The sequence below is a fragment of the Megalobrama amblycephala genome, linkage group LG1 (genome assembly GCF_018812025.1).
Source record: "Megalobrama amblycephala isolate DHTTF-2021 linkage group LG1, ASM1881202v1, whole genome shotgun sequence".
Lineage (NCBI taxonomy): Eukaryota > Metazoa > Chordata > Actinopteri > Cypriniformes > Xenocyprididae > Megalobrama > Megalobrama amblycephala.
In genome coordinates this window covers 4,637,958-4,885,520 of record NC_063044.1, presented here as the reverse complement: position 1 = coordinate 4,885,520, position 247,563 = coordinate 4,637,958, and the positions used below count along the sequence as shown (strand labels likewise).

Here is a 247,563-nt window from a genome sequence, read left to right as displayed (position 1 = left end):
TGAGAACTATCAGATTGGACTTCGTTCAGAGGGAGACTTCTTTTTTCAGAGTTCTTAAACCTGTTATAGTATGACAACACTTTTTTTGCAACTTATTTCAATATCGTGATAATACTGTATACCGTGATAAAAGCTTCAGCGAACACATAGCTAGACTAAACAAACACAAATATACAATTCACGCATACATAGGAAATGAGAGAGTGGAAATTAATTTGAACCTTATCATAACAGGGGAATGAAGCAATGGAAAAAGTAAATTAACAATTGCTGGACGAACCATCAGTTTCAATACTACAAAGCACCTTTGTTAACAAAGGGGTTCAAAATCGTAATACTAAATCGCCGTTTAGTGTTCAAACCATACTTGCAAATGCCTTAACTGCCCGGATCTGCAGGCTCAGGAGAAATCCTTGATGGTTCGGTCCGCTGGCGTGGAAGTTGTAATCAATATTTTCTGTGTTGAATTAAGAAAATAACGACAAACTTTGCGCTGTTAATTTGACTCTTTTGTGGTCGAGGAAGTTGTGCATGGCAGTGTGATCTGCATGTCTCGAAGTGAGTGAGGCCTGCCAGCCCGGCTCGGGGGCCAGGTGGGGTCTCACGTGACCAGTGACCAATCCGTAGTATCAACAGGAACAAAGGGAAGAACCAGAAGAACTCAAATGTGATCTGCGTGGGGCTTTTTTTTTTAACTCCCCAGACGATCAACACTTTCGAGTCATGGCTTGACCAATGAGAAAGGTGCAATTCTCTGGCAAGGGATTTCCTTTGTTTGAAAGTGAGTTAATTTGCATGAGTTAACTAGCAAGTTTGTGTCCATTTATACTCTGATAAATATAACAAACATACAATGCATTCTATGATATTGTGATGTCCACCAAAATGTAGGCATTAAACAAGGAGTAATTTGATATTAAACACCACCTAGATGGACTACAATATCAAGAAGTATCATCACATGCATTTATAACACTTTACAATATATGAAAGAACAATATACAAACAGATATAATGCACAAAATATACTGGGGAGATGCATGTTTATTAATTTAGACTAAGTTGTCAATGAATTAATGGGAAAAAAAATAAATTTTTATAGACAATGTATGATTCTAGTGGCCTGTCTCCTAAGTGTCTTTGAAATGTATGTGGAGAGCACATGGTGCAGTAGGGGTGATAGCGCTCAGTGGGGAAGCAGACATTACGGAGCCTGCATGGGTGAAGGGTTGGAAGAGTAACTGTTTTGTGGAGCAATTGTGTGTTTGATCTATTCAGATGCTATACGTGGCTCTTAGTCGGTGGTCCTATGTCGTACAGTGAGAGAGGTTCAAAGACAGCCGTTTTCCCAGTCTTGTGACCAAAGATAGCCTACAATAGTTTTCTGACAGTGTCAGAAATTCAGCATGATCAGTGCACAGTGTGTTTGCTGCTACGACCTACATCTACTGACCAGCCAATAAAAATGCGACATGAAATCAACGCAACATGCCGCTAAAACTTAAAACTGCTTACCTCAAGCTCTTTTCGCTTCTTCTTTCGCCGCTTCCTTTTTATTTTCAGCACACATAAAAACTTCAACTGCCAAAGTGTGATTCAAAATGGTGTTTTGTTTACCACTATAGCGCATGCTGATGATGTTTTATTCTTCTATAGAAACTTGCATCATAGCCTATGATTCAATAGGTGTCATCAGCTTACAGTCTACATGCATGTCGTACCCAAGTTTAGTAGATCCATGTCTCACAGTGTGATAAAGTAATGATCTTATAGGATTGCTAAAATCATGCAGTGTATCCCGGGCTTTAGATACAGAAGAAGAATGATATGTCATGTTTAACTAATACAGAGACATCTGAGCCAGCGGCAAATGTCAGAAGAACTAGCCGAGGTACAGCTGTTCTCGGCTTGGGTACATGAGCACTGAGCACCCGGTGATCACTTGGTTCTCACAACTCCAAAAACATCAGATCAAATTTTCAAATAGACGCTATCTTTATAAATAAACCAGAGATTTGAGCTTTAAACAACTACATTCTCGCCTGAAAAACTTTTAAATCTACATTTCATGACACAATAAAGTAGTTTTTAAATTACATAGGTTTTCTCCTCTGCTTCTTCTCTATTGACATTTGCTGGTTGGTGCGAACTACAAAGGACGCAAGTCCGAACTGTGCGTACTTGGTATTGAGAAACGCCTAATGTTGGCGCGCAGCAAGCAAAGCTTGTCTTCCTCTTGTGACAAACAGCCACATGCCCAGAAGCAAGAACAAGATCTGCTGTATCCATTGTTGTTTACTGTGTTGCTTTCTTCACCCGAGAATGACGTCAATCGCTACTTTCCGGCATACAACACCAGAAATTGTATTATTATAGGGAGATGAGAGGGTCTGTATCTCTTACGCTTTCTCCAATGGTAACGGCTAACTTAATCATGTGCAGCACCTTTTAGCCTATCGTGTAATGACCACTTGTCTCCTTCCCTGCATACTGCCACAGCCGGAGCGTTAGCATTAGCCGTTACGCTTTTTTGGCTAAAGGTTGCAGGCTTGCCTTCCAGTGGCTTTGACACCACGCCTATCAAGTAAGGGTTCTGTTGGCGGTGGAAACGCAGGCCGGATCAGGGTTTACCGTTCTGAATCATACCATAGTGTACTGCACTGAACCGTTACCGTGGAAATGAGCCAGTGGAAATGAGCCATGAAAGACACTGCTTAAAACCCTTTCTGTATAATGAATTTTAAAATCAGGACATTTGACTGTCATAAAAATGACATAAATAATACAAAACTAACAGTTAACACACTCAGACTTTAGAGTGAATCAGGCTAAATGATTGTATCACCATCATTAAAGCTGCATTCCATAACTTTTTTTTGGTTAAAAATGATCCAAAATCAATTTTTGAGCAAGTACATAACCAGCCAGTGTTCAAAACTATCTCCTTACCTTAGCTCGATTCACAACAGTAAGCTAATAATGTTTTATAATAAATCGATACTGGTGGATTTCCACTGGAAATTCGAGTATGCAGCAGTTCGTCTTTGCATCATTATGTCATGTCTGTAAACAGAAAGAAAGAAGTCCCTGCATATAGGATGATGCTGGTAGCGGATCGTTTATAGCCTTTTCTCACAGCAGCTGCAATAGTTAAACGTATCATTTTGATGGCGGATTGTAATCCAGAAAGGTCCAAATGACAATTATCAGTGACAACTGGAGATTCAGCTGTGGTCAGCCCGAGTGAAAAGAGCCAACGCATGTCTGTTCGGCCGCAAAGAAATAAATAAAGAAAGAAAGAAGGAATTTCTTGTATTTAGGGCTATAACAAACAATTGTTGTGATGGTTGATGGATCTGTCTATTCTTCTATCGCTTTAAGAGGCGCAACTTGCGAGCTCTGAATGGGTAACTTCGTATCAGGCGATCATCTAACCTGTTCAATAAACGGTGTAAAACATGCAATCACCTGAGCAATACTGATATTGTAGATGGCTTTTCACTCTATATTAACGTTTTCTCACAGAGGGTTTTTAGAAATCACTCCAAACAACGTGCCTCTTTAATGCACAAATCTTTGCACAGATGCCACACATCATTAACACAGTAACACAGTCATACAAATAAGCATTCAAATAAAGAAGCTCTTTGATGCACTGATAGAAGCGAGAATGGACATGCTTCGGAGTGCGAGCTTCATTAGAGATGCGAGCCGCCTCTGTGTCACTCAAAAGTGCATCCAAATATGTAACTGTTTAATGTGTTCTTGTGATCGAATCTTGTTTAAATCGCTTGAAAGTTTTATTTAGCAAGGTTAAAAAACACATGCAAATGATGAAAATAGTAAGGATGCGCTGCAGTGGGCACTCGCGTTGAGAGACGGGCACTCGCGGCTCTATCTGTCATCAAAACAACTTTTACTAAATGTAACCCTTTAATGTGTTCCTGTGCTTGTACATTGTACAGTCGCTAGAATGGTTCAAACTTGTAAGCCTTAAAACACATACAAATGACGAACTGACTAAACAAATGTAATCTGGTCTAATATAATGCGGGTCTTGTCTGCACAATGTATTATTGAATTAGTTTACAACAGTGATGAACTTACCCATAAACTGTGTAAGACATCATTCAATCTTTCCAGTTGACAAACAAAGAACTTGTGAAGCGCTCTCTTTGTAACATTATTTGTCATTTGATTGGGCAGAAAACAAGATGATTTCTCATCCGGCTTCATCCAGTGGATGGTACTGCTCCTCTAGAGGGCGCATTTTTGCTCTGTCAATGTAGGTCTATGGAAAAATGTTGAGCTTTAAAAAATTATTATTAAAAAAACTGTGTCTGATCTGTGTAAAAAGATATAGCAACTAATAGACATCAGGGCCAAGGTCTGTGGCGAGTTTGGTGCTTGTAGCATTAAAGCTCTAGGAGGAGTAACAGTCAGAAAATTTTGTCTCAGAAGAAAAATAACTAGAAGATAAAGTTCATAAAACAAACTTTGATGTTGGCTTGAGAAAGCCTTGATGGGCAGCCTGAGGTAAAAGAGGCAAAACACGTCTGTTCGGTGGTCTTGAGCTGGCCACGCCACAAAGAAAGAAAGAAAGAAAGAAAGAAAGAAAGAAAGAAAGAAAGAAAAATAATTTATTGTATTTCTATTTATTATTTTCTGAATAGTCAAATATAGTATAACCTTAATTAACCTACCAATAAATAAAAACTGTAATTTACATTGTTAATATTTCAAGGTTTATTTAAACATTTTGTCATAATAATAATAATAAAAAAAATTCCAACATGGAAAATAATGTGCAATAATTAAAACAGTAATATATCAGTAATACAAATATACAAGCATGCTGTTTTCACCATCACTGTTTGGGACAAAAGCACTCTTGCTTACACGTGAGTTTTGAATTGTTTTCTTCATTCAGAAGATTAAAGTAGGCTATCTGATTCAATATATATCTATGAAGGAACAGTTCAACTCACGGCCGCTTTAAGAGGTGCAGCTTGTGAACTCTGAATGAGTAGCAGATAGCAACTTCAATGAGGGGGGTAATAATTTGGCAGGTAGTCAAAATTCGGCACAACACTGGCTTCCTCCAGTGGACAGTACTGCTCCTTTAGAGGGTGCATTTTTGCTCTGTCAATGTAAGTCTATGGAAACATTTTGAATTTTAAAAAATTAATATTAAAAAAACTGTACGTCTGATCTGTCTAAAAAAGATATAGCAACTAACTAGACACCAGGGCCAAGGTCTGTGTCGAGTTTGGTGCTTGTAGCATTAAAGCTCTAGGAGTAGCAGTCAGAAAAAAGGGGTAAGAATAATAATAATAATAAGATGTTTAAGTAGAATATCAGTATGTTGGCTTTCCCAAGCCAACACAATAACCAAATTCTTCTGATCAGAATTTTTCTTCTAATTTTTGCTGTAACAAGCATGTTTTGGAAACACACAGTTACAGCAGCCAGAGAAAATCTAATGTTATAATTTCAAGAATCAAAATCCCAACTAAAGCAAATGCTCACCTCCATAATGGTGACTTCAAACTTTATTATTTTTATTATAACATCTAAACCTGTTAATTCTCATTAAGAAGTTTTGTATGTAAGAAAAAAAAATCAGACTGGTTTGTAATAAGTGAAGATGCTGAGATCTTGAGGAGAATATTCTGTGGGAATGTTCTGTTACCTTCCCAAATGTCCTAATGTTGTAACATAACATTCTTATGTGATGAGATAAACTGTAAATATGAAAAGCAATACGTAAACGATGTTTGTGTAGAACTTGCATTAGAATATTAATGGGCAAACGTGGTCATATAATTTTAAGATGGCGTGACGATAAACTGTAAAAACTGTATTATACGAATCAAAAACGATTAAAAACATTAAACACTCACAATTCATCACAAGATCCTACTGCAGTGCAGCTGCTTCTCCTATTAATGTTGATGAGAATGAGTGAAGGTGTGCCCACAGTATAGTCACGCAACTATTGTTTAAAAATTCAAGGCACTTTTAATAGATATATATGTATACACAAACCCGATTCCAAAAAAGTTGGGACACTGTACAAATTGTGAATAAAAACAGAATGCAATGATGTGGAAGTTTCAAATTTCAATATTTTATTCAGAATACAACATAGATGACATATCAAACGTTTAAACTGAGAAAATGTATCATTTTAAGGGGAAAATAAGTTGATTTTAAATTTCATGGCATCAACACATCTCAAAAAAGTTGGGACAAGGCCATGTTTACCACTGTGTGGCATCCCCTCTTCTTTTTATAACAGTCTGCAAACTTCTGGGGACTGAGGAGACAAGTTGCTCAAGTTTAGGAACAGGAATGTTGTGCCTAGTTGCTCAACTGTCTTAGGTCTTCTTTGTCACATCTTCCTCTTTATGATGTACCAAATGTTTTCTATGGGTGAAAGATCTGGACTGCAGGCTGGCCATTTCAGTACCCGGATCCTTCTTCTACGCAGCCATGATGTTGTAATTGATGCAGTATGTGGTCTGGCATTGTCATGTTGGAAAATGCAAGGTCTTCCCTGAAAGAGACGGCGTCTGGATGGGAGCATATGTTGTTCTAGAACTTGGATATACCTTTCAGCATTGATGGTGCCTTTCCAGATGTGTAAGCTGCTAGGGGTGTGACGAGACAGGTATCTCACGAGACGAGACGAGACTCGAGATTGAGTTCACGAGACGAGACAATTTTTACACACTATTTTTAAGAAATCCTCAATGGCGAAATACATGACTAGAAAAAATATTCTGCAGGTGTATTTGAAATGTTTTAACTAATCATCTTAATGAATGTCATTACAGTTCTTCTTTCTGAGTATGAATTATCATATGCAGTAAAAGACAACAATACTCAAGCACTGTAAAAGGTTTTGCTACTAACTCAACTGACTGTCTTCTCTCCTGTATGATTTCAGTCTCTTCAGACCTTACTGTACATGATTTATGAGCTTCTACAACTTTTCACCTCTTAACTGAACTCCTTTCCACAAACTGATCATAGAAATAAAAACAGTATAAATAAAAATGGTTACACTTTACAATAAGGTCTCATTTATTAACATTAATGTATTAACCAACATCAACTAACAATGAGCAATATCTTTGCTACAGTATTTATTAATCTTTGTTTATGTTAGTTAATAAAAATAGTCATTCATTGTTAGTTCATGATAGTTCACAGTGCATTAACTAATGTTAACAAATGAAATATTGTTTGTGCTTAATAAGATTAAGAGAAAACTCATTCATTTTTATGGTAACACTTTACAATAAGTGCAACCATAATCGCACTCTCTCAATATTCAGAATCAGAATCAGAAAGAGCTTTATTGCCAGGTATGTTGTTTACACATACTAGGAATTTGTTTTAGTGACAGAAGCTCCACAGTGCAACAGAGTAACAGCGACAAGACAAGACACATAATAAAAAGAATAAAATAATAATATACAAATTTACAAGATAGACAAAGTGCAAAAAAAGCAAAAGACAATATATATTATAGACAATTGTATGTACAATTATGTGTGCAAATTGAGATATAAATAAATAAGTGTTTTAAGTAAATAATGTGTAATAGTGTTATGTGTTCCATGTTTGTCAAGTGTTCATGAGATAGATTGCGTGAGGGAAGAAACTGTTCCTGTGTCTGGTCGTTCTGGTGCTCAGGGCTCTGTAGCGTCGACCGGATGGCAACAGTTCAAAGAGGGAGTGTGCTGGATGTGAGGGGTCCAGAGTGATCTTCTTTGCCCTTTTTCTCACTCTGGATAAGTACAGTTCTTGGAGAGTGGGGAGGGTCGTGCCAATGATTCGCTCAGCAGACCGGACTACCCTCTGTAGTCTTCTGAGGTCAGATTTGGTAGCTGAGCTGAACCAGACGGTAATTGAAGTGCAGAGGGTGGATTCGATGATGGCAGAGTAGAACTGTTTCAGCAGCTCCTGTGGTAGGTTGAACTTCCTCAGCTGGCGAAGGAAGTACAACCTCTGCTGGGCCTTTTTCACAATGGACTCGATGTGGTTGTCCCACTTCAGGTCCTGGGAGATGGTGGTGCCCAGGAACCTGAATGACTCCACTGCTGCCACAGTGCTGTTCATGATGGTGAGTGGGGGAAGAGCAGGGGGGTTTCTCCTGAAGTCCACGGTCATTTCCACTGTCTTGAGCGTGTTGAGCTCCAGGTTGTTAAGACTGCACCAGACAGCCAGCTGTTCAACTTCCAGTCTGTAAGCAGACTCGTCACCGTCCTGGATGAGGCCGATCAGTGTGGTGTCATCCGCAAACTTCAGGAGCTTGACAGAGGGGTCTTTAGAGGTGCAGTCGTTGGTGTAGAGGGAGAAGAGCAGTAGGGAGAGAACACAGCCCTGAGGGGCGCCGGTGCTGATGGTGAGGGTGCTGGATGAGAATTTTCCCAGCCTCACTAGCTGCTGCCTGTCTGTCAGGAAGCTGGTGATCCACTGACAGACAGAGGTAGGCACGGAGAGCTGAGTTAGTTTAGGCTGGAGGAGTGATGGGACGATGGTGTTAAAAGCAGAGCTGAAGTCCACAAACAGGATCCTCACATAAGTCCCTGGTCTGTCCAGATGCTGGAGAACATAATGCAGTCCCATATTGACTGCATCATCCACAGACCTGTTTGCTCGGTAAGCAAACTGCAGGGGATCCAGTAAGGGTCCAGTGATGTCCTTCAGAAAAGCCAGAACCAGTCTTTCAAATGACTTCATGGCCACAGACGTTAGAGCCACAGGTCTGTAGTCATTTAGTCCAGTAATTTTGGGTTTCTTTGGGACGGGGATGATGGTGGAGCGTTTGAAGCATGAGGGGACTTCGCACAGCTCCAGTGATCTGTTGAAGATCTGTGTGAAGATGGGGGCCAGCTGGTCAGCGCAGGTTTTCAGACAGGCTGGTGAAACGCTGTCTGGGCCTGGTGCCTTTCTTCTCTTGTTCTTTCTGAAGACCTGGCGCACATCATCTTCACTGAACTGAATTGCAGGTGTGGGGGAGAGGGGGGTTGATGGAGGTGTGAATGGTGATTTTTCAAACCTGCAATAAAACCCATTCAGATCGTCTGCCAGTTGTTGATTCTCCACAGAGCTGGGGGATGGTGTCTTGTAGTTGGTGATAACTTTCAGACCTTTCCACACTGAAGCTGTGTCATTAGAAGAGAACTGATTCCAAAGTTTATCAGAATAATTCCTCTTTGCCACTCTGATCTCCTTTTCCAGTGTGTATTTGGCCTGTTTGTACAAGACTCTGTCCCCTTTTCTGCGAGCATCTTCTTTAGCCTGACGGAGCTGGCTGAGTTTTGCAGTGAACCAGGGTTTGTCGTTGTTGTAAGATAAATGAGTCTTTGTAGGAATGCACAGATCCTCACAGAAACTGATATATGATGTAACAGTCTCTGTGAACTCGTCCAGATCGGTGGCAGCAGCTTCAAAAACACTCCAATCAGTCCATTCGAAACAGGCTTGTAAAGCCCGCTCTGTTTCGGTGGTCCATCTCTTTACAGTCTTTGCTACAGGTTTAGCTGATTTCAGTTTCTGCCTGTAGGTTGGTATGAGATGAACTAAACAGTGATCAGAGAGCCCCAAAGCTGCCCGTGTGACAGAGTGATATGCATCCTTTATTGCTGTGTAACAATAGTCGAGTATATTACTGTCTCTGGTGGGACAAGTAACATGCTGTCTGTATTTGGGCAGTTCACGTGAGAGAATCGCTTTATTAAAGTCCCCGAGAATGATAAGAACAGAGTCCGGGTGTTGTTGCTCGCTCTCTGTGATCATATCAGAGAGTATCTGTAAAGCCGAGCTCACATGCGCTTGCGGAGGAATGTAGACGCTCACCAGAATGAACGAGCAAAACTCCCGCGGCGAATAGAACGGTTTGCAGTTAATGAAGAGTGTTTCAAGATCTGGACAGCACATCTTCTTTAACACCGTTACATCTGAACACCACCTTTCGTTGATGTAAAAGCACGTCCCGCCGCCGCGCGATTTCCCCGTTGATTCTGCGTCGCGATCTGATCTAAAAAGCTGAAAGCCCGGCAGACTTAACACACTGTCCGGAATGGCGTCGTTCAGCCAGGTTTCCGTGAAGCACAGAGCAGCCGAGTTCGAGAAATCCTTATTTGTCCGGGAGAGCAGAAGGAGTTCGTCCTTTTTGTTGGGCAGAGAGCGGAGATTCGCCAGATGGATGCTAGGCAGCGGCGTTCTTAATCTGCGCTGTCTGAGCTTCAAGAGGGCGCCGGCGCGCTTTCCCCGTCTGCGCGTCCTGAAGCGACTAAACAGCGCTGCCGCTCCACCGACTACAACATTCAACAAAACATCTGAATAATCGAAATCCGGTAAAAGATTTTGTGGTGTGTACTGCCGAATGTTCAGCAGTTCATCCCTGGTAAAACTGATGGTGTTTGAAAAACAGAAAACAGGAAAAACTAACAAAAACAGAACAAACACTGAAGAGCTAAGCACTGTGGCTGCCATGCGCGGCGCCATCTTGATTTTAATATTCAAAGTGCAAATAAGACCAAATTTTTCTCTGATACAGAGCTAAGAGATGGTTACAGCTACACTGCCCAGCCTAAAATAGCTGTCATATTGAGAGATATCTGCATTCATCAGAGAGCCGCTTTCAAAATGCGGGGTATTGAAATCGCGTTTGAATGCGCGCTCGCGTTTACTTTCACTTTTACGATCACGCGTAACTCTGTAAATATGGAGCAGCGGCAACCATTATCCCACTGAATTAAATGATATTTAAATACAAAGCAAAACGACAGTGGAGGCGTAATGTAAACGAAGCGGTGGCATATTCTTTCCTAATCATCCTAACACTCTCATGGCAACATCACAAGACTACTTTTCGCCTCGACGAGAAATCTCGTCACATATTAGTATTAGTATCTCGTCACACCCCTATAAGCTGCCCATGCCACACGCACTCATGCAACCCCATACCATCAGAGATGCAGGCTTCTGAACTGAGCGCTGATAACAACTTGGGTTGTCCTTGTCCTCTTTAGTCCGGATGACATGGCGTCCCAGTTTTCCAAAAAGAACTTCAAATTTTGATTCGTCTGACCACAGTCCATTTTAAATGAGCCTTGGCCCAGAGAAAACGCCTGCGCTTCTGGATCATGTTTAGATATGGCTTCTTTTTTGACCTATAGAGTTTTAGCTGGCAATGGTGAATGGCACGGTGAATTGTATTCACCGACAATGTTTTCTGGAAGTATTCCTGAGCCCATGTTGTGATTTCCATTACAGTAGCATTCCTCTATGTGATGCAGTGCCATCTAAGGGCCCGAAGATCACGGGTATCCAGTATGGTTTTCCGGCCTTGACCCTTACGCACAGAGATTGTTCCAGATTCTCTGAATCTTTGGATGATATTATGCACTGTAGATGATGATAACTTCAAACTCTTTGCAAATTTTTCTCTGAGAAACTCCTTTCTGATATTGCTCCACTATTTTTCGCCGCAGCATTGGGGGAATTGGTGATCCTCTGCCCATCTTGACTTCTGAGAGACACTGCCACTCTGAGAGGCTCTTTTTATACCCAATCATGTTGCCAATTGACCTAATAAGTTGCAAATTGGTCCTCCAGCTGTTCCTTATATGTACATTTAACTTTTCCGGCCTCTTATTGCTACCTGTCCCAACTTTTTTGGAATGTGTAGCTCTCATGATATCCAAAATGAGCCAATATTTGGCATGACATTTCAAAATGTCTCACTTTCAACATTTGATATGTTATCTATATTCTATTGTGAATAAAATATAAGTTAGAGATTTGTAAATTATTGCATTCCTTTTTATTCACAATTTGTACAGTGTCCCAACTTTTTTGGAATCGGGTTTGTGTGTGTGTATATATATATATATATATATAATTTTTGTGTTTTTTTAACTTTAAAAAAAAAAAAAATTATATATATAATTTTTTTTTTTTTTAAGAAATATACATACATACATACATATATACAGTACAGTCCAAAAGTTTGGAATCACTAAGATTTTTAATGTTTTTAAAAGAAGTTTCGTCTGCTCACCAAGGCTACATTTATTTAATTAAAAATACGGTAAAAACAGTAATATTGTGAAATATTATTACAATTTAAAATAACTGTTTTCTATTTGAATATATTTCACAAAGTAATTTATTCCTGTGATGGCAAAGCTGAATTTTCAGCATCATTACTCCAGTCTTCAGTGTCACATGATCCTTCAGAAATCATTCTAATATGCTGATCTGCTGCTCAAGAAACATTTAATGTGTACAATTGTACAAAATATTTGTGTACAATATTTTTTTTCAGGATTATTTGATGAATAGAAAGTTCAAAAGAACAGTGTTTATCTGACATCTAATCTTTTGTAACATTATAAATGTCTTTACTGCCACTTTTGATTGATTTAATGCATCCTTGCTGAATAAAAGTATTAATTTCTTTAATTTCTTTTCAAAAAAATAAAAATAAAAATTCTTACTGACCCCAAACTTTTGAACGGTAGTGTATAATGCTACAGAAGCTTTGTATTTCAGATAAATGCTGTTCTTTTGAACTTTCTATTCATCAAGGAATCCTGAAAAAAAAGTACACAACTGTTTTCAACATTGAAAATAATCATAAATGTTTATTGAGCAGCAAATCAGCATATTAGAATGATTTCTGAAGGATCATGTGACACTGAAGACTGGAGTAATGATGCTGAAAATTCAGCTTTGCATCACAGGAATAAATTACTTTGTCAAATATATTTAAATAGTACACAGTTATTTTAAATTGTAATAATATTTCACAATATTACTGTTTTTTACTGTATTTTTAATTAAATAAATGTAGCCTTGGTGAGCAGACAAAACTTCTTTTAAAAACATTAAAAATCTTAGTGGTTCCAAACTTTTGGACTGTACTGTATATATATATATATATATATATATATATATATATCTATAATGCCAGAGTTTTTATATATATATATATATATATATATATATATATATATAAAAAAGGTAGCATAAATATCAGACATTTCATTTATGGCTCAGGGTAATATCAATCCTGTGTTCATGTTTCTAGAGGAACCTACACTGTTAAATAGTTTGGAATACAAAGCACAATGTCTTTTAATAAAACACAATTCCAATTAAGTATTGTTAAACTATTATTTTTTTTAATGTCTAATGGGATACTGGGGTGCTCTTATAAAGTAAAACACAATCCATACACAAATATGAGTGTTGTACTGTGTACATGTAGCCCCTCCAGTTCGAACCGTCTGCTCCAAGCGGGACGTGAACCCGGGCCCGTCCGCGTCATGGGAGGTGGGCGCGCTAATAAGGAGGCGGGCACTCTAACAAGGAGGCTAAAGACCGCAGTCTCTAGCGTCAGTCGCTAGAGCGCCTCTTGAGTTCAGGGGAGTGAGGTTTTACACACACAGCTCTTACTGGTCTACGTCCATTACATACTGTTACAACAATTTTTATACCAATGAGTGCATATGTATAGTTCAGGGGTGGCTAACGTCGGTCCTGGAGAGCCACAGTCCTGCAGAGTTCAGCTCCAACCTTAATCAAACACACCTGAACAAGCTAATCAAGGTCTGAAGGGTAGCTAGAAAGCTACAGGCAGGTGAGTTTTTATCAGGGTTGGAGCTAAACTCTGCAGGACTGAGGCTCTCCAGGACCAGAGTACACCAACCTTGGTATAGTTGCATGATATAATTAAATAAAATAAAAAAAAATAAAAAAGTATGATAAATAGCGTGGATAATGGGATGATGGCAAAGGGGCCCCCACACACCGTCTTTGCATAGGGCCCAAGATTCGGTGCTATGCCCTCGGTTCAGAGAGTCAGATTCTAGTGAGTTCAGTGATGGATTTAATTAAATCCTGAAACTCTTCAGTTTGTGAGTGTTTGAATAATCCATTAAAGAGTATGGTAAAGAATCACTTGTTTGTGAATCAGACTATTGATTGCACCATATGTTTGTTTTCGTGTTCAGCCCGAAACAACTCAATAAAACTGAGTTTTTATTTTAACACATTCAATTCGGACAACTTGGGTAAATAAGATTTATTTTGAGCGTTAAAAGAAACATCATTATCATTAGGGCTGGGAGAATGAATTGATTAATCTCAATTCATGGATCGATTCAGAGCGGTATTCGAGGCTAAGCATATCCCATCATGCATTATTTTCGAGAACTCACATGCCCCGAAATCGCGAAATGTCCAGGAAAACATACGACTGTAAGTTAAATTAATTATATATTACATATAATTTGGTAGTAAAATATAAAGTGTTGCGCATTTTATTGATACAAAGATGAGTAGGCTATGTGTATTTTGTACAACATTTGCAACTGCTGTTTATCACTTAAAGAAGCACAACAATTTTAAAATAGTCTCTTCTGTTAGTTAGCAACCACTGAACAGATATTTAGAACTGTATTTTAAAATGCAAAGTACTGAAAATAATAATTAAAAACAAAAGCTGTAAACGCTTGCATTTTTTGCCAGACTGTAAGTGTGTCCCATCGGGCAATCAAAAGTTCTACATATACTTGCAGTCTTCACGCCCTCTTGAACACTTGAGCCAAATACGGGAAATACGTAATGTAAGTAGACAAGTGGTCAAGTGCAAAGACCGCAAGTGTGGGTATTTGGACAAGGCTACTGTCCTGCAGAGTTTAGCTCCAACCCTAATCAAACACATGAATAAGCTAATTAAACTGTTCAGGATAACTAGAAAGCTACTGAACATAAGAAGAAATCCTGGAACAGAAGCATTCAAAGCTCATCCACAGCAACACAGAAACAGAGAACTGAACTAAATAACCAAACTAAATGTGTTATTTAATATTATGTTTAATTAGATGATAAAGTAACTCTGTTGTAAATTGAATCTTTAACGTTATTTAGGCTGTGTGTGTGTGTGTGTGTGTGTGTGTGTGTGTGATTATTTATATCTTATACTAGATTAAGTTTCATGACCCTCAAGTAGGCTACACCAAACTTGAATTCCAGTCTCCGATTCACAATGAGACTATTATTTTAAAATAAAACTCATAGCTCAGGAGTTACCGCATATGCACGTTGAACTAGCATGAATGAACTTTTAGAACGGATTAAATTAAATCCTAGCGCCATACGGTCCATTTAAAATATCAAACGAAGCTAACAAAATGTTAACAATTTGGAGTGGAAAGAAATTACTTGCCATTCACCTCGACAGCAACTTCCGAGTTCTGACTGTACAAGGGTTCCACCCACTGACTGCGGTCCATCCTCTCCAGGGGTGCGTTTCCCAAAGCGAACTATGGTCGTAAATTCCGTCGTTACCAATAGAGTTCAATTGGATTTACGACCATAGTTCACCAGCGATGCTTTCGGGAAACGCACCCCAGAACGGTAAACCTGCAGTCGTCATACTGTCCCCTCTACTGTTTATATGCACAAACAACATCATATGATCACACTTTTTAGGGAAAATAAATAAATAAATCAATCATACTTTCTCACTGAATTTCTCAATTAGTTTCTCACATGATACCTTAACTCTCATGAAACCAATACATTTCCCAGAATTATCAACATTCATTTTCTGTGGCAAATGCTGATAATAACTGGATATTTAATTATGAGCAGGCCCATTCATAATCTATGGTCATTTTCCTCATTTATTTTCAGACAATCTGAATGGTTTTAAATATAGTAATATGTGTTAAACTGAACTAAGAATACCTGAAGAGTACATAATGTTCAGCATAACGCATTATTGCTCAAACTGAATTTTTACATGCACACACACACACTTCATAGTTCAGTGCAGTGATGCTTGTCCATTTCTCACAGGTAACAGGTAAATCAATCTCTTCATTTATTTACTTATCGGTCACCTCTTTATCCTGAAATGAATATTCAGACAGAGTAGGAATGAATGTGTACATGTAAACTAGGATTAAGTTAATGATGAGGTGCTAGTGTTGTGAGACTTATAAACAAACCTTATACCTGGGACTTATACACATTATTAGGCTATGTGTATATTATTGTACGTGACTATAGACCTATAATAGAATATTTCTGTTACATATGTTTCTCTTTGTAATAGCATTACATTAAAAAGCAGTACTCTTTCATTTGTATCTTATTTAATGAATGTCAAAGAGCACTTGTTTGATTGTTAGTGCATCATGACATTGACGCAAGAATAGATATTATTAGATACAGCAGCATCATGTGAGTTAAACAATATGTTGTGCAGCTGAAATGTGAGGATGAGGATGATTTGATGGAATGAACAGGCCAGATGAAGGATAACTTAATCCATGGAGAGATCAGAATAATCTCATCTGGGAACTACAATGCAAAATCCAAAATATCATGTTCCAGAACCACTATCTCCTGATCTGAATCTTGAATTTCTGATGCATTTTAACTGCATAATAACAGATACAGTGAAAGCATGCACTCTCAAGGTGTGTTTTTGTTTGGGATTTGCAAAGCGAGAGACATCTATAATGCCAGTTTGCACATTGTTAAAACAACAATTATGATATTATCAGACAATAGCCTACATATTGCACACCCCTGCTCAACAAGCTCATATAATGTCAAATGCAACACGCAAAATGTAAACAAGTCTACATAACAAGCAACTTAGCCTTAAACTGCCATATTTTTCAATCAGATAAGACCGTATCTTGTAATGTAATGGCAAGAAAAAAAAATACACATATTTAAAAAAAATGTAATGGCCGTACAATCATGAGGTTCCAGTTTCAAACTCCAGTTCCAGTTTTGTGACCTGAATCCTGTCATAAAGCAAACACTGTGGGGGAGAATAATAAAAAGCAGTTTCTTGCTTCTGTAAAAGCAGCAACTTGTTCTCAGCACACATACATATTGAGAAATGAGGATGAAGTTTGAGTCTCTTTACAAAGCAGTAAAATAAATCAGCTGGGTTTACCACATCCTCAAAAAAGTGTGGTAATACAAGTCACGCTTTCTATTACGGTGCAGCAGAGAGAAGAACATCTACTGTACAAAGAGCTGAAGTCAGACGGAGACAAACAAAGAGTCAACACAAAGGGAGTGAACACTGAGAAACCACCAAAAAAGATAACTTTAAGAAAACCTGGAAACATACGAGGAGGTCTGGAGCTGTTTACAAAATACCAAATGAAAGACCTCAACTCAAAGCCACATAAGAATAGCAGATTTGACCTGAATGACATGGACATACAATTGATGAAGTAATGACATTTTAAGTCCTCAAATGTCCTGATTACATCTCAGCACAGGTTCACTGAACTCTATAGGGCTCATTTACACTCGGACACTTCATGCATTTATATTGATCAGATAGGCTTCCAGTTTGTTAAAACTGTTCCAATTACAGTTTGCCACATAAATTATATGAAATGAATATAACTTCGATCTTCAATTCCTGTGTAAACACTCAGTCCTACTGAGATTGTCTTGTCATACAGACACATTCAACATCCAACTGAAAAAGACTGAGATTGTTTCAGTGATTGGAGCTGTTGTTCCAGCATGTCTGTGGAAATGAAATCATCATGGCAACAGCTACGTTCCTAAACCCTGGAGAGGACAATCAAAAAGTGCCCTTATCATCCACCCTAATGTGCATCTCCATCAGATTGTCCTCTATTTCTCTATCTCAGAATATTCCTCAAAAGAGCTGCTAAATTCAGATAAAACACTTCTCAAAAACTAAGTTCAATAGCTTTGAATTCATAAAGACAAACTCTCCTTGTGAATGGAGACTAAATCTATCTCACCTAAAGAGAAAATAAAGCATGAAATAATCATGATTATTATCAAAATAATAATAATTGTAATAATAACTGAACTTTTAAAAAAGTCTAGCACAAATGAATGTAAGCTATGACAAGAATATAAAAAAGAGCATATTTTATTTCATTCAGTAACAGTTTATAACCATATCCACAGAAATAATAGAGGTAATAAAGATAACCCATGGCTACAACATTGTACAAAAAAGTTAAACAGACATCTGAAAACCGGTCAAGTAACAGTATGAGGAGGAGCAAACATCCTGTAAACATTTGTAATACATTATATCATAACTGTCTCAGTACCATAACATTCAGACAGAGCGAAAAGATATAAAAACAAAAGCAGGTTTGACCTTCTAACTAACCAATCATTTCAGTCAGAGGAATGAGGTAAGTGTGATTTCCTGAGTATAATGTCTCTCTTGTATTGTGTCTGCAGTAACACTGAGTTCAGGCAGAGAAACGGTTCAGGTGATCAATGGTGTGAATACATTACTGTATGTTCTTATTACTGTTCAAGAAAACTAAAAGAAAACATTATTTTTCTTTTAGTTAATGATAAAGATTAACAAAACTGAAACTAAAAAAAACATGTCTGCAAACATTAAGATGTAACAAATAAAAGAAAATAGCTAAAGGCTTCCATTAAGTCGTCAGACCAAAAAGACCAAAAAAAACAAAACAAAAAACACAGTAAATTAGAGTATAAATGTACTGAAAATACCAAAAAGAAGTAGCAATAAAGTAATGTAATATGTTAGAGACCCACGACCCAAACAAAAGAAAGTATCAATAAGTGGTATGATTCGTCTACTCTTACCAAAAACACAGAAGAGAGAAAAGAGTTTCAAACAAAAGAGCGGTTTCTCCTTCATTTCTGCTACAGTCTAAATGGATTGAATGACATCAGTAAATTGAAAGAAACACTTTGAAAGAAACATGTTGGTCTGGCGGCTGACAGGAAGTCTGGATCAGCTCGTCTCTGTTAAGAGGAAGAGGCGTTTAAAAGAACCAGCAGCTGAACACCCAGAAGACACCAAAAAACAACAACGAAAGAACACAAAAATCATCCAAACATAATGAAAAGACTCATAATCTAACATACATCTCCAAAACTGACTAAAATAAAATAAAAACTCATTAAAATGTCACTCTAAAAATAAATAAAATAAACTGAACTAAAACCAATAATTGTAGTGAATATTAATGGAATCTGAACTAACTAGAATAATGGAAAATAAAATAGAAATAAAAACTAAATTCAAAACGAATAACCTTGCATGACACGTATAATAATAAGGGATGGAGAAAAGGAAAGAGTTTACAAAGGAGATAGATTTTGTCATTTTACAAAACACAGTTAATGCAACAGAAACCCAGTCTTGATTATGACTGAAGGTGATGATAAAACATGAATGTGGTTCACAATCTGCTGGACAGATTCATCTCTGGGACTCTGATGGGCGGATTCTTCAAAAGTGTTCACACCTGTTACCTCAACATCTCTCTAGATCTGCACTGGTTGTTTCACCGTCTTGTTGATCCAGAGAGAGTTTATTGGCTTCACCAGATCTCAAATCGTGGGTCTGTGAGGAAGAGCTGTCTGAATTCAATTCTGTTGTTGAAGAGCCTGCAGAGATACAAACACACACTGATATTAGCAACAGACAACTGAAACAAACACCATCATGAACAGAAATCAGATTTGTAGACATGAACTGAAGTAGACAGTGAAGGAAAAGCAGTAATCAAAGAGAAAACACTTCAACTCAGAGCGCAGTTTTATTTTTGAGTCTCATGTTTGTTTCATATCATAAAAATACTTCAGATCAAATAACTTTAGAAGGGAATGTGATTCTGTGACGTTCAGACACACACCTTACTGTCTTTATGTTACTGTTGTCAGAGACGATACTGTAGATTCTCTGAGCCCCAATGTCAGTGATGCTATTGCCACTAAAACTGCAGATCAAACAAACAAATCAGAAAAAAATGCAACAAATATTACATTATACTACAGATTATACTTTATGCTTCTTTCTCTCTCAGTCACTCACTCAATGTTTTGTGCTTTGTGGAGGTTTGGGAGCAGCAGATCCAGGCTGTGATCAGTGAGACGACACTGACTCAGATCCAGTTCAGTCAGTCCTTCAGAATATTCCAGAATCAGCACCAGACCTCTACAGACCTGCGGCTCCAGATGAGTCTGACTGAGGTCGACCTCGTCACCCAGAGCTCGAGAAAGAGACGCAGCTTCCTCAGGCCTCACATGAGCCAGAAACTGAAGCAGCAGAGATTTATCACAGCTGAAACACACAGAGCAACAGATGATTATAGATCATTTAGTCTGTTTGTGTATGAATGTAATGTGTTCGTGTTTCTCACCAGAGTTTGACAGAATGTAACACTGGGAACAGCTGGTCCATTCCAGCTGTGTTGATCTCACAGTCCTGTAGAATCAGCTGTGTGTGTGTGTGAGCTCTCTGAATGACTGTGCTCATCACACGGCAGTCCTCAGTGGTCAGATGTAGAGTCTCAGAGTCTGTGTTTGTTGTCAGATCCAGAGCAGAATGGCAGCAGAAGTCCAGCTTGTGCTGCAGGACGGAGAGCAGAACTGCTGCTGCCTCCTGCTGGACATCAGAGACACTGCAGCAGTGAAGCATCTTCAGTAACAGCCGCCTGTCAACACTGAACACAGACAAACACCAAATCAACAGATTCTGGTAACATCAGTACCAGCTGAGAGTCACAGCATCTTAAAACATGAATGTATTTTTCCAGTACTTCTGTGGAAGAACTATTTGAAAAATAAAAAATTCCACTGCCAAATGATGATGATAATTTCAACAAATTCAAAAGTTGACTTTTTAGAGGCACAATAAATGCAAAACAATATTTATGATGTTGCCATGTACACATTTGTAGACCTCAATCTATTGTTCAATGTTGAGGAGGACTCTAGTCTAGACACCTCAGGTAAAGGAAGGATGTAATTGAGAAGCACTCATAGAGGAAAGCAGTGAGACCTGAGGCTGGAGACATGTCTGAAGAGAGGCACAATGCTCTCCAGCTCTTCCTCTGGTATGGAGGTCCACAGCAGGTTGAGTGAAACTGCAGTGCAGTGCTGCAGTGTGAAGCGCAGGGCAGCGCAGTGGACAGAGTCCAGCTCTCTGCTCTGCAGGTTGATGTATTTCTTCACTGAACTCAACAGACTGGACACAAATCCACCAGAGCCGCTCTCATAGATCTCTCTGATGACAGACAGCATGAAGCTGGAGCTCATCCTGTACAGACATCATACAAATCATTATTAATCACTGTAAATTATTTAATCATTGTTTCTTCATGATAATAATTTGGGTTTAAATGGGTAAGAAATAAAAAGCAATAAATCTTAATTCTTGAGTGGTTTACCGTTTAAACTGAATCCTGTTCAGAAAAGGCAGAATTTCTCTGATTTTGCATTGAATGTTGCTCTTTCTGAAGTCCACAGTGATTTGTTGAATTCTGTGCTGCAGGAAATAGTGAAGCTCTTCCCAGCTCAAGGAACAGGAAGTCAGATCTCCGCCCACTTTCTGCAGGAAGTACTGAGTCAGTTCCTCTTCCTGAGGTTCATAGACACATTCAACCAGCTTCTGGAGACTCTCTTTAGATGGTCTACACACACAGAGTTTATTTTATTTTTTTGTCATGATACAGTAAATATTAAGACAATTTGTCCTACAGTCAGACCTGAGTGTTTCTGGAGACACAGCAGGATGAACAGAGACACAAACTCTTGTTTTCAGTCATGTTCAAGTCGAGGTCAGATCTCAGAAATTTGTTCAGGATCCAAGAATTTTACAAAAGTACTTCAACATTTCTAGGGGGTCTGTGGCATGTTTGCTGTATATTCACCTTTAAGATTTTTATGACAAAGTCTTTTATACAGTCGTGTTATACGCATGTCTATTTACACTAAACGTAAATAGGCTCATATAACCCACTGTGTGTTGGACGAGGATTCATTTAGAACTACAAACATGAAAAAAGTGTTAAAAAACAACAAATATGGTGGATGTACGAGACCGATGGTAGAGAAGTTTAGATAAAGGGGTTTGAGTGATTAATAATCAGTATCAGTAACAGCATTGTAAACTTTATAAAGATACAGTTGGTCATTAACTTTTAAATGCAAACGTTATGCAAATACATGAGGAGAGTCTCCACATGAAAGACACACAACTAGAAGATCAACATGCGACAACATTTCTCTCATAACTAAGAGAGTCTGTTAAAGATGCAATAATGATGTAGTATGTCCCAATGCTTGCCTACTCTTCTTCTTCTTTAAAAAAAAATATATAAGGAATAGTACAAGTAGGTGAATCGGGAGTTCGGGATGCAGCATTAATCTGCTTAAACTCTGTCCCTTAAAGATCTCATGCATCTACCTTCATTTTTGAGTGCAACACCCACATCTCAAAATCAACAAAAGATGGACAGAAACAAACTCATTCAACATGAGATGGACATTTTCTCACCTCAGCTGTGAGATGTAGGGCAGACACTGAAGGAAACTCTTCATTTCACTCTCTTCCTCTGAACATCCTCTCAGATCTACTGGTTTCTTCTCTGTTTGGAGTTTCAGCACTTCCAGGAGGATGGAGGTCTTTCTCTGAGAGAGATCTATGATCCAATCATCAGGTGACTGGAAAACTGACTGTAATGCTGGAAGGAAACTCCAGCCTGTTTGAGTCTCATTGTTCTTCACATGTGAGTAAAGATCCAGCAGGAAATCACTCTGTTTAATTCTGTCAGTCTCTTCATAAGGAAAAGATCTGTAGGCACAGACTGATGTTAACAGTTTCAGCATCTGCTCTCCTGTCTGTGTCTCAGTCTCTGCTGCTTTAATGAAGAGTCTCAGAAGAAACTGCACTGCTTGACCTCTATTCCAATAGTCAATCCTGTTTCCCAAAGAAAAAAATAAGTATAAACAGACATATATTTTCCCAGAACACTGACAAAGACAAACACTCAGAAAGTTTATTTTTTTGTGCTTGAATACAAATTTCAGCTTTCTTTGTTATAAAAATTTTAATAAGTGCATCAAATGAAAGGATGAAGATAAATTTAAAACTGATCATTATAAAAAAGATTCTATATTAATATAATGCATATCTTTCCATAAACAGTTTAAGATACAGTGATGTGATACCAACTGAGAAGTAGGTAACTGAATATTCAAAAGTTCAGGTACCTCAGCTGTGAGATGTAGGGCAGACACTGAAGGAAACTCTTCATTTCACTCTCTTCCTCTGAACATCCTCTCAGCTCTACTTGTTTCTTCTCTGTTTGGAGTTTCAGCACTTCCAGGAGGACGGAGGTCTTTCTCTGTGAGAGATCTATGATCCAGACATCAGGTGACTGGAAAACTGACTGTAATGCTGGAAGGAAACTCCTGCCTGTTTGAGTCTCATAGTACTTCACATGTGAGTAAAGATCCAGCAGGAAATCACTCTGTTTAATTCTGTCAGTCTCTTCATAAGGAAAAGATCTGTAGGCACAGACTGATGTTAACAGTTTCAGCATCTGCTCTCCTGTCTGTGTCTCAGTCTCTGCTGCTTTAATGAAGAGTCTCAGAAAAAACTGCACTGCTTGACCTCTATTCCAATAGTCAATCCTGTTTCACAAAGAAGAAAAATAAGTGTAAACAGACATATATTTTCCCAGAACACTGACAAAGAGAAAAACTCAGAAACTTTTTTTTTGTGCTTGAATACAAATTTCAGCTTTCTTTGTTATAAAAATTTTAATAAGTGCATCAAATGAAAGGATGAAGATCCATTTAAAACTGATCATTATAAAAAAGATTCTATATTAATATAATGCATGTCTTTCCATAAACAGTTTAAGATACAGTGAAGTGATACCAACTGAGAAGTAGGTAACTGAATATTCAAAAGTTCAGGTACCTCAGCTGTGAGATGTAGGGCAGACACTGAAGGAAACTCTTCATTTCACTCTCTTCCTCTGAACATCCACTCAGCTCAACTGGTTTCTTCTCTGTTTGGAGTTTCAGCACTTCCAGGAGGATGGAGGTCTTTCTCTGAGAGAGATCTATGATCCAGACATCAGGTGACTGGAAAACTGACTGTAATGCTGGAAGGAAACTCCTGCCTGTTTGAGTCTCATAGTTCTTCACATGTGAGTAAAGATCCAGCAGGAAATCACTCTGATGATAATCATAATAATGCTCTTGATCAAAAGGGAAGGTTTTGTAACTGCACACAGATGACAGCAGAGTAGTGAATCTTGTTCCTGTAACTGTGTCATTTTCAACTGCAGCAACACTGAGATTCAGCAGGAGTTTTACTGAAATTCTCATTTCTTCATCATCACTGAACAGAAACCTGATAAAATACAGAGAACCAAACAATTAATTTGTGACAACACACAGCATTAATAAATCAACTATACAGCATACAGACACAATTGTTCTGAACATATTTTTAGGTTAGCATCTAATGACATATTTATATATCCACATATAATGTTAGTGTTTTTAAGATGTATTTACTTAATTTTCAACAAAACAGAGAGACAAACAATCAATAAAAACAAACATAAAACTCCACATCAACACAAAAACACCACACAGGTTTAGTATACAATATATTATAACAGAACCGTATGTAATAATACAGACACAGGCCGAAACAAAGAAAACCTTAATCAAGGTAAGAAGTAGTAAGCTAAGGGAGTAACACCAAAAAACAAAAAACAAACAAAAAACAAAAAAAAAAACTGCTAACACCACAAGACAAGCACTCAATCAGGAAAAATAAAAATGTCAGATACTTTGAAAGTGAACTAATCCTTTATATTTTCAATCCACCATTAGCAGCTGTCTGACCTAAACTGGGTTCTAGTTGGTTCATTGTATCTAAACTTAATTGGCAATCAATTGTTGAAGCTATGAAGGTGTGCTGACCCAAAAATCTTTTACAAACCTGGGCCAAGTTTAAACCAGTAACTAGGCATCACAGCTGGCAAAGGGGCATGTCTGACTTTGACATGTATTATGTATATAATGCCATTATTATGTAATCAAAATGAAAATTATTATTGCTGGTCTTCAATGATAACGTCAAGTTACTTTAATGTATTTGCACCAAAAAATGATTAGGATTTATGCTGATATTGTCCAAAACCACACTTTGCCAGGGGTGTTTCCAAACTTTTGGATGGCTTTGTATTTCTAGATGTTATTCATGTTTTATGTCTCTATGACATGCAAGCAAACAACCAAATAAAGGATTTCAAGAAAAAAAGTATTCACTTCCTTCCTGTCACATGAGGCTGTCAACTTCCCACCCCTACTTCCAGGAAGAATGGTGAAGGCAAACCCTCCCAAAGAAGGGTCCTTTTCATGTTACTAATAAGTATTTTTTTTTATATTTACATAATCATGAAAGTCTCTAGAATCATCCAAACTAAACAAATCTTACAAGAGATCTGTAGTTTTTTTGTACACTTAGTCAAAAGTCTAACCGGCAACTATAACCGGCAAATGACTTGTAAGTACATATATCATGGGGAAATGAGGTATACTGTGTTTATAGGTTAATAAATCAAGGTTATTGGTCTTGTTTAGTGCTTTTTGCTTTTTATAATATCCCACCTAATATAACTTAACCGTTTAACTGACATCTCTGCTGTACAGTAGATAATTCAATGTCGTCTCATTTTTTGAGAAAGTTTTTGGGAAAGATTGAGGTTTTTTATGATCCATTTAAATCACAGAGACACTCCAGCTTTTTAAACATGTTGAGCAAGAGGCTGTTCAATATCTTACCTCAGCTGTGAGATGTAGGGCAGACACTGAAGGAAACACTTAATTTCACTCTCTTCCTCTGAACATCCTCTCAGCTCTACTGGTTTCTTCTCTGTTTGGAGTTTCAGCACTTCCAGGAGGATGGAGGTCTTTCTCTGAGAGAGATCTATGATCCAGACATCAGGTGACTGGAAAACTGACTGTAATGCTGGAAGGAAACTCCTGCCTGTTTGAGTCTCATAGTACTTCACATGTGAGCAAAGATCCAGCAGGAAATCACTCTGATAAACATCATCATAATGCTCTTGATCTAAAGGGAAGGTTTTGTAACTGCACACAGATGACAGCAGAGTAGTGAATCTTGTTCCTGTAACTGTGTCATTTTCAACTGCAGCAACACTGAGATTCAGCAGGAATTTTACTGCAATCTTCATTTCTTCATCATCACTGTACCAAAACCTGAAAAATACAGAGAACCAAACAATTAATTTGTGACAACACACAGCATTAATAAATCAACTATACAGCATACAGACACAATTGTTCTGAACATATTTTTAGGTTAGCATCTAATGACATATTTATATATCCACATATAATGTTAGTGTTTTTAAGATGTATTTACTTAATTTTCATCAAAACAGAGAGACAAACAATCAATAAAAACAAACATAAAACTCCACATCAACACAAAAACACCACACAGGTTTAGTATACAATATATTATAACAGAACCGTATGTAATAATACAGACACAGGCCGAAACAAAGAAAACCTTAATCAAGCTAAGAAGTAGTAAGCTAAGGGTAACACCAAAAAAAAAAAAAAAAAAAAACTGCACTCAATCAGGAAAAATAAAAATGTCAGATACTTAGCCCCCCCCCCCATCTATATTTGTCCATATTTTTTTTTTTTTTTTTTTTTATTATTATTATTTTTTGCTTATGTCTTGTACTTGTTTGATTGCCTAAATAAAAAAAATAGTGCATCAGCAGACATCAGTCAGTGGAGATCCTGCATTCAGCCGCAAAGATTTAAAGATGCTAAAGAGGATGTTTTGTTTTATACATTTTTGCAATATTACGTGAAACTGTCTTTACTAACTGATAAAAGACTATTTATTAGGAGCACTGAAAGTAATAATATTAATATACATCATCTGTGCACGAGGTAGGGCCTTAAAAACATCAGCCAATCGCGTAAACGATTGGCCCTCTGGCTTGTCAATCACTGCCGCGACGTTCCTTGTGAGAGACGAGCGTGGCTGCGCGCTCCAGTAACTTTCCACACTCCACAGGCGCTGCATGCAATGTTTTTGTCAGGAGACAGGAGTAACAACTGCAGATTATGAGTTACCTGCGGTGAGTCCGACATAATGAATCCACTAACACGACACAGCGAATGCCGGTGGTAAACACTCGTGTTCCAATACGAGTGTTTACGAGTTTTGGGAGGTGTTCTTTTGAAATGAGCTGTGAAGGAGGGGGGCTGTTCTTACGCATGCGCTCATTTAAAAAACTCAGTAGCAGTCTTTGGATTCTCAGTCGACGAAAAAAATCCTCTCTATCACCTTTAACATGATCTAAAACAATAACCAAATTTTTGATAATGTAAGCACAAAGGCAGTGTTTAACTTCTTACAATTTAACAAAAATAAGTCTTCTTTGATCCACTGAGTTTGAGTTTGAGTGTGAGGACCCTTCCAGTGCATCAAAATACAACGTCTTATCAAGAGAAACCATCGCTCATTTTCTAAAAAAAGATTAAAATTTGATACATTTTAACCAGAAATGCTCATCTTGAACAAGCTCTCTTCTTCTTCTTCTTCTCTATTAGATTTCCAGCAGTGTAGACTGCTAAGTGTATTACTGCCCTCAGTGTTGCAAATGACTTGTAAGTACATATATGATGGGGAAATGAGGTATACTGTGTTTATAGGTTAATAAATCAAGGTTATTGGTCTTGTTTAGTGCTTTTTGCTTTCATATCCTACCTAACATAACTTAACCGTTTAACTGGAATCTCTGCTGTACAGCAGATAATTCATAGTTCACCCAAAAATTATCCCATAATTTGCTCACCCTCAAGTCATCCTAGGTCTATATGACTATCTTCTGTCAGACAAACACAATCAGAGATATATTTAAAAATATCTTTGCTCCTTCAAGGATTTTAATGGTTGGCCGTGTTTTGAAGCCAAAAATAATGCATTCATCCATAATCAAAATAATCCATACGACTCCAGGGGGTTAATAAATGTCTTCTGAAGTGAAGTGATGCGTTTTTGTGGGAAAAATATCCATATTTAAAACTTGGTAAATTCAAATAACTTGCTTCTGGTGGACGACTGTACGCAGAATGCGCAAGTCAACCTGCAAATGAGTAATCCTCTGACGCGATGTATGACGCTAAATGTACAGGTCCTTCTAAAAAAATTAGCATATTGTGATAAAGTTCATTATTTTCCATAATGTAATGATAAAAATTAAACTTTCATATATTTTAGATTCATTGCACACCAACTGAAATATTTCAGGTCTTTTATTGTTTTAATACTGATGATTTTGGCATACAGCTCATGAAAATCTCAAAAAATTAGCATATCATGAAAAGGTTCTCTAAACAAGCTATTAACCTAATCATCTGAATCAACTAATTAACTCTAAACACCTGCACCTATTAAAACAATAAAAGACCTGAAATATTTCAGTTGGTGTGCAATGAATCTAAAATATATGAAAGTTTAATTTTTATCATTACATTATGGAAAATAATGAACTTTATCACAATATGCTAATTTTTTGAGAAGGACCTGTAGGAGGATCGTAAGCTAAGACGTCTCATGTGGTTCAAACAAATAGAGCTGTGAAACAAACTCAAGCTCCTCTTCTCTAATACTGAAATCCTCCCAACATTTCTCTTTAAAGATTATTGTTTTAGATTTATAATCCATGACCGGTGATTTGTTTTGCTGTATCCTCTGCACCTCCGTGTTCGTCATTGCGTTGTGCGTCAGGTCAAAGGATGCTCTTCCACCGCGAATCGACTTGCACATTCTGCGTACGGTCATCCGCCGTTGAATTTATAAAGTTTTAAATATGGATATTTTTCTCACCAAAACACATCACATCACATCACTTCACTTCACTTCACTTCACTTCACTTCACTTCAGAAGACCTTTATTAACCCCCTGGAGTCGTATGGATTACTTTGACTGTATGCACATTACTTTGTTTGGACTGTATGCACATACACCATATCTTACACACACATACATTGTTGCAGCATTAAAACGGTCTGTTTACACTGCGTTCCAAATTATTATGCAAGTGACATATCAGTAAGATTTCAGTAGAATAAACATTCAAATTTTAGTTTTTCTAAGAAAATTTGTGTTTGTTTATTTATCCATGTCTTTTTAGATAACTGGTATCAATCTCAGACAAAATAATTTGCCAGGTCTATAGAAACCCTACTCAGAGGTTGTTCCACATTATTAAGCAAGTCACAGTTCTCATGCAATATGGGGAGGAAGAAAGATCTTTCTGAAGATGAAAAGCATGAAATGGTGCAATGATGTGCAAAAGGCATGAAAACAACTAATATTGTGTGAAAACTGAATGGAGATTTATCAAAAATCAAATTATCATGAGATTTGTGAGTGATCCAGAGCACAGGAGAACTCGGTCAGATAAAGGCATATTAATGAAAGTTCCTGTCAAAAAAAATAATTGTATTAAAAGGGCAGCTATAAAAAAGCCAGTGTTGAGCAGCAAACAGGTATTTGAAGCTGCTGGTGTCTCTGGAGTCTCAAGATGCTCTCCATGCAGGCTGGCAGTTGTGCGTAAAGATGCATTTCAGCCACTCCAAACCAAACCTCACAAAGAGAAACATTAACAGTGGGTGTAGAAATACATTTTCAAACAGTTTTATTGCTGTGGTGTTTTTTGCAGCATGGGATAGTGCATAGGGCATTGTATTTCAGAAGGCACTATCCTCCTTTTTATACCATAACAGAAAATGGCCAATTATGAACTCCACATATCTTGCAAAAGTCATTTTAATACCCTCAGAGACCCTAAAGGGACCTCTTATCTCACTTCCCAGTATTCCAGCCCAAATCATCACCCGCCAGCTCCCTGCTGATGTCTTGTTGGAACGTGGTGGCCATTCACCAATACAGAAATCCATCCATTTAGACCATCCATTGTAGTACGGCATTCGTCAGTGAATAAAACTATTTAAAAATGAGTCTTCAAGTATTTCTACACCCACTGTAAATGTTTCTCTTTGTGAGGTTTGGTTTGGAGTGGCTGAAATGCATCTTTACGCACAACTGCCAGCCTGCATGGAGAGCATCTTGAGACTCCAGAGACACCAGCAGCTTCAAATACCTGTTTGCTGCTCAACACTGGCTTTTTTATAGCTGCCCTTTTAATACAATTAATTTTTTTATCTGACCGAGTTCTGCTGTGCTCTAAATCACTCACAAATCTCATGATAATTCGATAATCTCCATTCAGTTTTCACACAATATTAGTTGTTTTCATGCCTTTTGCACAACATTGGACCATTTCATGCTTTTCACCTTCAAAAAGATCTTTCTTCCTCCCCATATTGCATGAGAACTGTGACTTGCTTAATAATGTGGAACAACCTCTTTAAGTAGGGTTTCCATTTACCTAAGTAGTCCTGGCAAATTATTTTGTCTGAGATTGATACCAGTTATCTAAAAAGACATGGATAAATAAACAAACAAACATTTTCTGAGAAAAACTAAAATCTGAATGTTTATTCTACTGAAATCTTACTGATATGTCACTTGCATAAAAATTTGGAACGCAGTGTATTGACACTGATATCATGCATATGCAGACTTGTGCAATGTTTGTGAATGTTTGCATGTATTGTGTTTTATGTGTTTAAGATATGAGGGGATACAATGTGCATTTGTTTGTTAGGTGTAGTGGATATGTACAATGTGTTAGTATTAGCATTGCTCATTCATTGTTAGCATGAATATCTAGTGATGGCTGATTTCAAAACACTGCTTCATGAAGCTCCGAAGCGTCATGAATCTTTCGTTTCGAATCAGTGATTTTTGTATCAAACTGCCAAAGTCACGTGATTTCAGTAAACGAGTCTTCGTTACGTCATCACTGTTTTGAAACGTTATCAATGTTTCACCGGTAGAGGGCGATGATAAAGTGAACCCATGAATCATGCAGATTCTCTGAGAACTGTTGAAAAAGTGTCTATGGGTTTTACCTGATCTCTGATCAGTTTTATACATTTGTAGATGTTTTAATTAGACATTAGAACAAATAAAATGAATAATGGTAGTTATTAATCTCTAATTTGCCTGTTTAGCTTGAGCCATTGAACAGAGAAACAAATTGATAAATGAACACATATTATACAGACACTCTATATTTAATCTTATTAGATGATTAGTTAATTGTATTTGATTGATTTTACTTTCAATAAAACTTTTGCAATACATTTGTAAAAGGTGTTTTAGGGATTTTTCACACCTATGGATTGCTTGTTTTGTTCCGAAACAAGGACTAAATTTGTTACAATGTTGCATTTTCTTCTTGGTTCGGTTCGCTTTCACATGGCAACATCTCAAAGCGTACCAAAATGCGTTCAGGCAAGTCACATGCGAGTACAACTGTCCTCTCATTGGTCAGAGTTTTCGCTGCATCATCCATCAAAATAATGATTGACAAGCTAGCTCCATGAGCTTATTGTGGCTTTATTTGTAACTGTCGAGACACACACAAATACTTTATAAATGTAGCCATCTCTCCCGCTGTTAAATTATATACTCCATTCATATTAATGCTGTGGCAAATTCAAACACGTGCTCTTTCTCTCTCTCTCTCCGTCTCTGGATTTCCCAGCACTGTCTAGTAGGTGACCTGTTGTCCGTGTGTCTGTCGAGAGAGACCATTTGTTGGTTTTCAGATATGGTAAATAATGTTCTCACTCACAGAATCAGACATTACTGCTTTTTATATCACATTTTCCGTTATGAAAATGATATCATTTGGTTCGTTGGTCCGTTAACTGGGTCGGATTGCTTTCACGTCTCAAGCGAACCGCTGCAGAGTTCGTTTGAAAGCGTACCGAGACCACCTCTTCAAGCTGGTCTCGGTACGCTTGTTTGGTGCGCACTTTTGGTGCGCACCCGAGTGCGATTGCTGCTTTCACACCTGCCCAAATGAACCGCACCAAAGGGGGAAACGAACTCTGGTACGATTCAACCGAACTAAATGAGGCAGGTGTGAAAGCACCCTTAATGCATGTTTGCCTAAGTTTTGTTGCATTTACACTGTTCTGACCACTAGGGGTCACTGTGGAGACAGGTGTCAGATTGTTTCGAAGCCTCGACACATTACGACACATTTGCTTCAACTAGTGATGGGCAGATCAAGGCTTCATGAAACACTGAAGCAGTTGAAGCAAATGTGCCGTAATGTGTCGAGGCTTCGAAACAATCTGACAATCTCCACGGTGACCCCTAGTGGTCAGAACAGTGTAAATGCAACAAAACTCAGGCCAAACATGCATTAAAAATACCCTTTAACAAATGTATTGCAAAAGTTTTAATCAAGTAAAATCAATTAAATGCAATTAACTAATCATCTAATAAGATTAAATATAGAGTGTCTGTATAATATGTGTTCATTTATCAATTTTGAAGGCTTGTTTTCTCTGTTCAATGGCTCAAGCTAAACAGGCAAATTAAAGATTAATAACTACCATTAATTATTTTAATTATTCTAATGTCTAATTAAAATGATCTACAAAGTTATACAACTGATCAGAGATCAGGTAAAGCCCTATAGACACTTTTTCAACAGTTCTCAGAGAATCTGCATGATTCATGGGTTCACTTTATCTTCGCCCTCTACCAGTGAACCATATTTCAAACTGTTTTGAAACGTTTCGAAACAGTGATGACGTAACGAAGACTCGTTTACTGAAATCATGTGACTTTGGCAGTTTCATACACGCTCTGAATCACTGATTCGAAACAAAAGATTCATGACGCTTCAGAGCTTCATGAAGCAGTGTTTTCACTTTGCACTGTTGGCACAATAAATACACCTCAACTGGGATTTCCTGTCGCCGTGGTCTTATTATGCCTCTGATCGCGAGTGCATTTGCTAACAACAACCATTATAAAGCTTTTGGGGGACTAATGATATTTTCAGGTATCTCTTTGATTGTGTTCATCTTAAAGAAGATAGTCATATACACCTAGGATGGCTGGAGGGTGAGGAAATCATTTTTTTTATATACATGTAATTTTTTCTTCATTCTATTTATTTTTATTTATTTATTTTCATTTCACTTTTTGATACACACTGCCCTGTTGGGGCACTTAATGGCTGCACTTTGTTCTGCACTTTGTTCCACCAGTTTAAGACAAATTGATTTGATGGTTGTTGTTGTTGTTTTCATATTCAAGAGATTATAAGGTAGATGCAGCTTTTTTAGGTTTACATCGACTGTTCTTTGACTTTTATACATAATAAATTTGTTTATGAATAAAGATTGCTCTGTTGAAAGCAGTTATTTTGACTTAGATGTCAAATGTTCTCCTCCTATTCAAATTTTACATTGAAGGGATGCATTCAACATATTTGCCAACCAGCAACTATAGTTGGCACACATTCAAATATGATTTTCATGATTTTGGACAGTAATTCCTTCTTTAAAATTAATTATACATCATGCATTATTCACTTTAATTATGAACATGTATTTAGTAGTTCTCAGTAGTCTTCTGGGAGGAATGAAAAAAACAGTAGTTACTGATTAACTAATAGTGAACCTCATTCAACTGTTATTACTTACTAATTCATTATTCAGAGTTTCTTGTTAGATAATAATATTTACTAGAATGTTAATACTGTTACTCATTTGATCCTGTGCAGTTATTCATTAATGACGGTATTATAAAGTTTTACCTGCACACCATATAAGCAGAAGTCACATATAATGTTAGTTGACGTTTCTTGAAACATAAAAGTCAGTCTAATTTTATCAATTTTTCATGACTATTTTCCATCTTCTTTATGACCCTTAGAATTACAGGTTTTCTCAACTAATTTTACAAATTTTTCATCCAAAGGTCAAATAAATAAATTAAATAAATAAAAAAACAATTAAATTAGCTGAATAGTTTGATTTCACATTCATTAAGAGCAAATTCTGACCTCAAAAGTATTGAAATGTCCTCTAGTAATATTTAATAACAATCAGATGTACAGTAGATGGTACAGCACAGATGATGATGTTGGTCAGAGACACTGACTGTGACACGCTGATCAATGACAATAATCCTGCTTTTTGATGAATTACACTGTATATATCAAACTCCTCTGATATATTGAACACAGAGACACTCCAGCTTTTAAACATGTTGAGCAAGAGGCTGTTCAATATCTTACCTCAGCTGTGAGATGTAGGGCAGACACTGAAGGAAACACTTCATTTCACTCTCTTCCTCTGAACATCCTCTCAGCTCTACTGGTTTCTTCTCTGTTTGGAGTTTCAGCACTTCCAGGAGGACGGAGGTCTTTCTCTGTGAGAGATCTATGATCCAGACATCAGGTGACTGGAAAACTGACTGTAATGCTGGAAGGAAACTCCTGCCTGTTTGAGTCTCATAGTTCTTCATCTGTGAGTAAAGATCCAGCAGGAAATCCCTGTGAGCATCTTTGTCACTCCATTCATAAGGAAAAGATCTGTAGGCACAGACTGATGTTAACAGTTTCATCATCTGCTCTCCTGTCTGTGTCTCAGTCTCTGCTGCTTTAATGAAGAGTCTCAGAAGAAATCTGTATTTAACACTTTCACTCAGATAAGAGAATCTGTAACAAAATGAAAATGGGAAATGTGAATAAATAGAGATATCACAGAACTTATTATAGCTATGATGTGACAAATTATACAAATTAATAATAAACAGTGTGTTGTTTCTTGTATTAAGTGCACATTGCTGTAGACACTTGAGAGCATCAAATCAGACATGAAATGACAATAATGAATTTACAACTCTGATAACTGTACAAACATTCAATATTAGATTCAGACACAACAGAATAACACTGAACTCAAGTCTTGTTCTTAAAGGTTCAGTAAAAGTTGAAGCTTCAGAGTCCCAGCATTGCAGAAGAACAACAGTTGAATAAGGAAATTAAATTATACTTAATCAAAATGGGTAAACTGATTCAAAATCAGTATATATGACACTGAAATTGATCACAACAGTTTTGATGGGGAAAAATATTAACTGCCACAGCTTACTAAAGTCACATAAATAGGTGCTAACTGACAAAATAAGTAATATATATTATTATTTTATTATATAATATTATATTATTTTCCCCAAATGTATTTTATGAGTATTTCACATTTTTATTTATTTTTATCTTAATTCCAAAACATGTTTAGTTATTGACTTTTTAGTTATTGACTAGATTATTAACATTTTATAAATTTACACATACTGGCTGTAATATAGTATTTTCTCTACTGTACATGTGTGCATTGAATTGTGTTTTGAATCATTTATTTTCATTTGCTCTATTAAAAAACAGCATTGCAATTTAGCAAAATTACACCCAATCAAAGATCTTACACCCAATCAAAAATCTTTTTTATCATCAATGCCTTCATAGAGAAATGTTTAATGGTGAAGAAAATAAAACATCATGAATATCACCTCAGCTTTTAAACATGTTGAGCAAGAGGCTGTACAATATCTTACCTCAGCTCTGAGATGTAGGGCAGACACTGAAGGAAACTCTTCATTTCACTCTCTTCCTCTGAACATCCTCTCAGATATACTGGTTTCTTCTCTGTTTGGAGTTTCAGCACTTCCAGGAGGATGGAGGTCTTTCTCTGTGAGAGATCTATGATCCAGACATCAGGTGACTGGAAAACTGACTGTAATGATGGAAGGAAACTCCTGCCTGTTTGAGTCTCATTGTTCTTCACATGTGAGTAAAGATCCAGCAGGAAATCACACATTTCTGAGTTGTTTCTGGCTCTCAGATCAAAAAAGGAGCAACTGCACTGAGACGCTTTATGGAAGAAATCTAGAAAGAATTTGATTTGCTTCAGTGGTTCTTCCCAAATCTTTAATCTGCAACAGAAATCAAACACAATATTAAAATCACAGACTTTTACAGGTTTAGAATTAAAGTCTAACAGTAAAAAAAGTATCTTAAAAGGGCTGGAGATTGACAGCTGTAGCAGCAAAGATTCAAAAAAATGAATTTAGAGCACATGAATTTGAATTTAGACACCAATTTTTCTGTGGTGTCTGACAAGCTTTTGACTAGTTTAGGTCTGATGATGTCTAGTTCTGGGGAGACAGGGGCTAGTTGCCACAATATCTGAGGCAGTTAAAAGGTTTTCAGTCAACTGTCAAATTACAAAAATCATTAATCTGTTTTTAAAGGGTCATGAAACCCCAGAACACATTTTTTGAGCTGTGAACAGATATGTATAGGCTGCACATCATTGAAAACACTAAAGGTACTCATTAATTTTATTTATAATTTGAAATTAGTTATTTTTGCATTTTTCAGAGCGATTTCTGTCTTCCGGTTTGAAAAGCAAAGTCGGAGCAACGTCACAAAATCTGACGTCATTGTGTATCACCGGAAAGATTCGGATTGCTGGTTGGCTCCAAGTAAGGGCTGGTCGAACATGCTGACGTCAAAAATTTCTGCATTTATTCATGACTTAAAGCTCGTTCAATCCAATCACTGCGCTGCAGTATGCATAAGAGTATAATTGCGGTATTATGCATGAGGAAGTATCACTTTTCTCGCCTCGGTCTGTTGTCATTCAGAGACATATTATTGGTGTTCGTTTCCTCAGTGCTACAACACAATGTGTTTTCATGCGACGCGACCAGAGCAGAAGTTTGGGTGCATGTGGATTGTTTTGCTGTAATCTACCAGCACAAATGGAAAATATGTTCACATGAGATCGCATTACAGCGGAGAATTCAAATGTCACAAAAGTGCGGCTCATTCTCCTCTGCGTTCAGACCATAGACATGCAAAGCCATGTGTACGTTTCCCCCAGCAGCACATGAGTGTTGTTTGTATTTTGCCCATGATGCGGTCAGAACTGGATTTTGAATACGAACACATCAAAAATACAATTGTTATTATGATATACGCGGAGCGCGCATATGATCGGTTTCAGTGCGGAGCTCCGCTTTGTGTTTAACAACACTAGCCACGTGGCTCATAGCTCATACAGAATAAAGTATCCGTGTTTAAAGGTCCCATGACATGCTGCTTTTTGGATGCTTTTATATAGACCTAAGTGGTCCCTATACTGTATCTGAAGTCTCTTTCCCGAAATTCAGCCTTGGTGCAGATTTCGGCCACTACGAGCCAGTCCCACAATGAGTTTTACTTTTTTTTATTTTTATTGAAACAACAGTAGGGGAATACAAAGACATTTGAATATATAAAACAAATCAAAATTCTGTATCTTATATAAAAAATCAATCATGTTTCTATTACATTAATTATCCTTTTCAACAGCTTAGATGTTTTAACAGCTTTTCGATTGTTCTGTATTGATGTTAGAGAGTCATAAAAAATCTTCAAATCAGTGGAAAATAGTCTACCATTTGGTACAGTCGATATACATTTTGCTTTATGTATATGATATTTCCCTAATAGAATAAGAAGTTTAATTATATTATCCATTTCCAATAAACCAGTATCACAATCCATAAACAAAACCACATCAGTTATAGTGACAAACTTGTAAAACAAGTCAAAAAGAAAAAAGAAACTTGGGACCAAAATAATTTGGTATAATTATAATAATAATTAAAGTGTACAATTGTGACCTGATCCAGCAAAATGAGTCACAGTGACCCAAATTTCAAAATTGAGATTTTGGTATCAATGGAAAGATGAGACAATAAGCTTTAAAATGATATCCTAGTCAAAGTCATACCTTGAATGGTTTTAAAGATATATCCATTTTAATTATGGTTGTCTGCCCTCTTTTTCAAATTGAAAACCTGAGAAAATCGCTTTTAAAGTTTTTTGCCCGTTTTTTTATTGATATCTTTCAAAATCCATTGCATTTAAAGGGATAAACTATTTATTTTACAGCTTAATTTGACCAAAGACATTTATATATATATATATATAAATGCTATTAAACCAGGCTGAAGCTCAAATTATTTGAAAAGTATTTATTTGAATTAACCCTTTAAGACCTGAAGGCTTTTTTAGAGTTCTTTTTTTTTTTTTTTTTCTGAGCGACACACACAAAAGTAAAGACTCATAACTCCAAAAGTCTAGTAAGGAGAGTCAAAAGGTAGGTATCATTTGATACAAAACATTTTAAATTTTAGGAAAATATAAATTACATTACATTTGGACATTTTCTTGCCGAGAAACAGCTGATAAAAGACAAAAAATATATATAATTTTTTAAAAATAATTTTTCTTTTTTTATTTGACATGGAATAACTCAGGAACACAATAAGATCGCTAAAAAAACTTTTTTGTTGATGCTCTCCTATATGTGAGCTGCATCTGGTTCAAATTTCGTGGTGATATTATAAAGAATAGTTTGAAAAATTGTTGTTCATTTTTTTCCGCCGCCAGGTGGCGCCAACGGGCGGTAAACTCCGGTTTAGAGGTGCTTCTCAGCACTCGTTAGGAGTTTTTCAAAATGGTTAGATGCATTAAAAAGATGAGATTCTAAGCTTTAAAATGATATCTATTTTGTGTTATTCCACGTTGGAAAACAAACATGGATGGGTCCGGGATCATTGGATACACACTGCATCCCGGAGAGATGAGAGACATGTTTTTAGCCAAGTATGTTAAATCATTCCGTGAGTAATATCTTGTGACCAACGCAATATATTATATTGATTTTGGATTCATTTGAATCTTGAGAATCTGCTTTAAATATTGATGTGCGATTTTTATGATCTGTGCATTTTTCATGAAGTTATGAGCACGTGAAATACATACTTGTATTCAGTTAGCTGCTGTGCTATTTTTGTTGTAAACGCATATTACTCAGACTCATTAGAGGGTGAAAATAACGCAACAGAAGCATGTTGGAGGCTTGATATGAAAGTTTAAAGTCTTTGGTTTTGTATGCAAAAAGAATTTTTGTGCTACCTATATGGATTCAATTTTTATTGGCTTTTAAAGAGAGACACGCAAATGGGAGTTTTATTTTATAAGGCGCGCTAGTCTGACAGGAGGATGGCTGGACCGATCGCGTGCCTGTCAGTCGAAACGGGGCTTCCCATTGTTAAAAATCAGCGCTTAGGTCAGCTTTTTGATTGGTTCTATACAACGTGTAACACCATATTTGTAGAGCAGAGATAATGACGTTTCAGGGGATACTGGGAAATGCTCATAAGTGACGAGAGGAGTTGAGAAGTTCATTTCCAGCTAATTTAGTGAAACCATGTCAAATTTAATAGCCATTTAAATACCTTTACTCGATTATCTGGACTCGATTTTTTCATTGTTTTTCCACATTATCGGCCCATATCTTAAAATAGAACGTTGCGACTTCCGACTCATTTCGCCAGATCGGGTCACAATTGTTTCTGTTTCTTCTTTACAACAACTACATAATGGCGAAAACCCTTCTTTAAATTTACTAATAAAGTTGTTACTTGGATAATATCTACATGTATTTATTATTTGTTTCTTTGACTTTATTAGGAATTACAAATTTATCTGACCACAAATTCTGAAAAACAAGGGAGTGATAATCCTGTTTCCACCTCACCATTGCCTTAGGTAAAACACTTTTTTCTTTAATATTTTTCTGATATACATATTATTATTATTTTTTTTATACCTATTGGAAAGGCCCTCAACAGTCAGAGCAGGAAGAGAACCAATTACAGGATTATACATTTTTTTTAATTTTTTTTTATAAGATAGAGTAGTTTTGGTGAGATACAGTGAAGGGGTTTTAAATATTCTTTAAAAGATATATTTGTCCCAAGATAATTAACTAAGTCATTATAATTATATAAGTCACCTGACTGATTTATTAAATCTGTAACAAAAATTAAGCCTTTGTTAAACCAATCATTCCAAAAAATTGTTTTGTTTTTGAATAATATATATTGGTCATTCCAAATTACACAGGAATGGGGAGTGAAATTATGTTTGTAGACTAATTTCCAGGCATTCAAAGCTTGTTTGTGAAAACAATGAGCTTTCCTCAGGACATGCCATTTTCATGTCTGTAGCTTTAAATGCTAATGATGAGCAGAGAGGCGGGGCAAGGTGGAGGGTGGTGTAATGATAGGCATTCTGTTGAGTAACCACAAGGTGGCAGTATAACCTTTCCTGGTGTGTGATGCTGTTGTTGTACAGAGACGAACAAGAGACTGTTGTTGGACATACCCTGTTGTGGATGTCTATAAAAAAATAAAATACATAGCTTGATGACAATGGAATATGTAAAATGGCAATGCATTTCTGTATTTAAATTTACATTTTCCAGCAATGTTTGAAGCAAAATGAAAATTAAAATTCAATAATATAATTTACATTTTCCATTTCCTACAATACGTTTAAAGTTCGCGCGAACCGGAAATTGCAAACAACTTTTCTCCAGTGCTGTGACGTACCGTCGACCGTTACGACTGCGGTCACGTCCACTGAGAGGCAAAAGACTGAGCGGCAGCATTGGCTTTCAGCGTGAATGTTGCGAAAAACACACAAAACACATTCAAAACGGGAAAGCGCTTTGTGATTGACTGTACAAATTTCTTTGACACAAAACCTGAGGTATATATTTTAAAAAAATGCAGAAAGCAACAGAAAAAAAGCAAATGGATCACTGCAATTCACAGAAACAGTTGGACTCCAGGCAGAGAAACATGGATTTGCAGTTAACATTTTCTGTCAAAATATTGGATTTTGAGGTAAAATCATACCGTATATATTGTATTGTTATATATTATGTTGACTCATCAATTAAATATTTTCGATCTTATATTCTGCATAATTGGGTGTTTTTAAATAAACAACACTGACAAAAAATATATTATAAAAATACGTTTTAGGGCTGGACAATATGACGATATAACATTGATATAAGTGATTACGCGGATTTAAACCTACCTATATTGTAGTTATATAAAATATTCACAGGCAGATTTGCTTTATGTATTTCCCCACCGTCGAAATCAGGCACATATAAATGTCAGGAAACACGACTCTTGGCTGCATGTCAATATCCATGGATTAGGTTTAATTGACAACTTGTAAGGAACACATTCAATTCCAACCTTTAGTGTAATTCGTTAGTTTTAGTCGCTTTTTCGCAGTTTCCCCTATTAAATCCAGCCACGCAGCAGGTTCTTTTGCCACTCAATCCAGCTGAGGGAGCGCGCTTTCGGCGGGAAAGTGACGTCGACGCATACCCTCTATATTGAATAGACCCTTTTCACAATGACGTCAGTTAACTTCCGCCTATCAGCAAAGCAGTGTATCAGTTGTTCCGTCTTACCTTCGCGCCGGCGACTTCTCGGGAAAATGCTTTAATAACTTATGCGAACTGTTTATGTCAAGGATTTACACAGTCGGCTTCTTCTGGTATGATATTATTTCCTTTCTGTAACTGCCAGGGTTTCCACGAGCAGAAACTTTAGCAATGTTGTCATTGAATGAGTTTTATCACAACGATTGTGTGTCCACACAAATCTGTTAGCCTATTTGGAATAACAAGAATATTGTCTTTAAAAACAAATCTTTATTTTTAGAAATTGGTAGGCTATGATAATGGATTGTTCTTGTGAGATTTATTTACGAGTAATGGACATCTGGAAGTAACACGTCCGCATATAATACTCCGAATAATTAATGGTGTGAAGATTTGAGATCATTTTACATCAAACTGCAGTTTAAACTGAACTGGTGCAATATATTAAGATTGTATAATTTGTAAGAAGTGTATTGAACATACAAAACGGAGGTAGCCTATGTGCTCATTTAATGTTATTCCCTGGAGAAATAATTTGATTTCGTTCATTTAATGCTGCTATAACAATGAGTACTGTTGTAAATCCTCTGTATATTTTTGTATGCGACGATCTTGTTCTGCAATAAAGAGACGATCGAATGATGACAATGATTTTTTTTTATGACAGAATGTATTTGATGTATCAGAATCATTAATTCCAGACCTCAAAAGAAATTGACTATGGTGGTATATGTGATCTCCACATTAAGTATTAAGGGAATGACGATTTGACCCTGATCTTGTTCGGTCTTAAATCAGAAGATGTTTGTTGGTAATACTTTACAATAAGGTTGCGTTAACATTATTTAACTGCATTAGTTAACATTAACTAATAATGAATTGCTCTTCTTCAGCATTTATTAATATTTGTTAATGTTAATTTCAACATTTACTAATACGTTATTAAAATCAAATGTTGTATTTGTTAACATTATTAAATGCACTGTGAAGTAAACAACCAACAAACAGCTGTATTTTTAACGTTAACAAAGATTAATAATTACAGTAATGTATTGCACATTGTTAGTTCATGTTAGATAATACATTAACTAATGTTAACAAATAAAAACCTTATTGTAAAATGTTACCTATTTTTTTTTTTAAAAATTTCAACACAAAACGTATGACCACAATAACTTTAAGAAACATTTTTTGTTTGTTTGTTTAGATAAATAGGGGTTTGACCTGTAATGTGATGCAGTTAGACTAGGTTACATTTGATAAATATTATTAAATTGTGAATAAATAAAATACATATCTTTGTCGAAAGAATTCCAGGCGCAGTTCACTCTCAGCCAATAAGATTCCATGTAGCATTTTCATGGATCAGTCGTCTCTTCTGATTGGTTTATAACTTTTGACAGCGTTTAATCCAAAAGCAAATTAATTTCTGCAAGAGCATGGAGAGATTCGTGAGCGCCACATGTGCACTTTGAGCGCGCAGGACACGTTTGAGCACGCAGGAAACAGTTTGAGCGTGCACACGCAATATCTGAGCGAGAGGAGAGGCAGTTCATAAGAGAGCACTGTATATTTGAGCGCACGCGTCCAGGTTTGCGCGAGAGCAAAGGAAATCCGCGCGCGAGCGGACAGATTTGCGCTCGCGCATTACATTGATATGCTCTCGCGTCACAATAATGTGCTCTCGACAAATGACAGTAAAATAACGCCATATGTGGATTACTTGCACGGATGAATTGTTCACCACAAAACAAAATAAATAAGTTCAATTTTGATTTCATGTGTACTTTAACATATATTTTAAACATATATTTCAATGCTTTATGCAAAATTAAAATGAAAATATATTACAGAAATGATTATATATGTTTAACACGTTCAAGCAAAAATGGTAGCAAAATGATCATTTAAATGTTATTTTTCTTAATTGCATTTGCACTCACAGTGCGATTGCATTTTCATTAAATGTCCCGCAATGAATGTAGCAAAATTCAATGTGGATTTGAAAATGCATTTTGAGCTGATCACATCCCCGCCCCGCCCTGTCAATCACTGGGTCAAGGCGGGGCCAGGAAACATGGCGGCAGCAGAGGAGGCATAAACTGGCAGATGAAGCTGAGCAAGAACAGAGAAATATCAATGTTCCTGCAGATTATGTGCTTCTGTCAGTCATAGAACCAGTACGTTATTAGAAACATAGATATTTATGGTTAGGCGTCTCGCACACAGTCGTTCAAGCATTTCAGTTTGACCCAGAATCTGATCCGGATGGAGAAGCACCGGATGAAGAATTTGCAACTCAGCGGCTACAGCAGGACGTCTCCGAATGGTTAGTTTAAAATATTGTGTCAGGATACGGTACTTTAGTTGGTTTATGTATGCTGTTACAGTTATTATCATGTAGCTATGCTAGCCTACATTGTTGGCTTTTCCTGTTGCTCTGATTTGCTATCCTGTGTGTATATATATATATATATATATATATATATATATATATATATATATATATATATATATATATATATATATATATATATATATATTTATTCAGGGGCGTTTCCTCCGAGTAGGCAAGGGAGGCAGTGCCTCCTCAAAAAAATAGGATGAGAAAATAATCCATATTACATATAAAACAACGCGTATTTCTTAAGGAACACTGCCCAACACAGAGGTAAAGGTAAAGGTAAAGTTACACAGAGGAGTCATGCTTTAAAGTCTATGGAGTCGTGCCTCCCTTTCCTCTCATAGGAAACCATATACAATCATCAGACCCCCGGCGTGCGGTGGGTTTTGTGGGGGGTAATTGAGAATGAATGGGGGAAAGTCACGTGAGAGGAGGCAATGTCTCCATCGCGCTATGATTGGATGTAATTGGTTATGATTGGATATGATTGGTTTGTGCGATAAATCCCGCCTCTCGTTGATGTGCGCATTCCGCGCGTAGGTTTGACTGAACAAATAATGGCGTCAACCGGAAGACTTTTAGGCTACGTTCACACTGCAGGCTGAAACGACCCAATTCCGATTTTTTTGCCCCTATGCGACCTGTATCTGATCTTTTCATGACAGTCTGAACGACACAGATCCGATCTTTTCAAATGTGACCCAGGCCACTTGGGTATGTGGTCCTGAATCCGATACGTATCCGATCTTTTGAAATGCGACCTCCGTCTGAACGGCCAGGCCACATGTATCCGACCCGTACGTCATTGATACGCTACAAACGTCATAATTGTGCATTGAAGTAGGCGGGAACGAGAAGATAAACAACAACCATGGCGGACGATGCTGCTGAGACCAGTCAATGGAAGGGAAGCGAGGTCACAGATTTAATTAATATTTGGGGTGACAGCTCTATTCAGGCCAAACTCGAGGGCTCTTATCGGAACTGGGCGGTTTACGAAAACATTTCCAGCGAAATGGCTGAGCGTGGTTACAGACGAGAAGATTGTAATTGTGCTGGCTCCGTTGGGAAAATAACTTTAATATTGCAAAAAGAGCTCCGCTGTTGACTACACTGTTGTTGACATCCATGTTTAACGTTAGCTACTTCCGCAAACAACGAGTGACGTCGTTGACCGTTGCGTACTCTTCTGCGCATGCGGGTCACTTCTGGGTCATTTCACGTTCACACAGGAGATCACAAAAGGTCGCATTTAATTGAAAATGTGAACGGCCTTGCAAAAAAATCGAATTTTTTCAAAAAATCGGAATTGAGCATTAAGCCCTGCAGTGTGAACGTAGCCTAATTGAAAAGTAAGTAAACAGATCACAGTTAGATATCACCGCTTTATGTCACGTCAAAATCAAACTTGAAATGGACTGAAAGCATGATGACTGCGGGGGTTTTATGTGCAATCAGCTTGGTAAAATTAAAAATACAATTTGTGTCTGTGACAGACTGTGTTAATGGAGCATGACTGATGATTCAAATTATCCTAGGTTGACAATTAAAAAGAAAAACCGCAATACACAAATAAAATATATTGTTTAAATTATTATTGCCTTTAGTTATTATTTTGGAATGAATGTAGAAATGCTTAAAACACTAACTTGATGAGATTGACTTGGTTTTGATAAATGTAAAATTACAAAATAGAATTGTATTTGGTTTATTTTTTTATTTTTTGATGTACTGTAAAGTAATGTTCATTTAACAAGGAAGATGTGTCAACTTTAAGAGTAATGCACATGACATATTTTATATTTCATAAAACTAAAAGTTTTTACAATCTTATTACAATTACATCAAGCTCTGCAATCCGAAAACGTGGATATCACGTGTGCTGTAACAGCAGAACGGTTATCCAAACAACAAAGAAATGTACAACACTGGAGTTACAGTGTGTGTATTCACACACACACACTTGATGCTGTCTAGCTTTAGATTAGCGACAGTAACTGGGCTGTATTGGCCCACATTGAGGAAACAGTGGTCAGTGAAATGTGTGGCGCAGACATAGCTGTATCGGCGCATTTCCAGATAAAATTAAGATTAACCAACTGTTTCTTCATAGGTTCAGATGAAAGAACTGAAAAAATACGTTGGTGTTTATTTGTACATCCAGAACTGAGCAACTGCCATGATTCGCTCGTTTACAAGGCATGATGACTCTTGAGGACAAAAAAATATTGCGCTCGCCTCACAGGCTCCCACAGCACTGTCTTTAGTAGCTAATTTTCTCATGGGCGGGCTAAAGCAGAGAAAGGGGAGGTAACCTTTCCCCGTATGACGACATATAAGGAAGATTCCAGATTGGGCCGTCTGAGCTTCATTTTCTCTGAATTTACCCAGGGCTCGGTTTACACCCATTGCCTTTTCTAGCCACTGGGGGACCATATGCAGGCTATGGGAACTCATATTAATGTTAAAAAACTCATAAAGATTTTCCAGCTCAGAGGTGTGAACGACCAGGCTAAAACAGGGGGGTTTCATGACCCTTTAAATACTGTTTTTTTAAATACATGTTTAAAAAATGCTCAGCTGAGGGTTATTTTTTTGTATTTTATATTTAAATGATAACAATTAAAAAATCCGTTACTATTGTGATGTGTGGCTATAAAGCGCACAACGAAGATCCAACAGGGAGCAACACGAGCACATGAACAAAGACCGAACAAAGAACTGAAGAAACCTAAGAGTTTAAACACACAGAGAGAAATCAAGGTAAAATCAGAACAGGTGTTAAATAATTAAGAACCAAACTAAGTGCCATACTGTACTGTAAAATAAAAAAAGTAATACATTTTACTTTACAGATCATCAGTGAAATTATAATACCAATATTTATGACTGTCGTAATTTCTTTACTTTCAAATGTTAAACTAGAGCTTTTATTTTTATATTGTGGCTGCGGTGTGTGACGGGACAAGTATGAAGTGTGCCATTGAAACAATAAGTGGAAACGTTCTAAAAATGTCACGTTAAAGAAAATAGGGTAAAAAAATGAACTAATAGATATCACCATACTTCCCCAGCTGATTGATTACATAAAAAAAAAAATGTATAAGTTTTCTAAAATGTTATGTTTAAATATGCAAATGAGGTGTTGTCTAATTAAATATGCACTAATTTGCTTAAATGTCTAGAACAAAAATCTGAATATTTTAATGGTGTCAGATTCAAAATTCAAAGGTTTTTACAGAGGGAATTTGGTCATCTCTTTTTATAACTCCATAAATCAGAAAATACTATCAACAGCCAGAAAAAAAATAAAAAATAAATATCATATTTTTTTTTAGGAATAAAATGTTGTATAAAATCAGGCAAATTATATATCAACAAATCCCTGTGTAAAAACCTTCAAAATATGGATAGGAATAAAACTGTAAAAAAACTCACTTTGAGAAAACAGCCTTTAAAGATATTTACTGTAATTGAAATCTATGGGCGCAAATAGATGAAGTGCTATAAAACACTCAAAAGTGTATTTTGGATGGTTTTTTTTCACCAGTCTGAAAAAACACTTTATGAAAAGCCGAAAAGTGCAAAAACCTCCCTGCAGCAGGTCTATGGCGTGTTCACACAGGAGATCCTCATCACAGGAGCTGTGTGGAGTTTTGACCGTATGCGTGTGCCAATATGCAGCTCCAGTACTGCGGTTTCACAACCACAGTCCTCCTAGGACCGCATTTCTAGGACACTAGCTTTTTGTGACATTTCCACTTAATTCCAGTTATTAAAGACTGTTATCAAAGTTATCAAGTCCGTTATCAAATTATCAAGACCACTATCATCAAAAATGATTGAAAATTAGCATACAGTTTGATTGGCGGAATGGTTCTGTTCTTCAGGTTAACATGGATAAGAGCAGGGAGTGCAGTGATGATGAGGATAGACATGAGGATACACAGATCTGCAGGAGCTCAGAATCAATGTATATGTATTATAGATATCAGTAATGTTCTTAATGACAATTCATTAATGTAACAAATCCAGATAAATTAGTTTTATTTGAAGAGGAATATCAGAAGGCCAAGTCCTGATTGGACGAGAGGAGGAGCTGGGGATGGAGGAGGGTAATTCACTCCTGAGCAGTAAAGCTGCTGATAATACTGAATGGTGTCTTATACTGGGACACTGTGATAGGTGTAGTACAGGTAGACGTGGATCAGAGAGTCAGCTGATGTGAGCTTGATTGACGTGACCTGCCAGAACTAACAGTACGATTTCACAGAAGACCTGATTCAAACCTGAAACGAACAGGTGCGAAAAGTAGACTTCAATTTTTCAATTTTAGCATTATACACTACCATTCAAAAGTTTGGGGTCAGTAAGAATTTGTATTTTTTGTTTTTTGAAAAGAAATTAAAGAAATGAATACTTTTATTCAGCAAGGATGCATTAAATCAATCAAAAGTGGCAGTAAAGACATTTATAATGTTACAAAAGATTAGATTTCAGATAAACACTGTTCTTTTGAACTTTCTATTCATCAAATAATCCTGAAAAAAATATTGTACACAAATATTTTGTACAATTGTACACATTACATGTTTCTTGAGCAGCAGATCAGCATATTAGAATGATTTCTGAAGGATCATGTGACACTGAAGACTGGAGTAATGATGCTGAAAATTCAGCTTTGCCATCACAGGAATACATTACTTTGTGAAACATATTCAAATAGAAAACAGTTATTTTAAATTGTAATATTATTTCACAATATTACTGTTTTTACTGTATTTTTAATTAAATAAATGTAGCCTTGGTGAGCAGACGAAACTTCTTTTAAAAACATTAAAAATCTTAGTGGTTCCAAACTTTTGGACTGTACTGTATATGATAGTATACATTTTAGGGATGTGTCACGATTTTCGAATATTCGATTAGTTGATTTAATTATAGAATATCGAATAGGTTGTGCGATTGTCGTCTTAAAAAAATCCTCATGTTTTCAATGGTGACAAGTTCATGTAACCAGAGGGTGGCGCGCTGCCAATAACGCACCTGAAAAGCTGTCAATCAACTCTTAGACAACAGCAGAACATAGACAAGCGTGGCGGTGGCATATAACAGAGACGTTAAAATCAATGTTCACATGACACACGTGCTGTTATTCAGGCTGTTCACAATGATATAACGCATTTGGGCAGCCTAAAATCAATATGGCTTGAGGTAGGCTTGCTGCGATAGTCGGTGTTGCCTGTGTTCAGGAAAAACATCTGTATCATCACTTGTCACCACTCTCGAATTGGCGCTAATTTGAAAGTGAAAGTAAAATCCCCTCGGTCATTCATGGTGCGTGTCCACTATAAGGTGCCGGACTGGACAAAAGCGAGGCGAATGCTGCGAGCGAGCGAGCGAGCGACACTGATAGTCCACTGGCAGAGAGCGAGCGTTTTCAGTTTATTCCTACGGAAGCTCAGCGTAGGAATTAATTGAAAACGCTCGCTATGCTTCGCACCGTTATGAATGGCCGTACGGATTTTACGTACTTATATTAACGAACATATTAATATGTTTTAGCACATTACAATCATTATATGGCTTGAGTTATGACAGCATATTCTTCAATGAATTAAACAGTTTATCAATATCATACAGATTGAAAGCGTGAATGGTTTCTCTCCCTCTCTCTGTTTGTGTGGGGGAGGGGTGCGATTTTCGAATAATAATCGAATAATTCCCAGCGATTTTCGAATATTATTTTTGCTTGAAATGCCCATCCCTAATACATTTTCTGTTGTTTATTATATTATTGATTTTTTTTCCCCTCAATACATATTTTGTGTTATTTTTGTCTTTTCTTTTAATAACTCGAGTTCGAAATAAAGACTACTACTATTTCATATGAAGCTAGTTGAACTCACTGCTCCTCGATTGCTCCTGTTTGCCTTGCTGCCTCTGCCTCGCTGCTGGTGTTTTGCGTCTCCGTATAGCTTTGTTTTCTCTTACTTTTATTGAATCTCTTACTTTTATTCATTGTTGCTTATATTATTATTATTGCCTACCACATTAATCTGACGTCGCTAGCCTGTAATTTTTGAATCTAAATCGCTGTTACAACGCGTTTGCATCTCGCTTGTTAACTTGTCATCAGTCTCACGTGCTCCTTTTCAACGCATTCATCAAACAGCTGTGGTAACTCGGATCAGTCTACAGTGGTAACTCGGATCAGTCTACAAACACGGTGAGTCATGTCATCCTTTCCCACTGTTATCTCCTGTTCAGTTTGTCACATCTTCAGTGTAGCTCTCTCTGTCAGCGACGAGGGATTTACATGTCATAAATGTAGGGAAATAGTCAGGCTGACAGAGAGAATCTCAGAATTAGAGACACGCATCCAAACTTTAATCGAGGATAGTAAGAATGCAGGGGCTTCAGATACTGTTTTGGATGCGACTAGCTTAGTGAACTCTGTACATTGTTCGGTTCCGGCTGTAGAGCCCGCGCAGCAGGGCACTTGGGTAACGGTGAGGCGGCCTAGCCGCGGAAAACACCACTCTTCCGTTCCATTAAGAACATTAAACAGGTTCTCCCCACTCAGTGACGCACCCACTGAGAATCCTGTTGAAAGTGCCCTAGTTACTGGCGATTCTATTACACGGAACGTGAAAATAGAGACACCAGCCACCATAGTCACATGTTTGCCGGGAGCCAGAGCACCTGACATCAAAGCAAATTTAAAAGTGCTGGCTAATGCTAATCGTAAATACTCTAAAATTATTATTCACGTCGGCACAAATGATGTTCGACTTTGCCAATCGGAGATCACTAAAATTAACATTAAAGAGGTGTGTGAACTCGCAAGTACAATGTCAGGAGAAGTAATTTGTTCTGGCCCTCTTCCTGTTCGTAGGAGTGATGAGATAGTTAGCAGATTATCATCACTTAATGGCTGGCTGTCTAAGTGGTGTCCGCAGAATAATATAGGTTTCAAAGACAATTGGAAAAGTTTTTGGGGCAGACCTGACCTGTTGAAAAGAGATGGTATTCATCCGTCCCGGGATGGTGCTGCTCTTCTCTCTAGTAATATGGCACATAGTCTCAGAACTAAAACATGACAAACTGGGGCCCAGGACAGGAAGCAGACAGACTGGCTAAACCGACCGTCTGCTGGCTGCCTCACGTTACAGAAGTCAGATAATTCCCAACACATAGAAACTCTTGCACCTAGATATTATCACATAGAGACTGTGTCTGTACCCCGAATTAGTAAAAACAAAAAACTTCCAAACCCATTAAATGGTAAAAATTTAATTGATGTTCAACAAATAAAAAATAGAGATAATAATGATAAACAAATGATAAAGCTTGGGTTGTTAAATATTAGATCACTTTCTTCAAAAGCACTTATTGTAAACGATATTATCACAGACAATAATCTAGATGTGCTGTGTTTGACAGAAACCTGGCTAAAACCGGACGATTACATTACTTTAAATGAGTCTAGTCCTCAAGGTTATGATTATCGACACAATCCTCGACAGAAAGGAAAGGGGGGAGGTGTTGCTGTAATTTATAGTAATATTTACAGTATCAGCCAGAAGTCTTTCAAATATAATTCCTTCGAAGTGATGGTGCTTTACGTAACATTATGTAAGTTGACATTTGTGTTGGCTACTGTATACAGGCCACCAGGACACCATACAGACTTTATCAAAGAGATTGCCGATTTTCTATCAGAATTAGTACTAGCTGCAGATAAAGTCCTTGTTGTTAGTGATTTTAATATCCATGTAGATAATAAAAAAGACTCATTAGGATTGGCATTTACAGACATTCTAAACTCTATTGGTGTTAGACAACACGTGTCAGGACCCACTCATTGTCGTAATCATACTTTAGATCTAATATTGTCACATGGAATCGATATTGATGCCGTTTAAATTCTGCAGCAGAGTGACGACATCTCAGATCATTATCTAGTCTCGTGTATACTACATTTAGTCAAAGAGGCTAAACTGCCTCCCTGCCATAAATATGGTAGAACCATCACTTCTACCACTAAAGATCGCTTTATAAATAATCTTCCTGATCAGTTTCATCGCCTTAGCATACCAGACAGCTTAGAAGACCTCGATATTGCAACAGAAACTATTGCCTCTGTCTTTTCCAGCACATTAGACTCAGTTGCTCCTTTGCGTTTAAAAAAGATTAAGGAAATTAATCCAACACCATGGTACAATGAGCACACTCGGGCCCTAAAAACTGCAGTTAGAAAAATGGAGCGCAGCTGGAAGAAAACAAAACTAGAAGTATTTCGCATTTCGTGGAGAGAGAAAATGACTGAGTACAGAAAGGCCTTAAAAACTGCTTTAAGAAAAAAAAACTGCCTTAAGATCTGCCTATTTTTCAAAACTTTTAGAAGAACATAACCCTAGGTATTTATTTGATACAGTGGCTAAATTAACAAGAAATAAAGCTTCAACTTCTGATGTTTCCAAAGAGCACAGCAGTAATGACTTTATGAACTTCTTTACTTGCAAGATTGATAATATTAGAGAGAAAATTATAACCATGCAACCATCTACTACAGTCTTGTGTCAGACAGTGCATTGTAGTGTCCCTAAAGAAAAATTCAATTCATTTACTGCTTTAGGAGAGGAAGAATTGTCTAAACTTGTTAAATCATCAAAATCATCCACATGTATGTTAGACCCTATACCGACTAAGCCAGTGTTTCTCAAACCTGTCCTGGAGGACCCCCCAACACTGCACATTTTGAAAGTCTCCTCTGTCTGACACACTCATTTCAGGTAGTGGAGTTTCTTCTAATTGGCTGATGAGTTGAATCAGGTGTGTTTAATTGGGGAGAAAGACAAAACCTGCAGTGTTGGGGGTCCTCCAGGACCAGGGTTGAGAAACACTGAGCTATTGAAAGAGATGCTTCCAGAGGTCATAGATCCTCTTCTTAATATTGTTAATTCATCTTTATCGCTAGGATACGTACCAAAAACCTTTAAGCTGGCTATTATTAAACCTCTTATTAAAAAACCACAACTTGATCCTAGAGAATTAGTCAATTACAGGCCGATCTCAAATCTCACTTTTCTGTCAAAAATACTAGAAAAGGCAGTTTCATCACAACTATGTTCCTTTTTAGAAAGAAATAGTATCTGTGAAGATTTCCAGTCAGGATTTAGACCGTACCATAGTACTGAGACTGCTCTCATTAGAGTTACTAATGATTTGCTCTTATCATCAGATCGTGGTTGTATCTCTCTATTAGTGTTACTGGATCTTAGTGCTGCATTTGACACTATCGATCACAATATTCTTCTAAACAGACTCGAAAACTATGTTGGCATTAGTGGAATTGCATTGGCATGGTTCAAATCATACTTATCTGACCGTTATCAGTTTGTAGTAGTAAACGATGAGATGTCATATCAATCACAAATTAAATATGGAGTACCGCAAGGCTCAGTACTAGGACCGTTGCTTTTCACTCTGTACATGCTACCCTTGGGAGATATCATTAGGAAGCATGGCATTAGTTTTCATTGTTACGCTGATGATACTCAGCTCTATATTTCTTCGCGCCCTGACGAAAATCACCAATTCGCTAAATTAACAGAATGTATAGCTGATATAAAAAACTGGATGACCAGTAATTTCCTACTACTAAATTCAGGAAAAACAGAGATTCTAATTTTTGGACCGAAAACTTCTTCACGCAATAATCTAGAATACTGTCTAACACTTGATGGCTGCTCTGTTAAGTCTTCGTCGTCAGTTAGGAACCTGGGTGTGCTCTTTGATACCAATCTTTCATTTGAAGGCCATGTTACTAGCATCTGTAAAACTGCATTCTTCCATCTTAAAAATATATCTAAACTACGACATATGCTCTCAATGAAGAATGCAGAACAGTTCACCTGCGTTCGACCTCAAGGCTAGATTACTGTAATGCTCTACTGGGTGGTTGTTCCTCCCGCTTGATAAATAAACTACAGCTCGTACAAAATGCAGCAGCTAGAGTTCTTACTGGAACTAGGAAGTATGACCATATTAGCCCAGTTCTGTCGTCACTGCATTGGCTTCCTGTTAAACATCGTATAGATTTTAAAATCTTGCTAATTACTTACAAAGCACTAAATGGTTTAGCTCCCCAGTACCTAAGTGAGCTCTTAATACATTATAGTCCTTCACGTTTATTGCGATCTCAGAATTCAGGCCAGCTGATAATACCTAGAATATCAAAATCAACTGCAGGCGGTAGATCCTTCTCCTATTTGGCACCCAAACTCTGGAATAATCTTCCTAGCATTGTTCGGGATGCAGACACACTCTGTAAGTTTAAATCTAGAATAAAAACGCATCTCTTTAACCTGGCATACACATAACACATTATCAACTTATATTTTCAAATCCGTTAAAGGATTATTAGGCTGCGTAAATTAGGTCAGCCGGAACCGGGAACACTTCCTATAACACCAGATGTACTCGTTACATCAGAAAAAGAATGGCATCTACGCTAATATTAGTCTTTCTGTTTATCCCGAGGTTTACCGTAGTCAACTGGATCTGGGCCGTATCCAGCTGAGACCAAGGACCGGTGCCATGACACGACCACAACGCAGCCCTGAAATATCAGCAGAGATCGAGTCAACTAGATCATCCATTGTGAAGACATCATCAACATGACAGCCAGTGCCACAGTTCCTCAACAGACCGTCCATACCGGCGTGATGAATACGATCCTCAACTGGACACGACCACAACGCAGCCCTGAAGTATCAGCAGAGATCAAGTCAACTGGATCATCCACTGTGAAGGCCTCATCGACATGACAGCCAGTGCCACAGTTCCTCAACAGACCGTCCATACCGGCGTGATGAATACTATCCTCAACTGGATGGAACTGAAATAAATACTTTGATTGTTGCGATCCTATCAGACTTACGATAGCAACCTGATTGTAACAAAGCACTGTTCGCTAGAGGAGAACTGGCCCCCTGACTAAGCCTGGTTTCTCCCAAGGTTTTTTTTTTTTTTTTTCTCCATTTTAACACCTATTTGCCACTTGTTTGCCACCTGATGTTACCCGATGGAGTTTGGGTTCCTTGCCGCTGTCGCCTTTGGCTTGCTTAGTTGGGGACACTTGACATTTGATATTCAATAGTATTCTTGACATTTATTCAACAGTGCTTCTGATCTGCCTGCACTGACACTATTATTTAAGAGCTGCTGTGCAGCCAAATTATGTATCAGTTATCAATGTAAAGCTGCTTTGATACAATCTGCATTGTAAAAAGCGCTATATAAATAAAGGTGACTTGACTTGACTTGGTATGAACTACTTTATTATTGTTAGGGAATTTAAAAAACAAACAAAAAAAACTAGAATACAAATGGATTAAACTACTTAATTTAGTGAGTATATCATGATTGACAACATGTGGTTTGATACCTTGCAGCAGCCATTTTGTAAAATGCATTTTTCATGAAAATACCCTTCCTTATGGGTAACACCTGTAAAGATCAGTAACACCAGTGACTCCCATTTATTGATACTTGAACTTTATTCAAATCCATTTTATTTAGTTCTTTGGCATAAAATAGCACTAATATTTCATGATTCTTAGAATCATAGTTCTTAGAAACGGTTCCAGTTGTGTTTCCACTGGAGCCTGGTATGGCTCGGCACGGAATTCTCGGCATGGTTGTGTAACCGTGCCAGTAGAATCCGTAAAGTGATGTCGAGACACAGGCTTGGTCACTCTGTACCAGCAGGCACGGATCGGCCTGATGCTGTAAAAGCGTTTTTTGTGTCACTGGTGTTACTGTTTTTTTTTTCCTTCTTTTTTTTCTGTCACATTAAATAAAATGTCACATGTGAAATCATAATTTTACATCCATTGAATTCTGATACACTCAAGAATTAAGATTTAAAGGATTGCATCGTTACTTGTTTATAACTGTTTTTCAAATATTTTCATTGCTCAGCAAATACATGATTGTGCAAATGAACTAACATCACACTTTTAACAAATCTGATTAAAATAAATAATACAATATATTTTTTTTATCACTATTTTTCTGTAACTGACTGCATGTGCTGAACAAAAACCTTTAATATTAAATAAATGCACAACAAAAATCATTAAGCTGTCATTTATGGGTAAATAAAGTCAAAGAGTAATAAAAAAGTTCATAAAGTCAAAGGGTAATATAACAATGTGGTCTAAGTTTAAATGTTAAAAAATGAAATACATTTTCAGACATCTTGCATAAAGGACATTTCTGCAGAATGACCCTTTTACTCATTTGGCGCAAGTCGAATGCGTACGGTACGTGCCCTTAAGCTATTATTTGAATTTATAAAGTTTTAAATATGGATATTTTTTCTTACAAAAACGCATATCGCTTTGCTTTAAAAGGCCTTTATTATGGATTATTTTTTATAAGGGATGTGGCTATACATTTTTGGCGGGCAACAAAATATGCCCCAAAATCTTTAAATATAGGCTCTTACCAATTGTGTTCGTCTGAAAGAAGGTAGTCACACTTAGGATGACTTGAGAGTGAGTAAATCGTGATAATTTTCATTTTTTTGGGTGAACCCTTTAAATGCGATCGCCTCGCGTTCAGTCTCCGATTCATAATAATATGAACCATTTAAAAAAAAATCTTCAACTCAGGATTTACCGGAGTGAATCAGTAAGAATGAGAATAAGACTCGCTGAACTGCTAGTAACTGTTTTTTTGTTGTTTTCTGGAACGAGACAAAAACGAAACCAAAACCAAATCGAAATGTCTCAAGCGTTCATAAGTTTATTCAAAGTTTGTGACTGCTAGAATAGTTAGTGTTTCAAGTCGATAATTTCGCGAAAATAATTAGTTTCACAGCACTCTCAAAAGGCTCTGACTGGTATCAGTGTGTGTAGCTTAATGGAGGGAAACACAACAATTAGTGACCGCACGTGGAAGCAAGCTTGTGGGGTTACTACAGAGACAATGGGGTTAGACACAACATAGGCCCTACATTAAAAATTTCTTCAAAGACATACAATTTGGCAAAACATGAAAGCATGTATCAATAAATTAAACGAACATTCATGAATAAAACAAGATGAGATCCATACAAGCCGTGCGCGGACTACCAATAAATTTGTGTTATTAGATTAATATGCTAGCCTACCTCTGATATAAAATAAAACGGATTATATTAAATTCCAGCGACATATGGTCAATTTAAAAATGTTAAACGAAGATGTTAACAATTTGGATTGTATACTACCTGCTTTTCAACTCGACAGCAACTTCCGACTGTACAGGAAACTGCATGCAGAGTCTCTGCAGTGATCTTCTCCAGGAAGTTGTAGTAAACCTGCAGTCGTTATGTCATATTGCCTGTAGATGTCCCCCCTCTACTATTTATGCACAAACAACCTGATCAAACCTTTTAGGGGTAAAAACACATAATATACTTTTTCAATACAGACTTTCACTAAATTCCTCAGTCAATTTCTCCCAATATTTAACAATAGCCCAACTTTCATGAAACTACAAATTACAAATAATTTTTCCTGAATTATCAACTTTCATTGTCTGTTGCAAATGCTGATGATAGCAGAACATTTTAAAGGTTAATTCACCCAAAAATGAAAATTCTGTCATTAATTAGGCTACTCACCCTCATGTCGTTCCACACCCGTAAGACCTTCGTTCATCTTCAGAACACAAATCAAGATATTTTTGATAAAATCTGAGAGCTCTCTGACTCCTCCATAGACAGCAATGTAATACTGTACCATTTTCAAGGAACAGATAGGTAGAACGTCGACTTAGGACTACAGTGGTTCAACCTTAATTTTATGAAGCAACGAGAATACTTTTTGCATGCATAAACAAAGCAAAAATTACGATTTTTTACGAATTGTCTCTTCCCTGTCATTGTCCTACGCTGTTTATATTCAGTGCTTCCAGGTTCTACGTCAGCATCACACACATGTCATGCTGCTCAAGTAAACAGCATTGGCCTATTCATTGTTTTGTCATGACTGTCGCAGAGCCCTGGGAGGCAAAACAGCCATTTAACTGCAGCACAAGCCTGTCAATTTTCTATCTTAAAAACAAAAATATGTGAACAAGATGCAAGATTTGGGCACTTGTGATTCATATACAGTGATTTCAATCACTAAAAACAGCGGGACGATCATGCCCAGGGTCGGTTAGCTTAACATCATGCAGGTTCAGAATCACGTGAGGTTGAGTAAGTAATGACAAAATTTCCAAACTGTCCCTTTAACTGGAAACACATCAGGATCTTCGAAGTCGTCATCTGGTTGGTTGAATTCTACAAGATGTCCGGGAGACGCGCTCTTTAACGGTCCGCCTGGAAACAAATGCCATGAAGCCAAACCCCCTTGTGGAAGAAGAACGCTGTCGTGTTTACAACTGTGACAATGAGCACTTACCAGGATCAACTAAACGCTGGATTTTCAAAAGTATGTGAATTCTGTGGCTCCAAACGAACTGTGATTGGTTGCGTTAAATGTCAGTCAAAAGAACTCTTGGGTCCTTGGCCAATGAAAGCTGCGATGGAGTCCAGACCTTCTGCCGTCAGTCTAAAAGTCTTGCTATGCGAGACTACGGTGCTAGTATTGTCCGTAACCTGAGATAAAATGTCCCTGGTGCCATAAACTGATATTCATGTACATTTTTACGTAAAATCTTGGTGTAGATAATAACAATCCAACAAACTACCCAAATGCAGCTTTTGACTTTTATGTTGCGATTGACAGCTATTGAGAGCTCAGAGTGGGACAAAGACGAAGATCTGACATGTGAAGCTTCTGTTGCCTCAAAAATCACCAGCACAATATAGCACCATATGAATGTATTTTTATACCTAACTATACTTGGGCCTATATTGCAAAGTCATCAGCATGAACATTATTAATGTACAGAGTAATATAAATGTTCATTACGTTTAAATTTTTCATTTCAAGTCATGTGTTTTCCCTTTGCTCTCTATGGATGATTCAGATGCATCAGACTTTCAAGCTTGTAGTGACTACAGATCACCAGCAGATGACACCCTTGATCTTATTTTAGTTTAAAATATGTCACCAAATATATAAAAAAGTGATCTCATATTCTCTTAAAAAATATAATGACTTTGGCGAGTCACATCACATGGCAGTTTACAAGTGCACATTTATTGAACCACATGACTTAATGGTCATGACTGATTTAATGTTGTTCAGCAAGCAAAGGTTGATATTAATAAGCAGTGAAGCAGTTTTTTTTTAAAGAAAAAGAAAGAAATAACAGCTATAAAAGACAATGCCAAACTACAAGGTTTTCTTTTCAAGAATGATATTCTTTAAATGAGGCTTTAATCTTGTTGTTAATCTTCCTGACATGACATTATTCCCCCCAAAAATATCAAAATTATTTTTTACACTGAAATTAAAAATGTTTTTCACATAAGAGGTGTATTAAAGTCATATCACTGACCCACATTACATTTACTCTTGCCATTTAATTTGCTTCGGTAAATATGAATTATTTTAAATAAGGTGTTACGTTTGCCATTTAAACTATGTTTAAAGCACCACTTAGTTGTCAAAAGCTGCAAATACATTTGCTGCTGAAATAGCAGTACATGTGGTGCCAAAACAAACAAACAAACCTTGTTCTGGGTTGGCCACCATCTGTAAATGTGTTTGTGGAACTTTTGGAAAACTGATCTGATCCTGTGCTGTATGTAAATATAAATTATCTTCGTTTATTATGCTAAAATTTGGTATTAACATTAATTCTGAGTGTTCTGAGTGTTGAGTTTGACAGCTCTGTCCATGATTGCTATAGTAATACAGTGTTTGACTGTGATCATAAGGTGAACATTACAACGTGTTCCTGGATCAACATCTTTATTGATCCTGGGACAACATTCCAATCAACAAATCAGATATGAGGGACAAGTTTAATATTTATGTCAAGTTTAGGCTTACAACCAGGGTTAGGTGCTTCTACATCAGTGTTATTCACCTATCATTTCCCTCAGATTTTAGGTATAACTTATGGGTGAGGTTATGGACCGTGATGACAATACCTTAGACATCCTCTTACAAGTGTCACAGCTGTCATATAAGTCATTCGCTCCACTCATAGATCATAGAATTAGACGCTTGGGAATCTGACCTTCACTTTGGGTCTTCTGATCAGCTGTAAGTATTGCAATCACAAATGTGAGAGATATTGATTTGACACAACAACAGAATGCACAGATAAATGTCACCAAATGATCAAAAATGTCTAGATTTACGACCTAAATGAACATAATGGAGAACAAAGAAACCAGGAACAATTAATCTGACTTTTTTTGTTGTTGTTGTTTTACTTAACCCAGATTCAAAACGATTTACAGATGAATGTGCAAAAATAAAGTTAGCAATTCCCTTGATTTTTGTCCAATTCTCACGTTAATAACAGCGCTGCAGGCTCTCAGCCATCTGTCTCAGTATCCTTTTGGCATCCTGTGTGAAAACACACTCACGTGACATCATCAAAGTCCCGGCTTCTGAACATGTTAAACAGGATCAAAGCTCACGCTCATGGGGCTATTTCTAGGATGTCATGCATCAGAGATCACCTTAATGATCAGAAGGCAGACTATGGATTTCTGCTTATGCTGTCCTTGTTCTTATTTATTTTTCTTTTAAAGGTGTTTTTTTTTCCCCCCTTTTGTGACAAATAATGATTGTTCCCAAACATGTCTCCTTGTTCCATGTGAATGTAAAAGGTCTGTAAAACTTTAAAGATCAAAGTGCATAACAAATAAAGTTATTGCCTCCTAAAAGAAAGAAAAGATTCTGAACTGCTTTTGCCCGTGAATGACGTCTGTCTTCTTGACCCTCAAACGCTGTAGTTGTAGTTGTAGTTGAGGCCTGGAAGAGTTTGGTTTGTGTTGTCAACATGTCAAGAAGACGCTTTGTGATGGCAAAATCCACTCTTATGCACTTCAAAAGAATGAGTACTTGCACTGGAATTGATACGGTAAAACCAACACCATTGTTACTGTTTGTATCCCTGTTTATCAAGCACTGAGGAAGATTCAGAGCAGAAATTGAGGTTATAGAATGTAACGGTGCCTGCCCACTTTCTCAGCAGCAAAAATAAATAAATAAATAATAGACAAAAAATACAAATGTACAAGATTGTACTTAACGGCTTTAGTGAAGGAAGAACTACAATTCTGCAAAAATTGAATGCAGTGCACAGCATAAATGAGTACATCTCCTCTGAACAAATACAAAAGATGTATTTTCGTAATGATCACTAATACAATTTATGGAAAGATGGCAAAATTGAAATGTATTAAACACATACTTAATAAAAACAGAAAAATATATGTCATTAATATCCATAAAATAAGTAAATTAGGGAATTAAATGAAGGACTGCAGAAATGAGTACACCCTAGATTTAAAGGTGCTTTAAGTGATGTCACACGTTTTTAGGCCAAAACATTTTTTGTCACATACAGCAAACATCTCCTCATTATCCGCTAGCTGCCTGTCCCCTGAACACACTGTAAAAAAATGCGGTCTCTGTAGTCGCCACAAGCTCCGAAAACGGCAACAAAAACAAACTGGTGCAGCCTGGACCACAAATCATAATAAACATGCTCCAGCCAATAACCAACAAGAATGATTTTAAATGCGCGTTCATGATTGTTTCAGGAAGCACGGAGGAGGGGAGGAGGAGGAGGAGGAGGAGGAGGGATGGACGAGCTAGCTTCTGTTTTGTTTGACGACACTTCAAATGTCAACAGGAAGTTACTCCGCTCAGGATCGCTTAGAGAACCTTTAATTCAACAAATGTATAATATTCTGGTACTATATCTAACGTGATGTGGAGATGGGGCTTTTAATACTCAACACGTGAGTAAGGTATTTTATTGAACAGATAAATTGCCATATGTGGCTCTCTAACAGAGTTCATTGTAAAGCATTGATCTATTTTGAAGGGTCAAACTCATCCACACAGTCACGCAGAGCTGAAGCACAACCAAAACAATGTTCTTCTGCAAAATGCATGCATGTTTTGTTTTATTAAAACAAAAGCTACACCAGTGTACCTTTTAACTAAGATAAACAAATCCTGCAGAAGTATGCAAGTAAGTTCAGTGTTCGTTAACTAGTGTAGTTAACTAATGTTAACAAATGAAACCTTATTGTAAAGTACTACTATAATATAATATAATAATCAATGTTTCAAACTCCATTGCAATCGATATCCTATACTGGTGATAACTTGCAAAGGTATAGTCCTAATTTTGCATTTATTTTTGTTCTGTACTTCTTGGTGTTGCATGATATTTTCACAACATCAGTGTTTCCAGTTTTGGGTCATCATGAGCAGCGATGCAAACATGGCCCAATGTGGGCCAGCTGCAGTCTACCTCCGCAAACCCGAGAAGAAGCGAACTGAAGCTCAGAATCAGCCTTTTGATGCCAAGACAGTCTGTTTTGTTCCTGATGCCAAAGAACTGTACATTAAAGACACCATTCAAAACAGAAGGAGGCAAGGCTACAGTCCAGACCGAGGCTGGGGAGGTGAGAGGCCATGAAATCGGTTTTGACTGAAGAGTCTTTAAACAGCATTACACTGCAACCCATTCCATTCAAAATACAAAGAAATGTCATAGCATAGTGACTGCTTTAGAATACAGTGACGTGACATTTTCTCTGCAGACAGTGACAGTGAAGGATGAGGAATGTCACCCAATGAATCCACCCAGTATGATAAAATTGAGGACATGGCCATGATGACCCACCTCAAATGAGCCCACGGTGCTGTTTAACCTCAAAGATCATTACGCAGCATGGATGATTTATGTAAGTCAAGCCTCAGTTCTGAAAAATGGTCAGACTGGAGCACTTAATATAATTTTAAGACCTACTGCAGACCAACTCTGGGCTGTTCTGTGTTACTGTGAATCCTTACAAACGGCTCCCAGTGTATAACTCGGATGTGGTGGTGGCATACAGGGGCAAAAAGTGCCCACCTCACAACTTATCTGTGTCTGACAATGCATATCAAACTGTGCTTACAGGTCAGTCTATTCCAGAAAAACATAATTAATTGAGGGAAAGCTTTAAAAGCTGGCTTTTATGATAAAAGACACTGTTGTTTATTTTCATACATACTTTAATTTATTTTATACAGCAGTTCACTGTTATTTCTGCACTGTCGTAAAAACCCCCATTAATAATAAATAGTTAATGTTTTTGGTTAAATATCTGAAATAAGGTCTGTTGTGAACACAAGCTCAAGATATTTTTACATTTTACTCTGACATAAGATACATTAGTAACACCCCCTTGTTTATGAATGATAAACTGTTGAATAATGGTATGTAATGGGGTGCATTTTGGCCAATCAGATTTTTAGAACTAGTTTTTTTTTTTTTTTTTTTATTTGGCATCCTAACTGCTGATGTAAACAGACAGATAAACAAACACGGTAACACTTTAGAATACTGATCCTTCATTAATGAATAACTACACAGGAACAAATGAATAATGCATTATTAACACTCTAGTAACTACTATTAACTAACAAGTAACTCTGATGAATGAATTAGTAAGTAATAGTGCTCAGTTATAGGTGGTAGTTCACTATTAACTAATCAGTAACTACTGTTTTTTCATACCTCTAAGAGAACTACTAAGAACTACTATATACAGGTTCATAATTAACATGAATGATGCATAATGTATAATTAATTCTAAAGTAAAGGCCTTGGTAAACCACTAGTAATGACTGAAGTATTACTAAATACTTAATAAAGAATTACTAATTATTTGGATCAGTATTCTAAAGTGAAAAACATGATAACTCTCTAGTAACTACTGAAGTCATTGTAAACTTTTGATGTTTTTGTACAGTAATTCCTTATGATATATTTGGTAACACTTAAGTAATTACTAGTGGGTTACCATGATCTTCACTTTAGAATACTGATCCAAATAATTAGTAGTTCCTTTAGAAGGATGTAGTAACACTTGAGTAATTACTAGTGGGTTACTATGATCTTCACTTTAGAATACTGATCCAAAAAAGTAGCAGTTACTTTAGAGTTATATAGTAACTCTTGAGTTATTACTATCCAATACTTTACAAAAACCTCAAAAGTTTACAGTGACTTCAGTAGTTACTAGAGAGTTATCATGTTTTTCACTTTAGAATACTGATCCAAATAATTAGTAATTCCTTCTTAGGTATTTGGTAATACTTCACTCATTACTATTGGTTTACCAAAGCCTTTACTATAGAATTAATTATACATTATTCATTATTCACATTAATTACGAACCTGTATATAGTAGTTCTTAGTAGTTCTCTGGGAGGTATGAAAAAAACAGTAGTTACTGATTAGTTAATAGTGAACTACCACCTTCAGCTGAGCACTATTACTTACTAATTCATTCATCAGAGTTACTTGTTAGTTAATAGTAGTTACTAGAGTGTTAATAATGCATTACTCATTTGTTCCTGTGTAGTTATTCATTAATGAAGGATCAGTATTCTAAAGTGTTACCACAAACACAAAACAAACAATCAAAAAACACTTCACCTAACCAAAGCAGTCTTTAACAAAAATTACAAGAGCTTCCCATGATTTCTCCTTTTTATTTGTAGACCGTGAGAATCAGCTTGTCCTTATTACGTAAGTCATGATCAATGGCCTTGACTGTGCTATAACTCTACAAATGAAGCTCCAGCTGTGTATCCGTAACTGTGTCATTTCCAGCTGAGAATCTGGTGCAGGAAAGACTGTGAACACCAAACGTGTCATTCAGTACTTTGCGACAGTCGCAGTGTCTGGAGACAAGAAGAAAGAGGCCACGCAAGGAAAAATGTAGGTAAGGGAAATGATCGTTTGTATGAGCCGCAGGCTTTATTTTTTTTTATTTTATTTTATTTTTTTATATTTTACTGAAATCTAACTTGCAATTACCCCACAGGGAACGTTGGAGGATCAAATAATTTCAGCCAACCCTCTACTTGAAGCTTTTGGGAATGCCAAAACTGTGAGGAACGACAACTCCTTCATGCTTTGTGAGTTCAGCAGTTGTGTCATATTATGTTTGTTTAAGAAAGTTAATTAGCATTTGTTTAATGTAAGCTGCAAATTCCAACAGTGTAAATTCATACAAATTCACTTTGGTACATCTGGAAAACTCTCCTCTGCTGATCATGAAAAATGTGATCCTTTTTGCACATGGTCAAAATGATATTCTTTGACTTTCTACAAGGTAACTGAATTTTTGTCCTTCTAGATTTGCTGGAGAAGTCCAGGGTGACCGTTCAGCTGGCCGAAGAGAGGAAGTTATCACATCTTCTATCAAGTCACCACAGGCCATAAGCCACAGCTGATAAGTGAGAGTGTCACACAAGAGATCACATGATAGCCAAATATCTTTAAGCTCCTTTCACATTTGATCTATTTTCTTCTTTCTCCTCAAACATGCTCCTTATCACAACCAATCCCTAAGATTTCCCCCATGATCAGTCAACGGGTTAATGAAAAATGAAAAAAATATGAGGCGAGGTCTTGGTTCTTGTCTGTTGGTTATTGATTGGATGGAGTCAGATCTGAATGTAAAAACCCCATCTGGTGGTGTTTAGGCAGATGAAATGATGGAGAAGTCTGGCATATGTCACCAGAGTATCATTGGTAAGATCATGTTTCATTTTGATTTTGAGGTCAGTCTGATGAATGAATGAGTTGTTCACAATAACATCAATAACATGCATTTAGAAAACAGATTTGTGGTGGATTTTCATTTCATGGATGACTTTTCTTTTTCTTTTTTCTTATTTTATTTGGTGACTTTTAGGAAGAGTCTACAATTGAACATTTCCCGTCCACTCTCAAATCTGATTCTTATTTTCGTAAATATGACGTGAAGTTGCACAATGGCAGGTGTGGTGTCAGTGATGCCAAGAGTCATTTGTTTGTTATTCCCAACTCTGTAACCACAAAATCCACCATTTTTTATGGACATGTGAAACATTTCTGTGAAGTAAGTATATTTTTTTGTGTTATGGCTGTTGCAGTGGCTGATAAAGTTGCTGAACTCTGCCAACTTGTTGAAAGCTCTTGTCATCCAAGAGTGTAATTTGGGAATGAGTGTCACCAAGGGACAGATGGTTCAACAGGTATGTACTTTGCAATACTTCATCTCTGCTTCAGTGGCATTATTACATTACCTAGCCAGCACTTTACTTTTAATCAACCCCACAGGTCATGAATTTCAGTTATGGCCTTAGCAAAGTCTATGAGAAGATGTTCTTGTGGATCGTCATCCAAATCAACCAGATGCTGGACACCAAGCAGCCTCGGTCCTTCTTCATTAGAGTACTTGACATTGCTGGATTTGAAATCTTTGATGTGAGCCGCGCATATTTGATAATTATTGGGCCAGGCTGTCACAGCTGTGCGAAGCTTTGATTATGAAAATTAAATGGGGATTCTTTAATGCTTCATGACTCATGAAAGTTAATTTGTTAACAGCTCAAGTGGATGGCAAAATGATTCATAGATTGATTGTTCTGAACAGCTGTGCATCAACTTCACCAATGAAAAACTGCAGCAGTTCTTCAACCATCACATGTTTGTGCTCAACCAAGAAGAGTACAAGAAGGAAGGGATAGACTGGGATTTTATAGACTTGAATGGATCTGGCCATCTATATTGAGCTTGTTGAGAAGGTTGGCCATCATCACTGTAAATGAGCTTGTGAATGTTTTACAGCTAATAGTACTCAAATGATGTACACTCTCCCAAGATTAGCACTCAGTCACATCAGTAACCTATATACAGCTGCTTTTTTTTTTTTCCTACATAAATGTGGTCCTCCTCATGGTATTTATCAAAGTATATCAATAAAAAAGAGACTGGACTTTCCAGATAATATATTAATGATAAAAAAGGCACTTAAGTGCCCTTAAAGAGAGCACACTTTCATGGCTGTTTCTCAACAAACTTAAGTACAATTTTAAAAAGTGTACATTTAAAATTACATTTTAAATCATTATGTTGTAATAATCTTTTGTCATGCTTATTTTGATGTGTTAACTAAAATAAAGCACATGTAAAATACTTAATTTTAACAGTAGTGTGTTATTTGATATTACATTTATATATAATTGTACTAAATTGCAACTTAATAATTACAAACGTGCAATTCAAAATATATTAGAAATGGCATTAAAGGATTAGTCCACTTTTAAATACACTTTTCCTGATAAATTTACTCACCCCCATGTCATCCAAGATGTTCATGTCTTTCTTTCGTCAGTCAAAAAGAAATGAAGGTTTTTGATGAAAACATTCCAGGATTATTCTCCTTATAGTGTATTTCAATGGCTACCAACAGATTGAAGGTCAAAATTACAGTTTCAGTGCAGCTTCAAGGGCTTTAAACGATACCAGACGAGGAATAAGTGTCTTATCTAGCGAATCGATCGGTCATTTTCGAAAAAAATACAACCGTTTATGCTTTATAAACAAAATATCGCCTTGAACGTACTTTCTGCTTCCGCATTCTTCATAACGCTTACGCTGAATGTCCTACGCCTTCCCTATTCTACTTACGGAACGAACGCGGCGCCAGTTTCGTTTTTTTCCCGTAAGTAGAATAGGGAAGGCGTAGGACATTCAGCGTAAGCGTTATGAAGAATGCGGAAGAGGAAAGTACGTTCAAGGCGATATTTTGTTTATAAAGCATAAACGGTTGTATTTTTTTCGAAAATGACCGATCATTTTGCTAGATAAGACCCTTATTACTCATCTGGTATCGTTTAAAGCCCTTGAAGCTGCACTGAAACTGTAATATCGATGAATTCTTTTCGACTGACGAAATAAAGACATGAACATCTTGGATGAGATGGGGTGAGTAAATTTATCAGGAAAAGTGTATTTAAAAGTGGACTTATCCTTTAAAGTATATTTTAGTTTACCATAAATGCTTGTCAATACATTCAGCAGTACATTTTAACCCTATTTCAAAGACAATAGCAGTAATTATGAAGTGGGAGACTCTAAAGTTCAGCTAATTACAATTAATGTAAATTTAAACTATACTACATTTTCATTTAATTGCAATTTAACTTTTGTAAAATAAGCAATACATGTGTTTAATGCCGCAAATTTCAAAATGCACAGTGTTTCAATTGATCAGGTTTCCATCAGGTTGAAACATTCGCACTTGTTTAAACACTTTGTTGCACACTTTGACTAGAATTTTACTTTACTTCATAAATTCATAAATAGCATGTACCAAGTCTGATTTTCCAAGTGTACTCTTTTGATTATTTTGTCTGCAAGCCAATGGGAATCATTTCCATCCTTGAAGAGAATGTTTCCAAAGGCAACTGACACCTCCTTTAAGAACAAGCTGAATGATCAGCATCTGGGCAAGAACAATGCTTTCCAAAAGCCCAAGCCAACCAAAGGCAAGGCTGAGGCTCTCTTCTCCTTAGTGCACTGTATGTCGGCACTGTCGACTGCAACGTCTCCGGGTGGCTGGACAAAAACAAGGACCCATTAAATGAGTCTGTTGTTCAATTGTACCAGAAATCATCAGTGAAGTTGCTGGCTCACCTGTACGCATCCTTTACTTCCTGCTGAAGCAGGTAAATCATTCAGAAACATTAGAGGAAAAACTAAACTGATTTATTCAATCTATCACTTTTTTTTGTTCCAAAAGAGGCCAGCAGTGGAGGAGCAGGAGGCAAAAAGACAGCCAAGAAGAAGCGAGGCTCTTTCCAGATGGTCTTAGCTGTTTTCAGAAGTATAAACACTCATTTGAACCATTGAGGGGTTTTATATTTCCCTTTTGCTTATTAGTATTTGAAACTACATGGATTATTTCACTTCTCACAGGAAAATCTGGGCAATGACCAATTTACGAAGCACATATCCTCACTTTGTGCGCTGCCTGATCCCCAATGAGGTGAAAACTCCAGGTACACAAATATGACTCAACTCAGCACTGAAATGTTAAAAAATTCTGTTAGTCATTATAACACAATGTAATTGTATTATAACCATTGGTTCATAGAGGGATAATGGACAACCATCTGGTTATCCACCAGTTACGCTGTAAAGGCGTTTTGGAAGGCATCAGGATCTGTAGGAAAGGTTTTTCAAGTATGACTTCGCTTAATGCTGACTTCAATCAAATGTAATTTCACTAGAATAATCAATGCATTTGCTTTTGTATTGTCTGTGGAATACTTGATTGAATACTGTATAATTAACCGTCGTCTCAGTCAGCTGATTTCCCATATAGCTGTGCCAGTTTAATGTTTCTCATAACACCACACAATCTCTTTCCTCTCTCATAATAATAAGCATTGGGGCTTCCTATAATAACGACCAGCTTACTATTCATTTCCTTTACATATCTAAGATTTATGATGTCTATTATTTCATGGTCATAGATACAGAATCCTTAATGCCAGTGTGATCCCTCAAGGACAGTTCATTCAATGGAAAGAAGGCCTCTGATCCCAAAAGATCTTGGGATCATTTGATATTGATTACACACAGTATAAGTTTGGCCACACAAAGGTCACACTACTTTATCTTCTTACTGGCCTCAATCTGTTATCATCCTAGAAAAATGTTATTGTAAACATCCACATTACATCCTGACACTTAATTCATCTAACAGGTGTTTTCCAAAGCTATCCTACAGGGGACATTAGAGGAAATGCATGATAAAAAATTGCCATCATTGGTATCCTGCATCCAGTCCCTGTGCCGACGATATCCTGATGAAGAGTTTGAGAAGATGTATGCTCAAAAGTATGTTCAAATCAATTAAACAAGGATTTGATGTTATATACTCTTATACACCTGTCAGACATGTGTTTGTGGTTTTAAATAACCCTGATGTTCAAGCCTTTTTTCCAGAGATCCAATTCATACTTTACAGTACAACCTGTATGAATGTAAAACACTGGCCGTGGATGAAGCTGTTTTATAAGATAAAGCCTCTCTTGAGTGCTGAAACAGAGAAAGAGATGGCCACCATGAAGGAAAACTTTCTAAGGTACAAAGAGAACCTTGCTAAATCTGAGGCCAAACGCAAAGAGCTAGAGGAGAATATGGTCTCTTTGATACAGGAGAAGAACGTCCTGCTCTTACAAGTACAAGCTGTTGGTGATTATGCTTCCTAACTCATTTATTTGTGTAATGTGTTTTCAATATCTTAGCTTTTTTTAAAAAAAACATGCATTTGTTGGAGCCATGGCCTAATAATAAGTAAATCATTGAGCTGTGGGTGTCACAAGTTCATCATTTCCTGACCTCTTCTTGCTATTGCTTTTAGGAAAAAGTAACAAAAAGCAAATCTAATTCAACACTATTGACTATCTCTCATTCTGCTGCTCTCATAGGACAGTGAGAATCTCATAGATGCTGAAGAGAGGTGTGAAGGGCTAATAAAAAGCAAACTCCAGCTAGAGGCCAAGCTGAAAGGACTTACTGAAAAACTAGATGATGAAGAAGAAATCAATTCAGAGCTGACGGCGGAGAAAAGGAAACTAGAGGATGAATGCTTGAGTTGAAGAAAGACATTGAAGATCTGGAGCTCACTTTGGTTAAAGTGGAGAAGGAAAAGCACACAACTGAGAATAAGGTTTGCAAGGTTTTTACAGACAAACAATGCATTTTCATAGGTTAAAAACGTTACAGAGGAAATATTGGTAACACTTTACATTAAGGTTCCCTTTGTAAAGGGTTTATAAAGGTGTTTATTAAAGAGGTGGTATTATGCCACATTTACAAGATGTAAAATAAGTCTCTGATGTCCCTAGAGTGTGTATGTGAAGTTTTAGCTCAAAATACCCTACAGATAATTTTTTTATAGCATGATAAATTTGACACTGTTTGAGGGTGAGCAAAAATGCTCTGTTTTTGTTTGTCTCTTGTTGGGGGTGTTAGCTCTTAGCAGCGCCTCACATTACCTCATGCAGACTCACTGAAAATGTCAGAAACTGTTCAGCCTTTTATGTTCAAAATGGAGTTGGACAATAATGGAGAGACTCAAGAAGAAGTGACAACATTTTGAATGCAACAGGACATTTCTGAATGGTTAGTTGATGAATTTATGTAACTGATGTGGAGTTAACTACACTCAAAAAAATGAACTTTCACTGTTGTTAGTTTCACTCAAACCACCCTTGTTCACATTACTTAAAAAACTCATATAACTACATGAACATAATTTAACTGCGTTGTTTCTACTAAAATTGAGTATTGTCAGCTTTACTTAGTAAGTTTTTGTTCAGTCAACTTAACATTGCTGTGTGAAACGCACACATTATTGTTGACATAACTAACTGTGCGCTGGATCCGTAGTTCCCAGCATGCTTTGCAAGGGATTGCATTAGGAGAGTAAATTTAGGGATTAAAGTGTTATTTTATGTGTTTTTCAGTAAAGGGAAAGATGTTGTTAGTTTATGTTAGTGTTTAATGTTCAGTTATGTTCGACATTTAGAGTAGTTTCTGTAATGTTTTTGAATTGTGTGGTTACCATCATGCAAAAGAGTGTCGCCTGTGTTTAGGCTGTGCGCACTCATATACGCATGTTTATAGGATGAAATTCCTGCTCTCAATTCAATTGAGTTTGTTCAATTAGTTTTTTTTTTTTTTTTTAATGCATTTTGGGGTGAGGGGCTGCATTCTGATATGTTGTATCCTTTTTATTTAAATGATTATTCAAAAAAAAAAAAAATTGTTCACCTTACGTAATCAACATAACATTATTAAGTAAACTGCACATATAAATATTATGTAACAGTGACATTCAAATGATTTGTATTTACTCAAAGAAATTTTGTCAGCCTTACTTAAATTTCTTTTGTTCATTCAACTAAATAGTGCTTTGTAAAAATTACTCAATATTGTTGCGTGGAACCACTTGACACTTATTTTTTAAGTAAATCCAACAATTCATTTTTTTGAGTGTATCTTAAAGTCATTGATTAGCATATTCTGTCATGATAATCTATAAATAGCTCATGTGGAAACTGTTGTAAGATCCTACAGAGCTAGAGAATATATGCTGCATGAAGACAGAACAGGTAGTTTAGTTTAATTACGGTTATTACTTGTTATTTTGTCATCTTGCGTTTATGACATGCTATTGCATTTGTGTTACTTACTGTAATGCAGTAACATGGCCTCACCCCTTTGTTATGTGTTCTCGGGGGCGGGGTTTATGTAAATTCTAGGGTTAGTGATGTCACCAACCCAGGAAGAAGCTCGTTGTAGTCCCTACCAGCTGTTTGTTGTAGTCCTTAAACAGAGAATTCATTAAAAGAAAATATCTCCATTTGCATTGAACTTTGAGTGCTGTAACTTTGCAGATGTTTGTGCTCAAGCAGCAACATTACACTCTAACTAAATTAAAAAAGTAAAATCACAATGAACCACCCCGACTAATAACTTATTTATTATGCATTATAAGTCGTTGATAAGCAGTTATAACTGCATGAATAAAAAGGGTGACTTTAACGTAATACCTGCCAAATAGTGAGTCATTTTTAACTCACGTGTTATAAATTCTTAATAAATGTATTTATTCACACATATTTTACTCAGAACCAGATTTATGGTTATTTTATGATGCAGCAAAAATGTACTGTTATGGTGAGACTGAAGGATGATTTATTTGTGGTTTTCTCAATAATATCTCATGACCTCATTTCACTTTTTCCTCACTGTTGCTCATTAGACTTTACTCTGTGCATTACCCATGATACTCCGTAAAAAGGTCATGATGCCTATTCAAAGAAATTTATAAACACTGATTTCATGTTTTTTCAAGATGAAATGATCAAACTTTATTTTGAAAAAAAAAAAAAACAATCATACGAGCAACAATAACTTGAAGAGATATTAATAATGAAAAATGTAATTACATTATTAGTTACCTGTGAACTCTAATGAAGGGTGAACAATTTATTCATGAGATATAAGCATTAGTAACCTGTGAAAGTGAACCTTAATGTAAAGTGGAGACACGTGAATAATGTATTTATTTATAACATTTATAAATCACCACAGGACTTCACTTTACAAGAAAACCACAAATAAATCATCCTTCAGTCTCACCATAACAGTGAATTCTTTCTGCATCATAAAATAACCATAAATCTGGTTCTGAGTAAAATAAGTGTGAATAAATACATTTATTAAGCTTTTATAACATGTGAGTTAAAATGGCTCACTATTTGGCAGGTATTACGTTAAAGTCACCCTTTTTATTTATGCAGTTATAACTGCTTATCAATGACTTAAAATGTATTTGTAAGTTATTAGCCATTAACAAACACCTTTATAAACCCTTTACAAAGGGAACCTTAATGTAAAGTGTTACCGAAATATCTAGTCAAGGTGCAAATCTTGCAAAGCTAACTAAGGAAAAGAGAGCCCTCCAAGAGGCGCACCAACAAGTTCTTGATGATCTCCAGGCTGAGGAGGACAATACTGAGACAAAAGCCCAAACTAAGTTTGAACAACAAGTTGGTGACGTGAGTATGGTAATCACACAAATACTATATACAGTAAAAGAAGTACATTTGAGATTTGTACTCTAAAGCCCAAAGTATAGTTCTGCTTTTACACCAAATGCAATGGTCTGTGCACAGTGCTCAACGCAAATTCTGTCACCAGAATAGTATGCGCGTACAGTATGCGTGTCACCTGAAATCTTTGTAACCATGCATACTTTGTACAGGTACATGCAGGTTGCACCTGCACGTTAAATTTGTTTTGCACTTAAGTTGTTCCACGGTGGCAACACTGGCCTGGGCCATTGTTTCACAGTAGAAAACAAAACTAAAGAGACAGAACAACAAAATACCGGAGACTGCCACTACAACACACACACATGCACTGACAAGCGCTTGTGTGAGGGAGTTATGAAATAGCTGCAACTTTTGTTTAAAAGAATACCAAGACATTTTTATCAGTCATAACTTCTGGAGAAAAATAGCGCAGATTCTGGACAAAGATGAAACTTTCTGGAGTGCATGTGTCGACCGCCTGCTTCATGCACACTAGAAAATAGAGTACACTTTGAAAGGCTACGCGTTCGATTGTACACATACACCAGCGTACGTGTAAAATAATGAAGTATACTTTGGGCTTAAGGGCCAGATTTACTAACTCCTTGCAACTTACTAACTGATGCTATTCATTGCACTGAGGGACTTGATGAGGCCAAGTAAGACAAGCATATTTTTGCAACTTAAAGGATTAGTTCACTTCAAAATTCAAATTTCCAGATAATTTACTCACCCCCATGTCATCCAAGACATTGTCTTTCTTGAGTCAGAAAGAAATTAAGTTTTTGAGGGAAACATTCCAGGATTTTTCTCCATATTGGATTTCAACGAGGTACAATGGGTTGAAGGTCCAAAATTCAGATTCAGTGCAGATTCAAAGTATGGAGTAGACATCTGGACTGCTGGTTGACGACTAGATAAATTAGTGACAATATTGAGTTTCTATGTAGTCTGATGAGGACAAGAAGACTGCTAACAGACTTCAGGACCTGGTATATAAGCTTCAGATAAAAGTCAAGGCCTAGAGACAAGCAGAGGAGGCCGTAAGTCAAAATATGTCTGACTTTATAAATGATCAACTCACATGTGTGGATGTATATAGGACTCTATGGCCCAGTTTCACAGACAGGGTTTAGCCTAAGCCAGGATTAGGCCTTAGTTCAGTTAGGATATTTAAGTAGCTTTTATAAACATACACTAGAGGGAAAAAAAAAAAAAAAAACATTACTGGTGTGCATCTTTAGACTGATATGGCTAGGAACTATACTCTCATTCCGGCGTAATAATCAAGGAACTTTGCTGCCGTACCATGGGTGCAGCAGGCGCAATGATATTACGCAGTGGCTGTGACCCCCTGTTTGCACAGGGAGCGTGCCTTGAAACCATGGAGACATTTGTGAGAGACGCTGCATAATATCATTGGGCCTGCTGCACCCATGGTACGGCAGCAAAGTTCCTTGATTATTACGCCGGAATGAGAGTATATTTCGTAGCCATATCAGCCTAGAAAATCACAATTTTTTATTTTCCATTGGTCTTAGTACACGACGTAACTACAGAAGAGTCAAGTTTTAAAAAGGAAAAATATTGAAATTCTTTGGTCATTTTTGAGCAAGATGCTAACGGTCTAATCAGATTCAATGAACTATGCTAAGCTATGCTAAAAGTGGTACCGCTAGACACGGAGATCGGCTGAATGGATTAGAAAATGGTAAAACTCAACTGTTTAACTCTAGGGGAGTTTGAAAATGAGCCTATTTTCAAAAAAAAAAAAGTGTTCCTTTAAGCCTTGTCTGTGAAACCGGGGGTAAATATCTTTATTTACAGGAGGAACAAGCTAATGTCCATCTAGAACGGCGGAGAAAGGCCCAATATGAGCTTGATCAGGCTAAAGAGAGAGCAGACATGGCTGAGTCTCAAGTCAACAATATGAGAGCAAGGAGCTGGGATCAAATGTCAGTGTTTTGGTGCTCTTGAGCTTTAAGATTTTTTTTTTTTCATAATGTGTTTTGCAATGTGGTATGAAAAGTTGGGGCAGATTAAAAAAATAACATCTTTGTAAACAGGGGCAAGAAAACTGAATGGAGTAAAGGATTTGAATAGTTCCATGTGTCTTTACTTAAAAAAGTAATGAAATCAGCATGTCTGAAACAGTTACTAGTGACAATTTTTCTGAGTACAGTCATCATGCTAAACAATTTAAATGCTAACATGGCAGAAGGTGAAAGGAGAAACAGTTGGATCTGTCATGTGACTATGGGCAATAAACCTCATAGAGGCTTGCATTTTGAAGTAAAAAAAAAAAAAAAAAATAAAAAAAACATCAGTAGAGCTGTGTGGAGGGTCTGTAGATACTATTCCTGTCACTTCTCACTCACTCTTACAGGGATCGCCTACTTTTTCAGCAAGAACTTTCCCTTTTATTTTCTCCATAAGTTGTGTGAAAAAAATCTGGGAAAAAAAAAACTAATTAAAGACTAATTAATTTTTTTTACTGAACCTAATTATTTGAAGTTTATTGCTAAATATTTGAACATTTACACACACACACACGAGTTGTTTGAGGTTAGAGACTTGATTACTTCATTCATAGTGCTTTATGTGGGCAGTCACTGCTGAGTTCTTTTGGCACTATTCCTGTTTCCATGGGAACTGGTCTGGATCCTTTAGGATTGTGGGTAGTGTAGTTCCTCACAAGGAACTTTTTTTTTTTTTTTCCAAATGAAGTTGAAATCATATTTGTGACATCCTAAGCAAATACCATATTCTATCAGATGCTAAGGTAACTCTAGGGGAGTATTTTATATTTAAAATATCTTCAACTATACCACCTAAATATGACCATATTTTATCTGGTTTAAGAATCACATGCATTAATACAATCTAATCACAATCTCATTCATTTCAGTTCATTTTCATTATTTTATACAATTATTTCAATTGTAAGGAAAAATATTTTCATGATGTTAATTTAAGAACTAACTTTCGGGCATAATTTGGTAAATTTGATCATTTAAATGCATACAAGTCCACTAGACTTACAGTACCCTTAATATTCAGAGTTTTTAAGATACTCTTTCATACCTATTTTACATTATGACTTGCAAATTATTATAAAAGTAACCAGTCCTTCATTTTCCTTGCCCTTTTGTGTTGCTTGTGTTGATACAAGTTTCCCATGATGATTACATAATTTTCTTGATATGAAATTCACATCCACATTTACAGTGTTTTAATAGTTACTTTGCAAAGCTGCACCATGCATAAACAAATTTGCATTCACAAACACACTAAAAACCAATCATGACAGCTTCCGATACTCTGAAATCACAGTAATGTTGCACCCAAAGAAACTAATATTTTTATATTAATAACATACCCCCAAGAGTATTCTTTTTTAAACCTAAAGCTTTTTTTTTTACACCCTTTCATGCAGCCCAGATTTTTGCAATGTGCAGTTCTTGTGCATATCAAACAGATTACAGGGAGGTGAAAATGCTGAGCTGAGATATTTTAATATCACACAGAGAGGAAAACTCAATATTTTTCAGGAACCCACTGAAGTTTTGACCTCTATAGGGGCAGTGTTTGAGAAATGGCTGTTTTTATCATGGCATTCAATGGTTCAGCCAGCCGTATGCATTTTGTTCAATCTTGAAATCTAATAAAACTTTTGCAAAAGTAAAACAAGAACATAAATATTAAATGTTTTATCAATGTTAACAGCTGCTAATGTGCTTTTTGAACATTTTCTTCGCAACGCCTGAAGAACATGAAATGTTCTGACCACAAAAAATAAAGTATGTCAGTGTTACACTAGTAAAATATTGCTACAACAGATTTGTGATATTTTTCTTAAAGTTTTAGTTCATCCAAAAATGAAAATTATGTCATCACTTACTCACCCATGTCACTTAAAACCTGTAAGACTTTCATTCATGTTCAAAATACAAAAAGCTTTCTGTCCCTCTATAGACAGTCCATGCAACTACCACTTTGATGCTTCAAAAAATTCATAAAGAGATCGTAAAAAACTAATCCAAATGAATCGAGTGTTTTAGTCCATATTTTCTGCAGAGATTCTATGGCTTTATATGATGAACAGATTGAATTTAGGCTTTTATTCACATATAAACATTCATCAACGCACATATCAGATATGGTAAACGGAAGCTCAGGCATGCTATGGGGAACAAACCAATGAGGTTCATTCTTGTGTGCCACGATCTATCTCTATGAACTTCATGAAGCGTCAAAGTGGCAGCTGAAACTGTCAATGGAGGGACAGAAATATCTCCGATTTCATTTAAAATATCTTCATTTGATTAAGATGAATGAAAGTCTTACAGGTTTGGAATGACATGAGGGTGAGTATTTATTTATTTATTTTAACTTTTACTTTCCCTTTAACTCTTTCAGACCTATACCAAAAATGTAGGATAAATACTGCACATAAAACCTCAAAAATGTTGAATATTAGCTTGCCATTAAACTATAGTTTAAGTTGATTATTGTATGTCCTAACTTGTATGAAATGTCATATATATATATCAAGCCCAGCAATTTCTCTGCAGCTTCCTTGTTGTTTATCATAAATAGGAATAATAAGAATAATCATCTAAAGAACTTAAGATGTCCTAGTGCAGGGGTGCCTAATTCTGTTCCTGGAGATCAACCTATATGCAGAGTTCAGATCCAACCCTGATTCAACACACCTTACAAAGTGCTCCTGAAGATCTTAGCTGCTTCGGCTGTTTGATTAGAGTTGGAGCTGAACTTTGCAGGAAAGTAGATCTCCAGGAAAAGGATTGGGCACCTCTGTCCTAGTGGTTAGGTATAATGAAACATACCTGTGTTTTTAGTGTCTGCATGAATTGAGCACAGCATATTTATAGACTGCTTGTTCTCAGATTAGACATAAACTCTGTTTTTTTCCTATGAATCAAGGACAATGAATTATTCATGATGTATTTTATTTATTTATTTATTTATTGCAGCTGCATAAGTATTCATGAATGAAGGGAATGGGAATGTCAGGTATATCAGATGTTAAAAAGAGCAGCAGGGTCTAGGTACAGAGTCAGAGTTTTGGGTATAAAATCTTACTGCATCTTCTTCTGGCAAAGATTCACCCATTTAGACAGGAAGGAGCCATATGATTGATTTGTAAACATAACATTAAGGAATGGGTGAATCAGAAATAAACTATGGCACAATAATTGACCACTTATTGTAGAAATTAGTGGAACAAATGGACTTTGTGGTCAGACATTCCAGTGGTCCAAAAGTAATAATCACTGTTATAATTTAACTTTAAACACAAAGCAAAATATACATTTCTGCTCAAAGTTGGCTTGCTATTTAGTGCTTCAAATAAAACTCAGTGTCTTTCAAAATCCCAGTGCCATGGACATTCAGATTGGAGCTTGTGATGTTGGAACCATTTTTATGTAGAACAGCACAGATGGTCTGCTAGCAGATCATGGGGCTTCATCTGAGGTCGAAATTTTGGACAGATAAGTTTGGAAACTTCCACATGGAATCAGACATTAGTTTATGTGCAAATTTAGTTTGAAGTGTAGTATTGTATATCACACACAACATAATTCAAAGCTGTTGAAAGTTCTAGAGCTTATGTATTGCTCATATTAATAATCTAGATTGCATCTGGGCACATGGTGAATTACACCCACGTGGATATCATGGAATACTCATTTACCACCTCACATACAGCACAGCCAGCAGTTTCCAGCTCCACAACACACTCTGTTAAATGCTCTTTGCTTTTCTCTAGACACTATGTGAATGTTGAATAGTAATCAATATGAATTTAAGGGTTTAGTCCAAATTTTCTGAAGAGATTGGATGGCTTTTTGTGAGCTGGTGAATGTTTATAAGTGAATATAGCCTAATTTAAATGTGTTCATCATATAAATCTCTTCAAAAAATTTGGACTAAACCACTCAATTCATATGAATTAGTTTTAGGATCTCTTTATGAACTTTTTGAAACGTAAAAGTGTCAGTTTCGTAGCTGTCTATATGGAAAGACAGAAATCTCTCAGATTTCATCTAAAAATATCTTCATTTGTGTTCATTTTGTTCACCCAAAAATGGAAAATTTTGTTATTTACTCACTCTCATATTGTTCCAAACCTATATGAGATTCTTTCTTCTTTTGAACACAAAAGATTATATTTTAAAGATTGTTGGTAATCAAACAGTTGATGCTTTTGACTTTCGTAGTATTTTTTTCTTATCCTACTACGGAAGTCAATGGCTACCATCAACTATTTGATTACCAACAGTCTTCCGAGATCGAGAGTTGAAGAACGTTCAACTTTGGTTAAAACGCAGCGCTCATCACTGTCACTTTTTACCCAGGCATCCAATCAGAGTGGAGGAGGGGTGGGACAAATACCACACCAACCAACCGTCACATTCTACTTGTACAATGATAACAAACAATAACAAAAACACATATCTTCATCCAAAACTAGTGCCAGAGCAAGTGTGTTACATTGTATTTACATTTTTATATTCAGAAACAAACTATTTGCAAAATCAGATACTCATAACAGTTCCACAGATATTCCAACCCGATTTCATGGCAATCCATATGTATTTTATGAGGTGGCTAATTTGTGCAAATTCATACGACCTCACTCGTATGAATTAGTAAGTTTTTTTTTGCTAAATTGTATGTAATTTACAAGTTGACAAATTTGTATGAATCCGTACGAATTACCTATCCCTTGCCCCACCCCTAAACCTACCCGTTACTGGGGTTTAGACAATTAGCCACTTTGCAAAATACGTACGAATTGGTCGTGAGATAGCATAGGATATTCCATATCATGCACAGCAAAATCTCTCTGAATCTCTAAAATCAACACTGCTCAGAGTACATATGGTCCCTCTCTAAATAGTGCTAAAATAACACTAAATCAGAGTTAAAGTTAATGAGATAATTAAGCAATTAATTAAGTAATGATTGTGCATTAGTGATGAACACCTGCTGTTAACAAGCAGAATCACTAAAGAAAAGAGAAACACAAGAACTACAGCTGACTTCAATCACAGCCTTATTATTTGCTTAATTATCTCATTTAACTTTAATTCTGCTTCAGTGTTACTTTAACACTATTTAGAGAGGGACCATATGTGCAGAGTTGATTTTAATCTCGGGATTTTACTGTGTAGCACATACATCTCAGCTGAAGAAAACAAAAACTCTGTTCTGCCAAAGCACTCTCAAGAGCCCACAGCAAGATGTTTTCAGAAGAGCACTGGTGTTTTCAGCTGGCTAAAAATGCTTTGGTAGACACATGGCCTAATTCAAGTGTTTGATCCTGTTTTTTTAAACAGTTTCAGCTTTTAAGGCATCTTGTGGCCCTTTTGAAAGTTTGCTGAGGCCCACCTAGATGAAAACCATTGCCTTAGTAGATTTCCCAATATGTAAAATTTACTGAACAATAGTAGCCAATCATATTTTAGCTGACTCACTTGGCACACACAATTGAAGCAAATTAACCAACTGCAGCAGACTGCCTGCACAAAAGACTCTAAATAGATGATTGACAGAAGATTGTTTGCTGTGTCTTATAGGATCCCCTCTTTGACACAGCTGTTTTACCCTCTCTACACTGAAATGGAGCCCACAAGTATAGATAGCAGTGCTTGAGACTGGCTTTCCGGCATCATCGTCTTATCAGGTCTAATTTAGACACCCAGCTTTAATCAGTGGTGCGGCTGTTCTCACCTTTAATTATGATTGTGTTAATTAAAACTGGCTAAGTTTACTTCAGACTACAATGTCACAGTAAGGTGATTTTGCAGCAGGGGCAGCTTTGACTAAGCTTGGTGGGGGGAAACGATACAGGAAGGCTTTTGTTTCAGGCTAATTAATCGCTTGACTTCTCATGACAGGCGTGTAGTCTCAGACTTGCCGCAATTTGTCAGTGCCAAGATTTACAGGGCTCTGTTGCATCCGCAAGAACACATTCAACACATTGTGACTGATAGGAGAGCTTACAGTTGCAATATAATGAGCCAAACCTGCTATATAAACAAACAAACAAATAAATAAATAATTGCACATATACATTTTTAAATATGTGGAAAAAGGACATGAAAGATATAATGCAAGCAAGTTTTTAATGTCCACTACATTTGACATTCTGAACTTTATTTATTATTCTTTAAATTTCAATACTTTATGAGAATGTACTAAATTTGAATAATTGTTCAATTATTTATGTATATTCTGTAATTATGTTAACACAATTCCCTCGAAATACATTGTTTTGAAAACAAAAACATTCAGTATTCAAGATTGTCATTAAGCTCATGACAAAATATAGTTACATCATCAAGTGCTTCTTGAAATACAAGAACATTAAAAGAGCTTTATTTCTTTTGTGATTTAATAATGCATTCACCAAAACTGGCATCATTACCTTCATTTCTGTAGTTAGAGCATTGGGGGAAGTTATTGTATTTCCCAGTTAGAATTTCGACTCACTTAAAACTATAATTTTACTCTGAGCGGCTTTATAAATGTGGTTTTCCCATTGTGACTTATTTGTGGTAAATATCTCTTTGATCACTGCACTAGCGTCTTCTAGCACCTCATAAAGTGCACGTATCTTCATAAAGCACAGCTTCTAGGAGCCTAGGGAGTGTTTGTATTATAAGGGCACTGCTGTAATCCTGCATCTGATCTGCACATTGTTTATTGACACTGCTTTTAGTCCTTAATAATGTGGTGTACAGTGCACAGTGCCCCCACAATCAGTGGGTGTTTTCTGCCCACAGATAGGTTTGTTTAACTAAAGAGGAGTTGCTGATATGTCATGCACCAAAGATTCTTTTGTTCATCTCCATTCAGACCAGGAATTAATGTAAATGCAATCCTGTTTGTTTGAAAGCATGCAAGGGGTCAAGGTTTGGTTGGTTAGTTTGGTCCAGTGACCCCCTGCTGGTCGACATTATAATTATACCATATGGCAGTAATAAGTATCTTTCTCCATTGATGCACATTCAAAAGTATCTGTGGATGCAGACACAATCAGATTTCTGCTATTTTTCCACTCAAATAAAAATGGATCTTTTAAAGGGATAGTTCATCCAAAAATTAAAATTATCCCATGATTTACTCGCCCTCAAGCCATCCTAGGTGTATAGGACTATTTTCTTTCAGACGAACATAAACAGAGATATATTTAAAGATATCCACCAAGGTTTATAATGGTTGTGAATGGAGGGCCAAAAATAATGCATCCATCCATAAAAAAAAGTAATCCATACAACTCCAGGGGGGTTAAAAAGGCCTTCTGAAGCAAAGCGATGCATTTTTATAAGAAAAAATATCCATATTTAAAACTTTATTAATTCAAATAACTAGCTTCCGGCAGAAGACCATACACAGAATGCGCAAGTTGACTTGTGCCAAATGAGTAACCCGTGATGCGATGTATGATGCAGGATTATTGTAAGCTTAAGCCCGGAAAACACACCAAATCGATGGTCGGCAGTTTTTGTGTGTCAGCCAACTAAGTTTCCTCAGTGTGTTCCGCACTATTGGCTGAAGTTGGTCCTCGTCCGCTTTTTTCGGCCGATTCAACATGTTGAATCGGCGTCGGGCAATAGGCGAGAGAGAGAACTCTGATTGGCTGTTTAGTATAGCAAACCAGTCAGTTCACGAGAATATAAGCAAAAGTTATAAAAGCAAGCAAATAAGTCATGACGGCACAAGCAGAAGGTTGTTTACGTCATCTTACCTGAGCACTTAAATGCACAAATATTTTCATAATAACATGAGTGGAGTGGAATAAAGAACGTGATCAGCATGATTGATATTCAAAATAGACAGTTATCTCCTTTATACGCAGGCGCACAATGCGCATTCTAGTTGACAGTCGGTTCTTTCGGTGTGTTCATGCACATATTTTTCCCTGACGCAGCTGACGTGAGGCGACAACACTGTCTGCTTTTCTTGCCGCTAGTCGGGTTGGTGTGTCCTGGCCTTTAGACGTCTCTTGCGGATCAAACGCGGGCCTCGAACCTGGGTCTCCGGCGTGGGAGTCGGACGCTGTAACAAGGAAGCTAAAGGCTGCAACCTCTAGCGTCAGTCGCTAGAGCATCTCTTGAGATCAGAGGAGTGAGGATTACTTGCACAGCGACTACTAGCTGGCCTCTGTTATGTTCGTCTGAAAGATTTACAAGAGTGCAATAATGACGTTTTGGCGACTAGAAAAATGCAGCAGTGCACCAGTGATGACTTGAGCCCATCAGTCCACAGGAGGCAATGTCTTAAATGGCACTATTGCGGCCAATGTTGCACAGTCTGCAGTTTATTTGCAGTACTGGGTTACTTTTACACTGTTGCTTTTTTTCTGGGGACATCACTTTTGGCCACCCACATGGAAAGAACCTATATGTGGATATATGCACATATATGAAACCTATATGCAGTGTATATGTACATATATGCTGCATATATGCACATATATGATAATTTATATGCTGCATATATGCGCATATATACTGCATATATGCGTATATATACTGCATATATGTGTATATATGCCACATATAGGCAAAATTGAGGTGCATATATGTGCACCTTCTTCATATCCATATATATGCCCTATACATACAAGATATGTCTTCTTCTATATAGCTAATGGCAGGATCTGGTCATTTTGTAGCTCATATCTCATTTTTGATTGTCATACATGATGCCTAGCTCATATTTTCTATTATCAAGGCAAAAACTAAGAATTAACGGAAAAAATTATGCAAGAACTTATGTATGTGCGAATGTAGCAGTTATGTATTTAGATAATTATTTTGTGATTCCACTTGCCATGACCATATTTGGGGTTTCCTGCCGCCATGCTGACTTGGGGTGTTGACGCACTTTGCTGCTTCCCAGTCTGCATGAGACATCACAGCGGTAGGTCGCACAAAGTTTTTGCGGTGATTCAATTAAGGCCATGTTTCATGTAACAGCTGAATTCACATGATATATTTGTATGATTGTAATCCAAAACCCCTCTGTGATGTACATTCAGATGTTTCGTTGATTATTTTTCTTTACTTAAGTTACTTTTAATATCTCTCTTTCTCAGCGTTGTGCGTTGCTGCCGCATGCTGTTTGTATGCTGCACAAGTCCTCATATATTGCCATTTGTGTTATACAGAATAAAGTGAGGACCTGATGGCAAGATTTTTCGCAGTCTGTCTTTGATTACGACACAACGCAGAAAACACACCGCTACACGAACACGTGAAATTGGTCCCACATGGAAAAAACCTATATAAACATATATGTTTCAATATAGGTTTGATATAGGTTTTTAATATATGTGACATATATAAAATTGCCGTTTTCCTATATTATGTGTACATATATGTACATATATGTGTGTATATATATATATATATATATATATATATTAGGGGTGGACGAATCTCGTGGCACGAATCTCGCGAGACTATAAACTGTGACGAATTTCTCGTCGAGGCGAAAATAGTCTCGTATGTTGCCATGACAGAGTGTTAGGATATAGAAAGAATATGCCACCGCTACGTTTACATATCCACTGTCGTTTTGCTTTGTATTTAAATAAAAAAAAAACATTTAATTCAGTCGGATAACGGTCGCCGCCGCTCCATATTCAGAGTACGCGCGACCGTTGAAAGTGAAAGTAAACGCGAGCGCGCATTCAAGCGTGATTTCAATTCCCCGCATTTGACAGCGGTCCCCGATGAATACAGTACAAATCATGTACAGTAAGGTCTGAAGAGACTGAATCATACAGAAGAGAAGTCAGTCAGTTGAGTTAGTAGCAAAACCTTTTACAGTGCTTGAGTATTGTTGTCTTTTACTGCAGATGATAATTCAGTCTCAGAAAGTAGAACTGAAATGACATTCATTACAAGATGATTAGTTAAAACATTTAAAATACACCTGCAGAATATTTGTTCTAGTCATGCATTTCGCCATCTTGTCTCGTCTCGTATATATATATATATATATATATATATATATATATATGTGTGTACATATATGTGTGCATATATGTGTGCATATATGTGTGCATATATGTGTACATATATGTGTACATATATGTGTACATATATATGTACATATATGTACATATAATATAGGAAAACGGCCAATTTTATATATGTCACATATATGTAAAACCTATATCAAAACCTATATTGAAACATATATGTTTATATAGGTTTTTTCCATGTGGGCACTACTGTATGGCAGTTCATTGACTTTCTAAATTACCTCCAAACCATGCAGCAAAAGCTTTTATGAGGATTGCAAGTTTCCCTGGAATTGTTGATCTCATGTTCACATCATTACTCCAACAGCAAATGAGGAGAAATATATTGAAAGAAATGGAGGGACAGAAATATCGATATCGATAGAAATGTCATGTTTCCAATTGAGACTGATTCTGGATGTGCCAAAAAGAGAACATTTTGTCCCAAAACTGAAGTGAAGTGCACTTAACATTTATTGTCACCCGCAAGTATTTATAGAGAAAGTTGAGGAAAGAACATGCATCGAGTCATTTTGAAACACATATGCAATAAGGGTGGAAATCTCTAGATTTAAAACTATTAGAATTAGTTACTTGTAAGACGGACTTGGTCTGTAGTTGCGCAGCATATTTGTTTTAAATTATTTGTTTAGCCTGCTCCTTCATGTTATTTCAAGTAGAAACCATGAGAAAGTTATATTTGGTGGTCTGTGGTCACCCAATTACAAAGATAGTTGTCGTATTCATTTCCTCTAGACTTCTGTTACATCCAAGGATGTGTCAGATTCCCTGCCAGTTAGTGGACATGAGTTTGTGCAGGAAAACTTTCCTTCCAAATGCCCCATTTAGGCTGTAGTCTCAAGACAGCATTTTGTCTTCTGTCTTCCGCCCTTCCTTCCCTTTTAGCGATCCTTCACATCAGCTGCAAGAACACAGTAGAGCACTTCTAGCTCTGTTTGAGAGTGTCATTAAAGGAGGAAGTGAGGGACTGCATGGGCAGCAGGCGCCGCACACAAGGGTCAATTTGATTTAGTAGAAAAGGAGAGTTTGACAGCACAAAACGGGCTTTGTTGCTTAAGAGAGTGCCATCGGCCCATCCACACAGTGTCAGACATTGTGCTGCTGCTCAGTCCTCAGAGAACAGCCAGATTACGACACTAGGTCTCTTACATCTGGAACTCCCAAACAAAGGCTTTCAGAAATCACTCCAGCCCAGAAACAGAGCAAGACATTTTTTGTCTGACCCCTTTTTTGGGAAACTTGAAAAGAAAAAAAAGTGACATTCAGACTAGTTCATTCTTTCCGTGTCTTTAGCACTGACCATAGGTCACTTGATGCATGAAGGAGTGAGAAGTTCCATGTGTGAGAAGTTTGGTGCTTCTCTTGAGACACTTGGACAGCTCTTAGATGTGCACAGGGCCGTATGTACTTTAAGTGGACTACTTTTCACATCGCTGGGAATTGAAGTGAAATCAGGCTTGATTGAAGTATTATGGTAAGAGTTTTGGTTCAGTTTGATTTAAAGGTAAAAATTATGTTTATTCCTCTTTATAGATCTATTCACACATAGTAGTCATATGTGTGTTACTTAAAGGAATATTATGGGTTCGGTGCAGTCAGTGGAATTTGTAACAATGTTGATTACCAAAAAAAAAAAAAAAAAAAAAAAAAAACCTTTTAAAAAACCAAACAGAGGTTACAGTTAGGCACTTAAAACCTTGGAGGATTTTAGCAGAAATGTAAAGCTGAACATTTTATAACAGCACTTAGATTATTATGCTCTTAAAACTTCAATCAGTTTAGGGTTTTAGATTATGTGATTATGACAACAAAGTTGTAAAATTGGATGTAACTTTATGCAAAAAAAAAATGCTGTTTTTTCATGTTAACATATGCATCATTTAGATCGGATGGCGAAGAGTTGATATTTTAAAGTACCCATATTATGCTCATTTACAAGTTTACTCATTTAGTTTTATTTGGGGGTCTGCTAGAATACATTTACAAAATTTAAAGTTCAAAAACTCATTGTTTTTTTCATACTGTACATTGTTGCAGCACCTCTTCCTGAAATGCTCTGTTTTAATTCCTGTCTCTTTAAAGCCCACCTTTCTGAAAAGTGTAGTCTGTTGGTCACCCGGCCCCAGTCATTTGTGATTGGTCTACTGCTTAGAGCATGTGAGGGAAATTTAACACACCTTACCGTAACCATGGGTGCGTCTCAATCAGCTCACTAGTTCTGCAGTCAGGGCACTGATCTGGGAGTCGGCCATTTTAAGGGCTGTCTCAATCGCAGAATCCTTCCAGGGCACAATTCGTGTACACAATATACTGATTCACAAACTCGGGAGCAAGGGAGCTGATTGAGACGCTCCCCATGTTTCAGCTCTTCAGGCATTGTGAGCAGCTGCAAACAGTATTATATCTATGGAAACAATAACAAGTCCAGTAACAAATGAACAGTACAGTACTTTTTTTTTCTTAGTTTGAAGGACATTTTAGGGATCTAAAATCTTTTTCCACTATGAAGTACATTTTTATTGCAATTGACAGCTTCTATGTATGTTAAAGGTTCTTCGTGGAATCATAGATGCCAATAAAGAATGTTTATTTTCAATTCAAATGACACTAAAGGGTAAATTCACTAAAAAGTGTCCATTTTCTATTCATCATGCTTCACAGCCCCAGTAAAGTATATCAGATTGCGGTAGTCTGCTGCTGCCATCATAACATCACTCTCAACCATCCCGCAAGATAGGAATTTCATAGTTTAAATTGTGTTCAGCACTGATTTTTTTTGTTTGTGCCTTCACCTGATTTATAGGCTTCCTTACGTGAATTGGGTGGTAAAACAACACAAATAGAATGTGCAAATAAATGTGTATTCTTTCCTTTGTGTCTGCCTCTAAGCCTGTGTTCGCCTATTTCAGTTATTTCTGCATATTCCTTAATGAAGTGCTGTCAAAACACAATAATTGTATCAAATTTCAGACTTGGCCATTGCATCTCTGAGAGTGTCTGCATTCTCAAGCCCCTGCTGTTGACCTTCCCCCTTGTCTCTTTAAATCCTCCTCTTGTCTTGAAGGAGAACAGAAGAAGCCCACATGTCAAATGAACTCTGGTTTGTTTATAGTCGTGTTCATTAGCTCTCTTCTGATGTTAGGATTTGGGCCAAAGCAAATTCCCTCATACATTTGTGAGAAGGTTCTGTATAAGTAGTAATGTAGATATAATGAATACAGCTCAGCTTATGAATTGAGTTAATTTTTTTTTAAAAATCGGTTTCATTTAAATGCCTTTGGCTCTAGCTCTACTATTAGTATCCATAGAAACCAACTGGCCACATATCAGTGGCAATATCATATTATGATTTCTGCTAGAATAATATGTTTGGCTTAGGGCCTGCCCAGCGCTGAAAATCACAACAATGTTGAGTCTAAATTTAGTCATGGGCCGTCTCTTGCAAAACTGAACTTTATAATTAGTACACACATAACATAATCATAATATAATCACATAAAAACATAATCAGCAAATTTGTGTGCCAATTTTGGAATATTATTGTGTATCAACCACACCACATGTATAATGTATTTCTGTGAGGTTCATTTAATGTCACAGTAGAATGATATCTTGAACTAACAGGAATACACTGTCTGATACACTGTCAATGTAATAAAAAGTAACTACTTTCCAAATAAAACTTTAAGAGTTTGATTAGTAAAATGACAATAACTCATTTAGATCTATTGATTTTATTTATATTAATAATTTTGTTGTTTTTATAATATATTTTACAGTATTTTTTTCTAACACTGCAACAGGGCTATCATCATTAATTAAATTAAACTAATTTAATTAAACTATATAAAATTAATTAAACTATAAAAAATATTGTGGTAATTGAAACAAAGCTAAAAAAAGAAAAGAAAAAGAAAACATAAATACAAACATTTAGAAATGTTGCCTTGACAGCTGATTTTTTTTTTTTTTTTTTTTTTTTAAGATTACTAAATGAACATAAATAGATTTGAAAACCCCTCTCTTAAACAAACATAATGTTCAATTACTGAAGAAAGAAAAAAAAATCTGTAGTTAAATCCCGTCAACTATAGAGGCCACTTAAATGCTTTTTAGTTGCTTTTGCTGACGGATACTTCCCTTATTCAAGGGTTTCACTAAAATTGATTGAGTAGATGAGGGAGATATGGAAGGACAGATGTAGGTAGAGAGATTCAGACAGAGAGAAAAGCGGAGGGTGGATGGAGTGGGTGTGGAATCTCTTTTATGTTATGCATCAAAAGAGGGATCAGTCCACAGTGGTCCTCACTGACTGCTGCTGTAAAATGCATCATCGCCTATGCTATTCAGTTAATATCCCTTGATGTATTTTTGCCTTTTTCTATGAGCTGTCGCTCTGCTCTGTGCTGAGAAGATGGCCAGTGTTCATTCTTTTTTTCTTTTTTTTTGGAAACACTGTTCATTTGCTGCTCTACAAATGGAACTGCTAAATTATTTTTTTTAAAACAGGTTTCCTGAACAGTTCCAAATGGTCATATTTATATGCAAGTAACACAATTGGTAACTTATATATTGCTGCTCCTTCAGTAAATACCTATTATTATTATTATTATTATTATTATTATTAACAGAATAATACATTTTTTAAATGTATCATTAAACAATTTTTTAAACAATCATAACAGGAGTAGTCAAACGTAAGAGAATTGACATAAGCACAAAGTCAATACTGGACAAAACTGAAATGAAACAGGGCAGAGCCGAGGGGACTAACACTGTGTGTACACCAGATGCAACTTTTATTGTGTCGCACCGCACCACAACAGCTAAAAGCTGTCTACACTGAACGCGACAAGCCGACCGTTGCAAAGCACTTGGACTATGTCAGAAATCGAACGGGGAATCCGTTTACTATTGGAAATTTGTCGCGTTGCGCAGTATCCAGTGTAGACATTATCACTGATTATAATGGGTTCTATTGTCTTTTGACGCGCCGCTTGCATTCGGTGTAGACACGGTGTAAGACCCGGGGTGACACCGTAGGCCTGGAGGGCCAAGTCCTCCACCTCAAGCTGGAGGGACCGAGGTAGAGACGGGCTCGCCGGACTGGGGTAGAGCTGGTGGGAGCCAAGATGGAGCCAATGGGTCGACAGGCTAAGGCAGAGTCCGGGGCTCAGAGGCCCGTGGTGGATCCAGGAGATTGACACACCAGGGCAGAGCTGGAGACTTGGAAGCCCAAAGTGGCAGAATCACAGAAGGCGGAGCTGAGGGGCTGAAGTGAGACAGCAGGGGGAGGCTGAGGAACTGGATGGCTTTGGCAGAAAAGGAGGGAGAGAGAGGCTGGTTGCGACAAAGGAGACTTGGAGCTGGGTGGAACCAATGGTGATGAAGGAGACTTGAAGCTGCATTGGACCAGAGTTGACGAAGGAGACTTGGAGCTGCGTGGGACCATCAGTGATGAAGAAGACATAGAGCTAGGTGGAACCAGCGGTAACAAAGGAGACTTGGAGCTGTATGGGACCAGTGTAGACGAAGGAGACTTGGAGCTGCATGGGACCAATAGTGACGAAGGAGACTTGGAGCTGGTTGGGACCATTAGCGACGAAGGAGACTTGGAGCTGCATGGGACCAGTGGTGATGAAGGAGACTTAGAGCTGCACAGGACCAGTTTCGACAAAGGAGACTTGGAGCTGTGTAGGACCAGCATCTATGATGGAGACTTGGAGCTGTGTGGGACCATCATCCATGAAGGAGACTTGGAGCTGTTTCGGACCATCGTCCATGAAGGAGACTTGGAGCTGTGTGGGACCATCGGTGACAAAAAAGAAATAGAGCTGGCTGGAACCAGCAGAGACTTGGAGCTGGGTGGAACCATTAGCGACGAAGGAGACTTGGAGCTGTGTGGGACCAATGGTGATGCAGGAGACTTGGAGCTGTGTGGGACCATCGGTGACGAAAAAGACATAGAGCTGGGTGGAACCAGCGGAGACTTGGAGCTGGGCGGAACCATTAGCGACGAAGGAGACTTGGAGCTGCGTGGGACCAGTGGTGATGAAGGAGACTTAAAGCTGCACAGGACCAGTGTAGACGAAGGAGACTTGGAGCTGGTTGGGACCATTAGCTACAAAGGAGACTTGGAGCTGCGTGGGACCAGTGGTGATGAAGGAGACTTAGAGCTGCACAGGACCAGTTTCGACAAAGGAGACTTGGAGCTGTGTAGGACCAGCATCTGTGATGGAGACTTGGAGCTGTGTGGGACCATCATCCATGAAGGAGACTTGGAGCTGTGTGGGACCATCTTCCATGAAGGAGACTTGGAGCTGTGTGGGACCATCGGTGACAAAAAAGAAATAGAGCTGGCTGGAACCAGCGAAGACTTGGAGCTGGGTGGAACCATTAGCGACGAAGGAGACTTGGAGCTGTGTGGGACCAATGGTGATGCAGGAGACTTGGAGCTGTGTGGGACCATCGGTGACGAAAAAGACATAGAGCTGGGTGGAACCAGTGGAGACTTGGTGCTGGGTGGAACCATTAGCGAACGAAGGAGACTTGGAGCTGTGTGGGACCAGTGGTGATGCAGGAGACTTGGAGCTGCACGGGACAAGCATCTACGATGGAGACTTGGAGCTGTGCGGGACCATCATCCATGAATAAATAATATTTATGCGACCTGACGGCGGGGCAGAAACATTTATGACATAGTCATGCGTATTTGGTAGACTGTTTCATTATAGTGTTTAATGCTGAGGAAGACTCTAGTCTAGAAGCCTCCAAAGGTCTGAACTAAGAAGGACACAGCCTCAGTAGGATGCAGCCACCCATAGGGCTGGGTGGAACCAGCAGCAACGAAGGAGACATGAGACTGAATGGCATCAGTGGGGACTGTAGACCACAAAACACTACATCATCCAGCTCATCTAATAGTACCTCAGTAAGGACACAGCTCAACATTCTCACTTTAGTGGCCAGAGAATGGGTGGGACTCCTCTATGCCCACAAACTACTCTCTGGGATAGACATTGGGGCCGGCTCACACACCTGGTCAGACTCGGCTGACTTAGGCTCTAGGCCTGCGGTGGGCTCTGGCTTTGGGTCCATGCCGGGTGCGGGCGAGATCATCAACAACGGGTATGCGAACTCCAAGTAGAAGAGGATGAATTCTTTCCATGTGAAATTCCCCATCACTTGTAAGTCCAGCCACCCATAATTAGCTCAAATCCAGAAAAATGATTTTAGAGTGGTGTCATGAATGTTGGAGAGCTTGGCCAACTCACAGAACTCTGCAGAATACCCCAACAATACCCCTTCTCAAACAAGATCATTAAAAAGTATTATGTAACATCAGGTCAGGCAAAGGAGGAGGAGATGGAGAGGTGTATCCAGAAGCAGACGTAGAACTTTATTTATAAACAAAAACAAAGAAGATAATCCTCATATCAGGAAACACAGGGGCAAATGAACTAAATTAACCAGTTAACTAAATGGCATATAATCAGAAACCATAGCTACAAAAGGAACACAGGAAACAAGAAGACAGGAACAATAGAACAGAGTGAATATAGTCCTTTAAGAAAAACCATGGCAGACCGAGCAGACAGTGACAATGTCTTAGTAAGATGATATTTACTGTAAATGCTTAAAAGAATGTAGTTTGATTGTGGGGCTAATCCCACATTACGTTATGTGTTAAACAAATGGTACAATAAACTAGGGGTGGGCAATATAGCAAAAATATCATATCACTTTTTTTTCAGGCAAGTGCATGTTCCACAATTTTATCACGATTCTTTTTCATGTTGGATTTTAAGACTATTTTGAAAGTCACCGAGCAATACAGCCAAATTAATTTCCTTATTTTAAAAATGTTGCCTTACAAGGTAACAAAATAAAAAAAGATAAACCATGACAGGCCATTTAGGCCAAAGTAGGGGTGGGGCGAATCTAATATACTGACACACATGCATATCATAATATATTGACACGCATCCAAACTATTTACATTCATTTGAGATATAAATGACTGTGTTTATGCAAATCTTGTGTGTATGTGAAAGTTTAAGCGCAATAAGGCATGAAAGAGAACTGTGACAGGCTTTTATTGTGTGCGCTACGGGTGTACACACTCATAAAGCTTAAGTCAAGCTTAATTATAAATTCATTTATTTATATATGTTTATATTTATATCTACTGTATGTATCATGTTGCTGCTTGTTTCTGTAGCAGCAGCCGGTAGTCTCCTGCTGTATGCCAACAGAGGAAATCAAGAATGGGTCTCTTCCTGTGGGTTGGAAGAGCTACAGATCACCTGAGGGACGGAAATACTATGTCAACACAAGCACTAAAGGTATTACTGATGTCTTCTGTGTCTTTGTATATGTCAGTAAGCTTGTTTTGACTGTCTAGAGTTTGAGCAGTATGTTTTTGGAAGATGATATATTTTTTTTTTAACTCAAAATGTATTTAGCATTACTGACAGTGAGTGTTCAAGCCAACAGTCAGATTCAGATACATATACTGTGCAAATGTACAAACATAATAAGCTGCCAAAGCTTTTTCTTGTCCCTCCTTGGAATAGGTTCGGAGAATCTCTAGTGCTTTTTAAAGAGACGAAAACAAAAAATAATTTCAGTGAAAGATATTAGAAGATCTTTTGTAGGGAAAAATTACAATAAAAAAAAAAAAAAAACAATGATCCAAGGTACACTTCAAAAAATACTAAAATGCCTTTATTCAATTGGCTTCATAACCTAACATTTAAAAAAAAAAAATTACATAATTTAAAAAATTAAAATAAAAAAGACAAATAATAATAAAAAGTTGTTCCTTGAGAATTGTTTTTTGTGTGTGTTTGGAGGAAGGCATTTGTAGCAGAAACACGGGTTTGCAGCCCATTATTTGCACTTTCCTTTTGAAAATTTCTATTATAATGTAGCAAAAAAGGCATTTTGTTGCTGATAAACTAATGCTTTACTGCAATGTGCCATAAAGATTAGGCAGCGGGTATGTGGCATAGATGCTATTTACACTAAATGACAATATGCGATATGCTGTTTACACTAGGTGAAAATAGTGATAATTATTTTTTTTGTAATAAGAGTAAATAATAATTAGATGCTATCTATACTTTATATTGGCAGATACTATTTGCACCTCAGTATTTTTGTACATTAACAGGATGCAATAACATCATAGAGTGTATATTATTATATTTATTAAAATTATTAAATGGATGCTGCATTATTAAGAGAATAAAAACCCTCCCTACACCTTCCCGTAACCCTATAAACACTTTTAATATTAACACTCATCTGCAGTTTATTTCCACTCTTACAACATTATTTCCAGTTTTACTGAAAATAAATGCAAGCTTGGCAAAAGGCAGATTTTAACCTGTGACAATCGCCAGAAAAGCCAAAACTGCAAGTCTTTGTATAGTGATGGCATCCTATATAATATTTTAATTTTAGTTAGTCTGAAACAAATGCAGTGGTTTTTAAAAAGACTAGCATTTCTGATCCCTGTGCACGTGACATTAATGGTCACAGTGTGTATATACATTTATACAATACAAACCTGATTCCAAAAAAGTTGGGACACTGTACAAATTGTGAATAAAAACAGAATGCAATGATGTGGAAGTTTCAAATTTCAATATTTAATTCAGAATACATCATAGATGACATATCAAATGTTTAAACTGAGAAAGTGTATCATTTTAAGGGAAAAATAAGTTGATTTTAAATTTCATGGCATCAACACATCTCAAAAAAGTTGGGACAAGGCCATGTTTACCACTGTGTGGCATCCCCTCTTCTTTTTATAATAGTCTGCAAATGTCTGGGGACTGAGGAGACAAGTTGCTCAAGTTTAGGAATAGGAATGTTGTCCCATTCTTGTCTAATACAGGCTTCTAGTTGCTCAACTGTCTTAGGTCTTCTTTGTTGCATCTTCCTCTTTATGATGCGCCAAATGTTTTCTATGGGTGAAAGATCTGGACTGCAGGCTGGCCATTTCAGTACCCGGATCCTTCTTCTACGCAGCCATGATGTTGTAATTGATGCAGTATGTGTTCTGGCATTGTCATGTTGGAAAATGCAAGGTCTATCCTGAAAGAGATGACATCTGGATGGGAGCATACGTTTGGATATACCTTTCAGCATTGATGGTGCCTTTCCAGATGTGTAAGCTGCCCATGCCACACGCACTCATGCAACCCCATACCATCAGAGATGCAGGCTTCTGAACTGAGCGCTGATAACAACTTGGGTTGTCCTTGTCCTCTTTAGTCCAGATGACATGGCGTCCCAGTTTTCCAAAAAGAACGTCAAATTTTGATTCGTCTGACCACAGTACAGTTTTCCACTTTGCCACAGTCCATTTTAAATGAGCCTTGGCCCAGAGAAAACGCCTGCGCTTCTGGATCATGTTTAGATATGGCTTCTTTTTTGACCTATAGAGTTTTAGCCGGCAACGTCGAATGACACGGTGGATTGTGTTCACCGACAATGTTTTCTGGAAGTATTCCTGAGCCCATGTTGTGATTTCCATTACAGTAGCATTCCTGTATGTGATGCAGAGCCGTCTAAGGGCCCGAAGATCACGGGCATCCAGTATGGTTTTCCGGCCTTGACCCTTACGCACAGAGATTGTCTCACTTACAACATTTGATATGTTATCTATATTCTATTGTGAATAAAATATAAGTTTATGAGATTTGTAAATTATTGCATTCCTTTTTTATTCACAATTTGTACAGTGTGTCCCATATATATATATGTGTGTGTAAAAAAGCTTTGAGCTAACTTCTATGCCCTTTCTAAATTTATCTCGTTTATTGGTCTTTCCGCTGCTACTGCGGTATCAGTCTTATACACCACAGTGATTCATTCATATACCCTCAGGCTCCTTTTTACGTGTGTGTTGCCTGATAAAAAATTCGAAACGTTGATAAGTTATCTCAGTATGTTGTTGTATAATCATAGAATCCAGTTCTTCCTCGTACAGCACCACAGGCTGGAAAACTTCATTAGCATTCTCCATCATCTTTATAGCCTATTCATCTGAAGAGGGACAAATCGAGCTGATCTGGATTAATCTGATAGTCTCATGTGCCTTCTCGCACTCTGTTTTCATCTTTCTTCTTTCTCTTTTTTTGACAAACCCCAGCATGCTGCCCGGGACGTATAAAGCTGTAATGACCTCTTGTTTTCCACTGAAGCGTAATTGAAGTGAATTTTGAATTCATGGCGATTTAGTCATGCTAACTCTCAGCAATTTAGAACTGCAGATGCCAAAGAACATTTTGTATAATGCAGGATAAAGACCAGATAGAAAGACAAACTACTTTATAAAGGCATGTTCAGTGAATATTTTCCCCAAACAATATTGGCGCTGTAATGTGGTAGTTACAAAGATATCCAGCCGAATCTTGACAACTTTGTGCGACAAGCCCTTTTGTTTGGGAATTTATTTGATATCCTGATGTTATTTTTGCTCTTCAGGAAGGTTAAACTTTACTTTAAAACAGCCATGCTGTTCAAAGGTCCTTTGTAAACATGTGCTGTGTATTTCTGTTCATTCTGAGCTGGCACCCAGCATGATTCTCCAACAGTCTGGCACTAAACTATGACTGCCCTGTAAACACTAGCAGAACTGTCCAGAGGCGATCTTTGTGTACAGCACCGCAGCCATGTGCTGCTGTTCCTCCACTGTAAACACTTTCACTCTATGCTTATGCTTTGAAAAAACAATATATACTGTTGTCTATTAAGGACTGCTTCTTATATGATCAACTAAAGTGGACATGCATTAATTTAAGCATGCATGTTGTATAGCCGGATGTATATTGGAAATAATTTAAAGGGGCCCTGATATGCCCTTTTTTGCCCTTTTGTTTGCCCCAGTCTTGTTTTTGTGGGCTACTAGAATTGGTTTTCATACTTGAAAGTAAAAAACAAACAAACAAAAAAAACACATTATTAATCCTATATTTGATATTGTTGCAGCACCTCTCTTCCCAATCTGTCAGTAATGCTCAGCTTAGTTCCTGTCTCTCTGAAGCCCCTCCTTCCGAAAAGTTCAGTGTGCTCTGATTGGTCGGCTGGACCACTGTGTTGTGATTGGTCAATTGCTTCGAGCGTGTTTGGGAAATGTCACGCTCCTTACCATAACCGCAAGTTAGGCCTAGGCCTCACCCCCTTTATTTTGCATATGCCTTGGGTGGAAATTATTTAAATGAGGGATATTTTTGATGTGTTCATTCTCAGAAGAAATGCAAAAAAGCAAAGTTCTGCTTCATAGGCTTTAAAAGGAAATGTAATTTAGTCAAGTCAAGTCATCTTCATTTATAAAGCGCTTTTCACAATACAGATTGTTTCAAAGCAGCTTCACAGTGATAATAGGAAAATTAATGGGCAGAGGTTGTTTCAGCTTTACAACAGCTCTAAGAAAAAGTTATTATCGAGCTAAAGTAGGTTTTTTTAATTGAATCACTTCCGTTATTAACTTAGGGGCTGCTTAAATGACACCTTTTTAACTGAAAACGGAAGACTTTTAATGCGTTTTTACCATTCATTTACGTGTTTAGTCTATAGGATTGTGCATTTAAATGTGTATGTTCGCAGATGCTTAGTTTACACATAGAACAAACACTGGGTCAAAAATTTTATTAGTTTTAGTTATAATACCAAATGAATTTGCAGGAAAATATCATACTGTAGTATTTTATTGGAGGCGCAACCTTTGGGGTCAACAACAAAACATATGGCAGCAGTTTAATTTCACTTATAGAAGTTTTTAAACCTTTTGTTTTAAAAACTTTTTGTTTTAATTTTAAGGTCTTCTTTGTCGCATCTTCCTCTTTATGATGGCCAAATGTTTTCTATGGGTGAAAGATCTGGACTGCAGGCTGGCCATTTCAGTACCCGGATCCTTCTTCTACGCAGCCATGATGTTGTAATTGATGCAGTATGTGTTCTGGCATTGTCATGTTGGAAAATGCAAGGTCTATCCTGAAAGAGACGACGTCTGGATGGGAGCATATGTTGTTCTTGAACTTGGATGTACCTTTCAGCATTGATGGTGCCTTTCCAGATGTGTAAGCTGCCCATGCCACACGCACTCATGCAACCCCATACCATCAGAGATGCAGGCTTCTGAACTGAGCGCTGATAACAACTTGGATTGTCCTTGTCCAGAGAAAACGCCTGCGCTTCTGGATCATGTTTAGATAACATTATTAATCCCATATTTGATATTGTTGCAGCACCTCTCTTCCCAATCTGTCAGTAATGCTCAGCTTAGTTCCTGTCTCTCTGAAGCCCCTCCTTCCGAAAGTTCAGTGTGCTCTGATTGGTCGGCTGGACCACTGTGTTGTGATTGGTCAATTGCTTCGAGCGTGTTTGGGAAATGTCACGCTCCTTACCATAACCGCAAGTTAGGCCTAGGCCTCACCCCCTTTATTTTGCATATGCCTTGGGTGGAAATTATTTAAATGAGGGATATTTTTGATGTGTTCATTCTCAGAAGAAATGCAAAAAAGCAAAGTTCTGCTTCATAGGCTTTAAAAGGAAATGTAATTTAGTCAAGTCAAGTCATCTTCATTTATAAAGCGCTTTTCACAATACAGATTGTTTCAAAGCAGCTTCACAGTGATAATAGGAAAATTAATGGGCAGAGGTTGTTTCAGCTTTACAACAGCTCTAAGAAAAAGTTATTATCGAGCTAAAGTAGGTTTTTTAATTGAATCACTTCCGTTATTAACTTAGGGGCTGCTTAAATGACACCTTTTTAACTGAAAACGGAAGACTTTTAATGCGTTTTTACCATTCATTTACGTGTTTAGTCTATAGGATTGTGCATTTAAATGTGTATGTTCGCAGATGCTTAGTTTACACATAGAACAAACACTGGGTCAAAAATTTTATTAGTTTTAGTTATAATACCAAATGAATTTGCAGGAAAATATCATACTGTAGTATTTTATTGGAGGCGCAACCTTTGGGGTCAACAACAAAACATATGGCAGCAGTTTAATTTCACTTATAGAAGTTTTTAAACCTTTTGTTTTAAAAACTTTTTGTTTTAATGTTTTTGTTTTTCTCTGCTGTTCATTACCCTATCACAACAGACCGAGAACCACTGCTGTATATCCCTGAATGCCCTATCTGAGGCTGACTAGAAAATTATGTTTGCACAAGAATGTTTCTGTGGGAAAATCGTTCTTGACTGAATGCTTGGAATGAGGGATGCTGTTTTGCAAGAGTTAGCATAAAAAATCCATCTTGACTCACAGGAAACATGGGCCGACTGTGTAAGAAAAATATGGTAACAATTTTCAGTCATGGCTGCGAAAAAGAAAAATTGCTTTTGCAATGTTATTCAGTAACTGCCCCCAACTTGGGCTGACTGTGAAGGATAGTCTGTTTTTATAGAATGTCATTCATGATAAAACAGTCAAATGACAACTCAAAGACAGAAAGACAATATATGTGTGCTCTCCTAAACCTGATGTAGTACCCATAAGCAATCAAAACTAGTAAGCACTAACAAAATGAGTGGGGCATCATACTGTAAATAATATAAAAATGCCTGCGTTTGTGTTTGTGTTAGAGACAACGTGGGAACGGCCAAGCATATCCACCACCATCTCAAAGGCTACTGGGTCTCACCAGCACTCAGGTACTATTTTCACAAGGGCTTGGGAAAAATATTGATTTTCAATTCAATAAAATAGCCTTTACAATTCACATAATTCCAAGGTCATCATGAGTCTAACCTTAACTGAATCACAATGTTTGTGAATCAACAAGGCTGCATTTTCTTAATGCTACATGCTAAAAACTATTGGAAAAACCGTCAAAGCGAGTGTTATTTACACCAGGAGCAGTTGTCCACATCGTCCATAAAGTTAACAGATTCTACAGTTTGCATGATATATTTAAGATACAACCTAAATAAATGTGTGCACAATTATGTTATTGCTAAAACATCCAAGGACATATATAGACCAATAAATTGAGATTTCACCATTTTAAGATGATCATCATCGGTTCATAACTTTATCATTACCTGTTTTGGCAATTAACAGTTAAAATGAAAATGTACATTTAAGAAAAGGGTATTTGAACACGGTCATCCACACACAGTACACGATTTCATAAGAATGAACTATATATGCAATGCTAATCGGCATAGCCTTTATTATTGTATAGAATACTATAAAATAATATATTTTCTGTCTCATTCTGTGATAATAAGCTACATTAGGTCACAGATAGAAGTTATTTCAAACACTAGACTGATGTTATATAGTGAGTTTGGAACAAACATGGTATTAATCTAATAAATTGTTGTGTTTTGATGCAATGCTAAGATAACATGCTAGCTAACCTTTATGCAGTGATTGTTTTATGCCTAATTTTGAAGATCCACCTAAGATCAATTAAATGTTTCTTCATTTAAAGGGCATTTGATACAAAGGCAAAGAATGTGAAACTTTGATAAAAGAAATAAGGGATTTTTATTCACACAGTTTTAATAGCCTTAAGACACTCTCTACCGCAGTTATCAACAAGTGTGTCATGCCACCATCACAAGCACAGCAGTCACCTCTGAAATCACATTAAATGATCAAATAAAGCTTTGGACAAAGTCTTCCAAAATATCTTCAATGCACCAAAAAACAACCCAGAAGTTAAAAAATGGTGGACAGAGGTAGAAGAAGAAGGGGAATGTGATAGAGCTGTAGAGAGAGCACAATGTGGACAGAGACAAAGGGAGAAGACATGGTGGACAGAAATGTTGGGAGAGGACAGAGCGGACAGATGTGTTGACACAGGTCAAGGGAGAGGACATGTTGGACAAAGGTTTAAATTGAAGACATGTCAGAAGACAACAGGCTAAGAATCACAGACAAGGGAACAGCAGCAAGAATGTCCCAGTATTTCAGGAGACTGTAGTCTGTTTATTAAATGCTGGATGTCAGTGCTTATATCAGGGAAGGCTGGCTCATTAATGCTCTGACTGTGTGTGTATTTCTTCAGCCCTGAGGGAAGGAGAGGGACAGCTCAAAGAAGAACAGCATTGTGCCACAGCCTCCATCATAATAATCACTCACCACTGGACACAGTCACTGAACATGCACACACAGGCTGTTCAGCCTTAGCAAGAGCTGAACGTTAGCCATCTGTGGGCCATGGGGCCAGACTCAGCGATATGATTACCGTTTGGACATAATGCATTATCGTGCAGATTAGCTCCAGTGTGGTGTCAATACGGGTTTATTAAAGGGTTAGTTCACCCAAAAATGAAAATTCTGTCCTTAATTACGCACCCACATGTCCTTCCACATCCGTAAGAGCTTTGTTCATCTTCGGAACACAAATTAAGAAATTTTTTATGAAATCTGAGAGCTCTCTGACTTTAGCCACCACTTTCAAGGTCTAGAAAGGTACTGAAGATATCGGTAAAATTGTCCATGTGACTGCAGTGGTTCAACCTTAATTTTATAAAGCGTTGAGAATACTTCTTCTGCGCAAAAACAAAACAAAAATAACGACTTTATTCAATATTCTCTTCTGTGTCCTTCTCCTATGCTGTTTACATTCAGCGTTTCTAGGTTCTACGTCAGAATGGCAGCTCAGTATTGGCTGACGCTGTTCACATGATCAGCACGACTCATGCATGTGATGCTAACGCAGGAGCCAGACAATAATGAGTCGGTGTTATGATGTATAACCTGGAAGCGCTGGACGTAAACAGCATAAGAGTCTTTAGTACCTTTCTGGACCTTGACAGTGGTGGTTAAATTGCTGTCTAATGGAGGAGTTAGAAATAAATCTCAGATTTTATCAGAAATATCTTAATTTGTGTTCCGAAGATGAACGAAGGCCTTACAGGTGTAGAATGACATGATGTTGAGTAATTAATGACAGATTTTTTTGGGTGGACTAACCCTTTAAGTCAGTGTGCAGGTGTCACTGCTCGCATAGGCTGATGAAAACATAGAATACGCGTCATTCCAAAATACTGACTGGTCTAAAACAGGGGTTCTCAACTCAGGCCCCCAAGGTCCACTTTCCTACAGAGCTCCAACCCTAATCAAACACACCTGAACAAGCTAATCAATGTCTTCAGAATTACTAGAAAGTTGCTGGTCAGTGAGTTTAATCAAGGTTGGATATAAACTCAGCAGGAAAGTGTTCTTCAAGACCCAGAGTTGAGAACCCCTGGTCTAAAACATGTACTATATTATGTAAGTATCAGACACTTTTATTTAGTGTGATTTAGAGCAGTGCTTTATGAGCTGTGGGTCGTGCAGTGGAAATTGTGCAAGGTGTGAGAATGGTGGTGAGTTTATCCACCTTATTTTTCAGGTAAGAGTGGGTGCAGCCATTTGTCATTTTAATGTGTCTGACTTCCGGTGTCATTCACTTCCAGTTATTTTTAGCTGTACAAAACAGCTCGTTTTGCTCCTTGATATTGCAGACTGGTGTTTCTTACCATATTATTTTAATGTATTGTCTTAATTATAATCACACTGGTTTGTAGCACAGACAGTTTTAGTTTACTGCACTTTCATAGTCTTCCTGTTATTTCTCTATAGTGGCTAATAAATCGAAAGTCTCGCACATTCACAGAAAACACCTTGCTTCTGTGTTGAATAATAAGGTGGATACCATGTCAGATACAGGTCCGTTGTCAATAGTGTAGCAATTTATGAAGCACAGCTCACACAGTCAAGTAAGTTTCAAATCAAGAAGCTGTGAACCAAATTGAATCTGTTCTGAAATCTGCATGGGGAACCCTTATGCCAATCCATTATACTCCTATTCAAATGACTGGACCACCCAAGAGACCATGACTTTGCACCATTAAAATATGGCAAAAAAACACACCTTTATACCTCTGGGTTGGGTTCTGGCATTACAAAGTTTGCAAACCTCTGACTTAGAGTTCACTTACAGGAATCATCCCCCTAGTGATCCCACTTGTCCCAGGTACAATGGTAGTAGCCCATGGGATCCTTTCTGAGATTAATCCAGCAACCTTCTGTCTTGAGCTTCTGTCACACACCAGCATTTGAACATACTGTATTCGCGGGAGACATTTGAGGTGAATGAAGACTCACTTTCTGCCTCTCTGTTTCAGTAAATGGACGTCCACCTCTCGGAGCCTCTGGGCATGTGCTGGAGCATCCAGATGTGTCCCTGAGGAAAACCAACATCAGCAACCAGGTACAGTCCCATTTTGAGAAATCACCTGATCATGAATAAGGAGTGAAGTGTCTCTCATCTTCTGTGGAAAATCTGTGGAATGCTTCCAAGAATAAAGCGCAAACAATTTACAAAAACCAAATGATTTGGTCTTCCATTGCTGCTTGGATTCTGACAGCAATATGTGAGTCAGTAGATCTGGTGCCATCTGCGCCAGTCTGGGGACAGTAACAGTTAAAGAAGATGGTGAAGCAGGGCCAAGTAAAACCCTCCCTATCCCACGTGATCGATGAACAGCCAGACAAGGGCAGCTCATGCCATCAGCAAATGGGAGCGGCAAAGAGTGGGCCATATGGACGGCCCAGTTCTGGATCCTTGTACTCAGTTAGAGTTTGATCTCAGGCCAGGATTTGGAAGGTGTTGGGTTTAAGCGGAGCTGGGGAGGGTTAGACGGATAGGACGAGGGACGCTGGGAGAGTCTGGGGTGCGGAACATTTATCGACCGGGACAGGGTGAGCGGCGAGGAACAGAACCGCAGGTTACGGGCCTGCGCTGACATGTTCTGCAGGACGGTAAGACAGAATGTGTGTGGTTGTGCACGTTCATTACCTTCTCATTATACAGAGTGCTGTGCATGCTGGATTTTTGGCCACGTATATTGGCCATGTTTTTTTATTAGAAAGATGGAGTGTGTGTACATAGGTGTGCAGACTCTCGGCGCATAATGCAAACACGCACTTTGCTAGTACAGTTAAGCACAGAGGGGGGGCAGTGTAGTTTGATGCATGCTGGGAGATGTTTGCTTATACCCATGCTAAGCACACAGTCTCTAACACCTGCTAACACAAGGCTAGTAATGCAGCGTCTGCAGCTTTAAATAAGGCACATACGGACACTCGTGCTCACCAGTCTTGGACACACACACACACCTCTCTCGAAGCACTAATACCGATGCAAAATGATTACAGATACCTTAAAGCATCAGCCAGTCTGAAAGATAAGCTCACACCAGCACACGCACTCATGCGCGCGGTGAGAAATGCTTTGTTTTAGCAGGTCATGTGGTTTGTCTCTGCTGACAGCATGCTGTTGTTTGTAGTTTACCTCCAATGATAATTAGCCCCATTTCACCCATCCTCCCTCACTCTCCTCCCCCTCTCCTCCCCTCCTCGCTGCTCAAACACATGTACGCTGTAGAGAAGGAAGGGGGCGTGGTGTCGTTTGAGTAAATCATTTGCCTCCCATCATTTTTCTCTCCCTATTTTTAGATCTTTTTTTTTATTTTTAGGTATTTAAATTATTATTTAAATTAGCTGCATTTGCTAAGACACATCACTATTACTATCGCTTATTAAACTTTGGCTTATTGCGCACCCCGCACCATTTGTACTATGAATGATGCCTCAATTATGTAGATTGTTTAGAAGATGTGTGTTATTACTTTTCTAAGCCATGTGATGATCTTTTGAATGGTCTTTTTGGCTGGCATGCAATCAAACTGGTGGGGGGAAAAATAAAATTTACACTGAAAGAGAGACCCGAGACATTTCTAAAGACTAGAATATCATAGAGTCTTGGGGGTGGGCTCTTTTGGATCAGCAAGCAACTGCCTAGCAACAACATAACAGCATGATAACTACATGATAAGAGCACACAAATTTTTTTTAAATCTACCTTTTTTTCTTGAGTGAATTTCACAAAAGAAATGTATAGCCAATATTTTATCTATCTATCTATCTATCTATCTATCTATCTATCTATCTATCTATCTATCTATATAGGTGAACTGTATATATATATATATATATATATATATATATATATATATATACAGTCAAACCAAAAATTATTCAGACATTTTTTTATATATATATATATTTTTGATATATTTTTACTAGTGGGTGCAGGACACTATAGTTCATTTATGTAAGTGAGGATAGCAAAAATGTGACATATTATACCCAAAAATTCTTCATACAGTGGACTACCAGTAAAATTGATAATTTGGAACCAAAAATTATTCTGACACTTTGACCTGACCATGTTTTGCCGACATAATTAAGTGTTATCTGACATAATTAAGATGATTTTTTTCCCCCTGACAGTTTAACTCTGAGATCTTGTCATATTTTATTACCTTTTTTTTAACTATAGTGAATAAACTGTATTAATGAATGAAATGTTCAAGGTGTCTGAATAAATTTTATATATAAAATTGTGTTTTCATATTTATTCATTTATTCACTGTGATTTCCCCCAAAATTTCCATTACTGAAACTTACATTTGTATTTTTTTTTTTTACATTATAGTAATGAGAATTAGATTGTTTTACAATAGAAAATATGCTATAAAAATTGGAATTGATTTCAGCGTTAAAGGATGTTCACTTCAGAATTAAAGTTTCCTGATAATTTACTCACCCCCATGTCATCCAAGATGTTCATGTCTTTCTTTCTTCATTCAAAAAGAAATGTTTTTTTTAGGAAAACATTACAGGATTTTTTTTCCATATAGTGGACTTCAACGGGTACCAAAGGGTTGAAGGTCCAAATTGCAGTTTCAGAGCAGCTTCAAAAAGCTCTACACGATCCCAGACGAGCAATAAGGGTCTTATCTAACGAAACGATCGGTCATTTTCTAAAAAAAATAAAAATGCATATATGTTTTAACCACAAATGCTCATCTTGCACTAGCGTTCATGACTTCACGCATTACATAGTCACATAGGCGTCACATGTGACGTATCTCATTTTCTCCTCCAACTTCAAAATCGCCTGACATCGTTTTTACCTTTTTTTTTTTTGTAAAGGGCATTTGATTTAGTATTTGCACGTTTGCTTTGTAAACACTGGGACGGTACTTCCGCCTACGTCACGTGTGACCTTTCCAACGTGATTACGTAATGTGTGAAGTCGTGGACGCTAGTGCAAGATGAGCATTTTGTGGTTAAAAAATATATGATTTTTTATTTATTCATTAGAAAATGACCGATTGTTTTACTAGATAAGACCCTCATTCCTCATCTGGGGTCGTGTGGAGCCCTTTGAAGCTGTATTGAAACTGCAAATTGGACCTCCAACCCATTGGTAGCCTTCGAAATCTACTATATGGAAAAAAAAAAATCCTGTTATGTTTTCCTCAAAAACCTTAATTTCTTTTCAACTGAAGAAATTAAAAAAATATATATTTTTTTTGCTTAACACTTTCATGAGATTCACCCTCTTTTCTGTTGACCATGTGCCCTCTTAACTGTAATCAAAGTGAACCTCACCTACTCCCTCTGCCTAGTTCTCTCTCTCTCTCACTCACTCCGTCACGCTTCCACGACCCCCCTCCCCCCGAGACCCCACCCCCCACCGCCGCCCCCTCCACACACACGCTCCACTCTGCATCGCTCGCCACAGCAACAGAGCCAGGCAGTCAGACTGCACGCGGGAGTCGAGCGGCAGAGCAGCGGCGTGAAAGTGCAAAAAGAGTGAGATAGCAAGAGAAAGAAAGAGAGGAGGCACGGAGCAATGGAGATGGAGGAAAGCTTTGATGCGGAGGGCAGTTTTGATGATGCCTCCTGTCTGTCCCCCCAGAGCCCAGGGTCCACATCCCCGGCCAGGAGGCAGAATAAGGAGAAGGAGATCAAGGAGACCAAAATCACTGTGAGTATTGACAATTGATTACACCTACACACTTACACTGCTGTCAATTAGACGTACAAATGAGATGCTCTTAAATGCATCAGTCAATCAACTGATCAGCTTTAATGATAACGGCGATCAGAAAGAGCAAGGATGTGCGTGCTTTGCAGAACTGGCCCCTGGGATTTCAAATCAGTGTTTCCCTGAAGTGTTTCACAGATGTGAAACATCTGCTCAGTGTTTTGTGCCACTCTCTTTATTGCTTCGCCTGTGTGTGTGTGTGTGTGTGTGTGTGTGTGTGTGTGTGTTTCATGAGTGATGTTGCTGGAAGTTTGTGTGTGTGCTTCTGAGAGTCTGAAGATGCACTATGACTAGTGGATTACATCACCATTGTTTTGCTAAACCATGTTTTAAAGGATTCACTGTTCATTCAAATAATCATTCCGAGATTAATTGCTATGATGGAACTCCCGGGAACTGCTTTGAATGGAGCCAAATGGAATAAAACGGAGTGGAAAATATCAGACACTTTTCAAGAAACACTCTGTGTTTGTCGTTAAATTTCCACACTTCCCAAGAGACCACTTGCTCTTCCAAATGCTCTTGACCAGCATTCGACCACACCAAGGAAGAGAGTATTTTGAATGCCAACTCAAGCTATACGGACACTGTTTCGTGAGATGCCTGATGCTTGACAGTGGGAATCTCGTGCACGTACTCGGCGCTTGCAGCGCTGCCACTTATTTTCAAATTATGTATGCAGTGTGAGTGCGGAGACGTGGCTTTGCAGCTGTATTTGAACCTTGCTTTGATCCAGCTTCACCTGGAAACAGTGTTTAAGGCTATACGCTCACACATCCAATGTGCTTTGGGTTTCATAGGAAGAAACGGTGCATATGGAAATGCAGATATGCTTCATAAAGCAGCACACAGAAGGTCAGATGATGCAGCCGCATCCCACTGCAGGTCATCTCGCAACACTGATTTATTCACACACTTCTGAATGAGCCCTAACATCCACTTTGAGAGTGTGGGTGATATTCTTCACGGGTAATTCACATTCATTAAAACGCACTGATGGTCAGTGGTGATGACTGGCACCTCTTCATGTAGTCACTACAGTATATATTTATATTAGCATTCAGTGAGTGTGTTTATGGCAGGCTTGGGTTGGTTAGTGTTATGTAACCTGTAGTGTGAGATATATACAGATATTCTCGTGTGTGTGTATAGGGCAGGTGAGGTGTCCGTCAGACGAGAGAGAGACCGCCCACCAGAGAGAGGGAACTAGAGAACTGGGGAAGACATGTCTAGTCCAGTTTCCATGGTGACAAAGGCAATAGTACTGACTAATGGGTGTTGAAATAAAAACACACACACACAAAGAGAGAAAAAGAAAGAGAACGAAATGGCAGGAATGAAAGAAAGCTGTCATTCAACCTGTCACTGTTTGTTCAGAGAGGCAGCATGCAGTGTGTTTAGTATGCTGCAGTTTTAGCGGCAGGTATGAAACAGACTGCTCCAGTTTCATACGTGGTGTGCGTTAATAAACGTGTCATTTCCTCCTAACAAAGGAATTCTGTTCGCTTATTAAAGCAAAAGGGATAATGTACAGTTATTATCGCAAAATAAACCCCTGAAGGGTAATCAGAAGGGTCTTGATCCAAGGTTGAAGGGTTTTTTCTTTATAATGACCAGCTGTCTGTACATTATTCCAGTTAATACACATAAGGATATGGATATATATGGATATGTATGTATGTGTATATCATGAGTGTAACAATATATCATAATGCAACAATATGTATTGTGGATAGTGACAATATGTATTGTGTGTAGTTCACCCAAAATGAAAAAAAAAAAAAAAAAAAAAAATCAAGTTTACGGAGTTTTAGTGTCAGTACGGCATTAAAATAATTATAATATTGAATACAATACAATGAGGGAATATTTGTGGGTCCTGATAATACCAAATGTCCAATGTTACTAGTAAAAAGTGGCCTATATTACTTCAAATAATCAGTGACAGATTGCAAACACATTCGTCTATAATAATTCTGTATTTTCAGCTTCAGAATTGTGAATATTTTTATTCTGATGTGTCACCATTGTCCTGTGCAGTGGGTTACCAGGACCAAGTCCAAGCCTTTTCATTTCCACCCCCAATGTAATACCAAATTTAGCATTTTATCAAAAGTAAATTTTTTGTTAACCTTTTACCACGTCTTGGAATATCGCAATTATTTTGTATCGTGAGTCCAGTATCGTGACATGAGAGTATCCTTAGACCGCTAGTGTGTGTGTGTGTGTGTGTGTGTGTGTGTATAATATATATACATATAGCAGCTTGCATTCTTGCTGGCATTGTTTTTATGTACTTTTCCACAGTCTATGTTGTTACTGATTTCCAAATAGTTTCTAGTTGTTCCCAAAAACTTTCTTTTGATGAAACATTTGTGCAATCTAACTTTTAATCCATTAAATCCCAACAATAACTATATTTTAGCATTAGAAACACTACTGTGACTAAAGAGCTTACACATACTGGTGTAGATTAACCATTACAGAAAAATAAAAAACGATTTTGGTAATCAGCAATACTGTAAATTTATGGCAGCTGTGGCACAAGTTGTTATAGGTATAAAGCATAGCCGTGAAATATGACTGGCAATCAAATTGCATAATGTATATACACAAGTACTCTAGTACTATTTATATGGTACTATAACTGAATCAAGGCACTTTTTTTATTTTGCTTAAAAGGGACCTATAATGCCCATTTCACAAGATGTAATATAAGTCTCTGGTGTCCCCAGAATGTGTCTGTGAAGCTTCAGCTCAAAATACCCCACAGATCATTTATTATTGCTTGTCAAATTTGACAAAATTCGCCGTTTTTGTGTGTGTCCCTTTAAATGCAAATGAGCTGAAGAGGGCTTCCAGAAGAGGGCGGAGCTTTAACAACAACAAAGCTGGAGAATCCCACGCAGACAAAATGATAATTGTCAGTAACGGTGTTCAGCCTTACATTGTTCAAACCGGAGTCGACACTGATGGAGAGACTCAGGAAGAAGTTACAACTTTTAGAATGAATCTGGACGTTTCTGAACAGTTAGTGGATAAATTTATGTAGTTGCTGTGGAGTTGATTCAACTCATCGACTAGCATGTGCCGTCATGTCAAACTTTTGTGCAAATCCAGCATTGAATTGACCCTCGTTTGTGAAGCAGTCCAGCATAAAATGACGGCATGGCAACAACACTCTACTACAATAACTCTTCCTCTTCTCTAAAGCAGCCCAATATGGCCTCACTCCCTTAGTTGCGTGTTGTCGGGGGCGGGGTTTATGTAAATTTTAGGGTTAGTGATGTAACCGACCCGGAAAGAAGCTTGTTGTTGTCACTATTAGCTGTTTGTTGTAGTTCCTATACAGAGAATTCTGCAAAAGAAAATATCTCCCTTTGCTTTGAGCTTTGAGCGTCATATCTTTTCAGATGTTGTTTATGCTCAAACAGCAACATCACACACTAACTAAAGTTAAAAAAGTGAAATCATAATCGACCAGCCCTTTAAATGCACCATTTAGCTAAAATCTGGCTAGAAATATCAATATTACAAAGCGCATTACTGACAGTGTAATGCATATGGATTTCTGTACATATTACAAGGTATTTTTAGCTCACTTGAAACGCACTAGTGATTCTCCATGACAACCACTGAATTGGAGACATGTTGAATCAATAGTGTGAGGTTGTTGGGTGTTTCAAAGGCTGGCCTAGAAGCTTTCACCTTTTGCTCACCTTCAGTATCTTTTGAGTATCACTAATGTGGAGCCAAAAGCATGTCAGTTTGGCTGACTGATTCACGCTCGCTCCTGATGCACTTCCCTGCACTTGAAATTATAGGTGGCTGTCAATAGCTGGCCGTAGTGCCCGCGCTTGTAAACAACTGAATATTGTGAACTAGAAATATCTGGAGACCCCTTTTGAGAGATGTTTGTTTGCGAAAATGTTTTGCACTTAGAAATGATGTCATCCATTATTAGTATTGCACAAATATTGTTTTGTAATGGGGGAAAATGCCTTTACAGGAAAAGCAATTTGTCGCTTAGCAACAGAGGCCGAGGAACCTACAGTCTGAGCAGCGGTGGAGATATCTGTATGTATGGATGGATAGATGTGTGTATGTTGGAGAGAAACCTGCTGACTGGATTGGTGTTTTCTAGATTTATTTGTTTGCTTGCCTGGTGATTTTGTGTCCCTCATGCATGCTGTATGCTATCATTAGGTCCGTGATATTTGCGGCTGTTCAGCAGAAATAGTTGGTTTCCAGCAGCCGTTTTCATTACTGCATTAAAAGAGAGTAGGGCAGTGGGTTCATGGGCCGGAGCCAGACATACGCTGGGCACAGACATTCTGCTTACCCAAACAAATAATGCGTCCGTTTTTTACCTTCCCCTACACGAGCGCTCACACACACACACACATACGCATTGGAACACCGTTATATACACATTGCTTGCAAGTGTTGTGGTTTATTTCGAAACTTCTGACTTAAAGGCGGTGATTACTGCTCTGTCTAGGGAGCTTTTATAGGGAATACAACATTTGGTCCCTGATTGCATGTCAGTCAAACACTCGCAAAATCTAAGAGCTAATTAAAGGGTTAATTAGTGTCATCTCACAGAAGGACGCTCACAGAAGTATTCACATGAGCTGTTTTGAATATGTTTTTAGTATTTTTGTGGATCTTGAGAAGTTCGGTGGCATTGCTGTCTATGCAGGCCTCACTGAGCCATCGTATTTCATCAAAAACATCTTAATTTGTGTTTTAAAGATTAACGAATGTCTTACAGGTGTGGAACGGCATGAGGGTGAGTAATAAATTACATTATTTTCACTTTTGGGTGAACTAACCCTTTTACACCCTTTAAAGGGTTAGTTCACCCAATAATGTAAATTCTGTCATCATTTACTCATGTCGTCCAAACCTGTATGACTATGATCTGTAGAACATAAAATATGACGTATTGAAGAATGATTGAGTGATTGAACGATTGAAGAGTTTTTGTTTTGTTTTATGTTTTGTTTTACATTTTACACTTTGTTTTGTTTTACATTTGTTTTGTTTGATGTTTTGATGATGCTTTTGTGTTTTTGTTTGGTTTTATATTGTGTGCTTTATTTTCTTTTGTTTTTGTTTTATGTTTTACAGTTTATTTTGTTTTCACATTTTACATTTGTTTTACGTTTTGTGCTTTGTTTTTTTTCTTTTGTTTCTTTTTGTTTTAAATGTTATGCTTTGTGTGTTTGTTTTACATTTGTTTATTGTTTATTGTTTATTTCTTTATTTGAAAGGGGACAATGTACATTAATAAACATTAAAACAATGTAAATGTACCCGAGTTAGCTCAAAAGTGCTAATTTTCATCGGTAGTCCCCCAGCCAGATTTAAACAAGGCAACCTTTAAAAATAATCACAAGTACAAAATCAAAAACATTATGGTTAATAAATACAATTCATATAAAAATGATATAATATTTAAATACACACATAAAAGCATTAGTGCCCACAAGTTTGGCTCTCTACAAGCCATTTTTTTGCATTCTTTTTGAATGAAAAGAATGACAAAGACTTTGTTTTACATTTTACACTTTGTGTTTTGTGTTTTGTTTTGCTTTACATTTAACGCTGATATAGCTGATATAGTGATATAGCAATATAAGTTGACAAAACATATGCGGTGAGTAGCAAAACATACCGATGAGCAGTGACATCAGTTTGTAGACATGCTGAAATAGTGATGGAAACAATGTTACTCAATCTATTCCTCTCTTCACTTTATTTTGTCTTTGTGCTTTACTGAGAAGATTTGTTAATCTTTCCATGTTTATATTTAAAAAAATATATATATTTCTAGCAGCCTATGAACTTCATTGTGCATGTTTTCTGTGCAGGAGAATGAGTTTTAAAGTGTGTGATACATTGTTTTCTGTGATTGTGGTTCAATTGTAAAAACATTAAGGATACATTAAAATATCAATACATGTACTAATTTTCATCAGTCTCAATGAATCCAGTCCGGTTTCAGATTCTGAAAGTTCTGTTATCTATTTAATCCAATTTACATTTCCATTTACATATGCAATTATATACCCCAGTCCAAACAAAAGGTAAGTACATGCGTATTGCCCCGGTCACCACATTAATAAATAAAGAAAGTCATCGCTATAATGTTACCGGAGCTATTTTGAAATCTCTTCTCCACTGACCAGTTCACAAGATGTAAATAAATGTTTGTAAGAAGTAAATTGTATGTAATCTGAGCTCTTAATGAAAGGCCGCTGGTAAACATGTGCTTCATGGCACTGCACATTTTGAATCTGATTGAAAAGATATCCAAGCATTTTCATGCTTAGTTTTTTTTTTCCTAATGTTTTGATTATCTCAGGTCTACACTGACCCTTTCAATCCGATCGAAATCCGATTCAAGCTCAGTCAGCTTGACTGAGGTGTTTACATGTAATGGCTCATAAATGTGAACATAGTTTATGTAAGATTATTTTTGCTCATATGACATCTATCTTATTTGCAAAGCTGTCCTCTCCAAACCAGATCCCCATATGCCATCCATAGGTATATTGTATTTCATAATTCCAGAGTATTTGGTAATTTTATTTGCATAAGAAATATAAAAATGAAAACTGATCTATATGAAATAATTGAACCCCTTAACCAAACTAGTTTACTACAATATTAAGAATAACAGCCCTCCCTGCACTGATGCAAAGTGTCCCAAATGGTGACTTAAGTTACATTTTTGGTGGAGGAAACTGGATTTTTAAGTATGTGGATTGGAATGTATTTCATTGTGGACAGAGGGTGTAATAAGCTCCCGATAATGACTTATCACCTCACTGAAGAGTTATAAGGAGAGGAGATGGGCCTGAATCTGATGAATGGGCTCATTTTGTGGAGGATGAGAGGCACGGATAAACAACAGGAGTGATCGATGTGGCGGCACTGTAAGGGAAAATCTAGTGGCCACGACAATCAGAGCGATCTTCCAGGCATGAAATGAACAAAGTGACGAGGCACAAATGAGTAAATCAGCTCAAACGGTATCAGATTAGGAAGTGTCTGGGGTGAGTGGATAAGGTCTTATCAAAGTGCATATGTATGGTCCATCTATCGAATGTCTTGATCGTAATTGCGTTTTGTGTGTGTGTGTCTTTGTGCTCAAGTTTGCACAATTTGCAATGCGCCGTCTGTGATGTAGACCTAAACGCTGCTGCTGTAGTCGAAGATTCAGCATTCAGAGATGCTTTGCTGAGACAAGATAGAAAAGTCAATATATAGAAAACAGATCTCGCCCCCCAGTGACTACCATAGTATTTCTTTTTCCTATATGGTAGTCAATGGGGGGCGAGATCTGTTTGGTTACTGACATTCATCCAAATATCTTCCTTTGTGTTCAGCAGAACAAAGAAATTCATACAGGTTTGGAACTACCTGAGGGTGAGTAAATGATAGAATTTTCATTTTTAGGTGAACAATCCTTTTAACAATAACAAAGTTAATGGAATATATTAGTCATTGACATCTTTGCAAAATATCTAGCTTACAAGAGGTTAAGACTAATTTGTTTACAGTGGTGTATTTGAGCATAAATATGTGTGAGTGTGTGTTTGAGGCACTGAAGGGCTATGGTAGGGAGTACATCCTGTTTGGCAGTGGCAGGGAGGCGGTACAGATGGTGAGCATTACATAATTGCAGTGCTTACAGGCTAATTGGAGACGCCATGGACCCTGGAGTGTACACGCAAACACTTTATGAGCGCACACACTAACTGCAGTCTGAGGTAGGAAAAGATAGCAGTCCAGTATGTGATTTGTTTGGGAATAATCTCACTCTGAATGACTTGTTAGTGGTTGTCAGCAAATCTCTAGCTGTGTTTTGAATTGAATAGTGTACTTACAACTTACCTGCATACAAGTTTCAGTTTTGTATATTTATATATTTTATATTTATATTTTATATATAATGTATATTTTAGTTGACCATAAATTCTTGAGTACATTAACTGTACTGACAAGCAAACTTAAACCATATTTCAAAGACAACAGAAGTAATTATGAAATTGCATACTTAAAGGGGTCATTGTCATGATCACCAGTTGGAGTGCCCTACTTAGCCTCCAGAGGGCACTCCACCCCGGACCATTACCTCACCACTCGGACTTCAATTCCCATAACCCACTTCCCGGACTCATTATCACTTCATTGCACTCAGCTGTTTTGTGTTTGTTCATTAGTGTCTGTCTATTTATGACTGGTTTGTTTCTGCTTTTGTTATTGTGGTTTCATTTACGGTCACCGGCTTCACTGTTTGTTTTCTTTGTTTTGTATGGACTGTTCTCTGGATTTTGACCCTTGCTTGGATTACGTTTTTGGATTGCCATATTAAAGCTGCATTTGGATCTAACCCTCTTGTCTCTGCGCCATCTGTGACAGTCATATAATGCCACTTTTACAAGATGTAAAATAATTCCCCAGAGTGTGTATGTGAGGTTTTAGCTCAAAGTACCCCACAGATCATTTTTTATAGCATGTTAAATTTGTCGCTTTTTGAGGGTGAGCAAAAACGATCCCTTTGTGAGTGTGTCCCTTTAAATGCAAATGAGCTGCTGCTCTCAAGAAGAGGGCGGAGTTTCAAGAGCTCATGTTAGCAGTGCCGATTACCCTACAAAGACTCACTGAAAATGTCAGGAACTCTTGAGCCTTTTATGTTCAAAACGGAGTCGGACAATAATGGAGAGACTCAAGAAGAAGTGACAACATTGTGAATGCAACAGGACGCTTCTGAATGGTTAGTTGATGAATTTATGTAGCTGGTGTGGGATATCTTAAAGTCATTGATTAGCATATTCTGTCATAATAATCTATAAATCGCTCATGTAGGAACTGTTGTAAGATCCTACAGAGCCAAAGAATATATGCTGCATGAAGATAGAACAGGTATAGTTTAGTTTAATTATAACTTATGTTGTCTTCCTGCTTTTATGACATGCTATGGCATTTGTGTAAAGTGTAATGCAGTAACATGGCCTCACCCCCTTTGTTGCGTGTTCTCGGGGGTGGAGTTTATGTAAATTTTAGGTTTGTGATGTCACTAACCTGGGAAGCAGCTCGTTGTAGTCCTTACCATCCGTTTGTTGTAGTCCTTAAACAGAGAATTATTTAAAAGAAAATATCTCCATTTGCTTTGAACTTTCAGCGCTGTAACTTTGCAGGTGTTGTTTGTGCTCAAGCAGCAACATTACACACTAACTAAAGTTAAAAAAGTGAATCATAATCAACCACCCCTTTAAATCCTATTTAAGTGGGTCAAAAAAACAGAATGCTACTGCTTAAGATTTTAAAAAGAAATGTATGAAACAGTATTAAACATGCATTAATGAGCATTCATTCTTCACATGTGATTCTGAAGTGTGCTTTGATAAATGTGCTTGTATAGGGAAAACTTGCAGACTATGCATGCTATACATAGTGCATACTCAAAATAGCAGGCTTTTAAAATAGTTTGCCATGCTAAACATACCCTCTCTCTCTCTCTCTCTCTCTCTCTATCTCTTCCTCCATCTCTCTGCTCATTTTCAGGCAGCAATAGGTCACGGTCTATATGACCAGTCTATCTCTTTTAAATCATGACCTTTCATTTGTCTCCCCTCTGAGACTTTCACAAGCCAGTTCTGTCTCACTCCTCTGAAAATAAAACCATCCTGACAAAACAGCACACGCGCACACACACGCTGTGAACTGACCTCCCTCTGTTTTATCTCACCACAGATCAACTGCGTCACCTTCCCTGTGCCCATGTCTACGCCGGAGCAGCAGCTTCTCAAGCCCAGTGAATGGAGCTACTGCGACTATTTCTGGGTGAGAGACAGAGAGAGAGGACAATCGTCCATGGTGGACCGCAGTGACTGAGAGCTGATACGATACTGACACCAGGTCACATCTGACACCATTAGAAGGACAAAAAACAACTCATTGTGACAAACTTATGTTATATTGTAGCACACACAGAATAAGTAAAATGAGTAAGTAAAATTATTTAGGCAAGTAAATAAAACAGGACAAATGGTTTAAATCATCATCTGATAATTAACCGGCACAAGTAACATGAATTAAAGTGATATAGATATTAGGAAACTGTCATCATGTGGTTGTGCATGCTTATCTAAACATCCTATAGATTTTATTTCAATGATGGTTTCTTTTTACAGTGCGGCTAACATGATGCTGAAAATATGCAAGGGATACTATATTGTTGAGATACAGTAGAGATGTTGAGGAGAGATGTGCTCTTATTTTTCAAAGTGATCAGACTTTTCAAATGCCAAATGATAAAAATCAGCCCAGGCTCATTCGAATAAAACATAGGCTACCTGTGGGAACATTTTTGCAAAATGGAAAATACATAGCGCCATGTACATTTCGTGGCAGTTTCAATGTAAAATGTCCACGTGTTCAGTTTTTTCCCGAAACAGTTGAACGTGAATATGGTACGTTTTTATTTACGCTGGTTTTATACGTATCACTGCGGTTCTGATTTGAAATGTCCAGAGATTGGCGCTAAGCTGAATCATTTGCTCTATTACATTTTAAAATAAAAATGAAGGCACCTCACAAAACTGATTTCAGACAGACTTCTGAGGCAGTGTAACGGTTTAATGATCTACAGCAAAATAGAGAGAGCTTTGGTGATAACTAAACAAATATTTAATTACTACAATAGTAGGTTTTTGCTAAAAATGACATCAAAAGTGGAAAATGTTCGTCAAAAACATACATTTACACACAAACTGACCTGCAAATGCAACTTAGGGAGGGCATCTTGATTTTCTAGCTCAACTGTCACAGAATGGAACACACATGACTGTGGGATATCTGCCTGGCTCACACTACAGGAATTTTAGGCCGATTTATGCCCGATTTTCCCCTCCCGAGAATCGGAGAAAAAAACTTGTAGAGGACATTGATCGGCTCCGATGTTCGGCGCAGATTATCTGGTAATGTGATGCGTTCACAGAACGAATCTTGCACCTCCCGATCTGCTCTCACACAAATCGGGGCCGCTCCGATCATATCAAACATGTTTGATATTTAGGATTTTAAATCGGGAAGATTACGTCAGTTCTTTAACAACAGAAAATGAGAGAAGTGAATGAGAGCACTTTTAAAATTGCGACCGCGAAACCAGCTGCTGTATGAGTCCGTTGGACAGTGGAGATGGCGGAACGGTGCATTGAAGTGTTGCAACAACACAACTTCTTGAATAACGCGTCTTCAAAAAACATGATACAGCCGTACAGACAAAGAGAAAATCTGAGGAGTAATCACTATGGTTTTGAACATACCGGGTGAGTGTAGAAAGCTGCTAGCAAATGTAAACATTTTTATCTCAGTGATGAATATGTTTACATCCGCTTCCCAGTGAAATCACGTGAGGCTCTTCTGGGTATGATAATCTTAACAATATCCTGTAGTGTGTGCTGCGCTACAAATTTGAAATCTTGTAGTGTGTGCATGTTTGAGATTTGTGAGGATAAAATCTGTGAAGATTCTCCTTATATGTGTGCTGCAACCAGATTTCATATTCGGTTAGGATTTAAAAACTCCTCTAGTGTGAGCTCGGCTTAAAGCAGTTAGGGGAGAGTGGGGTAAGATAAGCCATTTTTTACTTATGTGGTCCTCAAGATTAGGGAAAACGAGGCACAATGAAGTACAATGAAAGTATTTGAAGTAATTTTAGGATGTTTTCTATCATTTTAAATGATCAGAACGCATCTATGACAAAGGGTTCTAAAAATATGGCTTCTTATAAAAAAGGTTAGGGGTAAGTTGAGCCGAGTCGGTAGGTGGGTGTAAACTGACCATCTAACTGAATTTGAATCAAACTCATGTGAAATTTTAAAGATAATGTACCTATTTTAAAAACGAATTTAATAATCAAATTTCCTTTTAACTTAAACAACATAAAACCAACCAGATGAAGTTGAAATTTCAGTATCTTTAATTGTTTGCATTTCTGAAACAATATGTTGAACACCAAAGTTGTAACCTTCCCAAAAACAGACTAAACAGAGTAAAATTAAATAAAAACTAAATAAGAATGAATAAATGTTACTGAAACTAATAAACATTTTAGTTTTTAAAGACTTCCACTCCTCCCATGTGCTTCTCCTTTTCACAGTCTGGCAGAAATGATGGGTGGTTCCAAAATATATGGTCACATGACAGTAAAAGTGTACTGTTGCCAAGATACAGGGGGTGGGTCAACTTACCCACTGGCTCATCTTACCCCACTCTCCACCTAAGGATACATCTATGCTGCCTTCAAACATCGATCAGATGAAGGTTTCTCAGGAGACAGGAAGTGAAGCTAACATTGGATTTGGATGTGCCTTGATGCCTTGAAATGTGTCCTCCTATAAGGCAGCATTTTCCAGTTTTCGGACACAGCCATATGGAGCTGGTTAAGCGATGCAAAGTCCAAAATGCATTTGTTTACAAATCATGCACTTTTGTAAAAAGTGTTTTAAGATCATTACATAATATTGAGCAAGGAGACTTAGGAAAACAAGTCTTTATTAATCCATAATCTGAACCTGTTATCATAACTGTGTATGAAAACGATTAAAAACGCGTGCTGTTTTACTGCCTCTAGTGTTCATTTCTGTTGGAACCTGCAGTGATATGTACGTATTGGTACATTTTTTGCATTTTGCAAAAATTTTCCCACAAGTAAATTTTTCCATGATATCAGGTTGATAAAATTAGAAGAAGAAGAAAAAAAAATCACACTATTTAAAATTTTTAACCCGTCATCATCATTGAGTTGTAACAAAAATGTAATTTGAGGCCTACTGATATAACACACTTCCTGTGAGAATGAGACAAAGAAAGTGAGAATGAGATCAAGAGTGAAAAAGTGAAAAAGTGTTCATTCACTAGCAGAATCTAAATGACGGCAACATTTTTTGTTTTAATATCATTGAGATTCTATTGTAGTTTTCATTCATATTTTGAATTAGTTTTTATTTTTATTTTTGCATTTTTCATTTTAAATTAAAGTTTTAGTCATTTGTAATTTACACTGTAAAAGCCGATAAGTTATGGAAACTCAAACAATTTGAGGAAACTGATTGCCTTAAACCATTTAAGTTTTAAAACCAATAAGTATGAGTACTGTGAGTACGATTATATTTTTTGTGCACCAAAAAATAAAAATAACGACTTTATTCAACAATATCTATGGGCGATTTCAAAACACTTCATGAAGCTTTAAAGCTTTACGAATCTTTTGTTTCGATTCAGTGGTTCGGAGCGTTTATCAAACTGCCAAAGTCACGCCTCCCAGTGGTGAACCATTGAAATTTCGACACACTTATGAAGTAACGAAGCCTTGTTTACTGAAATCACGCGACTTTGGCGCTCCGAACCACTGATTCAAAACAAAAGATTCGTAGAGCTTCGAAGCCTCATGAAGTGTTTTGAAATCGCCCATCACTAGAAATTGTTGAATAAAGTCGTTATTTTTATTTATTTTTTTGGTGCACAAAAAGTATACTCATACTTATACTTATTGGTTTTAAAACTTAAATGGTTTAAAGCAATCAGTTTTCTTAAAATTTACAATGTAGTAAGTTGTGTGTTCTTTTCAATTTTATTATATTTTTAAATATATTTATACATTTTTTTAATTTTTATTTTAGTTTTTTAGTACATCAGTTTAAACTACATAAAAATGGGACATGATGCCTTAGAAACTATATTTTTATATGTATTTTTAATATATTTTTTTTATTTTGTTTTGGTTAACATACATTTTATTTCAATAAACAAAAACAGTTTTTTATGGTTTCAGTTTTAGTTTTGGTCAGAGAGTGAAATGACATGTAGACATATGCATGTGCACAGGCAAATGCTAACAGGAGTATTTTGTTGGGATGATTCTCCCTGGCTTCTCAAGCCAAGCGTGTGAAGAGGTTATGACACTTCTGTTATGTGTGGCTTGGCACGTCAGTGGCCATCACAACAGCAGACTCTTACACCTTCACACACACATACACAGAGAGAAAAGCATATTCCGCTAACTCGCTGCATCAGGAGCCCTCACGTTACATTAGTCATACCCTCAACAACCTATACACACCCTTCACTGAAACGCACACTCACAGTTACACCCGCAAGGCCGTACGCCCCCTCCCACACACTCTGATTCACGCAAACCCACGCTGTGACTCACACACACTGATGGCGCTCACGTGTTGTCGACAGTCTGGTTCTGATGATGTGGTAGCGTGTGTAACGTCTCTCTGTCCTCTGCAGGCCGATAAGAGGGACCCTCAGGGGGCCACAGTGTCAGGGTTCGAGGTGCTGCTGCAGAAACAGCTGAAGGGGAAGCAGATGCAGAAAGAGATGGCAGAGTTCATCAGAGAAAGGTGGGAAAGCCTCTCTCTCATACTGACTCTTTATATAACACCTCACTCTGTATTACACACTGTAGACAAACATTTTCTTAAAGTTGGCATGAAACGGAAGTTGCAGTAGTTTTTTCTTCCCTATTTTGACGTATATCCGAGTGAAACAGTTTCTTGGACAGAAACATATGTAGGGTGGGGCTTTATTTTGTCCATGTGGAATTGATTGGATAGTGGTTTGCTATTGGTGGATCTCATGTGAGTGACAGGTTGCCCCGCCTTCACACCAGAAAACATCATCAGAGAAGAAAAGGGATGTCGCTACAAGAGGAGGGGAAGATATTTTGATTAAAGAATATGATGGACATGAATTTAAAGGTGCCCTAGATTCAAAAATTGAATTTACCTCGGCATAGTTGAATAACAAGAGTTCAGTACATGGAAATGACATACAGTGAGTCTCAAACTCCATTGTTTCCTCCTCCTTATATATAATATATATCTCATTTGTTTAAACGACCTCAGAGGAACAGGCAAATCTCAACATAACACCGACTGTTACGTAACAGTCGGGATCATTAATATGTACGGCCCCAATATTTACATATGCCAGCTCATGTTCAAGGCATTAGACAAGGGCAGCCAGTATTAATGTCTGGATGTGCACAGCTGAATCATCAGACTAGGTAAGCAAGCAAGGACAATAGCGAAAAATGGCAGATGGAGCAATAATAACTGACATGATCCATGATAACATGATATTTTTAGTGATGTTTGTAAATTTCTAAATGTTTTGTTAGCATGTTGCTAATGTACTGTTAAATGTGGTTAAAGTTACCATCGTTTATTACTGTATTCACGGAGACAAGACTGTCGTTATTTTCATTTTTAAACACTTGCCATGTGTATAATTCATAAACACAACTTCATTCTTTATAAATCTCTCCAACAGTGTGTAATGTTAGCTTTAGCCACGGAGCATACCATCAAACTCATTCAGAATTACGTGATTAGACATGTTGCATGACGAACACTTTGTAAAGATCCATTTTGAGGGTTATATTAGCTGTGTGAACTTTTTTTATGGTGTTTAAGGCAAGCGCGAGCTCTTGGGGGATGGAGACGAGATTTAAAGGGGCCGCGTACCCTGAATCGGCGCATTTATAATGATAGGCAGTTAATAAAAAAATTAATAAAAAAAAACTATGGGGTATTTTGAGCTGAAACTTCGCAGACACATTCAGGGGACACTTAAGACTTATATTACATCTTTTGAAAACATGTTCTTCGGCACCTTTAAAACACATGATGTGCACCAATAAATAATTTATAATAAAAGCTGCAATATTCTATAAAAACAATAGCAATTTTGATTTCATGGTGAGTTTAATCAGTATTTTTGCCTTGTAAAAACTGTCTAAACATCCTTAAGTTTTCAAAGAGAAGCAAAAATGGTTCTCACTGATCACAATATTCAAAGGACCCAACCACTATTGTTATCCATTAAAGGGACAGTACATCAAAAAATGAAAATTCTGTTCCAAACCTGTATAAATTTCTTACTGTTGAACACAAAAGGAAGATATTTTGATGAAAGTTTGTAGCTAGGACACTTTGGGGCACCATTGACTTCCATAGTAGGAAAAAAAACTACTATGGAAGTCAATGGTTCCCCAAAACTGTTCAGTTTAACACATTCTTCAAAATATCTTCCTTTGTGTTCAACAGAAAGAAATTTATACAGGTTTGGAACAACCTTAGGGTGAGTAAATGATGACAGAATTTTCATTTTTGGGTGAACTATCCCTTTAAAATAGTATTTATGCTGTAATTATAATAAAATAGCTTATTTTCATCTTTTTTAATTAACACAACTGATATATTAAACTCGTAAATTAACCAAAATTCTTTCTGTGATTCCAGAAGTGTATGTTCTTCAATAAAATAGTTAGCTAATTGATTTTAGGTGGTACTTAGCATTTTAATTTAGATTAGTGTTGTATTATTTGAATATATTAGTACTAATTTATTAATTTAACACGTTTTCAGTCATCTTGCAGTGGAGTTATTTCAGTAGTACTGTATGATACTAAAGGCTATGGCACATTGAATTGTTTTGCTTCTTTATTTTCTTGATAATGCTTTATGTTTCAGGATAAAAATCGAAGAGGAATATGCCAAGAACCTTTCCAAACTCTCCATGTTCCCAATGGCAGCACAAGAGGAAGGGTACGTCACAAGGATGATTTAGAGTATTGAAGGAGTGAATACTAGACATTTGTTAGCTGTTTTCCATCCATTTGAGGATAAAAATGTAATACAAATATTTTTGAGCTTTGATCTAGATCCATTTGAATACAATGAAATCTATTCAAAAATTTCACTGGGGGTTCAAGAATAAATGAACGCATGCTTAAAAACATGCTTTCACGTGCTTAATTGTATTGAATGTTCACTCAGATCTTAAAAATATAACTTTTAAAAGCTGTACTTGCAGAAAATGTATTATTTTATTCAAATAAAAGGCCAACTGGGTGTACAAAAAAGAGAGTACACTTATGTACTTTTAAAAAGTGCACTTTGTAATTGTAAGTTTTACTTTAAAGTACATTTTAAATCATTATGTTTTAATAATCTTTTGTCATGTTTTAAAGAAGTAATATTTACTGGGCTCTGGTTTGATTTAGGACTCTTGGAGAAGCTTGGGCTCAACTCAAGAAGAGTCTAGCTGACGAAGCCGAGGTCCATCTCAAGTTCTCCTCAAAGGTGGGACTCAATTCACTCATTTCTCAGTAGAGGTGGTATAAGATCTGTCTGAGAAATTGGCAGTTCAAACTCATGTATTGTCAGGGAAGATGAAGTATCTGGCCTTTATTTCATTTCTGTGCCGAATTGAATAGCTTCCCCTCAGAGATGTTATTAGCTGCCTGTATGTAATGAGCTACACAGCTTTTCTCAGTCTGCTGTGATTTGTCTATTTCCGCCGCTGTGCTTTCCCGTGTTCACACTAACTTGCTCCATTTAGCGCCAGTGTGGGTGATTAATTGCAGAAAGATGGAGGTGATTCTGCAGTCTAATTCCTATGATTTACGGAGATGGCAAAACAAAAGCCCTCTTTCTTAAAGAACATCATCATCATCATTACTGAAGCGGAAACTTTGGGGCTTGAGCCAAATACTGTATGCGCTGAAATGAAGTAATTGTTGTCTTAGAGAACCACGCAAACCCCACAGTTCATTCAGATGATTTTCACGGCTGGAAATGTCATGCAGTGGTGTAACTGATTTTAAGAACTTTGTCTTCAGCTCCAGAGTGAAGTCGAGAAGCCTTTACTGACCTTCAGAGGGGACAACTTTAAGAAAGACATGAAGAAATACGACCACCACATCGCTGACCTGAGGAAGCAGCTGGTCAGCCGTTATGCTGCAGTGGAGAAGGTGCAAACTCTATTGATGTTTTGTTTAAACCCTTGTGAAAAAGAAGTGCACTTAATTACATTGAAGGTGTGCTTGTAGTGACATTCAGATCTTAAAAGTATATTTTTAAAAAAAAAGTATGTGCAGATAATATATCAATGAAATAAAAGGCCATTTAGACATCACTTAAAAGGGATAGTTCACCCAAAAATGAAAATTTGATGTTTATCTGCTTACCCCCAGCGCATCCAAGATGTTTTGTTTCTTTGTTTCTTCAGTCGAACACAAATGATGATTTTTAACTGCAACCGCTGCCGTCTGTCAGTGGTATAATGCAAGTCAGCGGGAACTTGGACTATAAGAGTAAATAAAACACGACAGACAAATCCAAATTAAACCCTGCGGCTCGTGACGACACATTGATGTCATTAGACACGAAACGATAGGTTTGTGCGAGAAACCGAACAGTATTTATATAATTTTTTACCTCTAATACACCACTATGTCCAACAGCATTCATCACTCGATTCGTGAGGTCTGATCGCGCTCTGACAATGGCAGTGATGTCTCGCGCATATACTTCAATGAGAGCGAGACATCACTGCCGCTGTCAGAGCGCGATCAGACCTCACGAATCGAGTGATGAATGCCGTTGGACATAGTGGTGTATTAGAGGTAAAAAATGATATAAATACTGTTCAGTTTGTCTGTCGTGTTTTATTTACTCTTATAGTCCAAGTTCCCGCTGACTTGCATTATAAGACTGACAGACGGCAGCGGTTGCAGTTAAAAATCATCATTTGTGTTCTACTGAAGAAACAAAGACACCTACATCTTGGATGCTCTGGGGGTAAGCAGATAAACATCAAATTTTCATTTTTGGGTGAACTATACCTTTAAAGGGTTAGTTCACTGAATAATACAAATCCTGTCATTAATTACTCACCCTCATGTTGTTCCACACCCGTAAGATCTTCGTTCATCTTCGGAACACAAATTAAGATATTTTTGATGAAATCTGATGGCTCAGTGAGGCCTCTATTGACAGCAAGATAATTAACACATTCAAATGACCAGAAAGCTACTAAAGACGTATTCAAAACAGTTCATGTGACTACAGTGGTTCAACCTGAATTTCATGAAGCGATGAGAATACTTTTTGTGCGCAAAAAACAAACAAACAAACAAACAAAATAATGACTTTATTCAACAATATCTAGTGATGGGCGATTTCAAAACACTGCTTAGTGAAGCTTCGAAGCTTTACGAATCTTTTGTTTCGAATCAGTTTTTCGGAACATGTATCAAACTGCCAAAGTCACGTGAATCATTGAAATTGCAAAACACTTATGACGTACTGAAGCTACGTTTATTGAAATCACATGACTTTAACGCTCCGAAGCAAAAGATTCGTAAAGCTTTGAAGCTTCATGAAGCAGCGTTTTGAAATCGCCCATCACTAGATATTGCTGAATAAAGTCGTTATTTTTTTTTTTTTTTTTTGGCACACAAAAATTATTCCCGTTGCTTCATAACATTAAGGTTGAACCACTGTACTCACATGGACTGTTTTAAATATGTCTTTAGGAGCTTTCTGGGCATCTGAAAGTGTAAATTACCTTGCTGTCAATGCTGAGCCATTGGAATTTATCAAAAATATCTTAATTTGTGTTCTGAAGATGAATGAAGGTCTTACTGGTGTGGAACGACATGAGGGTGAGTAATTAATGACAGAATTTTCATTTTTGGCTGAACTAACCCTTTAATTACTCACCCTCATGTCGTTCCACACCCATAAGACTTTTGATCATCTTCGGAACACAAATGAAAATATTTTTGATGAAATCCCCAAGAGAAAGCAACGTAATTATCACATTCAGTGTCCAGAAAAGTAGTAAAGACATTGTTAAAATAGTCCATGTGACTACAGTGGTTCAACCTTTATGTTGTGAAGCGATGAGAATACTTTTTGTGAGCAAAAACAAAACAAAAATAACGACTTTATTCAACAATTTCTTGTTAGTTTCCTAAAGTTAACTTCTTTTTTACAAGGGAATTTTGAGTCCATTGTGATGTTGTCTAGCATATTTAAACTTTCTTTTTTTTCAAGTCTGTTTGTTGCTGGTACAAACGGCTCTAAAATGGTTCCCAGGTTGCACTTTGTCTTGAAGCCAGTGTGTTGACATGTCTATTCACACTTGTGTACGGACAGCAGATGGCTGGATGAGAAATGAGAACACATCAGTATGATGCCTTGAGAGATTCTCTTGTGTTTATCTCACTGATTAAACATCAGCAGTGACCTCAGGTCACTTATCTGTCAATCTTTTCCAGTGAGAATTGGCGATTTCTAGTGACATGAGCAACAGTAACCATAGGCAATGTGTCAAAGTTTAGCACAGTTAACTGTCGCAATGCTGCAGCTATTAATGGGATTGCAGACAGTGAAACACATGATCCACGGCTTGATATGATTTTATGCAGCAGAGTAGGAACATCTACTAATAACCTAACAACCTCCAGACAACTTGAATGTGTGAACAAATTTAGATGAAAAATTGTTAGGCACCTTGGCGTAGTATTGTTTATTTACAATACATTTTATTTACATGCCATTTACTTGCTAGAAAATTACAAAATCTCATAATTCAGGGGTTTAAACTGTATTCAATGTCTTAATTTAGTGTTTACAAAATGCCAATTCAATTGAAATTGAATAGAAAATCTCTCAAGTTTTGGTTTGACCTTTTAAAGTTGATGGTCAACTTTTTTTCTCCTGATGGTTAGACACTTCCTTTCTCTGATCATTTGTTGATGAAGGAAAAAATATCATGGCATATTTTGTTCCATATTTGTGGAAAGTTGCCAAATGCCAAATATAATCTGGTCTTCACATGACTTGTTTTTGTTGTTCTGCAGGCAAGGAAGGCTCTAGCAGACAGACAGAAGGATCTTGAGGTGAAAACACAGCAGCTTGAGATCAAATTGAGCAACAAAACAGAGGAGGATATTAAGAAAGCCCGACGGAAATCCACACAAGCAGGTCAGAGCATCAGTACAAAAGCAGTTCATTAAGCCTGAGTTAACTACACACAATAAACCTGAAGACTTTTTTCTTTGATCTAAGATCTTACTAAACCCACAGTATTTTGGAAATAAGTGAAGTTACAATGCTAGTTTAAGTTTGTAGGGGTGATATTATGTCCCTATAGTTCCCAAAAAATTAAGGATTATTAAAGGAATTTATCTAAGAACTGCAGTGGATGGGAAAGTTGACATAAAAATTGATCATTTCTGTCTGGTCCTTATGCAAAGCTATTGTATATGGCCTCATATGCATTTCGCAAGCAATTGACAAGCTCCAAATGTCTAATAAGTACATATATAAGTATCATATTTAATACAGCAGGCTTTTATGGTTCATGTAATATGATACATTAGAATATGGAGCTCAAATTTAAAGGATTAGTCCACTTTTAAATAAACTTTTCCTGATAATTTACTCACCCCCATATCATCCAAGATGTCCATGTCTTTCTTTCTTCAGTCGAAAAGAAATTAAAGTTTTTGATGAAAACATTCCAGGATTTTTTTCCTTATAGTGGACTTCAATGGGCACCAAACAGTTGAAGGTCAAAATTAGTTTCACTGCAGCTTCAAATTGTTCTACACAATCCCAGACGAGAAGTCAAAGTTTCAGGTCAAGTTTCAAACCTCAGGTCAAAGTTTTGAACTAATTTTTATATGCAATATGCTAGTTCAGTAGTATATAACAATTAGTTCAAACTTTGACCTGAGGAGGGCAGTAATACGCTTAGCAGTGTCTAAACTGCTGGGATTCTAATCGAGAAGAAGAAGAGAGCTTGTTAAAGATGAGCATTTATGGTTAAAACTATATAATTTTCAATTTTTTTCAGAAAATGAGGAATGGTTTCTCTAGATAAGACCCTTATTTCTCATCTGGGATCGTGTTGAACAATTTGAAGCTGCACTGAAACTAATTTTGACCTTCAACTGTTTGGTGCCCATTGAAGTCTACTATATGGAAAAAAATCCTAGAATGTTTTCATTAAAAACATTCATTTATTTTCGACTGAAGAAAGAAAGACATGGACATCTTGGATTACATGGGTACGGAAGAGGATTAGGGCCAAGCAATAATAAAAATATAAAACCATCTCGAGATTAAAGTTGTTAAATTTCGAGAAAAAAAGTCGAAATAAAATGTTGAGAATAAACTCGTTAAATTACGAGAATAAACTTGTTAAATTTCGAGAAAAAGTTCGAGATGAAATGTTGAGAATAAAGTCATTAAATTACGAGAAAAAAGCTGTTAGATTACGAGAACAAATTCGTTAAATTACGAATTTGCTCTCTCTTTAATGAGTTTATTCTCAACATTTTATCTCAACTTTTTTCTTGAAATTTAACGAGTTTTTTCTCGTAATTTAATGAGTTTATTCTCAACATTTTATTTAAACTTTTTTCTTGAAATTGAATGAGTTTTTTCTCTAAATTTAACAACTTTAATCTCGAGATGGTTTTATTTTTTTATTATTGCTTGGCCCTAATCCTCTTCCGTACATGGGGGTGAGTAAATTATCAGGAAAAGTTTATTTAAAAGTGGACTAATCCTTTAAGGGGAAAAACACCTATATTTTATTTAGTGTCCCAAACTGTCCAAAAATGATAAAATTCTTATAGCTTGTAATGTTAATCAATGAGTTTTTCATCAAAGTTTTGATCATGTTGATAATTTAGAAGCCTTACAAAGGCTTAGAAGTTAAAAAGTTCATTAAAAAGCCCTAACTGTGTGCAGTTACACTCTAACTATCAGAATCCTCAAGTCATCAGTCCCTCAAATTTTGCCAGCTGTCATAACACTGTAGCAGACAGACTCCTGGCTGCCCCATTGCTCAGAAGGATTGACTTCCTCAAAAGTTTCTCGTTTTAAAAACTTCCAGCCATTCTCTTCCACTCCGGACGGCTTTGCAAATGAAACAAACCCTCCATAATCTGTCATCAGTGGTTTTTACAGTGTGTTGAGTAAGGAGCTTTTTTGTGGTGAAATCTTGCACCGGGCACCAATTGCTTTCCATTGTTGTAGCGTGTGGAGATGGGACTGTGTTTTTGAGCTGTGGAGAGAGGCATCACAAACAGGATGTGAGAGAATGGTGCAGGGGATGGAAGAGGACCTTGGCTCAGTCCCAAGACTCTGTGTTTGAGAGGAGCCAGGCCGTATTGGTTCCAGACGGAGTTGGGAAAGGCATGGAGTAATGATCTATTTTTGCAGTGGGAAAATGGGCCCTGTGGGAGCTGACGATCAGCATGCCAAGCTTCTTATTGCTCAGAGAGCCTACTATCAATGTCGGATTTGTCCTGAGCTGGACACTTATACATCCCTAACGCAAGAAGACCTGGCAGCGCTGAGGTTCACACGGGCTTGAATTCACTCACCCTTCGAGGTTCAGGACAACCTGTTGGCCTGAGTGACTGCTGCATTATTGAGGACCCTAACGGTGTCTTATTCAGTGCTTATAGGCTGACTCTATTAACACAGAGGGCCAAATGACCATGACTGACTCACGTATAGCCACACTGAGTGTTTTAGTCTAGCAGCACTGTGAGAGAAGTTCCTGGTTCATTATTCAATTCCAAAACCACAACATTAGTGTGATGTGCACACCAATGCACTCACTTTAAAATATAATGAAAAGTACCATGATATTAACATGTTTTGTAACTGGGAAAATTGGATATGGTAACTTCATTGTTTTAGGATTAGGTTTTCAAGCACTAAGTACCATGACAGTCAATTTAAATACCATGGTACATGGAACACTATGGTGATCATTCAGTATCATTGTTTTCTTTTTATTATTCGGGACCTGTCTTTCTACCATGGAACCACCACAGCAGTTTTTCAAACTTTTGATCAGAATTACAATTTTTCTATCAGACAATAAAATGGGTATCATTTCATAAAATTATTGCTGGTGTTCAGTTTTTAGGGGTTCAAGTACATAGCGCAGAAACACTACTGTAATTGTTAAAGGATCAGCATTCTCCCCTGAAAGTGATCGGGCAGACCAAACCTTTAGTCGTAGAGACTTGAAACTATGAGGGCTGGTAGTACTCGGCCTGAGGGGGGCGCTACAGCGGTCCAAAGTATGAAATGGCTAATAACTCCTAAACCATTATTTTCGGGTATTTTGGATTTTTTTGAAAAAAAAACTACTTTTGCGAACTACTCCTAGGTTTTTGGCCCTTATCAGAACCTAGATTCTCTGGAGTCTGACTGTCAGTAATTGTCTGACTGTCTGACTGAATGAGTCTGTCTGTCAATATGATTGTCATGACTGATTGGCTGCAAGTACTGTATGTTGTGCTGCTCGGTCTGATCCACTTTCAACAACGTTTCTCCGAAATCACTTACTACACCTTTAATGCCAAAATGTACACATTTACTATGAAATTATTTGTGATTATTCTGTTGATATCTTTATATTTCAACTTTAAATATATAGTTATGCATATCACTGAGGGTTGTAAAGCACTAAGAAACATCTTTCTAAATATTTGAATATATAGTTTGTTTTGCCAGGGAAAGCTGGTGCTGCTAAGCTCTTTGCGGGAATTTCTTTGGTAACATCAGCTTCTCTGATTGGTGGATCTTGTTTAAGGATTATGGGTAGTGTAGTTCTTCACTGGAAGTTCAGCAATTTCACAAAATATTTCAACAATAAATAAATAAATAATTTAAATAAATTGAATTAATTATAAAAAAAAAAAAAAAAAAAAAAAAAAAATATATATATATATATATATATATATATATATATATATATATATATATATATATATATATATATATATATATATATATATATAAACTACTATATATATTTATATATATATATATATATATATATATATATAAAATACCTAATAAATATTCCAAATATGTGACCCTGGACCACAAAACCAGTCATAAGTCACACGGGTATATTTGTAGCAATAGCCAACAATACATTGTATGGGTCAAAATTATCAATTTTTCTTTTATGCCAAAAATCAGGATTAGGATATTAAGTAAAGATCATGTTTTTTTGTTAATTTCCTACAGTAAATATATAAAAATAAAAAAATAAAATATATTTTTGTGAGTGGATATGCATTGCTAATGATTTCATTTGGACAACTGTAAAGGCGATTTCACTCTCTCTCTCTCTCTCTCTCTCTCTCTCTCTCTCTCTCTCTATCTATCTATCTATCTATCTATCTCTCTTTCTATATATATATATATATATAATATAGTCTTTAGTAAAGTGAAAATATTTTTGTAAATGTGTCTTTATGATATCATGCCTGTATGATATTGAAATCTCCCACACTGTATAAATGGGTCTATATATTTTAGGAAGGTGGTCTCTCATAAGAGGATGATTATGTTTAGGAGTCTTTGGCATCATATTGTCTGCAAACTCTCGCCTTAGACTGAATACGTGCTACAGACCAGAATATTATAGAGACTTGGGTATGGACTCTTCAGCCAGTAAGCAACCTCATAGTAACCACTTAGTAACCACCCAGAACACATTAGCAATGCAAAGCAACACACTGACAGGCAGCCACATCACCCTAGCACAATTTTTTTTTTAAAAAAAGGACATGTGAAAATCTAGTTTATATTATCAAACTCAATTGTTATTATTACAATAAGTCATTTGATAATTATGGAGTAAGATTTCAGTGTCAAATGGGGTTTTAAAAGTCAGCTTTGATTTTCTTTGTTTGCAGAGATCTCTTCCAGTGCTTGACTGGAGGAGATTGTTTTTAATTGTGCTGCTGCCAAGAGCTTTACTGTGTTTTCCACTGCAGCTGAGCTCAGTAGAAATACCCTGTATGATGTTATCTGTGTCTCTCTCTTTCTCAGACTCCCACGCACAGAGCGAGTCACAGTTCCCGCTATAAATCAATGGCCAAACATTAAGCAGGGCTCAAACGCCGTTTTCCTTCAATAATGGTGGCAGCTCAAATCACTAATGCAAATGTCTTTAATGCCTATGCTCATTTACATATAGATGGAGCAATCTGTTTTTTTTTCTTTCAAGGTGTCAATACCATTTCTCTCTCCCACACGTCTGCCTCCCTTTTCCTCAGTGTACCTTTAATTATGCATTTAATTATAAAGCTCAGTAGTTGTGTGTGAAAACGTTTTTTTTTTTCCAGATGAGTAGCTTGAGATTGAATAATACCTGTGATTGTTGTTACAGAAGGGAATACAAATAGTAATAATAAATGAGTTAAGGTTGCCATCTGCTGGTAAAGACAAGCATATGCTTATACAGTTTATATTGTCTTCCTTTTTTTACTTGTTTTATGCATACACCACACTACATTTTGTCCTATTTTATTCTAATGTAACAGCATGATTGTAATGACCGTCTCTGTGTTTTGGTAGGTGATGATCTGATGCGCTGTGTGGACCTTTACAACCAGGCTCAGTCGAAGTGGTTTGAGGAGATGGTCACCACAAGCCTGGTAATTATTTCATGATGTTTCTTGTGCAAGATGATACTTCATGCATATTTATGCAGTGATTTTTGAATCTTCTTTATGAGGCTTGTTTATCATTTTGATAAATGAATTATCCACGAGATGCCTTTTATTATTATTTTATAAACATGTATTTAAAAAGTATACAAAAGTTTATCTCTTAATCATGGTAAAACTGTAGTGCACAACTTTGAGTTGCTTATTGCTTTTAAAAATGGCAGCAACATAAATAATTACATGTACTATAATTAATAATTGCAATAAATAATACTATACTTTCAGCAGAACGTGATTTCGCCAACTATCTTCGTTGATCCTGGAACAATATTCCAATCATCCGGTCATATCTGAGGGACAACTTTAGAGTTTATGCCAAGTTTAGGCTTAAAATCAGGGTTAGGTGCTTCCACATCAGTGATATTCACAGATAATTTCCCTCTGATTTTAGGGATAACTTATGGGTTGTGATGGGTTTAAGGGTAGGGATAGGGTTAGGACTACATTTTTAGACAGGAATTTTGTTCCAGGATCAATATACGTGACCCAGGAATGCATCTAACTTATGAGCCATGAATCAAACCAGATGATTCATTTATATTTAATTCCTTGATTAGGCAATGAACTACACATCCCATGAAGCATTGCAAATGATGTGATCAAAAACGATGATAAATATAAGACTATTGACTTATTATCCAAAAATGTACCAAAATATAAGTATGGAGAGAGTGTACGGTGGCTGCTAAACTCTTTTGTGGCAGTTTTCATTTCTGTGGTAACTTCGGCTATGTCGGGATACAGGATACGTGAGGATACAGAGGTAGGAAGGCAACAAGGCATGTCCGAATCCAATGATTGTGCCAAATCCTGTTTCCTGAGATACCGAAGCCAAATATGGTTGCAAGTTCTGTCGTTACTAACACAATTCAGCGGAACTTGCGAGCATAGTTGGCTAACAATGCTTTTGGGAAACACATCCATGATCGATTTTTGACGGCAGCATAGATGTATCTTTCGCTGCCTATGATATCCCACAATCCTCTGCTTTCCATTCCGTGACAGTTGATGGTGTCTAAAAGTTTCAGCTGGTGGTCATATTGTGTGCAAATGTACATTTTTGACCAACTTTTTTCCACTTTTGATGTTATTTCTAGTGATAAATTAATATTGTAGTAATTAAGTATTCTCTTAGTTATCACCAAAACCCTCTTTAATTTGTTGTAGTTCATTAAACCATTACGCTACCTCTACCATAAGTCTGTCTGAAATCAGTTTTGTGAGGTCTCATCATGTGCAAACGCTGCCTACAAAGTCATTGCCTGAAAAATCAGCTGCCTAAAGCTTTCGAACACATCCGTCTACTTCTCTGATTAGTGGATCTCACTTAAGGATTATGGGTAGTGTAGTTGTTCACTGGGAATTCAGCAATTTAATGCAAAATTATTCCATATAGAACCCCAATGAAACTTTTCTTAACTCTGTGTATAGAGACTGATGACTGTCTGTGTTTGTGCTCCGAAGGAGTTGGAGAGGTTGGAGGTGGAGCGGGTAGAGATGATCCAGCAGCATCTCCGTCAGTACACCACGCTGCGGCACGAGACCGACATGTTCAACCAAAGTGTGAGTAACAACAGTGTGTTCTTCTGGGTAACAAACCCTTATATAAACACATCTCAGCTAAACCCAAGCTTCATATTCATATAATATCTGCAGCTGTCTGTAGTGCATTTGAATTTCATTAAAGGAGTTTTCAAATAATCTTTCATATGATCAGAAAATCTCATTACATGAGCTTTATCATGCGCTCAGTTCTCAGTGCAATTAAATGCTGAACAAGCTTATCATTTCAGAAATAATTTTACTTTTACGAGAAATGTTTGATTTTTAGTAGCTGTATGAAGTCAGTTCTCCTCAGGTTCACACAAGTCTAGCAGAGTAAAGACTTGTAGATCATTACAGGGACTATTAACATGGTCCACAAATGTTTGACATCCAGAAAACATCCAGTTACTTTGTTTCATTTTTGACAGGATATCTATTGTTTTATCATGTAGAACCTATGTGTGTGTGTGTGTGTCTGCAAAGTGTGATATTTTGTTACAGTATATAAAGCAAAGACATGGATTTCTAAGTGTCCAAAGTCTTTTGACTTTAATAATTATAAACTTAAGTTTTACCATCTACAAATCCTTTTAAAATCCTTCAAAACAAGTTAACACCAGTGATGCAACAAAATAAAAATATAGTATTAACTCCGCAAGTAACTCTGTATTAACTCTGCCTGTTAATAAAATGTATGTGTGGATCTCGGTTACATTACGATTTGCTGAATCATAGGTTAATGCGACCCAGACACACTGTAAAAACACACAGCTTGTGTTTCAGGGCAAATCCGAGTGTATAAACACCTGCTCCAGAGCCCTTGGGGTGTGTTAGAGAAAGCTGCTGTCTCCACAGGAGTCTAGCTGCCAGCGCTCTCAACTTCACATGCCCGTACAAACAGAGTAACACTTACCATCAGTCTGAGTATGTTTCAACAGATGGATCTCAAGCTGGATCTCAGCTTTAATGGACATGTTTTCTTTAACACTTCATGAGGCGGCCAGAATAGACATGAACTTCTTAAAACCAAGTTACTGTATGCTTGAGTGAGCACATTTGAAGTCTGTCTCTGGTCAGTGGAAAGACATATTAGGCAAGGCAAATTTATTCATATAGCACATTTCATACACAATGGTGATTCAAAGTGCTTTACATGAAAAGGAAACAAATACATAAGAATAAAAATGGAATGAGCAGGAAACAAATATATGAGCCCTAATTGCCTGAATCACTAATTTCTATATAAAACACGTGTAGATGTTAGCTTACAGGGATAGTTCACCCAAAAATAAAAATAAAAATTATATACACAATTTATCAAACTGTTTCTAGTTCCCATTTCCCATCCCCATTCAAACTATCAACATTCTTCAAAAGATTTTCTTTTGTGTTCAACATAAGAAAAAAACTCATACAGGTTTAGAAGAACAACTTGAGGGTGAGTGAATGATGACAGAATTTTTTTTTTTTGTATTTTTTTTTTAAGGAGCTGTAAAATTACTTTCATTTAAAGTTATTTAGGTATAGAGAATATTTGCACTATTAAAGTGCTATACATGTGGACTGATACTGCTAAGGTATTTAATTTAATTTGATCACATTGTTTGATAGATTTAAACGGTTTAATGTGAAATACAAATATATATATATGTGTCTGTGTGTGTGTGTGTGTGTGTGTGTATATATATATATATATATATATATATATATATATATATATATATATATATACGTTTTAAATATTTTTAACTAGCAATAGAAATAAATTCAGGTTGAAGCACTACAAGAAATAAATAAAAACTAAAAATAACTTAATAACTTAAACTAAAACTGAAATATAAATAATTTAAACCTGAATAGCAATATTTCAAATAAATAAATAAATAAAATGACAAAAGCACATAGCAAAATGAGTAAAAATTAAACCTAAATTGAACCTAATTCAAAATATTAATAAAACTATAATAAAACTAAAATAAACATTGCTACACAGTTTTCATTTTAATCACAAAACATTTGGAATTGTACTGTATTAATAATGCTACCAGAATTATAGTATAAGTATCTATCTATCTATCTATCTATCTATCTATCTATCTATCTATCTATCTATCTATCTATCTATCTATCTATCTATCTATCTATCTATCTATCTATCTATCTATCTATCTATCTATTTATTTATTTATTTATTTATTTATTTATTTTAGTGCAAATGTCATAATTTCCTGAGAATTGCCCATTTATATTAAACTATTTATTTTAAATTACCACATGACCATGCACAACCAATCAAAGGTTTGGGGTCAGTAAGATTTTTTAAATATTTTTGAAAGAGACCTCATATTGTCATGAAGGCTTCATTAATTTTTTTTTTTTATTATTTTTTTTTAAATACAGTAAAAAGAGTAATATTGTTAAATATTATTACAATTTAAAATAATGTGTTTTCTATTTAAATACATTTTAAAATGTAATTTATTCCTGAGATGTAAAGCATCATTACTCCAGTCTTCAGTGTCACATGATCCTTCAGAAATCATTCTAATATGATGATTTGGATTTGTCATAATTATCAACGGTGTACTGAAAACCGGTGTACTGCTTAATATACAGTACAGTACAAAAGTTTGGAACCACTAAGATTTTTAATGTTTTTAAAAGAAGTTTCGTCTGCTCACCAAGGCTACATTTATTTAATTAAAAATACAGTAAAAAAACAGTAATATTGTGAAATATTATTACAATTTAAAATAACTGTTTTCTATTTGAATATATTTCACAAAGTAATTTATTCCTGTGATGCAAAGCTGAATTTTCAGCATCATTACTCCAGTCTTCAGTGTCACATGATCCTTCAGAATTCATTCTAATATGCTGATCTGCTGCTCAATAAACATTTAATGCGTACAATTGTACAAAATATTTGTGTACAATATTTTTTTTCAGGATTATTTGATGAATAGAAAGTTCAAAAGTACAGTGTTTATCTGAAATCTAATCTTTTGTAACATTATAAATGTCTTTACTGCCACTTTTGATTGATTTAATGCATCCTTGCTGAATAAAAGTATTCATTTCTTTAATTTCTTTTCAAAAAAATAAAAATAAAAATTCTTACTGACCCCAAACGTTTGAACGGTAGTGTATAATGCTACAGAAGCTTTGTATTTCAGATAAATGCTGTTCTTTTGAACTTTCTATTCATCAAGGAATCCTGAAAAAAAAAAAGTACACAACTGTTTTCAACATTGAAAATAATCATAAATGTTTATTGAGCAGCAGATCAGCATATTAGAATGATTTCTGAAGGATTATGTGACACTGAAGACTGGAGTAACGATGCTGAAAATTCAGCTTTTATTTTAAATTGTAATAATATTTCACAATATTACTGTTTTTTACTGTATTTTTAATTAAATAAATGTAGCCTTGGTGAGCAGACGAAACTTCTTTTAAAAACATAAAAAATCTTAGTGGTTCTTTTGGACTGTACTGTATATATATATATATATATATATATATATATATATATATATTATACTGCTTATACTGTACTGCTTAATATATATATATATATATATTTTTTTTTTTTTAAACCATCATTTTTTAGGACTATTGGATGAATAGAAAGAACAGCATTTATTTGAAATAGAAATATTTTGTAACATTATAAATGTCTTTACTGGCACATTTGATCTATTTAATGCGTCCTTGCTGAATAAAAGAATTTATTTATTAAAAAAAAAAAAAAAAAAAACAATCTTACTGACCCCAAACTTTAGTAGTGTATTTTTTTAGCAGTGTACTTGGTAGCTAACATTGATGGCTCTTGTTTCTTAGACTTTGGAGCCGGTGGACCAGCTCCTGCAGAGTGTGGACCCAGCCAAAGACAGAGAGCTCTGGGTAAAGGAACACAAGACAGGAGATCTGAGACCTGTGGACATGGACATCTAGACACACACACACACACACACACACACACACACACACACACACACACACACACACACACACACACACACACACACATTATACTATATGAATCTACCTGCATGCCTGTCTACCTGAGTACTTCAACCTCTCAGCCAAAGCCATACAGGTATCATCCCTTGAAGCACTGCTTGTTTTGTGGATTTCCACTGAAAATATTAGATAATTACAAAATCAAAGCTTTATAGAAGATTTTCTTAATGTCATATGGAATGAGTGGCAGGAAAGGACAGCAGCCACATTATGAAATTGAGTAGACATCCATATAATCCTGCATGACCATTGAATAACTTCATTATGCTACTTAAGACTTCCCAGTATGTCTATTACATTAACATGAATAAAATAGTCAAGGCTCCATTGATAAAGATCTGAACAAATACTGTACAGTAAAACACCTGTTTGTTTGTTTGTTTGATTGCTGCAGTGGATGCCTGTTAAACAAATTTCATTCAATCAAATTTTTTTAATCTTTTTGGTGTTAAAGTGATAGTGTTCGCACATTCAACTACACACCTAAGCCGCGTTTCCACCGAAATTACCCGGAACAATTTGTCTCAGGAACTTTTTTCCCTCCAGACCTATTGCTAGCTGCGTTTCTATAGCAGACTTAATGTGAAGATAGTCCGGTGACATTGGACTGTGTGCGACTTTCTAGTTCCCGTTAACTTAATAATAATACTCTTACTGCACACACCGCAACAGACTTTAAAAAACGATGGTTGAAATAAAATGTTGCGTGGAGTCAACCAATCAAAATGCTGCGTGAACTCAACCAATCAGCGTGTTCAGCGCACGAGTCCCACCCCCGAAAGATCCAGAATTTTGAAAAAGTACTACCTAGCAAGCAGGTACTTTCCGAGGGGGATTTTTTTAACCCCGAACTCATTTAGACCCTGGTTCCTGCGGTCGAAACACACTGAGTACCACGCTAAAGTCTATAGTTCCTGGGGAGAGTTCCTGCGGTGGAAATGCGGCTCTAGTTGTGGATATTTTCCTGGATTAAAGTGTGTGTCAATAGCTGCATTCACACTGACAGCGACTTTGTCGTTGCATGTCGCCAGTGGCTGGCGGTAATGTCGCTAGTGGGCGTTCCTTGTTCCTTGTTCCGCGTTCCTAAGCGTTGTCTATTGTTGTTTATGAATGGCATTCATGGATGTTATTCCATGTTGTAGACACAAACCAGTTTTCTTGCCCCTTAAAACAAACATTTTGGAGGGAAAAGATTAAATATAAATGGAATTAGTACATAAAATGCTTTATATTAAACGGTTAATTCACCCAAAAATTCTGTCATTAATTACTCACCCTCATGTCGTTCCACAACCATAAGACCTTCTTTCATCTTCAGAACACAAATTAAGATATTTTTGATTAAATCTGATGGCTCAGTGAGGCCTCTATTAACAGCAAGACAATTAACACTTTCAAATGGCCAGAAAGCTACTAAAGACATATTTAAAACAGTTCATGTGACAGTCGTTCAACCTTAACCCTTAAATGCATACCTCGGGTCTTTAGTGACCCGGGACGTCATTCACTACCCTCCTCCTCGTTCATTTTTTAAAGTTAGACTTCAATCTTCTTGGTATTCCTCAATCAATTAATTATAAAGAATATAACAAGAAAAAAAAAATCATAAAATTATAAAAGAATGCCTATTTTTGAATAATTTTTTTGTAAAAAATGTATAGGGTCGCAAACGACCCGAGGTGTGTAATTCAAGTGCAATGTCTGATACACAATGCTGAAGTGACGACTCAGACAGAAAATGAAATAATAAGAGAAACATGTAATGGCTCAGTGATTTACTGCAGAGCAAGTACTGAACGCAATCAAATATGACTGTAACTGTTACTGGATGGATCTGGTGAAGCTGTTAGCGATCGAAATATTGATTTTTAAGATGTTGAAAATTATATAGTTTTGAAAATATGTTTGAGATCTTGAATGGGCTCATATTTGTGACCTCAAACATAAAACTAGCCTATTATTTGCTGAATTTACTGGGAAATGAGCTCTGACGAGGACAGTGATGATGAATTAAAATATCTGCTCAAACCGAGCCCTTTCAAGCTCCAAAAGGTAACAAAATATGATTTATTTTATTCTTCTGTAATTGTTCCTCTAATATCAGAGGAGTTTTATATTATTGCGACAGGTAGAGATCCTTCCGTGTTAGATATAGATCCGGGTCGATAAAGACCCGAATATGTAAGAATGATTGGCGAAACAGTCATGCATTTAAGTGTTAATGTTTGAAGCGATGAGAATACTTTTTGTGACCAAAAAACAAACAAACAAATAAACAAAATTAACGACTTTATTCAATAATATCTAGTGATGGGCGATTTTGAAACACTGCTTTATGAAGCTTCGAAGCTTTACGAATCTTTTGTTTCGAATCAGTGGTTCAGAGCGCGTATCAAACTGCACACAGAGACATATCATAAATTATAGGAAAGCTGCTATCCAATAACTTTTCCGCCATCTTGCTGCTGACATTCTCCACTACAGGAGACGGATCAGTGCGCTCCACTGACTTCACTCCAATTGGAAAGTCTAAGTTTAAGATGTGTTTTGGCCGATCAGATCACAAGTGGACAACTCTAAATACAGGTGTAGACAGGGTCTGAAAAGTTTTGAGCTTGTCCATCTTTGACCACTTGCAGAGGTAGTTGAAAACACATTTGACCGGATTGCTTTCGTAGTGTAAATGCTCATGTGGTCGAATGTGTTCGAACAATGCAAAAGACCACCTACTCTCCGCCTACTAACCTAATGCGTAAACATTATGAGAAACGCACTTGCCAGACAGGATTTAAACTTTGTCGGCTGAAGACCCAGGTTTAGTTTGAAGATGAAAATGTACCAAGCACAATGTTCTCTCACCATTCCTGATTTCTAAAATGCACTCACCGCGTTCAGCCGGTCTTGTGGCTATCGGAGCAGAAACAAGAGCTGATGCTCTCTGTGTTTTTCTGTCCTCTCCGGGCGCATTCATGAGCATATTTTGTCCATTAGATCTAAAGATCTGAAAAAGCCCACATATTTACCCTCCCCTCGAAGAGATCAGGACAGAAGTGGTTGAAAGTGAGAAAAAAGAGACAGATTAAAACATTAGGTGTAAATGGGAATGTGTCTCCCTCGTGTACTTGTCATCCGATCGACAAAAATGTATCTTAATACTAGGTGTAAACAGGACCTTTGTTGCATCGCTGAACACGCCTACATCCTATCACCAATAATCACTGTCGCTCGTGACGCCGGAAATCTCCAGCTCTCCATTGAAACGAATGGGATCATGTTGCTTTGTCGCTGGCGGTGTGAACGCAGCTTAACATTATGATGATTGTTTCAGTCTGAACAGATTAACTGACCTGAACACATCAATTAATTCTCAGAAGAAATAACCAGCATCAAAGTTATTGGGAAAAAAAAAAAGAAAAAGAAAAAAAAGCTAAAGCATATCATCATTCAATGGTTATATTGTACATCTTTATTGTATTAAAAAAAAAAAAAAAAAAAAAAAAAAGTTTTTTTTTGCAACAAGGAATGCAATGGAAAGTTTTTAATGTTATTTTCACAAAATACACGTAAACTGCTGGCAAATCTACAGCCTTCCTTATGAAAGAGGGGTCAGGTTGCATTGTCGAAGTATGGAATTGATATATTTTCATATTTTTGCAGATTTATTTTACAGAAAAGCATGTTGTGTCTAAATGTAGGACTAGTTATTGTATGGTTAATGGAAAAATAGATGTGTTATTTGAGTGGTGCTGGTTAGTCCATTGATTGTGTTCATGGAAGAAGTGTCAACTAGCCAGGACTCGATAGCAAAGTCATATAATTTTTCCCAGTTGAAGCCAAGAAAATCCCTTATGCAGCCAGTTTTACTCTGATGGCATCCAAATTTCTGATGTAAGCTGCACTAAAGCAACTTATAGACATATATACTGTTTATTAATGGTGAAATTATATGGTTGGGCTGTAGAATCCGGGTGTCAATCAAAGGTGGATCAGATGTGAATTATAATGATTTGAGTTATAATGTACACCTTTTAGTGCCTAAAGGTAAATTGCCTTGGAATGTTCACAATCTATTCTGTTAAGTGTTTGTACATAACTGTAAATATGTGCGTGGCGTTTTTTGTCTGTAATTGTTGTCAAGCTCATCCTGCATCAGGCTCATCTCTCTGTAGTCTTTGTCAAAATATGTTTTAACTGATACGTAAACATTTGACTGATGGATGCCACCGTTTTCTGCTGAATGCACATTGTCATAGGCAGCTTATCACACTGTTCAAACCGCACAGCTCTAATACTGGAAGAAACATTTCGATTTTCAAACTTTATACAGTAATATTGAGAAATTTGATATGTTTATATAGCACAGGATGTCAAAGCACACTTTGGGAAAAGAAAACATTCTGTGCTTTTATTCAAATTCCTATCAGATTTGTATTTATTTTTACTATTGGTCAATATGGCAAGAAATACATTAGTGTTTAGAGTTAGTTAAATACATAGTCCAATAAAATCAAGCATGGAATAAAAATCAAAACTGTAAGTTATATAGTACTTGCTGCCTGAGATAAACTCACAGTATATGTATGCGCACCAGGACTACATGATGGGAATATAATTGGATTTTATGTGCTCGGCTAAGAACATTGTGAAATGCACATCCGCATGTCCGATAATGTGAAAGTAAATCTAAAATGTATTAGTAAAAAATGCTCTACCATGACAGGTAATGCATTCAGGTTATTGTTTACTTTGTTTACTTTATAGCAAGTTACTAACAATCATTCTCTTTTCACCTAACATAGGGTATGACTGGTTTACATTTGCTGTTTAGCATGTAACAAGTTTTACTGTACTGCATTGCCCAAGCTATTCTAGAACTACATGTTGCAGAAATTGTATTGAAAATTGATGTCGATGGTGTGCATTATGTGTATTCTGAAAAACTGTTCAGTTGAATGTCTGTGTTCCAAACTAGATCTTTTATATATATATATATATAATATTGTAAATGTTGATTTATTTGCTCTCAACTTAATAGTCTTCATTGATAATATTCATTTATCAACATGTTTATGAAGATATGATGTTTACGGTGAATTTGCCCAGGAAATCACTACATTGTCTATAATAATAATAAAAAAAGAACTTTAAAAGAATTATTTATCACCACTGAGGTTTCTTCTTTTGACCAACATTAGCATGTAGCATTTACGTTTAGCTCAATGTTGCCTGTCTAGCACATGTTGTCGCCTTTGCTTTATTTTAGTTTAGTTTACTTTTGTTCTATCCAAATAATTGTTCACTGAAGAAACATCTACTATAACAATGCAGTTTTGGCGTTTTTTTTTTTTTTTTATGTTGATAAATTGTATTTCTTCAGAATGCATGCCAACTTTTAAATGGCCATCAATGAAGAAAGAGTGTGTAGAGGCTAACTGCTTGTTGAAACCTTGATCCGCTGGTTCAAAACAATAGCAGACCAAACCAAAAACCAGGTCATTCATGTTTAATGCAACTCTACTACTACTCATGATCCTCTAAGTTGTTTTGACCATTCATTCTGTTTTCCACTGAGTCAAAAGCAACCGTGCTGCACAGCTCTGGCCATTGTTTTGCAGCTCAGTGTCCTAGTGCTGAAACCAGGCCATGCATTAGCCTGAGACAAAGACGGCTTTAAGAAAAGAAAGAGGTAAGCCCCTGTGTTTCAGGCTTGTCCTTAGAGCTTTGGCCGTAAGCAGCGTCAACATGATAAAGGTACACTTGTGGGTGAGAGCCCTTTCTAGTGTTCAAGTTTAGTAAGTCTACGCTTGCTTGGACACTCAAGACTCTAATCTCACTCTAAACTCAATCAGATAAATATCCATTTTGAGACAGCTTTGTTTTTGTGTGATAATATCATGTAAAAAAGTAGATCAGTGACAACAAGTGGTGGTTACATGATATGGTGGTTACATGGTGGTTACGTTATTTGCACTGAAAATCAACTCAAAAATATATTTATGTACAGTATATTGAAGTGTTCTGATTGACAAAGAAGAAAATGAACAATGCACGTTATCATTTGTACTTATCTAAAACATCACGCTGCTAAATTATATTACAAATATATGGACAGAAACCACATGGTCAGTTGTGACTGGCATGAATACTGTCGTTCCAACAGTACAGCGGTAATCTTTGATCCGAAATGGACTGAGAGTTTGGTTACACTTCATTTTAAGGTGTCCTTGTTACAGAGTAGTTATAAATTTAAGTACTGAGTAATAGCAATTAACAACATGCACTTACTGAAGAGTAGGGTTAGGGTTTGGTTTATAGTTACGCTTAATTCACTGTTATTACTACTGTATTACTACATGTAGCAAGGAAAATAATGTGTTATCCAGAGTTTTTGTATGGATAATTGCCATTAGTGGATGGACTTAGAATAGATATGTTTAACATTAATTTCTAAACTTTGCATTTTAAAATTCTCTAAAATTCCCATCACCATCACTGCATTTCCTAAAAAAAAAAAAAAACAGTAAAAGAAATTTGTTCTATAAAAATTACCCAGTCACCTGCTAAACAGATTCTGATGAATGCATGTTAAATGCGCTTAAACCACCTTAACCCTGAAGGGATCTAAAAGAGGAGAGCCACTGGACCCTGCGGATTTGTCTTACCCGACCTTCAGATCCTAAGCGGATTGCGTACGCTAGAGTTGGACTGTTAACATGAGCCTAATTGCTCTTATTGACTAGACTCTAAAAACAATGGAAATAGCAATGACTTTAGAGGCCATTCAGGTAGAGGTGGTGGTGGTGGTCCAGAACAGAAGTCTTGTATATATTATAAGAAAAGCTAGGTTTGTCTGGTTCATGGCCCTGACGTGTTTATGGATAGCGTATCTGGATGAGTCCAGCATTTGACCTGGAGAAGCAGTCTGGGTCATGAAGGTTTGGTGTCAAATGAATAGAAACGAAGCTCTGATCAGTCTCATGGGAATGTGGTCATTAATGCTTCTTTTCCTTGAGTTTGTCCTGAATCTTCTTTGGCTCGTCGAATTGTATCAACCTCAAGATGTCTTTGTTTTCCATGACACCCTGAATGAACTCCCCCTCTTCAATCTTATCTGTGAAGACAATGAGACATTGTGAAAATGCATTGATTATGAGCAGATGGCATGATTCATATTTTACAACAATAGCCCATAGTTTGATGAGTTATTACCTTCGTCTTTCTTTCCGAAAAAGGTCCAAATTTTGTCTGCTCGCTTTTCTGGTGTGTCCTCATCTTCCGGAAGGTTTTTCTGATCTTCCTCCGGAATCATGTTGAATATCGACTGTTCCCAAGAGAATACAATATATTACAATTCTGTCCCTTTTAACATAAAAATAATGACTGACACATTGACAACTACTGACATCAGATATGCTTAACTGATTGAGACTCGTATTATGAGGTGGTGTAATCTATCCTGAGCTTCTTGAGCCATCTGGTCACAACAGTCGGACTGTTATCTACATACTACAACTTCCTACTAAATGCCATGTGCAATGGCTGCAAACCTGTAAGTTGAAGCCAATTATGACCGATACTCACCCGAACAATCTCCTGCACCTCGTTTTTACTGATGGTCCCATTGCCGTCTACGTCGTACAGAGCGAACGCCCATTCAAGTTTGCGCGTGGTCTTGCCTGACGAGGTAAGGTGCAGTGCCACAATGTACTCCTTAAAGTCCAAGGTCCCGTCGGCGTTGGTGTCAAAGCTGCGGAAGACATGCCTAGCATAGGCGGTGGGATCGGCATCCGGAAAGAAACTGGCGTAGATGCCTTCGAACTGTTCCTTAGTGATGCGTCCGGTGGGACACTCTTTGAGGAAGCTGGCATACCACGTGCAGAGCTCTTCCTCACTGTATTTGGTGTTCATCTTCAGATCATCCAGAATCTCTTTGGACAAAGCACCGCTCTTGGTGTTCCCCATATTTCTAGGCTGTACACGAGTAAAAGGGACGGATTTGCTGAGTTACCCTCCTCGCTTACCTTCTTGTCTCACGCTCTCTCTTCTTTCGCTGTTTTTGTCTCTGACCAGAACAACGGGACTGCGTTGTGCTGAGTGCTGGTGTTGGCCCGTCTCTGGGCTTGGCTCCCCCCCTGACAACTCCTCTAAGTGCTGAATGAGATTATGTATATCTCTATTTAAATCCAGACAGGCTTTCTGAAAGATTAGCTAGTTACGTCACACCACTTCTGATGAGTGCTGCATTATGTTGATTTGCTCCTTTACGACGTGGTCTTACAATACAAGGGTGGCAAACAAAACTCTGTACTTTGCTATCGAATGAATCAAGTGTGATGAGCAACACGGCTGCCATTGCTCAGAGAGTCGGTTTCTACATGTGGGTTAGGGGCTCTACAAGGGGGTCCATTTTCTAATAAGACCCACCAGCTTACAAGACCATCTGCTGTTACTCTAATTGGACTAGGTAATTAACAGGCAGCGTTGTGTTTATGTAATGCAGTAAGCATACCATAGGTGCGTTTATGAATTGGAAAATCATGCACAAGCTGGTTTGTTGTCATTTTATCTCCAGAAATATGAACAATGTGGAGTTTCACGTTATATGAGTATGGTGAAGGTCTCTTCAGGAAGCAATATTTTGGTGCTTTGCAGTTACTAACAATCTGCTTGTTAAGTCTGATTTCCGGATTTCCGTCAGATGCCAAAATCAAAAAACGTGGTGCTAATACACACTCACATGCTGTAATACTGAATCATGATCCTAACCTTCATCTCCATTCTGAAATCTCAAATGGCCAGACAGTGATTCATCTTTTATGATTTGTTAAAATATTGGTGTCTGGGATGCTAAGTCCATATGTAGTCTACAAGGTTTCAAGAGCATAGCTTAAATGTGTGACATGAATAAGTAGTGCACTTTTTAACAGCTGTTGTATTCTTTAAGTCACGACTTAACAAGCAGATAGAGAATTAAATAAAGTCATGGGGCCTGACATGGGCATCCATCTTGCTTCCAACATTTTTGCATCTCTTAATGTGATTTTTTTTTTTTTAACATTCCATGTGTTTTAACTCTGATTGTTTCTGTCTGCATGACCAGTGTTGGACAGATTATGACCTTAATCATAGGTTTAGATGGTCACCCATCTAAAAAATTCTGTTGTGAGTCATGACCTGTCAGTGACCCTTACTTGATTTGCTTCCTAATAATAATAGTAGTTTGGTTTCCTTCACTCCTAAAAGTAAAGTTTTCTTTTTGGTATCTGTGGTGGAATCATTCATAAAAACTTTCCATTCCACAAAAGGTCCTTTATAATGGTCTTCAGACTATGGTTATGTTTAGGACTGTTTCCTGAAAGGTTCTTTGGGTAACCAAAACTGGTTCTTCTATGGCATTGCTGCGAAACCCCCTTTTGGGACCTTATTTCTAAGAGTTTACAGTAATAGAGTGTACTTATATTACACCACATCTGCAGCTATAGAGAAGTTGTCTGTACTGGAAGTGGCTGTTGCATTGCAATGTAGTTCTACCTGGTTTATTTTAGCATTCATCCTGAGTTTATGATGCATTCTTTTCCATTCAGTTCTGTCAAAGTTTGAATGCAAGAACATGTCTAGTGTGAACGGTTGCTCACTTATTATGTGCTGCCTGCTCTTGTTGTGGTTTGAGGAGGAGAGTTTTCTTTAGTTGTAGGCTATCCGAGGGCAAGACTTTTCTATACTTAGAATACTATTTTTTATATTTCTAACACCATGGATGTTGCAACCCTTTCATACATGGCATGTTGATTAGTGTTACTTTAAAATTACTTTTTTTTTTTTTTTTTTTTTTTTTTTTATTTGATGCAATTTATTTAGTTTATGCTGGAGTAGTTTTGCTGGGTGGGTGTGCTTTTGTTTGGATAGCGAACAGCTTGAGCTACTGACCTCTCTAACCTCATTAGCACACATTGCCTATTTGTGTTACCTCAAGTCATGGAGGTCAATACTGCTCTGCTAACCAGCTTATGACCGACGACAGATCTGCCAGCCAAAAAAGGGAAACTGATCTTAGTGTGTCTGCTGTGCTTTAATTCTTAGCTTTTTAGTCAAGAGCATTAGCATTAGCCACACATCCAAGTATGAAAGAGCGATCAATTGCATTTTGATAACAACGGAAATAACCTAAAATACTCCATCACTAATTCCGAATACATTATTTGAAACTGTACTTTTGTGTAAACTCACAATAACAACAAAGATTTGTGCTTTTGTGAAATAAAAAACTCACAACGGACACGATTTCTGCCGTATCGTTCTCTGTGAACTGAAGCGCGTCACAAAAATGCACCGAAACTCGGCATATAGGATACTTGCCTCACAAACATGAGAAATATATCTATATAAAAAACAAATAATCTCCGATTATGTAATCCTTATGAAGATTTATGTGTGAGCTTGAATGCACAATAGGCTACATTACACCTAGGGTGAATTCAAGTTGATTGGGATACTTTTTGCCATTGAGATGACTGGGAAAATGTGTCCCAATCAACCTGAATTCACCCTATATATATATACTGTAAAAGGCTCATTATGGTTTAGTATTCCCCTCCCCACAGTATATATATAAGTAAATAATTAATATAAACGTGCACTTAGTCGACTAATGGTTTAAATGAACAACTACTAGTCGACTAAAAAAATCTTTAGGTGAGTTTTTTTGAATGTTTTGACATTCCTCTTGCTGTTCTTCCATTTGCCATCACTCAGATAGCAAGCTGAGCACAAACCCATGATATATGTGATCCTGGACCACAAAACCAGTAATAAGTCGCACGGGTATATTTGTAGCAATAGTCAACAATACATTGTATGGGTCAAAATTATCGATTTTTATTTTATGCCAAAAATCATTAAAGGATTAGTTCACTTTCAAATAAAATTTTCCTGATAATTTACTCACCCCCATGTCATCCAAGATGTTCATGTCTTTCTTTCTTCTAAACATTTTCGAAAAAAAAAAAAAAAATGTATATGCTTTATAAACACAAATGATCCTTGCATGTGCTTCCACCAAAACCACACTTTTGTATTCTTCAAAAATCAGTTTAGTTTTTTTCCGTAAGTAGAATAGGACATACAGCGTAAGCTTTTTGAAGAATACGGAAAGCGGAAGCACGTGCAAGGCGATAATTTATGTTTATAAACCATATACATATGTTTTTTTTTTTTTTTTCGAAAATGACTGATTTTTAGCTAGATAAGACTCTTATTCCTCGTCTGGTATCGTTTAAAGCCCTTTGAAGCTGTACTGAAACTGTCATTTTGACCTTCAACCGTTTGGAGGCCATTGAAGTCCACTATAAGGAGAAAAATCCTGGAATGTCATCAAAAACCTTCATTTCTTTTCAACTGAAGAAAGAAAGACATGAACATCTTGGATGACATGGGGGTGAGTAAATTATCAGGAAAGTTTAATTTGAAAGTGAACTAATCCTTTAAGTAAAGATCATGTTCATGAAGATATTTTGTAAATTTCTTTCCATAAATATATATATATAAAAAAAAATGTTTTTGTGAGTGGATATGTGTTGCTAAGGACTTCATTTGGACAACTTTAAAGGTGATTTTTTTTGCACCCTCAGATTCCAGATTTTTAGATAGTTGTATCTCGGCCAAATATTATTATTTATAAGTTTATTTATTCAGATTTAAAATTATATATAAAAATGACCCTTATGACTGGTCACATATGTTTACACACTTCAGGAAGTCGAAGAATAAATAATGGAAAATAAGGCCTGAAAAAAAGATTTGTTTTTATTTCGCATGGTAGATAGAACTGGCTACAACCTGTTTCACATGGTGACAGTGGTGGTGCGTGAGCATGCAACAGGGATTATTTCATCATATCATGTCAGGCAGATCTAATACTCACCTCCTTAACACATCTTAACTGGTTAAACTGCCATGGCGTCAATGGGTTGGGAAACTGGACTTATGTCTGACGCCATGTACATCCCTATGATGACTGTTGCCCTGAAGAAGCCCGGACTTGCACTGGTCAAATCCAGGCCACACAATCATAGCTATTAAACATACCAGTCAAGTATCCAGCCTCCTACCCACACCAGAACCTAATCAAGAGTTTGTTTCCTTTGAGTTTTTTGTGTGTTTGAGGATGATGATTTTTCATATGAGCTCTGTTGTTAGGACTTGGCCTGAGAGAGGTCATATCTTATTTATGTAATCAGTCGAATTCAGTCATTTAACAGGATTATCTAATGTTGACATTATGATTTCAAAATTATTCAGAAACATTTGATGTTTTACAGACAGTGTTTATTAATTTTGTTGTTTTACATGGATAAATACATGGAATAGTCTTTGTTATATTTCCAAAACTCATACTGTCTTTTACAGTATAGAAGAAACAACACAAAAGTGATTAAGTTTGGCATGGGAGGATATGCAGGTAAGGATTACATGCTTTAGCTTCCCTTTTACAGCAAAACCACAATCAAGTGGGTAGCGTGGTTCTGATTACAATCTCTGTTCATGCACTTTAACATTTAACCTTGTGTACAGATACTGAAGGATTAATTCTGAAATGAATGTATGAAAAGTACAACATACAGTATAAGTAAAACTGACTCATCACAAAACTGGTTTAGACTTTTAAAAATTAAACAAAATGAAATCTGCCATGGTGTTTGACTCCGCGACAGCACGATTAATTTTGCCTTGGTGTTCTACTCTATACATTTATGATTACGTTGATAATTATATTAGGTTGCTTTGCATATTTCATGAGAAAATCCTTGCAAAAATGCAACTCAAAGCATCTAATACATACTGTATGTAACAAAGCGAGAGCAAGTTTTGAGCAATCGCTAGAATGGCATTGAATTTAGTATGTAGTTTGTATATGACATCCTAAAAGGTCACAGTCCTCATCAAATGTCAGCGCAGATAATCCTCAAAGCATCTGAAACTCCTTTTTGAATGACATTTGTAGAAAAAATACCTGAAAAAATGCGTGTTATTCATTCCTGAAATTTTAATTTATTATTTTTTTAGCATCAGAAATCTAATGGTAATCATATGGATTACTTGTTACATAATTTCACCCCCATACTGAATACATCTGCCTCCATTTTTATATAGCATTCAGCTTTTTAAGTTTCAGTGAATCATTATACATTTTTTGTGTAGGCCTGAACGGTTTCTTAAATTATAAAAAAAAAGACATTCATCAGCATTGAATTGTGTTAATATGCATAAATATTAACATGGCCGTACACTGAAAAAGAAAATTAAGAGTTTTGGTTTCCAAATGTCTCTTTTTAATTGGTTCATTGTCTATTAAAGAGTGTATGTTTTGAATTTTGATGGTTTCACACCTTTGATAGGATTTGGTAAGCTTAAAGGGTTATTACACCCTTGGGTTATTACTTTTTATTTATTTATTTTTTCAAGATATCTTCTTTTTTGTTCTAAATAAGACCACTATACAGGTTTGGATGTAAACTATGACAGAATATCACTGGGATGAACTTGACCAAATACAATTTTTCCAGAGACATTTTGTTCTAGGTGGACTGATGAAAAAAATTAATAATAAATAAAAAAAAAAACATACCATAGATTTGCCTTTAGAAAAGTAGGTAGAAGCAAACAAATATTGCGTTCTGTAAAATGAATATCCAGAAACAGATAAACATCAGGATTCCACATTACATAAACATCCTACACTGTTCTTTAATATTATGAGCTTTAATCCAGTCCTGGTACTTCCGGTTCAACAGCACCTCTGGAAAACCTGGAGGAAAAAAGTAATTACCTCCTTTTCCCCATATTTCCCTCCTTTATCCTTTCATTGGGATGCATCCTTGTCAATCTCTTGTTCATATTAATGAGTTTGGAAAATCTGAAGGATAATTATTATAACCTACTGTATGAGATATTCTGCCTTAAAGGGATAGTTTTATCATTTTTACCCTCATGTCAAGGCAAACCCATATGATACAATACTTCTGTTTCTTATGACTTCAAAACACTAGTGCATAAATGAAATATACTAGATTTTTGGTACTTTTATGGTGCTTTTTTGTTATTTTTGTAGTTTGACACCCCCAGTAACCACTCAAGTAATAGTGTGGAAATTTTTCTAAATATAGCACTTTGTTCCATGAAAAGACATAAGGGTGAGTAAATGACAACAAATATTTAAGCATTAAAAATGCAAAAAAAAAAAAAAATGCAAAAAAAATAAAATAAAATCTCTTTATTCCCACCAGAATAAGTTGAATGATTCCTGAATGATAAATGTTAAATAACAATTTACAGCATAAGCCCGTGTGGGCTTGGTCCAGTGTCTGTTTATGCTGACATCTGTCAGCCGTTAAACACATTTCCCACAGCCATTTCCCTACATTTGTATGACATATCCCACATGAATCATCCAGCTGTCAAATCAGACAGGATTTGTGTGTGTGTATAAAGCAAGAATTGTTGCATGCACAAACAGATGTAACATCTTCTTCGCAGTATCAAAGACGTTACAGATTTATCTTTATCTTCTTTACTATAAACCATTGTTGAACATACTGTTGCACTTCAATGACATATTCACTGAGGCTTGATTTGAAGACACTGAGCACTCAGTTTGGCACTGAGATTTGGCAGACAGCCCTGCATCAGATTGAAGGATAATCTGATTGATAGTCTGTTTTATTGCTATGCTCACAAAAATGAGCTACGGGTTTAGATGGAAGAACAAAACTAAGGTCTCTCATGTAACTTGCCCTTTGAAATGATAAGAGTGAAAAGGATGGGGAGGTGTGTGTGTGGGTGGTGTGGGCTGGGGAGGGGGGCCTTAGGGGAAGTTAGAGCAAAACACAAGAGACTGATAGCATTAGAGCTGGACATGAAGCAGAGCAGCTGTCATTTGTGAAAGCTCTGCGTCCGTCCAGTTGGTCTATCAAGAAGAAGAAAGCAGAGATGGGACACGCAAGCACCTGCAAAACAAAAGTTTGAATGTCTGAAGCAAGGACCTCGAAGCCAGGATTACTCATCTCCTTGTGCCTCCTGGAGCACTATGGGTATACAGCGTGCTCAGAGAGCATCTCTAGCTCTCACACTCAACTATGTGGCGTTCGCCTTGGCAGTCTCGGCCGTCACCACCAGCTACTGGTGTGAGGGGACCAGGAAGGTGGTCAAGCCTTTCTGCATGGGGCCGGTGAAAGTCAAGCAGACATACTGCATCCGCTTCAACAGCTCCAACATTAACGACACGCGGCTGGTGCAGTACATCTATGAGACCGGAGAGGAGAAGTTCCTCATGAGGAAGTTCCACGCAGGCATCTGGTTCTCTTGCGAACAAACCATGGACTTACTAGGTAAGACGGCATTACTGGCTCTTTCTCATGGTTGGATTGCCTGCAAAAGTCTATAACTTAGGAGAGTATAGTCTGAGAAGTGTTCACTGGTGTTTGCAATTAAAGTGCAGTGCAGATGTTCATTCTCTAGATCTGGCACTGGACTCGAGAGAAATTAACATGGTAGAACTTTTGAGGTTGTATTTGTTAACGTTAGTTCAAGCATTAGTTAACATTAGCAATATCAAGATCTGTATACAACATTAATTTTTGTTAATATTAAATGTTAACTTTAGTTAATGCACTAGTTAACATGAACAGTGAAAAAGCTTTGTGATCTATATACAGCATTAGTTATTTGTTGTTAATGTTAACTTGTTCATACACTAATGCATCTCTTAACATTCATTTTTAACATTTATTAATGCAATAGTTAACGAGAAGTAACAATGAATACCCCTTTACAACATTAATCTTATTTCATGTAAATTTATATATTTACATTTTGGTAACACATCACACAATAAAGTTCAATTTTAACATGAAATAACAATTAATAATGATTTGATATTATTCTTGGGTTATGCTAAAGGATAAGTTCACTTTAAAATAAAATGATCCCATGATTTACTCACCCTCAAGCCATCCTAGGTGTATATGACTTTCTTCTTTCAGACGAAAACAATCAGAGTTAAATTAATAATTATTCGTTATAAATGTACTCCACATGGCTCCCGGGGGGTTAATAAAGGCCTTCTTAAGCGAAAAATAAAAATATGCATATTTAACACGTTATAACATACAATAACTAGCTTCCGTCAGACAGCACCGTTTTTTTTTTTCTTTTCTCAAGTACATAAGAACGAGCCTATGATGAATCTGGAAATAAAGCAAAATAACTGAGAAAAATGAGAATTAGTCCTCAGATGCCATGCCCATAATTTATAGCCAAAAACCTAGCATTAAAGAAGTTATTACTCCACCACCTGCTTGACATCATTCACCAACTTGGCTTGGTTTGCAACAATACGGCTTCAGGAAACTTGAAGACTTAAGATGCAAAAGCCTCTAAGTGCCATCTGAAATGTCCTTCTAAAATGAGCATTTTTATCAAGCTCGTATGTTTAGGTTCAGTAATTTCACTTTAATGGCAATTAATAGGTCCTTTTCATTGCCATTAAAGTGAAATAACTGAAAATAAACATACAAGCTTGATAAAAATGCTCATTTTATAAGGACATTTCAGATGGCACTTAGAGGCTTTTGTATCTTAAGTCTTCCGTTGTGACTAGCTAGTTGATTTGGTCATCGATGCAGTGAAGCAGCGAGTTATGCTGTTGAACAGAAAACGCACCCCTGGCTGTGTCTGTGTTCTTTCATTTGCGCTTTGTCAGTAGATCAGCGCAGAACTTTCCACTCCCATTGGCACTTTTTTGGAATTGTGCTCTCATGATAATTTGCCCTTTTTAGTGAATCTGACCCTTGGTTATGTATGTTACCTTGGTTCCCTGAATGGAGAATAGGATGCTGCGTCAAAAGCTCACGCTATGGAAACACCCCCAGCTGTGACAACTGTCTGAAGCCAATTCAGAAACACACCAGTTTATTAACTCATGGTGCTGACACTGCCGTCCCCGAGGAACAGTGTCACCAGCGCCTTAAAGGAATCACCTACACTCCTCAGATTTGGATGAAGGAAGAAAGCAGTAATGAAGTAGCATTGCAAGCTAACATATCGTTCTCTGTTCAAGGAACGATGTGTCTTTTCATAGGCTCACTCAATGCTGCGTTATGAGCTATGTGCCATAAGTGATGCTCGCCCCATTCAGACTTTGTAGGTTGGGTGGCATTAGTAGACCACATCACAGCCTACTAGCGAGGTAACTGTTGTAATCGCCTTGCAAACAGGGATGAACTTCCCAAGTTTTGACCTTTGTAAATGGTCTAATCCCTGTTGAAAAAACAGCATATGCTGGTTAGGTATGTTTTTAGCTGGTTTGAGCTGGTTTATGCTGGTCCTTAGTTGGTCCTTAGCTGGTCATGAGCTGGTTTAAGTTGATCAAGTGCTGGTCCTAAGCAACTAACTCCAGCTCAGGACCAGCTTAAACCAGCTCATGACCAACTAAGGACCAACTAAATACAAGCATAAACCAGCTGCCATGCTTTAAATCATACCTAACCAGCATATGCTGTTTTTTTCAACAGGGATGCAAATTAGGCTCTAGGGAATCACTGGTTATGCAACTGTCAAGAGACCCAAAAGTCTGTGAATCAGACTCACATTGATATCCTACCCTATTCTGAAATTATTCAGATGGGTCTGAAACAAAAGAGCACAAGCAGGAGACTGTCATGCCTGCATCTAATGTGAGTCTAAAATCTACCCCTAGAAATATGGTCTGCTGCTTTGGCAGTAAAACTTTCTTCCGGGAATCCATTCTCAATCTCAGACCTTGCAAATGATCACGAACAGAGTCTCAATACTGACACACTAAGTCCCTGGACTGCGCTAGAGTCAGCCTGGTATTAAGATGTGTTTTGGTGGATCAGATCACAAGTAGATGAGGGAGACGCGTACCCGTTTACATCTGGTATTTTAATCCGTCTCTTTTGTCCACATCAACCACTTCTGTCCTGATTTCTTCGATGAGAGGGTCTATGGACGGGTAAATGTAAGGGATTTTTCAGATCTTTCTATCTAATTTACATATTAATGTACCCATGATGATGGAAATTATACGGATAGCATCAGCTTTCGTTTCTGCGATAGCTGCAAAACCAACCAGATGCTATGAGTGTGTGTTAGAAATCAGGAATGGTGAGAGAACATTGTGCTTGGTACGTTTTTCATCTTTAAACTAAACTTGGGTCTTCAGCTGACAAAGTTTAAATCCTGTTTGGCTAGTGCACTTCCTATGTTTAGGTCAGTAGGTGGAGAGTAGGTGGTCTTCTGTGGCTGTTTTGACCACTACGAAAGCAATCTGATCTAATGTGTTTTCGACTACCTCTGGAAGTGGTCGAAAGTGGACAAGCTCAAAATGTTTTGCACCCCGTTTACGCCTGTATTTCGCATTGTTCTCTTGTGATCCGATAGACCAGGGGTAGGCAAGTTCGATCCTAGAGAGCCGCTGTCCTGCAGAGTTTAGCTCAAACCCTGAAAAAAACCCTCATCTGCTTATAGCCTTAGGGCATTTCTCAATACGAAGTACACAAAGTTCAGACTTGCATCCTTGGTAGCTCGGACTTGGCAAGTTTGACTCAGAAGAACGGACTCCCGAGGACCGGAGGACGCAAGTCCGGTTATTCTGCAAATGATACAGCAGCGTACTTGATAATGTCACTCTGGTCATCAGGCAAATGCGTTCATTCATCATCTTAACTGCATGCTTAGTATTTATAACAAAACGGCACATAAAACGTCTCTTTTTGTTTACATTTTAAAAATATTAAAAAAGGAATAAGAAGCTATACAATAAGAAACAAAGCAAACAATTCAGTCAAACGTACAAAGTCAGCGCTGTAGTAGGCTACAACAATGAAGTTATGTAGCCTAAATAAAGTTATGAAACGTCACTTTGCCCTCAGCCAAAACGATTCGCCAGGGAACAAATTATAGATTCATGAGACCAAAGATCGCCCATTAGATATACAAAAGGTGAATTACCTCATGTTCATCCACTACAGATAGTCAGCGCAAAACATCAGAAGGATTAGCAGAGGTAAGGCTGTTTTCAGCTGGGTACATGATCGCCTGGATCTCACAACTCCGACAACGTCAGATCATATTTTCAAATAGGTGCTATCTTTATCAATAAACCACAGATTTGAGCTTTAAACCAGTACATTCTCGCCTCAAAAACTCTTAAAACTACATATCATGACATAATAACAGTAATATGTTTAAATTACGTGGGTTTTCTCCTTTACTATTGATGATTTCTGGGATACCTGGCTGTCTCAAGTCTGCACAAGTCACCTCTCGATGCATCCTCGATAAAAGGGGTGGATCAAGAACACATCCGGGGATTTGAACTGTACTTGGCTAGATGCAAACTTTGAATTGGAACAGTACTTGGGCAGCGACTGATGACGTTTCACAAGTCCACAAGAACACAAGTACAGACAAGAACGCATATTGAGAAATGGCTTTAGTAATCCTGAAGAGCTTGATTAGCTTGTTCAGGTGTGTTTGATTAAGGTTGGAGATAAACCGTAGGACTCTCTAGGATTGAACTTGCCCCCTGCGATAGACCAGAACGTATCTTAATGCCAGGTGGAAACAGGGCCACAGAGTGTCTAAATGGGCTACTGGCATCAGCTACTGATGCAACATCAAGTGAACCTATGAAAGGAAACATACGTTTATGAACAATGAACAATAATGAATTAACAATGAACAAAAGCATTTATTATTTATAAATTAACAGTAGTGATTAACAGTAGCCTAAATTAAATTGTTAATGAATGTGAACCTATTTGTCTGATGCGCCAGAAACAAAATTTGTCAGAAGCCAATGTTTACCAGAACTGTCTCTCTTTATAGGATTTAACTGTAGGAGCTTTTTAGAGATTGCGCCAGACCATGAAAGAGGTGGGTAAGTAACAAATGATACATGTTACTTATATGAACAATGAACACACATTACACAATTTTACTTGTGTATTGTATTGTATACTTGTGTATAAAATTACTTGAGTTAATGAGTTACAGTGTTCAGTGTTAACTGAGAATAAAGTAGCCTAAAGGTGCATCAGTTTATCTGTGTAACACCAGACTAGTCATTCATCCCTTCTCTTAATTTGTGTACTTAGAACAAAGCACAACATTTATTGGAATTATATACAATTTTTCTAAATAGTCTGCAATAGTAGAGGAGAGGAATGTGTTCTTAATGTCTGCCAATCATGTAATGTGTAAATGTTAATGTAAAAGCAAAAGGACAACAATGTCAAAGGTGAGATATTTCCATTCTTATCCTCTCTCTCTCTCTCTCTCTCTCTCTCTCTCTCTCTCTCTCTCAGGAGTGCTCTGGCTGTGTATTGTGGCTGAGTGTCTGTACATTGCTCTGCTGTTCACTGGTGGAGCTCTGATGGTCATAGAAATGTGTCCATGCTTTAACATGATCAACAGACTCAAGCTCAATGCCTTTGCAGCTGTGTGCACCGCTCTCTCAGGTAACTCACATCTATAAACAGTAGGGACAGGACATATTGAAGGGCTTATCTTCTTTTTTTATTTCATAAATAGTTTTGCATTTATAGTTTAAAGGATTAGTTCACTTTCAAGTTAAAATTTCCTGATAATTTACTCACCCCCATGTCATCCAAGATGTTCATGTCTTTCTTTCTTCAGTCGAAAATAAATGAAGGTTTTTGATGAAAACATTCCAGGATTATTCTCCTTATAGTGGACTTCAATGGACTCCAAACGGTTAAAGGTCAAAATTACAGTTTCAGTGCAGCTTCAAAGCGTTCTACACAATCCCAGGCGAGGAATGAGGGTCTTATCTTGCACTAGAATATTGTATATGACAATTTAGTTCAAACTTTGACCTGTGGAGGGCAGTAATACACTTAGCAGTGTCTACACTGCTGGAATTCAAATAGAGAAGAAGAAGAGAGCTAGTTCAAGATGAGCATTTATGGTTAAAATGTATAAAATTGTAATTTTTTTTTTTTTTTTAGAAAATGAGCGATGGTTTCTCTAGATAAGACCCTTATTTCTCATCCGGGATCGCTGTAAACTGTAATTTTGACCTTCAACTGTTTGGGCTCCATTGAAGTCCATTATATGGAGAAAAATCCTGGAATGTTTTCATCAAAAACCTTAATATCTTTTCGTCTGAATAAAGAAAGACATGAACATCTTGGATGACATGGGGGTGAGTAAATTATCAGGAAATTTTAATTAGAAAGTGAACTAATCCTTTAAGACACTGTTTTAAATGTATATATCTGCTATAAAGTTTATAAAGTCAACTTGTGAGCATTATTACTACATACTGTAAATTGTTGCAGCATCCATATACTCATCAATAAACACATTTATAGCATTTTTCATATCATTTTTCTCTGACCCTATAAGACAGTTGATCCTTTAAAGATATCAGACTGTTTTTACTACTGTAACTTTAAAACTTTCATATGTAAATGGCATATGTTAGGATTGGCTCTGTGTAATGGTGTACTGTAGTTCACACTGTTGTGCATCAGGATTAGCCAAACTGATCTGTAAACATGGCGGTTATGTTAAGCGTTGGGGAAAGTTACTTTTAAAAGTAATGCATTACAATATTGCGTTACTCCCTAAAAAGTAACTAATTGCATTACTTAGTTACTTTTTATGAAAAGTAATGTATTACATTACTTTTGTATTATTTTTTCTCACCTGGGCTGGGCTTTAATTTAATATGGTTTGCGTAAAATTCTGAGATTGCATTTCGCTTTTTTTTAATTCATTTTGAGGAATATTGAATGTTTTTGCGCAAGTGAAACGAGTAAATGCATGTTCACATTTAGTGTGGAAATGCAATAACCATCATGTTCACACACAACACCTTTATGCGCTTTATTTCTCTCAACATAGGGACAGGAAAGCTGTCAGTCAATAAATGCGAAAAAAGTAACTTGTGTTACTTATTTGAAAACGTTACTTAGATATGTTGCTGTAAATTGAAAAGTAATGTGTTACTTTACTAGTTACTTGAAAAAGTAATCTGATTACATAACTCAAGTTACTTGTAATGCGTTACCCCAACACTGGTTATGCTAATATTTTCATGGATATGATGCCATAGCGTCACAATGTACATCGAAAGAGTGGCAAAAGAGAAATAATATCCTTTTTTTTCATGATGTGACCCTAAAGTCAAAGAATGTGGTCCTGTGGTTTCTAGTCCTTTAAGGTTTAGGCTATAATCATTAGTGGTGTGTCTTATCACCTGATAATCCAGGAATTAAGGTGTCCTCGATCATGTGAACTCACTATTTTAACATTTAGGACATATGTTTTTTTAATTATAAGGGAAACGGGTTGAAAAATAAATGGAATAAAATAATAAACAACAAAAATATATCAGGCCAGTTTGTTTCGTGATCATCTTTGATGTTTTGACCTGTGTGGCGTAAGACTTCCCATAGCTTCCCATACAGAAAATTCAAATCTTGAAGGTCTTAACTTTTTTAGATGTACTGTAAGAAAAAAATCTGTAGAAAATGAAAAAGGCAGTGGAAATTTTCAGCAAAGACTTTCCAATATGTTTACGGATATTTCCTATAACTCTAAAAATACAACACAAGGCAATGCATATGAGGAAATATCTGTGAAAAAATCGACACAGAAAACTATAAACACAGTACATTAGGCCCTATTTTAACAGACTTTTCTTCCTTGCTTTCATATTTTTGGCATAAGACAGATAAGAGGACCACTAGTCCCTGTTGAATGCTCATTTGCCAGAAAAGCAAAAAATCCTGCTAGCTCAACTCCTGCCAGTCAGCCCCAGCTGTGAAACAGAGATGAGATTATACAGCACAAATCCAACCCCTTCATGTGTTCCCAACACTTTACAGAGATGCCACAGCGATAAACTGAGCAATGCTGTTCATCACAGGGGCGAAATTTCTCTTCTTCTTCTTTTTTTTTTTTTTCCTGCTCTGTTTTCCAAACAAAAATTTGGGCACACATTAAAAAAATAAATAAATAAATCTCTGATTTTTGTGGCCATTTTTTTATGTTACACAGCAGAAAAAGACTCAGGATAAGGCACTTCAGGATTTCGGCTTCTTACAACTAAAAGGAAAACAAATCAATCAATCGCCCCCAAATGGCCAACGTTGACACTGCATGCAAAACCTTTTTTGACAGATAAAAATCCTATATAGAGGGGAAGAATGTTCAGAAATTTTGAAAAAGCACTGCAATTTTGCTGTTAAAATATGTAAACATCCTTAAAAAAAGATTGATTTACTTGAAAATCAAAATGGCATAAGATATCAAGATTAAAATATATATATCAATAGGATAATATCTTAAATTAAGATGATTTCTTAGCCTATTAGCTAATTGCTTTGTATTTTATTAACAACATTTTTTGAGGTTTATGTTCAAAACAACAACAAAAAAATGCATGTAAGGAAAGAAAAATAACCTTAATTTAAGCATAAATATTCTCTGAAAAGTCTTAATATATTGCAGATTTTTTTAGTGAAAAGTTCATATTTTGATATTTTTACTAAAAACAAGAAAAAATAGTGATTAAGAAAAAGTTGTTTTGCAGTGAATGTGTATTTGTGGCAGCGGTGGGAAGAGGATACTGAGACGTTGTTTTGGACAGGAAGCTGCCTCTCTGCTCTGGTTTGAATGCGGGATATGTCCCAACAGCGTGGGGATTTGGTTGTTTCTGCTGTAATCGGATTGGTGTGGGGGTTAGTGGTTTTGGTACGTGACATGGCCAGCGGAGACCATCCACCCTCCCCCTATTTTCACTAATCCTAGTGATAGGAATGCTCACAAACACACTTGAGGCACATCAGCACCTGTCATTAGAAGACACTACATTGAAAAAAGGAAAAAAATACACATTAGTGGGTTCATCATATGATGCATGTGCATTGCAGTGGTGTGGTGGGCTTCTGAAATATTTCCTTTTTGTTTGCTTGGTTAATCAGTATCTTAATACAACATGTTTGTCACAGTAAAAAAAGAATCAAGTGTTACTTATTTTCACACCATTCAATTCAAGCTTGGTAAACACTGCAGGTGTAATGAATGTTGCAGGCACTGTAATTTAATTGTGCCGAGTGGTAATTTAACCAGCTCACAGATTTAATTCAGATGTGACTAATTGTGGTCTTAGAAAGCCATCCGTTAATGTTCTCAACAGGACTGTACTTAAATTTGTGATGTTTAGGGCAAAGCCAAGGCAAAGTCTGCAAAGTTTTTGTTTAATGTATTTAAATGTAAATTCATGTTTATGTTACACTTAAAGGGTTAGTTCACCCCAAAATGTAAATTATGTCAATAATTACTCACCCTCATGTCGTTCTACACCTGTAAGACCTTCATTCATCATTCACAAATTAAGATATTTTTGATAAAATTCGATGGCTCAGTGAGGCCGCCATTGACAGCAAGTTAATTTACACTTTCAGATGCCCAGAAAGATACTAAAGACATATTTAAAACAGTTCATGTGACTAAAGTGGTTCAACCTTAATGCTATGAAGCGACGAGAATACTTTTGTGCTCCGAAAAAAACAAAATAGCGACTTTATTCAACAATATCTAGTGATGGGCAATTTCAAAACACTGCTTCATGAAGCTTCGAAGCTTTACAAATCTTTTGTTTCGAATCAATGGTTCGGAGCGTGTGTCAAACTGCCAAAGTCACATGATTTCAGTAAACGAGGCTTCGTTATGTCATAATTGTTTTGAAATTTCAATGGTTCATGTGACTTTGGCAGTTTGATACAAGCTCCAAACCACTGATTCGAAACAAAAGATTTGTCTTTTTACTAAATATCTTTACTAGCTTTCTGGGCATTGAAAGTGTAAATTATCTTGCTGTCAATAGAGGCCTCACTGAGCCATCGGATTTCATCAAAAATATCTTAATTTGTGTTCTGAAGATGAAAAAAGGTCTTTCGTGTGTGTGGAACGACATGAGGGTAAATAATTAGTGACATCATTTTAATTTTTGGGTGAAATATAGATCCTTTTTTTTTTTTTTTCGGGTTAAATAAATAAGCATTGCTAACACTATGAAAAAAACTGATACAATATTTTGTATATAGGCTAACAGTGTAACTAATTTCCTATTTATTAAAACAAAGTATACTAGTGCTTATTATTACAATTATTCCAAAACAATAACTCTAAAGTAACAAGTTGCATATTTTATTTGTTACTTGTTCGCCTGCTCTTTTTAATAGTCAACTTATTTTCGGATCACAAGTCGTCAAAACCCAGTAAACAGCTGAAACTGTCATGATGCAACAGACAAGATGTAGCCTACCTTTAATTTTACAAAACTGATTGCTCACTAAAAATAAATAAATAAATAAACGTACAGATCATTTTTACAGGTCGTACGTGTCTTTCAAGTCATTTTACGTGGTATAAAGGGGAAATACAGTATATAAGTGGTTGAGTTGTTTACTTACTTTTTATTCCCATTAACATGTTTCTCCCGGTTTCTCCAGACTGATTCGCGGGCGCGGAACGTGCACGAAAATGAGAGGCGCGAATTTTCACGCAAACAGCACAATAGCCAATCATAGCCCGATAGAGGAATTGCCTCCTCTCACGTGACTTTTCCACAATGAAATCACACTGCACAGTATGTTGTGTGATTTTAATGGAAAGACAAGAGAGATGCTCCTCGCCTAACTTCCACCGCTGGTGTTGTTGTTGGACAAGTGTCACCTTAGAAAAATTATTTCCTAACTTTTGCGTTGTTCTAGTTTCATACTCATCCAATTGAGGAGGCGCTGCCTATCTTGACTAATCGGAAGAAAAACGACCCTATCACTGCTGGTCATGTACATTCTTCTCGAATTCAAAACCCTAACCTTGCTCTGTGTCTTTAAACACTGAAAATACCAGTTAAGAGAGAAAATTAAAATAATTAGCCGTGTAATAAAATGACTGGTACAAGAATGTAATAGTAGGGCCTATGCCTATTAATAGACAATAATCTCTGCTTCTTATTACGTTGGTTTTGCAACTGAATAGAATTTATGCTTTGTATACACATTATACTGAAACTCATACTGACATCTTGTGGACAAAGCCAAAAATGACAATGTATGCACTGTAATTTTTCTGTGCCCTAGGCCTTTTCGGGATGGTTGCACATATGATGTTCACCACAGCTTTCCAGCTGGCTGTCCAATTGGGTCCAGAAGACTGGAGACCTAAAACATGGGACTACAGCTGGTCCTATCTGTGAGTCTCATGTGTGACACATTACAAATAAATTTGCCAGCAGCCGTTCATTAATAATTGTCAAGCCAGATGCACAAACAGGATAGTTGATCTTATAGACTTGAAAATGTCTTTTATACAAATACACCAAGTTCTCTACATACAGTAAGTAATGTAAACTTTTATTCATTATTATGCTGTATACTGTATATTGGTATGCATCATCTACATATGTGTCAGTTATGTTTTAAAAAATAATCAGTAGTAAATGTTTAAAATATTCATTATATTCATTATTTATATGTTCAATATATTCATTATTTTAAATGAAAAATTAGAATGTAAATATGATCTTCTCTACACTTTTTCTTAGTCTGGCATGGGGCTCGTTCGGTACCTGCATGGGCTCGGCGGTCACGGCACTAAACCATTACACCAAAACTATCATTGAGTTTAAATTCAAGCGGAGGACCATTGAGAAGAAACTGCGCATCAAGCAGATTCTGGAGCTGGATGAACCAGAAGACTTATGGTACATCACTTCATTGCAAGAGCAAGCAGACCAACACGCTGCTCTGTATGTAAATGGCACTGAACCGCCCTGCATCAACTCCACAATACTGGACAATTGGGGCAGAGCATATTGCTGAAAACTTGTGAAGGACACTACTCTTCTTCAGCATAGACATTTTTGTGCATTTATATCATAGGGCTTCTGTCAAGAGAGCAGGATATGGACTAAAGTTATTTTGCAGTGCCATAACTGTTCTGACAAGACTTGCTGTGCTATTGTGAATCTTGTTCATAGGCTGATAACTGAGGTTTAAAGTAATGTTCTGAGTTTAAAAAAAAACAAGTTAATCTTTATCAACAGCAACTTTCTCATCACAGAATATAATTCATGCTGAAACAAGGCTGACATTCTTGACAAAAACTTTGACAGAAATAGTTTGACATCTTGAATTAGTACTTTAGGAAAAAAAAAACAGTTTTAAAGTGCCCAAATAAATCAAAATGGACCGTTTTATGGAATTTTGGAGTATTTATTATAAAGTATTCATCCAAGCACATTATTATTATTATTTTCATGTTTTCTCTTTAATGAAAATAACTTCAATTCATTTTTCCTTTTATAAATATACACTATATGGACAAAAGTATCGGGACACCAGACCATTACACCAATAGGGACTGTAATGATGTTGCATTCTCAATACATAGACATTGATAAGGAGTTGGTCCCCCTTTGCAGCTATAACAGCAGCTTTCCACAAGATTTTGGAGTGTTTCTGAGGGAATTTTTGCCCATTCATCTAGTAGAGCATTTGTGAGGTCAGGCACTGTTGCTGTACAAGAAGGCCTGGCTCACAATCTCCGCTCCAGTTCATCCCAAAGGTTGAGAGTCAGCCAGTCAAGTTCTTCCACACCAAACTCATCCAACCATGTCTTTATGTACACAGTCATGCTGGAATAGGAAAGGGCCTTCCACAAACTGATCCCACAGAGTTGGAAGCATAGAAATGTCCAAAATGTCTTGGTATGCTGAAGCATGAAGGTTTCTCATCATTGGAAATGTAACCCATCCTGTTCGAACCACCTGCAAGACTCGAACCCCGGTCCGCCAGCATGGAAGTTGGCCGCGCTAACAAGGAGGATAAAGACAGCAGTCTCTAGAGCGCTTCTTGAATTCAGGGGAGAGAGATTTTTACACGTACAGCTCTCCCTAGTCTGTTACACTCACCCTCCTAAACCTCACTCCCATCCGGGTCACGGCACCAATGTAACCCCTCCTGTTCGAACCGCCTGCTCTAAGCGAGATTCGAACCCTTGTCCGTCGGCATGGGAGTCAGGCGCTCTAACAATGAGGACGAAGACCGCAGTATATAGCATCAGTCGCTAGATCACCTCTTGAGTTCAGGGGAGTGAGGTTTTTACAAACACAGCTCTCACTTGCTTATGTCTTTTACACTCACCCCCCTAAACCTCACTCCCATCCAGGTCACGGCACCAATGTAGCCCCTCCAGTTCAAACCGCCCACTCTAAGTGGGACTCAAACCCAGGTCCACCGGCATGGGAGTCTAACAAGGAGGCTAAAGGTCGCAGTTGCTAGAGCACCTTTTGAATTCAGGGGAGTGAAGTTTTTACACGCACAGCTCTCACTAGTCTATGTCTGTTACAGAAGTACGGGGTCTAAACCTACCCCTGAAAAACAGCCCCAAACCATTATCACTTCTTTACAGTTGGCATAATGCAGTCAGGCAGTTAACTTTCTCCTGGCATCTGCCAAACCCAGACTAACTTTTGTGAAGCGTGCTTTACACACTTCTTTTGATGCTTGGCATTGTACTTGGTGAGGTGAGGCTCACATGCAGCAGCTCGGCCATGAAAACCCACTCCACGAAGCTCCCGCCACACAGTTTTTGTGTTGATATTAATGCTAATGGAAGTTTGGAACTCTTCAGCTATGGAATCAGTACCATGCACCATGCTCCACAGCACTCGGTGACCCCGCTCTGTGACTTTACGTGGTCTTCTGCTTTGTGTCTGAGTTGCTGCTGTTACTAAACGCTTCCACTTTTCTAATTATACCACTTACAGTTGACTGTGGAATATCTAGCAGGGATTAAATCTCACAAAATGACTTACAGCCAGGTGGCGTCCTATCACAGTGCTAAGTTTGAATTCACTGAGCTCTTCAGAATTTGTTTCAAATGTTTGTACATGCAGACTGCATGGCTAGCAGTGTTGCCAACTGCTTTCAATTGAAAGTAGCTAAAACTGGTAGCTAAATGTCACTAGATAACATCATAATGGCAAATTCATTGATCTATATAAATATGAATATATATCACTGGGCAAAATAAGAATCTAGATAAGGTTTGTCCAAGAAGTTGCTAGATTTGTCTCTAAACTTTTGAAAAAAAGTCTCAAAAGGGGTGGGAAGTCACTAAATCTAGTGACAAAATCGCTAAAGTGGCAACCCAGACAGCAACATAGTGTCGGCCCAGATCCGGCCCACATCTGATCAATGTGTAATCAGCATGTATCAGATGTGGGCCAGATCTGGGCCACACTATGGCTGCGTTCCAGTTCGGTTTTTAAATGCCCTTCCCTCGCTAACTTCCCTCAGTCTCGTTGACTCGGATGTACGTCATTGCTTACGTTGCGCGAGTGCCCACTTCTGGCGGAACCTTTAGGCTTGTTCGACTTGATGCAGCGCCGCAAAGACCGATCGGCGGCTGACTTGAAGCAGTGCATGCCGGTAAGAAATGTTGTCCGACTTGAGACAGCGCCGACACCATGTGACTGTGACGTATGGCTTTAAAGTACCGCGAGAGCGATTCGAGATCAGCCGCCTGAGTTAGCCAGTGCAGTTTCTCAAGAGGAGCTGCACGAGCGCTGATGACGACACAGCTGTTTCACGATTGGCCGGATTCACCGCATGACAACGATCACGTGTGTTTCGTGTTTATTGTCACGCCTTCAGCTCCACTAATGCTCAAAAATCTGTGTTTTTATAACAGTTAAAGCTCTTTTCATGTAGTCGCGATGTTATATTGTGTCATGTTTATCAAAATAAAACGGATAAAAAACGTAGATCCCACTACATTGTTATTTAAATAACATATGCTTATGTTGAACTTTATTCTTGTAAAAACAGACGCTGTAAGCAGTACATAAAGTTTTGAATGAAAGGTCTCTGAAACATCAGTGTATTAGTCAAATATTGCATTTATTTCACTTCAGCTGTGATAAAGTATGCAAACCGATGCAAACGCAGCGCGAGCGTCACTACGGGAAGCAGAAAGTGTCCGACTTCACGTCTCCGTTTTCAGCTCCTCCCCGCCTGCACGCGGCTAATCTCGCCGATCGGTTACATCCAGCCGCAGCCGATGTCGAACACACCTATTGTAATGGGCTGAACTGGAACGTCCTAAGCCCTTGATCACTTGGAATCCGCAATGGAGCTGATTTATTATTTATTTTTTCCCCTTACAAATTTGTTTAATACAGCATTCTTTATGTATATATGTGTGTTTTAAATGTTTAAAAAAATAATTAATATATCATAGAATTGTTTGTGGTAGGGTAAATTAAACGCGATATGCGGTGACGTCATAATCGTGTTGCATTGTGGGTTATGGAGCTGCCTGAAGTGTAGGCTACATGTGAAGTAGACTCGCTCCCTCGGTTAAAATCGAGGGAGCGAGGGTCTGTCCATGTAAACTTCCCTCGTCCACTTCACGAAGTGGAACGCACTTCATAATGGCGGCAGGGATTCCCCGAGGGGAAGTGTGTAGGGAAGTTCGCGAGTGCGTGTCTAAAACTGGAGTGGAACGCAGCCTATGTTGCTGTCTGGGAATACTAATGGCTAGGTTCTTGATTTTACACACCTGCGTCTGATTGAAACACCTGAATTCAATACTTAAGATGTGTGTCCCGATACTTTTATTTATATAGTGTATATTAGTGTGAAGCTTTTAAAGTGAGGCTATATATATATATATATATATATATATATATATATTTAAACAGAAACTTTTTTATGTAGTATGGTTTTCAATCAAGGTTAGTTCAAATGGAGTAACTCCAACACTATTGAGGAACAAAGCAAAAAAATATTTTCTGTGACTGAGAGCTTGTCACGTGCTATCATGAGACTTGTTCTCTAACCAAGACTGTTATGCTGCACATTGTTTGCTGTTATATATTTTTTAAAACGTTATGCATATGTATTCATTTGAAATGTTATTATTTCTCATATGAATTCTCATACAAACCACAGTGAGGTATAAGGACGCCATCTTCTGGACCAACATTTCAGTGCCTCTGGCAGAAATAAGACTCCTTTAGTAAAACATGCTCCAGTGCCACATTTATTACAGACTTGTGTCAATGCCAACCTATCTTGTAGATGCTCTTGTTGTAGGATGAGTGAAATCCCTCAGTCTCTTATGGATGTAAGCGTGGGTTTCTGGATTAGTTTTTCTGCCTTTGGTGGCACGGAAAGGGGTTGAATTTTATATGTGATGCATGTTGATAAAGCGCTGTTTATTAAATGGTTAATTAACATAAAAATGTTTAAAAATGTGAAAAACTCTGTCATCAACTAACCCTCATAGCATTTTCTCATTACTGCAACACGTCAACATTTAGCTATGTTGACCATTTTTGACAACACACTGAATAAAGATTATAATGAATCTAGTGATCCAAAAACAAATCATATTTATTATTAAACAATAATATAGGCCGTTGGCAGCAATAATTTTCATAGTAGCCTAATTTAATTCATTAGGCCACTTATAAACTAAACGACATGTCCACGTCTGTTCTCCATAAATAAGCCTGTCACAACGTGCAGCCCTTAAATGATCCTTAACTAACATGCTATAGCCTACTGAAAAATCAAATAACAATAGTTATCTTACTATAAACATTCCCACAACTTAAAGTCTATGCTTCATGATTTGGTGATCTGATTGTTATTTACATAAAGATATTTTTGATAGTATACATACGTTGTGGTTTTGTGTGTATGAAACATATTTCTCTGTGATCTGTGCAGCTGGTGACTTCTTAACAGATGAAGTTTGTATGTTTCAGTTCTGAAAGAGTTCAGAGGAACATCATGATTTACATAAAGCTAAAATTATGAGGCACATTGTGCAGGTGTATCCTAAAAGAGAGTCATGCGTGTCTGTGAAAGAAAATGCAAACAAATGCAGTGCCAAAGATTTTTAATTGCAGAATTAAAACCAAAGAGTAAAGTATATAGTCATATTAACTGTCAGATATCACACAATTCAGATGATATGAGAAGAAATAAAGCAAAAAAAACATCTGCTATTTTCATTCAGACAATGTTTCAGTAACACTGTGAATTTGAGATACTTTTCTTAGTGAATTTTGAACCCACGGACACTTGACATGAGAAATCCACATTATTGATCCAGTCAGAGGAGTCGATGGTCAGATAGCTGCTCATTCTGAAGGTTTTGTCTTGTTGTTTCTCAGTAGTACTGCTCCAAACTCCATCTGTAACAGAGCGTCCATCGACTGTCCAGCTGACATGAACCAGAGATACAGAAATATCCTCAGCCAGACACACAAGTGTAGCTTTACTCTCCTTCAGAGCCTCAGTGGACGGAGACAAGAGTGTCACAACAGGAGGAGCCAGAGGAAAGTCTGGAGGAGACAGGCAGAAATATAATATAATATAATATAATATAATATAATATAATATAATATAATATAATATAATATAATATAAACTTGCATAAATCCGTCAGTTAAAAGATATACATAGAAATAACAAGATGTCAGTTTACAAGATAGTCAGTCAGGGAATGAATGAATGGAAACAGAACATTATGTTGAATAAATATGTTGCTCCTTGTGGGTGTTTCATAATTCCCCACATATTTGTAATGATTTTTAAAATCTGAACTCAAGCTGTAAAGGTCTTATAACCTTATAAACACATATTTTAGGATGATTAACTCATCAACTTAAGTTAAGATTTTAAAAATCATTACAGGTATATGGAGAATTATGAAATAATCAAATATTATTTATTTAAACAGGAAATAAAAGGCCAGTTGTGTGAACGTAGCTGCTTAAGTTATGACTGTGTCTTAAGAACTACTAATAGTCTGACCAGCAATTAATTGGGGCTGATCAGTGTAACTTTTACCATTCAAATCAGACCAATAAAACTGACATAAAGAAGAAGAAGAAAATAGATGACTGACTTGTAGGACTAGTCTAAGCAGCTTACACAACTGGTCACAAGAACAAACTTTTTTTTTTAAGTAAATTTATATATTTCAAATTTATTTTTAATCTTATAATTTGATGTTTATTTAAAACAAATGTGAGTGAACAGTACTGAGCAGTATTGAAAGAGTAAAGTTTACTCACCGATCACATTCAGTTTTGTTCCTTGGCCGAATACCACTGTGATTCATGTCACATCTTCACTCGTACAAAAACCTCCTGAGTTTCAGAGACACAGAACTGAAACATTCACTCCAGCACAGATTATAACACACAGCTCTCTTCATTAAACCTCTTTCAGTGATTATAGGGACAGTTCACCCCAAAACGAGTCTAAATTCAGTCTGTTCATCATATGAAGTGATTGTGTTTCTTCAGAAGACTTGGATTAAACTGCTTTAAAATCTCTGAACATCTTGAAGCATCACAGTTTTGAGTGAACAGACTTTCAATGGATGGACAGAAAGCTCTCAGATTTCATTAAAAAGATCTTAATTTGTGTTCTGAAGATAAACGAAGGTCCTACAGGTTTGGAAAGACATGAGGGTGAGTAATTAATGACAGATTTTTCATTTTGGTGTGAGCTAATATTTTAAATGGCGTAATGTCAAGTGACACCTCAATAAAACCTGGATTCCTAGATTGAAAACAAGATAAAGTGTCGGTTTGTCATTTATCAAATCTGTGTTTCAGTTTGCTGACTGTATAACATTTTAACTATAAACTGTAAACTATTAGAGGAATCGGTAACATTTTAGTATAGGGAACACATATGAACTTATTAACTATGACTTTTCCCTCAATGAACTCCTAATTTACTGGTAATTAATATTTACTAAGGTAGTTGTTAAGTTTAGTTGTTGGGAAGGATTAAGAATGTAGCATATGTTTATGCAAAATAAGGCATTAATATGTGCTTTATAATTACTAATAAATAGCCAATATTCCAGTAATATGCATGCTAATAAGCAACTAGTTAAAAGACCCTAAAATAAAGTGTTACAGAGGAATTTACATAGTTTTTGTTCTGGTGTGAATCACTGTGACACATGCTCTTTAGCAGAGACATGCCATGTGCTACAATAATACATAATTGATGCATAAATGATAATGTGCTTCAGAATAATACACAACAGAATCACCCACATCCTCATTATTGATTGACAGATGACAATCAGACTTGGTTGAATAAGAAACTGTAAATTTGGGAGAGGAGAATCCAGATCAATATTCAGATGAGCTCCAGCTCCAAACAGGATGAAAAAACATCATAAAAGATCCACAAGAGTTAAATTACAGGACAGAATAGTAAAGAGAGAATATTCTCAGTTTATACTGTAGTTCATCATGAATCTGAGAGGTGAAGTATTGCTCTTATCATCTGTTGTCTAGAAGCAGAAGTGAATGTGAGCAGTGAGGAGGTTTTTGTCATGCTGTGAATCACTGTGATACGTATTCTTTAGCAGTGTTGTCCCATGTGTTACAGTAATACACTGCAGAATCACCAACATCCACATTATTGATGATCAGACTATAATCTGATTGAGATGAATGTGTTGATGTGAATTTAGGAGCAGAGAAACCAGATCCGTATTTAACTGAGCTCCAGCTATGACGAAATATTAACATAAACTGAGGAACTCCTCCTGGAGTCTGTTTGTACCATCTAGCAGCATCATTAGTTACTGTCTCCAGATTACAGTCCATTGTAGCCGTTTGTCCTTTATTGACTGTGATTAATGGACTCTGAGTCACTACAATCACTCCACTGACACCTGCAGAATAAAAACAACCATTAATGAGACTCAATACTCACGTATGACATATTCATGATCGTATCAGAAGTGCATCTTTAACTGCAGTCTAGTGACGTCTTACATGGCAGAGTGATGAAGAGGATGATGAAGACTGACAGCATGATGTGAGTGTGTGATGTGAGCCGACTGAACAGAGCAGAGCGATCCGAGACGAGCCATAAGAGACTGAAGAGGGAGGAGCCTCAGTGACATCATCATTCATCATCACACACATCATCAGAAACATCACTGAGTGATTGACAGATCAACATATTTGCATAAACTCCATTATTATCAGTGGTTTTTGAGTTATAAGTCTCAAACATACTGGATTGAATCTTCTTCTGTAAGAGGTTTGGTTTAAAAAAGAGTTTCTTATTCATTAAAATAACTCAAGTAACATAAACAAAAGATTGATAAGCGTCTGATGTTCTGAAATAATCAAAACCCGTCATAGATGAGTGTCACTTTGCCAGTGTTTTTCATTCATTTTATTGCTCTTTTATTATTGTTCATGTACAGATGAAGATCATTTGTTGTTAACGCTCTTGTCTGGTTGGATGAACAGATGAAAAGAGACAGAGAAACTGATCATTTGCATGGAGCTGATTATAACAGCAGGTGTTTCCTGTGTGTCACGACTGAACTTCCTGTCCTGAAGAAAATCTCCACAGCTCACTGCGTCTGCAGAAGACAAACTTCAGCATCAACTTCACACCATATTCACATGAATGTCAGGACATCAGGAGCATTTTGATCATTATAGTTTAGATCGTAACTTTACTGTATCAAATAATAGTCATTTCTGCATCTGTCACTAACTCTCTAGTTCATTATCAGTCATGTGATCGTCTCCATCTGTGTAATTCATCTCTCAACCATATTCAGACATTCATCTCTGATCTTCACAGATGATCTTCTCTAGCAGTAACACTAGTTTAATTTGCTCTTTCCACTGAAGATGGCAGCAGAGGTTTCTTATATTTTCAAAATGAAGACACGGTTTATTTGAGTCTTTGATACACTTTCATTGTTCAGTCTTTCATTGCTTGTAGAAGTGAAAAATGACTTAGTAATGAATAAGAAAACAAGAAATCAACAATAAAACTGTTTGTTTAACATGCAGTTTATTAAACAGGTTGTAAATCATCTTACATTCGCAATAAAGCCAGAATATGCAGAAAGCGACACAGTTAAAGCCATTCTTGAACTATTTTTGATAGTTTCTATATTCATGATTTCTATCACACTACGTCAGAAGATATTATTACTCACTATCATAATCAGTCAAACAACACATCAGATTGTCTGAGTTCAGTCGCTGCAGTCAGATTTCTTGATGTTTGTTCTGGTGGTTTTTGAGGCGACAGAAGCTTCACATGTCAGATCTTTGTCTTTGTCCCACTCTGAGCTCTCAATGGTTAAATAACTGCTCATCCTGAACTTCTTATCAGGCTGCTGTTCAGCAGAGCCGGTGAAGACGCCTTCAGTGACTGAGTTCCCGTTCACAAGCCAGCGCACATCAGCAAAAGCCGCAGACATGTGATCGATCAGACACACCAGAGTGACTTTACTGGAGCTGATCAGCTCTTCTCTGGATGGACGGAGGATGTTCAGCACAGGAGGAGCAACATCAGCATCTGCACGACACCAACCACCATTAACATGATGGACAAACACATCTGCATCTCAGACACACTTCTGAAATACTGAACTACGACTACATTTAAAGCTTTCATTTCTACAATTTCACACATCACCATGTCAACAATGAATATTTTCTTGCATTATTTAATAAAGAATTACGTAACATTATTATTCATGTTTAATATGTGCATCTGAATGTCCTTGACAAAAAATAACTTGCAACATAAAAGTGCTGTATTTGAGTAGTTTGTTGGATTTTTGTTATCACCATCAAGATTTGATGTTAAAATGTACATGAATATATATGGCACAGTGTATATTTTAGCTGCTGACACAATTTTTTTTTAATCATCTTTGTAGTGAAAGTCTTTTCAGTTTATTTTCTGTTTACTTGAGGTTCTTGATAAAACTATCTGAATTCACACATTTAACTGTAAATTAACTACAAGGTAAGCTAAAAATAAAGAGTTATATAATGAGTTATATAATCTATAATGAAGTGTAGATTATATGTAATGCAGTGAAAATATTTTACCATTGAAAATACAGTGTAAAGATGACTTACCCGTCACAATGAGTTTTGTTCCTTGTCCGAATACCACAGTGAAACATTTCATATGTTCAGCCGTACAAAAACCTCCTCAGTCTGTGAAGAGACACAAACAGAAGTGAAACACTCACTCAACCTCATCTGACTGTGTCCTTTACACATTTAATTCATGGAGAAACGCTTCAGATTCAAACACAGACACTCATGTTGCTGTTTTAGTCTTCATATTAGTTGTGTTTGACTGCTATGTATTAAAGTGCTTTCTGTGATTTATGGCTGTTGTTATTCTGCAGGTGTCAGTGACTGCAGTGAATCCTGCTGTTGTCTCAGTCAATGAAGGACATAAAGTCACTCTGAACAGAAACACATGAAGATCTACTGATGACGGACGCTGGAGAAACATTCATTACAAACTAATGGGACTTTCTGTCTCCAGAGAAGCACAAAAACAGAAATTTAGAAGAATGTGTGAGCTGCTCTTTTACAAATAATGAAAGCATAAAGTGAACAGTGACTGTCCAACTACAAACAGGACAAAAATATCACAAAAGCACCATAAGAGACGAGTTACAGTTTTTTTTTCAATTGCTAACATACTTTTGTCCAATCTAGTCACATTTTCATAACTCTAAACACATTTAGCAGAACATCCGTCTGTTGTGGCCATACCATTAACACAATTCATGTCGGTTTCGCACAAAATGTAGTCAATTAACACGTTTCTAAAATGCTTACATTTCTTCTCATGTAAGATTACCTCATACCAAAATCATGGATCTTTCTAATCTTATTTGCAAATGCTTAAACACACAAGTCAGAGATGAAGACCTAATGTTCCGATCTTTAAATATAGGATAAAACTTACCGTGCGTTCACACCGCCGCCGGTGTTACGAGATTTTCGGTTTCTGAGATTTTAGGTTTCAGAAGGCGGAGCATACATGAATATTAATGAGTTTCGCAGACATGCGCAATTGCACGTGCAACTGAGAATTTTAGTTCACATTGTATCTCAGCACATTAGTGGATTATCCCATAAAGGTAGCTATATTCTCAGCGTCGCGGCTGACTCATACATAAACTACAGTTGTTTACTTCTAGGTAACAGTTTATAATGTTCTCATTAGTATGCACGATTTGTGCAGTCGTCTGTAACAATGACAGATACTTCGTCTAATAACCTTCAGCTATCGTCTACAATGAGTTCAGCTAGTTGTGCTCTTCCTTCGAGTTTTTTATTACTCGGTGTTTTATTAGTGATCTTAAGTACATCACTGCCTGTAACAACTGAAATAAACCTGTATAAATGTTTTTGAGGCTATATTCTGGTATTGTTCTTAAATTCTTGTTCATTTTGATATGATGTAATATTGCTCTTCAAAAGGATTAACACAATTATTTATGTTTAAGCTCACCAAGGTTGCATTTATTTGATCAAAAATGGGCAAAGCAGTAATATTGTGATTTGTTTTTTATTTTAATATATTTTAAATGGCTGTTTACTCCTTTTACTCCAGTCTTCAGTGTCACATGATCCTTCAGAAATCATTCTAATATGCTGCTTTGCTGCTCAAGAAACATTCTGAGCTACTATTATCAGTGCTGAAAACAGGAAACCATGATACAGTGCCTGTTGATTCACAGAACAGCAAGTTTGTAAAAAGAAAACATTTTGTTGTTATAAAACTAGTTTTAATTAAATAAAAAAGTCATTCAAAGAGAGGTAAAAATGTCAATCTTTGACTAAAAATGTATTTATTTTTTGATCTGAGAATAGCTTTCTTATGTGTCATATTTCCATATATTAAGGGACTGCTACAGTAGCTAAAGTTTGTTGTTGGCAAGTCCATGCCCATCTTTTTGTACAAAAACAAAATGTCATTAAATGTGTCACATAATAGCATATGTTCACTCCATCACACATTATACAAGGCATCTATTAAGTCAAAGGCAAATCAAGGCCATATTCCCATCTTTATTCCAGGATTTGTGATATATGTTTTGACATGGTTTATTTATTTTTTCTTTCAAAATTTCATGAGGCCAAATGTGCCCCTAATTAAAACCCCATAAAGAACATGCATGTTTATGAACATTAATGACCAGTGAATTCAGGTTGACTGGGACACTTTTTGCCATTGACATGACTGGGGAAAAGTTTCCAGATCAACCATATGCCAAATAATGAATGTTTGTGTATCAAAATAAATTGTCCATTTATATCACTGATCATCATTTTATATCCAGGTACACAAGTCACACATGGTCAAAACAACGCATGGCAGAGAATAACAAAAGGTTGCAAAAATCTTTATTAGGCCACTGATTTTAGATATTATTTCTTTCATTTCCAGAGGGATGACCCCGTTTTAAATCTTCATAAGGTGAGGTAACAGAAGAACATAGCAACATCACTGAAATGGCAGCTGCATATTTTTTTAACAATATGTTATTTATTTATTTTCCCATTTATTTGTTATATGAAATCAGTATAATCTACTTCAACTCATTCAGGTGTTCTGGGGTGCTTTGTTTTATTTTGCAATTGAAAAATTGAACCTGTGGTGTCAGTGTATCTTTCTTTAATATATATAAACGGAAACCATGAAAAGATATAGTTTCAGAAATATTTCCAGAATTTGTCACCAACCGGAAAACCAGAGAATGTTAGTCTGAACATGTAAGCTTTGCTAACACATGTATAATCACACCAGTAGTCTGTAGGTTACAAAAAATATTATGTCCACACAGATACATTTATATAGGATCAGCTGTTACATCGCAAGGAACAAAGGAAGAGCACAACTAGCTGAACTTATAGACGATAGCTGAAGACTTGGGTAAAGATGGTTTTATATTCGCACATTCGGACTTCTGATAAATTCAGACTTTCCAATAAATGTGCAATAAATTAATGTTTGCGAATTTTAAGCAGCGACATGATATTGACAACCAACGATTGTCAACTTACAACATTTTTCACAGTCGATCAAAATAGGCAAGTATTGTTTTAATGGCATATTTACTTGTGAATGTCCACTGAATGTCCAATGTGATTAACAAGGCCATTGAATACGGATGTCCGAATGTGCGAATATAAAACCAACTTTACCCAAGTTAGCTGAAGGTGTTCTGCTGTTACACGAAGTATATGTTATTCAATTACAGACGACTGCACAAATCGTGCAATGAGAACATTATAAACAGTTACCTAGAAGTAAACAACTGTAGCCGCGACGCTGAGAATGTTACCTTTATGGGATAATCCCCTAATGTCTTGAGATGCAACGTGAACTAAAATTCTCAGTTGCACGTGCAATCGCGCATGTCTGGGAAACTCATTAATATTCATGTATGCTCCGCCTTCTGAAACCGAAAATCTCAGAAACCGAAAATCTCGTAACACCGGCGAGAGCGTCAACAGTCGCCTTGGCCGCCCTGCCAACAACGCTGTACTGTTCGTTCAAACCGCCGCCGACGGGAGGGTCAAAGTAAATGACAAGTCGCATCAACCAATCGGAAGCCTAAGCGAGGACCTCTACATTCCAATTGGTTGCCGCCGAACCGCGTCATAGCTCATTACCATAAAGTTAACCTGATTTCAACTCTCCTCGACGCTCTCACCGTCCAAGACGCGCCGCACCGCTCTCGCCGGAGCTCGCCGCCGGCTCTCATTGAAAATGAATGACTAGCGTCACTTTGACGCTCTCGCCGCCAACAGCAGTACTGGAAAATAAATATAAAACAAATACTTAAACAATTGATAAGCATTTTTAATTAGCAGATCACTTAAATATTTAGAAATAGCAGATTCCAGTCTCAGTTGGAGGAATAGTCAGGTGTTGAATTTATTTTCATTACAAGGACTTTTTACAGTATTTCACAATTGCTAAAACACTAAAATCCATTTTCAAAACCAAAGTTGCAAGTGTACAAACCACTTTATTGATTGAATCACACAGTTTGCAGAACTTTAAACACTTATCATGTGGTTAGACACAACAAGCAAATCGGAATCACTCTTTGTGCAAAACTGTAAACACATTGTCATTCACAAAGCACATGTAGCATTGTGGTGCACTTAACTCAGAATGGCACAACACAGTCCCCAAAAGTGAAACGCGACCAACACACTGTTGTCATCGGTAAAACACAAGCACTCAAAATTGAACACACCTGTTTCAAATCAGTAATGTGTTGCACCTAATCAGTAATCAGGATATAAAGCCATGTCAAATCCAAATGGCATGTGTGATTTTCACAATGGAGGGCAGGAGAGAAGGAGCAAGTGGAAGTGGAAGTGGAAGAGACAGAGGAGGAGGAGGAAGAGGAGGAGGAGGAGGAGGAGGAAGAGACAGAGGAGGAGGAGGAAGAGGAAGAGACGGAGGAGGAAGAGACAGAGACGGAGGAGGAGGAGGAGGAGGAAGAGGAGGAGGAGGAGGAAGAGGAGGAGGAGGAAGAGACAGAGACAGAGGAGGAGGAGGAGATGGAGGAGGAGGAGGAGACGGAGAAGGAGGAGGAGGAGGAGGAGGAGGAGACGGAGATGGAGGAGGAGGAAGAGACTGAGATGGAGATGGAGGAGGAGGAAGAGACGGAGATGGAGAAGTAGGAGGAAGAAGAGACAGAGACGGAGGAGGAGATGGAGGAGGAGGAGGAGGAGGAAGAGACGGAGGAGGTGGAGGAGGAGGAAGAGACGGAGGAGGAGGAGGAGGAGGAAGAGACAGAGACGGAGGAGGAGGAGATGGAGGAGGAGGAGGAGGAGGCGGAGATGGAGGAGACGGAGGAAGAGAGACGGAGGAAGAGGAGGAGGAGGAGGAGGAGGAAGAGACAGAGGAGGAGGAGGAGGAGGAGGAGGAGAGACGGAGGAGGAGAGACAGAGACGGAGGAGGAGAAGAGGAGGAGGAGGAGGAGGAGGACGAGGAAGAGACGGAGGAGGAAGAGACAGAGACGGAGGAGGAGGAGGAGATGGAGGAGGAGACGGAGAAGGAGGAGGAGGAGATGGAAAAGGAGGAGGAGGAGGAGACGGAGATGGAGGAGGAGGAAGAGACGGAGATGGAGAAGTAGGAGGAAGAAGAGACAGAGACGGAGGAGGAGGAGGAGGAGGAGATGGAGGAGGAGGAAGAGACGGAGGAGGTGGAGGAGGAGGAAGAGACGGAGGAGGAGGAGGAGGAGGAAGAGACAGAGACGGAGGAGGAGGAGATGGAGGAGGAGGAGGAGGAGGCGGAGATGGAGATGGAGATGGAGGAGACGGAGGAAGAGAGACGGAGGAAGAGGAGGAGGAGGAGGAAGAGGAAGAGACCGAGGAGGAGGAAGAGGAAGAGACCGAGGAGGAGGAAGAACAAGAGCCATCATTTCCAATGAAATAAGAGCAACAATCATACACCATGTTCTGGTTCATGGAATGAGTATGAGGGAAGCAGGACTGCGTGTTCAACCAAATATAAGCAGGTTCTCTGTGGCCTCCATTGTCAGGACATTCAGAGAAGAGAACAGGTAAGTGTACTATCATTTGTGGTCCCTCAAACTTACATTACAGTATGTACAGTTGTGGAATGTCTCAGTAAATTACTGTAACATATCTCTAAAAACTGGTCCTTTTCTTGCAGTGATATTAAGTATATCACTGCAAGAAAAGGTATTTATAATAGTATTTTATGTATTGTACATATTTGGTGACATTTCAATGCATTAGGCCTGTCTGTACAATTCTAACAAGAGGTTTTATTTGATAGAACTGAAAGACTGCCACATGCCGGTGGAAGGAGAGGTATGTTCTCACAACAGCAGGAGACCATTATTGTCAATATGGTCCTTCAAAATAATCTCATTCGTCTGCGTGAAATACAACAGCGAGTTGAGGAAGACAATGTAAATTTCAATGTAAAGAGTCTCTCCACAATTGACCGTGTCCTGAAACGCAACCTGATAAGTCTCAAACAAGCCTACAGCAGGGATAGGCAGTATTTCAGATACATGTATTTAAAATACGTATTTGAAATACAAAATACTATTTTGTATTTTGTATTTTAAAGCCTTTGGAAAAAATCAAATGTAATTTGTATTTAAATACATTTAAGACGAGTATTTTTGTATTTTCAAAATACTCAAAATACTTTGAGACAGTCTACCTCTTTATCAGGGTGTTGTTTTCATGCATCAACTAGTTCAGACCAGACACGCCCCCCCCCCCCCAATCCCAACATTCATGCACGTTAGCCGCAGCTGTACAACCCAGCCTTGGATCGGCAACTTTTCTGGAATAAGGTGAGGATGTGCTACTTGTTGATTAAAGTAGCTTGTCAAATGTGTTTGAAGCATTAACGTTGCTGCATGTTAAGCCAAGTTCAGACTGCACGATTTTAGCCCCGATTTTGGCTCGCCGACAGGTTTTGAGAAATCGCCGACAAATGCCCGAAATCACAGACAAATCGCTGCTCGTTCACGTGAGTTCGGGGAGGAGTTATAGACCACAATATCAGCAAGCATGGCTTCGTACACATAAACATTACAATGTTTAGATAGGACTTTCCGCTTTCTCTTTAGCTTTGTGCAGTTGAAGCCTTGTTTATACTTTCGCAATTCGCATGGCTCTACGCCATGAACCTGCTTACTGCGCGCGCTCCTCAGTAAACCTATTAGGCTTTTATGCTTGACGTGCTCTCCGTTGTATAATTCTGTGAAAAACGACAGAGGGCGGCTCTGAGTAATTGTTCTCCAAACCACCAAAAAGCAGTGATGAGAGGAAGTAGTTTGCCGAATAATTTGTCAAACACCTCTTAAGCCGAGTTCAGACTGCACGATTTTCAAAGTAGTCGGGTCACTGTTCTTTTCACACTGCATGACTATCTTGGCCAGCATTCAGTCACTGCTGTGTTCAAACTGCACGATGGATCGGCGACAGAAGGTTTCACACTGCATGACTTTACAATAGGAAGAATCGCTGACAACTGTCTGGCACGCAAACTACGTTTCACAACCAAAAACACGCGAGATGTGACAAGGAAACAACGCGATATCACGCGTGCAAGACCGGAGTTGTTGTTATTATTATTATTATTAAAAACGGTAGCCCGCAAGAAGCTTGCAATACGAATTGCCTGTGCGCTGATTTGCAGCGAAAACAAGAAAAAGAAAAGAATATGGAGGAGGAAATGGTTGAGGAGACTGTGGATTGTGTGTTGGAGGTAAATAAATAACTTTTCAATGTGCTGCTGTTGGATGGTCAAGCAAATGTTTGTGCTTTGGTTCTGTTTGATATAATTGTAATGTTTGTGTGTACAAAGCCATGCTTGCTGATGTTGTGGTCTATAACTCCTCCCCGAACTCCCCGCTGCTCTGTATCTTGCTCTCTCATTGGCTGTCGGTCATCGCCGATGTAGTTTCCAGTCAGAACACTTTTCACACTGCAGGATTTTGAATCGCCGACAGGTCCAGATATTTAGCATGTCAAATATCTCACGGGCGTCGGCGATCGCGTCTTTGCTCATTCACACTGCGTGATTGTCACTCGCGTGAACGAGCACCGATTTGCCTGTGATTTCGGGCATTTGTCGGCGATTTCTCAAAACCTGTCGGCGAGCCAAAATCGGGGCTAAAATCGTGCAGTCTGAACTCGGCTTTATACTATGTTAAACACCCGTCTCGTGAGAAGTTTGTGAATAAATGGATTTCTTCACATGTAAACTGATTAGGTTGTAGGTCATTTTGACGACACATGTGAAAAAGTTTTTTAGTACACTTCTTAAACCCTACCCAAATAATCAAGTTAAACCCAGTAAACTTGAAATTGTGACTTGAGACATTAGAACAAAACATATTAATATGATAACATATGTATAACACTAAATTGAACAATACTGTGTTATATATGTTTTTTAATTAATTAATTATTTTATTTCAATTAACGATTGTATTAAACACCGACCATTACTTTATTCATTATTTCTGCTATGCAGGCTCATTTTGTAAATGTAATCATTTTAAATTTTACAAACATGGTGCTTTATGAAAATGTAACTGGACACATTTCCAAATTGTGATTGTGTTTACCCATCTTTAATGTTTGTTTATGTAGAGACGAAATAATTAGGTTAATCATTGTCTGTCTCCATCAGTTTAGTGTAGTAATTGTGTGCATTTGTGATGACAATGATGAAAGATACACTACACTTTTAGTTTTATTGTTCACCAAAAAAAGTGCCAAATGATTTCTAATAAAAAAAAAATTTAGTTTAGATAAACTTTATATTTTCTAATTATGTATATAGAAACAAATAAACTTTACATTAAATAAATATAAAAGTTACTATACTACTTGCGTAAAAAAAAAGCATCAAAAAAGTTTGAAATTCAGTTTTTGCTGTGGTATCAAAACTGATATTGATAATTGTGAAACCATGCCATATATTGTTACTGTGAAGTAAAATTAAGATTTTGGTCATATCACCCATCCCTATTCTTTGCTATATAGCAGAAAAGGTTCCCACAGTTTTACAGTTTTTTTTTTAATAGTGTTCACCATAAGTAATAGACTACATTGTAACCTTGTCAGAAGTAAGTATATAAATGGCTGCTATTTTGCACTACATAAGTTTATTTGTAATTACCAGCAAGGAAGCAAGCACTTAAGAAAGAGAGAGAGAGAGAATGACAGAGAGAGAATGACAGAGAGAGAATGACAGAGAGTGCAGAAATGAAGTAAGGAATTAAAAGTCAGTAGGCCTTTTTATTTCCTACAGGGCAGGGGAAGGGAAGAGGTATATAGAATTAAAACGGAAGTTTCTAAGTAGTTGCACACATCTAAATGCTTTTTGGCATTCAGAATAGGCCCAGACAGATTTCAGCCTAATAGGGATACCTGCACTGAATCTTCAATTTCACATGTATTTTGTGTATTTTCAAAATACAAAATACTGTATTTGTATTTAAATACATTTTCCCACACAGTATTTTGTATTTGTATTTAAATACATTTTTCCACACAGTATTTTGTATTTGTATTTTAAATACATTTCCATGTATTTATGCCCATCTCTGGCCTACAGAGTACCATTTGAGAGAAATTCTGAAAGGGTAAAAGAGCTACGATATCAATATGTACAAGTAAGTAATCATGTCCAGCGATTATACAGCACTATTGAGTTACTGTACATCTTTACTGTGTTGAATGTAATGTAGCACATGTATACAGAGGCATGAAGCCTGGAATGCTATGTCATTTACGTTACTTCAAAAGTTAATTTTCGTTAATTTCTATAGAGAATGTTTCAACTGGATTCCATGGAGAGGCCTCATGAGTGCATCTTCTTGGATGAAGCTGGCTTCAATCTCACCAAGAGGAGAAGGAGAGGCCGCAACATTATTGGTCAACGTGCCATTGTAGAGTTGCCAGGGCAGCGTGGTGGCAACGTGACCATATGTGCTGCCATCAGCAGCTACGGGGTTATTCACCGCCATGTGACTTTAGGGCCTTACAACACTGCCCATCTTCTAACATTTCTGGATGCTCTACAGGAAGCACTACTGAGACGTGAACAGAGAGGTGATGAGCAGGCAGAGCATCCCATGTATGTGGTAATCTGGGACAATGTGAACTTTCACCGTGGTCCTAGAATTCATGAGTGGTTTGAAAATAACCCACGTTTTATAAATGTGTGCCTCCCACCATACTCGCCCTTCCTTAATCCCATTGAAGAATTTTTTTCTGCATGGAGGTGGAAGGTCTATGACAGAAATCCTTATGCACAGGAAAATCTCCTTCAGTCAATGGATGCAGCATGTGACAACATTGGAGTGGAAGCAATTCAAGGTTGGGTTCGGCATGCTAAAGGATTCTTTCCCCGTTGTTTAGCAAGGGACAGGATTGCCTGTGACGTTGATGAGGTCCTGTGGCCTGACCATGCCCAGAGGCATGATGCTGAGGCAGAATGATTTCAAGACATTGCTTACTATCGATCTGTTACATATTTAGTTTGTGACTACATTTTATGTGTGCAAGTACTTGATGATAAAAATAATTTTTCCCTGCTCTGCCCTGAGTGCAGTGTTTTGCATTATATCTCTGTAGTGTGTAATGACTGCTGTGTAGTGTTTATGCATTAGCCGGATGTGTGTGTTATTTGAAAACAGTGTTTGGTTTTGGGTAAAGATAACATAGTTCTGAAGCAATTGTTTGATATAGTAAGACAAGTCAAAGATTTTGACAGTGTAGCTTAAGTTTGGTGATTTGTGTTTAAGGTTTTGAGAAAGCGAGAGAAACATTCAAAACAAAGTGTTTTAGCACTTCAGAAATACTGTATCTCACAATTCTGACTTTTTTTCTCTCAATTCATATCTCACAATTCTGAGGGGAAAAAAAAGTCAAAATTGTGAGATGTAGACTCACAATTGCAAAATAAAAAATATTTTTGATAAAAAGTCACAATAACCGGTAACACTTTACAATAACAGTACATGAATAACCATGAACTAATACCTGAGTTAATAGTTACTTCAACATGAACTCAAGATTAGTTAAGATATGAACTAATGAAGAGTGATCCTTAACTACGACAGGAGTCATAAGGATTCATGTATGAAAACAGCAGCCTTAACTACGCGTTAATACATGTTTGATAATTAATGCATTAATTAACATTTAGGGTAAACTAAATCAAACAGTCTCTATAAGAAGGAATAATACATATTTGGACTTTGAAATAAATTTAAACAATTTATTATTGTCAGAATTTAAACTACTGACATCAGCAGCTTCATTATAAACATTACTGAAAGGCACATGATTAGTTTGCCATTATTTTCACTTATCGTCCTTATCAAACATATAAAATACTAAATACACTATTTATCTTAAAAGGTCTTAATCTGTTTTATGATATTCTTTCCTATCAAACTAAACTACTGTGACTTACATCAGTTCCTGAGGAATAGGTTCCCAAAAAAATAACCAAACAGGAAACATGAACTAAGGTCAGGGAGTTTGCTGGGATCAGATTCATAAGTTCAGTCTCCATCCAGACGCAGGCCGTGATCATACTGTACCTCCATTCTCTGACTTTTTGAAGTCACACAACATCACTTAATTGGGCTGAATACTTATATAGTTGTGTTAGTACATGTGTATTTGATAGTAAGTTAATGATAATCATGAGCTGAATTTGGTAAGTAGTTAACAGTGAATTAATTATGATTGTGCCCCCTCAAGTAAAGTCATGACATAAGTATACATTAACAAACCATTAGTTGATGTTAGTATATGCTTAGTTAATAATGAGTTAATTATGATTGTGCCCCCTCAAGTAAAGTCATGACATGATGCACATATCACACATCATTAACTAATATATGAATAAATACTATAGAGTGCCATCCTTATTCCTTTACACCCCGGTACAAAAAAAACTTAAATAAAAAGTATTTGTATTTTATTTTTATTTATATAATTAAACATATATGGACTTGAAAGCAAGCCATAAACATACCTGTAAAGACACACATAAGACACATTTACATGTAAAATAGCGCGCGTCCACAAGCTAATGCTAATCAAAGCATATACATTTAAATGACAAAAATACAAATACAGTTAATAACTGCACATAACCTCCTGAAAATCCCAATAAAACATACATGTAAATATGTCTTTAATTATTAATTCGGCTTACCAAAGCAGTCAACATTTATTAGTTTAAAATGCCAGCAACAGAACAAACGCACCAAGAGAGCACCTAGCGTGCGCCACTAATGAGTGTCCCACCAGAAACAAACCCTACATACTTTAGTTCCTGGAATAAACTATGACTATTTAGCTATGACTAAATATAAATGAACTACAAAAATCAGAAAACGGTTTAGATCAAATTAAATTTATTAGTGGTAGTTAGTCTATTTTCCACATTTGATTAGACAGATCTATGTAATTAATGGCTAAATAATCATGTGCCATTGCAATTAGTTGTCACAAAGCTGCAGATGGCAGATTATGATATTACAGTGTAAATTATGACAGTATTAAATCATGTTTAATTCAAATTCAGAGTACTTCTTGTTTACTCTTATGGAGGCTGATTTATTTAGTTTACCCCTAAATGTTAATTAATGCATTAATTATCAAACATGTATTAACGCGTAGTTAAGGCTGCTCTTTTCATGCATGAATCCTTATGACTCCTGTCGTAGTTAAGGATCACTCTTCATTAGTTCATGATTAGTTCATATCTTAACTAATCACGAGTTCATGTGGAAGTAACTATTAATTTAGGTATTAGTTCATGGTTATTCATGTACTGTTATTGTAAAGTGTTACCCAATAACCTTCTATGCTTTTTTTTATTCTGTGCATGGAGGAAAAACAGCTTCCATAATAACCAAAGATCATGAATGTTGGATTTGTTGATCAATGGCAGCAATTTCTTGTTTTCATTTCAGTAAAAGCTTTATACTACAACAATTTTACTGCAACGATTCCACTACCACTGTTCCATATTTACAAAATATGTGGTCTGCATTGGGCACTATACCAAGGGGACACCATCCCGCCCTCTGTGGGCAACACCACACACCCAACCCCAGAAAGAGATTTCAACCAAAGGGGACACTGAAGTCCTGCATAGGGGACTCATTTGACCAGTAGCTGCCCTGAGCAATTCTGTTACTTTCTTCTTCTTTTTTCTACTGCACATTCTATAAAATAATGACTCACTTCTGTTGCCAAGAATGAACACATTCAACACTCAACCAAAAATGTAGAATGGCTTACATGCATTATACTATTACTGTAGTAAAAGGAAACTGAATTTTAAAAACAATGGATTTCATATTTTCTGCAGGTAGAACTGCAATATGACAAGTAATTCAGTTTTCATAATGCCATCAACTGTTAGTATTTTGACAGTCATTGCACTATGATTGACTATTTGTTCATATTGCACAGAAAACTAGTGCTATGTTTTGAGAGAACGACTTGATTTTGAATCAGGTTTGCTGTATTTTGATAGAGTTAGTATGTGTTGAAAAAGGTTTTTAGCATTTTGAAATGTAGAGTTTGTGTTTATTTAACAAAATATGGTTTTGGGCATAAAATTAACTATTTGGTTAATTGTGTGATGAAGGTGTGTTGCTGTGTTAAGAGTTTAGAAAAAGTATTTTAAGTATTGCTAAACACTTGTTAGCTATTGAAAAAACTGTAAATTACAGGACAGTAAAGAAACTGGAAAATATTCTCAGCATCTGTGATCAGTTTTTCATCATGAATGTGAGAAGTGAAGTAGTGCTCTTATCATCTGTTGTCTAGAAGCAGAAGTGAATGTGAGCAGTGAGGAGGTTTTTGTCATGCTGTGAATCACTGTGATACGTACTCAGTAACAGAGCTGTCATATGTTTGACAGTAATACACTGCAGAATCACCAACATCCACATTATTGATGATCAAACTATAATCTGATTTAGATGAATGTGTTGATGTGAATTTAGGAGCAGAGAAACCAGATCCATATTTAACTGAGCTCCAGCCATGATAAAATCTTAACACATGCTGAGGAACTCCTCCTGGAGTCTGTTTGTACCATCTAGCCTGAGCATTAGTTACTGTCCCCAGATTACAGTCCAGTGTAGCCGTTTGTCCTTTATTGACTGTGATTAATGGACTCTGAGTCACTACAGTCACTCCACTGACACCTGCAGAATAAAAACAACCTTTATATGAGATTGTGTGTCAAAACACTTGAAATCTGACATCAGATCTGATGAAAACTTACAGGTCAGAAGAGTAAAGAAAGCACAGGATATTGTGATCATCTTGTGATTTGGTCCGTGTGACGTGTAAAGATGAGCAGTGCTGAAGAATAATGCTGAGATGATCAGAGAGAGAAACTTTAAGACAGTCAAGAGCTCTGAGAGGGAGGAGCCACTGATAGACCCGCCCACCTCCTGCAATAGACCCGCCCACATCTGACAAACCACACGTGTGCTTCTCACTTCATCAAATGTGTTAATACGATCATATTTAAACGAATTCATTTTTTTCTAAGGAATATATTGTGATAATTAGTGGTGTAAATACCATTTTATATCTAGCTAAAAAAAAAAAAAACCTTGCTGCACAGTACACCCAAAATGCCTAGAATATAAAGCTATAATATATACGAAAGTGTGTGTGAGTGTTGCAGGTGTACATTATAGAGTTAAATCCAATGAAGAGCATAGCTCAGGAATACAGTTTTTCTTTTTCAGTTGCTAACATACTTTTATCCAATCTTTATTCACTTTTTCAAAACTCTAAACACATTTAGCAGAACATCTGTCTGTTGTGACCATACCAATAACACAGTTCATGTCATTTTCACACAAAATGCAGTCAATTACAGTTTTTTTCAACTGCTTACACACAAAATCTTTTCATGTCACACGATTTTTGAAACCTGACACTCAAACAGCAGAAATACAGACCAAATCTGCAAAACCACACATTACAGTATTTCACAATTGCTAAAACACATTTCTTGAAACCATCACTCATTTTCTCAAAACATTAAACACAAATCCAATCTTCAAACTTATTTCACAAAACTGACTCTTATGGCAAAATCAAACAAAGCTTTCAGATCATACACACATTAAGCAAAATATAAACACATACAGATCATTCATTAGACACTACATTAAAAAATGGAAAACACAACATCCAGAACACGAGGTTACAGGAAAAAAAAGTATATTGTAACACCATAAACACATTTTGCCATTACATAAAATGTATAGAAATCACAAGTAATGTGAATTTAAAGTATACTGTATGTACTGCAAATACAGTATTATATTCAATTTTATATGGTATTGAATGTCTGTATATACAGTACTTACATACTGCAAACATACAGCAGTCTAAATGCAAATGACTAAAAGGTCAAAGAAAACTCTAAATGAAAAGCATGATACAGCACACACACACACACACACAGATTCATTCTGCTTCAGCATCACGTCTTCATGTTGGCTCCGGCCTAAATCAAGTCAAGTCACCTTTATTTCAATTGCAATTTATACTACACAGATACGAGTCTAGTCTAGTCTAGTCTAGTATAGTATAGTATAGTTTAGTCAAAGCAGCTTTACAGTGATAACAGGTACATGATGATCAGTAATGCAAAGAGGGCTCATTTTGGCTGTACAGCTCTAAAAGAAAATAGTGTCATTGTTCAGCTGAAGTCAGTTCAGTGTTGATTCACTTACATTGTAAAGATCATCAATTATTATGTAAATGACTGTAATTATTTTCCTCTATAAAGTAGTTCTGCAGAAAACAATGATGTCATCATCTAGGCTAGTTCTCATCCTATAATGTCAGTACTGTCAGATCAATAATATTGTTAAATATTATTGAATATTGTTGAGGACATTTTCCACATCACAGGCAATGTCGTCTCTTGCCAGGCAAAGGGAAAAACCTGTGCCGGATCCAGCCTTGACAGCCTTGTCTCCACACCCCTTGCTCTTTCTCCTCATCATCCTCTTCCTCCTCTACTTTTCAGATTGTTTCCATCTATTGTTGGTATCATCATTCAGCACCTGTGTCACCTGTGCACTCTGAACTGACCTATATTTTATACAGTTGATTTGATCACATCATTAGAAATAAGTGTGAATAATTTGGAGTCATTGTGTTTAAAGGATGACAACTGTGCTGTAGTTGTGTTTAACTTTTGCCACATGTATTTACCATTTTGCAACACAGTGCACAATGTGTTTTAGTGAGTAAGAATGTGTTTAGAGTTTTGCAAAAAGAGTGGATGAGATTTGCAAACAGTGTCTTAACTACCTGAACTTGTTTAAGGTTTTGCCTACAAAGTGACTGATTCGACAAAAGGGTTTAGGCCACTGAGCACTGGGTTCAGAGAATGGGGTTTAGTGTTTTAGCAATTGTGAAATACTGTATTATAATTTTTGTACTGTGTTATGAATGAATAAAAATGTGCAATGTATACATTGGTTGTCTTTTGTGTTCATTATGTGAAAAGGTTTATGAGGGGGTGAAGCACAAGCAACATAACTTACCAGTTTTGGAAATGTTGTTTTGAATTTATTGCACCAGTGTGTAAGACTATGTTGTAGTGTGTGTGTTTTTGAGGGCTTGTGTGTGATGTCTGAGGGCAAAGTTTGGTTTTTCAGCAAGAGTGAATGGTTTTGAGTGTAGAGCTTCATTTTGACCTGAAAATAGGATGTTTGGGGAATTGGGTGAGACGTTATGGATTTGTGTTTACTGTTTTGAGAATACGAGGCATAGTTTCAAGAAATGTGTTTAAGCAATTGAGAAAAACTGTAAAATAATAAAAATGATTCCACCTCAGCAGCTCTTTGGTCTGGGTCAAGCCAGAGAATCTCATCCACATCACAATTGGCCCTAGTCAGGCAGCGGAGGTAAAATCCTCTACATGACTGCGTGATCCACCCCTGGCACGCATATGTCTAGGCAGGCTTCTTCGATAGCCTGGAGGAGGTGAACACGGATATGGAAGGTTCTCGGTCATACACTTTCCACCGGCATGCAGAAAAACACTCCTCTATTGGGTGTAGAACTGAAACTCTATCTGTATGCGAGGCAATTTGATGCATTTCTTGTACAGTAGCATAGTGCAGCAGTGTACTGTATGTGTTGCCACAGCACAGAGTACAGCACTCAAAGGTTACTGTACAGAGCAGTCTTACTGTAAGTACACCTACCTGTTTTCCTCCCTGAAGGTTCTGATGATGGAGGCGATGATGAAACGACTCAAATTTGGCTGTACTCGTTGCCCAGCCTCCCTCATAGTCATACCATGGACAAGGTCAACTAGAGTGGCTCGAATTTCATCCGAGACTGCTTGTCTCCTTGCCCTTCCCCTTCCTTGTTCTCGTCCTCCTTCTCCACCTCCTCCATTTTCTCCTCTTCCTCCTCCTCCTCGACGTATTCCTTCATTTCTCTGTGGATCCATTGTTCCAAAACTCAATGAACTGATTAGGGCGCTTGTATCTATCTACTGAAGGATCTGATTGGTGTGTGTTCAATTTTGACTCTTGGTGTTTTCATCTGGGGAATTGTGTGCTAACTGAGCTCAAGCTGTGCTGACTTCAATGAACAGTATTGAATGCGAGTGCTTTCAAAATGACCACATGGTGTACGCAATAAGATATTAAGGGAATTTTGTGTAGAGTTCTGCAGTGACAGCTCAACAAATCTGACTTGTGTTAGAACAGGGGAGTAGTGTTTAGTTTAGGGAATTGGGTGTGCTTTTTGATAGATGGTGTTAGGGTTTTGAAATTTTAGTTAAAAAGCCTGGTTATAGTGTTTTAGTAATTGAGAAAAACTGTAACACCACGTTGGCCTGGGACATTCAAAATGTTTCTCCCTCTCCCTTTTACCGCAACATTGCCTTTCATTTTGTTGAAGACACTTAAACTCACCTTTTGCCTTTTTATAGTACTTGCACCAGTTTACTGTTAAGCACCCAAGTGTCTTCACACCTGACGGCTGTGTTTGATCAATTGGTTTATAGGGGTGGTATTTTGGACAGCAGTGTCTTGAAATGGCAAAGAAGTGACATTATGTTAGATTTCTGTGTCTAATGTAGAGAAGTGTGTGTAGTGTTGTGCAAAAAGTGTGAGGCTGAGAATGTGCTTTATAGTTGTGCAGTTCTAGGCTAAGGTTTTGCTCCTTGAGTGTAGAGTTTCACTAACTGTGTGTTATTTTTAATTTTAGTGTGTAAGCAATTGTAAAAAACTGTAACTCAAGTGTCACACTGTGAACTCAAATAACACATATTTATCTGTGTGTAAACACTGAGTAGCAAAACTGACGACACACAAATCAGAATCTCAAGATAATATAAATAGGTGATTATGTGCTTCGGAAAATGAATCCGAGTGGTGGGAGACAAAGAGGAAGAGGAAGAGAAATGAAGGGGACGGAGTCAAAGACATTTTGTTCCTGATGAAAAACAAATCATTATAGTTGACAGTGTTCTTGTGTAGGATTGACCATGAGGGCAGTGGGTCTACAGGCTCGTCTACAGGGTTTTATACTCCTTACACACACAGTATAATTACAGTAAACAGCAGCAGCAGTTTAGATTAGAGAAATTTCACTATTCTCTCTACAGTAAATACTGGAGCACATGTTGTTCGCACTCAAACTCATAATTGTCAAATTGATTTGTAGCCATAAGTACTTCTTATGTTTGATATTTTTGCCGAACTGAGGGGAGGGAGAGAAAATCTTTTGTCTGAAGACTAAGAAACCAGTATGGCAAATATTACCAGTATTGTAATGCAATTTGGCCGAGGATGCTGAATTTTTTTTTTTTTTACTGTACTGTGATTGACAGTATACTGTATTGTATTGCAATTCCAAGTTCATGTTCATGTTCTTTAGTATTTCAATTGTTTTTCTAGTGCTTTTCATCTACTGAAAGATCTCTATACAGTAGTGTAGGCTATAATGAAAATAAACTATCATTGAATGTGCTCTATTTATGTTATATAACTGTGATAGATCTGAAAAACGATACCTGATGAACCTCCTGAAAGGAGGTTTTTGTAACAGTGTTTTCTCTGAGAGCTTTCTGTCCATCCATTGAAAGTCTGTTCACTCAAAACTGTGATGCTTCAAGATGTTCAGAGATTTTAAAGCAGTTTAATCCAAGTCTTCTGAAGAAACACAATCACTTCTTATGATGAACAGACTGAATTTAGGCTCATTGTGGGGTGAATTGTCCCTATAAAATAAGGGCATTTTTGTCTAGAGTTTTGCAGAAATCATTAAGAAAATCATAATGTGTGTGAAAACAAGTCAGACGTGTTTATAGTTTTGAGAAATGTGTCTTTGTTTTGAGAATTGAATGGTTTGGGAAATTGTGTCAAATGAATCAGTTATAGTGTGTTAGCAATCGAGAAAAACTGTAATTTGTGTTCTGAAGATGGACGGGTTAAAGACATGAGGGTGAGTAATTAATGACAACATTTTCATTTTGGGGTGAACTAAACCTTTAATTGGCCTAATGTCAAGAAACACTTTAATAAAACAGTGTTGGTTAAAGTGTTGGTTTGTCATTTAGCAAATCTGTGTTTCAGTTTGCTGACTGTATAACATTTTAACTATAAACTGTAAATTATTATTAGAGGAATTTACATAGTTTTTGTTCTGGTGTGAATCACTGTGATACATGCTCTTTAGCAGAGACATGCCATGTGCTACAATAATACATAATTGATGCATAAATGATAATGTGCTTCAGAATAATACACAACAGAATCACCCACATCCTCATTATTGATTGACAGATGACAATCAGACTTGGTTGAATAAGATACTGTAAATTTAGGAGAGGAGAATCCAGATCCATATTCAGATGAGATCCAGCTCCAAACAGGACAAAAACATCAGAAAAGATCCACAAGAGTTAAATTACAGGACAGAATAGTAAAGAATATTCTCAACATTAGTTTGTATTTCATCATGAATCTGAGAAGTGAAGTAGTGCTCTTATCATCTGTTGTCTAGAAGCAGAAGTGAATGTGAGCAGTGAGGAGGTTTTTGTCATGCTGTGAATCACTGTGATACGTATTCTTTAGCAGTGTTGTCCCATGTGTTACAGTAATACACTGCAGAATCACCAACATCCACATTATTGATGATCAGACTATAATCTGATTGAGATGAATGTGTTGATGTGAATTTAGGAGCAGAGAAACCAGATCCGTATGTTGGAGAGCTCAAGCTATGATGAAAATATAACATAAACTGAGGAACTCCTCCTGGAGTCTGTTTGTACCATCTAGCAGCAGAACCAGTTACTGTCTCCAGATTACAGTCCAGTGTAGCCGTTTGTCCTTTATTGACTGTGATTAATGGACTCTGAGTCACTACAGTCACTCCACTGACACCTGCAGAATAAAAACAACCATTAATGAGACTCAATACTCACGTATGACATATTCATGATCATATCAGAAGTGCATCTTTAACTGCAGTCTAGTGACATCTTACATGACAGAGTGATGAAGAGGATGATGAAGACTGACAGCATGATGTGAGTGTGTGATGTGAGCCGACTGAACAGAGCAGAGCGATCCGAGACGAGCCATAAGAGACTGAAGAGGGAGGAGCCTCAGTGACATCATCATTCATCATCACACACATCATCAGAAACATCACTGAGTGATTGACAGATCAACATATTTGCATAAACTCCATTATTATCAATGGTTTTTGAGTTATAAGTCTCAAACATACTGGATTGAATCTTTCTTCTGTAAGAGGTTTGGTTTAAAAAAGAGTTTCTTCTTCATTAAAATAACTCAAGTAACAAAAACAAAAGATTGATAAGCGTCTGATGTTCTGAAATAATCAAAACCCGTCATAGATGAGTGTCGCTTTGCCAGTATTTTTCATTCATTTTATTGCTCTTTTATTATTGTTCATGTACAGATGAAGATCATTTGTTGTTAATGCTCTTGTCTGGTTGGATGAACAGATAAAAAGAGACAGAGAAACTGATCATTTGCATGGAGCTGATTATAACAGCAGGTGTTTCCTGTGTGTCACGACTGAACTTCCTGTCCTGAAGAAAATCTCCACAGCTCACTGCGTCTGCAGAAGACAAACTTCAGCATCAACTTCACACCATATTCACATGAATGTCAGGCCATCAGGAGCATTTTGATCATTATAGTTTAGATCGTAACTTTACTGTATCAAATAATAGTCATTTCTGCATCTGTCACTAACTCTCTAGTTCATTATCAGTCATGTGATCGTCTCCATCTGTGTAATTCATCTCTCAACCATATTCAGACATTCATCTCTGATCTTCACAGATGATCTTCTCTAGCAGTAACACTAGTTTAACACTTGAAATCTGATCAAATACACAAGAATGGTTAAACATCATGTTGGTTCAACACACATACTCTAACAGCTAATAGTTGACAGTTGAATCTGTTCAATAATCATGTAATCGTTCTGTCAGAAGAGCAGATCAGTTTGACTAATGCAGATAACCAGGAATCTCAGCTGAAGTGAAGAGAGACAAAATACAGTCAAGTTCATTTCATTATGAAACACATTCAGTATCATCTGCTGTTCACTGATGTGTTTGAATGTAGCAGATTATCCATGTTAATACAGACAATTTATATATCACTTTATATCACAATTGTCATTGAACTATAATATTAATTTATAGAGGAAACATGATTTCCCCCCTCATATATTAAGTAAGAGTATTAAATCAGTCTGTGTTTGATCAGGAGGATGAAATGGTTGGCTGAACTCTAGTGATCCTCCCTCTTTCAGAGTTTCTCTTCCTCATATATGAGTTTCTCCATCTCTCTTATTCTCTTCATCTCTCCACTAAACTCAAACTGCTCATCACAGGAAGATGCTGATCATTTTCTCCTTCACTCTCCTCACTCTTCTGTCATGTAAGTTACACATTTCACTACAAACATGTTGTTCTCTCACGGGTGTCAAAGTTGATTAATTGTATTTATTATAATTTTACAGGTGTCAGATGTGCAAAAGTGGTCACACAGAAACCCTCTGTGCTGACAGAACAAAAAGGGAAATCTGTGACGATGGATTGTAACGTTGGAAGGGCCGAGAATTATTATGTCAGCTGGTATAAACAGACTCCAAATTCAGCTCCTCAGTTTGTGTTGAGATACTATCATGAACACAGTGCCCCTAACTTATATGGAGATGGTTTTAACTCCAGCCGCTTCACATCTACAGCTCAGTCAAATATTGATTTTCATCTGATCATTAGTAATGTGGATGTTGGTGATTCTGCAGTGTATTACTGTAAGACATGGGATGGCTCTGCTAGTGAGTGGGTATCACAGTGATTCACAGCATGACAAAAACCTCCTCACTGCTCACATTCACTTCTGCTTTTACACGTTCTTAAACTCAAAACACAATATGGGCACTTTGTACAGTCACATTAATATAGTAAACATTGAAAAGTAAAAGTAATGTTTTGATGGATGCATACATTTACTTTGGATATCCGTTTTCTATATTTTATATAAAGCAAATATATATCATATCTGAAACAAGAAAAGATGTGCAGTAGTGACAGATGAAGATTCTCTTCTAGTGGAAGAAGTGAGCTGTGATTGTGCTTCACCGACACACTTTATCACTTTGTTTCATGTAATTTAATTGTATTAATGAGAAGTTTGTAGGTATTGGTATGTATTTTGCGATTTGCAAAAATTTTGACATACATAGGTATGTTTTTTCCAATAAGCCTGTGTTGTATAAACCAGGCTGTAAAAAAATCCTTAAAATGTACAGTAAAAAAAACAGCACTTTACCGTAAAAATATAGTAGCTATATGTTTTAGGTTTTACGGGACAGCACTGAGTTTACAGTCCATTTTACAGCTTAAAACTTTATCATTTAAAGGTTTAGATTGTAATAATTATTGCCATATTATTTATTTTAGCTATATATTAAAATATATTAACCATTCTATACACCATTGATTAACAAGATATATTACAAAGAAAAAAATAAGATACACAAATATACTAAAGAAAAAACATGCTTATATATTGTAAATTCTTCAATGAGGAGTTTTATTTCCCCAACCACAAAATGTTACACAAATATGCAGCAAATGTTTACTGCAGTACTGTGATCACTCAACTTTATTGTTCGCTTCTGATTTATATCTGGCCTGAGAATTTCTTTACAGAATATATTCGTTTTATGCATTATGAAAAAAAAATGTTGTGAATGTTGAATCCGGTTCTTCTGCCTCAACATCTCCACAGGCCTCTTCCATTGTGGTTGTTATTGTCTAAAAATTACATTGAAAACAAATTTTGCCATCCTCAGTCTTCTTGAACTTCAATTCTGAACAATATTTGGACATTTACAGAACGTGCCACTCTAAGGTTGTATTAATATCTGCATTGGTTTCAGTAGCAATGATGACATTACATTGGATGACTGAAACAGATTTCCAGAAATGTGCTTTGAATAGAATTTCAATATTTGAGGCTACATTCAGACAGTCAGTCCAAATCAGATTTTTGTGCATATCAGATTTAGCAAGTCTGATCGGTCAAAAATGTCACATGTTGTTGAGACAGGATCTAAATGCAGTTTACAGGATTTAATGGACAGAACTCAGGATTACCGGAACAGAACAACAAAATAACAGACACTGAACAGGACAAAACTCACACAGGGAAATACACAGAGAACAGATGAACAAACTACTGTAGATAATTGACAAGACTAATGAGGTAATTACAAGACACAGATGACAGGGGTAAAACAATCAGACACACTGAGAAACTGGGACAAAATAACGGGAGCGCAGGCAAACATGAACAGAAAACAATGACAACTGATTACAAGACAAGAACACAAAACTAAACTAGAAACACATGAACAGAACTACACAGTTACAAAAAAAAAATCACATGAAATATGACTTTTACCAATCCATTTCGAGCTACATTCATGTGTGGCTTGAAATCCTATTCAAATCACATTTCTGGAAATCTGTTTCAGTCTGACCTCTCTGATTGAATTTCATGTGGTTTATGTGACTTTCTCACAACAAGTAAAACATAAACATCAGATGTTGTTCAAGGAAACATGCTGAAAGTTGCTGCAGAAACAGGGTTGTGTTGTTACAAAGTGCTGGACGAGCAGAAAATGACAATATAACAGAAATGTTTTGAAACCAGCAGAGATGACAGTGCAGAATAAAGCCTCTCATATCAGCCTGCTATGTTTCAGTCACTGCCTCATCATAATGCAGTAGACAACATCTGTAATGCAAACCCCTCCATGCTGCAGTTGTTGTTGGTGTTTTTGGCATGTGCCTAATAACTCAACGTCAATGCCATAGAAACCAACGCAGATATCCCGGAAAACAAAAGAGCGGCATGGACACACAAATCGGATCAGAACAGTTTCGATATACAATGTGGAAGTCAATCAATTTAGATCAGATTCCAATCAGATACACAAATAATCAGATTTGGACTGACAGTGTGAACGCAGCTTGAATGAAGCTCGAAACGGATTTATAAAAACTTTTTGGACGTTCACACTTGCTAAATCTGATCAATTTTCAATTTTTAAGTGAGATTAAGAAAAAACTGTGATGAAGTGAGAAGCACACGTGTGGTTTGTCAGATGTGGGCGGGTCTATTGCAGGAGGTGGGCGGGTCTTTCAGTGGCTCCTCCCTCTCAGAGCTCTTGACTGTCTTAAAGTTTCTCTCTCTGATCATCTCAGCATTATTCTACAGCACTGCTCATCTTTACACGTCACACGGACCAAATCACAAGATGATCACAATATCCTGTGCTTTCTTTACTCTTCTGACCTGTAAGTTTTCATCAGATCTGATGTCAGATTTCAAGTGTTTTGACACACAATCTCATATAAAGGTTGTTTTTATTCTGCAGGTGTCAGTGGAGTGACTGTAGTGACTCAGAGTCCATTAATCACAGTCAATAAAGGACAAACGGCTAAAATGGACTGTAATCTGGGGACATTAACTGATTCATCTGTTAAATGGTACAAACAGACTCCAGGAGGACTTACTCAGTTTGTGTTAGCGTTTTATCATGGCTGGAGCTCAGTTAAATACGGATCTGGTTTCTCTGCTCCTAAATTCACATCAACACATTCATCTAAATCAGATTATAGTCTGATTATCAATAATGTGGATGTTGGTGATTCTGCAGTGTATTACTGTAAGACATATGACGGCTCTAAATTCGTATCACAGTGATTCACAGCATGACAAAAACCTCCTCACTGCTCACATTCACTTCTGCTTCTAGACAACAGATGATAAGAGCAATACTTCACTTCTCAGATTCATGATGAATTACAAACTCATCACAGATGCAGAGAATATTTTCCAATTTCTTTGCCTATTAATGAACTCGTCTCTTATGGTGTTGTTTTGCTATTTTTTTTGTCCTCACTGTTCACTACATGACTTCACTGTATGTAAAAGAACAGTTTGGACATTCAGCTTTTTTTTATTATTATTTTTTTTTATTTTATTTTTGTGCTTCTTAGGAGACAGAAAGTCCTGCTGGTTTGTAATGAATGTTCCTCCAGCGTCCGTCATCAGTAGATCTTCATGTGTTTCTGTTCAGAGTGACTTTATGTCCTTCATTCACTGAGACAACAGCAGGATTCACTGCAGTCACTGACACCTGCAGAATAACAACAGCCATAAATCACAGAAAGCACTTTAATACATAGCAGTCAAACACAACTAATATGAAGACTAAAACAGCAACATGAGTGTCTGTGTTTGAATCTGAAGCGTTTCTCTATGAATTAAATGTGTAAAGGACACAGTCAGATGAGGATGAGTGAGTGTTTCACTTCTGTTTGTGTCTCTTCACAGACTGAGGAGGTTTTTGTACGGCTGAACATATGAAATGTTTCACTGTGGTATTCGGACAAGGAACAAAACTCATTGTGACGGGTAAGTCATCTTTACACTGTATTTTCAATGGTAAAATCTTGATAACACTTTATTTTAGGGTCTTTTAACTAGTTAATTGTTAGCATGCATATTACTAGAATATTGACTATTTATTAGAGGTTATAAAGCACATATTAATCCCTTATTCTATGTGACTTTATTACATTATTAATCCTACCCAATAACTAAACTTAACAACTAACTTACTAACTATTAATAAGCAGTAAATTAGGAGTTTATTGAGGGAAAATTCGTAGTTGATAGTGAATATATGTCCCCTATACTGAAGTGTTACCAAAATCTTTTCACTGTATTACATATAGTCTACACTTCATTATAGATTTATAAACTCATTATTTTTTAGTTTACCTTAATTTACAGTTAAATGTGTGAATTCAGACAGTTTTATCTGAGATATTCAAGATATTGACTAAGAACCTCCAGTAAACAGTCCTGAAATAAACTGAAAAGACTTTCACTACAAAGATGATTAAAAATTATTGTGTCAGCACCTAAAATATACACTGTGCCATATATATTCATGTACATTTTAGCATCAAATCTTGATGTTGATAACAAAAATCCAACAAACTACTCAAATACAGCACTTGACTTTAATGTTGCAAGATATTTTTTTTTGTCAAGGACATTCAGATGCACACATTAAACATGAATAATGATGTTATGTAATAATTTATTAAATAATACAAGAAAATATTCATTGTTGACATGGTGATGTGTGAAATTGTAGAAATGAAAGCTTTAAATGTAGTCATAGTTCAGTATTTCAGAAGTGTGTCTGAGATGCAGATGTGTTTGTCCATCATGTTAATGGTGGTTTGTGTCGTGCAGATGCTGATGTTGCTCCTCCTGTGCTGAACATCCTCCGTCCATCCAGAGAAGAGCTGATCAGCTCCAGTAAAGTCACTCTGGTGTGTCTGATCGATCACATGTCTGCGGCTTTTGCTGATGTGCGCTGGCTTGTGAACGGGAACTCAGTCACTGAAGGCGTCTTCACCGGCTCTGCTGAACAGCAGCCTGATAAGAAGTTCAGGATGAGCAGTTATTTAACCATTGAGAGCTCAGAGTGGGACAAAGACAAAGATCTGACATGTGAAGCTTCTGTCGCCTCAAAAACCACCAGAACAAACATCAAGAAATCTGACTGCAGCGACTGAACTCAGACAATCTGATGTGTTGTTTGACTGATTATGATAGAGAGTCATAATATCTTCTGACGTAGTGTGATAGAAATCATGAATATAGAAACTATCAAAAATAGTTCAAGAATGGCTTTAACTGTGTCGTTTTCTGCAGACGATATTTTGGCTTTAATGTGAATGTAAGATGATTTACAGCCTGTTCAATAAACTGCATGTTAAACAAACTGTTTTATTGTTGATTTCTTGTTTTCTTATTCATTACTAAATCAATTTTCACTTCTACAAGCAATGAAAGACTGAACAATGAAAGTGTATCAACGACTCAAATAAACCGTCTTCAGTTTGAAAATATGTGAAACCTCTGCTGCCATCTTCAGTGGAAAGAGCAAATTAAAGGAGACATGAAATCCAAATTATTTTTTTTTAATGAAATTATTTTATCATTTTTTAAAAATTTATTCAGTTATTATAAATGACTTATCCAAGCACAACATTTTTTTATTATTATTTGTTCCCTGATTGTCAATTACAGATATATTTTGATAGTATGCAGTAAAAGTTATAAATGCGTAATAAATGTGATTGAAAATAACAGCATTGATTATAAATCACAAAATCATAGTCTTGTGTGTATGAAACATATTTCTCTGTGATCTGTGCAGCTGGTGACTTCTTAAGTTTGTGTGTTTCAGTTCTGAAAGAGTTCAGAGGAACATCATGATTTACATAAAGCTAAAATGATGAGGCACATTGTGCAGGTGTATCCTGAGAGAGAGTCATGCGTGTCTGTGAAAGAAAATGCAAACAAATGCAGTGCCAAAGATTTTTAATTGCTGAACCAAAACCAAAGAGTAAAGTATATAGTCATATCAACTGTCAGATATCACACAATCCAGATGATATTATCATTATGTTATTTTCATTCAGACAATGTTTCAGTAACACTGTGAATTTGAGATACTTTTCTTAGTGAATTTTGAACCCACGGACACTTGACATGAGAAATCCACATTATTGATCCAGTCAGAGGAGTCGATGGTCACTCACACACACACACACACACACACACACACACACACACACACACACACACACACACACGTTTATTTTTGTGAATTGTGGGGACATTCCATAGGCGTAATGGTTTTTATACTGTACAAACCGTATTTCCTACACCAACCCTACCCCTAAACCTACCCATCACAGAAAACATTCAGCACTTTTACTTTCTCAAAAAAACTCATTCTGTATGATTTATAAGCCTTTTGAAAAATTGCATTGCTCAATATTGCTCTTATCCTCTGTTGTCTAGAAGCAGAAGTGAATGTGAGCAGTGAGGAGGTTTTTGTCATGCTGTGAATCACTGTGATACGTACTCATTAACAGAGCTGTCCCATGTCTTACAGTAATACACTGCAGAATCACCAACATCCACATTATTGATGATCAGACTATAATCTGATTTAGATGAATGTGTTGATGTGAATTTAGGAGCAGAGAAACCAGATCCATATGTTGGAGAGCTCCAGGTATGGTGAAATATTAATACAAACTGAGGAACTCCTCCTGGAGTCTGTTTGTACCATCTAGCAGCAGAACCAGTTACTGTTCCCAGATTACAGTCCATTTTAGCCGTTTGTCCTTTATTGACTGTGATTAATGGACTCTGAGTCACTACAGTCACTCCACTGACACCTGCAGAATAAAAACAAGCTTTATATGAGATTGTGTGTCAAAACACTTGAAATCTGACATCAGATATGATGAAAACTTACAGGTCAGAAGAGTAAAGAAAGCACAGGATATTGTGATCATCTTGTGATTTGGTCCGTGTGACGTGTAAAGATGAGCAGTGCTGTAGAATAATGCTGAGATGATCAGAGAGAGAAACTTTAAGACAGTCAAGAGCTCTGAGAGGGAGGAGCCACTGATAGACCCGCCCACCTCCTGCAATAGACCCGCCCACATCTGATAAATGTGATGTAATATCTAGTGCAAAACCTTGCTGTACAGTACGAAAATGGATAGAATATATTTGTTCATCGTGAAAATATTATTCATGATTGCAGTTTGTCTCCTGAGAACCTGCAGGTCAGTAAGATTCGGTCTGTTTCTCTCCATCCAGAGTGAAATCAGAGAAAACACACAATTTACACACAGATATAAATGAGAGTCATTATGGAGAAGGAGCTTCGATCTAAAGGACAGAACAAAACACATGTAAATGAAGCTCAGGTTTACTCATGTTGCATGTTTTAGATATCTAAGTAATTTTGACTAGTATGTAAATTCCAGATATCTACACTGAAATTCTTCCAGTCACAAAACTAAACGCAGATATCTCCAAAGAAAGGTCTGACTAGTTAAAAATCAAATTGAGATATTCATAATTAAAGGGATAGTTCACCCAAAAATGAAAATTTGATGTTTATCTGCTTACCCCCAGCGCATCCAAGATGTAGGTACTTTGTTTCTTCAGTAGAACACAAATGATGATTTTTAACTCCAACCGTTGCTGTCTGTCAGTCAAATAATGCATGTGGATGGGAACTTCTACTATAAGAGTAAATAAAACTTGCATAGACAAGTCCAAATTAAACCCTGCGGCTCGTGACGGCACATTGATGTCCTAAGACACAAAACAATCGGTTTGTGCGAGAAACCGAACAGTATTTATATCATTTTTTAACTCTAATACACCACTATGTCCAACTGCATTCAGCACTCGTTAGTAAGGTCTGATCGCGCTCTGACAGCGGCAGTGATGTCTCGCGCATATACTTCAATGAGTGCTAGACATCACTTCAGTTGTCAGAGCGCGATCAGACCTTACTAACGAGTGCTGAACGCGGTTGGACATAGTGGTGAATTAGAGTTAAAAAATGATATAAATACTGTTCGGTTTCTCGCACAAACCGATCGTTTCGTGTCTAAGGACATCAATGTGTCGTCACAAGCCGCAGGGTTTAATTTTGACTTGTCTATGCATGTTTTATTTACTCTTATAGTAGAAGTTCCCATCCACATGCATTATTTGACTGACAGACAGCAATGGTTGGAGTTAAAAATCATCATTTGTGTTCTACTGAAGAAACAAAGTCTTGGATGCGCTGGGGGTAAGCAGATAAACATCAAATTTTCATTTTTGGGTGAACTATCCCTTTAAATTACAGATATCTTTAAATGAGATTACAATTGCCTAGTCAAAAATCCAATTCAAGATATTGACTAATTTGACTAGTCGTAAATTAATTTCAGATATCTAAAATGTATTTTGAATATCTTCAAAAGTTATGAATTAAAGACATCTTAAATATGATTATGAGTCAAACACAAGTTAGTGATACTGTGTCTCATATTATAATTTTTACTAGTGGTAATTAAGTCAGAGAAATCTCTAAATTAATTATTACTAGTTAACCCTTTGAGCGGTACGGTCCCACATATGGGATTTTTATTTCAGTGCCCCTGGGCGTACGGTCCCACATATGGGATTTCGAACGTTCAGTGACATCACATAACTGCCAGATTCAAACTGTGCTTTCGCGCCCTGGCTGCGAGACGGACGCGCGCAGCTCTTGTCATATATCACAACCATGCAGTGTTTTCAGCCACATAACGTTTCTTTTAAGGTTTCAGACATTTAAATACGCATAAGCACCATTAAAACAATATATTTAGAGTTTATAAAATACTGATGTCAGACATCAGTGGAAGGAACAATAACAATCCATTCAAATACAATTTGCCGACATTTATTCATATCAGACACACATAATGGGCCTAAGTAACTATAAAGTTTACTCTATTATTGTTCCAGTTCACCAGCCACTTACTTGCTTATATTTCGGGAGAAACGGATGAATTAACCTGCTGTAAATCCGACTGACAGGACTCTGTGAACTGCGGGGCAAACTAAGATGGCGGCGCCCATCTCGCATTATAGATCAAGATAAAGATCATTTATAAAGGCTTTTAAACGACAAAACACACGCACTTACACATATTTGAGGATCGGAATATCAGATAGTTGATGACATGGTAAGCAAGTTTGTGAATATTTTAAATAAACAAGGAAAAACAAAATAATAGCGATCCATCTGTCATACAGTGTTATTGTGGCTGCGTTCAGCGCTCGTGACAAGCAAGACGCGTCGCTATGGAAACATTAAAGGCAAACGTTCTAAAATAACGGTCGCCTTAAAAAAACTCACTCTGGGGGGACAGTTAGAATATTTTAAACTCACGCTCGAAAGGGTTAAATTGTAATATGAGATGTCTATGTACAAAATCAATTATAAATATCTTTAATCACAATTTCTAATAGTCAAAACTCATTTGTAAATATTAGGAAATATATTTTTCAATGGAAGTCAATGGAAGAATGTGACTAGTCATAATCATATTGTCGAAATCTTAATTCCCCTTACAACAATTCACAATAGCAGAATAGATAACTGGAACTGGAATTTTGAATAGACAAAAATAAATTTAAACTTAATTTAAACTAGATATGGGCAATAAATGCTAAAATGGCTTGCCATAGTGGAGGACAACTGTATTTGCCTGTGTGACATGTCACAAATCTCACAATATCTATTATGGGGAAAAACAACTGTTTTTAAAATATCTTATTTTGTGTTCAGCAAACGAGAGAAACACATACAGGTTTGGAACTTGAGTGTGAGTAAATGATGACAGAAGTTTCATTTTTTTGTGTGAACTGTCCCTTTAAGAGTGTTTTTGACAAACAGTAGTGTATGTATTTATGTACTTCTGTTCTCTCTGAAATATGATTAAAGTGTCCTGCTGAATGTACTGACAACAAGCATTTATAGCAGATTAAAACATACTTTTAATATAATTTCTATGAATCGTGAATGTCATGTATTTAAACATACACATTTGTAATTATCTAAGTTACAATTTAATACATTTAAAACATATTTAGGCTGTTAATAACACACTCTACAGTTAAAAGACATGTGCTTTAGTAGGCCTATGCAAGTCAACACATTAAAATCAATTTACTATTTTTCTTTTTAACATAACGATCCAACGTACTTTAAAGTAGCCTAATTTAAAGTAAACAATAATTTGACATTATTACAATGTAGTTTTTAAAAGTATATTTAATTGAAACAGTCATGAAAGAGTAGATAGCACATGTACGTCTGCAAGACGTCTGTTAAAGATTACTTCATCTGGAAAGCATCTGCTGTTTACAAACATCTAATAGACGTCTTTAAGATGTCAGTTTTACATACATTCTAAATCATAAACATCTTAAAGACGTCTTCTAAACGTCTATTTGACATCTGACAGGATACGTCCTATAGACGTATTCCAGATGAGCAAACACCCTAAATAATACGTCTTCCAGACGTAAACACACACATCAAATAGACGTCTCCGAGATGTACGTGTGCTATCAGGGCTATAAGTGGCCTTTTCCGTTAATATTATATTATCTGCAACCGCTTTTTTTTTTTTTTTTTAAAGGGCTACTTTTATGATATTAAGTATACTAAAACTATATTTAACACAACAAAACACTCCTCTTTCACAAGGGATATTGTTTTCGACATATTACAGCTCACTAGAGGGCGCGAAAAACCCTCATAAATAATCATTCAGGACACGGAGACTTTTATTCTGTAAATAGCACCGTTGCCGTGGCGACACAGGAAATCTCTCCCATGTAATGCTTGTATCAAGTCAGTCGTTATGAAACAGGAGTAATTAAAACATTTTGATACAGTAACTGTGATCGAGAAGATGTGTTTATTGCTCGGTGCAACTGGAGTTGGAAAAACGCTTTTACTGAAACGACTACAGAATATCCTTTACCTGCTGTTTATATAAGACACACTGCCTCCATAAATATCTGATAGATTGTCATTATAATTTCACATCGAGTGTTAATGAATATGACTTCTTTATCTGGACTAACAGTTGTGTCAAATGGAGGCGGATTTGGGAGAAGCCCCGGTCACTCTTCCCACGGTGAGAAGCTCTCCTGCTCACACTGATGATGTTCAGAGGATCAAGTGAAGCTTTTGAACATTTTAAACACAGAATAAGATAAACAGTGTGTTTGAGTGTGACAGTATATTGATTTGGGCTGTCTAAAGCTAAAGTAGCCTCAAGTATATTAAAAGTTTAAAAAAGTTTACAGAAATAATACAAAATGCTGTCTTTTATTTTAAAACATATTTTTTATTTAATGTGCATGTGTTTGGAAAGAAGGTGTGGACTGGTCAGAAAGGTTCCTGTATGGAGAATGAAAAAAATAAGGATTTATTGTTGATGTATTAAGACTATAAAGATTGAAAATGTCATACAAATAATTTTTTTTTTTTTTTTTTGTCTGAAATATCTTATTCTTTCTTTCTTTCAGGTTGGCACGAACCTCACAGACCTCATATTTCGAAAGAAGAAGATAACAATACGAGAGTTGGGAGGCTGTATGGGGCCCATTTGGCCAAAATACTACTTAGATTGCACATCTGTTATAGTGAGTATCAACAAAAGATTCAGAAGCCATTTTGTGTTTGTGTCTTTCAAGAGAAGCTGGTCCTCTTGAAATGTGTCAAATGTTACACCTTTCCATCTGCTTTTGATCCTGTACAAAATGTAAGGTAAAAAATGAATTCACAAAATTAAGACCTAAAGTTAAATATGACAGGGAAAAATTGAAAGAGAAAAAAAATATGTTTTATAAATATATAATAATACAGAAGCCAAAATAGAGGTTTGATTTGCTTAACATTTTTGGTCACTGCTCAATTCCCATAAATCCATATGTGTTATGAGTTATTATGAATGTATTAGTATATAAACATGTTGAAACAGTCCTGTTGAAGATTGAGGTGTGACAGAAGGTTTTCTTGTTGGACCAGAATCCCTCGATTAGGATCCACTGGACGTGAAGATTGTTTCTGTTCTTGCTGGTTTTCTCTTCATTGCTTTGAGAGTGCTGGAGAGAGACTGGAGGTACATTTACAGTATGATCATGTTGTCCATCACTATTGATATTCGTTTGTTCTTTATGCATTGTAGTTTGTGGTGGACTCTGCCAACATTGCCCAGATTTCCTCGTCCTGCGTACAGCTGCTGTCGGTCCTGTCTGCGGAGCCGCTTCACTCCGCTGCTGTTCTCGTACTCTTCAACAAGAGGTCAGCTGAAATCACTCGCTATGTTTCATCCAAAGCTGCGAATTTAGCTTGTGTGCAAAATTGGAATATCGCAGAAAACATTTGAGATTAAAGCAGCGTTTGATGTGTCCAAGAGAACAAAATCAGCACTTCCTGGGAAATTGGTGCAAAATATCTGTAAATAAAAATGGAAGTTGCTGCAATCGGGGAAGAAACTGAAGTTCTTATTTCCTAAATCATAAATGACTTGCGTCTTTATGAGCAAAATCGAAACATCAAATCAACTCTGTCATGTTATCTTGCGTTTGGATGCTGGTGTTTGAGATCTCAATCATGTGAGACGCTTCTGAGAGGGAGTTAAAGGTTTAGTTCACACAAAAAATGAAATTTCTGTCATTTATTACTCACCCTCATGTCGTTCCACACCTGTAAGACCTTTGTTCATCTTCAGAACACAAATTAAGATATTTTTGATGAAATCCAGGAGGTTTTTTTCTTGTCCCCCATAGAAGGCAATGAAATTACCACATTCAAGGTCCTGAAAGGTACTAAAGACATTGTTAAAACAGTCGACGTGACTACAGTGGTTCAAACCTAATTTTATGAAGCGACAAGAATACTTTCTGTGCCCAAAAACAAAACTACATCTGAATGCTGACTCGTTATTGGCTGGCTCCTGCATCAGCATTACACACATGTATCATGCTGATCACGTGATCAGTGTCGGCCAATACTGAGCCAGCATTCGGATGTAGAACCTGGAAGCGCTGAACATAAACAGTGTATGAGAATGACAGGGAAGAGACGAATTTGTTGAATAAAGTCGGTTTTTTTGTTTTGTTTTTGCGCACAGAAAGCATTCTCGATGCTTCATAAAATTAAGGTTGAACCACTGTATTCACGTCGACTGTTTTAACAATGTCTTTAGTACCTTTCAGGACCTTGAATGTGGTAATTATGTTGCATCCTATAAGGGGATGAAAAAAACCCCTCTGATTTCATCAAAAATATCTTAATTTGTGTTCTGAAGATGAACAAAGGTTTTACGGGTGTAGAATGACATGAGAGTGAGTAACTAATGACAGAAATTTCATTTTTGGGTGAACTAACCCTTTAAAGCAAATCATTTTGATGACAGACTTTGGCTCAGGCATTTCAGAGCGACCAAACCAACATTTGAGATGCTGCGATGTGATTGGTCCGCTGGTTAGTGCATTTATCCAATCACACACTCTGTTGAGTGTGATTCACGCGAGTTTGTTGTTATGCATTGAGAGATTTATTCGGATAAAAATAGCCAGATAAAAAAAATCATATCACCAGATAAAAAATGTATCCCTCAATTGAGTGCTTGTGTTTTTTATGCACATTTTTTTAATGAGGTTTTTTATGAGATTTACCAAAATGGACATAAAAATAGGTGGCTGGAAACATTTTTACTGTCTCTCTTGACTGAATTCAATAAATCCAGTAATAAGTCATGTTAAGCCGATCACTCCTCACTACATTTAGTGCATCTCTTTCCTCAGGGATCTTCCATGCACCATGTCTCTTGTGGAGCTGAAGTCGTTGTTCAGGATGGATGACGTCATCAGAACCGCGCCTCAGTCAATCACAACACTAGAGATCAGTGGCCGCTCCGGACAGGGTCTTCAGGATGTGCTCGCCTGGCTCTTCTCAAACCGCTCTGACACATGATAGATGTGGAAGCAGAGAACTGCGGGCTGATGTTATATCACAGGTCACGGTTAACATCTGATACATGTGATGTGAAGATGTGATTTCCTGTCATCTCAGCACTGCTGTGTTTGCTCAACTCAGTCCCATGCCACATTCATTTGAGAAACAGCTGTGGAGAAATGTAGAACAGGTGGTCTTTAGACGACCATCAACCCGTGTGACTTCCTGTGCTCTGTGGAATAGATAGTTTGAAGAATCTCTGAGCGGCTCTTTTCCACACAATGAAAGCATATCGTCATCATGAGCTGTCAAAACACAACCATTAAACGCCTGGATTTTGTCCTCCACTGTAAGCTCTCAAATCCCACGAGTTCCACAGAAGAAAGAAAATGTATTGGCTGGAGTCTTGAAATATTGTTTCAAATGCATCCCAGGTTGTATTTAAGTGAATGTAATGAGTTACTGTACTTAAGTTATCTTTTGGCTACTTTGACTATCAAAGATATTGACAACTTTTACTCTGTACTTGACTACATTTTTGAATAAGTATGTGTACTCTTTATCCCAGTACATTTGTGATGAGTAATTGTTTGTTACCTTTCGAATGGCACATAACTTTTTTTCTGCAGCAGTTTATTTCTCCTACAAAAGAAGCAATATCGTCATCTACAGGACATTGAAGGTACTGTCGTGTTTGTGTTGCCCTTACTCACTCGAACTTGTCAACAAGACTACTTTATGCAAATGCAGGCGAGTTAGCAGGCAGTTTCTGAATCACAGGGGTTTCCTATATGAGAAAAAGACATGGCTGTAGTCGAAACCAGCACATCTACTGCAAGTAGGCTTTGACTATTTAATTTCAATAAACGTTATTTTATCTAACCGTTATATTGAACTTTCAGAATTTTTTTAAGGATATTGGCTTACTTATGCTTTTTTTGGACACAAGCTCAACCCAGACTTGATTGTTTATAGAAGTTTAAGAGGCTGTTGTGTCAACCTTGTTTTCTGCAATATTGAGGTGTTCAGTTTTATTTCAACTTGAGAAAATAAACGTGATTGCGCTCCTCACAAATAAGCTATTTCTTGGTTTTCACTGGCATGTCTGTTGGATGTTGAGAACTAGTGAATCTTTGAGCCTACAATCAGTAGGAGTAAATACTTAAAGGGTTTGTTCACCCAAAAATGAAACTTCTGTCATTAATTACTCAACCTCATGTCGTTCCACACCCCTAAGACCTTCGTTCATCTTCAGAACACATATTAAGATATTTATGATGAAATCCAAGAGCTGTCTGACTCCTCCACAGACAGCATTTTAACCAAGGTCCAGAAAGGTACTAAAGACATTGTTAAAATAGTCAACTTTGAACAGTGGTTCAACCTTAATGAAGTGACAAAAATACTTTTTTTTGCACAAAAGTTATTTGTGTGTTGTTTTTGCACACACACAAAAAATATTCTTTAAAATCTTTTTGAAATGAAGGTTGAACCACTGAAGTCACATGGACTGTTTTAACAATATCTTTAGTACCTTTCTGGACCTTGAAAGTGGAGGTTAAATTGCTATCTGTGGAGGAGTCAGACAGCTTTTGGATTTCATCAAAAATATTTGAGAGTGAGTAATTAATGATTTCATTTTTGGGTGAACTAACCCTTTAAGTAACCCTTTAAGACACTCTAAGGCCTGGTTTCATAGACAGGGCTTAAATTAAGCCAGGATTAGGCTTTAGTTCAATTAGGACATTTAAAGGGTTAGTTCACCCAAAAATGAAAATTCTGTCATTTATTACTCACCCTCATGCCGTTCCACACCCGTAAGACCTTCATTAATCTTCGGAACACAAATTAATATATTTTTGTTTAAATCCGATGGCCTCCATAGGGAGCAATGTCACTTCCTCTGTCAAGATCCATAAAGGTACTAAAAACATATTTAAATCAGTTCATGTGAGTACAGTGGTTCAATATTAATATTATAAAGTGACGAGAATATTTTTGGAGCGCCAAAAAAACAAAATAACGACTTATTTAGTGATGGCCGATTTCAAAACACTGCTTCAGGAAGATTCGGAGCATAAATGAATCAGTGTATCGAATCATGAATCGGATCGCGGGTCAAACCGCCAAACTGCTGAAATCACGTGACTTTGGCGCTCTGAACTGCAGATTCGATACAGTGATTCATTATGCTCCGATGCTTCCTGAAGCAGTGTTTTGAAATCGGCCATCACTAAATAAGTCGTTATTTTGTTTTTTTGCCACACCAAAAGTATTCTCGTCGCTTTATAATATTAATATTGAACCACTGTACTCACATGAACTGATTTAAATATGTTTTTAGTATTGCTCCCTATGGAGGCCTCACGGAGCCATCCGATTTCAACAAAAATATATTAATTTGTGTTCTGAAGATTAACGAAGGTCTTACGGGTGTGAAACGACATGAGTAATAAATGACAGAATTTTCATTTTTGGGTGAACTAACCCTTTAAGTAGCTTTTATAAATGTGCCTTATATACATTACTGGTGTGCATCTTGAGACAAAACAATGTCAAAGTTGCTTTCATTTAAAACAGCTCAAAAATGCATTTTAGTCTGGGACTAAGCTTAAGCCTTGTCTGTGAAACTGGGGACTTTTTCTCAAGTTGTTTTGGAATTGGTGTCTTGTAATGGAGTCATTTTCACTGTAAGGTATCTGTACTTTTATTCAAGTATAGTTTTCAGGTATTCTTTACACCTGTGTCCAGGATGCACCTCGTCAAGTTAAAGAATCTAACATAATTAAAGGCCGCTCACACAGAATGCATTTTGTGAGACATGGACAGTGGAATGGGTAAAAACAAAAAAGTCTTTTTAGAAAGCCCTGTCTTGCGTGAGATGCTGTACATGTTGTAGGATGTGAGTGCAACAGTCAAATATGTCAGTCTAGTGCATGTTTACATAGAAAACAATGGAAAAGCAATGCAGTGTAATGCAAAAATGCAAGATGCAGGACAGTGTAATGGGGAAAAAAATGTAGAGGAATGGAAGAAAATGCAAGGTCTAAAAAGTAATTTTAACTTAAATGGCGTGTTGAAGATTATTGGTTAAAGGTGCCTGTCTACTGCATGTTTACATAAAAAAAGTTAGAAAAGTAGTGCAGTGGAAATCAATATATATTAAAGGCTATATGAGACGTTTTTCTCACTACTTGATTTCCATCCTTTAATTTATATTACAGTTTTCTAGTTTTCTGAAACCTTTGAGTAGGTGTGTCCAAGCATTTGACTAGTACAGTATACGGTATGTGCAAGAAATGACAAGCCAGAAGTGGAGAGCATGATGTATGAACCATAAACAAACATAAACCAGACATGCCATTCGGTTTCATCTCCATCCTTGTATTCGATGAACAACATGTCATGTGCAAGTCTCACATTCTTACATTCTGTTAGTATGTGGCATCAATTCATTCTGAAAACCACGGTAAGTACATTCTCTTGCTGGAGGTCTATTCATTCAACAGTCAATGCCCAATATTACAAAATCATTATACTTTACATTTTGCTGCTTAAATTATTGACCCCAATTGGCCCCTTCATACTGGTGAGAGTGACCCATCAGGATGTGTTCAATTTACAGATATCAGTAAAGAAAAGAACAGCATTGAAAGTCATCAGATACTCCAGACCAATAAGGGGACACTAAAGAAATTGGTGTGAGAAATCAGAATATGATAAGTGGCATTGGACTTGTGCTTAGTTATGTAATAGGTTTGATGATACAAGTAACAAGTGCGTTGTCCTTTCCAAATCTACTATAATATTAAAATATGTGGTGTTTAAAGGAGATACTGATGTAGCAGGGGTTGGATTAAATATTCTCAACTTTTAAATTGTGTCATTTATTTGTCATTTCCTATAAAGCCAGCATCAATCTGTATTGCCATGTAATGCATAGTTGACAGTGACACATGATCATAAATAAAGGGCGTTCACACATACAGTGGTTTATGACTGGAGGTCGACGAGTGGCTGTATTGGTGGCTGTGGTTGTTGTTCTTGTTGCTGGATGCCCTAATGTTATCTGTCAAAATCTTTTGAAAATATGATCACATCTGGGACGTAGTGTCGGTAAACAATTGAATCAACATCGCATTAAATTGAGCAGAATAATGACTCCACTGTCTTTTTTAAAGCTGCTTTAAAGCTGGTTTCATAATTGATTCTTTTTACACGATTACTGTTATTAAAAAACGAAAGTGACGATAGCAAACAAATGGCAAAGTAAAAACGGCACACAGAAGGCTGCATCCAAAACAAGTTAAATCCTCCCCTGAATGGCACTTTGGAGTGAGAACAATCCTGTCATGTAGAATTATTTGCACTGGAGGAACCTTTTCATAGTTCTTATAAGTGATGGTGGAAGTACCCAATTTTTGGCCGTATTCGCACCACAGGAACTGGGAACGAATGAGGGGGGCTCCTACTTCAGAGTAGAGTCTAACCCAGCACAATAGGAACTACCAGTGACGTAATTTGATTGGCTCTGTAAACACAGAGTTTATAGCCTATATATTTATTCCACGAACATGGAAAACAGTGATAGATGGAAAACTTTTTTGCATACTGTTTACTTCCTTTGTTTAACAGTTCCATCTAATAACATATAAAACTGTTAAAACAGATCATAAACTAATGAAGATGGAGAATATCAGTGCTGTGTGCTCAAGCTCTGGCTAAGCCGTTCTCAGCTCCGTCAAAATAAAAGTTCCACACAACAACGAGAGCAGCAGGATTGTTAGTAACTGCTTACATCCCTTCAGAGTTCCTACTGGCGGTGTGAATGCAACCAGGAAAATGGTCAAAGGGGAACATTTAGTTCTCGGGGGACCACCGTGGCTGCAAGTTCCTATAAAAGCCCCTAGTGAAGGGTCGTTCCTAGTTTGTCTGAACGTCTGATGCATATAGCACTTAACTAGAAACACTTCAGGGTCTTCGTAGTCTTCACCTGGTTGGTTGAATTATACAGGATGTCCGGGAGACGTGCGTGTCCCGTTCTTTAAAGGTCTGCCTTGAAACAAATGCCGTGAAGCCAAACCCCCTCATGGAAAAAGAATGCTGTTGTGTTTACAACTGTGACTATGAGCACTTCAGGATCTAAATGCTGGATTTTGTATGTGAAGTTCGTGGCTCCATTGTTGTAGTAAACTTGCACGATGTTCTTGAATGAATAATTTATTAGATGCATGCCGGTCTGCCCAATGAAAGCTGCGATTGAGTCCAGACCTTCTGCCTTCAGTCTGAAGGTCTGGCTACACGAGACTAGGTCGTTCCAAACCAAAGTGTTCAAAACTTGCCACTTAAAAGGCCCCTTCGGAATTAAGGATTTTGAAGGGTACAACTGATAAACACTTTTCTCCCATAATTCTTTAAGCAGCGTACACAATTGTGCAATGACAATGCCTTCTTAATTGGCTCAGCGTTCCAAGGAAAGTTTTTTTGGTCCACTACTACACCCATCATCCCTTTGAAGCTCTCACTCCAAAGAGTAAACCCTTTGAAGGGATTAGGGCATAGGGAGGAGCTCTTCAGAATAGAACGCAAAGTTTGTTTACGGTTTGTAAATCCGCAGTTCTTCCAGTTTCCCTATTTGAATGCCAAATACAGACTACTGCCACCTGCTGGTATGGAGAGTTATTTCCTCGCACACAGGTGCAGAATGAATGTGCCAGTTGGCTGTAGTCTTTGCATTGTGTTTAAACACGTTTTGGCCCAGACGCAGGCGACATGAGGCAACACCACAGTTGGTTTTCGTTGCCACTAGTTCTTTGATGTCGGTTTGGTGTGCCTGGGCCTTACCAAATTTCTCCATCTTACAACACTTAACTACAGTATCTCACAGGAGATGGATCATGTGTGCGCCAGTGTCTATTGCTCTCAACATTGCATGGACACTCGTGCATAATATTGAACTTTTCTCAACTTTGCCACATTGCATTACCAAAGGCTGCCGTTGTTGAACACAAATGGTTTTTGTCACTGGAAACCGCTGTATGTGTGAACGCCTCTTAAGAGTGACTGCATAGAGCAAAACCAGGAAGCTGTGAAAGAAGCAAAGACATTAAAAAAAAGTGTGTTCCAGTTTTAAGTCAAGTCGGTGGTTAAATTGTCCTTTCAAAAGCTTGTTTGGATCTGCTTACGCTGTCTTTCATAGGAACGGATTCTGATTGTGTTGGTCTGGATCTCCAAGCGTGGATGTCGTTGACAGGGGTAGCAGCGGTTGAGGGAGGTGTCCAGGGATCAGCGGCGGGACCTGTGCAGACTGTGTGAAGGTACTAGGCAGGGAGCTGGGCTGGTTGCTGGCAGCCATGGGTAGAGAGGGATTAAATGGGAGGGATGTAGGCAAAGGGGATGTGGAGCTGGGACGCATCTGATTAAGTGTGAGGCGGGGTTGTGGTTCGTGTTGGAATGGATTAGAGGCCGATGGAGCACTCAGGCCTAAATGGGATAAAGTCCAAAATGAATTAAAATAATATGGATTTTGACGCACGTGACAAGTAGTAGTTTGGTCTAATGGTGCGTTCTAACCTGATAAAAATGGGTTGAAGTTCTTGGAAGGAGGGTTGGAGGGTATCAGAGAATCCAAGTTGACGAGTGATGCTCCGGTGGGACCCAGAAACGCCTCTGGAGTACTGGAGGTTAGAGGAGCTGTTTTTGGTAGACCTTCGCCAAGGGAAGACATATTGAAAGGCTCAGGACTACCGTGGCCATTTACATTTGCCTGACCTCCGTCCATAGCCTCATCAAATAGATCATCATCTATATAAGTATAAAACAAAAGAAAAATAAATTCAGAAATTAATTTATATATATACATACACTACCATTCACTAATTTGGGGTTGGGATGATTTTTTCATGTTTTTGAAAGAAGTGTCTTATGTTCACCAACGACCAAGTCTGCATTTATTTGATCAAAAATACAGTTAAAATATTATATTATATTTAAATTTAATATAAAATATTATTACAATTTTTTCTATCTGAATACATTCTAAAATGTAATTTATTCATGTGACAAAGCTGAATTTTCAGCATCATTACATCATTGATGTAACATCATTACATTCAGTCTTCATTGTCACATGATCCTTCATGTGATTTTTTGTGTTGATTTTTCAGAGTGGGGAGGGGATTACTGTGTTGATTTTTCAGGGTTTTTTTTATGAAGTTCAAAAAGATCAGCATTTATTTGAATTAGGAATCTTTTGTGACATTATAACTGTCTTTAATGTTGTTGTTTTTTTGATCAGTTTAATGCATCCTTGATGAATAAAAGCATTCATGTCTTTCAGAAGCCCAACATTTTGAAAGGTAGTATAAATATGAAATATTTCCATGGCATAAAATCAAACTATTCACAGGCAAACAAACAAACAAACAAAAACATGAAAACATTAAAAGGAATGAGTAAATGAAATAGAATATTAAGTAGTGATTGTTAATATTAATAATATATTAATATTAATAGGAAATAAAAAATAAGAATTTAGTTCAAGAAGAGCAGAGTGCTGTGATTGCCTGAGGGACTTGCTGCACGAGGGGAGGGAGTTTTGAGAGGCCCGATAGATCCTTGTATGTCTGCAACTGGGGGAGAAAATGGATCCACTCCAGTTCCTAGAGAATTTAAAGACCCATGAAACACTGGAGTTTGTGATCTGTAGTTCACGTCTAACTCGAGGTCATCTCGCTAATGTACACTTCCACGTTGACGATAAACATTTAGCAGATACACACATTTAAAATTGACTTTCTCTTCAGGGAAAACAAACCCAGATTGTTGTGCACAGTAAGAACAGGAACATTTATTAGCAAAGTAAATTTTTTAATAGCATCTTAAATTAGTATATTTAGTATATTTAGCATCTTTAGCTTGTATGTGTTATTGTATTCACTCAGTGTGTCACCATGCATTCATATTTACATCAGGTGTGGCCAGTGATATAATCTACAGGTTTATGTTATACCATGTGCAGAGGAGATCCAAGTCTGACTGATGGACAGAGGGCTTGAGGCGTTCTGAGGGGCGTCCCATGGGTCAGGATGTGGCTGCGGCTGGGACCAAGGCTGGGAACGAACACTTGATGCAGGCGGTGCCATCCATGAGCTTCCACGGCCGTGGCTTAAAGAGCTGGGCTCTGCTTGAACACAATCCAGCAGGTGTGTGAAGTTCAGTATTGCTGGACGTTTATGCTCATTTTGCAGAAAGGTGCACACTTAAGTAATTTTTTTTGTTGAAATTTCATTGGCTGAACCAACAGTCTTTGGCTTTATACTGACATGTATCAGGGTAAGGTAAATAAGTGGTTCTCAACCAGGGGGCCTCAGCACACTTCCAAAAACACTGCATATATATATATATATATATATATATATATATATATATATATATATATATATATATATATATATATATTATACACACAAACACAGCCAAACCAAAAATTATTCAGACATTTTTGATATATTTTTACTAGTGGGTGCAGGACACTATAGTTCATTTATGTAAGTGAAGATAGCAAAATAAAAGTAAACTGTGACATTATACCCAAACATTCTTCATATAGTGGATTACCAGTAAAACTGATACAAATTTGGAACCAAAAATAATTCAGACACTTTGACCTGACCATGTTTTGCTTAAGTGTTATCTGACATAATTAAGATTATTTTTTCTGACACAGTTTAACTCTTGTCATATTTTATTACCATTTTTTTAAACTATAGTGAATAAACTGTATTAATGAATGAAATGTTCAAGGTGTCTGAATACATTCAGGTTGGACTGTGTATATATAATGTTATTAGATAGAAATTGATATTTGTGAGTAATAAATATTATGAAAAGTGAAAGTATTCAAATATTTAAAAATATTTAGTGTGTGTGTATATATATATATATATATATATATATATATATATATATATATATATATATATATATATACCCACTTTTTTTTTTTTGCTAACTATAATAACCATGATTGCCACTCCTAGTTTCTTTATATAGAAAATCTGAAAATGAGCAGCTATCTGAAGTATCTTGGTGGGCCTTCAAATATTGTCTTTGACAAGAGGAGGCAAAAAGGCTGAAAACCACTGGCGTAGGTGGAGCAAACATTTTTGGTTACCATGGTCATTGAGGAACACCTAATCTAATCGCTTTTCACAGGCGTATTTGTCACCCATGACTCATTTATTTCGCAACCTGAAAGAGTCCATCTGCACCAAATGCAAGTAAAAACAGGTTATGGGGATTAAAAAAATGACTGCAGTTGGCCAGGAGCACCCAAGTTTGAAACCTACTTGGGTCAAATCTCCTTACAATTTTCCTACTTTCGCATATGTGCTTTGTCAAGAAGAAAAAAAAAAAAGTAAAGTTCCAATAAAATAAAATAATATGCAAAATAAAATGTTGTACTGTTAGGGAACATTTATGGACAAAACATTTTCTTGAATTAACAGCCTTTGGCTGATGTGGCTAAAACATAATTTTGTAGAATATTATGTAGATTAAATGCATTTTATTTTTTTAAACATATCTGTCAAAAGAAATTGGGTGGACCTTTACTGATAAAGGGTTAGTTCACCCAAAAATGAAAATAATGTCATTTATTACTCACCCTCATGTCGTTCCACACCCATAAGCGACAAGAATACTTTTTGTGTGCCAAAAAAAAACAATATAAAAACGTTTCAACAATATCTGTATGGGCCAATTTCAAAACACTGCTTCAGAGCTTTACGAATCGAATCAGTGGATTGGAGTGCCAAAGTCACGTGATCTGAATCACTAATTCGAAACAAAAGATTCATAAAGCTTCGAAGCTTCATGAAGCAGTGGTTTGAAATTGGCCCATATAGATATTGTTGAAAAGTCATTATTATGTTTTTTTTTGGCGCACAAAAAGTATTCTTGTCGCTTTAAAACATTAAGATAGAACCACTGAACTCACATGAAATGTTTCAAATATGTTTTTAGTAACTTTATGGACCTTGAGAGTTTGAATGGCTTCGCTCTCAATAGAGGCCTCACTGAACCATCAGATTTCATCAACAATATCTTAATTTGTGTTCCGAAGATGAACACAAACACACAAACACACAGGTCTTACGGGTGTAGAATGACATTAATAAATGACATTATTTTCATTTTTCGGTGAACTAACCCTTCAAAGAGTGCAAATAGCTGAGATACATACATACTCAATCACATGTGGTTGCTGATCTTACCCAGACTATCCCAGGGGTCGGATCTCAGAGGACCAGCCTGGGCTAAAGCGCTATGCCCGGCAGATGAGTCCCAAGGTTTGGCAACAGAGGGAACATCAGGAGCTGGAGCAAAAATATCTGCAAGATCCAACATGGCAGACTGCCAAAGGAAAGGACAGAAAAGCACTTTCAGCACATTCAGAAAGAGAATTTAGGTCAATACGGTATGCATCTATACACAAGCGTTCACGAAAAATCCTGCAATGGGGACATCTAACTGCAGTACAGTACCTCGAACTCAAGTTTCTAACAGCCTGAAGAACAATAATAAGGACGGCCTCAAAATGTCCATCTCTCCAGACAAATGATTTGTCATAGTAACTATTAATCCATTTATATCTTCTAAATAAATGCATCAGAAGAGTCATTTAGAAGAGTTTGTAAATAGCCAACAGGTTAAAAGAGTTGTCTCATACTCCTGCTCCTTTGGCCTCCATTTCTCGTTTGCTCTCCTCAAGTGCTTTCTGGAGCAACGACTCGTCTCCCTGGCGACTTCGCTGTTCCTAGCAAACAACAGACATCCTTAAGAACACAACTAGAGAGAAAGTCTACAAAAAAAAAAAAAAAAAAAAAAAACATGTATGCACATTCATCCTATCATACTTTTTTTCTGGAGATGCACCAGTTGACCGGCCATAAATCGGAAATGGACGGTTTTTAGTTTTATTTTGGCCAATCTCTATTCCGGACTTGCACACAAACTGCACTGCAATAAATTCCCAAAATGTCATTTGTGTGGAAATATTACGAAGTCTGTAAACAGGACATTAACACAGTGCCAGCAAAGAAAATATTGCAAGCTCACTGTTCTTGATGCTCGAAATATAAGAAGAAAAATATGAATATAATATTTTTATATTGAATTGGGGGGGGTATGAATGTGTGATCTAACAGTCTTCAGAAGTTTCGACAACATTTTCTTTTTCTCTTATCTCCGTATAAAATTGCATTTATAACCTCAGCGCTGCTGTTCCATAAGCGCCACCTACTGTTGGAGAGTGTAAATAACTATTTCAAAAGCTCAGTTAATAACTAAACTCAAAAACCTATTGGTGCTTGAAAAGCTTAATATGCCACTCATGCTCCAGGTGCCTACCTGCTGATGTTCCTCTTTACTGAGACTCAGAGCCAGCTGAAGTTGAGCCTCTTCATCCATGTCCAGAGCAACAGCAGCAGCAGCAGGAGGAGGAGGAGCTGGCTAGAGATTTACAATCAGACAATACACAAGCAGTGTCATTCACAACATACAGGCATGTTCTAGCGGGCAACTAATGAATGAAGGGCAGGAGTAGCTGTGACTCCTGGTAGTGCTGTACCTTGTGCGCCTCCTCCTTACTGAGACTCATTGCGATCTGAAGCTGTGTCTGTTCATCAATATCCACAACTGGAGCGGGCTGAAGGAGAAGAGGATTGGGGTTAGTGAAGAGCGAATCAGAGTGCAATTATATCGTTGCTGCTCAAACAAACAGCTCCACTCAGCCTGATTTATGAGCATTGGATCAATGCTCCAGTCCAGTAGCACACTAAGAGTCACAGTAGCTTCACTTAGACCTGCATTATCAGTGAGTGCAGATGCTAATGTGCTCTCTTCACACACTGGTAACACTGTCAGATCATGACTGAGCTCTTTCTGGACAATGCTGATGGAAGACAGCAACATATCACCCTCATCTTCAGTGCACTCCAAAAACAAACCATTTGTTCACATGCCAATTGGAAATTTGGTGCTGTACTAAAGCCTCCAAGCGAATAATGAGTTGTTACAAACTTCTAAATGAAGACAAATTACCTCCATGAGGGACATTACAAAAAGGACACTTTAAAACATATCTCAGACAAGATGGATGGTTTCATACAGCCTCTCCCCATGAAAATGCTGCTTCTTTTCTGTGATTACATATTTCCTATTGATAGTGTTCAACCTTTGTTACATAGCCAATAGCCAATTCAATTTATATTTTCTACTTGGAAGTAGGTGATATAAGGGGAAGAGGACAAATATACTCAAACCTGGGTCTCGAACCTGGGTCTCCGGCGTGGGAGTCGGACGCTCTAACAAGGAGGCTAAAGGATGCAACCCCTAGTGTCAGTTGCTAGAGCATCAGGTTTACTTGCACAGCGACTACCAGCTGGCCTCCATTACACTCACCCCCCTAGACCTCACTCCCATCCGGGTCACGGCACCAATGTAACCTCTCATCCAGGTCCTACTCGCCCCGTTCTGCACGGGCCTCAAACCTGGGTCTCCAGCATGGGAGTCGGAAGCTCTAAGAAGGAGGCTAAAGGTTGCAACCTCTAGCATCAGTCGCTAGAGCATCTCTTGAGATCAGAGGAGTGAGGTTTACTCGCACAGCAATTTGAATATGCCTGTAAGTGCAAGATCGTCAATATCTTTTGTTCATTACAAAATACCTAATGTACTAATGCTAAAAAAAACACTTTAATGTTCTCATAATATACATTGCAGCATCAGCTCTTTTCTCAGTGTCTGAATTGGCTTGATCAAGGATTCGGGCTCTCTAAATTAAATAAAATCTTTCTGCAAGCCTACTCTGCTCTGATTGGTCAGACAGCCCAGTCTGTTGTGATTGGTCAGATGGCACAGTTTGTTGTTCATTGGCCGACTCCTTACAGCGTGTGGCAGAAACTAAATGGACATTAACATAATTATCTGAATTTCACCTCAGCACTTGATGCACAAACAGTAAGGATGATGTCGGTTTCACTCTATCAATTTGAGTTGGAGTCCTCATTCTTTGGAAGTGCATGCAAAGCGACAACACAAACCAAACTCTTCCAGGCCTCAGCTACAACTAGTGTTTGAGGGTCAAAGTAAATGTTGTTTGTAGGCAGCCAACAAAGACCACAGACTGACATTATGCAAACTTGTTACAAACCAACGTAGGTTCGAGGCTAAAGTAAGACTGGAATTACTGACAACTTGTTTCAGGCAGTTCAGAATTGATTCTTTCTTTTCGGATAATAGGGGCACTTTAATCGTTTTTAATTTTTTGTTAACTTAAGCCGGGGACACACTTAACAACTAGCCGAAACATTCTAAGGCTGTGCTCAACACACATAGACTGAAGCAGATTTAAATACTTACACACAGAATTTAAACACCAACTGTAAACACCGACTGAACGCAACTGGCTCTGACTTGGCGCGTTTGGGCATGATCAGTCGTAAATATCAAATTACATTCATAATCGGCCTTACAATCATTAGGTGTATCCCCGGCTTTAATCGGTTGGTCTTGCTGCTGGACAGTGCTCTTAGAAATATGAATGGCACTGTGTTGGGTCGCCACACAATGTCTGTAAAACCTGCATCCTGAAGCAAAACCAGTAGAGAACCACTGATTCTGATCCAGTTAATAGTAGATCTGTGTGTGTGTGTTTGTTTAAACCTCACCTTCTCGCTCTCCTCTCGGCTCATGGCCAAGGCCAGCTGCAGCTGAAGTTCCTCCTCCCCGCTCGTCTGCGGCCGGGCCCGCTCCAGATCTGGGGCCAGATGAGGAGAGGAAGAGGAGGCTGGTAGGAAGAAAAGAGAAAATGCTTGATTCAACTTCTTGGTTTGGAAGAGAAATGACTGGCACCACCACCACTGAATGTTAAACAAGCACCCAAATCACTGTTGTTCCATGCCCGGGCTGGAATTGCTTTCCTGTGCCTGTTTGACTCTGCTTTTGAAACAATGGGGTGTCTGTGTGGGGCGGTTGAAGAGGGACGGGGTGATGGGGCTTACATTATAATAACCCCCCATACAGGTTTTATCTGACAGTTCACCCATCTGTGCCATGGCATTCTGATGCATCATAATTAATTAATAATAATAATAATAAATATTATTAGTAGTAGTAGTTGTAGTATGTATGTATGTATGTACAGTTTAATGATTAATAATATTTCACTTTCATACATGGTGAAAGGCTAATGCTACTTTCATGTCTCTACATTAAAGGTAGGGTAGGCAATTTGAGCAGCTAGCAATAGCATGCTAGCTTTGAAAGCATTAGATCCCACCCTCCCTTCAGAGCGTCTCCAAAGCCACGCCTCCTTCAAAACACATGAACGCACAGGTTGCACACAGCCAGAGAAGATTCTACAAAGCATCACGAGGGACGGCGTAAAATTACCTCATGTCTCAAATCACATAACATTACAATAATAATGAACATAAACAACTTACAGAGTGCTAACTTGTACCACCCAACTGCTGCAGATTGCGTTGACATAGAAACACTTAAATCTGAGTGTGAGGACCTGAACAACTCCAGGTAGAATGTCTCAGGTTGCCATCTCGTAATTACGGTTACGATATGTTTGAACACAGCATAAGCTCATTTTGGTTGAGGACGAACTGTTAAAGGTGGCTGCTGTTAATTTTCGGCGCTCTGTGACTGTCTATATTAGGGCTGTACAATTTATCACGAATAAACCGCATGCGATTTGGCAAAGGCTGCAATTATTTTATGCGCAGCTTGTCAGAGCTGTATGGCTCTGTGATCAGTAGTAAATGCTTCTCCATCTGAAAGCCAGAGGGCGCTCTTGCACAGAAACTCCAAATATGCCCTGCCGCAGAGGAAGATAACGCGTCATATCGCTGTAGTTGAATAAACAGAAGATTGAAACACTTTGATTGATTAAACATAACAAACTGTGTGTAGGCTGTGTGTACCTCTTCAAAAATGTAACAACGCGTCAATTCTACGCGGACCGCATGCGCTGTGATTGGTCTGATAGAACCCCTCCCTCAGGTCAAAAAACTGGTGCGGAGCAATCGGAGAAGAGCAAGCGTTTTCAAGTTCCATAGGAATGAAAAACTCTCTATTTCAGAGGACACATGCAGTCATACTGGAACAAAAGTCATTACCTATTTGCCGCTTCTATTTGTAAGCTTCTCTGACAATGTACATGACAAGCTGCTTCTTCTTCGGCTTTTGCCTTGATACTCGACATGACCACGGACACTGCCTACTAGTGGTCTGCATGCACGTTGACGCGGACAACGATGCAGAAGTATAAATGAAAATAGACTCATAGCCTACGGCACAGAGGCTCCAGCGTAGGTCCAACGCAGAAATATAAATCAGCCTTAAGAAGCCACATCATCTCACAGAAGGATGCTCAACTGTCGTTATGAAGTGAGTTTGGAGTAAAAACATGTTATTAAACGTTGTCTTTTGTTGGACAAGATGTTAAATGCTTCTCATGTCTGGAAAGATGTTTGACGTGTGTTGCTTTTTCAAATGCACATTATAAGTGACTCAAACTTGCAGTGCTTTCAGATGGATTAGCATTTGGAGCCATACTTCATTGCAGCCTTTGCAATTTCATAATCGCACCAAGAATCGTAAGCAATAATCAAGCAATAATTAAGCAATAATCGTGTTTAAGTTCAATGTTCGTATATTGTGCAATAAATTGTGCAGCCCTAGCCTATTTGTACATTTCTTAATATTTAGACCACTTTTATTATTGATTTCTATCAGGATGTGAAGAGAGTTTCAACCAGAATAACAAAAAGTGTTTGTGAAGAAAATTGCCTACCCTACCTTTAACCCTTACATAATTGTTGTTTTATTTTCTGCACTGTGAATTATTTCCTCATCTGAACTGTTTGAAAGAGGCAGCGCACCCATACAGAAAATAGCCCAGAAAATGGCATTGCGGTTTTCCAGTTGCAATCACTTCCACTACAGTGCTTCTGAATGGCTGCGTCTGGCCTGGAATGCACTGGTGAAGAGACATGGACAACTCAACATTACCATTGGCTCCTGTGAGGCACAAATCACAACTTTTAACCTTATCTACTCAAAATCATGACAATCTGACCCTGTAAACTGTGTCAATCAACACACTTTTCATAAAGTGACCATGTAAACAAAGGATGGGAAATTTCTGTACTTTCCCAAAATACCTGGCATCATGACAAACAAGTTGGTCTATTGTAAGTAAAAGTGAAACTGAGCTGCACCTTATGTCATCAAAGACTTGAGTCCAGAAGATCAGTCCTTGTGGAACTAAATATGTGGTCTGTCGTACCATATGACAGACCACATTAAGGATTAAGGACTGTCAGTCAATTACATATTTTAATCAAATCAATTACATGATAAGCTGATTAACTCACAGAAAGTAATCTTCGTGTTTAAATAGATTGTCATGCATATACATCAGCCAATGAAAGCATATGACAGCTGATCTAGAAGTTTCACTGTAAATGCACTGTAAAGTCACATTAAGTGTAGTTATAACACAGCTCATCAATGTCAGTTTCAAAATAGTGGAAATAGTTTCAAAAGAAGCCAGGTGGCATTTTCTGTCCAACAGGTGAAAGATAGAGTTTGAAAAGAACTAGCATTGTTTAAAACACAAATCAACCTGAAGCCTCCAAAAATCAACACAGGTCTCAAACTAGTGAGAAAATGAATGAATATGGGAAGAATGTAGATGCGTATCAGATCCACAGTTACACATGCATCATATGATCAAGCCTACATGGAGTCATCCACACCCTCATGAGGCACTTCACATTAGAACGTTACATATCACACGTTTACAAAAATGAGGAAGTAGAACTTCCAAAAGAATGAAGCATGTCTAATATGGGTTAAAAGCACAAGGCCGTGTGTGATACACATCTCTATGTACACAATGTGTGTACACATTTTTCACTACTGACATTGATTAACCATTGGTTTAGTTAACTTCTACAGCTGATTGATTTCCAAATCCCAAGTCAAAGAAGGAACTATCCATTCCAGTGAAGTCAGTTGAAGTCAATCGTTTCTGACATACATTAAACGGTTAGTTAATAAAAACATGAAAATCCTGTCCTCGTCTACTCAACCTCGTGTCACTCTAAGACTTTTGTTTATCTTCAAAACAAATGAAGATATTTTTAACGAAACCTAAATTTCTGTCCTTCCATTGAATATTCATTACACCAAAACTTTTAAGCTTAAAAAGTTAAATATGGGATTACCTTTGATGTCTTCTAATGCTGTGAAACATTAGTAATAGTAGTAATAATACCACTAGTACAACACTGTTTACTGTAATATTCAGCAAATTTCAAAATATCTATACATTTTTTATATTGTACATTATAATGTTCTGATGCCTAAATTCACTATTTCAATATCAGTGCATCCCTCAAAAAATCACTTAGTGATCAGTGCATTTATCCACTGACCTGTTGTGATTGGTCTACTCTGCTCTGATTGGTCAGACGGCTCTGTCTGTTGTGAAACCAAACTCTTCCAGGCATCAGCTACAACTACATTGTTTGAGGGTCAAAGTAGAGATTGTTTGTGGGCAGTCAATGAAGACCACAGGCTGACATTATGAAAATGTATTACAAACCTACGGAGGTTCCAGCAGGAATTAAGGCTGGAATCATTGCACTTTGATCTTTGAAACTTTGGAGACGTTTACTTTCAGAAACAGCTACAAGAAAAAAAAACATAATAGGGGCACTTTTAATTATTGTTTATAACCATTTTCTAAACCATTCAGCCGATCTCCGGGTCTGGCTGTACCACATTTAACATAGCTTAGCATAGTTCATTGAATCTGATTAGACTGTTAGCATCACACTCAAAAATGACCAGAGTTTCAATATTTTTCCTATTTAAAACTTGAATATCATTGCCCCTGCTGCACTCATGGTACGGCAGCAAAGTTCCTTGATTATTACGCAGGAATGAGAATATAGTTCTTAGTCATATCGGCCTAGAAAATCGCAACTTTTAATTTTTCGTCGGTCTTAGTACACGATGTAACTACAGAAGAGTCAAGTTTTAAATAGGAAAAATATTGAAACTCTTTGGTCATTTTTGAGCGAGATGCTAACGGTCTAATCAGATTCAATGAACTATGCTAAAAGTAGTACCGCAAGACCCGGAGATCGGCTGAATGGATTCGAAAACGGTAAAACTCAACTGTTTAACTCTAGGGGAGTTGGAAAATGGATAATGGATGGGAGTTGGATATTTTCAAAAAAAGTGACTCTGCATTTCTCAACAGTAAGAACAGACATACTCACAGTTGAAGGAGGAAGGTGAGCCCCTCGGCCTGCTTTGCTCTTCACCATACAGTGCTTCCATGCTGGGTTGACTGGTGGGGCGTCCCGGATAGGGAGGCGGTAAAGATCCATAACCACCACTTCCTGCCACGCGCTCGCGGGTCTTTAGTGCCTGTGATCGTTCCTGCTTGAGCTTCTCGTCATCCCTGAGCAGAGCCACCAGCTGCTTGGACTTTTCCCGGACGCTCATGCCCTGGTCCTGCCCATCCCGGTCGATGTACTGGAAATCCCGCAGAGTCTGGATGGCGTAGATGTTCTCCTTGCACTGCTGAGCCACTCGCTCTGATCCGGACTTGATCAGATAGTCCAGCAGAGTGAGGGCCTTGTACACGTGCCGCCAGTTCTTGCCATGGTCATTGAGCCTCTTCCAGATAATGCCCATGACTTCAGTGAACGCCACCACGTTGAACGTCAGGTCTGCGATTTCCATCAAGAGCGAGGATGGAGGACCCCACGGATCATTGGACGTCGCCTCCCTGACCTTGATCTCCGCGTCCGTGTAGTTGTTCACAATGTTCTTCATCTGGCGCCGTAAAGAAGAGGTCGTCATGATGACTTTGGGTGTGGGGTGATGACGATGGATGCACTTTTGTTTATGATAAGGAGTGCAATGTTTGCCACAAAGACGAAAAGTTCAGCAATCTCCTGTTACAGTTTTGTTAACCTGAAGAGAGGTGAAAATAAAAATTTTATATTTCACACTAGAAACATGCCTCATCTCAATGGAACATACCGTAGATGGATTCCCTGGACTTCTTTGGAAAAATACCTACCTGATATTTCAATGGATTCATTAGCTTTTTGGCAAAACCTACCCTTGTGAAAAAGTACACTTTAGCAAACTTGTAAAAAAAAAAAAAAGTACTTATTACAGAAATGATACACTTTAGCAAAGTTCAGATAACCTACCCAATCAGCCAGAGGCATATTTACAAATAACCAAGTCACCTCTGTCCCACGACAGTTTTACAACATCCCTCCTTCACCCTAACTCCTTACTCTCAACTGTTCCTATCCTAGCCAGGAATGGGGGGATGCTCTGGGTGCCAAATATATATACTCTTCACTCTATTTGATTATTTGTAAGAGTAGACTTGTGAAAGAATATACTCAAGTGTGAACTGAACGTAATGTTTTTAGACATTTAATTGTTATAAATGTTATTTACAATTAAATTAAAATGTATTACAGTTTAAATGTAAATCAAATGCAATTAGCTGAACTTTAGAGTGCTTTTTGACCCACCTGAGTAGGACCTAAGTGAATATAGATTAGATACAGATTTAAAGTCCACCTTCAGTACAATTAATCACACTTTATTGCAAGGGTACCGTTTGACAGTTCTTCTAATATGGAATCAAAAGACATAACTCAGCTCCTCTCTACAATATAACACAAACCATCTGCATCCAACATGTCTTCAAAGAAATGAGCACCAGCTGAGGAACGTGGACTTGAAAAAAAATCCTGAAAATCTCTGCTCTTTTGGTCTTTAATAATTTCAGCTATTTTTACCAATAATCATGGTTGTTAAAATGGTCAAAAAGGCTGAAGTGTGCAGTTAAAAACCTATTTGATACCACAAAGTTCCAAAAGATGGGTTTCTCAGCGATGCCATATAGAAGAACCATTTTGGTTTGCCAAAGAACCCTTCAGTGAACAGTTCTTAATGGGTTAGTTCACCCAAAAATGAAAATTCTGTCATTATTTACTCACCCTCATGTCATTCCAAACCCGTAAGACCTTCATTCGTCTTCGGAATACAAATTAAGACATATTTGATGCAATCCGAGAGCTCTCTGACTCGTCCATAGACAGCAATATATACACCACTTTCAAGTTCCAGAAAGGTACTAAAGACATTGACATGACCGCAGTGGTTCAACCTTCATTTTATGAACCGACAAGAAGAGATTGTTGATTAAAGTGGTTATATTTGTGTTGTTTTTGCACACAAAAAGTATTCTTGTCACTTCATAAAATGAAGGTTAAACCCCTGCAGTCACGTCGACTATTTCAACAATTTCTTTAGTATGTTTCTGGACCTTGAAAGTGGTCTATTTAGGGGTCAGAGAGTTACATTGTGTTCTGAAGATGAACAAAGGTCTTACATTTTTGGAACGACATGAGGGTGAGTAATAAATGACAGATTTTTTTCTTTTTCTTTTATTTTTTCTCAGCGTGAAGAACATCTAAAGAACCTTTTTCCACCATAAAGAACCTTTTGTAGAATGGAAAGATTCCATGGATGTTAAAGATTCTTCATGGAACTATTGATGCTAATAAAGAACTTTTACTTTTAAGAGTGTAGAGCTGCAGAAATGACAGCAAGAAATGTCAGCAAAACTTTGACACCCAACTTCACTGGTAAAAATAGCTTAGAACCAGCAAAACTTGAAATTCACATTACACATCAGTGTAAAGGCCACGTGGACTTGCATCACAACATATGACCCGAGATAACGTAGGCTGCCAGAAAGAGAAAAATGTGAACATGTCTATAACCATTAACAAGCTTTAACCAAATCTAAGTGCGACCTAATTGGAAGGAACAACTTCCTTGTGACTGACGCAACTAATCAAACACAAACCATCAACTGTTACAAACTGTACAAACATCAGTCAACCAAATGTGCAGCAGGAGTTACTACATTCAAATAAATCATTTGAAAAACAAAGTCTTACAAACCATTCCTATTCTACAAGAATCAATGGGTGTATATATAAGAAGGGTTTTGGTCTGACAATGGTTGAACAATTTACACACAAATTCTGCTAGTGTTTCATGAATTATGCCCATTAAACATGGATTTTTTTAACAGATACTGTTACCAGTTTACCATATTTATGCTTTCATTTGTAGTCTTAAGCAATACAAATAATTATATTATCTTGATGATACACAATATCCACAGTGTTGGTAAAATATGTCGCTGCTAAAAAAATAATGAGCTTATACAATTTTAAAAGCATACTGCTATAGATTAAACTCTCAGTGTTTCATCTCAGTATAGGAACGATTGTATGTAAAGTATTCATCTAGCTATTGGAAATCCATCACTCACTGATGGAAAAAACACCACAGCTTCAGTTGCACTCTAATGAAAGTCTGTCAAAACAAACGCAAATGTTGGATTGACAAAGCCTGGCATGAAAGCTTAAAGGGATAGTTCATCCAAAAATGATAATTTTCTCAGTAGGGTCTAGTGTTGTTCGAAACCCAACATTCTTTCAAATGTTTTGTGCTCATAGAAGAAAGAAAGTTATACAGGTTTGGAACAACATGAAGGTGAGTAAATGATGACAGAACTGTAATTTTTGGGTGAACTATTCCTAAGTCAATATAATCATTCATTTTTATTAGACTAGAAATATCACTGCTCGTTTTATGTTGTTGATTACATGCTATTGCAGTAGTCTACATTGTAGTTTGAATAGCAAAGCCATAGAGCTAGTGTTAAGTTTCCTCTGAAAAATTAATAATAACTTTATATAAACAAGACCACACCCTGAATAAATAAAAACACACACACACACACACATCAGCCATATGCTTCATACAGCAATGAGAAACGGATCTCATAGTGCACAGGCCGTGACCTTGATGTGGTGACACATTCCACTCTCGCTGAACTGGCTTTAGACGCCAATCAATAACAGCAGTTTGCTTAACATCACATTTCTGCTGAGAGTCTGTTGGATCACACAGTGCTGCGCAAAGAGGGTGGAATTTCAAAAACAAGCCCTGCTGACACATGGGCACAATACACAATGAACCTGTATGCAAGTCTTTCTCTTAAAAAAAAAAAAAATCAGGTCAACATCCATCAGGGGGTTAATATAGTACAAGAAAGAGGGGCAGTTTTACTATGTGATATATAAGCATATTTATAAAATAATTTTCTTTATGCACACACTCATCATATGTGAAGTTATGAACTATATAACTACAATGAAATTAGAAAAGGTTTGTCATAGTGACATCATCATGCTTTTCAGGAAGTAAATTCTGTAATGACGAGCAAATATCTCGTTTTTATCACTTAATGCAGGGTTTACGTTTGAAGGGGACAGTCCTAAAATATCAACCCTTTTACCAAGGTTTTGTATTCGTTTGTTTGTTTGTTTTTTAAGGTTTGCTGATCATAATTTTATCGCATAATGTATTAATGTAGACTGAGATGACACACAAAGTAGCTAATCTTTGAAAATAATCTTAAACTGAAAATGATGCATTTTCATTTAATTGAATAACCTACAGAATTTCCACATGAAAAGTTGCATTATTGATTTCTTATATATACTTTAAATAACGTAGCGTAGGCTACATTCACGTTATATTCCAGATAAATCATATGGAAATAACTAACCTTATTAACCAAATGTTCTCCCATACATTTGTTTACTTAGTTGTCCACTTCACAAGATACAAATTAACTTTCAATCCAGGTGGAGAAACAGCTCTCCCATATTTCACATACTTGTTTGAAGATTTTCATCTAGCAAGAAGGTAAAGCAGACCCTTAAAGTCGTTTAAATGCATTTCGATGTTGTGGAACAGGAATAAAGAGGCGCTTTCGCAGCGTTCGCATCTTCATAATGCGGTATTGCGGCAGGAGAGGCTAATGTTGAAAGGCGGCATTTGGTTGCGTGACTCAGCTGGAATAATAGAGTAAGATTTGGGAAATCTTATTTCGGCTCGCGAGAGGGAAAATCGTATTCATCTGAACGTCCTTTGTGTCCTTACCTCTCATTGCTTGACATAAAAGTCCCAACTGTGGGGTCCTATCGGTAGTTGTCCTCCCCTCGACATCTCCGCATGCTTCCAGTGTTGATAGTTTTGGAATATGGTTCAAATACACCAGACGTCCAACTCCGTCAAGCGCCGCAAAGTTTTGCCTTTGTGATTTTGTTGTTTCGTTCTGTGGAGGAGGCCTATCCGGTTAGGAGTTGTTGGTACATATCCCAAAAAAAAAAAGTCCCGGGCGCCAACCTCGCTGGCAACAGAACCCCCCCTTGTTAAAGGCCAGTAAAGTGAACCGAGGGAAGAGGCTGATGGAGGAAGGGAGGGCTGCTCAGTCAGTCAGTCAGTCGGCCTTAACCCGTTCTGCTCCAAAACGACACACACGAACCTGTCACTGACAGACCAGATATGCAGCTCTGCGTGGGAATGTACTCTCAAATGACAAATAGCACTTCCCACTTACAGGATACACAGGTTGGTATGTTTACAACCCTTGCAATTTGTCTACTAATAGTCTATATAAATGTCAAAAATAAACAGGCAAAATATATTAATGAAACAATAAAACAAAAACAGGTTAAAACGGGTAACATTTAACCCCTTATTGCCTTTTCCCATCACATATTTTAGTAATCATCAAATTAGGTATCATTTGAAAGCTTAAAAACTCAAAATTCATCAAAACAGTTTTTTAGCCACCTTCTATATTCAGCTTAATAAAAAAGCGTAACTGACATCGCTTCAGTTAAGCTTTTTCATAAGTTGAATGGGGAAGGTGTAGGACGTAGAGTAAATGTTTTGAACTGCGAGAGGCGTTACACTTTCTAAGTTGAATATGGAAGGTGGTCTGGAGGAAGCTAGATATTTTACTTTATAACTTGTTAAATATGGATATATTTCTTACACAAACGCATCGCTTTGCTTCAGAAGGTCTTTATTAACCCCCCGGATCCTTGTGGAGTATGTTTATGATGGATGGATGGATGCACTTTCTTCAGCTCATACTCGTTGGTCCCATTTACTGCCATTATAAAGCTTGGATGCATCAGGTTATATATTGATATAACTCTGATTGTGTTCATCAGAAAGAAGAAAGTCATATACACCTGGCTTGAGGGTGAGTAAAGCTTGGGGTAATTTTCATTTTCACTTTTGCAACAATCTGCTAAATGTGTGTTCATAAAAAAAAATCGACCAACCTAGGCCTGCATTCAGTAATTACAACCATTTAAGATTTGATGGTGCATTTTTATATCTATTTTTAAAGGATTAGTTCACTTTCAAATAAAAATTTCTTGATAATTTACTCATCCCCATGTCGAAAAGAAATTAAGATTTTTGATGAAAACATTCCAGGATTATTCTCCTCATAGTGGACTTCAATGGCCTCCAAACGGTTGAAGGTCAAAATTACAGTTTCAGTCCAGCTTCAAAGGGGGAAAAAAACAGAACTGGTGCTGCATTCGTTCCGTAAGTAGAATAGGGAAGGCGTAGGACATACAGCGTAAGCTTTTAGAAGAATACGAAAGTGAGGTTTTGGCGGAAGCACTTGGAAGGTGAACATTTGTTTATATAAAGCATATACATTTACATTTTTTTGAAAATGACCGATCGTTTCGCTAGATAAGACCCTTATTCCTCATCTGGTATCATTTAAAGCTCTTTGAAGCTGCACTGAAACTGTAATTTTGACCTTCAACCGTTTGGGCTCCATTGAAGTCCATAAGGAGAATAATCCTGGAATGTTTTCCTCAAAAACCTTAATTTCTTTTCGACTGAAGAAAGAAAGACATGAACATCTTGGATGACATGAGGGTGAGTAAATTATCAGGAAAATTTTATTTGAAAGTGGACTAATCCTTTAAGGGGAATAACAGTTAAAGGGTTAATGTGTTTAAATAGCTAGCTATTTATAGTATAGCTTTTTAATTTTAAACTGGATATCTAAAATAACTAATGAGTCTCAAAACAAGCATGTGATTTGTGGCTATAATTCCGGAAATGTGAAATTGTGAAATGTGCTCTATTGGAAATGAAAGGGAGGTGGAAATGATGGTTGGTGTTAAATTACTTATGACTCTTCCCACAAACCTACCTACCATTTATGTTCATGATTTATTCATTATTTTCTAGAGAAGGGTGAAGTGTGATGTAATGGCATAGACTAGAAATGTGTTTCCTAACCTCTTTTGTCTTCTGTACCCCTGCAGCCCCATCAATAACACTCATTGACACCAAACTACAATGTGCGATCTTATTATAGCATTATAATTTATAGACTATTATTGAAGTCACAAAGAAAATGGTACTGTGGGTACAAAACCTTTTAACTATACTGCACATATATAGGCCTATATGCTATTTTTTTTCATTAACTACAAAGAAATGAAACCGTGTGTGTGTGTGTGTGTGTGTCCCTACCTTAGCCATATTTTGAGGATACTTTGTAACCATAAGTAAAGTAAATCTGACAAAACATCCAAAAACCTCCTTTTGATGATGTTCTCATTTGTACAAATAAATACAAAAATAAATAAATAACAAAGGTTTTTGGTTGTAAAAATGCAGAAAATGTTCTGTTAGGGTGTGATTTAGAGCTGTATATAAAAACAACAAAAGTTTATGGAATGCTAAGCAAACGTGTCTATATGTGCACGTTTAATGGGTTTTATTGAAGGAAAAACAAAAATCTTTCCAAGTGCACATACCCTTGGGAATCACTAAAACATTCTGACTCTTTATCATAAATGCACAAATGGCAAGAATGAAAGAAAGCAGGTGAAAGACTAGAGAATTCCTGTGCAAAGCTTCCTTGTGACAAGTGTTTTGGCCAAGCAAGTGTTTCTGGAAAAACCAGCTCTGTTCTTGCCAAACGGATACTCTCCATTTCATTTCTTCTCCTTAAAACTGACTGAAGACAAACAGAGTTTAATCTTAAGCACATTACTTTTCGGCACTTTCCACAATAGGGTACACTTTTGCATTAAATTGATCATATAAGTGACAGCTGTCACATTTTGCAAGGAAAAGTTGAGTAGTGGATCTTTGCAGCAGTTTGAAACAATGGGTGACAAAGAAAACAGAAGAATTAAACACCGACCGTCCAAACACACAATATCCAACAATGAAATAAAAATAAACAGAAGAGCCAAACCATGTCAAAATAAGAGTCTTAGAATGTACATCAACATAACCACCCGTGACCAGTGTTGGGGAAAGTTACTTTAAAAAGTAATGCATTGCAATATTGTGTTACTCCCTAAAAAGTAACTAATTGCAAAAAACGTAGTTACTTTTTATGGAAAGTAATGCATTATGCTTTCTTTTGCATTACTTTTTCCTCACCTGGGCTGGGCTTTCTTGCTTGTTTGTTTGTTTAATAATAAAAAAAGTTCTATTTTTGACAAATGTAAATGCCTTTTCAGACCAAAAGTGAAATTAATAAGCCTCAAGCTGAATGAAATGCAAATTGACGTCTGTACAGTAGAGGGCGCAGCTCAATCAAACCTTTCATCTGTGCTGGATTGCAGAAGAACAGGATACAGGAGAAGGAATTTCAACACTCTTACTTCAGCAATCAAAACAAAAAATGAAACGCAAAAGTGATAACTAAAGTCATTTTTGTTTATGGTTGAATTGGATCATCAAAGGTCAGCAGCAAAGACATTGGTTAATAAAGTGTGATTTAATACATAAAGTAGCCTATATCTGTGTTATTTGGAATGGAGTTCATGTGCAGTTTTTACCTAGGAAACTCATATATAAGATAATCCCGAGAGCACGTGAAGGCAGCATAATTCCCGATTTCTCTCAACATGGGAAGAGAAGAGAGCAGTCAGGCAGTAATGGGAAAACAAACTAACTTGCATTACTTATTTATTTGAAAAGGAACTCTGATATTTTGTTGTAAATTTTAAAACTAATGTGTTACCAGTTACTTGAAAAAGTAATCTGATTATGTAATTTGCGTTACTAGTAATATGTTACCCCTTATGTTACACAATTTCAGTTTCAAATAAATGCTTTTCTTTTTCATAAAAGAATCCTGAAAAAATGAACGTTTTCCACAAAAATATTAGGCAGAACAACTGTTTTGAACATTGATATAAAAAGAAAAAAATGTTTCTTGAGCATCAAATCAGCATATTAGAATGATTTCTGAAGGATCATGTGACACTGAAGACTGGAGTAATGATGCTGAAAATTCAGCTTTACATCACAGAAATAAATTACATTTTAAAAGTTTCAAGCCATATCTCGTCCCTAATGCTTTTAAGATAACATGGACGCGTATGAGACCAGGGATGTTATTAGTGCAAATCTGGGTGTGCCATTAAAACATTTCCTGTTGAGTTCCACGTGGTGAACTTCTTTTCATGTTTTGTTTTCACCTTGTTGCTTAATGGCCTTATTTTTGTGTTTAACATAACATCTCCTCCTGTCAATCCATTCCAGTCTTATTTTCCACTGAAAACAAACTCCTGGCCAAAGTCTTTGTTTTCTTTCCTCATACTCATAAACTCATGACACACGTTTCTTTCTGCTACTTCATCCAGATACAAATAAATTTATTTCTCCATGTATTTTTACAATTCACTTTAGAAATATACAAACAGACAATGTACATGTATGTTTTTCCTCTGACAAACATGAGAGGAAATATGGAAACACGAGTTGGCCTCAAACCCATCATGCCTTTGCTGCCCTCACATGGTAACACTTGGTTTGTACAACAACCTCAAAGATTTTTTGTTTATTATGAGGCTAAATGATAAAATACTGTATTAGTTCCATAATAGAACAGCATTCTTACATTAGTAGCTGATATAATACACTGTTACAAATTATTCTTTGCATAGGAATTATTTCTTAAATTATTAAGCAAGTATTTTCAGTAACAAAAGTTAAGTATCTCAAAGAAGATTTGTCACAATACACTGTGTACAGAATTATTAGGCAAGTTGATTTTCTGATCATATTTTTTTTTCCAAGCACATTTTACCAATTCCAATCCACATCAATCTTAATAACTACTATTAATATTGTTTTTAATCATTTATAAGTGATATATAATTGTTCATGAAGGCTGGAAATGAAAAATGCCTTATATTCAGGTGTGCAGAATTATTAGGCAGGTTTTCTTTTACAGGCAAAATGAGCCAAAAAAGAGATTTAACTCAGACTGAAAAGTCAAAAATTATTAAATACTCATGAGAAGGACGCAATACTAATGCAATACTAGAAATTGCAAAGTTAAAGCATGACCAAGGGACAGCAAAATGCTCATTGGGTCAGCGGGGTCAGACAAAAACAGGTGGAAAAGAAAAGACACGTTAACTGCAAAATAATTAAGAATTAAGGTGAAGAATTAAGTGTGAAACCATCAGGAACCCTTTAGTCTCCAGCGCCACCATTTTCCAGAACTGCAACCTACCTGGAGTCTCCAGAAGTGCAAGGTCTCAGGATCTCAGAGACTTAGGTTAGCTAAAGAATCCTAAAAAATGACCCGCACTTGATAAGAATCACAAGCTGAAGTGTTATAAAATACATGAAGACTGGGTTTTTATAGGCCTTATAGACAGACAGCTTGAGAGTGACTCCTGAAGGACCAGCACCACATCCTCTTGAACCACTCTTTGAAGAATTTATCTTCCAGAATCTGGCAGTAAGTTTTGGAAGATCATTTTTAGTCCATCTCTGCAAGACAGACATTTCAGGATAAGAGATGGACTAAAAGTGAACTCAAACACCTTACTGCCAGATTCTGGATAAACTGGTTCAAGAGGATGTGGTACTGGTCCTTCAGGAGTCACTCTCAAGCTGTCTGTCTATAAGCCCTATAAAAACCCAGTCTTCATGTATTTTATAACACTTCAGCTTGTGATTCTTATTAAGTGCGGGTCATTTTTTAGGATTCTTTAGCTAACCTAAGTCTCTGAGATCCTGAGACCTTGCACTTCTGGAGACTCCAGGTAGGTTGCAGCTCTGGAAAATGGTGGCGCTGGAGACTAAAGGGTTCCTGATGGTTTCACACTTAATTCTTCACCTTAATTCTTAACTCTTTTGCAGTTAACATGTGTCTTTTCTTTTCCACCTGTTTTTGTCTGACCCCGCTGACCCAATGAGCATTTTGCTATCCCTTGGTCATGCTTTAACTTTGCATTTTCTAGTATTGCATTAGTATTGCGTCCTTCTCATGAGTATTTAATAATTTTTGACTTTTCAGTCTGAGTTAAATCTCTTTTTTGGCTCATTTTGCCTGTAAAAGAAAACCTGCCTAATAATTCTGCACACCTGAATATAAGGCATTTTTCATTTCCAGCCTTCATGAACAATTATATATCACTTATAAATGATTAAAAACAATATTAATAGTAGTTATTAAGATTGATGTGGATTGGAATTGGTAAAATGTGCTTGGGAAAAAAATATGATCAGAAAATCAACTTGCCTAATAATTCTGCACACAGTGTATATATATCTATGGCACAGTTCCATTTGTTCTGTTCCCAGCATGCTTCAGGGCATGAATTATTAATATGGCTGCATTGTGTAACTGTTACAAATTCCCTGTGTTTGGACTCTCATGTTGTGTTTTGCGTTATAGTTCATATTAAGTTTTCCAGGTGCTTCCTATTGCCAGGTGCCCCTTATTACCTTTTTTAGTTGGTTTTCCCTGAGTATTTATAGTCCTTGTGTTCATTCTTGGTTATGGGTCGTTAACGTTTGTTTGTATGTTGTGCTTAGTGTTTCTTTTCTGAGTCTTATTATTAAATTGCTCCTGCACGTAGATCCACTCCTCCATTTGCTCATTTCACACCCGAACGTTACAGTAACCATTTACCAGTTTACACTCTTGTTGTTAATTTTATTGTCACGTTTAGTAAGTTGTTGCCTTATAAGTCACTTATAATTTATTTAGTAAATGTATTTGTGTTGAGGCGTGTTTGTATATAAAGGTACACTATGTAACTTTTGGCCCTCTAGTGGTTAAAAAAAACCCCACATGCTTTTCGCAGAAGAACCTTGTTTTGGCTGTGCAGGATGAATATGATTCAATAATTATGGAATATAAGTTTACCTACCTCAAGAACCGCACAGTTATTTCCTCACTGGTGAGAAATGTCATGTATCTTTTAAGTTGCTAAACAATTTTACTGATTAATTCATCAGAGCAGTGCTGACAACTTGTTTCTGTGAGAAAGCGAAGTGGCCGTTACACCTCGGGTGTGCATTATTTTCTTAGAATTCAATGGTTGTCGTCAATTATACTGCTTATACTACGGTTAGCACAACTCAACACCTAAATACTTACAAGTTCCACATTAATCCCACCAATGCAAACTGGAGAGGGTGGTGCCTTATTCCTGCTGAAATCTACCACAATTTATTTTGTCTTCGCCACATTTAACTGTAAGTGATTTTCCCCACACTGTCAGAAAAAAAGGTACAGTGCAGGTACAATTTTGTTCCTAGAGGTACAAAACTCATTTAAAGGTCCACAATTGGTCCTAGGGGTGCAACGGTTCAAATCGCTCACGGTTCGGTTCGTATCACGGTTTTAGGGTCATGGTTTCGGTACGGTTCGGTATGCGATGTTTAGGGAAAATAGGACTACTGTCAAATAAAAATGAAGAAAATAAGAACAAACAATCAAACTACAAGCAACATCACAAATAAGTACAATAAAGCAAATATTCAAATAAAATAAACAGTGCTTTTCAGGTTTTTCAGAACAGTAGTTTTCAGGTACAGAAAATGGATAAAGTAATCAAATATAAAATAACACTGCATATTATCTTTACTGTATAAAATAAATAAAGATTAATCATTATTGAAGTTACAGAAGCTATTCAGTCAAGAGCAGTGAGTGATTTCTTTGTTATTTGTTGTTTGATTTAACATTAAAAACAGGCAGCAGGAATTTTTTTTTTCCCTTTAAGACATGGACGATCCAGTACATATACTGTTACACATGCGCTGTCTTTCTCGACTAATATACGTTCACTTAAGACATAACCGACTATGTTTGCAAGGATACTCGCTAAGACGGGCATGTTGACATAATTTTTGTATGAATTTGTCCGCTGAAGCGCAAGACTTGAAAGAGAATTCAGTATTTGCGTGCTGACTGAAATAAGCGTGTGCGCGCTTCGGATGAGTGCACACAAATCTTCTCAGTTCTCTTTCGCGTCTTGTTCTTGAAGGTTTAAATCAGCAAGGCTTAAATGAGTTAGTTTAAACACAGACAGCAACGTGTGCTGTTCAGGTCTCACCTGCGCTCGTGCGCTATCAACACCCGGGTGATGACGGTGTAAATGACTGGACATTAGAGCACACGGCACTCGCAGTTAACAGTTTACAAAGAGTGACTGTTTTGTCCACGCTTTTTGATTATCGTTGTTGTAACGTTTTGCGCATCCATCGACTGAAACATACATTATCTGAACTCTGTCTGTCTGTTTTCCACGTTGCTATTTTAAACAAACCATATTAACCAATAGATGCGTCGTCATTCGAGATGGACCGCGGTGCAAGTGCGTACCGAACCGTAAGTGGAGAACCGTACGGTTCGATTTTTTACCGAGAACCGTTGCACCCCTAGTCCTTAGGGTACAAATATGTACCCAAAATGGCTTATAAAGGTACAGCATTTTAGGTTTAGATGTGAAAGGTCCATTTTTATACCACTTCACAAAGCAGTCAACCAGACGTCTGTACTCCTCCTCCTGGCATTTCTCCACACAGTCTAGCCTGCTATGGCTGTGTCATCCGAGTATTTCTGCAGATGACATGACTCAGAACTGTAATTAAAGTCTGCAGTGTAGATTGTAAACAAAAAGGCAGATGGCACAGTTCCCTGGGGGGCCCCGATGTTACTCATCAGTCGTTCAGACACACATCCCGGCTGTAATCTCACAAACTGAGGCCTACCCGTCAGATAATCATGGATCCATGTGACTAAGGAAGCATCCACCTGCATTTCTTCCAGTTTTGCCTTCAACAAAATTGGCTGTATTGTATTAAACGCACTGGAAAAATAAAAAACAAAACAAAATGTGAACTGTGGTATTAGATCTCTCCAAAAAACAATATGCCTTCTGCAGTAGATATTTAATTGCATCTTCCACACACACACCCGGGGCTGATAAGCAAACTGCAGAGGGTCAAGTGATGGATGCACTAGTGGTCTAAGGTGTGCCAAAACCAGTCTCTCCATAACCTTCATTAAATGAGAGGTTATTGCAATGGGTCTGTAGTCATTTAGTGCCATAGGATGTCTATTCTTAGGCACTGGAAGATACAGTTATTAACGCAGTAAATTAGCCTAGCTGAGTCTGCGTCTCTCACAGCAGCAGTGTCTCTACTAATAATGAAGCTTTAAGTTTAAGTACCTCAAGAACCACACAGCTATTACCTCGCTGGTGAGAAATGTCATGTATCTTTTAAGTTGCTAAACTATTTTACCGATTAATTCTTCAGAACCACGCTGACAACACGTTTCTGTGCGAGTGTATGTCCGTACTGTGAGAGAGAGTGTGTGTATGGGGTTTCAGGACACAATAAAACATATTTTGTGGCAAAAACCATGACAAAAATTTGATGTTTACTATATTTATTTGCTTGGTCGGTGTCGTTGTGGGTTTCGTTTCTTTTGCGGTTGTAGGCTGTAAGACCTATTAAAATAACTGAAATCCTTTGGCGAAGTGATATGTAACTGTAATGCGGTTAAGACCTATTAACACTTATAATAGGCTTAACATAGTGAATCAGGATAAGACAAAAGACTGATGTATTGACCTATTATTTACATTTTGTTAAAAAGTTGCATATCTTAAAGATTATGTTGATTGATGAAACAAATGTTAAATCTATGTTAGGTGATTGTTACTGTCACATTTCATTTTCCAGGTTTGTGAGTGGCGTTTTAAGGTATTTTGTGCATGTTTTTTGTCTCACGAGTGTTCATGCAATGTCTTTAATTTCTAGATTTTGTATAGAAAGAAAACAGATGAAATTACAACCAAGTGAAGAAAGGAAACAATTTGCATCTAACTTTTTCAAGCTGACACAATTTAAGATATTTTAGGACTTAATTTAAATAGGTGATTTTTTTCAATGATTTTAGACTATGGTAACTTTACATTTTATGTTCTGTGAATACATTTACTACTTTACTTTCAATAAGTGAATTCAGCTCAAGAAGAAAAACATTCGTGCTGGACGTGCCTTCATTTTGTTTTTTAAGTCTTAATAACATCTCACCACAATGTAAAGCAGGAGCATAGGTTTTCAATACGAAGCCTTATAGAGAAGTGAGCGATATTGTGATGGCTCACAAAGGCATGTTCTCAGCTCATCAAATAGAGTCTGGAAACCAGTGTTATAAAGTGCACAGTTGCCATGGTGATGTATATTTTATTCTCAGCAGAGAACATTTAGTCTCAAGCACTCCAAGGTAAGTACTGTAAAAGAAAACCAAAGCACACCATGCACCGATTCAGTGCATTCAGAGTGGCCTTGATCGAATGAAGTCGAGCTGCCTGAGACTGTTAGATATGTAGGTGTTCATGCTGCACAAGATGGGAATTTGTCTTCTGTTAAGTAAGGACGCTTTGCCCAATACATAGATTTGCTGCTCTAATAATAGCCAGAATGTTCTTGATATTTCTTGAAAATAGTGTTATTCCTCCTCAAAATAGGATTAAAATGTTTTGCCTTATCACATTTTTTTTTTTTTTTGTGACAGTTCCATTACTGTTAATCCCATTGTTCTGGTAATTCCTATTAGATTCTCATTCTGTAATACAGTGTTTTTTACTGTACACACTGTTGAATGTAACTGACTATGCTTGTGTAAAAGAAGTGCACTTGATTGTACTGAATTACTGTACTTCAAATCTTAAAACTGCACTTCTAGATAGATTATTATGAAATAAAAGATCATTTTCATGACTATGTTTCTTAACACACTTAAGTACACTTTTAAAAAGTGCATTTTGTAATGATGTCAAATTAAATGTTTATTTTAAAGGGGTGGTTGATTATAAGTTCACTTTTTTAACTTTAGTTAGTGTGTAATGTTGCTTTTTGAGCATAAACAACATCTGCAAAGTTACGACGCTCAAAGTTCAAAGCAAAGGGAGATATTTTCTTTTATAGAAATCGCTGTTTAAGGACTACAACAAATGGCTGGTAGGGACTACAACAAGCTTCTTTCCAGGTTAGTGACATCACTAACCCTAAAATTTACATAAACCCTGCCCCGGGAACATGCACCAAAGGTGGTGAGGACATGTTGGGCTGCTTTAGAGAAGAGGAAGAGTTGTTGTAGTAGAGTTTTGTTGCCATGCTGTCATTTTACGCCGGACTGCTTCACAAACGAGGGTCAGTTCAACACTGGATTTGCACAAAAGATTAACATGACGGCACATGCTAGTCAATGAGTTGAATCAACTCCACAGCAACTACATAAATTTATCAACTAACTGTTCCGAAATGTCCAGTTTCATTCTACAAGTTGTAACTTCTTCCTGAGTCTCTCCATCAGTGTTCGACTCCGGTTTGAACAATGTAAGGCTGAACACCGTTACTGACAATCCTCATTTTCACTGCGTGAGATTCTCCAGCTTTGTTGTTGTTGAGCAACCGAAGCGTGAGCTGTTAAAGCTCTGCTCTCTTCTGGAAAGGGGGCCGGGAGAAGCAGCTCATTTGCATTTAAAGGGACACACACAATAACAGCGTGTTTTTGCTCAAACGCAAATAGGGGCAAATTTGACAAGCTATAATAGATAATCTGTGGGGTATTTTAAGCAGAAACTTAAAGTGAAAGTGCAAATATATTTTAATTCATAACATACAAGTGACATTAACGTATATATTTGAGATTACCATAAATGCTTATCATTACATTCATAACCATATTTTAAGGACAATACAAGTATTTATGGAATTACATATTAAGTACTACATAGGGTCAAAAAAACACTAAAGTTCAACTAATTTTATAACTGTAATACATATTAATTTAACTGTAAATATAACGTGCAATTAAGTGTCTGAAAGCATTACATTCAGTTCACACTTAAGAATATTCCTTTAAAGTATATTATTTCCATAATAAGTACTTTTCAGAAGTTTGCTAAAGTTCTTTTTCACAAGTGTCGTTCTCTAATCAACCCAAAGTCAGCTGTAAGAGAGAATCGTGGTCGTGATCATATCTATATAGATTATTGTTATGATTGTCGTGACGCTTAGTATAGTTTCATTGCGCTATTAATGTCAGTTGTTATTCTATTTCTATTAAAAGAGAGCCATCAACATAATTACACAGACAGTGATTAATGGAATGTGAAATCATTCATATAGATGTAATTCCCGAGGTACCGTCTCATCTAGACACACAAAAACAGACGCCGATAAACCTTCACCTCTTTGACCAAATGTTTCCGTGTGCCCACACAAATAACACGGGCTTTCCATTGGAAAATCATTGAGTAATTGAAAAAAAAAGCTTGTGTTCAATAATTATGCAATTTGTA

The 247,563-nt window shown here is 37.1% G+C and overlaps 9 protein-coding genes, 1 long non-coding RNA gene and 1 gene segment (V, D, J or C); 5 read left to right on the top strand and 6 right to left on the bottom strand.

Moving 5' to 3' along the window:
• Window positions 1-17,961: 17,961 nt before the first annotated feature.
• On the bottom strand, window positions 17,962-41,042 carry LOC125258819. Its single transcript, XM_048175981.1, has 13 exons — window positions 41,025-41,042; window positions 35,466-35,843; window positions 34,144-34,566; window positions 25,699-26,136; window positions 23,816-24,253; window positions 23,101-23,523; window positions 22,385-22,807; window positions 21,276-21,518; window positions 20,888-21,145; window positions 20,247-20,549; window positions 19,919-20,167; window positions 19,740-19,823; window positions 17,962-19,491 (listed from the first exon to the last, which is right to left on the bottom strand). The coding sequence occupies exons 2-13, from the start codon at window positions 35,726-35,728 to the stop codon at window positions 19,425-19,427; spliced, it is 3,612 nt and encodes a 1,203-aa protein (XP_048031938.1). The 5' UTR covers window positions 35,729-35,843; window positions 41,025-41,042; the 3' UTR covers window positions 17,962-19,424.
• A 23,289-nt stretch (window positions 41,043-64,331) lies between these two features.
• Window positions 64,332-66,293, top strand: LOC125249383. The gene is made up of 2 exons (XR_007180547.1): window positions 64,332-65,392; window positions 65,527-66,293. It is a non-coding gene; the product is annotated as an uncharacterized LOC125249383 (long non-coding RNA).
• A 20,244-nt stretch (window positions 66,294-86,537) lies between these two features.
• On the top strand, window positions 86,538-140,662 carry gas7a (growth arrest-specific 7a). 2 transcript variants are annotated; one of them, XM_048175842.1, is made up of 14 exons: window positions 86,538-86,835; window positions 93,586-93,706; window positions 99,973-100,041; window positions 103,513-103,598; window positions 107,160-107,228; window positions 117,057-117,146; window positions 121,605-121,717; window positions 123,851-123,925; window positions 124,384-124,462; window positions 125,002-125,133; window positions 128,032-128,155; window positions 133,577-133,656; window positions 135,193-135,291; window positions 139,117-140,662. In XM_048175842.1, the coding sequence occupies exons 1-14, from the start codon at window positions 86,833-86,835 to the stop codon at window positions 139,228-139,230; spliced, it is 1,254 nt and encodes a 417-aa protein (XP_048031799.1). In that variant the 5' UTR covers window positions 86,538-86,832; the 3' UTR covers window positions 139,231-140,662. The 2 variants fall into 2 exon arrangements, with proteins under 2 accessions (XP_048031799.1, XP_048031711.1); XM_048175754.1 differs by having other exon boundaries at window positions 86,539-86,835; window positions 93,583-93,706.
• A 4,125-nt stretch (window positions 140,663-144,787) lies between these two features.
• rcvrna (recoverin a) lies at window positions 144,788-147,993 on the bottom strand. Its single transcript, XM_048175633.1, has 3 exons — window positions 146,881-147,993; window positions 146,509-146,620; window positions 144,788-146,410 (listed from the first exon to the last, which is right to left on the bottom strand). The coding sequence occupies exons 1-3, from the start codon at window positions 147,259-147,261 to the stop codon at window positions 146,292-146,294; spliced, it is 612 nt and encodes a 203-aa protein (XP_048031590.1). The 5' UTR covers window positions 147,262-147,993; the 3' UTR covers window positions 144,788-146,291.
• Window positions 147,994-154,146: 6,153 nt separating this feature from the next.
• On the top strand, window positions 154,147-166,572 carry LOC125258549 (germ cell-specific gene 1-like protein). Its single transcript, XM_048175544.1, has 5 exons — window positions 154,147-154,682; window positions 159,205-159,252; window positions 159,684-159,836; window positions 165,498-165,609; window positions 165,962-166,572. The coding sequence occupies exons 1-5, from the start codon at window positions 154,382-154,384 to the stop codon at window positions 166,236-166,238; spliced, it is 891 nt and encodes a 296-aa protein (XP_048031501.1). The 5' UTR covers window positions 154,147-154,381; the 3' UTR covers window positions 166,239-166,572.
• Window positions 166,573-171,313: 4,741 nt separating this feature from the next.
• On the bottom strand, window positions 171,314-196,438 carry igl1v11 (immunoglobulin light 1 variable 11). Of its 5 annotated transcripts, none has more exons than XR_007182574.1 (4): window positions 196,379-196,403; window positions 174,033-174,144; window positions 172,514-172,588; window positions 171,314-171,778 (listed from the first exon to the last, which is right to left on the bottom strand). XR_007182574.1 is itself a non-coding variant. In XM_048175083.1 (4 exons), the coding sequence occupies exons 1-4, from the start codon at window positions 196,416-196,418 to the stop codon at window positions 171,459-171,461; spliced, it is 717 nt and encodes a 238-aa protein (XP_048031040.1). In that variant the 5' UTR covers window positions 196,419-196,438; the 3' UTR covers window positions 171,314-171,458. The 5 variants fall into 5 exon arrangements, 2 of the variants coding, with proteins under 2 accessions (XP_048031040.1, XP_048030970.1); XR_007182560.1 differs by lacking the exon at window positions 196,379-196,403 and adding an exon at window positions 174,248-174,269; XM_048175083.1 differs by having other exon boundaries at window positions 172,514-172,547; window positions 173,822-174,144; window positions 196,379-196,438.
• On the bottom strand, window positions 175,276-190,226 carry igl1c1 (immunoglobulin light 1 constant 1). Its single transcript, XM_048175362.1, has 4 exons — window positions 190,116-190,226; window positions 189,724-190,035; window positions 176,378-176,419; window positions 175,276-175,805 (listed from the first exon to the last, which is right to left on the bottom strand). The coding sequence occupies exons 1-4, from the start codon at window positions 190,153-190,155 to the stop codon at window positions 175,480-175,482; spliced, it is 720 nt and encodes a 239-aa protein (XP_048031319.1). The 5' UTR covers window positions 190,156-190,226; the 3' UTR covers window positions 175,276-175,479.
• Window positions 196,439-197,629: 1,191 nt separating the features above from the next.
• On the top strand, window positions 197,630-203,257 carry LOC125258474 (immunoglobulin lambda-1 light chain-like). Its single transcript, XM_048175465.1, has 4 exons — window positions 197,630-197,814; window positions 197,897-198,224; window positions 201,836-201,870; window positions 202,723-203,257. Exons 1-4 carry the CDS (start codon window positions 197,772-197,774, stop codon window positions 203,046-203,048), a joined length of 732 nt encoding a protein of 243 aa, XP_048031422.1. The 5' UTR covers window positions 197,630-197,771; the 3' UTR covers window positions 203,049-203,257.
• A 446-nt stretch (window positions 203,258-203,703) lies between these two features.
• LOC125258341 lies at window positions 203,704-204,970 on the bottom strand. The segment is given in 2 exon segments: window positions 203,704-204,728; window positions 204,809-204,970. Coding segments are annotated over 2 exon segments (375 nt in total).
• A 3,715-nt stretch (window positions 204,971-208,685) lies between these two features.
• Window positions 208,686-212,945, top strand: arl16 (ADP-ribosylation factor-like 16). Its single transcript, XM_048174902.1, has 5 exons — window positions 208,686-208,872; window positions 208,987-209,039; window positions 209,434-209,550; window positions 210,096-210,211; window positions 211,720-212,945. Exons 1-5 carry the CDS (start codon window positions 208,812-208,814, stop codon window positions 211,886-211,888), a joined length of 516 nt encoding a protein of 171 aa, XP_048030859.1. The 5' UTR covers window positions 208,686-208,811; the 3' UTR covers window positions 211,889-212,945.
• Window positions 212,946-215,233: 2,288 nt separating this feature from the next.
• On the bottom strand, window positions 215,234-235,398 carry epn3a (epsin 3a). Of its 6 annotated transcripts, XM_048174597.1 has the most exons (12): window positions 235,025-235,398; window positions 230,239-230,941; window positions 225,601-225,719; window positions 223,503-223,580; window positions 223,283-223,384; window positions 222,603-222,689; window positions 222,148-222,286; window positions 219,882-220,055; window positions 219,436-219,531; window positions 218,444-218,674; window positions 218,056-218,353; window positions 215,234-217,956 (listed from the first exon to the last, which is right to left on the bottom strand). In XM_048174597.1, the coding sequence occupies exons 2-11, from the start codon at window positions 230,825-230,827 to the stop codon at window positions 218,064-218,066; spliced, it is 1,905 nt and encodes a 634-aa protein (XP_048030554.1). In that variant the 5' UTR covers window positions 230,828-230,941; window positions 235,025-235,398; the 3' UTR covers window positions 215,234-217,956; window positions 218,056-218,063. The 6 variants fall into 6 exon arrangements, with proteins under 6 accessions (XP_048030554.1, XP_048030661.1, XP_048030401.1 ...); XM_048174704.1 differs by having other exon boundaries at window positions 215,234-218,353; window positions 222,603-222,683; XM_048174444.1 differs by having other exon boundaries at window positions 215,234-218,353; window positions 235,025-235,397.
• Between the last annotated feature and the right edge of the window lie 12,165 nt (window positions 235,399-247,563).

What these genes read in the sequence shown, in the direction of transcription:
- igl1v11 (XM_048175083.1), bottom strand. Translation starts at nt 196,418, where the DNA reads ATGCTGTCAGTCTTCATCATCCTCTTCATCACTCTGTCAT. An exon ending in CCTCTTCATCACTCTGTCAT is followed by an intron (nt 174,145 to 196,378) that starts GTAAGATGTCAC and finishes TTTATTCTGCAG; the next exon opens with GTGTCAGTGGAGTGATTGTA. An exon ending in AACAAAACTGAATGTGATCG is followed by an intron (nt 171,779 to 172,513) that starts GTGAGTAAACTT and finishes TGTCTCCTCCAG; the next exon opens with ACTTTCCTCTGGCTCCTCCT.
- epn3a (XM_048174597.1), bottom strand. Translation starts at nt 230,827, where the DNA reads ATGACGACCTCTTCTTTACGGCGCCAGATGAAGAACATTGTGAACAAC. An exon ending in TGGAGGCCAAAGGAGCAGGA is followed by an intron (nt 222,287 to 222,602) that starts GTATGAGACAAC and finishes TTCCTTTGGCAG; the next exon opens with TCTGCCATGTTGGATCTTGC. An exon ending in TCGTGCAGCAAGTCCCTCAG is followed by an intron (nt 218,675 to 219,435) that starts GCAATCACAGCA and finishes ATACTTATATAG; the next exon opens with ATGATGATCTATTTGATGAG.
- LOC125258474 (XM_048175465.1), top strand. Translation starts at nt 197,772, where the DNA reads ATGCTGATCATTTTCTCCTTCACTCTCCTCACTCTTCTGTCAT. An exon ending in TCTCCTCACTCTTCTGTCAT is followed by an intron (nt 197,815 to 197,896) that starts GTAAGTTACACA and finishes ATAATTTTACAG; the next exon opens with GTGTCAGATGTGCAAAAGTG. An exon ending in AACAAAACTCATTGTGACGG is followed by an intron (nt 201,871 to 202,722) that starts GTAAGTCATCTT and finishes TGTGTCGTGCAG; the next exon opens with ATGCTGATGTTGCTCCTCCT.
- rcvrna (XM_048175633.1), bottom strand. Translation starts at nt 147,261, where the DNA reads ATGGGGAACACCAAGAGCGGTGCTTTGTCCAAAGAGATTCTGGATGAT. An exon ending in AGGTGCAGGAGATTGTTCGG is followed by an intron (nt 146,621 to 146,880) that starts GTGAGTATCGGT and finishes TCTTGGGAACAG; the next exon opens with TCGATATTCAACATGATTCC. An exon ending in TTTCGGAAAGAAAGACGAAG is followed by an intron (nt 146,411 to 146,508) that starts GTAATAACTCAT and finishes TTGTCTTCACAG; the next exon opens with ATAAGATTGAAGAGGGGGAG.
- LOC125258549 (XM_048175544.1), top strand. Translation starts at nt 154,382, where the DNA reads ATGGGTATACAGCGTGCTCAGAGAGCATCTCTAGCTCTCACACTCAAC. An exon ending in ACAAACCATGGACTTACTAG is followed by an intron (nt 154,683 to 159,204) that starts GTAAGACGGCAT and finishes CTCTCTTTATAG; the next exon opens with GATTTAACTGTAGGAGCTTT. An exon ending in TGTGTGCACCGCTCTCTCAG is followed by an intron (nt 159,837 to 165,497) that starts GTAACTCACATC and finishes TCTGTGCCCTAG; the next exon opens with GCCTTTTCGGGATGGTTGCA.
- gas7a (XM_048175754.1), top strand. An exon ending in TCAAGGAGACCAAAATCACT is followed by an intron (nt 107,229 to 117,056) that starts GTGAGTATTGAC and finishes ATCTCACCACAG; the next exon opens with ATCAACTGCGTCACCTTCCC. An exon ending in ATGGCAGCACAAGAGGAAGG is followed by an intron (nt 123,926 to 124,383) that starts GTACGTCACAAG and finishes GGTTTGATTTAG; the next exon opens with GACTCTTGGAGAAGCTTGGG.
- igl1c1 (XM_048175362.1), bottom strand. Translation starts at nt 190,155, where the DNA reads ATGATCACAATATCCTGTGCTTTCTTTACTCTTCTGACCT. An exon ending in TTTCTTTACTCTTCTGACCT is followed by an intron (nt 190,036 to 190,115) that starts GTAAGTTTTCAT and finishes TTTATTCTGCAG; the next exon opens with GTGTCAGTGGAGTGACTGTA. An exon ending in AACAAAACTCATTGTGACGG is followed by an intron (nt 175,806 to 176,377) that starts GTAAGTCATCTT and finishes GGTGTCGTGCAG; the next exon opens with ATGCTGATGTTGCTCCTCCT.
- arl16 (XM_048174902.1), top strand. Translation starts at nt 208,812, where the DNA reads ATGTGTTTATTGCTCGGTGCAACTGGAGTTGGAAAAACGCTTTTACTG. An exon ending in TTTACTGAAACGACTACAGA is followed by an intron (nt 208,873 to 208,986) that starts ATATCCTTTACC and finishes ATCTGGACTAAC; the next exon opens with AGTTGTGTCAAATGGAGGCG. An exon ending in TAGATTGCACATCTGTTATA is followed by an intron (nt 209,551 to 210,095) that starts GTGAGTATCAAC and finishes TATGCATTGTAG; the next exon opens with TTTGTGGTGGACTCTGCCAA.
- LOC125258819 (XM_048175981.1), bottom strand. Translation starts at nt 35,728, where the DNA reads ATGTGTGATTTCCTGCTGGATCTTTACTCACATGTGAAGAACAATGAG. An exon ending in CCCTACATCTCACAGCTGAG is followed by an intron (nt 24,254 to 25,698) that starts GTAAGATATTGA and finishes GTATTTTATCAG; the next exon opens with GTTTCTGTTCAGTGATGATG. An exon ending in AGACATGTCTCCAGCCTCAG is followed by an intron (nt 20,550 to 20,887) that starts GTCTCACTGCTT and finishes GTCTGTGTTCAG; the next exon opens with TGTTGACAGGCGGCTGTTAC.